The 242,603-nt window shown below is 46.9% G+C and overlaps 4 protein-coding genes across 23 annotated transcripts; 2 read left to right on the top strand and 2 right to left on the bottom strand.

Moving 5' to 3' along the window:
- Positions 1-6,246: 6,246 nt before the first annotated feature.
- AMBRA1 (autophagy and beclin 1 regulator 1) lies at positions 6,247-184,395 on the top strand. Of its 11 annotated transcripts, none has more exons than XM_032356352.1 (19): positions 6,247-6,470; positions 37,613-37,866; positions 38,237-38,295; positions 38,798-38,981; positions 39,620-39,792; positions 40,718-40,784; positions 41,353-41,499; positions 41,770-42,806; positions 74,918-75,004; positions 79,198-79,377; positions 92,887-92,967; positions 93,387-93,487; positions 141,719-141,829; positions 153,100-153,288; positions 154,150-154,304; positions 168,589-168,728; positions 175,984-176,076; positions 177,349-177,542; positions 182,815-184,395. In XM_032356352.1, exons 2-19 carry the CDS (start codon positions 37,732-37,734, stop codon positions 183,309-183,311), a joined length of 3,630 nt encoding a protein of 1,209 aa, XP_032212243.1. In that variant the 5' UTR covers positions 6,247-6,470; positions 37,613-37,731; the 3' UTR covers positions 183,312-184,395. The 11 variants fall into 11 exon arrangements, with proteins under 11 accessions (XP_032212243.1, XP_032212240.1, XP_032212244.1 ...); XM_032356349.1 differs by having other exon boundaries at positions 41,353-41,613; XM_032356353.1 differs by lacking the exon at positions 74,918-75,004.
- A 2,423-nt stretch (positions 184,396-186,818) lies between these two features.
- On the top strand, positions 186,819-196,834 carry CHRM4 (cholinergic receptor muscarinic 4). 2 transcript variants are annotated; one of them, XM_032356469.1, is made up of 2 exons: positions 186,819-188,107; positions 194,099-196,834. In XM_032356469.1, the coding sequence occupies exons 1-2, from the start codon at positions 187,873-187,875 to the stop codon at positions 195,562-195,564; spliced, it is 1,701 nt and encodes a 566-aa protein (XP_032212360.1). In that variant the 5' UTR covers positions 186,819-187,872; the 3' UTR covers positions 195,565-196,834. The 2 variants fall into 2 exon arrangements, with proteins under 2 accessions (XP_032212360.1, XP_032212361.1); XM_032356470.1 differs by lacking the exon at positions 186,819-188,107 and adding an exon at positions 188,780-189,131.
- Positions 196,835-196,878: 44 nt separating this feature from the next.
- On the bottom strand, positions 196,879-200,025 carry MDK (midkine). 3 transcript variants are annotated; one of them, XM_032356472.1, is made up of 5 exons: positions 199,532-200,025; positions 198,480-198,556; positions 198,166-198,333; positions 197,882-198,043; positions 196,879-197,191 (listed from the first exon to the last, which is right to left on the bottom strand). In XM_032356472.1, the coding sequence occupies exons 2-5, from the start codon at positions 198,553-198,555 to the stop codon at positions 197,166-197,168; spliced, it is 432 nt and encodes a 143-aa protein (XP_032212363.1). In that variant the 5' UTR covers position 198,556; positions 199,532-200,025; the 3' UTR covers positions 196,879-197,165. The 3 variants fall into 3 exon arrangements, with proteins under 3 accessions (XP_032212363.1, XP_032212364.1, XP_032212362.1); XM_032356473.1 differs by lacking the exon at positions 199,532-200,025 and adding an exon at positions 199,406-199,492; XM_032356471.1 differs by lacking the exon at positions 199,532-200,025 and adding an exon at positions 198,866-198,985 and having other exon boundaries at positions 196,880-197,191.
- A 171-nt stretch (positions 200,026-200,196) lies between these two features.
- Positions 200,197-242,067, bottom strand: DGKZ (diacylglycerol kinase zeta). Of its 7 annotated transcripts, none has more exons than XM_032356465.1 (31): positions 241,494-242,067; positions 212,035-212,143; positions 211,503-211,598; positions 211,107-211,181; positions 209,950-210,006; positions 209,480-209,548; positions 208,491-208,562; positions 208,260-208,376; positions 208,072-208,143; positions 207,740-207,835; positions 207,377-207,459; positions 207,215-207,275; positions 207,000-207,113; positions 206,763-206,903; positions 206,122-206,200; positions 205,894-205,949; positions 205,640-205,702; positions 205,475-205,548; positions 205,276-205,387; positions 204,752-204,951; positions 204,481-204,581; positions 204,302-204,381; positions 204,144-204,213; positions 203,972-204,012; positions 203,371-203,510; positions 202,594-202,625; positions 202,338-202,381; positions 201,713-201,833; positions 201,585-201,618; positions 201,288-201,387; positions 200,197-200,963 (listed from the first exon to the last, which is right to left on the bottom strand). In XM_032356465.1, the coding sequence occupies exons 1-31, from the start codon at positions 241,703-241,705 to the stop codon at positions 200,847-200,849; spliced, it is 2,838 nt and encodes a 945-aa protein (XP_032212356.1). In that variant the 5' UTR covers positions 241,706-242,067; the 3' UTR covers positions 200,197-200,846. The 7 variants fall into 7 exon arrangements, with proteins under 7 accessions (XP_032212356.1, XP_032212359.1, XP_032212357.1 ...); XM_032356468.1 differs by lacking the exon at positions 241,494-242,067 and adding an exon at positions 232,469-232,659 and having other exon boundaries at positions 211,107-211,184; XM_032356466.1 differs by lacking the exon at positions 241,494-242,067 and adding an exon at positions 230,151-230,499 and having other exon boundaries at positions 211,107-211,184.
- Positions 242,068-242,603: the final 536 nt, after the last annotated feature.

Here is a 242,603-nt window from a genome sequence, read left to right as displayed (position 1 = left end):
CTGTGCAACAGAGGTGCCCTGTTACATATTTTTCCTTTGTAAAATCTGACCTGTGACCAAGCTTGCTTTGTCTCCCTCATGAGGCAATATTTTAACTTTAAGTCTTTCCAGGTTTCCTGAGATGGGTATTTTTCCCTACAGAGTTTTGGTTCTTTTGTGCATCTCGAATGAGGAAAGGGTGACTGCCATCCGCATCATGCAAGGTGGAGTGTGAGCTTTGAAAATGCCTGGCATTTTAGCCTTAAAAAAAAAAAAAAAAAAAAAACTACCTTAAAGGAAAATTGGGGTTTTTCACAACTCAACTCACTAGATGGTAACATGAAGCCTGAGTGGGAGGGACAGTCTTGGAGAGATTTCAAAAGCAATTTCAAGTCTATTATTTGCACACCAAAGATAATTTCTGAGTGCTGAACCCACTGAATATTGGCTGGCAGTGTTTTTCTCTGGGAGTATTTTATTTCCTAATAATTCCACAGAATAACTGTTCAAATCTATTTCTTTAAACTTTCAGCATGAATTTTTACAGGCCAGGATTTTTTCAGTCCTTAGTTACCATTTCCCCAAAACGATCGAGGGGTGGGATTAGGGTCTGTACTTTCAAATTACCAAGGGTTTGCTTCTAAGGGCTTTTTATAAGCGCCTGTGAAGTCTTCTCTTGAGGTCCTTATTGTGGATTTTTAGTATCTCCTTGCTACAGTTTTGGGAAAGAATCAAGGATTATGTCTGTCTTATGTAAGCTTCATCTTCCCAGAGATGATGCCATCTGGTCAGCATAGGAGTTTTCCAGATTTGCCCTTGGATGTTTCAAGACAGCAAAGTCCCAGAATATACTAAGAGAAAAACCACAATATTGGGTCATCACTGGTTTACCAATTTCAAATTATACGAAATAGAAATCTTAAACACATTCTTTATTTTTTTTTAAAGATTTTATTTATTTATTTAAGAGAGAGTGAGAGAGAACATGAGAGGCGAGAAGGTCAGCGGGAGAAGCAGACTCCCCATGGAGCTGGGACCCCGATGCGGGACTTGATCCCAGGACTCCAGGACCGTGACCTGAGCCGAAGGCAGTTGCTCAACCAACTGAGCCACCCAGGTGCCCCACATTCTTTGTTTAAAATGAACTGAACATAGATGGAGCTCCTTTCCTGACCCTTGGACTATAAAGGATATATAGCAAATTAATCTAAGTTTAGACTAATGGGGTCATATAGTGAAGACATACAGGAGGTGGGGAGAGGAGTAAAATAGAAGCTAGACAGATAACAGACATATGGTGATTGTATCCTGACCTGAAATGATAAATTGAAAACAACTCAGCGACTGAGCTTGGCAATCGCTGTCCCTGGCATTAGAGGGGGAATTTAGGAGGAGGACAAGAAAATAAGAAATCAAGGAAACTTAATCGTTGTGCAGGCACATGTCCTCAGGACCTGTATTGCTTTCTAGGTCCAGCCCAAATTTTACAAAGTGGTGAGAATAAGAGATAACAAAAGTAAGAATAAGATGACTCTAAGAATGGCAATGCAGGAAAGAAGGGAAAGTACTAGCTGAATGCTGGGAATACTTCAACTTCAGTTCCCTAATACATCAAATACACAGGCTTTTTTTTTTTTTTTTTAAATGACTATACTCTAAACCCCCTTTGTGATAATCCAATAAGGGTGATGAGATCTCTGGATACTAAAAAGGAGCAAGGAAATTAGACCTTGAAATCATAAGTTAGCACATGAAACAAACAAACAAAGTCCATTTGAAAGGAATCTCCATGTTTGCCCAGAAATCATTAAGGATCTATCATTCTCTTGAGATCTTAATCCTTATATAGAGGGCTGTCTTTATGAAAGGGCTGATTTCTTTGTCGTTCTAGAGTCTTAACATGTTCATCCATTTCAATCCAATTGTACCACTGAGTATTTACCCTGTATAAATAATTCCAAAGAAGGAAGCGTCTTCTGTAATTCTACTGTGAATGATTACCTGCTGTTCTGGAATCTCTCTCCTTCCCTGTGCTGCTTCTGTATCTTTACCTTGCTTCTGTTTTACTATCCAACCCAAAGTGTGCACATTAACCCAAGTACCATGAGATCAGGCTACAAAAGAACAGAACAGAACTGGAACAGCAAAACCTACAACTGGCTCATCATTTTGGCTGCTCAAGGCCCAATTCCTCTTCCTGGAATTCCTAATAAGATGACGCACGGGGCTGCTACAGAGTTCAGGGCCAATTTCTACCATGCAGAGTGTAGTAGATGTTGTTTAGAGCCCAGAGCCAATATAAGGAAAAATTTTCTCCCCTTCTCTCTCCTTTCACTCTTTATCCCAGGCAATTCCCTCATGTCTACATGTCCCAATCCTCTTTTCCTGGCTTAGTCTTTACAAGTTCCTCCCATGTGATTGGCAGTGGCTTAAGTCCATTCTTAGGGGGACCAGCTGTCCTGGTTTGCCCAGAGCTATTGCAGTGTTAGCATTGAAAGTTCTTTGTCCTGGGAAACCCCTAGTCCTCAGCAAACCGGGACAGATGGTCACCCTACTTTAGGGGAAGCATCATCCTACCTTCAAGGGGGTGGCTCCCCCAGGGGAATCCAATCAGAATCCAATAATCAGTAATCAATATAAGAATGAATTGTTGAGGAAAAAAAAAAAAAAGAATGAATCCTTAAGGAGCGCCTGGGTGGGCTCAGTTGGTTAAGCCTTGGGCTCAGGTCGTGATCCCAGGGTCCTGGGATCGAGCCCCACATCAGGTTCGATGTTTAGATGTTTCAAGACAGCAAAGTACCAGGATATATTAAGAGAAAACCACAATACTGGGTCATTGCCAGTGTACCAATTTCAAACCATACAAAATAGAGACCTTGTTTCTTAGCTTCTCCCTCTCCTTGCTCATGCTTTCTCTCTCTATTTCTCTCTCTCTCTCTCAAATCAATCAATCAATAAATATATTTTTAAAAGAATTAATTGTTGAATTGTAACACCAATATGTAATCATCAGTGATATAACCCAGTATGATCTTTACTCTGCCCACCTGGTTTCTTTCTTTTTAAGTCTTTCTCCAGTGTGAGGAGATTCCTGTAGGCTTGAGGATTTCAATTCTGGATCTCTTGTAATCTACTCTTCTGTCCAAATTGACTCCCATAAGAGCAAGCAGTAGTTTACTGTCACACTGAAGCTTAAATCCACACTTGTAAAAAAACAGTTCTCTAGAGAAATCTATCTATAGAGATGCAACTCTGCCTGCAGAATAAGCCATCTTTCCCATGGTTTCACAGAGCAGTTAAGCCTCAGCTTCTCAAATATCTCCATTTTTAGGTGATGATCTTAGATTTTTTAAAAAAGATTTTATCCATTTAATTGACAGAGCACATGAGCACAAGCAGGGGGAATGGCAGAGGAAGAGGAAGAAGCAGGCTTCCCGCTGAGTAGGGAGCCCAGTGCAGGGCTTGATCCCAGGATCACTTAACCCACTGAGCCACCCAGGTGCCCCTGATTTATATTTGCATAAACATCCAGTGTTTTTTCCCAAAATAGAAGTCTCTGATTTTTGAAAGACTGAAAAATTCTTGTAGCCTTGAAATTAGTTTCTTTAGTTTTTCTCACTGAAATCAAGCTTTCAAAATGATGTTGTTATTTGGGTCAAGTTTGAATTAGGGCTGTAGCTTTAGATCCTGTGCCCCACGAGCCTTTCTAAGAAGGAAGCTTCTCTAAAACATGTATTCTGGGAATAGAAACTCAGCCCCGGGTGACAGCAAAGGAAAGTCTATTTGCTGCTTCTCATCTGGCTTCAGGAATGTGGCAGAGACTACTTATTTAGTCGGCACTTAGTATTCTTTGGCCCCTGACTTTGCAAACTGCCCAGGATAAACACTAATTCCCAGTTATGTGTGGCTATGTGACTAAATTCTGGCCAGTGGAATATAAGTGGGAATGTCCTGTGCTATTTTCAAGATACGCCTTTATGGTGGGAGACATGCCTTTCTCCTTTCAGCTTCCTGCTGGTTGGAATGTTGACCTGGTGGATAGAGCTTGTACAGCTGTCTTGGACCTGAGATGAAAGCCACTTGTTGAAGATGTCAGAGCAACAAGATGGAAGCCTGGTCCCCGACAACAAATGGCCACACCTTATCCTAGGCTGTGCATTTCTGGATATATTTTTTTTTTTATGTGACAGAGAAATAAATCTCGACCTCGCTTCCCACCTTATTCTTTTTATGTGCAGTAGGTCTTAATCATCAATAAAAAGGTTACACCTGCCTCTTTCCAAAAGTAGCAATACCTATTACACAGAAAACGTTTGGAAGCAACATGCATTTGCAACAATGGGAGGCAAGGTCAGTATATCCTCTCAGTGGAATATTGTGCAGTTGTTAAAAATAACTGTTAAAGATTTAATAGGGAAATGATATAATGCAAAATAATAACAATGTTGTATCTGCTTAAACTTTAAAACATTACATAGGATATTTTCTTTTTTTTTTCTTAGATTTTATTTATTTATTTGACAGAGAGAGATTACAAGTAGGCAGACAGGCGGGCAGAGAGAGAGGAGGAAGCAGGCTCCCTGCTGAGAAGAGAGCCCGATGCAGGGCTCGATCCCAGAACCCTGAGATCATGACCTGAGCCGAAGGCAGGGGCTTAACCCACTGAGCCACCCAGGTGCCCCATACATAGGATATTTTCAATGGGAACAAGAACAAATTAAAACTTTGTGTTTTGGAAGCAGATTATTAAATTCTTTCTTTTTAAAAACTTTTGTAAATTTTCTATGATGTTTACTCATTTTTTAATTCCCTTCAAACGACAGTAAACGACAAAAGCGCAGTGTTTTGTCCTCATATTATGGCTGCTGGTTTTATCCTGTATTATATGTATGAGTTGTCCCTAGATATTGTTACAGACTTAAAGAAGGTGATTTTTAAGAAATTATAATAAATCGTAAGTAAAGCTAATGTTGTAAAGATGTGATTTTTTACAAAGATTTTACTTATTTGACAGAGAGAGAGAAAGAGAGAGCCAAGCATGGGGAGCGGCAGACGGAGAGGGCGAAGCAGGCTCCCGCTGAGCAGGGAACCTGTTTTGGGGCTCTATCCCTGGGCTCTATCCTAGGACCCTGGGATCATGACCTGAGCCAAAGGCAGGCGCTTAACTGACTGAGTCATCCAGGTGCCCTAAAGATGAGGTCTTTAACTTTGATTAGATTATGTGCTCCTTAAGGGCTGGGACTATCTTACTTCTTTTTCATACCTTTACTGTCCAAGTCTCCTCTTTCCCTCCTTAGGAGGGGGTAGGGTGGACTATATTGTTGCCCACACTTGGTAACCCATAAAAGGAGTGATCTATGTGATTTATTGAATTGACCTAGGTTGCACAGATTAATCCACATTTGTGCTGAGCATATTAGCTTGTCTACTAAGAGACTTCAGAAGGGGGGGTGAGGATGAAAATGTCAACTTTGTCAGGTTCTGACCCAAGAATTTTTTTCCAATATTTTATTTATTTATTTGACAGAGAGAGAGAGATCACAAGTAGGCAGAGAGGCAGGCAGAGAGAGAGAGAAGGAAGCAGGCTCCCTGCTGAGCAGAGAGCCCCATGCGGGGATGGAACCCAGGACCCTGGGATCATGACCTGAGCGGAAGGCAGAGGCTTTAACCCACTGAGCCACCCAAGCGCCCCAAGAATTTTTATCATTATGTAAAAAGCACACCTGTGGTCTCAGGCCTTTGGAATAAAATTAAAAAGCATGTGTGTATTTTTTTTTCCTGCCTTAGGTTCTGCCTACAACCCCCTGAAATTTTCCCAGCTACTCTTTGCTATGCTTTGCCCAAGTGGAGCTTTAACAGCGATTACTCACTTTGTTTCTCAGTTTGGATTCTCTCTCACTATCTCTTTCTGCCTCTGTCATATATATGTATATTTATTTTAATTTATCTCACTGTCCGTGAGGAAACTAAGAGTCACACTTGCGCACTTAGGAGTCCATAACGTAGTCGCTGAACTGCCAAGTATTATTGTGCTATGACTTGATCTTCAACAGCCAAGAAAAACTTCGGTGCTCTAAACAATTTAGCTGGCAACCAACACAGAAAATGGCAGAAGCACCGGCTACTTTACTCCATGGTTTATGATCTGGGTTTGTTTATTCATGCCTTAAACAGGAGTCGGACCTTGAGTCGGAGCTGATCTGTTTTTCGGCGCTCGACTGGACTTCCTTGAACGACTGCTTGGGCACTCTTCCTATGATGTCTGGGGCGTTCGTGTATTCGGTGATCTTTTGCGCCGTCTTCTTGCTTGATGTCTCCTGAGCGGTGGCGGCGCCGGGTCGAAGGCTGACTTAACCGCGAGGCCCCTCGCTCAGGCTGCTTTCTCCCGCTGGTCGGTAGAGCGGACCCCTTGCATCCTGCCTGCCTCTTTTTCCTGTCGGTGGCTGAGTCCCCTCGCTGGGCTGCAGACGGAGCCCCCGCCCGTCTTGCAGGTAGGCCCAGGAGGAGCCTGGGAGGCCCGGCCCGGCATCCTTCCGCCGGCGGGTTGAGAAGACCTTGGCGCCGGCGGGTGGGCGGGCGGGTCGGCCGCAGAGACACGGCCGGAGGAGGAGCTACCCGTTTGCGTTCGGGGGCGCGGTCGGAGAGGCGGCGGGGAACTGAGGGAGAGGCCGGAAGGAGGGAGAGATGCTGGGGCTGCTCTGTGCGGTTCGGTAGGGAGGGGGTGTTGGGTCTTGGGCGGGTGTTGGCACCCCTAGTGTGGGGGGAAAATCACTTTCTAGGAACAGATAGAGCTTTACGCGCTTTGACCCTCCCTGTTTCTCCTCCCGCCTTCCCACCCCCAAGGCTCCGGGTGTCATGACTCAATTGCGCTGGGGACCCTCTCTGGGTCCGGCCTTTGAAGGGACCTTTGAATAGGTGGAGGCAAGTGCAACATGGCCCCCTGGATACTCTGAGCCAAGTGCCATGTTCTTGCTTTTTTGGGGTAGGGAAACTGAGACTGAGCTCTGGTACTTGACTTTTCCCCATGTCCCCAACAGATCTTTAAATGCACCTTAAGTCTACTTTTTGTCATTTACAAGTTCGCTTTTTGTTGTTGTTGTTGTTGTTCTGTTTACCTATCCCTGTATGCACACAGTGACTTGTCGTTTGTGATCCTTCCTACCTAGGTAGTCAGATTCTGTCACTGGTACTTCATAAGTAAAGAGAGCATGCTGGTTTTGCGTGTCAAAGTCTGCATCATTTTCGTGAGAATAGCAATGACAGTTTTGTTTCTTGATAGAAAATTTCGTTTGCTGTCCAGTTTGCTTTCTGGTTGATACTTATTTCTTCTTCCCCTCAGTTTATGCTCAGTGAAAGTCTTCCAACTATGGTGTTAAGTGGTTAATGTCCGACAGGATGGTCAAGATTTTGAAATCAGATATTTGTCTTCAGAGTTTGCTTTCTAGGAAGAATCCAGAAGAAACCCAAGGAGTTGCCTTTGGAACAGTTTTGTTATATTTGATTAGTGGTTTAGTTATGTGTATACTAGAGTTAAAAAGGTTGTGTGTAAGAATCATTCAAATATTGATATATTTAAATAGAAAGTTAAAATTCCAGCAGCTCCATTGTGTTTTCCTTTTCTCCCCTAACTTGGAAACTTTGGGGACTAAGTGTTCTTATTCATTTTATTTTCATTGGATTCAGTGTCTCCATCCTAATTTGTGTAGCTTCTTTGTTGAAAGAAAAAATTCAGACTAGAGGTCATTCTAGGTTGAATAAGTATTTCCATAGTATGTAGAATCAGTAGGACAGTGGTTTTAAGAGAAAATAGACTAAATTTCTAGTTCTTAGGTGGAAACTGTACAAGTCTTATTTTTTTCAAAACAATTTTAGAATTCTGATGAGTTTTGGAAAGATTATTGTTCCTCTTTTTTTTTTTTTTTTTTTTTTTTGAGGTCAGCAGTATTTAAATGTGGGTCCCTTGATTTTGAGTGATTTCCTAGATATCAGGACCTCGGTACTTCCAGAAAGGGTTTAATGAAGAGCCACCAGACTGTGGCGAGTCTACATTGGGAAGTTAGGCTAAGAATGTGTGCTCTCTAGAAAAGTTTTTGTGGTAGGAGAGAAATTTATAACAGAAGAAAGAATTTAGAGAAGGAAGTGACATTGTCTCCTGGGGATTGATTCTGCATAGAATTTATAGTTAGTGTCGTATTGCAGCAGCTCCTAATTAATGCTAAATAATAGATGGAGTTTGCTATGAGTGTCACAAAAAAATGTTAGGAACATTTTGTTATGTTTCTGTAGGAAATAATTAGCAGAGGTTTAAGCTGGATTGAAGAAGACAAGAAATTTGGTTGTGGTGCTGGTGGTAGAGTTACAGGGATAGAGCTGCTGCTGCTGCTTCTTTTTTTTTTTTTTTTAAGATTTTGTTTATTTATTTGACAGACAGAGATCACAACTAGGCAGAGAGGCAGGCAGAGAGAGAGGGGGGAAAGCAGGCTCCCTGCCGAGGAGAGAGCCCGATGCGGGGCTCAATCCCAGAACCCTGGGATCATGACCTGAGCGGAAGGCAGAGGCTTTAACCCACTGAGCCACCCAGGCGCCCCATAATTGGTTATTTTTATTAACTGTAATAACTTCTTCTTATACTGTATAATTCTTTTTTAAAAAAAAGACTTTATTTATTTATTTGACATTCAGAGATCACAAGTAGGCAGAGAGGCAGGCAGAGAGAGAGGGGAAAGCAGGCTCCCTGCTGAGTAGAGAGCCCGATGCCCAGCTCTATCCCAGAACCCTGGGATCATGACCTGAGCCGAAGGCAGAGGCTTTAACCTACTGAGCCATCCAGGCGCTCCTATACTGTATAATTCTCAAAATATTTTCAACACATGTTAGGAAACTTATGAAACTTTTATTCTTTTCTTTTCTTCTTTTTTAAAGATTTTATTTATTTATTTGACAGAGAGAGATCACAAGTAGATGGAGAAGCAGGCAGAGAGAGAGATAGAGGGAAGCAGGCTCCCTGCTGAGCAGAGAGCCCTATGCGGGACTCCATCCCAGGACCCTGAGATCATGACCTGAGCCGAAGGCAGTGGCTTAACCCACTGAGCCACCCAGGCGCCCCTCTTTTATTTTTTTTAAAGTAAGCTCCACATCCAATGTGGGGCTTGACTTCATGATCCTCAGATCAAGAATTGCATGTTCTACTGGCTGAGCTAGCCAGGTACCCCAAAACTTTTATTTTTTGATCATGCCCCTTTCTGCTCTTTATTAATACTGAATCCAAACATTTATGATCTTTAAGGGTCTTCATGAATGTTGATAGTTTTTGTTGCCATCTTATCTCACTAGTCCTGTTTATCCTGCCCTGAGAGGAATTGGGAAAAAAGTTTTGTTGTTAGCACACTGAGGTCTCTATTTTTTAATTTTTTAAACAAAATTTTTTAAAGATTTTATTTATTTATTTATTTATTTATATATCAGAGAGAGCAAGCAGGGGCGCACACAAGCAGGGGGGAGCAGTAGGCAGAGGGAGGGGCAGGCTCCCTCTTGACCAAGGAGCATGATGTGGGGCTCTGTCCCAGGACCCTGGGATCATGATCTGAGCCTAAGGCAGATGCTTAACAGATTAAGCCACCCAGGTATCCATTTTTAAATTTTTAAAAATTTATGTTTAAAGATTTATGTATTTATTTGAGAGAGAGCGCACACTCACAGAGGAGGGGGTCAGAGGGAGAGGAAGAAAATCTCAAGCAGACTCCCCACTGAGTGTGGAGCCCCACCACATGGGTCTTGAACTTACAACCCTGAGACCATGACCTGAGCCAAAACCAAGAGTTGGATGCTCAAACTGACTTAGACATCCAGGCACCGAGCTCTCTTTTTTTAAAGATGTGTCTCGGCCTTGATAGAGTTATCTTGGAATGGGATGGAGATCTTTTTGTCCAGTGGTTTGGTTTACCAAAAAAAAACAAAACAAAACACAAAACCCTTAAGTTCCTCTGATGATAGTCATTCTTGTTTCTTTCTCTGTTTCTCATAACCCCAGAGAGAACTTTCTGTTTCTGTCATAATTTCTGTTTGTACAGAATTACTATGATACAACCTGTCCTGTGGTTTGGGGGTAATTTATATTTTATATTTTCAAACCCCTTCTTCCCCCTAATTAATTAGGTCTATTTTTTCCCTTTTTCCAAAGCTAAAATTAGTTATTGACAGATAAAGATTTTATTAATCAGTTATTGTCAGAATGTATTTATGTGCCCAGTAGTATGGCAATCTGCCAGAGTGATGTGGTAAGAAGAAAACAAATTAAGGAATCAGGAGACCTGGATGTAAGTCCTAGACTCATGAGCTTCCTTAGCTGAGAAATCCTGTTCAAATTATTTAAGGAGGCCATAGGGAAGGTTACTGCCCTTTATTGGGCATTTGCTGTGTCATGTCCTTTACATGTATTATCTCATTCAATACTTGTAGCAGTTCTTTAAGGTGGATATTATTTTCCCAGTGGATACTGAACTCAGAGAATGTAAATAATTTGACCAAGATCACACAGCAAGTATGTAGCAGAGCTGGTATTTAAATCCAAAGCTTTGAGTCTTTTTTGAATCTGTATTTAAAGAATGGGAAAGAATATACTTCTGTCATAATACTTCTGTTGAGAAAAAGTACATGAAGCTGCTTTAAAAAAGATAAAGTGCTGTTCACATGTTAACTGCTGTGCTATCTTACAGCAACAACGAGTAGATGTCATCTAGGTTCTTGGACTATCAGCATTCTGCCTGATAGTCATGGAGGATAGAGGTGACAAACATTAAAGCAGCATGGGAGGAGCTTACTAACATGCAGGTGGAAAGGCATGAGCGCCTGGAAGTGCTAGTGAAAGACGAGTTTTAGGTGCCGCATGTTTATGAGGTGAGGCTGAGAGTATTTACCCCCTCTCTTCCAGTTAGTCTTGCCTGTGCATCTGTAGATTAGTATCTTTTCCATTTTGTTGTCTGTCTCTTCCCGGGGTTGATAATCTCTACTTCTCCGCCCAAACTTGTTCATTTCTTCAATGAGTACTGTTCTTATGTTGTTTCCTAAGATACTATGTTCCTCACAGACCTGTGGGAATTATTTGACTGTGACTTTTTCTTTTCTTTTCTTTTCTTTTTTGTCTTTGTTTGTTTGTTTAAAGATTTTATTTATTTATCTGAGAGAGAGAGAGAACACAAGCAGAGGAAGCAGCAGATGGAGATGCAGACTCCCCACTGAGCAGGGAGCCCAATGTGGGGCTCGATCCCAGGACCCTGGGATCATGACCTGGGCTGAAGACAGATACTTAATCGACTGAGCCACCCAGGCACCCGGATTGTGACTCTTTCAACCCTTACCTTTTCAGACTTTTGTTCATCTAGCAAATATTTATTGAATGCTCATTAGATGCTGGGATACAAAGGTAGACATGACTGTCCTTGCTCTTACCAAGTGTATTCCAGTGGGGAGCAGAGTTGACCAGGTACCTGCTAAATAATTGAAATTTAGGCTGTGCTCTGAAAGAAACAAATGGGGGCTGACAGAGAGATGAGGAGTGAGAGGGGCACTGGGTGTTCACAGGGATTAGAGTCTTTGGTTACGGCATCCTTAATGCCCTCAAAAAGTTGCACTCACAACATGTCATGATTCAGTAAATTAAGGTTCTCTTGGTGCTGTCAAAATGGAAGTCTTCATTTAAGATTGCTACTGGCAATATTTGTTACTTCTCGTCCTGTGACATGGATTTGGTGTAATAAAGGATGGCTGTGGCTTAGAAATGTCCAGCATGCTCGGCTAATGAGTTTTTTTTTTTCTTCTGATGTGATCTGAGTTTAATTGGCTCTCATTTATTAATTTTTTCCAAAATAATTGTTCTTTGGAAGTTGAGTTCAATGAATTTGAACACTGGATACATGCCTTCAGGTTTATTTGTAGCAGGGACTAAGCTGAAGTTCTAAGCTTTATCTGAGGGGAAAAACCTAGAAAGATTGTCTTGAAATTGAGAGAGGGAATGTGTAGGCTACTGCTGAGTATATGTAAACAATAATACAATGTATAATACAATATATACAATACAATAATACAGTCTTGTTTGGTACCTTTCTTCCAAGATATTACAAGTATTTTATAGTGGGTTTTTTTGTTTGTTTGTTTGTTTGTTTTACTGTTGCTTATTGGAATTATATTTCTTTCTTTTTTTTTTAAGTATTTTTTTTTTAAGATTATTTATTTATTTATTTGACAGAGAGAGATCACAAGTAGGCAGAGAGGCAGGCAGAGAGAGAGGAAGGGAAGCAGGCTCCCTGCTGAGCAGAGAGCCCGATGCGGGACTTGATCCCAGGACCCTGAGATCATGACCTAAGCCAAAGGCAGCGGCTTAACCCACTGAGCCACCCAGGCGCCCTGGAATTATATTTCTATCTGTAGAATTAACTGAGGCAAATTTCACATTTCATGATCTCATCATTTATTTATTTCTGCTTCCCAGGATATTTATTCACTCTCCCATGAACTAAAATTACTTTGTTTTAGGTGTGTATGTTTATGACATGAAACATTTGAGATTTTGCTGAGTTGCACAGGATTAATATGCCTGTTGATTTGGGGAGAGAATTGGAGTAGTTCAGTCTAGCTGACCAGTGAAAACAGAGTAGAAAAACATGTCTTTCCAGACTCTTGAATAACAGTCTAGTGGCACTGATGTCTAGAGTCAGGCAGTCTGAGTCCAAATCCCAGGGTCACTATTTACTAGCTCTGCAACTTGGGCAAGTTACTTAACCTCTCTGTGCCTTTCCTCATGTGTAGAATACCATATGGTTGTGAGAACTGAATGAGTTAATATATGTAAAGCATTTAGAACAGCAGATAGCGCTATATATGACAGCTGTTGTCATTTTCAGTATTATTGTAGCATGATAAAGATTATATGTTCCCCCAAACCAGAACAAATAATAGTGATGCTTAGATTGAAGTTTAGTATCTTTTGAAAAAATTTGAATAGAGAATAAGAATTTAAAGCAGCATATTTGTCCTTCCTTTCTCTCAGTGTGCTTCAAATTAGAGGATGCATCTTTACTGGGAAAGAGAAACCTAGAAAGCAACAGTGTCTGAAAGAATTCCAAATAGAAGAGAAATGGCAAGATTTTGAGGATTCTGTAATATGTGTGGTAAAACAGGCCAGACTATTTTAGGAACAGAAGAACATTTCTTTGCAAAACAGGTAGAAAATTTTTAGCATCTAAATTTTACCATCTATTTGAACTGTGATTAGTGCTTGAAGTATTTGGAAGAAGTTGACTTAAGGCACAGAAAAAAGTGATATTTAGGGAAAAATCAAAGCTACCCAATCACCTTAGGTAAACTTCTGGAAGAGGCAATATATGTTACATATAGTGGGAAGACTGGGAATCCAATGGAGTTAGCTTTTTTATTACTTCTGTCCCTTCATGCCATTTTAAGTTGTGGGTGGCTTCAGTCTTTGTCTTAACTATTTTTGTTTTCCTCTCTGATGTCTCTGTAATATTCCTGCTCTGTCATTTTAAAAACCTACTTAATAATTATAGTGGAGTCTTGTTTTATTCATTCATTCATTCAGTAAATGTTTACTGAATGTCTACCACTGTGTTAAGTGTTGTGGATATCATAATCAGAGCTGATCAGAACCAGTGCTTTGTGCCAGGTACCATACCACGTGCTTTATCATTGATTCTTTTTATTCTTCCAACGGTTTTGTGGTGTAGGTACTTTTATTATCCCCATTTCATAGATTTGGAGATGTGGCACAGGTAGGTTAAGCAGTTTGCCCAAGGTCTTCCAGGTAGTTAGTGGCAGCACCAGGATTGGAATCCAAGCAGTCTGGCTCCATAGTCTTTTGCTCTTAATCCCTAAATTATACTGATTCTAAACTACTTTAAGCAATTCTAAACTCTCTAAACTACTACCACTTTAGGAAGACTAGAGTGATAAAAATAGACACTGTTGGGGCGCCTGGGTGGCTCAGTGGGTTAAGCCTCTGCCTTCAGCTCAGGTCATGATCTCAGGGTCCTGGGATCGAGCCCCACATCAGGTTCCCTGCTCAGCGGGGAGCCTGCCCCACCCCCCCCCACCTGCCTCTCTGCCTACATGTGATCTCTGTTAAATAAATAAATAACATCTTAAAAAAAAAAAATAGACACTGTCCATGCCCTTACAGAGATTGTAGTCCAAAGGGGAGAGAGACCATAAACAAAAAATACAAAAATAATTATGTAATTGCGAAGTGTATCAAGTCCTATGATGGAAAAGTAAAAAAGAGATCATAGTAGAGGAGCTTGAATTATATTGGAGCTTTGGGGAGGGTTTCTCTGAAGAAATTATATTTAAGCAGAGACTAGGAGGATGAAAGTGGAAGGTAAAGGGAATACGCATGTATGAAAGCCTTAAGGTGGGAAGGAACTCGGCCCATTTGAGAAGCTGAAAGAAGACTGGTGTGGCTGGAATACAGTGAGCAGTGGGGAAGGAAGGAGATGGGCATTAGGATGAAGATAGAGACATAGGGACGACTGTGTTAAGGGTTTTGGATTTTTTTCCTAAGTAAAACTGGAAGCCTTGGAAGATTTTAAGCATGAGTGTTATGACCCAGTACATGATTTTTAAAATTGCTCTGGGTACATTGTGGAAAATACTAGAAATTTGTGGAAAAAATTTTGGAAATTGTGGAAAATTTGGAAGAGAATTGGGAGAAGTATGATAGTTAAGATGTCTTACTTATTTAAAAAAAAAAAAAGAATGTCTTACTTGTGGTCTGGGCAAAAGATGATCATGACTTGGATTAGGCTCTAGACAGTAGAGATGGAAGGAAGTAGAGTCAAGAGACATTATTATTATCATTATTGTTTTAAAAGATGCAATAGATATTTTAGAATTAGGACAGGCAAGACTTAATGATGGATTGAGTATGTGGGAGGAGGGAAGAGTCTAGTATGATTCCCAAATTTATGGCATGAGCCTCTGGGTAGATGAAGTTGCCATTTCTGAGATGGAAACATTTGAGAAGGAGCAGATTTTGACTAGAGTTGGAAAGTAGAATGAAGACTTCAGCTTTAGTCATGTTGAATGTGAGTTATCTGTTGAGAACATACAAGTGGAGACATCAAGGAGCCTTTGAGTGATGCTGGAAGGGGCCCTGTAAATCCGGATGCTCTTGGTAGACAGGTGGTGTTTACAGTCAGGGAGAATCGCCAAGATTACCTAGAGGGCATGGATGTGTAAACTAACAGGAGAGTGTTCCTAATCAAGCAACAGGACATTTAATAGGAAATCTGAGAAACTGAGAGAGGAACATGTTCAAGAAGAAAGTGATTGCTTGTGTTTTTTGGATTTAGCAACACAAAGATCATTGATGAGCATAACAAGAACAGTGTTGGGGGTGCCTGGATGGCTCAGCTGGTTAGGTTAAGCATTTTCTTTCAGCTTGGATTGTGATCCCAAGGTGCTGGGATCTAGTCCCACATCGGGGCTCCCTGCTTTGTGGGGAGTCTGCTCTTCCCTCTCCCTCTTCCTCTGCCCTGACTTGTGCTCTCTCTGGATCAATCTCTCTAATAAATAAAAATCTTAAAAAACAAAAAACAAAAACAAACAGTGTTGGAAGGAAGTAGGGCCAGAAGCCACACTGAAGTGAATTTAAAAGGTGGGAAAGGTGGTCTTTACATTTTGGTAGTTAACACGTGTGTCTCCCCATAAAAAGTAATACTTTAAAAGGAAGTGATATGACAATAGGAACAATACATTTTTATTTTCTCCTTGACAGCTTAGCCTTGGTATCTTGGCAGGAGGTTGGATTAAAGGAGAAAGAAAGAGGTTAAGGAATGAGGATAACTGCAAAATGGCAAGAATAGAGATTCTCATGGTCTTTGTATGTGGCCTTGGAATTTAAGGGTCTATGTCCTTTTTAACTTTGCTGTCATTAGCTTCTCTGTTTTCACCTCCCTGCCTAATGTGTCTTTGTATTTTGGTATTACTGGCTTTTAAAATTCATTCCTTACCTTTATTTTTTCTTGTTGCTTTCTTTGGCCATTGTTGCTATAGTTAATTAGCTGATGTGGTTGGTTATTTATCTTTTCACTCATCTGCTTATTTGCTGGCTCTTATTGTCATATAGAATACTGTATAACTGTGATTCTAGACTTTATTTTGATTTGTTTTGTTTCTCATTTACATATTCTTTGCTTAGAATCTAATAGACTATACTGAGATAATAGAAAACATTTTTGCTACCAGTCTGCCTGGAATTTTATATGATGACTTTCCTGGGAAGGGCTAAACATTTAATGAATATTGTTCCCATCAGTTTTCTAGCTTTTTTTTTTTTTTTTTTTTTTTTTTTTTTAAATTTATTGAGGTAGGGGTGCCTGGGTGGCTCAGTCGTTAAGTGGCTGCCTTCAGCTCAGGTCATGATCCCAGGGTCCTGGGATTGGGCATGGCATCGGGCTCCCTGCTCAGTGGGGAGCCTGCTTCTCCCTCTCCCACTTTCCTTGCTTATGTTCCCTCTCTTGCTGTGTCTCTGTCAAACAAACAAAATCTTTTAAAAGTAATTAAATTTATTGAGGTCAAAGTCGCATACACAAAATTAACCATTTTATTTTTAAAATTTATTTTCATTGTTTTTTAAAGATTTTTATTTACCTATTTATTTATTTAGAGAGCACACTCACTCTTATAAGTGGGGGAAGGAGGGGCCAAGGAAGGGGAGAGGCAGAGAATCTCAAGCAGATTCCTCAATGGAGCAGGAGGACACGGGGCTCAATCTCACCACCCTGAGATCATGACCTGAGCTGAAACCAAGTGTTAGACACTTAACTGACTGAGCCACACAGGTGCCCTGCCAAAATCAACCATTTTAAAGTGAACAATTCAGTCATGTTTAGTACATTCACAGTGTTGTGAAACCACCACCTCTATCTAGTTCCAAAACATTTTGATGTTTTGGAAGAGTAAAACCTCTTCCGTTATGCGATTTCTTTTTATTTCCCTCCTTCCACCAGCCCTGGAAAGGAGTAATCTGCATTCTGTATCTATGGATCGATCTATTCTGGCTAGTTTATATACATGGAATCACAGGGGCACCTGGGTGGCTCAGTGGTTAGGTGTCTGCCTGCGGCTCAGGTCATGCCTGGGATCGAGCCCCACATTGGGCTCCCTGCTTGGCAAGCCTGCTTTTCCCTCTCCCTCTGCCTGCTGTGCTCTCTCTCTGTGTCAAATAAATAGATAAAATCTATTAAAAAAATGGAATCATAATGGTATGTAACCTTTTGTGTATGTATATATCAATAATCTGTCCATTTATCCATTGATGAACATTTGGACTGTTTCCACCTTTTGGATATCATGAATAAGAGCTACTGTAGGGGCACCTGAGTGGCTCAGTGGGTTAAAGCCTCTGCTTTTGGCTCAGGTCATGATCCCAGCATCCTGGGATCGAGCCCCGAGTCGGGCTCTCTGCTCGTGGGGAGCCTGCTTTCCTTCCTCTCTCTCTGTCTGCTTCTCTGCCTACTTGTGATCTCTCTCTGTGTCAAATAAATAAATAAAATCTTTAAAAAAAAAAAAGAGCTACTAGAAACATGCATGTATGAGTGCCTGTTTTCAGTTGTTTTGGGTATCTACACAGGAGTGTAATTGCAGGGCTATCTGGTAACGTATTATTGTTGTGATTCTTCTCAGGCCATAGAGATCAAGCCAACATCTGCAGCTTCCACAGAGTGTGTGATTTGAGAGTTGCTGTCTAGCCTTAGATTGGGATTGAGACTCTTTCCTTTATGTTTAACTTTTTGAGGAACTGAATTCGCCTAACATACCAGTTTTATTATTTGCATTCTACTGATGGGGTAATTGAGGTACAGCATCTGCATGGTTTTAACTTCCTATCTTCGGAGCAAGTCGGTGATGGAACTGGGAATTTAAGACTCCTAATCATGTTCTTTGTCTAAGATGACCCATTTAAAGCCATGTTGCATTTACATGACGCTTTTAAAATGGGCCTCCTATATTTTATAATCTCTTGAAGGGATATTGTTCAGGTGGTATTAGGCAGATGTTCTTTTTCCATGGAAAACAAGAGGGAATGTGTTTTAATGGCAAAGGAATATAGATTACAAATTAGAAAGAACTTCCTGACAACAAGATACTGGATTACTACCAAGGAAGGTTATGAAATACATTCTTCAAAGACTTAGTAACTATCTTTCTAGGATGATGTAGGTGTGGGCTTGTTAAGGAATGAGGAAGATGAGAAAGATGACTTGCTGAGGTCCCTGGTAACCCCAGTACATAGTTGTTTGATGGTTAATCAGAATGGTATCTCTGGCATTGTAGTAAGTATATTTTCATTTTCTTTATGAAGAAATAATCAGTAGAGAGTAGGTAAATTGCTCAAGGTCTCCTGGTAAAATGGAAGATTAGTATTCTGAATCTTACTGGCTGTTGGGTTGAATGCTTAGGGATGTGTTCTTTATCATAAACAAGTCTTTTCATAGCTGTGTGATGTATTACTGTTGTGATTCTTCCTAAACCATAGGGATCAAAGCCAACATCTGCAGCTTCCATAGAGTGTGTGATTTGAGAATTGTTGGCTGTGTCTAGATTAGGACTCACAGTCTTTTCCTGTAAAAATTGGTTTGGTCTCCTGTTACACATGTAGAGATGGAACATATTATCAGTAACAGACTAAGATAGTAGATTCTTAATGACTATTTAGGAAGGACTGGGTTAAAATTGGTTTGGTGAAGGTGAACACACATAAATGTATTTTGTTTTTTAGTGCTTGAAGAAAAAGAAGTCCAGAAGCTGGGCAAATAAACATTAGATTCTATTGTAGAACATAAACATAAAAATACTCATTAAATGCAGTCTTAAGTTGCCAGTTTAAATGCTCAGCTCAGGAAATGCCAAAGTTAAGGTACTGAGAACGTTAACACATTCACCTGACACTCACAGTTGACATTGAAGTATCTCATAAGGGATCTCTTGTCTATTATCAAAATCATGTTTTGAGCTCCATGGGTCATTGACTGGGAAGCTAACTTGGAAGGGGTATTACCTTGGCAGGTAGGTTTAATGGATTTATTATGTTCATTTTAGTTGAGGTATGGGAGCATTTACTTTTTCACTTCTCTCCTACCAAAAATATCATCAAGTATATTTATTGAGCTTTCTTGAATTGGCAACAACTGTTACCTCTGCAGGGGAGCCAACTTTTGAATATTTACCATGAACTGGGAATTTTGTATTTATTTCTCCTTGTAATATTCATAACAAACCTATAAAGTGGGTGGTGATATCTCTATTGTAAAGGACAGGAAAAATTGAAACTTTTTCTTGCCAAAGGTTATGCACATGGTGAATGGCAAAGCTGTGATGGAGAAGTTAGAGTCTTCTGTTTTAAATTAGTGGTTTTTTTTTTTTTGAGAAGAAGGTTTCAGCTTAGCTTAAGGATTTTATTTATTTGACAGACAGAGATCACAAGCAGGCAGAGAGGCAGGCGGAGAGAGGAGGAAGCAGGCTCCCCGCTGAGCAGAGAGCCCTACGTGGGGCTGGATCCCAGGACCCTGGGATTACAACCCGAGCCAAAGGCAGAGGCTTTAACCCACTGAGCCACTTAGGCACCCCTAGTGTTATTCTTTTTTTATACTGTCACTTCTTTTTAAAATTTAATTAATTAAAAAAAAATTTTTTTTTAAAGCAGGCTTGGGGTGCCTGGGTGGCTTTGTCATTTGAGCATCTGACTTTTGGTTTTGGCTCAGGTCATGACCTAGCAGTCATGATCAGTCTCCACACTCAGCTGGGAGCCCCTCCCCACTGCTTGCGCAGGCATGCCCAACACCCCCCTTCAAATAAATAAATCAAAAAAATAAGTAGACTTCTTTCCCAACATGGAACTTGAACTCACGACCCCAAGATCCCATGTTTTACTGACTGAGCCAGTGAAGTGTGTTCTTTGGAGGTGCCCAAGGAGTGGCTGTGAGAGTCAGGAAGAGCTTTGGTTCTCCCACTCTGCTTAAACCAGAGCAGCTCTTCTTTGATCTCTTATATTTTAGTGTTTTCACATAAGATTCCATTTGGAAAAAATGTATCTGTTTGTTCAAGAAAAGAAAGAAAACCTGGAAGACCACTGAGGAATCGTGAAAGAAGATTATTGAAAATAACCTGAAGATTGAAAAGATGGCTAAATTATATAACTGCCAGTCAGGAAATTATGTCAGAATTCGAAGTGACTTGGTGTCCCAGCCACATGTGCAGTGCAGTTATTCTGTCCTTGAGGAGTGTAGGATAGTGGGAAAAGAGCATACACTCTAGGTGGCATTCTGGCTCAGCCCCTGGGGTAGCCGCGAGGTTTGAGGATACTTCTGTCAGCCTGGTGCCGCAAATACTCAGTGCAGTGATAACACCTGTCTTTTCAGAGTGGTTCTAAGGATCAGAAATAAGATGCAAGTTGCCTGGCTCATAGTGGATACCCCTAAAATGCTAGCTGTTGGTAAGATGGTGATGATGTTGATGGCCTTTTTTTTTTTTAAGAATATATTGACATTTCACTCCCAAATGCTTGAAGATCTTCCATATCAAGGATAGGCAGTCCTTTACCTCTGTATGTACCGCATCATGATGTTTAGCATGTTTGTTTTTGATAGTCTTTAAACTGCGCATGTTTATGTATTCATGAATGCATCTATTATTGATGAAAAGAGAAAAACCAGGGGCGCCTGGGTGACTCAGTTGATTAAGTGTCTGTTTTCCCCTCAGGTTGCGACCCTGGGGTTCTTGGATTGAGCCCTGTGTGGTCGACATTGGGCTCCCTACTCAGTGCGGAGTCTCCTTCTCCTTCTGCCCACACCCCCTGCCCTGTTCTGTCTCTCAAATAAACAAAAAAATCTTAAAAAAAAAAAAAAAAAAGAGAGGGGTGCCTGGGTGGCTCAGCAGGTTAAGCCTCTGCCTTCGGCTCTGGTCATGATCTCAGGGTCAGGGGATCGAGCCCCGAATCGGGCTCTCTCCTCATCAGGAAGCCTGCTCTCCCTGCCCTTGCCACCCCCGACCCCGCCTGCTGCTCTGCCAACTTGTGATCCTCTCTCTGTCAAATAAATGAATAAAATCTTTAAAAAGGAGAGAGAGAAAAACCTTTACTTTGTTAAGTTCATTTTTACTGGACTTAAAAGGAAGAAGCAGTTGTGGAAATAAACTCTGTACAATGAATTGAGAAACCTGGGCTTTTGTCTTAGAGCTGCTCTTAGTAAAGCTTGTAACAAGGGACAGGTGAATTTAACTTTCTAAGATATATGTTCAAAATGACGACTTGACTCACTTTTAACTCTGTACATCCATGATTTGACCAAAAAGGTTAAAGATATTTTCATTGTCAAAATTTAAATAAATATATATATATTTTTTAAGTGGGCTTCATTCCCAGCTTAGAGCCCAATACAGGGCTTGAACTCATGACCCTGAAGTCATGACCTGAGCTGACAGGATCAAGAGTCACTTAACCATCTGAGCTGCCCAGGCTCCCCTCATTGCCAAAATTTTAAAGAATTACAGCATTATTTTTGGAGAAGAAGCTTTATGCTGAGCTGGCAAGCTTTTGTTCCTATTTGTTGAGTATGCTCAAGGCAGTGTTTTGTATGGAAGGACGTTATATCAGGGCAGAATTGAAACTAAGAACACTTGTAAGGAAGCTAGTGTGAAAGATTATCATTTGCTTTTGGATGGATAGCTGGATTTTTCAAACCCATAGCACTTTGTACTTCCTTGTGGGTAGTTCCTACATTTCAGTATGGGAGCTGTATAGTTACAGCATACTGTGGTTGTAGACTACTCCTCATGAGACTGAAAGCTCTTGGAGGTTGGAGGCCTGTTCTGTTTTTTGTTTATTTAGCCTCTCTGTCCCTGTTGCCTATAATAGGGCTGGGCATATTGTATAGTTTCCCTCAAATATGCTAAATGGAAAAAAAAAAATGTTGGCTCACAGTCAGCAGACATATGTGGAAAATAGCATCTGCCTAAATATACGTGTTGAATTTATTGACTCTCTCCTGTTGGCATGTGATAATATAGAAAGACCTGGTAAAGTGGGAAGAGCAGTAGTTTTATAGCTTTGAACACCAACTTTGTCATGTACTCACTGTTTGATCATGGGCAAGCAATTACACATGGAGCCCGGTTTTTGTAAAACGGGAGAAGGGTAGAAGGGGGCTTTAGAGATTGCTTATATGAAACATTAGCACTCAATAATAGTGGTAGTAATTATTACAAAAATGGATGTCTTAAAAAATTATCGACAATACATTTTGCGCTTCTCCTTGAGGGAGGACTATGTTTTCAGGAAGTTGGTTTGCTGTATCTTGACTATGTGGGAGAATTATCCCCTCTAGCAATTTTCTGCTGAAAAGAAATCTTTTAGCCTTTCTTCCTCTCTGGACCTACAGGATAGTTCCAGGGAGGAGACACAGAGGGGGTTGGGATCCTAGAATGGCTGCTGAAGACCTTGCATTTGTGCAGTCTCTTTAGAATGCTACTGTATTGTACTCTGATGTTCACTCTCACTAAATGCTACTGTACATTAGCAGAGTGAACATTTGTCAGAATTTTCCCAGGCAGAAAATATTCCATACCTGTCATTCTGCTTCGTGCTTAAAGATTTTTTTTTAAAGATTTTATTTATTTATTTGACACAGAGATCACAAGTAGGCAGAGAGGCAGGCAGAGAGAGAGGGGGAAGGAGGCTCCCTGCTGAGCAGGGAGCCCCATGCGGGGCTCGATCCCAGGACCCTGAGATCATGACCTGAGCTGAAGGCAGAGGTTTAACCAATGAGCCATCCAGGCGCGCCCCCCCACCTTTTTTAAGATCAAAAAAAAAAAAAAATCATTTATTTATTTATTTATTTGAGAGAGAATGAAAGAGAGAGAGCATGAGAGAGGAGAGGTCAGCGGGAGAAGCAGACTCCCTGCCGAGCAGGAAGCCCAATGCGGGACTCGATCCTAGGACTCCAGGATCATGACCTGAGCTGAAGGCAGTCACTTAACCAACTGAGCCACGCAAGCGCCCTAAAGATTTTTTTTTGAGCTCTCCATGATACCGTGGTAATAGGTGAAGTAGGTGGGTTCCCTTTGATACCGGGGAAAGAAAACTGCCGGATGTTTATATAAGCAGTGAGTTTCCATGGTGGGAATGGGAAGGATTGGGAGGGAGATTGTGACCAGACTATTGTTTTACTTGTGGAGTGTGTTAAGAAGCATGTGTTCCCTTTTTTAAAATTAAAATTAAAATTAAAATTTAATTTTAATTTTAAATTTAATTTTTTAAAAGATTTTATTTATTTGTCAGAGAGATAGAGAGCACAAGCAGGAGAAGTGAAAGAGGGAGAGGCAGAGGGAGAGGGAGAAGCAGACTTCCTGCTGAGCAAGGAGCTTGATGAAGGACTTGATCCCAGAACCCTAGGATCATGACCTGAGCTGAAGGCAGATGCCCCCAGTGCCCCCTCCCTTCAAACTTTTTATTTTGACATAATTGTAGATATACAGGCACTTGTAAGAAATAATAGTAAGAGAGAGAAATATCATGTGTTTCCTTTACCCAGCTTCCCCCAATGGTAACATCTTACAAAACCATAATACACTATCACAACCAGGATATTACCATTGATACAGTCAAGATACTGAACAATTCCATCACTACAAGGATTTCAACTGATTCCCTTTTAAGCCCCAAATCACATATAGCGCACTTAACTCATATCCTTGATTTCTGGTGCTTTGCTCTAGAATCAAAGCAATAATAACACTGTAGTTTTTCTTGTCTCTTTCATCTGATGATCTTCTCTCACTATTATTTCTTACAACTGCCTGTAGGTCTACAATTATCTCAAAATAAAAAGTTTAATTTAAGTTTATAAATACTAATTAACAGACCTCCATGGGGCAAGTAATGGTTAGCTCTGGTGAGGTTAGCCCCTTTTATGGATAGGGAGATTGAGGCACGGATATCCTGGAATTTGCCTAAGGGTATAGCATGAGTCACTGTGTTCTGACTCAGATTCAGTTGAATTTATTCATTCTCGCTCTCTCTTCTGAATCAACTGTTTATAATTATGACCTTCTAGATGTGAGGACACAAAAAGGAATTTTTTCTGTATCTGAGGTTTAGTGTCTATTCTATAGAAGCAGTGTGTACTGTGCGAGAGCATGGACTTTGGCCACTGATTTGATTTTTAATCTTCCACATGGACAAATCATTTAACCTCTCTAAGCCTCAGTTTTGTGATTTGTGAAATGGGGATAATGATAGTACCTATCTTCATAGTGTTATTGTGAGAATTAAACAAGATGATGTATGGAAAAGTGGGTAGCACTGCCGGGTGTATAGCAAGTGTTCAGTGAATGTTACATAAAAGTATTGCTTTAAATATATGTTATATTCTGCCACTTGTATTTATCAGCTGGCAATAATTCAATAAAGGGATTTTTCTGCCACGTAGTTAACAAGGCTTTAAGATCACTGTTTACTTTTGGGATATCTGTCTTCAGCTCAGGTCATGATCCCAGGATCCCGGAATCAAGCCCAGTTTTGGGCTCCCTGCTCAGCCAGGGAGTCTGCTTATCTCCCTCTCTGTCTCTTACCCCCACTTGTGTGCTTGTTCTCTCAAATAAATAAATACAATCTTTTAAAAAATAAAATCTTAAAAAAAAATGGCCACTGTTTACTTTTGAGGTAAGGATGCCTTCAAATTTAGTCATATAGGAAGTAATGTTGGATTATATTACTATAGTATTCATTTATATGAAAATATTTAAAAATTTCTCCTGACTTATTTATATTTTCTCAGGTCCATTCATAGGAAAATGGAAAGTGATTCTCAGCTATTGATTTCCTTCATTTAATCTGCTCCCCCCAAAGATATTACTTTTCATATTCTCTTCCTAGCATGAAAATATCCTCAAATTTTTTTTTTAAGATTTATTAATTTATTTGAAAGAGAGAGAAGGAGAGGAGGGAAGTGGGGAGGGATAGAGGGAGAGGGAGGGAGTATCCTTAAGCAGACTCCTTGCTGAGCATGGGGCTTGATCCCCGGATTCTGAGATCATGACCTGAGCCGAAATCAGGAACCAGATACCCAACCAACCGAGCCACCCAGGTACCCTGAAAGTATCCTCAATTTTTAATTACATAATCACATAAGCTTCCTGAGGGTGGGAATGTTCTTGTTCACTGTAGTATTCTCAGTGCCTAGAATAGTGCTGAGTACACAGATGTTCAATAAATGTTTCTTGGCTATCATTACTTTTGTATCCTTCTCCTCCTATTAAGTGTTTTTTATTTGGAAAGTTGGGGAAATGGAATCCAGGTTCCAGTCAAAACTTAAAATGGCTAGGTTCTTAAATCCAGGTTTTGATTGGCTGAGAGATGTGATGGGCAAGATGGACAAGCAGCCGGACCGTTTAGCTTAAGGGCTCTACATTTAATAATTTGACTTCGTCTTTTCCTGAAGCCTGGAGGGAAATTTTTTCTTTCCCTATTCTAGTCAGCCAAGAACCTGACCTGGGCTGACTCTAACATTGGAGAACACTGAACACGGCATCTGCTGAGCCAAGGACCGGGAGTCAAGCTCAGTTCTGATGCTATCTAAAGAAAAAGCCTGAATTCAAGTCCTGCTTTGTCTACCGACTCATTTTGCAAACCTAAATGCATTTCCTAGCCTCTTCCAGGTTTTATTTTTCTTAAATAATCTCATCTCAATAATCTCAGTAATCTCATCTGTCCTGGGGCCTGGGAGGATTCTTGGGTGAATGTTCTCTCAGCATTTTACATTACTGTTGCTGTGGCTCCAGGGGCTTCCAGGAGTACCTGGGGGCAGTGTGGTACTCCTGGGAAGAGTTACAGTCTTCTTTTTCCCAAAGACTATGCAGAAAACAGAAAGGTGCCATCCTTCATGATTTGCAGTTGGCTCTACTTCAACCTCCTAATGTTGGTGGAGGAAAGGTATGTTTTTGCCAGAGTCATTAGGCATGTTTGCCTGAGGCAGCTGGGGTCAATTCCCAGTTCTGGAGTTAAGCTGTTTCTGCCTCTGTGAAATTTCTTCTATCAAAAGCTACTTCTTTTTTTTTTTTTTTTTAATTTTTTTACTAATGGAAGATCTCTTTGCCATTATTGTGCATTTAAGGGTAGCCTTGCTGGCTTCTTAATTCTGTTGATAGCTTGGGACTCAGAAATTGAGCTTTACTTTCTTCTTGGTTCTGTGGTTTCCTCCTGTTCTTCCTTGTGTTTCCAGGGTTCTTGTGTTCTCAGTGGATGCCTTCCCCAGAATGGTTTGCAGATAAAACTTCGTCTTTTTTTTTTTTTTTTTTTTGTTATCCTTCTGAGGTAAGTGGCTATAAGAATGATTGTCAGACTCAAATTTGGGACCTGTGGCTTTCTGTTTCCAGTTTTGATCACGCTATGTGTTTGAGTACAGACTGCTGTGTTTCAGACATTAAGTTACATCATTATGAATTACTTTAGGAAGCCCTAGTAAGCAATATTTGTAGCAGAAAATCTAGTGTTTCTTCTTCTTCTTTATTGTAATAACAATAAATAGAATTTATTTAGTTTTGTGTCTTCAAAGCATTTTGTAAAGCTGTTAGCTTATTTGTGATACACACTGTAGAGGTATGCCTCATTCTGAGTTATATGAAAAACATTGGGGGTGATGGTGGGTATGAGAACAAAAAAGAGGTCATATTTCTTACTTACCTCTTGATAAACTTGGGCTGACCAGCTTTGTACCAGGTACTTGCTTCATTATTACCTCTTAGCCTGACTTTCTAGATGGAGACAATTGTATTTTGGAGTATTTGTAATTCTAAACATAAATGTTGTGCATATCTGCAGTGGGGAATATAGATTCTGTCTAATAGCATTTTATTTCTTGGCCTTTGGCTTCTTATAAAGGGTCTGTGTATAATCTCGATTGTACTCGTTTTGATTCTCTCAAATTATTGCTTCCAGTTTGTCAAGTGATTGATTATTATTATTATTTTTAAATCTTTTTTTTTTTTAAGATTTTATTTATTTGTCAGAGAAAGAGAGAGGAGAGAAAGATAGGGAGAGAGAGCAAGCACAGGCAGACAGAATGACAGACAGAGGCAGAGGGAGAAGCAGGCTCCCTGCCGAGCAAGGAGCCCGATGTGGGACTCGATCCCAGGACGCTGGGATCATGACCTGAGCCGAAGGCAGCTGCTTAACGAACTGAGCCACCCAGCCGTCCCTATTATTATTATTTTTAAAGATTTTATTTATTTATTTGACAGACAGAGATCACAAGTAGACAGAGAGGCAGGCAGAGAGAGAGGAAGGGAAGCAGGCTCTCGCTGAGCAGAGAGCCTGATGCGGGGCTTGATCCCACGACCCTGAGATCATGACCCGATGGGAAGGCAGAGGCTTAACGCACTGAGCCACCCAGGTGCCCCCAGGTGATTAATTAAAGGTACTCTCTGATTCTGCTTTGTGGCTCCTGTCATTTCCTTTGCACTCTGGGTGCCAGACTTCTTTGTGCAAACTCCCATTTGTTGTGTACTGTCCTTATTTTTGGTTCTCAACTTGGCTTTTACTTCCACAAGTAGTACCTGCCTTGGATTTTTTGTAGCCCTTTTCTTCTAATTATACTCCAAGGACATTATTCCTTTAAGGTACAAAAAGGGTGTTATTACTTTCAGTTTGTACATGGAGAAAGATGAAATTCAGCACCAGTGTGATTTGTAAAAGATTACGTAACAACTCAGTGGTACAAATCAGTCATTGAAGCTTCTTATCTCTTGTCTTATCTTTACCCATTAATTCACATCACTTTTATATCTGGCACTTTGAGGCCTGAAAGATATAATATCTCATATTCCATCCCTGCTCTCAGAATATCCACTGCCTCTGTACTTCATTTTAAACATGCTGTCTTTCAAATATGAAGCTGCCAGGCCTGGAACTGACACATCCCTTTAGCCACATTGTGTGGTCAAAATAAGTCCCTAGGTCAGCCTGTATTCATGGGGTGAGAAATATGTTCTCTCTCAATGGGTGGGGCAGTATGGGAGTAGGGTAGGAAGGAATTGATGGCAACTGTCTTTGGAGAGAATCTAGCATAGGATGGTAAACTAAGTTAGTGACAGGCCTCTTGGAACTAATTCTGGTGACGCAGGGAGGTCACTAGCACTTACCCGTGGATGAGAAAGGATTGGCATGAGACTGTACGTGTAAGAGTCCCTTTCTGTTCTGTGTTTATGTTGTAGTCCGTGTTTGACAAAAGAGTATGCACAGGTTTGACAGAGTACGCACAATTACATCTTCTGTTAGATTAAGTTTTTCAAGATCTGTGGTCTCTCCTAGCAGCCAGACAGAAGTCAGTGTATTGTGGCATCTATCTCTATTTCCTGTTGAGAAGTAATTTTCCTTATTTCGATGGAGTTTGTAATTTTGTAGGGTAAATACATAGTAGCTGAATTTCATGATATAGTCTCATATGGTACTTTATCAAATTCAGAGTTATTTCTGGTCAGAGAGTTTATAGTCCTTTTTTCTCTTAAAAACTATGTATTGCTGTAAAGGAAGGAGTGAAAACATTTTTTTCATTTTTCCTTAATGTCATTCTTTCATTTCTTCTCCTTTGAGGACATGAACATTACAAATATAAAGCAAACAGATTTCCAGTTGATATATTGTAAGACAGTGAAACATTTATTGATGACCGAATACATGTGAGGCTAGTAAATGGCATAGAAGAGAGACTGAATAGGAGGTTTTATCTCAGTCAGGCACTCTGGAGCTTTCTGTAGTAATTAAGTATCCAGATTCTGGAGCCAAACTGCCTGGGTTTGAATCCTGAATGCACTACTGACTGTGTGACTTGTTCCTTGGGGACCTCATGAACCCTGATGGAGGGGCCCTGAGGATTGTAAATTAGTTACTTTATGCAAAGTGCTATGAACAGTGCCTGGGACATGAAAAGCCCCATGAAAGTGTTAGGTATTATTTTTTTAACCATTACCTTGTGGCTTTATTTTTTTAAAGATGTCAATACTCAGATTTTTTTAAAAAGATTATTTATTTATTTATTTGACAGGCAGAGATCGGAAGCAGGCAGAGAGGCAGGCAGAGAGAGAGAGGTGGAAGCAGGCTCCCCGCTGAGCAGAGAGCCTGATGCAGGGCTCTATCCCAGGACTCTGGGATCACGACCTGAGCCGAAGGCAGAGGCTTTAACCCACTGAGCCACCCAGGCGCCCCTCTTACTGCTATTTTAATTTTAATTCTTCATTACAGAATGAAATTATTCTAGTATAAGCATTGGAATTCTAGAATAGTGAGTACTTTTCATTTGGTAAATCTTTTAATCCTCCTGGCATCCCTGTCATATACATACCATCCGTGGTCACATTTTATGGTGAGGAAATTGAAGTGCAGGGAGGTTAGGTAACTCTTCCAAGAAACCAAGAAACCTTCTTTTACCAAGAAAATGACAGAGCTGGGATTCATTCGGCCAGTCTGATTTCAGGGTCTGTATACCACTATACTGTGTTATCTCTTACCTAGAAATTATGGATAAAAAATATTTCTCTACCTAGATTTAACCATAGTTATCACTTTGGCATATTCTAGGATAGCTTTTAGAAGTCCATACACAGCACATACGCAATTCAGGTAGTAGTTGATGTTTTCCTGCTTCCAGGTGTGTTTGCCTTCAGGGTGTGTTCCCTGTGTCTCCCTGGTCTAGATTTGTGTTGCCTTGCCCCAGATTCTTTGCCCACCTCTAAACTCAGTCTCATCTGGGAGGTAGGCAAGAGCTGTACGGAGGCAGGTCTGGTTGCTCACTGTGGTGTTCACATTGTGGACTTGGCTCCTATATAGTGTAATTTGAAGTGTCCTAAAATGTTTTGTAAAAAGTGCTGTTAATGAAAACAAAGCTGCCAATTGTAGAAAACGGTGTGTATTTCCACCCACATGGAGTTTCTGAAGAGTACTGGGCTACTTTTAGGCCTCTAATTAATGGCTTGACATTCTGTTGCTTATTTTCCAGTTGTTGGGAGAGCTTTACTTATGCAAGTAATCCTAGATTTAGTATTTAAAGAACTATTTTTTTTCTTTTAAAGAGTTAACCTTGGGATGAATCCTCTGTGTTATGAAATATATGTTGTATTACATAATTGATCTGACTCTTAGACTTCCTACATGGTTAGTGCAGTGGAGAGGGATGCAGTTACTCAAAGAAATGAGGGGTTTATACTCCATTTTAACAGTTCATTCCAGATCTAATAGTTTTCTGATTCACACCCGTGGTACGCAATTGGAAGGGAGGACTTGGGATCTGAATTATCAGCCAGGTTGCAGATAGAGTTCTAAATTGTTGGTTCTGTTTTTGTTTTTAAAGATTTTATTTACTTATTTATCAGAGAGAGAGAGAGAACAGGCAGGGAGAGCAGCAGACAGAGGGAGAAGCAGGTTCCTCACTGAGCAAGGAGCCCAATGTAGGACTCAATCCTAGGACCCTGGGATCATGACCTAAGCTGAAGGCAGATTCCTAACCAACCGACTGAGCCACCTAGGCGTCCCTATTGGTTCTGCTTTTTAATTCACTTTACTTATGGAGAGGTAGCTCAGATCTCATTTTATATTATTTTTATTATTTAGAGAGTGAGAGAAAGGGAGAGGGAGGGGGAGGGAGGGAGAGAGAGAGAGAGAAAGAGAGAGAGAGTCTTAAGCAAATTCCATAGCCAGCACAGAGCCCAATGCAAGGCTCTATCTCATGACCCATGAGATCATGACCTGAGCCAAAATCCAGATGCTTAACTGACTGAGCCACCCAGGTGCCCCACATTTAATTATTTTTGCCACAGAGATATACTTTATTTTCCTGAGTATTTTTTACTTTGTTGTCTGGTAATAGCCTTTGAAATGTCTCTTAGAAAAGTCTGCCACTCTTGGGAGTTGTTAGCATCTTGTGTCTCTGGGGTTTTTGTTGGCTGTATTGTTTGGTGAAGGAGACCATAGTGAACCCCAAAGAGGATTCAGTACTAATGACAACAGTAACAGCGACGATGTTGACACTCTACCATTCTTTTCCTTTTGGAGCCTCACAGGAACCTGATAAGTATATATTGCCATTCCTGTTTTACAAAGAAGGAAACCAAGTCTCAAAGAGGTTAACTTGCTTGAAGTCCTCTAGGGAGAAGGTGGAGTAAAAAGTTCCTGGTGTTAGATGATCAAATTTGCTAGGGGAACCTGTGAATCTAACTTCTAGTTCCCACTGGGCTGAGGCATACTCTCTAGGTGATTTTTATTAGTAGTTGTTAAATACAATTATGACCTAAAATTAAGAAGAGAAAGTCTTTAAAGGTGGTTTATCTTCCCATTTTTTTAGAGCGGTCAGTCATGTTATGTCAGGGGGAGGGGCATGTGGAAAGGGGCATTTGTTTTGTGTACACACCTCAGTTGTGTCCTTCCGGTTCTCCTTGACTTGCATAAGGCTTTGGTGACCAAGAATTGATTCTGGCGACTGTGTAATGGCATCACAAAGACTATTCTTGGCACCCTTTGTCTCAGTCTGCTTTAAGGGACAGATTGGGAAACTTGTTTCTTCCTCCTTTTTAAAAAGAGGAATGAAAAACACACTTGACTGGCACTTCCTCCTCAGCAACCGGCCTGTCTGACTTCAGTCTGATTTAGCTCCTTTTGTTCCTTGGAGAGAACAAAGTAGAATCTCCTCTCAGGTAGCTGTGAGGAGTGGAAGTCCCTTATCCTTTTAAAGAAACAGAGCAAATATTTTTCTTCGGACAAAAGAAAGCCTGTGAATGTTTTAGACCCTATGACTTCCTGGTATCAGTCCAACTTTCTCATTGGAACGTTTAGTGTGTTTAGGTCCTTGGGAATTGATAGACAAGCTCTTTGGTAAGCCTGAGCTTGAGGTTTTTAGTTTTCTTGATAACTGATACTTGTAGCAGCTCTTTCCTCTTCCAGTTCCTTTAGGAACTTTAGGTTGTATATCACAGTTCTCTGAATCATATGATTTTGTGACCTGTATTTCCTTCCTCTTGAGTTACACAGGTCAGGTCAGATTTTTTTTTTTTTTTTAATGAATTGGACTGCTGCTGTTTTCACCACATTTTATAAGATTATACATAAATAAAATTAAAAAAATTATAAATTATAAATATATTTCTCTGATAGTACTTTTATATCACACTTTTTTTTTTTTTAAGATTTTATTTATTTGACAGACAGAGACCACAAGTAGGCAGAGAGGCAGGCAGAAGAAGAGGAGGAAGCAGGCTCCCCGCTGAGCAGAGAGCCCCATGCGATGCAGGGCTCTATCCCAGGACCCTGGGATCATGACCTGAGCCGAAGGCAGAGGCTTTAACCCACTGAGCCACCCAGGCGCCCCTTATGTCACACTCTTTTTTTTTTTTTTTTTAAAGATTTTATTTATTTATTTGACAGAGAGAGATCACAAGTAGGCAGAGAAGCAGGCAGAGAGAGAGGAGGAAGCAGGCTCCCCGCTGAGCAGAGAGCCCGACGCGGGACTCGATCCCAGGACCCTGAGATCATGACCCGAGCCGAAGGCAGCGGCTTAACCCACTGAGCCACCCAGGCGCCCCTTATGTCACACTCTTAAGCGACCCTCAAAACTCATTTCTTCTGAACTTCTCTGTATTAGGTAAAAGAATTATGGACTCAAAAAACAAATTAGACTCAATAAAGGGTTAAAGTGAACTAATGGGAACTGTATTGCTGGCACCTTCCTGGTTAGTAATTATTCAGCTATGTGGCAGTTTGACTTCCAGACTTTTGTTGCTAAGCCATGAATTGTCAGGGTCACCAAGTAGATTATTTCCTTCTAGTTATTTTGTCCTTAAGTGCTTCAGATGGTTGGCCTACACCATGTTGACATTGTCAGTGTGTACATATTTATTCCATGTGCTAATGAGGGATGAGAGCTGTACCATGAGGATACAGACTTGAGTTGGTTCCTTCATCACTCATTAGGGAACTGTGATGTATGTGTCTAGGAACTTGGAGTTGTGTCTTTCTGTAGACTCTTTCTGACTTTCTACATTTTAATATGCCAGGGAGAAAACTCCTTTCAGCACAGGCTATAAATATTTTTTCTTCTGTCTATATTTGGATACATCTAGTTGTATACTTTTTAGATTGCAGTCATTTGTGAAATGTAAAGAGCCCATTGTTGTTTCACTTTTTACAGTAAGGATTTATTACTTTTTATTTTTTTATAAGATTTTATCTATTTATTTGACAGAGATCACAAGTAGGCAGAGAGGGAGGCAGACAGAGAGGAAGGGAAGCAAGCTCCCTGCTGAGCAGAGAGTCTGATGCAGGGCTCTCTCCCAGGACCCTGGGATCATGACCTGAGTGGAAAGCATAGGCTTTAACCCACTGAGCCACTCAGGCGCCCCCATTTATTACTTTTTAAATTTAAAAAGTGAAAAGAACATTGCCTCTTCTAATTATTAAATCACTTACAGACCCACCAGCTAAAGACAACCATGGTTAGTATTTATATTTCTTTTGTATCATTATTTTCCAAGATATATACACATACACATACATATACATGTACATGTATATGTACACACATATACATATATGTACATGTGCGTGTATGTACATGTACATGTGTATATATATACGCTTGACTTTTATATGTACATATGTATATATACATACATATATATTTTTTACAAAATTGGGATCATACTGTAAATGTAATTTTGGTATTCTGCTTTTTTCACTTACCAGGTATTTTTTCACATCATTAAATTATCTATCTATCTATCTATATATATATATTTTTAAAGATTTTATTTATTTATTTGACAGAAACTACAAGTAGGCAGAGAGGCAGGCAGAGAGGAGGAAGCAGGCTCCCTGCTGAGCAGAGAGACCGATGCGGGGCTCGATCCCAGGACACTGGGATCATGACCTGAGCTGAAGGCAGAGGCTTTAACCCACTGAGCCACCCAGGCGCCCCTCATATCATTAAATATTTTTAAAATAAATTTTGCATAGGTGATATATTTCAAAAATAAAAAAGACACAAAATGAAAATATTTGAGAAGTCTTGCTTCCATCTTTGTCTCCATTCATCTTGTCCCTTCAGTCCCTAATGAGTGACCATTTAATTTCTTTTCTTACTCAAAAGATAGCATTACTATACATAGTGCTCTGTACCTTGCTTTTCCTCTCTCTTCACAATATTTTATCTTGGAGACCTCTTGTTATCAGTACCCAGAGAATCTTGCTTACCATAGATTAGTCATCTTGTCCCCTTTTTACATAGGCACTTGGGTTGTCCCCAGTTTTTGCTGTTACAAACAGTAAGACAGAAGTCAGTAATTAAAGGGGGGGAAAAACCCACTTAATCTGCTTCATTTTTTAAGGCAAAGTTCTTTCAAAAGAACTGCCAGCTAATAAATGTAGAAGTAATGATGGAATTAGAAAAATCAACATTATTTCAGACCCTGATAGTTCAAGAAGGAGTCATCAGTGACTGCTAAACTATCAAGCAAAAAGTTGAGAAGGAGCAGGATATTCACTTGATGCCAAATATTAGCCAAAGATTGCTAATTATAAAGGGAGGAGGGACTATACCTTTATAAAGAGAGCTTTTTCAGTTACAGACTCAACCAAGTAGTCATATTTTTCCAAATGATCACATAATTTTCCAAGTTGCGCTAAGTGGAACAGCCTGAGAATATAGGCCACCTGCTGTGCTGCATCAGGAGGTACATACATAGCATCACCTGTAAGGCATTCTTGCCAGAAACTCTCAGCCTAAATCTAATCAGTGTTTTAGATCTAGCCTTCCGTTTATAGGAAATGTAAGGGATAGAGAGGTAACCCAAATGGCACTGTGAAGAAACAAACAGACAAAACTAAGATGTAAGACATTCCCCAAGTCACCTGTCCTTGACTTCAAAAAAGCTTGTGTTCGGGGTACCTGGGTGACTCATGATATCAGCTCAGGTTATGATCTCAGGGTTGTAGGATTGAGCCTTGTATGTTGGGTTCTGAGATGAGGGTGGAGCCTGCTTAAGATTGTCTGTGTCTTCGGGGCACCTGGGTGGCTCAGTGGGTTAGGCCGCTGCCTTCAGCTCAGGTCATAATCCCAGGGTCCTGGGATCGAGTCCCGCATCGGGCTCTCTTCTCAGCAGGGAGCCTGCTTCCTTCTCTCTCTCTCTCTGCCTGCCTCTCAGTGTACTTGTAATTTCTCTCTGTCAAATAAATAAATAAAATCTTTAAAAAAAAAAAAATTCTCTGTGTCTTGGGGAATGTGCTGTGATAAGTGCTGTGAAATGTGTGAGCCTGATGATTCACAGACCTGTACCCCTGGGGCAAATAATACATTATATATTAATAAAAATAATTAAAAAAAAAAAAGATTCTCTCTGTCTTGGGGCACCTGGGAGGCTCAGTCGTTGGGCATCTGCCTTTGGCTCAGGTAAGGAGCCCTCAGTGCTGGGATGGAGCCCCCGTGTTGGGCTTCCTGGTTAGCAAGGAGCCTGTTTCTCCCTTTGCATGCTGCTCCCCCTACTACTTGTGCCTCTATCAAATAAATAAATAAAATCTTAAAAAAAAAAAAATGCTCTCCTCCTGCCACTCCCCCTCTTAAAAAAAAAAAAAAAAGCTTGTTTGTAAATAAGTAAACATAAAACCAACCAAAGCAAAACTTGGAGGCCATTTTAGAGTAAAAGACTAAAGAGACATGACAACCAAATTCATTGCTTGACTTTTGGTTGGATTCTGTTTTTTTTTACTTTTTTTTTTTTAAGCGAAATATTAAAGGCATTTTTTTAAGATAGTTGGGGACATTTGAATGAGGACTTACTGGTCCCCATTGTACTTACTGGTATTGTGGTTATGAAGTCAAATGTCCTTATCTTTAGCAGATACACAGTGAGGTATATAGGGTTAAAGCATCTTGAAGCCTGATGAAATGGTTCAGAAAAAAATAAAAAAACAACACAAATAATATTGTGTTCATAGAGCTAGATAAAGCAAATGTGGCCAAATATTAACAGCTCTTGAGTCTAAGTAGCAAATAGTGTGTTTATTATACTGTTTTTTCGACTTTTCTACACATTTGAAATTTTTTAAAACCAAACTACAGTGAATAACATTTCACTTGTATTTTTCTGAAGTGCCGTTTTACTGGGTTGCATATTCCATTGTATAGAGGAACCGCAGTTCTTTAATTGTTGCATGTGTGTGTATTTTGCTGCTAGTTGATGTTTTAGTTGAATTTTTGTTTTTTGTTTTTTGTTTTTTTTTTTTAAAGATTTTTTATTTATTTATTTGACAGAGAGAGATCACAAGTAGGCAGAGAGGCAGGCAGAGAGAGAGAGGAGGAAGCAGGCTCCCTGCTGAGCAGAGAGCCCGATGCGGGACTCGATCCCAGGACCCTGAGATCATGACCTGAGCCGAAGGCAGCGGCTTTACCCACTGAGCCACCCAGGCGCCCCTGAATTTTTGTTTTGTGACAAACTATAGAACTATGCTCTTAAGGCTTGTGGTGGATGAGAAAAAGGAATTTAATTTTTTTTTTCTTCTTTTTCATCCTCTCTGCTACTCCGGAACTTCACTGGAGACGAGAAAAAGAGAGTGAGAAAGATACCTCAAAGTAGTCCTTATGCACTTGCTTTTAGGTAGGAGATAGAGTTGAAGCGACTGCATAAGAACCAGACCTCGGGGCCCCTGGGTGGCTCAGTTGGTTAAGCATCTGACTCTTGGTTTCGCTGCAGGTTATGATCTCAGGGTTGTGAGATCGAGCCCCGTGTCAGGCTCTGCGCTGGGCATGGAGTCTGCTTGAGATTCTTCTCTCCCTCTGCCCCTCTCCCACCACCACTTAAAAAAAAAAGAGATAGAGAACTAGAACTCAGGTTACAGCCTTTTAAAATCAGTTATCTGTTCTTTGGCTTGGAGGCTGCCCAAGTGATAAGGAGGGGTTTGGGGGATAGGGAGGCAGTATGGTGAGAAGGGAGGGCAGGTGCTGTGTTGTGTTTTGTTCTTGACAGGTTTTTAGACTTTATTAGTAACAAAAGTTCTTACTGCCTGATAAAATAGTAAGACTAACTGCTTAGAGAATGATATATTCTTCAGATATAAGGCTGGGCTACTGAGGATATGAAAGGAATTTAAGAATGAAGTAATTTTGGGGTGCCTGGGTGGCTCAGTGGATTAAGCCACTGCCTTCGGCTCAGGTCATGATCTCAGTGTTCTGGGATCGAGCCCCGTATGGGGCTCTCTGCTCAGCAGGGAGCCTGCTTCCGCCTCTGTCTCTGCCTGCCTCTCTGCCTACTTGTGATCTCTCTCTCTGTCAAATAAAATAAATAAAATCTTTAAAAAAAAAAAGAATGAAGTAATTTTGTTATATATGATAACTAGAATTAAGAAAAAACTTGGGGAAAAAAAGGATGAAATATTTTTGGAAGAAAAGGTCTGGGAGAAGGGTCCTTCCTGAGAGAGTGTCATTAAATATGAAAAAAAGTACTTAACCTCTTCAAGCTCAATCACATTTGCAATGGGGAGCTTCTCTGATTGCAGAATAGATGTTCTTTGACTTTAACATTCATCCTTTAGATTTCCATGAAGACAACTTACAAGGACCTGAATGGCCTCATTTTAGCTGCTTCAGCTTGTGGAGCAATTGCTCGCTCCTTCTCTTCCTGTGCCTGGTGTGACAGTGGCTACTGAGCACCATGAAGGTTGTTCCAGAGAAGAATGCTGTCCGGATACTCTGGGGGCGAGAACGGGGCACTCGGGCCTTTGGAGCTCAGCGGCTTCTGCAGGAGCTAGTGGAAGATAAAACGCGGTGGATGAAATGGGAGGGCAAGGTAGGAAAAACAGATATTTTTGACATTGGATTTGTAGGGGTAACTGTAGATGGGGTTTTAGAATGGGCTAATGATGTAGAATTGAGGCATAATTTATTTTGTGTGAGAGAATTGACACATCTAACTTAACGGAGTTTTAAAAATAAATTTGGAAGAATTTTTGGGCTAGAAATAATCTTTTCCCTTTAGAGCTAGACATTTTTCTTAAAGGTAATTTGGATTTCTGTCTCTCAACTTGTGGCTTGATCATTGTCTCCAGTTTTTTAGCTTATACTGACTACTAATCTACAGTGGTTGTTGTACTTTTTGAGATAGAGTGAGCCATAGTTTATAAATAATGTATTTTAACTTTTCTTGGTTTGTTTTTCAGAGAGTAGAACTGCCGGATAGTCCACGCTCTACCTTTTTACTGGCCTTCAGCCCAGACAGGTACCTAGTACTTATCTATAACTTAAGACTTGGTACAGCATTGCTTTCTGTATATTTGGTCTAGCTTGGTAACATCCCTAGGGCTCTTTGAAGCTTTGCATGAACAGCACTTTGCCAGTGTTATCAGAAGGGGATAGAAAGTAGATGAGCGTTGCTAACCATAGAAATGACAGGAATAAGCAAAGGAAATGGTGGACCTTGAGCCTCCAAATTCAGAAAATTTCTCAATTACAATCCTTTGGCAGTGTGATGCAGGCCACTGATGGCATGATAATTTTTCTGCTGGAAAAAAACAGTCTCTGAAGGGGACGTGTGTCATTTGGGGACAGTGTGGAGAAGCCAAAGCTTTTAAAGATCAGAATACTTCTGTTGTTTATAATGCCTAGGGTGTAGTGTTTCCACGCTGGGGTGGGGAATACTGGAAAGCCAGTTATCCAGAACTGATAAAGTTTGTTACCCTCCTACATGCTTCACATTCATTTCCTACTCTTTGATTTCCTAGGACTCTGTTGGCCTCCACCCACGTGAACCATAATATCTATATTACGGAGGTGAAGACTGGCAAGTGTGTTCATTCTTTGATTGGACACCGCCGTACTCCATGGTGTGTCACTTTTCATCCTACCATCTCAGGCCTTATTGCTTCTGGCTGCCTAGATGGGGAGGTCAGAATTTGGGATTTGCATGTAAGTATTTCCATTTCTTTGGTATTCTAAATGCAGAGAGTTGTTTACCATTGAGTTCTGAACTGGTGGAGAGACTAGCCAGGTTTTTAGGACTACATCTGAGTAAGAGGTGGTCTTCCCCACTTAAATAATGGGAAATCTAATCCATATTCCTCCATTCTAAGATGAATATCTCATTTAACTATTCTTCAATCTGCCCATTGTGGCATAGTACAGGAGGTTCTAAATTATGTTCAGGATAGATGCCTTTTTTTTTTTTTTTTAGAGCAAGGATTGTGTTGTGTTCTGATCATGATCGCCAAAGCAATGTGTTTCTTGTCCTGATGACTTAGTAGTGGGCTGTTGTGCACCATGGCTATGTGGAGGCTCATTGCTTTGGGTTGCAGATGACTTGGAGAACTGAGCTGACAGTAATCATTTTCTGATAAATTGGCGACTCTGCCAGATCACTGATTTTCTACATTTTACAGTGGACGTATTTAAAGTAGGCCCTATAAGTAGTCATTTTACCTTAAGTGGTCCTTTCTTTTTTTTTTTTTTTTTTTTTGATGTTTTTTAAATGGTCCTTTCTTGAAATTGACATCCCAGTCTGCTGTCAGTTTATAACCTGAGAATATTTGGGATTGGTTCATTTGTAGGGTGGCAGTGAAAGCTGGTTCACAGACAGCAACAATGCCATTGCTTCTTTGGCTTTCCACCCTACGGCTCAGCTCCTGTTGATTGCCACTGCCAACGAGATCCACTTCTGGGACTGGAGTCGGCGAGAGCCCTTTGCTGTCGTGAAGACAGCTAGCGAGATGGAACGGGTCCGGTGAGTGCTCTGGCCACCAGCGATGTCTGGCATAGGACTAACATGGCAGAGAACATTTACACTTGCTGTCCCTTCAGGAAGCAGTTTGTTATATCTGCTCAGAGCAGGTGGTTATGTGTACAGCTCCTACTTTTTAAGCTGCTGGCCAATCAGTAGTTCATTTTAGCTGTTTCTGATTGGTCTCATCTTCTGGTCTTTGTAGACCAGGGTTGTTAGAATGTCTTTTGCGTTCAGAGCTGTCTGGATTTGGGATAGGGCCCTCTTTTGGGAAACCTGAACGGTGTTCAGGTGGAGGTTAATTTGGTGGGAAGTTGCTAAATCAGTTATTTGCGTTTATCAAACTGGAAAATGGAGATGAAATATGTGTCAGATCTGCTGATTGATATTTAGCCCTCAAAATGCAAACACACATTGCTGGAATTAAAGCTGATGCATGGGTTTTCTTTGGTCCTCTTGGTATTGCGGTTGGATATAAGAAAATTTTCTAGTCTCAGCTGTATCACTTGATGCTGAAACTGTTCACTGTCACCAGAACTTCTGCTTCTTGCCAGTGTAGCTGCTTTGTGAGGGCAGAACAGACTAACCCAGTGGCAGGGTATGGGAGTGTGCTGTGCTTTACTGTTCTGTTGGGCTCTTCGGTATAAGCAAGCATGTGCTTAATGTAGCTGCTTCTTGGGACAGAAGCCTAGGTGCTTTTTGAAATTATCTTCGTGATACATAATCCCCTATTCTGGCAAGTGTGAGGAGATAACAAGAAGTATGAGCCCTATTATTTTGATTTCTTCAAGAGTTTTGAAAGTTCCTAGAATGAAGAGGATGCCTGGGTAATCCGCAGTTATCAGTAGTGATTGCCGTACATTTGAACACAGACTTCCTCTTCTTATTTAACATCTATGCATGTCTGTCTTTCTTTTTGTGTTTTCAGTCTGGTGAGATTTGATCCTCTCGGACACTACTTACTCACAGCCATTGTTAACCCCTCTAATCAGCAGGTAAGTTAGTCAGCAGTTCCAACTCCATCTAAACTGGGAGTTTTTTCCTAAACTAGTGCTCCAATTCTGATTTTATTGGACTTGTACTTTGTAATGCCCAAGTGTTTCTTTTCTAGTCGAGATTGAGAACTAGCTTCAGACTGTGTATTCAAAGTGCTAGCCATAGCCTTGACAGGGGAGTTAATTCTGAAACCCCCAAGTGACCACTTTATTAGAAGTAACCAGGCTGTATTGGATAGCTTGTCATTTTTGTGTCTCTGGTTGCTTGACATTTTTGCTTCCCTCAATGCCTCTGTGTCAGAGAGATGCACTTTGTAAAAGTGTCGGTTTGCCCTCTGTACGCATTCAGAAGTGTCACTAATTGGAAGTGAACAGTTTAATTCCATATGATGATCCAGAAGCTGAAGCCAGTTAGTCCTCAGTGCTTCAGGGTAGGGTTGTTGTCTCTTCATGAAGACTGTTTTCCTTGGATGGTAGTCAGAGTCAGTAGTTAGTTTTCCTTGATTTACCTGGAGCTTCTACCTAACTGCCTCACTCTCCCCCTGCCCCACCTCGCTCCACGTTGCAGGGTGATGACGAACCAGAGATCCCCATAGACGGAACAGAGTTATCCCACTACCGTCAGCGTGCCCTGCTGCAATCACAGCCAGTTCGCCGGACGCCTCTCCTCCACAATTTCCTGCACATGCTGTCCTCCCGCTCCTCTGGCATCCAGGTGGGAGAGCAAAGCACAGTGCAAGATTCTGCTACCCCCTCACCCCCACCGCCTCCCCCTCAGCCCTCCACGGAGCGCCCCAGGACTTCCGCTTACATCCGGCTCCGACAGCGGGTCAGTTACCCCACAGCTGAGTGCTGCCAGCACCTTGGGATCCTGTGCCTTTGCAGCCGCTGCTCTGGCACTCGAGTTCCTTCCCTCTTGCCACACCAGGACAGTGTCCCCCCTGCTTCTGCCAGGGCTACTACCCCTTCCTTTTCTTTTGTACAGACCGAGCCCTTCCATCCCCCGGAGCAGGCCTCGTCAGCGCAGCAGGACCAGGGCCTCCTGAACCGGCCGTCTGCCTTCAGTACAGTCCAGAGCAGCACTGCCGGCAACACGCTCCGCAACCTCAGTCTGGGCCCCACCCGTCGCTCTTTGGGAGGCCCTTTGTCCAGCCACCCTTCTAGATATCACCGAGAAATAGCTCCTGGGCTGACAGGGTCCGAGTGGACCCGGACAGTGCTCAGTCTGAACTCCCGCTCTGAGGCAGAATCCATGCCTCCACCCAGGACCAGTGCCTCTTCGGTGAGTTTGCTGTCTGTGCTGAGACAGCAGGAAGGTGGCTCTCAAGCGTCTGTGTACACTTCAGCCACAGAAGGGAGGGGTTTTCCAGCTTCAGGGTTGGCAGCTGAGTCAGATGGAGGAAGTGGCTCCAGCCAAAACAACTCAGGCAGCATTCGCCATGAGCTTCAGTGTGACCTGAGACGCTTCTTTCTGGAGTATGACCGGCTTCAGGAGCTGGACCACAGCCTGAGTGGAGAAGCCCCCCAGACCCAACAGGCCCAGGAAATGCTCAATAACAACATTGAATCCGAGAGACCAGGCCCCTCCCACCAGCCCACCCCACACAGTAGTGAGAACAACTCCAACCTGTCCCGTGGCCACCTGAACCGCTGTCGTGCTTGCCACAATCTCCTGACCTTCAACAACGACACCCTGCGCTGGGAAAGAACCACACCCAACTACTCCTCTAGCGAGGCCAGCTCGTCCTGGCAGGTCCCCACCACCTTCGAGGGCATGCCATCGAGTGGCAGCCAGCTGCCACCCCTTGAGCGGACTGAGGGCCAAACGCCCAGCTCCAGCAGGCTGGAGTTGAGCAGCTCTGCTAGTCCGCAGGAGGAGAGGACTGTGGGAGTGGCCTTCAACCAGGAGACAGGCCACTGGGAAAGAATTTATACCCAGTCTAGCAGATCTGGAACTGTACCACAGGAGGCCTTACATCAGGATATGCCTGAGGAGAGCTCTGAGGAAGATTCACTCAGGAGGTAAGCAGGTGCTTTCTTGTCTTCTCCTACATCCCTTGCTTTTCTCCTTACGTCTGTTCCTTCAGTCCTGTAGATGTTGTGGCTGGATCTGGAGCGTCTGGGACCCGTGCATCTGGTTTTGGTCTCCCTGATATCCATTGCATCTTCTTGGAAGATCTGGCTCTGGTGGCAGAGATAGAATGGGGCCTAACAGTATAAGTCACGTGGTTCTGCTAGCTCCTTTTCTGGCTAAGCCCGTGAGACCTTTCACCTTAAAGGAGAATATAGAAGAAAAAAAAAAGAATATAGTTCAGGTTAAAGGTGCAGGAGGAGGTAGAGCCATTGACTTCCTCTGCCCTGCTTTTTGACCTTCTTGGAGGATTGTATGTGGAGCACTAGTTATTGTGAAAAAAGAAAATGTCCCAGAGTGCTACAGACTAGCATATTAGCTCTTTTTCAGTCGTGTCTCTTTGGATAGTTGTGTTCATCTATTAAACCTTATCTTTTGGAACACTGCAACTTGACAGAAGGGAAAAGAAAATTTGTGTGTGTGTATGTGTGTGTGTGTGTGTGTGTGTGTGTGTGTGTGTGTCAAGGAAAGTCCATTTTTTTAGGGATACATTTTTTTTGGATAGCAGATTAGTTGCTTAGTTAAAATTCTTTGAGGAGATCTTCCAGATGGACATTCACCTCAAGGTGAGGAAGAAGAATAATTTGTAGAAGGAAGGCCTCTCCGTACTCAGATCAGCATCCCAGGCAAGTCTTCCATGGAAGAAACGGAGTGGGTGTAGTTGACCGCCCACCACATGTTCCATGTATGGCTGTGTGCGCATCTATCTTGATTTATTAGGGACTTCTTTCTGTAATTCTGTAAAGGTCACATCTAGCGTAATCACCAACTCCCAGAATATGCCTGTTGGATCCAAACAGCATATTGCTCTGCATTACATCCTCTGTTGAAGCAACTGAAATTTCTGACATAAGCTTCTAACAAGGGTGGGAATATGGATTGTGCACATAATGTACTTGTTATTTTGGGAGGATGCTTTAGAGAGTTACCCAGTTAATAAGTATTTGTTGAATGGTTAGTTTTTCCAGCACTGTGCTAGGCACTGTAGGGAATACGGAAGAAGTATAATACTTGGTCTTTACCCCCTGGGAGTGTTATTATAAAGGCAGGGCTTATTTACACGCAATTATATAAAAAATGTAGATGACCCAAATGCTTCACTGTGCGGTACTGAGATTAAATGCAGTTTCATTTCAGAGAAAGGGAAGTATCATCAAAGAAGGCTGTACGAAATCAAGTCTTGAAAGATGGGTAGGATTAGGGAAAGACCTTTATTTTAGGAGACCAGCACATTCTAAGACAGGAAAGAACATGTTGAATGCAAGATATTGGGTGGTTACTAGAGGCTGTTGCTAAGGGGAAGATAGGACACTTGGTTGGCTATGAAAGATAGACAAAATAATAGAGGTTGTTACTATGCTCTTATAGTTGAGACTAGTTCTGGGTTAACATCTCCTAAATTCCCAGCTTTGTAATATTTTGCCTTGCATAACGGCCCATATTAGGAACTTGAGACTGTTACTCCTCTTTGTCAAGAGAGGTGGGAAGGTAGCGAGCACAGTGTCCGACATAGAGCAGACATGCAAAAGGTTTATGAAAGGTAGTTGTAAAAGAACTGTCTTTAGTTACTGCTCTAAAAGCCTCCCAGGACCTGTTTCCATAGTACCAGTGGGCCTCTGGTCTGTTAGCCTTTGTGCATTCTGTTGTAGTAGTACCTCTTCTGGTGGTGTTCTGAGAAATATCTGAGTGGTTTAAAGTAAACTCTGTTTGATTATGATTAGAGATACCAATTACTGAGGCCCTACTATGTGGTAGATACTATATCTTTTACTCGTTATTTCTAATTTCCACCATAACTCTGCAAGGCAGGTATTAAATGTCTCATCTTATTTTTTTCTAAAGATTTTATTATTTATTTGACAAAGATCACAGGTGGGCAGAGAGTGAGAGAGAGGGGGAAGCAGGCTCCCCACTGAGCAGAGACCCCCTGATTCGGGGCCTGATCCCAGGACTCTGAGATATGACCTGAGCTGAAGGCAGAGGCTTTAACCCACTGAGCCACCCAGGTGCCCCAGATGTCTCATCTTACATTTGAGGAAAGTGAGGCTCAGAAAAGTTGAGTTTCTTGTTAAAGATCCAGAAGTAGGTTGCTGAGTGGGGATTTGAATTCTAGTTTGTAGGACTACAGATTTTTCCAAACTGCCAACCATGGTATATTCCTTAGTGTGATACCTCATTTTTCAGTGAAACATTTTTGTTAATTTTCGTTTCATTTGGTTTTTTATTATGATAATCTTCATATAAAAACAGAAAGTTTAATAAGTGAATTTTCATAAATCTCTCATCTGACTTTAAAAATTATTAACATTTGTCCGGCTTCCATTTGTCTATATCCCCTGTTGACTCCCCAGACCCAGACATAAAATTTCATCTGAAAATAATATGTTTCTCTAGAACAATGCCATCCAATAAACTGTTCTATAGTGATGTAAGTGTTCTGTATCTGTATTGTCCAGTATGGTAGGCATTGGCCACAGGTGACTAATAAGCATTCAAAATGTGGCTAGTGTGAACTGAGGAGCTAGATGTACCTTAAAAAAAATTTTTTTTTAAAGATTTTATTTATTTATTTGACAGAGATCACAAGTAGGCAGAGAGAGAGAGAGGGAAGCAGGCTCCCTGCTGAGCAGAGAGCCCCATGCGGGACTCGATCCCAGGACCCTAAGATCATGACCTGAGCCGAAGGCAGCGGCTTAACCCACTGAGCCACCCAGGCGCCCCATTTTTAAATTTTAATTCAATGTAAATAGCCACATGTGACTAAAATATTAATCACTTCTTAATAAAAGTAGACCGTTTAAACCCAGAAACTGGGGCATCTGGGTGGCTCAGTCAGTTAAGCATCTGCCTTCGGCTCAGGTCATGATCCCAGGGTCCTGGGATCGAGTCCCGCATCGGGCTCCCTGCTTAGTGGCAAGCCTGCTTCTCCCTCTCCCACTGCCCCTGCTTGTGTTCTCTCTCTCTTGCTGTCTCTTTCTTCAAATAAATAAATAAAATCTTTTTTTTTTTAAGATTTTATTTATTTATTTGTCAGAGAGAGTGAACACAGGCAGAGTGGCAGGCAGAGGCAGAGGGAGAAGCAGGCTCCCTGCTGAGCAAGGAGCCCGATTAAGGCAGCCCGGTTAAGGCAGCCGCTTAACCAACTGAGCCACCCAGGCGTCCCAAATAAGTAAAATCTTAAAAAAAAAAAAAAAAAAACCCCAGAAACTGTTTGTGTTTTAAATAAAGAAGTTCAAATGTTTAAAAATGTAGGCTCTAGTAAACAGTTGTGTAAATATATTTTTTCTTTTAAAAATACACAAATAATGCATGGTTTCATTGTAAAATATAGTAGTTACATGATTTGTCGAGTCACTTGAGATGAGCTACAATGAGATGTACTGTGGAGGCTGACAGCCTGCTCAAAAGTGAGTGACGTACAATGTAAAATATTCCAATATTCCAAGTGCGTAGCCTTTATAGAAGGGCCATCACTTCCTCGTAATTTGAGTGGCTGCATTCTAGTGTAAATCCTTAATACATACAAGTGCTTATCAGCATCTTCTGCCACCTTCAAAAGGGACCAGATGTTCTCTAGCTAATGAGCCGGCCCTTGCTTGGCTTTCCCCAGCAGGTGTCACTGTTGAGCTATTGCTGCCGCTAGACTAGTATGGCCGGCAGGGAAGGAAGGTGTCCTTGTTGTGTGCCTAGTCTGCTTGAAGGGAGATTTATTCTTTGGCCTTGTAGTAAGAGATAGACAAAAGAAGCATATTTTGATCCTGAGTGCTGCTGATTTAATTAATAGTGTTTGAAAATAGTGAGAATATTGAGCACAAGTGTGTCATTTCAGTATAGCTCTGTTGCTGAGCTCTTAACCAGTTCACAGTTTGTCTCCTTTTACCTGTGAGCAGTAGAGGGCAAACTGCCTGTGTAGTCTTGACTCCAGATTAAAACTGATAACTTGCGTGGCAGACCTTTTCCTCACCACCAGAAACAACTTCTTCTTCTTCTTCTTCTTCTTTTTTTTTTTTTAATTTTATTTATCCATTTGACAGAGAGAGAGAGCACAAGCAGGGGGAGTAACAGGGAGAGGCAGAGGGAGAAGCCCGCTCCCCACCCAGCAGGTCCTCGATCCCAGGACCATGTGATCAGGACACGAGCCAAAGGCAGATGCTTAACCAACTGAGCCACCCAAGCGCCCCCAGAAACTTCTTTTTGGGTCTGATAGCCCAGGATCTAGCAGAACATCAGGGTCTTGTGGCTCCCTGCAGCTTGCAGCAGGAGTCCCTGTGGCTTCGAAAGGTTGGTATTAGGAAAAAGAGAAAATTACTTAAATGGCATTTTAAAACTGGAGAAAACCTAGAGTGTATTAATCCAGCCCTTTTTCTTTTCTTTCTTTCTTTTTTTAAATGAAAAAACTTAGATCTACAGAAATGACTTCTTAAGAGGTGCTTATAAGAACCGTGGGATTCAGGGCGCCTGGGTGGCTCAGTGGGTTAAAGCCTCTGCCTTCGGCTCAGGTCATGATCCCAGGGTCCTGCTTAGCAGGGAGCCTGCTTCCTCCTCTCTCTCTCTCTATATCTGCCTGCCTCTGCCTGCTTGTGATCTCTGTCAAATAAATAAAATCTTTTTTTTTTTTTTTAAAGATTTTTATTTATTTATTTGACAGACAGAGATCACAAGTAGGCAGAAAGGCAGGCAGAGAGAGAGAGAGAGAGAGAGAGAGAGGAGGAAGCAGGCTCTCCGCGGAGCGGACAGCCTGATGAAATAAATAAAATCTTAAAAAAAAGAACTGTTGGATTCAAACCATTAGGTCCTAAAGAGGGCACTCTTTCCTCCTCTGCATATGAAATTAGTGCTTTCACATATTAAGTTTTCTCTGTCAGAACCTCTGTTGCTCCTGTAGATCATTGTAAGAAACTGGAGGTCTGGGGCGCCTGGGTGGCTCAGTGGGTTGGGGCCTCTGCGTTCGGCTCGGGTTATGGTTCTGGGGTCCTAGGATCAAGCCCCGTGTCGGGCTCTCTGCTCTCTGCTTCCTCCTGTCTCTCTGCCTGCCTTTCTGCCTGCCTCTCTGTCTACTTGTGATTTCTGTCTGTCAAATAAATAAATAAATAAATCTTTAAAAAAAAGAAAGAAAGAAAGAAACTGGAGGTCTGATAATTCATTTACAATTATTGTCTCTCTGTAGAAATGTAACCAACACAATGTTTTTAGGGATATAGGAGAAACATTGTTTTAGTTATTTGCCCATAGAATTGCACTGATGAGGTTTTTGGAAGTGATCCCAATTTGGAAAGTCCACTATAAAAATCCCAACAGCTAGGAGATAAAATCTGAGCCAAATCTTCCTCAACTAAATTATGCCTGCATTCCTTCTCCAGAAAGGTGACAAGGCCTTTTGTCTGAAGTATTTAATAAGATTGTGTTCTGAGAACTGATGTCTTTTGATCTGCACTTTTCCCTTATGATAAAAGAAGATTGGGGAAATTTGGCCCAGAACATTGAAGGTTAGAGTTGGAACCCCGCATTTGATTTCTCAGTTTTTTTAGACTTTTGTGAGGGAATTGCTTTGGAGTTGGAGCAGTCTGAAGCCTCTTGAGGCTTTGTGGGCCAGTGAACTTGTTTGATGCCTCAGCTCTATTCACATGGGGATTTTCCAGGGAGTGCTCAGCAGAAATATTGATGGAGGAGAATAAATGGATATATCTGCAGGGCTAGTCATAGGTCCACAAGAGGGAGAAGGTGACCTAGAAATTAGGAAAGCACCAGTCTTTTCAGCTTGATCATGATAAAGACAGGGTCCATCTTTAGTAGCTTTGCTGTTCCATTGACTTTACCGGATCTAAAGAGTTCATATATATATATATATAAAGTCACTTTCGGTTTCTTTGGATGGGAGTATACTCAATTTATTATTCAAAACCTAAGATAGCTATCCTCTTTTCCTTTGAGAAAACTTTCCTGAATGTCCCAAATAATCACTTTCTCTTTGTTGCTTGTACTAGACGTATAGGTACTTACTTGTAATATTGTACCCATGAGAGAAAAGTATTTGTTTCCCTTTCTGTCAGCCCCCTGAAGGCAGTGATTATGTCTATATTCCTACTGTTCCTAGAATACTACCTGGCACATAGTAGGTGCTCATAAAATGTTAATTGAATTCAACAAATGGAATTGAAATTCCATCCCCAGTGATTCATTATGAAGTATAAATTCTTTTTGACTTGGTAAAAAAAGAAGACAGAGCCATTATTATGCCACATCATTGAGTCTTCTAGGGAGTTATTGCCTTAATAATTTTTTGTTGAATAAACGAAATGGAATTATCTACAGTTATACATGGAAGACACCTTCTGTAATGAGCTCAGGTGACCTAGAAGTTGTTCCTCTGATGTTTCACTATTGTGCTATGTTTCTAACTTGTATGTTGGTTGTCCTGAAGCCTGTAATAAGTCTTGTTGCACCTGATCAGCCGTTCTTCGTACTGGCTCTCACGGATGACTCAGGGCCTGCATAGTCCTTGAGTGCACCCGCATCATACAGCTTTCTCTCCCCCCCCCCTTTTTTTTAAGTTTTTATTTATTTTAAAGTTTTTTTTTTTTAAGATTTAATTTTTTATTTGACAGATTACAAGGAGGTGGAGAGGCAGGCAGAGAGAGGGAGAGGAAGAAGCAGGCTCCCTGCTGAGCAGAGAGCCTGATGTGGGGCTTGATCCCAGGACCCTGGGATTATGACCTGAGCTGAAGGCAAAGGCTTAACCCACTGAGCCACCCAGGCACCCCTTAAGTTTTTATTTTAATCATGCTCATCATGTACTCCTCAATCCCCATCACCTATTTAACCCATGCCCCTGCCCACCTCCCCTCTGGAAACTATCAGTATATTCTCTGTATCAGTCTGTTTCTTTGTTTGTCTCTTTCTCCACCCCCACCCACCGCCTTTACTCATTTGTTTTGTTTTTTAAATACCACTTGAGTGACATCATAGGGTATTTGTCTTTCTGTGTGTTATTTCACTTAGCATTATACTGTCTGGTTCCAGCCATGTCATTGCATTTGGCAAGATTTCATTCTTTTTTATTGCTGACTAATACTCCAATGCATATGTATACACCACACCTTCTTTATCCATTCGTCCAACATAGGGGTGCATGTAGCCCTTTGAATTCGTATTTTTGTGTTTTGGGGGTAAGTACCCAATAGCATGCTTGTTGGATCACAGGATAGTTCTATTTTTAACTTTCTGAGGAATCTCCATACTGTTTTGCAGAGTGGCTGTACGAGTTTGTAGTCCCACCAACAGTGCAAGACGGTTCCTTTTTCTCCACATCCTCCCCAACACCTGTTGTTTTTGTGTTGTTGGTTTTATCCATTTTGACAGGCGTGAGGTGCTGTCTTATTATAGTTTTGATCTGCATTTCCCTGATGATGGGTAATGATGAGCATCTTTTCATATGTCAGCCATCCGGATGTCTTCTTTGGAGACATGTCTGTTCATGTCTTCTACCCATTTTTAAGTTGGATTATTTGATTTTTGGGTGTTGATTTTATATGTTCTTTATTTCTTTATGTATTTTGGATACCAACCCTTTACCAGATATGTGCTTTGCACATATCTTCTCCCATTCCATAGGTTGCCCTTCAGTTTTGTAAAGGCTTCCCTCCCTATGTGGAAGCCTTTTATTTTGATGTAGTCCAATAGTTTTATTTTTGCTTTTGTTTCCCTTGCCTCAGGGGACCTATCTAGGAAAAAGTTGCTCTGGCTGATATCAGATAAATGACTGTCTTGCTTTCTTCTAGGATTTTTATATTTCAGGTATCACATTTAAAAAATTTTTTTAATTTTTAAAGATTTTATTTATTAGAGAGATCACAAGCAGGGTGGAGAGGTAGAAGAAGAAGCAGATTCCCTGCTGAGCAAGGAGCCGGATGTGGGACTCCATTCCAGGACCCTGGGATCATGACCTGAGCTGAAGGCAGATGCTTAACCGACTTGAGCCACCAAAGTGCCCCCCCCCCTTTTTAAGATTTTTATTTATTAGAGAGAGAGAGAGACATGTCTCAAATTTAGATCTTTAATTCATTTGAACTTATTTTTGTGTATGGTGTTAGAAAGTGGTCCAGTTTCATTCATTTGCATGGAGCTTTCCAGTGTTCCTAACACCATTTGTTGAAGAGACTTTCTCCTTTGGATATTTTTTCCTACTTTGTTGAAGATTAATTAACTGCATAATTGTGGGTTTATTTCTGGATTTTCTGTTCTGTTCTCTTGATCTATGTGTCTGTTTCTGTGCCAGTACCATACTGTTTTGAGCTTTATAGCATAACTTGAAGTCCAGAAATGTGATGCCTCCAGCTTTGCTTTTCATTTTCAAGATTGCTTTTACTATGTGGGATCTTTTGTGGTTCCATACAGAATTTAGGATTGTTTGTTCTAGTTCTGTGAAAAATGCTGTTAGTATTTTATAGGGATTGCACTAAATGTGTAGAGTGCTTTGAGTAGTATAGACATTTTAACAGTATTTCTTTTCTAATCCATGAGCATGGGATGTCTTTCCATATCTTTGTGCCATCTTTGTGTTTAATAGTTTTCAGAGGACAAGTCTTTCACTTTTTTAGTTAGGCTTATTCCTGGGTATCTTATTATTTGTGGTGCAGTTATAAACAGGATTACTTTCTTAATTTCTCTTTCTGGTACTTTATTACTGATGTATAGAAATGTAACAGATTTCCATACGTTGACTTCATATCCTGCAACTTAATTCTTTCATTAGTTCTAGCAGTTTTATGGTGGAGTCGTTTGGGTTTTCTGTAAAAAGTATCATGTCATATGCAAATAGTGACAGTTTTACTTTTTCTGTATCCATTCGGATGCCTTTTATTTCTTTTTGTTATCTGATTGCTGTGGCTGGGACTTCTGATACTATGTTGAACAAAAGTCATGAGAATGGACATCCTTGTCTTGTTCCCGACCTTAGGGAAGAAGCTCTCAGTTTTCTCCCATTGAGGATGATGTCCACTCAGGGTTTTTCATATATGGCATTTATTATGTTGAGCTGTGTTCCCTCTAAACCTACTTTGTTGAGGGTTTTTATCATGAATGGATGTTGTACTTTGTCAGATACTTTTCTGTGTCTATTGAAATGATGAGATGATTCTTTTTTTTTTTTTTTTTTAAGATTTTACTTGTTTGACAGAGAGATCACAAGTAGGTAGAGAGGCAGGCAGAGAGAGAGGAAAGCAGGCTCCCCGCCGAGCAGAGAGCCCGATGAGGGCCTGGATCCCTGAAACTATGACTGAGCTGAAGGCAGAGGCTTAACTCACTGAACCACCCAGGCACCCCTGATCACATGATTCTTATCCTTTCTCATATAGATGTAATGTATCACGTTGATTGATTTGTGAATATTGAACCACCCTTGCAACCCAGGAACAAATCCCACTTGCTCGTGATGAATAATTTTTTTAAAATATATTACTGGGGGCACCTGGGTGGCTCAGTGGGTTAAGCCGCTGCCTTTGGCTCAGGGCATGATCTCAGGGTCCTGGTCCTGCTCAGCAGGGAGCCTGCTTCCCTCTCTCTCTCTCTGCCTGCCTCTCTGTCTACTGTGATCTCTCTCTGTCAAATAAATAAATAAAATCTTTAAAAAAAAATAAAATAAAATATATTACTGGATTTAGTTTGCTAGTATTTTGTTGAGGATTTTTGCATCTATGTTCGTCAGAGATATTGGCTATACAGCTGCCTCTTTTTACCATTTTGTTGGTCTTTGTCTTGGCTTCCCACTGATATTAATACTTCTGCAGGTCAGTGTTTTTGTTTCTCTTTGAAGACTCTCTGGAATCTCAGGTGCCTGACTGGCTTGGTTGAAAGATCATGTGAGTTTTGATCTCAGGATCGTGAGTTTGAGCCCCACATTGTGTGTAGAGATTACTAAAAAAAATAGATAAACTTAAAAACAAACAAACAAACATACAAAAATCTCCGCAGTCTCAATGGTGGAATACTTGGTCCTAACAGAATCCAGATTAGATGCAAGTAAGCCGAATTAAATGTGAAGGTTCTGTTCCTGGTGGTTCTTTATGTTGTTTCTGTGGAAGGCTTTCACTGAATCTGCTTAGAGTAGGGTGTTTGAAATTTGAGAAAGTGGGTGCTCTCATTTTATTTCATTTTGGTGTATGAGCATTATTAAAATTATCACAGTTTTTTAGCTTTGAGATGATTAGGGTTTTTTTTTGTTGTTGTTTGTTTGTTTGTTTGTTTGTTTTGGTGAGGGGCAGAATCCTTGTAATTAAGAGAGAGTTTTGCTTTACCTGTAATGATGCCCCTAAAAAAATTGGAGGAATTGTTGTCTTTGGTATTCAAGTTGTAATGAATCCATCTAATTTTTTATTTCTCACCCAGAAGCTTGGCATTTGAGGACAAATAGGGAAGAATTCTCAACCAAGAGAAATTAATTTGTGATGTGACCAAATCATGGCTTGTTCTGGGAATAGAGAGAAGCACAGATTGAGAAATCAAAAATGAGACAAAACTGATGGTGGAGTAAGAGGCTTAGTGTCAAAGAGCTATTGTGGAAGCTGGGGGAAGGTAAACCCAGGCCTTAGAAGAGAGACAGAGAAGTATGGCAAAGACTGTCTCTTGTGAGTGAGGCTCTTATTATAATCTTGGGCATTGGGCTAGTGAAATGATTACTCTGATTGATTGATTGAGTCATTCAGTTAAAAAGTATTTACTAAGCACCTACTGTGTACCAGATACTGTTTCAGCACCAGCAGTAAATCTCATTCGAATGGGAGAAAGACAATAAACAAATAGATAAAATATCTAGCTAGGATGTCAGGTGGTGATAGTTCTATGGAGAATAAAATTTTAAAGTATAGGAGGTGCTGGGGTGAAAGTTGCAGTGTTAAACGGGATCAGAGGAAGTCTGGGAAGGTGACATTGGAGCAGAGACCTCAAGGAGGTTAAGAGAATAAACTGTAAACGTTGGGCACAAGGGCATTCTAGAAGAGAGAAGGTCAAATACAAAATCCCTGAGACACTTGGCTGGAGCGCAGCAAAGGATGGTATGATAGATGAAGGTGGAGAGGTGATAGGGATTGGATTATTGCAGGGTCTTCTAAACCATTTAAGGGATTTTACCTCTTACTCAGAGTGGTTTGGAAAGCCATCAGAAGCAGAGTAGCATGATTTTATATTTTTAAAGGATCACTGTGTCTGCTGATTGAGAAGAGACTGAAGAGGCTCTGCTAAATAGGGTAAATTAAAGTTAGGCAACATCATACGCTTTTAGATTCATTTGTGTCTTGAGACTGGAGAAAACCAGAAGGCAGGAGTCAATGATTATGTCAGAATTAGAAAGGCCTTAAATGTTTGAATGAAGAGTTGCTAAATAAATAAAGAAAGCCTCTTAGCAGGCAGTCTTGTCTGCAACAAAGCTTTGCCCCCTCCCCAACCATAAAGGCATGTTACTGAAACTTCGAGAAAGGGAGAGCCTCAAAAAGCTATAGTGAACGAGAGATAATCAGTGGAAATTTTGAGATGTCTGTTATTTTCTGCTTATAAAACAAATACAAATTCATTTGTAAAAATTTAAACATTTCAGAAATGAGTGATATAGAAAGAATGTTCTCTGCAGTGCTAGTCAGTTAACAATTTGTGTTAACTGCAGAGTTTTCTTTTAATGTAAAAAAATTTTTTTTCTTTATTGGTAAAAATGGGATCATACTGAATCTACTAGTTTTTCCATTTACATATTTCACTTAATATGTCATGGACATTTTCCCATGCTGGTGTATATAGATCTGTTGTGTTCTTTTTGACTGTGGCATAGTATTCCAGCAGTTGAATGCACTCTAATTAATTTAACCAGTGCGTTGTTGATAGAATCTGGATTGTTTCTGGTTTTTACTTTTCACAGACAGTGCTGTGTCATCTTTGTGTACTTGTGCAGGTGTTTCTAGAGGAGGACGAATTTTTAGAAGTACAATTGCTGGGGCCAAAAAGTATGAACATGCTGATGGTAAATGAAAATTAGTTGTATAGTATTCATTATTACTAATTTAAGATATTTTCTATTTCCAATTTTATTTCATTGAATATAATTTCATAGATTGGGACTTATAATCCTGGATTGCTTTTTTTTTTTTTTTTTTTTTTTCCTTCTCCCGTAAGGTGGTAAGTTTCTCAGTAGTAAAGTCTCCTACTCTTGGATTTTTCCGGAACCTTGTTCCTCGGGGTTGAAAAGGACTTTTGTTTTCTCAATTCTAAATATGTGTCACCTGGAGATGTTCATATATTTCTCTAGCTGACGTGTATAAGGGAGACATAACCTTGGTTTCACCTTTGACATTCACTTACTGGCTTTAGGCCACCTGGTCTTCAGGGTCTTGTTAAGTAACTGGGAGAAACCAGGAATGTCTTGCCCTATCATAAAGCAGTAACATTTAGATATTTGACGTATTTGTCTTTGGGGGTAATTAGAAAACCCATTTCTTTCTTTAGCAATATAAGGGTGAGGGTAGCCTGGAAGAGAGGGTACCAGTGTTAATCTTTTTCACCTTCACTGCTCACCTGCGCAACTAGGTCACTATATTTTGAGCCTCTTTGAATTCTGAGCATGGCCCTGCTTATATCCTCTATATCAAAGGTTGGCAAACTTTCTCTGTGAAGGGCAGAATAGTGAATATTTCAGGCTTTGTAGGCCATACGGTCTCTGTTGCAAATATTGAACTCTGCCATTGTAGCATGAAAGCAGCCAGAGACAACATGTAAGTGAATGAGTGTGGCTCTGTTCCAATAAAATTTTTATTTATAGACATAAATGCGATTTTCATATACTTTTCACGTGTTATGAAATAGTCTTTTGATGTTTTTCAGCTATTTAAAAATATAAATACCATTTTTAGCTCATGGGCTGTACAAAAATAGGCAGCAGGCCAGATTTGGCCGACAGACCGTGGTTTGCCAATCCCTGCTCTACGTGTACGTGATTTGGAAGAGAGTCAGGTGCTATAGTAATAGAAGGCATTATGATAACGAAGGCTCTGAAGAGGTAGGTAGGGGACTCTTCTCTGTTTTTCTCCTCTCTCCTCTTTGGACTACATGTCCTAAGAATTGGCTCTTTTAAGATTCTTTGCTGTTTAAAAGCAGGCGTTAAGTGCATAAAGAGTTTCTAGTTTCCTCTATCTGCCCTGAAGCAAGGTTTCCAGCCTTGCTCTGTATCGGTCCTGGGAATTGTTTGCAAGTGAGGAGGCTTGCCCTGGTATGGGGGAGGGTGGGAGCCTCCAAGCCCTGCAGGCAGTGTGCTTGACAGGCAGCCCTTCTCCCACTGCAGGTCAAATTAGCACCTGTTAAGACTGATCTAAATTATCCCCCATCATCCCTCTCTCTGGGGCTGAATGGTGCAGAGCAGGCTGTGTGCTTTGTATACACACTGAGAACTTGAAAAGATGTAATCACTTCTGTCAGCTCCCAGTGTTGGAGTGTTACAGGGACTACAGTGGGATCTATGTGTGTGCTGTGATACACTGGGAGCAATTTCTCATGTGCTCCTTCCCCTTCAAGTCCCCTTCTCTACCGTATCTGCTCACAGTAGTGCTCCAAAGGGTGCGTTGGAGGTTTTGCTAAGACAATAACACCAGGTGTATGGGGTTCTGTTTGCATAATATATTTTGCTTATTGTAATCGGTCCCAGCTCATTAAAGCTATGCAGGTAGCTTCTTCTCCTCCTCTTGTATTTCTTATATATTTGTAGGGAGGGGAGGATTCAGTACATCTTACTTCTTTTGGAAGCCCCCCAGACAGACAACGTATTTGTGTGAGCAAATTTGGCTTTAGTGTGTGGGCCTGTAACATTAATCCAGCTTCAGGTATGTTTATTTGACCTTTACAGTGTTTCTAAAAATTTCAGTTTTTTTCCAGTTAAGTCCAGATTTCTGGATTCTGTTGGAAAAAAAAAAAAAAATTGAAGATCCGGCTTGTAGTCCTACGAAATAACTAACAGTAGGAATTGAGTAGTTATTGCCCCTTTAGTCAGGCATGGAAGTTTCTTTGTGCCTTAATCTGCACTGGGCTGTTATTTATGTTTCTTAACTTAATTTGAGTTTCATGTTTGTAACCTCTGCATTAGCTCAAATAAATCGTGTTGTTGGTTTTGTGTTGGCAAATTTTTTTTTTAAATAAAAAGATTTTATTTATTTATTTGAGAGAGAAAGCAAGTGAACAGGAGTGGGGGTGGGTGTGGTGAGGGCAGAGGCCAAGGGAAAAGCAGACGCCCCACTGAGAGGGAGTCTGACACATGGGTCTCAATCGCAGGACCCCGATATCATGTCCTGAGCTGAAGGCAGAGGTTTAACCGACTGGGCCACCCAGTCACACCTCCCCCCCTTTTTTAAAGTGGGCTCCATGCCCAGCGTGCACAACCCTGATATTAAGGGTCTCATCCTCTGTCAACTGAGCCAGCCAAGTGCCTGGATGGGCAGGTGCTCTACCACTTAGCTTCACCTGGGGGAGGCACGGGGTGGGCATTGCACTATCCTCTTCTCTAATCAACTGCTCCTGCCTAATTCACCCACAAGGGGTCCCCTGCTGGCTGTTGGCTGATGTGCTGACAGCCCCCCTCACCTGAGAAGCTGCCTGACTTTTTTAATAGCAACAATTAATAAACTCCTCCTCTGTTTCCAAAGAGGGAAAGTGGGGGTGCCAGGCTTATTTGCTGGCTGGGTCACACTTTAGTGAGCAGCTTTCTGTTATGTCAGGTTATGCAGTCTGAAAGTAACCTTGCTTTGTTGATGGACTGTGGGAGATCTTGGAGAAGAATGTTACGCCTCTCCATGTGGACAGAGCACTTTAGGTAGAGGGGTGGGTTCCAGCGAAAAGGCTGCTTGGGTGCCACCTGCCAGGAAATTAAAATCAAGTTAGAGCAGGAGTTAGAGAAGAGAATTGTAATAATAAATGAATCAAAGGCTGAAAGCATGACCTTGTGATAAAAAGAGAATAAATCACAGTTTGTTAACATTGTGCTCTTTTCCTTTGCTGCATCAGAGGGTATGAGTGTGAATCTTTTTACCTCCCCTACACATGTTCACATACATTTCTCAGTTTTCCTTTCTCTTCCTGCTGTCTCCTTGGATCACTTCACCTCAGCAAGGTGGCTTTTATCCTTTCTCTGTTCTGCTGGCAAATGTGACCCCCCCCCCTTTTTGGTCTGTCTTATTATAAAAAACACATCAATTTACCCTCTTAGTTTTTAAATGTACAGTATGGTTAAGTGTATATACATAGAGTTGGACAACGGATCTCTACAACTTTTCTTTTTGCATGAGTGGAACACTATACTCTTTGAACAATTTTTAATCCTCCCCACTCCCCATCCCTGAAAACTGCCACTCTGTTTTCTTTTTCTGTTGTTATGCCCCAATAATGGGTCCGTGATTAAAGGAGCGAGACTGATACAAAGCGAAGGTCAAGCAAAGCTTTATTTCGCGCCAAGCATCAAGAATCTAACTGAACGTTCGGGGCTGCACCTCTTACAAGAGAGGGTGACCCTTCTCTGTTTCACAGACTAGCTTTTAAGGGCAAAGGCCATGCGGTCAGGCCTGGCCACGCACAGGTGGCCAATGAGATTGTAACACACACAGGAAACTCCACAGTGATGCTAGGTGACCAATTGAGTTACAGTTTATCCTAGTAGACATTTGACCCAGCCTGTTACACCTTGATTGGGATTGGCGCCCAAAAGGCTCCCAAAGGGCAGGGCCCATACTCCTTGGTAACCAGGGAGACAGTATGCATCCCCCCCACTGATCGGATGTCTCCACCTGGCCTGACCCACCTTTGTATCTGGGCTTTGTTACCTGTAAATCCCTGGGGGAAGGGGAGCAGGGACAGTTTCTAAATAGGTACTTATACTGTAAGTTTGATTACTTTAGAAACCTCCTATAAGAGGAGTCATGCAGTATTTGTCTTCCCGTAATTGGCTTATTTCACTTAGTATAATGTCCTCAGGGTTTATCCATGTTGCAGCATATAAGAGGTTCCCTTCTTTTTAAAGGTTGGGTAATACTCCACTGTATACACATTTTCTTTATCCATTCATCTGTCAATGGACATTTAGGTTGCTTCCACATCTTACCTGTTGTGAGTAATTCTGCAGTGAACATGGGTGGACAAATATTTCAGATTTCATGTATTTCAGATCTTGTTTTCAGTTCTTTTGCAAATACACTCAGGAGGAAGATTGCTGGATCATATGGTAGTTCTATTTTTGATTTTTTTTGAGAAGCCTCTATACTGTTTTTCACAGTGGCTACATCATTTTACAGTCCCACCAGCAATGTGCCAGTGTTCTAATTTCTCTACATCCTCACCAACATTGTGATTTCCTGTTTTTTTGGCAGTGCCCATCCTAATGGGCATGAGGTGGGGATCTCATTGTGCTTTGATTTGCATTTCCTGATGATGAATGATGTTCAGGATCTTTTCATATGCTTGCTGTCCATCTGTAGATTTTTTTTTAAAAGATTTATTTATTTGAGAGTGTGAGAGAGAGAGAATGAGAGAGCACATGGGGGGGGGCAGAGGCAGAGGGAGAAGCAGTCTGATATGGGACTCGATCCCAGGACCCCGAGATCATGACCTGAGCCAAATGCAGATACTTAACCTACTGAGCCCCCCAGATTCCCTGTAGATTTTTTTTTTTTTAAGATTTATTTATTTTAGAGACAGAAAACATGTGTGCATGGGGAGGGGAGGTGGAGGAGAGTGATAGAGGGAAAGGCAAAGAGAATCCCAAGTAAACTTCCTGCTGAGCATAGAGTCCAAGACAGGGCTTGAGATCATGACTTGAGCTGAAATCAAGAGTTGAATGCTTAACTTACTGAGCCACCCAGGTGCCCCCCAATTTGTGTATCTTCTTTGGATAAATGTCTGTTCAAGTCCTTTGCCCATTTTTTAATGTTTTTTTGTGGTTGTTGTTGTTAAATTGTAGGAGTTCTTAATATATTCTGGATAGTAACCCCTTATTTGGTAGTTTGCAAATATTATGTCCTATTCAGTAGATTACCTTTTTACTCTTTTGAATGTTTCCTTTGATGCGTATAAGTTTTTTAAGTTTTACACAGCACCATTTGTCTTTGTTTTTGTTGCCTGTGCTTTTGGTATCCTATCTAAGAAATCATAGTTCTTCTGGTGTTGTAAAGCTTTCGCCTGTGTTTTTGTTTGTTTGTTTGTTTGTTTTTGTTTGTTTTCCCCCCCCGTGTTTTCATATAGGAGTTTTCATAGCTTCAGGTCTTACATTTAGGTCTTTTTTTTTTTTTTTTTTTTTTAAGATTTTATTTGTTTAATTGAGAGAGAAAGCACAAGCAGTGGGGAGGGGTAGAGGGAGAAGCAGACTCTCTGCTGAGCAGGAAGCTGACACACTAATCCTAAGACCCTGCGATCATGACCTGAGCAGAAGGCAGATGCTTAATGAACTGAACCATCTAGGTACCCTTACATTTAGGTCTTTAATCCATTTTGAGTTAATATTTATGTGTGGTGTAAGGTAAGGGCCACCTTCACTCTTTTGCATATGGATAGCCAGTGTTCCCAGTGCTATTTGTTGGAGAAACTGTCAATTCTCCATTTTCTATGTGGTCTTTTTTTTTTAAATAGGCTTCATGCCCTACGTGGGGCTTGAAGAGTCTCATTCTCTTACTGAGCCAGCCATGCACCACACCATTGCCTGTGGTCTTGACAACTTTGTCAAAAAGATCATTCGACCACTTACACAAGGGTTTATATCTGGGCTCTCTCTATTCTATTCTGTGTGCCTGCCTTTATACCAGTACCATTCTGTTTTGATTACTGTAGTTTTGTAATATATATATATATATATTTTTTTTTTAAATAAAGATTTTATTTATTTATCAGAGGGAGAGAGGGGGAGAGAGCGAGCACAGGCAGACAGAATGGCAGGCAGAGGCAGAGGGAGAAGCAGGCTCCCCGCTGAGCAAGGAGCCCGATGTGGGACTCGATCCCAGGACGCTGGGATCATGACCTGAGCCGAAGGCAGCTGCTTAACCAACTGAGCCACCCAGGCGTCCCTGTAATATATTTTGATATAAAGACATGTCAGGCCTCCACCTTTGTTTTGCTTTCTCAGGATTGTTTTGGCTATTTCACTGTAAGTTAACTAACTGGACTTTGAATAAAAACTTAAAAAAAAGAAAAGATTGCTTTGGCTGTTGGTCCTTTGAGATTCCACGTGAATTTGGGTTTGTTTGTTTTTTTCTCTTTCTGTAAAAAATGCCAATGGAATTTTGGTAGAGATTACATTGAATCTGTAGATAGCTTTGGGTAATACGGACATTTTAACAATATTAAGTCTCCAAATCCCTGAACCTGGGATGTCCTGCCATTTTTTTTTTTAAGATTTTATTTATTTATTTGACAGAAATCACAAGAGGCAGGCAGAGAGAGAGGGGGAAGCAGGCTCCCCGCTGAGCAGAGAGCTTGATGCGGGACTCAATCCTAGGACCCTGGGATTATGACCTGGACTGAAGGCAGAGGCTTTAACCCAGTGAGCCACCCAGCTGCCCCTGTCCTGCCATTTATTTGTGCTTGCTTTACTTTCTTTCAGCAGTGTTCTGTAGCTTCAGTGTGCAAGTCTTTCAGCTCTTTGATTAAGTTTATTTCTAAGTATTTTATTCTTTTTGATGCTGTTGTAAACAGGACCATTTTCTTAATTTCCTTTTCAGCAAGTGTAATTCTTTTAAAATTAAAACAAGAAGGAACTTTTTTTTCTTTTAAATTTCTCCAATCTAGTGTCTTCCTAGAAGTCCAGCAGTCTTCTCTGCATGGTTTTCTGATTCTTTTCACGTTTGTCTCTTATAAGTTCTCAGAAAGAATTAAGGCAGAAGCTGGGCTGATCATTTTCTCTTAGCTCCTTGAAGGCCAAGGAGCGTGGTTCTAATATTCATCCTAACAGAGTTAGGATGTTTTTGACTTTTTTAGTCCTTCGTAGAGCCACTGAATTTGGCAGTTGTGTTAGACGGTATTGTTTTGGATATGATGAGGTCATAAAGTTGGGGTAGATGTATCAGAATGTGTTTATTGTGAGCTCTTTGGGTGATGGTTCTTAAAGGGTGGTTCCTAGAGTAGGGGCATCAGCATCTTCTGGGAACTCATTAGAAATACAAGTTCCCAGGCTCACCCCAGATTTACTGAATCAGAGACTTGGAGTGGGAAGCCATACAATCTGCATTTTTAGCAAGCTCTTAGGTGGTTTTGATACACACTTAAGTTAAAGAGCATAATTTTAAACCACCTAGGAACTCTTTCAACACCATTACCACTGCTCCCCCAGATCTTTGTAGTGTACTAAGATCCCTTACGTTATTCATCACCTTTTATTTTTCCTTTTGCTCTTGTCCCATGTGATGCAATGTTGCTTTAACTCTCACAGTCTCCTTCTCTCTTATAACGTGCACTAACAGAATTATATGGAGTTGAACAACACTGGATTCAATTTCTGGCTCTGTTGTGTGACCTTGGATAGTTAAGTAGCCTTTTTGAAGGTCCATTTTCTCAATTGGAAAATTATGTGAGGGTTAAATGAATTAAGCACCAGTTGCTTTTGCAAGTTTAGATGCTCAAGAAATACCTGCTCTTTTTTCCCTTTGTCCTATTACTCTGCTCAAAATACAAAACAAAACAAAAACCTTTGCCGTGGCATATTGCCTGCAGATTTTTAATTTTTATTTATTTGTTTTGGTCTGTTGGTATTATTTTGGGGGCTTCAGGCTTTATGGGGTATCTGAAATCTCATCATATAAAATTGGAATAAACCAAGTTCATAAAAAAGTGAGGTGCCTATAGTATACGTACTGCCAAAGTGAGCATGTGAGGTGCCTATAAAGGGTGAATAAGGAATGGTTATTAAGTTAGAGCTGGTGCTAGTTACTTCTATTAGTCACTTGCAGTGGATATAGTGAAGTTTTATATTAGAAAGTTCAGTAATACCAAAAGTAATTTGGACCATAGCAAGAGAATAGGATATTATCTTCATATCTCTCTCTCTTCTTTTTTTTTGGGGGGGGGTAGACTCTACACCTAGCATTAAGCCCATCACAGGGCTTAAATTCAGTCCTTGAGATTAAGACCTGAGTTGAGGGGCGCCTGGGTGGCTCAGTGGGTTAAAGCCTCTGCCTTTGGCTCGGGTTATGATCCCAGGGTTCTGGGATCAAGCCACGCATCAGGCTGTCTTCTCGGGGGGGAGCCTGCTTCCCTCTCTCTCTGCCTACTTGTGGTGTCTGTCTGTCAGATAAATAAGATAAAATCTTAAAAAAGAAAACAACAAAAAAACAAAACCTGAGTTAAGATCGAGTCAGACTGCTTTACCGACTGAGCCATCCAGGTATCCCTTTCTTTCACTCTTTTATAGTAATTTGTGTAGAAGAAACTGGTCTTACCTCATGTAAGCCTTAAATAGCCTTAATTTCCCAAATTCTAGGGCCACCTTCTACATTAAGGGGGAGCTATCCAGGGTAGAAGTGGGTTTCAGAAAGATAGACTCTGACTGGGATAGGGAGGAGAGTAGTACATCTTTCTAAATTGACATTGACAATACCAGAACTTTGTGCTTTGGACCCTGTGAGCAAGTTTGCACTGAGTTTTATTGTTTAGTATCTGTTTCCAGATGTCTTGTTTGGTGGTATGTTTTGGAGCCAAGGTTCCTTTGAGTACAGATGTGAGTACTTCAGGCTTGTAGTTAACTTAACTTCACAGACTAAGTTCTAATGCCACAGTTGGGATTGTCTTGAAAGTTCTACAAAATCAGGGCCCCTGGGTGGCTTAGTGGTTAAGCATCTGCCTTTGGCTCTGGTCATGATTCCAGGGTCCTGGGATCAAGTCTCAGTTTGGGCTTCCTGCTCCACAGGAGTCCTGCTTCTCCCTCTCCCACTCCCCCTGTTTGTGTTCTCTCTCTCGCTGTGTCTCTCCCTGTCAAATAAATAAATAAATAAATAAATAAAATCTAAAAAAAAAAAATTCTACAAGATCAGAAACTATTTCATTCATTTGTTGATGTATAATAAACCACACAGCAAAACTTAGTGACAAAATAACAATTTTGTTACCTTCCATTGTTCTTTGGGTGGACTGGGCTCAGATGGGAAGTTCTGTTGGTCTTGCCTGGGTTCTGTCTAGAGTCACCTGGAGGCTCAGGTGGAACGGCTAGTCCTCTCCCTCTTCCTATAGTCTCAGGGACTCCTCTCTCCATGTGCCCTTTCCAGCCAACTAGCCAGACTTTTTACTTAGCAGCTTAAGGCTTCCCAAAGCGACAGTTCCAAGAAGGAGGAATGGAAGCTGTCAGTTGTCTTAAAGGCTAGGGCCAGAACTGGCACAGCTTGCCACATTCTCTTGGTTAAAGCAAGAACAGACTGGTCTAGATTCAGTGTGGGAGGAGACTATACAAGGACAAGAATACTAAGAAGTATGGTTCTTTGGGGTCCGTTTTTGGAGACTACTACAGGAACCATATCTATTTTATATATGAATATATAGTGACAATAAGTACTTGGGATTTGAATCAGTGTTTGGATGGACTGACAGATTGATGGATAAATGACTACTCTTACCAATTTGAGTGAGGTTCATGTGATTCTTAGGTTTCAGGTACCCACCCATGTTTATGCCTCTACAGTAGTCATCCTTCTCGACACATGTTTTCTTTGTGGGAAGCCACCTTTTTAGGCATAGTGATGTGGGTGAACCGAGTGCATGATATTCCCTGCAGACACTTTGGGAGTTGTAATACCAGGGAGAAAAGAATAATTGGTATTCACTGAACTGTGTGGTGGCTACTGTACTTTACATATGTTCCTATTTATAGCAACCTTGTGGAATAGGGATTTCCTTTTAAATTTGGACATTGAAGATAATGGACTTGCCCAAGGTCACATAGTGAGTAAGTGACATGAGATGATGAATTTAGGATGTATTCTCGGGTTTCCTGACTGGCTTATTTAAAAGAGTGTGCGACTCCTGATCTCATGGTTGTGGGTTCGAGCCCCACGTTGGGTGTAGAGATTATTTAAATAAATAAACATAAATAAAAAAATAAAAATAAACTTCATTCTCATTCTGAAGCTAAAACACTGACTTGTGTCCTTTATTAATTATTCAGAGTTTCCCTTGATTAGTCTCAGACCATTAAGATATATCAGAGGGGTTTTCAACAGCAGCTAATAGCATTAACATTTGGCTGTGTAATTCTTTATTGTGGGAGTCTGTGCTATGGTATTGTAGGATGTTGAGCACTGTCCCTGACCTTTATGCACTAGATGCCAGTGCACTCTCCCCACCCATTTGCAACAACTGTGTCTCTAGACATTGCCGTATGACCCCTGGGGAGATTCCCTCCCATTGAAAAGTTATTTCATGATTTGTTGTCCTTCAGTTTTTCCTGTTTTTTTTTTTTTTTTTTAAATGATTTCTCACAAGGAACTGGCACTGTCTTCAAACCACCTCATTCTTGTAATAGTATTGCCTGGTTCTCCACCCGTGTTCCTCCCCCGCCCCCAGGTAGGCTCTGTGCTGGGCGTGGAGCCCAAGGCAGGGCTTGAATTCAGAACACTGAGATCAAGAGTTGGATGCTTAGCCAGAGCCACCCAGGCGCTTCTGCCTGTTTCTGATGGTCTTGAGTCCTGCTTTTCTTTCATTGCCTCTCTCTTTTGCCTTGTCTTTTTGCTTTTGTTTGTGATTTCCCTATATCAAATGGAGCTGGACAGAAGTGGTGTTTGTAAGGACTTTTTTTTACACAGGTATCAATTTAGCAGGCATTCAGATCTCTGAGATTATACGCATTCGTGTACTGGAAAAAGGCAGTTTACATTTTCTTTTTTTTTTTTTTTTAAGATTTTATTTATTCATTTGACACAGAGAGATCACAAGTAGGCAGAGAGGCAGGCAGAGAGAGAGAGAGGAGGAAGCAGGCTCCCCACGGAGCAGAGAACCCGATGCGGGACTCGATCCCAGGACCCTGAGATCATGACCCGAGCCGAAGGCAGCGGCTTAACCCACTGAGCCACCCAGGCGCCCAGAAAAAGGCAGTTTACATTTTCTAATTATGGTAGGGGGGAAAGGCATAATATTTAGTAAGCTGAGAATTAAATGGCTTCCAGGCTCCACAGAGTTAATCTTCAGGGTAGTGTTTGATTGACATGCTAGAGGATGGTAATGTGCAATTCTTTTGGGGAACGGGGGAGGAGAGTGGAAATTGCAGTTTCTCTACTAATTGTACCTTAGGTGTCATTTATGACAATTTCATGTTGTCTAGACAGAGGGAAATGGTAGAGAAATTATTCTAGTGGAGTCAAATGCGGGGTCCAAAAAGAATCAAGAAGGTTGTGAAAGTCAGGATCAGAGTGGAAGGACAAGTAATATACCCCAGAGGCAAATCAGTGAAAATCAGATGTCACTAAGAGAAGCTGCTCAGGATGAACCCAGAGTGTAAGAAAGTGATTGTACTCTGAGCTTTGTATTTGCTCAAGGGCTAACAGTGGATTGTTTGGGGGCCCAGCTGGAGTCTCTGCCCCTTGTCTATTTCTGTAGACTCCAGGAACCTCATTACTTGCACAGACATGAGCCGAGAAGGCTTCCTCTTTGCCTCTGGTTAGTAAATGCTCCAGTCTGCCATGTATTCCTTTTTCCTCATTCTCTTGGAAGGCTTCATTTACTAACACTCTTTGCCCTACTGATGTTGGCCCTAAGGTTTTGCTTCATATTACAATATATAGTGTTTACAATATATCAGGGTTAGTGGCCTGTCATTTAAGAACAGTTGGCCTTGGTCAAGGGTTTTTTAAATTTCAGGTTAGGAATAGAAATGTGAAAAATCATCTAGGAGGAAGTGTATGGGTTAGCTGTTATTGAAACAGTAAATGATTTCTACCCAATATATTCTTTCTAGAATTAGTTGGTACAGAGATCCTTTTTTTGGAATTATCTTTATTCTGAATAAAAGTAGTGGAAAAATTAGGATTATTGGATTTTTTAAATCTCTTCTTGATTTTGGAGGAAACCAGTCAATTAGGATGCACTGCCTCTTAATTAAAATCTAAACCTGTATATCACAGCTGTTGCTTGTCTGGGTATGTGTGAGTATCAGAACTAACCATGGAACTTGGCATTGATATGCTCTTACTCATCCTTTGGTGAAAAGTCCCTGATCTAAATTTCTAATTTAAAAAAGTCTGTGGTCTATGAGCAGACCTTCCAAGTCTTTTAGAGAAAATGAATTTGGAGACAGAGTAAACAGGGCCACGTAGATCACCTTGGGCCTTTGTTCAGATGCTGACGAAAGTGAGTTTTTATTATTAAATTGAAATTTTATAATTAGAGTGTAATGTGTTGAGGATATACAAAAGCTAAGCATAGTGCCAACCAGTCATTTTATAATTGTATCAAAAATAACCACCTAGGGGCGCCTGGGTGGCTCAGTTGGTTAAGCGACTGCCTTCGGCTCAGGTCATGATCCCGGAGTCCCAGGATCGAGTCCCACATCGGGCTCCCAGCTCCATGGGGAGTCTGCTTCTCCCTCTGACCTTCTCCCCTCTCATGCTCTCTCTCTCACTCTCTCTCTCAAATAAATAAATAAGAAATCTTTAAAAAAAAAAAAAAAACCACCTAGGGCACCTCTGTGGCTCATTTGGTTAAACATCCAACTCCTGATCTCAGCTGAGGTCTTGATCTCAGGGTAGTTAAGTTCAAGCCCTGTGTTGGGCTCCACACTGGTCGTGAAGCCTGATTAAAACAAACAAACAAAACACCTACCAGACAGTTAGCAGAGGGTCGGATATTCCCAGAGGGGTCTGGCTGACTTCTCAGGTAAGACTTTTGTATAACTGGATACACAGTTGTGTACCAAATGTTTCCAGCTTCTTTCTTTTGGTATCTGTGATTATGTTGAGCTTTGATGTTTTACCATCTGTCTCTTGCTGTACAGGGGCATTGAGGAATATGTTAATGTTTTATAAAGACATTCTGGGGAAACTCATTGTTTTGAGCCCCATGAATTGTTTATGCTTGATGATGGTAAGATAAGGTCCATCCATTGGACAGGCACGGTGAGCTCTTTCTTGGTATGTCTGTTTTTTTTCCTGATGTCAGCCTTTTCGCCATGCCACCTTGCCTTGTTCTAACCCACAGCAGGGGCAGGAATTGCCTGCCAGGCTCCACTGGCAACAGCATCGTGCTGTAAGTGGACCCCTAGAACTAGGGGGCCCTGCAGTGATCAGATGAGTGCCTATCGTTGGATAACTTAAACGATAATTGCCAGTGTGTGAAATGGGGAGGCTTGGATGCCTCCGCTTTAAAGCAGAGATGTCAATTTGGAAATCATAATAGAGGTGTCATTTCAGAACACACAATTATTTTTTTTACGAAGAATAAGGGCTTGTCATCTCCCAGCCCAGGCATGCGCCAAGGCAGAGATTGGAGGCTTGCAGAGCAAGATTCAAAAATGCAGAAGGCAATAGTGCATCCAAGTTCCTTTGGCCCCATGCTGCCCTATCCCCCTGAAAACATTGCCCTCTTTCCCCTGTGAGGTCTCTTTTAGCAATATACCATCCTGGAGCTTCTGTGGTAGTTTCCCAGGCAAGTAGCCAGCCTCTGACTTTATGATTTAATAAGCCTCCCAGGGACCAGGCTGCCTTGCATTTATCGTCCTGATAAAACTATGTCAGCACTTTGACCTGAGTAGCTTAAGTGACCAGAGGGATAAAGGGTGATGTAAGCAGTTTCTGAAGACCTTATTCCTTCAGGAATTTCAGTGTGAGTTTTTGGATATCTAGCAACCTTGTCTGAATGTCATGGGGTCAGTGAGGGCAATCAGATGTGTCTTCTTGCTTGTTCTTCCAAATCTACTTAGGACTGCTCATTTATTCGTAGGCTTTTATTGGTCTCTTATTACATGTTAATTAGGAGTTTTAATGGGGACAGAAAGATGACTTGGACGTGGTACATGCTTTCATGTGGCTTATAGTCCAGTAGCAGAGACAAAACATAGGTAATGATAGTACATGGTGACTTGTCAGAGGCCTTTTTTTTTTTTTTTAAGATTTTATTTATTTATTTGACAGAGACAGCGAGAGAGGAATGTAAGCAGGGGGAGTGGGAAAGGGAGAAGCAGGCTTCCCAAAGAGCAGGGAGCCCAACGCAGGGCTCTATCCCAGGACTCTGGCTTCATGACCTGAACTGAAGGTAGACGCTCAACAACAGAGCCACCCAGGTGCCTCTTGCAGAAGCCTTTTAAGAGAGGTTTCAAAACCAATGGGGTCTTTGGGAAGAGAGTGTGAACTTTTGGATGGAGGAGTCAGATGTTTGAGTTTTGAAGGATTTTTTTTTTTTTAAGATTTCATTCATTTATTTGACAGAGATCACAAGTAGGCAGAGAGGCAGGCAGAGAGAAAGAAGGAGAAGCAGGCTCCCCGCTGAGCAGAGAGCCCGATGCAGGGCTCTATCCCAGGACCCTGAGATCATGACCTGATCCGAAGGCAGAGGCTTAACCCACTGAGCCACCCAGGTGCCCCGAGTTTTGAAGGATTTTCAAAGGCAGAAACGGGAAAAGGAACTTTCCAGTAAGAAGCAATGGCCAACCTAAATACCTAGATGAGATGAGGGTGTGTTTAGTTTCAGCTAGAGCAGTGCTTCTCAAAGTGTCTGTGGAGTTTTCGCTGTGACATGTAACGAGGTTATCCCTCTGGTTGTTGATGGAATGTGTGCTTGTGTTAAGAATGTCTCAATTTTAATTTCAAATGTAAATATTAATAGATAAAACCCATATAAACAAAAGCTCGTTGGGGTCCTCACTAATTTTTAAGAGTGTTAAAGGAGTTCTGAGACCAAAAAGGTTGAAATCCACCAGGCTAGAGTATATTATATATCCATAAGAAATGAGAAATTCCGCTACAGAGCTTTGGAACGAAGCTGAGGAATTTAGATTTTATTTTCTAGGCAGAAGGGAGCTACTGGTTTTGGGTTTGGCTCCCCTGAACTGAAATAGCAGATATCACCCAGACATCAGAGTCAGGATGGGAAATTACCCTTTAGGCATGGGGCATCAGTGGCATTTTGAGGTCTTGGAGCAGGCTTTACATGTCATATAGATCACAGAATCCCAGCAATTGATTTTTCCCAGTAATTAGAGGAGGTTTAAACATATTTATTTGCTTTAGGATATTGATTTTTGTCTGTGATCTAACAACTAGTTAAAAGAATATTTTCAGGATATAATTGTTGAGTAAGAAAGCGTTGCCACCAGCTTATTCATTCTGTCTAGACATGTATAAAGGTACCATACTTTCTGTTTCTCAACTCTGATATCCGTTGGATTTGAAATGAAAGTTCTTTTCCTTCAGATGACCCATCTCATCTGCCCTGATAGCTTTGTTCTTTTCCAGAGCTTTCTTCCACTATTTTTTTTTTTTTATTGTTTTCCTAGTCATCAAAGGATATAGTAGAACTAGGGATCCCACTTGTGTATAATCAGAGTATTAATCAGGAAAGGAAGAAATAGCTGTAGTCATTTAAAATGTTAGGAATTTTACAGCCTGAAGTGTGTCTCTGTTGAGTAATGATTTTATCAGGGTTTAATATTAATTTTTGATGACTTTAGTGTATAATACTTTGATTTCATGTTTTTCTGTTCCGTTTCTTAGTGACTTCACTTTATCTTTCAAGGGATTTTATGTAAGCAAATATTTTAAGAGCAGGGGGTGGGCAGATTTTTTCTGTAAAGGAGCAGGTAGTGAGTATTTTAAGCATGTTCCTTTCAGGATTAACTCTGCCTTGCCAGCTCCAAAACAGCCACAGACAATATATAAAGGAGTGGATTGTGGCCATGTTTGAATAAAACTTTATTTATAAAAACAGGCAGCTAGCTTGGGGCCTCTAGTTTACCAAACCTGCCATAGGGCATTAGGGCAACTTACTATTTTAAGAAATCCTTTTTAAGAAGTGAGTAATTCTGGGCGCCTGGGTGGCTCAGTGGGTTAAGCCGCTGCCTTTGGCCTCAGGTCATGATCTCAGGGTCCTAGGATCGCTCCGCTTAGCAGGGAGCCTGCTTCCCTCTCTCTCTCTCTCTTTCTCCTCTCTGCCTGCCTCTCCATCTACTTGTGATGTCTCTCTGTCAAATAAATAAATAGACTCTTTAAAAAAAAAAAAAAAAAGAAGTGAGTAATTCTTTTGAAAATGAAGAGTTTTCCTTTTAGTTTTCAGCGGTTTACTTTTCAGTTTTATATATTGAATGTTTTTAATTTTTTTGAATGTTTCTAATTTTGAAATAATTTCACACTGGCAGAAAAGTTGCAAAAATAGTGCAAAGAATTCCCTTACACTCTTCACTCACATTCCCTAAATATTAGCATTTTACCACATTTGTGTTATTGTTCTCTCTCTTTTGCTCTATGTATGAGTATGGTTATACTTTTACATATTTATGGTTTTTATATTTATGTACTTATACTTATTCTTTTAAATGTTTGGTTTTTATATTTATATATTTGTGTTTATTATATTCTTTCAGATGTTGGATTTTCTTAAAAGTAGGATATAGTTTGACAGAGCAGTGGTCTTCAGACTTTAAAAAAATACTTCTAGTAGTAGAAGGCTTTTGAGCAATTTGTGTGTGTGTGTGTGTGTGTGTGTGTGTGTTACAGATTATGGTTTATACATAAATAAAAAGTTCTGATATTTTCTTTCTGTTCTCCAGTAGGTCAAAATAGCACCAACACCTGTGTATCTCAGTTGGACACCACTAGTACAGAGAATGAACCAGGCAAACTTGCAAAGAAAGAGGGTTTTTTTGTGTGTGTTTTTTTCCTGTCAGGGGCTTCAGTGACTCTTCAAAATTGTGATTACAGGCAGAATGAAATGGTAGCTTCAAGCCTGAACAAGCTTGTCTGCGTCCCCCTCCTAAGCCCTACCTGATTTCGCATTATTGGGTTGCATGATAGATGGTTAAGTCAAGTCACATTTGTGGTGGCCAGAGAAGAAGGCACACAGTTGGCCTCTCGTCCCATTTTCTTATGTCATTTCTCCAGTGATGGCTGTTTGCAGGAAGCTAACTGTAGGAGAAAAAGATCTTTGTTTGAAGTTCTTAGGAGTGGTGGTGACATTTACTCATCTGGTAGCTCTTGTTCTTTTGGTGTTCAACACCAATTGGAGAAGTCTTTTTTAGTCCTTCAGGGCGTACTTGCGTCCTAACTGAAGAGAACTCCGTGTTTAATCAGTGGTAAGTGTGTGAGGGTGCTATTCATAGTAATTGGCTCTCCTGATTTTGTGTATTAGCAGTTAAAATGCCATATATATATGGCTTGCCAGTCCACTGTATTGCCTGGGGAGCCTAAATGGTGCCAGCAGATTTTGTAGTAAGTAGGCACAAGGGATGCATGTTCCAAAAGAACCTCATCAGGGACTCCCCAGAGACAAAGCTTAACATTTTGGCTTTACCCTAATTTAAAGAAGTCTTTCTAATTAAGATAGGAAGTTAGGGTGGGAAGTAGACTTTGCAGGAGTATAAAATGCAATCATTTAAATTGAGATTATCTAATCCAGACTATTCTAGTTCAAGAATCTCCTTTACAGGTTCCTTAAAAAGTCATCTCATTTCTCTGAATACGGACACTGCCTTAGCATAGTAGTAGGGGGTAATACTGGCTTTGGCTTCCTAACTTAGCAGCATCATTCTCCAGACGGAAGTACTTAAGAAAGATACATGTTTGTTACTCTGCAGGATGCTCCTTGCCAAAGGGCCTCTGCTTACTAAGCAGCCATTTGGAGGAGAACCTGATGGGGCTCAGCTATACTCAGGACTAAAAACTCCATGAGCCCTTTGGGATGGACGGACTTCTGGGTGTTCAGGGAAGTCAGTTGCTCCCAGATCTTGCTTCCATTCAACTCCTTCCCAGTTCCTACAGGACTAATTAATTAGTAGTGGACAAGTATTTATCTAAGATGGCATAAATGTCCTGAATATATACTCTTCTCAAAATTTCACTTTTCTTCTTTTTCTAGTCTAGGTACCTCTCACTACCCCTTCCTCTCACAAACATTTTGTAGTTCAAGACTCAAAGACATGCCATTATTTTATGTGCCCCTAATGAAAGAAAAAAAAAATCCTGCCAGTTTAACTGTGTCAGGGATGCCTGGTTGGCTCAGTCGGTTAAGCATGTGCCTTGGGCTCAGGTCATGATCTCAGGGTCCTGGAATTCAGCCCTGTGTCGGACTCCCTGCTCGGGGGCGAGTCTGCTTCTCCCTCTCCCACTGCCCCCCACCCCACTCCTGCTTTCTCTCTCCCTCAAATAAAATCTTTAAAAAAAAAATAAACTTTTCATACAGTTATTAGATGCATCCCAATGTCAAACATGCTAAAATGGGAGGGTATCTCTTAGAATTGATGAAGCAGCATTTCTGCTGCTGTCAACAGTGGTATCATTGAAGATCCCAGACCAGAGAGATGTATTTTATTGCTTTCTTCTTCCTCTTGGTTACATTGGAATATTCTCTTCCTTCAGTGGTAGGACTGCTTAAAGTGAATTGTGTGGGGAGGTATTAGGCCTTGTTTAGATAGAAAGCATCATTTAACCGTTGGTTGTCCTGGGCAGGAAAGGTAGCTAGCAAGCCAGCTTGACAGGACCTCTGCTGTATCTCTTCCCCAGGCTGTTGGGGGAAATGCTTTGGTGAGCTAGTTGCTGGGATAAAGTGACTGCACATGACTATACCTAAAGCCAGCTGGTTTTAATAACAGTGAATTGAATTAACTCAATTGGAAAAGATTGGTAGCTGCTGTCCTTATCCTGCAGATCTGCTTTAAAGAAGAGTCTGGCAGGGAGCCGGAGACCTGTTCCCGGGAGAGCCAGGCAAGATGCTGCTGGAAAGGAACAATATGCATTTCTTTTTGAGACCATTTCCTTTGAAACGTGTTCTGTGGCAGGATTTTGATTGGCTGCCAAGGCACATTTGAGTTGGGAAGCAGTGTGGCAGACATGGCAAACTTGGGGGTCCCTGGGCCACATTTATCAGATGTGTTTTAATTGGCCCTGTACAAAGAGGGGAAAAAACATTTTAGCTAAAATTTATCAGTCAGGAGATTTCATGGAAAAGTCCAGATTTCTGGCTTCCCTTAAACACAGGAAGAGCCGGCAATACTGAGCATCATAGGTTGGTCTCACAGTGGAAACATGCACTTTTTACCTACATGCATTGTGGTTTGAAGCATTTCGGAGGTGACCTTCTCTGGAGTCCTGGTGCTGTCACTTAAATAGCCCTGTGCACAGTGCCATATACTTAACTTTTAGGCCCAGTGTTCTCATGTTTGTATAATAATGCCTACCTTGCAGTGATAGGTGAGTTTTAAGTAAGAAAATATATATGACATGCTTAGTATTTGCCTGGCACCAAGAAAGTGCTCAATAAAATGTGGGTGTATCAACATGTGATTAGTTGAATTTATGATTGGGCTAGATTATGTAATTAAAGATTTTTGTCAGGTAAGCAAGCCTGAGGAGTACTTCTTCTCACAGAAAGGGTGTGGGCAGAGCAGAATGAGTAGAATATAAGGGGATGTGGATTAGGATAACGTGGAGAAACTGAACACCAAGATAAATGTTGGCACTACATTAATATCTCTGGGTATGCCTAATATTCCCCTCCTGTGTTGATCCCAACCTCCTTTTTGTCCTATTTCTCGGAGATACTGCAAATAGGAATAAGATCATGTCTCTAAAGCAGTTGTTCATTTCTCACAGAAGAGCAGTATTCAGTATAATACAGTGGCCATGTCCGGTGTGGGAGCGCTGTAGCTCATTTATTTGTGTCTCTAAGTACTTAGTTTGTAGGAAGGGTATGATCCCAGATAGCAGGTATTAGCTAGCTCCAAAGGGGGATATTATTTATTTCACCCCCTATTTTTCCCGTATGAATGACCTCTGAGTTGGTAATTGACAGGGATTATTGCCATTTTTTTAATCTCTGCTAGGAGGCTGCTGGAGTCTTCCCTCATTTCATTATCCCGTTATGATGGAGCAGGATCCAGAGAGCACCCAATTTACCCAGACCCAGCGAGGTAAGGCCAAAGTGAGAAATGGCACTAGGTGGGAGGGAGGGGCTGCCCTTGGGGTTGCCAAGCTGTTGGAAGCCCCATTCTGTGCCTCTCTGGTCCTGGTGCTCTTTTACTCTTCAGTTACAGTTTTGAGACAGGTGGTTCAGGTGATGGGGAAGTGTTGCAGGTAAGTGAACAGAACCTCTGGTGGCAGAGGGTTGTGACTGAGCTCTTGTCCTTTGGGGCTCATTTCTGTAAGTGGGGCACTTAGAGGAGGGACCTGAGGAGGCCACTGGCAGAGTCACAGGATATGCCATTTTTGCTGATCAGGGAGGCTGTTGCCATTCAGATGGACAGTCAAAAGGGAAACAAGTAGTTATTAATAGGGAAATTACTTACAAATTAAAACTAACCGGCTAACAAATAATTCTCATTGCTCTCATTTGAGAGAAAATTTAGACTATCGAAAGTTAGAAGTCAGGCTCATTCAGATGTTCAGTTTTTGGATGTGACCTAAAGGAAGAGATGACTGACAAAAGGGTAACTAAATAAAATAAGTTGGCATTTTAATAAAGTGGTTTACCTTACACCAATCAGAAGATATTTGAAGAGTTCTCAAAGAGGTTAAAAAAGCACTTAGACAAATTCAGGGCCCACCCTTACCTGATACTGGGACTGAGGACCCAAGATGAGGTGTTGAGTTGTTGTGTAACATTTATTTATAGTGAGCAGCCCTTTGGTGTTGTCACGGCCAGACTTACTGATTTTGTTAATGACCTAAGTAGGGGATAACCTTCACATTATTTAAGTAATACCGGAGCAAATGGTGAGACTTTGCCAAAAGAAAGAATAATTTTAATTGTGGGGTTGGCAAGTTAACAGGTATAGGTTAGATAAAGCTAAATGAGCTTTGCTTTAGATTAAGAATTTCAAGTCTGGAAAGACCTGTAGACCAGTCTAGTTGATGCTAGGGATATTGAGTGATTTTGTTGTTGCCACAGTTATGTCATGATACTGAGCATTCTTTCTGAGAGACTAATGAATGAAAGGATTCCCCAATCACTTCCTTACTTCTTTTTCCATAACCCCAAAATGGCAAATTCAGGATCAGGGAGAATACGGGGAGGCAGCTGAGATGGTGATGACCGAACCAAGGAAGTTTATGTTAGTCTCTGATCACACTTGAAAGCAGTAAGCCGAGAATAAGAGAGGGAGATTTTATGCATCAATCTGATTACTCTGAAACACTGAAAAGAGAATTTCTTGCTATAAGAGTTTTTTAGGACAGCAATAGGAATCGCATCCCCAGAATTTTTTTTTTTTAAGATTTTATTTATTTATTTGACAGACAGAGATCACAAGTAGGCAGAGAGGCAGGCAGAGGGTGAAGGGGAGCAGGCTCCCCGCCAAGCAGCGAGTCCAACTCGGGGCTCAATTCCAGGACCCTGGGATCATGACCCGAGCCAAAGACAGAGGCTTTAACCCACTGAACCACCCAGGTGCCCCTCATCCCCAGAATTTTTAACCTGACAACATTTAACAGTGATCCTTAAAGACCATTATTTGTCCACCTTTCATGTAACAAATCTCTTTTACTCCCACTCAGATCTCTTTATCACAGAAAGTGTCATACTTTGTGGTGTTGCTATTTTTACATTTTCCCCTCTGAACACACAGTTAAGTTTTCTTTGGAGGAGAGGGTATTCTTCCTTGAAGAAAACTTGTGGATATATTTAAACATTTAAAATTTTTACTTGGGACACCAGAATTTGGTGATTATCCAGCTCTCCAGTAGGAGGATGATTGCTAACTCATTACTGGTTGTTTAATTTTTTTTCCTCTTAGACGTCACCATACATAATACATATAGGTCAAAGCCTTTATGGGACATTTCAGCATTCAGATCTTTAGTTTCCCTCTGGATCCCTAAAAAGATGAGGCTAGGGTGTACTTGTGTTTGATAATTGTACCAGGAATCCTTTTTTCTTTACCATTGATGCATAGTTTTGTAGCTTAGGGAATTCCTATCCTATGGTGAAATTAAACAGTTGGGGTTACCTAGTGCTGAAATTATGCCCTTACATAAAAGGGCAGTCTTTATTATTGTCTGCATCAGCATTCTTTCTACTTCTGTCACCAATAATACAATTTTCCCTTAGTTAGGGTGGGCTAGCGACTGAGGAATGAATGTATATGTAGTCACTTTTCAGCATCGGTTCCAAAAAACAATCTTCATTCTGCTCTTGAAACGTTTTTTACATTCTTTTCTAGTCTGATTGACTTGAGAATTTAACCATCAATGGTTGACTTCTGGAAGATTTCTGTATATTTAGTAGATACAGGAATAACTCAAGAGTGCTGACTTTTGTCTCTTGAAAATTTAGGATTCTTGATTCATCCTTGCAAAATGTATGTCAACAGGGGCCAGTGGATGATGAAAGATCCACATGTTGAGACTTTTAAGAAATGATTCTTGTACTCTGATGATCTTGGCCAAGGCATCTGTGCATCCGCTGCCCACCTGCTGTATAATTTGGATTCAGGGATGCCAAATGCAGTGTATTGTTCTATAACAAGGACTTTCTGAGTTCCAAAGATTGTCCTTTGGCCTGCTTGGGAATTCCATTTGGCAGTTAGCCAGAAGGATACCACCTCTGATGACTGGCATTTCAGAGATAGTCTCAGCTCCCCTACTGACTCTCTGAGTCAGTAGATTTACTGAGATTACCCCAGAAACTTTGTCCAGGGGTAATGAAAAGCCAGGCAGCAGGATTTTGTAAATACTATTTCCATCATTGAATGTAACTGTTACTATTTCTATTCTCAGTCAGTTTTTCCAGATTTCCATTAAAAAAAAAATAGATATTTTTTCCTTTCTATTCAGATATTATAGAGGTTAAGATTCCCAGGAATCCACTAGCATTGCTGTGTTTCTTTAAATTTTTTTGTTCTAATTGAAAATTTTTATATACATATTAGTATATGCATACTATTCTTTCAGTTTTTCTCCCACTAAAATTTTTGTGTTAAAGGGTTTTTCTTCTGTGTATATAGGGATGACTTACTCTTTTTAATAGCTACCTTGTGTTTCTTTGTACAGATACAGTTTATTTAATCTGTTGGTGGGTATTTGGGATGTTTCCCAGTTTTTCCACTAATTCCATATGATAAAATTCCTAGTGGGACTGTTGAGTTAAAAGTGTGTGCCTCAGGCAAGTTTTAAGCCTGGAAATTTCTTAGTAATCCACTTAATATTATATATATATAACGTTTTTCTATTATTGTTGTGCTCTCACTTAGTATGTAGCAGTGTTCTGAAAGATGGAGGAAAAACTTGAGAAAGAAGGGAATGTGGTGAATTGTGTGGGACACTAGACAAACGAATATGGAATATGAAGACACTAAGCCACATTTGGAAGGATAGAGCTCTAGACTAATTATCCACTGAGAATAGCCATGGTTAGGGAGAAGAAAAAGGAGTAACATGCCTTCTGCATTGCTGAGTGCCCGTGTAACCTCTGATGCTCTGTTGTTAGAAGTAGAAAAATCTTTTTTTTCCCTGTTAGGTTTTGTTTTCCTGAGTGTATTTTACTCTCTTTTTTGCTCCTATTTTCTCTGTGTTACAAATATCTGTGAATAATCCATAGATCTGAGAGGTTCAGAGAGCTCATTTTAGGGAGCTAGGACAAATTTGGAGCTGTGTGGATTTGTTGGAGAAGGATGTCCTGGTGAAGATGGTGCCTTCTTTGGTCGTGCCCGGTGTGCCATCTCGTGGCCTCTTTTCTCCTGTATAAAATGGAAGAAGAGCTGGCCTGTAGACGATTGCTGTGGTCTCTTTTCGTCTCTTATATTTTGAGTATGGATGATTGAAGATGGCCGTGAATCTCTGTGAAGGGAACCCTGAGAAAGCTACAAGGGGTGCCTTAAGAAACTGAAAAGGAAGGTCCAGTGTTATCTCCTGAGGAGGGGGCAGCTGTTGAGCAGGTGATGACTGATTCAACAGCCTCTTTGCCTTCTCTCCGAACAGAAACCCTGGTGGTAGTCTGGTAAGCATATTGTGCAGTACAGACCTCCTGGTGAGTTAAATGCCCTTTATTTTTCATGTCTCCGGAGTTCGCCTCAGCAGGGAGATACCATGGGAGAGCTGGATTTACTGTCTTTCACAGTATTCCCCGCATTAGTGCTAGTTTGTGTTTGTCCATCTCTGTCTCTCTCAGATTATCTCCTGCTGCCTACTACGCCCAGAGGATGATCCAGTATCTCTCCCGGAGAGACAGTATTCGCCAGCGCTCCATGCGCTATCAGCAGAACCGCCTCCGTTCTTCCACCTCCTCCTCTTCCTCAGACAACCAGGGCCCATCAGTAGAGGGAACCGACTTGGAGTTTGAGGACTTTGAGTAAGTACCCCCTCAGCTTGCTTTCTTCCCTGTCCTCCTAAGCTGTGTGTGCTTCCAAGTTGACCACTGTCCAAGCAGCAGTGGTTGACACTTTTGCTTCAACCCCCTAAGTTATTATTTATGAGTAATAGGACGGGGTGAGGGAAAGGGGGTTAAAAGGCTCAGGGGCCCCCCCACCTCTGGCAGTTGTGCTGCTGACTCACCAGAGCCTGTGGTGAGAGACAGACCGTTGGCCCCAGCCCACGCTGGAGAAGATGGCTGCCGCTCCGTATGAAAGCAACCCTTTCCTATCCCTTTTGCATGAACGGTGGCTGTGGAAGTGCTTCTTATAGCCTGTCTTCACAGCATCAGGGAGACAGGATGGTTAGTATATTTTCTCTTCAGCAGAGTAGGTATAGAGATTAGAAATAATGAGAACACCCAGATTTCCCCAAGGACAGTTCCTTTTAGTATCCTTGAATCACGCGTGGGTTCTTAGAGATCCTGCTCCGTTGCCTAAACTTGCTCCCTCCCCATCTCGCCTATAGGGATCCTTTGAAAGTTGCCTGTCAGATTAATGTGGTGGCTTGAGAGGTGATTCCTTGCTCTTCTGGGGCTTTTGAGTGGTTGATTGGAGGGCGGGGGTGAGCTAAAGGAGCAGGGTTAGCCCCGCACACAGGATTAAACACCTCCGTCTCACTGCTGTGTTTGAATTCTCTGACCTGCTGCTCCTGACCTTTCTAGCCATTCATTGTATTTCTTTCTATGCTGAAAGCTTTCCTGGCTTATATCATTTGGCTCTTGTTTGGATTCCTATATTTGATATTCTCAAACATGCAAAATGAGTGAGAGAGAGAGGTGGTTAAGACTTATTTTTTTCTCCTTTTGTATTGGAATACGACAGCCTGTCAATCATTTTCCTTTTTTCCCCTCTCCATCTTGACATAGTCTGGGTCAGGTCTGGGATGTTAAGGGTTCTTGCCTCCCTCTCGACCTTCTGTTGCCGTGAGCTGAATGGATAGTTCCCCAAGAGCCACCTTGCAATAGAGCTTTAAGATGCGTTGGAGAACTCTCTCTGCCAAAGACGACTAAGAAGGTGGAAACAACCTTTATACAATTTGCCTTCCTGATATGATTCTTAAACACACGAGCGATTGTGTACTTGGAAGCAGAAGGCAGACTGAATGGGCGGTTCATTTGTCTGGGGAAGATGTAAACGTGAAAGAAATGCAGGGATGCCCTGAAGCAGCTGGAGTGGAATGCGGAGCAGGGGTGCTGGTTCTCTCTCACCGGCTGCCCCCTGGCTCCCCGCCAGTGTCGTTGACCCTCCAGTCTACTCTAGGGTAAGGTGGGTGCATATACTGGTGGTGAGGGGAAAGGGAGTCTGCACTCCCTTAGCCAGGCACCCACCAGGAGTGAAATGTGTTCCCCAGCAGGTTATGATGATTTTTCCAGCCCTGGATCTGTTCAGGGAAGCAGTTTCAAGTACATGCCAAGGCTGCTGGGACTTAGTACCGCTGAAAAGCCTCAGTAATCCCGGGGAACTCTGGGCATCCGTGCAGATCACATAGCCACCCTCCATGCACATTTGGAAGGCTGTGTTATCTCTTTGCACTGGTGAAACGTGGTACTGATGCCTTTGAGCTGTATCTTGCCTCGTGACTTGTCCTTCACAATGGAGTTCTGGGTTAGTTTAAAATGTTCTGTTCTCATCTTACCTTCTCTTTCTTCTGCTACCACCTCCTCCCTCTCCCCTTCCTTCCCCCTTGATTTTCCTGTGTCAGACTGCCTCCTCCTTGTGCTCCCCACAGCCCACTTGTGCTCTCACCTCCCCCCTGGCTTCAGCATGACCTGAATTTACATTGCCTTCTTCACCTTTTCTGCACTGACTTAACCATCGTTTCTCCCTAAGGGTCTTCTGTGGCTCCCTGGTTTGTAACAATGGGCTGATTTCTCTCATGTCCCTCCGAAAGTCCCTCACAGGGTGTTTGCCTTTCTTTTGGGGCTGATGCAGACTGCAGTCTTGTTTTTAGTAGCACCTATGGATTAGTCACTTCAATATTAGTAAGTAGTCCAAGCTCCTAGTAAAGGAAGTTGCTAGCTGGTTGATGCTGAGTTACTGTCTGTTCATTCTTTCTCTGTCTCTTTCTCTGCCCTCCTCCTTCCTGTTGTAAACTGAGTGCTGCTTGTGGTTGCTTCTCTTCTCTTAATGTCTAGGTGCTTTGAGGCACAAATGAGTGAAAGATGAGGGAAAGTACTAGCCCATTTTAATTTCTCTGCCCCAGTCCTTTTCCTTAGCTTTGATAACCAGAAGGAAAATCAGAAGCTTGTACAGTCATAATTCATAGTTCTTTCAGGTACAGAGAGGCAGGTAAATTAGATAGGTCCTGGAATCTTCCTGACGCTTAGGGTGCCATTAAGAGAGACTGGTCTACTGGTTTCCTTGCCTTCATAATGCACCACGCTCCTGCCTTTGCAGTCCCACTTCGACATCTTCAGCTTTCTTCCCATTTGCTAAGCCAGGGATCATTTTGCCATTCACTGCCTTGTCCCATCCAGGTGTATAGTGTCGCCAGATTCCATCTTTTTTGGTTCTTTTCCATCATCTGTTGAATGAAATATATCAGCTATAATAATATTTTTCATGTGTAAACTAATTTATAACATACAAAACATTTGTAGTATATATAAATACATTAATATTTTTTATATATCTTTATATATTAAAAATCTTGTTTAATGCTTATAATATCCTAATGAGATATTTACTTCACTGTAGTATATTTTTAAATGAGGATACAGAGACAAAATCATGCATGTCTGAGATTCGAGAACAGGAGCAAACATATTTAGTGTCTGGCATTTATTTATTTGTTTGTTTGTTTATTTTTAAAAAGATTTTATTTATTTATTTGATAGAGAGCACAAGTAGGCAGAGCAGCAGGCAGAGGGAGAGGGAGAAGCAGGCTCTCTGCTGAGCAGGGAGCCTGATGTGGGACTCGATCCCAGGACCCTGGGATCATGACCTGAGCTGAAGGCAGCTGCTTAACTGACTGAGCCACCCAGGCGCCCAGTGTCTGGCTTTTATTGTCCTACAGATCTATTTATCTATTTATTTATTTGGTTTATTTATTTATTTATTTAAAGATTTTGCTCATTTATTGGACAGAGTGAGAGAGTAGAAGGGGGAGCAATAGAGAGAGAAGCAGGCTTCCGTCTGAGCAGGGATCCCAGTGTGGAGCTTGATCCCAGGACCCAAGCCAAGGGCAGATGCTTAACTGACTGAGTCACCCAGGCACCCCATCCTGCAGATTTAAAAACCTTTAAAAATGGAGTGCCTGGGTGGCTCAGTTGGCTAAGCATCTGCTCTTGATTTCGCCTCAGGTTATAATCTCAGGGTTGTAAGATCAAGCCCTGTGAAAGGCTCTGCACTTAGTGGGGAGTCTGCTTGATACTCTCTCTCTCTGCCCCCCACCACCACATGCACTCTTTCTCTCTCTCAAATAAATAAATAGATCTTTAAAAATGAATAAATAAAATAAAAACCTTATAAATGTTGTAGAACCACATTTGAGCTCTTGTTCCCTGAATTTGCTGTGGAATAAGACTATCTAGATTTCTCTTTAGGGAGGTTAGCTTTGAAGTTTGGTCACCGTCAGGTTAAATTTTTATTCTTTTGTGGTCTGGATTAATGGCCCATCTACTCAGGCAGACATCTTCTCCTGCCATTCATCTCTCTCTATAGCCAGGACTGAGACTGCAGGGTCCCTGTGTTTATCAGAATGCACAAACAGGACATCCAGAAACCCGCTGTCAGAAGGTCTGTCCTGAAGCCTTCAGCATCTGTCTTTGCATAAAGATGTTCACAAGCAGGGTAAAGGTGTGGCTGCCCCTGACACTGCTGTCTGCCTGCTTTTGAGCCTAGACCACCTGCTAGAATGTAGAAAGCAAATAACCGTAAGGCAAAATGCCATTTTAATTTTCACCATCCCTTTGGAAACAGAGGGAGGCTTTTATGAAGCACTGTGGTTAAGTGCCATGTCCTAGTAGTTGCTGGGGCCTGCACAAAAGGTGGCATGTGTCTTTTGTTTCTATTATCCTCACCCCCTTCTTCCTGATATCTCTTCTTCTAAATGTAATTATAATCCCAGAATCATTCCCGCCCTTCTTGTGTCTTTTTGTAACTGTTTTGCCTTTCAAGGCAAAGAATCCCTTGAGCCACCCAGGCAACCCTGTAATGCAGATTTAAGAAGCTTTAAAAATGGAGTCCCTGGGTGGCTCAGTTGGTTAAGCATCTGACTCTTGATTTTGGCTCAGGTCATGATCTCAGGGTCGTGAGATCGAGCCCTGTGTCAGGCTCTGCACTCAGCAGGAACTAAAGCTTCAGATCAGATCAGTCACAGATATGTCCACCAACATACCAGCCAGAGGGAATTATATTCATTTCTTAAAATTGTTGCTAGCACAGAGGAGAGCAAGTACTTCATTTACCATTGTGACACTGGGCTTACTTTGGAAAAACATCTCAGTGAGAATTCTGGTCTTTCAGCCTTAAGATGAAGTCACTTTAGGTCTATTACATTTGTTTTCTTTGTTCTTCTAATTTATCTGATTGTATTTGAATTTTTACCCAGAAATGCATACTGTGACCAAACAGGCAAAAATGTTTCACTGTATGACAGTCATTTCTAGGTGCCACAAGTAGGTTCTGGTTCCTTCATTTGGCATGAAGTATTGTGACAGGACCACATACACATGTACAGCCTCATGCACGAAGAGCTTGCCCTTTTATGGTCTCGGTGCTAGACACCTTCTGGCAAGGAAGTTGTTAAAAGATCTTTTTGGTATGTGATGTAGCTGAGGGTTCTGAAGGCTGTCACTCAGCTCTACCATCTGATTGGGCCGGCATAAGACGCTGCCTTGCGTTCAATATTTAATATTCTTCACCTGCCCTTTTGCTGTAACTGAAATTTAGTTGAGCCATGGCAAAGAATATATGTTAAAACCAAATAATACTACAGTTATCATCTGTGTATAGGTGAAATCCTGGCAGCAGCTTTATGAGACTGTTCTATTTGCTCCAAGTTCTCATGGCCAGGAGTTCTGGTGGAGTGAAGCTACGTGTCCTTGGTAGTACTTTCTCCTGCTCTCTCTTCTGTGCCCAGAATTTCCAGGACTCCTATGGGAGTTAGTGACTACTAATAAGAGATACATAACAGTAGCTAAGAAAGGGAGGGGTAGGTCTATAGAGTGTTCTTGTCTACTTCATTTTGAAGAGGAGTTGCCTTTGTTCCTTCCTTTGACTTACAAACCACAGGCTCTTTGATATTAGGAATACAAGAGAATTCTGAGGAAACACACTTTAAAGTTATTCTCTTTATAGACTGAAACCTGCTAGAACAGTCAGGAATGAGGCATAAAAGAATAGAAGTAGTTCCTAAAGTGGGATGAGATAAGAAACAGTTCTCTTCCTTTTTATCAGAGTTTTAAATAATTTCACTTACTTGATTTTCGTAGTGGTTGATTTTTTTTTTTTTAATAAGGTGGGTTTATAAAAGAAAGTTATAGGTCTTAAAATAGGACTGTCACTTGTAGATTTACTTGGGAGAGAGACAAATAAATGCATAGTCACAGAAACATGAAATAGCATGGAATATTTCAGAAACTCCCTTGTTGATAAGTTTGGCTAGACTGTAAAGTCCAAGCTCTGTGGCAGGATATGAGCCTCAAGTTAGGATGGCACCAGATCGTTGGCGAATCTTGTGTACCTTACAAAGGAGGTGAACTTTATCTTGTAGTGAAGGGAGTCATTGAAGTATGAGCAGATTTTTATATAATAACTTACAAGAGAGACTGTGATAAAGTAGCACAAAATACAGAAAAGCATTCTCTGAAGGGAAGAGAGTATTTGGGGAGATGTGAGGAGGCTCCCTGGGTTTCAGCTGGGTGGACAGACTGCACAGGACTTTGATGAATTGATGTGGAGAATGAGGGTAGGGAGGGAGATTCTAGGAGATTGAAAGGGAATAGCTTGAGCAAAAGCCTGGAGACAGAAGATTTACAGGGTTTGTTTGGGGGGACCCTGAATCAGTCTATGACTAGAGTTACAGAGCGTTTGTAATATGAGAGAGAAGATCCAAAAGGCCTGAACTGAGGGCCTGGAATGCCTGGCTGAGACGTTTAGACTTTATCCTTATCTGGGAGCAGCCATTACTGAAGACGTATCTGAGGCAGCTCCCTCTGACAGCATTTGTTTGGGTGACCTAAAGTGGCAAGTATATGGAGGAATGCAGGAAAACCAGTTAGGAAGCAGTGGGCGAAATACAGGAGAAGACATTCGAGGACTGGACCTTATGTGTTGGGTGTAAGAGGCCTGGTGTCTTCTAAGAGTGGGGCTGGTTGGTGAACCTTCCTGGGAAATGAGCTTCAAGAGCTCGACTCTCTCACTTCCTGCTTCTCCAAATGAATTGTTGCCCGTGTCCTTTTCAACTCCTACTTGAGCTAGTTTTGAACTAAGTTGGTAAAACAGCAAGTGACTCCGAGAGTAGCTGTGGTGGGAACTGGGATCACTTGTCAGTGCCCGCTGCCCCCATCACCTGACAACTCTTGTCTAGAGAATTGCCCTGGGTTCTGGTGTTGGCTGAGCCAAATTTGTCATTTGATTTTGGGCAAGTCCCTTTCCCACCCTAGGCCTCAGTGTCTGATCTGTAAAATCAGAGGGGATAATCTCTGAAGTTTAACCCTGAAGTGCTCAGATCTTTGTGGGAGCTGACTACCTTAGATGAACTTCCCTTGGGTTCAGCAGAGGCAGAATGATGAAAAGTCTCCAAGAAGTGAGGAGACTTCCTGAGGATTAGGAACAGGATTTCTGGCACCTGGAGAGTCCCAACATATTTCTCAAATATATGCCTACCTGAATTCTTGCTCTTTTCCTGAGGATTTTGAGCCTGTTGCTTAGAAATATAGACTATTGCTTGGCAACTTCAGAATTAGCATTCTTTCTGGGCAAGTAAAATACATATGAATATTTATTATGAGGAATGTTAGAAGAGAAAGAAAAGGGAATATGTATGGATTGTACTTGGGTATAGCATGGGAAAACACAGAAGGAAAGAATTAAACAGCCAGGCTGGTGGGGTGGGGGGAGTAGGACATAACCACTTAGAGATACAGTTTTGTATTTTTAACATAAAGTGTACCATAGGAATATGGAATGTATGCATTAAAATGCATGAAATTAAAGGTAGGATAAGGGAGGAGAGGAATTTGTAAACAGTAATTATCTTTTTCTTTAGAGAAGAGTTAAGCCTCTGAAGTTCCAAGAGATATGTGCTCTTAGGTATGCCCTGTGAATCCGTGGGCCCTGTGCCTTCCTCCCAGAAATCTAAGCCCTTACATGTGTGCACAGTCCTTGGCAATAAAGACAGGCCCTCGGTTTCTTACTAAGAGCACCCAGGGAATGAAAGGACTTGTGCCATCCAGGGACAGGAATACCAGCTAGGCCTTCTGTTGTCTGGAGATTGAGTAAAAACAGAAGAGCATAGGAAAACACTCATTTTTTAAATGGTCTAATTTTCAGCAGAGTCAACTGGGTATTGTCAAGACAATGACCTTTTGAGCTTTTTGCTGCAAGAGCTTCGTTTATAAAGGCCCGAGTCAGAGCCGTTTGTCATAGGAGTAATGACAACCTGACTGTCTGGTCAGGACTCAGACAGCAGTCTGTAGGTGTGTTTTTCATTCCTTTAAATTATAGCCTCTCTCTGAGGCAATTAATCCCAGGCGTTTAGCAAGAGTTGCTGCTGTGTGTCTCTCCCTTGTTCCAAAGATGCATTTTCTTGTATTTGGCATTTGTTTTGGATGCCTTATTGTTTGAAGGGTGGTTTTTTTTCCTTTTAAAATCTTTTATAAGAAAATCTTACTATCTTACCCCTCTGAGGGTTAATCAGAGATGCACAGAGTTCGGCAACTGGGAAAGCCATTAATAACTCTGCCAGCTTCTGTCCTGCTGACTTAAAGGCAGCTTCTGGCTGATGAAATTGATGAGGATTTCTCTGGTGTTTCCCTGAAAAGCATTCTGGTGACAAAGAGTCCTCCTGTGAGGGAGGAGCAGTACCAGCATATTTGCATATTCTGCTCCTTACTGGCTTGGTTTGTTTGCTTTTTTCCTCCAAGTCTGCTTGGGAGAGGGCATGCAAAGGGCTGTGTTCCCTTAGGCCCCTGTAAGTAGCACCTTCCATCATTCCTAAGGTGAACAGTCTGTCTGGGTCTGCCTTTACCCGCCGTTCATCTGGCAGACAGCCTCTGGTCCACTCATATTCAACTCACTTGGCCTCCTCCCTGTGAAGCCTTGCCTCACGTTGGTCTTATAGTTGGCACTGAAGTGAGTGGCAGAGTCTGTGTGGCTTTGTAAATGCAACACTATGTTGAGTATTTTTAAGTCTTCAGTCTTTTCTTGGAACTCTTAGCACTCTCCCTCTGCCCTTCTCATATCCCATCCCGCTGCAGATAATGCTGTGCACTGGAGCTGGTTTCCTCGCCCAAACTCCCTTCTTTCGAGACTACAGAGTCTAGGGTCATAAGTTGTTCTTTTCACCTGTAGTTTACTTGGAGCCTTGCCTTTAGTCAGGGGTTTTTGTGGTCAGCACTAATGCCTAGAACCTTTATCCCTCTCCTTGCCTCACTTGTCCTGTGGTCGAACATTCTGGCCATTGCCACCTTTCCCCTTCCTGTTTTCAGGGTTTTTCTGGAATGGTGTTTGAGCTGTTTACTCCTGGATATTCTTTGTTGTTCTCTCCTCTTACTGTGTGTTTACTGCTTTCCACAGTTTTCTAGTCGTTCTGAGACCCGTGCTCTCACTCTTCTTCTATACTCGAATTCTCAATGCTTTTAATTTGAAGTCTTCTCTGTATTTAATTGAGCTGCTGTTTAGCTCCTACTTCTGTATCATCTGTCAGGATGTTAAGCTGAGGACCAGCGGATACATCTCCACTCACTTAACATATGACGTCTTTCATGTTGTTGAATGTGACCATCAATCGGAGACTTTGTGTCTGAGCCAGCTGATCTCATTTGTATTTTCCCAAATATACCCCAGTAATCTCTGAATCCTGTAAAGCCATTATTTGTGGCCATGGTTTGTGTCTCACCCCTGTTTTTTTAATGGAAGGAAAAACTGAATCAGAAAGGAGTTGATTGGGGGTGCTTGGATATCTCAGTCGGTTAAGTGTATGACTCTTTTTTAAAAAATTAATTAATTTTTTTTAAAGATTTTATTTATTTATTTGACAGACAGAGATTGCAAGTAGGCAGAGAGGCAGGCAGAGAGAGAGGAGGAAGCAGGCTCCCAGTTGAGCAGAGAGCCCAATGCGGGGCTCGATCCCAGGACCCAGGATCATGACCTGAGCCGAGGGTAGAGGCTTAACCCACTGAGCCACCCAGGTGCCCCAAGTGTATGACTCTTGATTTATGCTCAGGGCATGATCTCAGGGTCATGAGATTGAGCCTCGAGTTGGGCTCTGTGCTGAGCGTAGAGCCTGCTTAAGATTTCTCTCTCCTCCCCCTCCCCACCATGCTTGTCGGAGTTGATTGTCGGTTTTAATAACAATGAAAAGAGGCTTGTGAATTATGTTGAAGAAGCCCAGATTTCCCCCAGCCCTGACGTATTTTGTTTGTCCATTTTTCTAAATTGTCTCCCCTTGTCCTTTCACCAAGCCCTGTGCCGTCTTCGAGCACTGGCAACTGCTAGTCAGTATGATCTAGTGCACTGGCTTCTCCTTCCCTGCTCATTAGCCCTGCTGACACCAGATAGAATGCTGTTTGTTGTGTGGGGGGAGAGATCTTTGGACTTTGCAGAAGCCAGTTGTCAGCTCCACAGTGTGATTGATTCTGGGAAGGCAGCTCTCTCTCAGAGCTATGGAGGAAGCACTTGCATTTATCCCATGGTACTCCTTTCCCTGGCTTAGTTTCTTTCTTTCCTTTTTTTGTCTTATTAACATATAATCTTTGTTTCAGGGGTATAGGTCTGTGATTCATCAGTCTTACACAATTCACAGCACTCTCCATAGCACATACCCTCCTCAGTGTCCATCACCCAGCCACCCCATCCCCATCTCCACTCCAGCAACATTCTGTTTCTTTGAGATTAAGAGTCTCTTATGCTTTGTCTCCCTCTCTGGTTTCATCTTGTTTCATTTTTCCCCCCTTCCCCCTGTGGTCCTCTGTCTTGTTTCTCAAATTCCTCATATCAGTGAGATCATATGATAATTGTCTTTCTCTGCTTGACTTATTTAATTTAGCATAATAGCCTCTAGTTCCATCCATGTCATTGCAAGTGGCAAGATTTCAGATTTTTTGATAGCTGCATAATATTCCTGTGTGTGTACACACACACACATGACACAAAGACAGCATAGAGAGAGAGTGCACATCTTTTTTATCCATTCCTCTGTTGATGGACATCTAGGCTCTTTTCATAGTTGGGGTATTGTGGACATTGCTGCTATAAACATTGGGGTGCACGTGCCCCTTCAGATCACTACATTTGTACCTTTGGGATAAATACCCAGTAGTGCAGTTGCTGGGTCGTAGGGTAGCTCTACTTTCAACTTTTTGAGGAACCTCCATACTGTTTTCCAGAGTGGCTGCACCAGCTTGCCTTCCCACCAGTAATGTAGGAAGGTTCCCCTTTCTCCGCATCCCCGCATCCTTGCCAACACCTGTCGTTTCCTGACTTAATTTTAGCCATTCTGACTGGTGTTGGGTGGTATCTCACGGTGGTTTTGATTTGTATTGCCCTGATGCCCAGTGATGTTGAGCACTTTTTCATGTGTCTGTTGGCCAATTGGATGTCTTCTTTGCGGAAATGTCTCCCTGGCTTAGTTTCTAACCTTTTTGAGGCTTAGGACCCTTTTTAACTTCAGAATGTTTTCTGACTTTTCTCATGGTAATTAACTATACTTTTAGTGCCTGTTGATAAGTAGAATATGGTATTATGAAAAGCTGTCCTAAATTCATTTGTACTTTTAAAGATTTTTTTTAAAGATTTTATTCATTTATTTGACAGACAGATCACAAGTAGGCAGAGAGGCAGGCAGAGACAGAGAGAGGGGAAGCAGGCTCCCTGCCGAGCAGAGAGCCCGATGTGGGGCTGGATCCCAGGACTCCGGGATCATGACCTAAGCCGAAGGCAGAGGCTTTAACCCACTGAGCCACCCAGGCATCCCTGTACTTTTTTTTTTTTAAATCTGTTTATTTGAGAGAACGAGAACATGAGTGAGCCTAGGGAGAGGCAGGGGTAGAGGGAGAGAGAAAATCCCAGAATCTCAAGTAGACTCCCCACTGAGCTGGGAGCCTGATTCCAGGCTTGATCTCACGACCTTGAGATCACGACCTGAGCCAAAATCAAGAGTTGGATGGTCCACCGACTGAGCCACACAGCACCCCTCATTTGTACATTTAAGTGTGATATCGGGGGGTGGTGCCTGGGTGGCTCAGTCTTTGAGCATCTGCCTTCGCCAGGTCATGGCCCCAGCCTCCTGGGATCGAGCCCCCAGCTCCCTGCTCAAGAGGAAGCCTGCTTTTCCCTCTCCCACTCCCCCTGCTTGTGTTCCCTCTCTCACCGTGTCTCCCTCTCTCTGTCAAATAAGTAAATAAATAATCTGAAAGGAAGAAAAGTGAATTGGTACTTTGGTCAAAATTTGAAGCTACGTATATTTGAAAAATAATAATATGCTTAATTTGAGAACTATCTTATTTGTTTGATATTTATCTTCTCCTGTTTGCATATGGCTACCGAGATCTTGTAACAATTTGTGGGTTCCCCAGAGCTGCAGTGTACTAGTCATGACGTTCTGATTTCATTGTTATTTTTAATAACGTTTTTACTTTCCATATAGTCTGTTTTCTCTCCCTCTCTCCCTCTCTCTCTGTTTCTCTCTTTCTCTCTCCCTTTGCCTCTCCCTACATCTGTAGAGTTTCAAGTCAAGAGGATAGGATATGTTAAGGAAAACAATAGTATACCTTCTCTTTTGGGAAAATAAAGAGCAAGTACCGACTTTTAATGGATCAGCTTCCAATATCTCTGATATTGATTGCTCTGTTAATGCTCAGCATCCAATCCCACTAAGATATAAAAACCTTCCTAGGCATTCATTTCTGGCTTCTAAAGCTCCCAGTAGTCCATTTGAAAGCTAAAGTATTGTCTTAACTTTGGTTCCAGGGCCAGTTCAAAGATGATCTCATTAAGTTGAAGATAATCCAAAGGGAGAATTCAGAAAAAGTACCAAATCAAGCTTTCAGAGGTTCATTTATTTTGTGGAGTTGGTTAAGCAGCTAATTAACTGCACTGTCCAGGCAGTGCCCTTTGGCTTATTGTTCCTTTGATGTCTTAGAAACTAAGCCATGTGAAGTCTTCTTGTAGGAGGCAGTGAGGTATACTGGAAAGAGCAAGGGCTTCAGAATCAGGTAGAGATATGCCTTGAATCCTGCCTCAGCCACTTACTAGTTGTGTGACCCTGGGCATTTGCCTTTCTGGTCCTTAGTTTCCAGATCTATAAAACAAAGCCAGTAATACCTTATGAAATAGTTAGAAGGATTAAATAGGATAACATGTTAATAAACTTTATACTGAAACTTGGTATTTAATGAATGGTGGTTATTACTATTGCTTTATCAGACCATAAAGAAAACACCTAGCCGCTTTTTTTTTTTTCTTTAAACTCAATTGCTTGGGATTGCATTGTCTTACACTCTTCATTAATGCTAATTTTGCAGTCGCTAAAAAAAGGGATAGCCTAGTCTTTTTCTTGTGTGTTGTTTTTCTTTCACTTTTCATGAGTGATTTTTTTTTTTTTTTTTCCGTATCAGAGACCTAAACGGACTCATTTAGAGATTACCATTTGGTGAATGAAGTTGATGGGGGTATTTTTTCTCCCAAGATTCCCCAAAGCCAAAGTTTCTCTGTATCTTTCAATCTAGAAAAAGAAGTTTATATATTTCCATTCCAGGTCCCTTGAAGATCTAAACTTGACTTCAGTTTCAGATGCTACAGGGTTCAGAGCTCACGTTAGCTCATGAAAAATCATCCTCCTTCTTACTGAACTGTCAGCAAATGCTCATAAAGCTTTTAGTTGAGGTATTCCAGAAATGTAGTGTTATTAATGTGTCATCCAAATTAGTAAGCAACCGGATGACTAATTTCTTTGGGATCTTCACCTAAGTGTAGGAATTTCGTTTGGGGGGCACCTGGGTGGCTCTGTGGATTAAGCCTCTGCCTTCGCCTCAGGTCATGATCTCAGGGTCCTGGGATCGAGCCCACATTGGGCTCTCTGCTCAGCAGGGAGCTTGCTTCCCCCACCCCTCTCTGTCTGCCTCTCTGCCTACTTGAGATCTCTGTCTGCCAAATAAATAAATGAATGAATGAATAAATAAATAAATAAATTCCTTTGGGGGATGTTTGTCTCTCAGGCGGATGGGTGGTTCTGCTTAGTGACTCTCATATACATAGTTTTGAAAACTTTTTGTTTTCTCCAGGGACAATGGTGACAGATCCAGGCACCGAGCTCCACGCAATGCCCGGATGTCCGCACCTTCACTTGGACGCTTCGTTCCAAGGTAAGAACTGGGTGATCTTTATGAGGGAGCCTTTATGAGAGTCTGGGATTTTGTTTTTAAACCTACTTTTGGACTTCGGGTTCCGTATCTGAAATTATTTCCTAGTCAGCCTGTAATCTGGCCATGCCACCTAAAGACTTGACAGGAGATGATTGGCCACAGTGAAAAGAGATAGAAAAGTGGCCTGGGGAGTATCCTATTCAAGATTAGAAGCCCCGTGAAACTGCAGAAGAAAGACAGGAAGGAGATACAAGTCTGCAGAAGGACAGATTCCAGAAATTTTTACAATGTGCAGGGCTTCTGTGGATTCTATGTTTAGTGGATCCCTTAGCCTTGACTGTTGTGGGTAATGGATAGTGTATCTCCTTTGTTTTATGGTAATGTTTCATGGGCTTCTCATACGTGGTTCCTTCTTGTAGGCGTTTCTTGCTGCCTGAGTACTTGCCTTATGCAGGGATTTTTCATGAACGTGGACAGCCTGGCTTGGCAACTCACTCTTCTGTTAACAGGGTCCTGGCAGGTAAGGAAATGTTTCTTCGGAATTTGAAAAGTTGAAGGGGCAGGGAGCCAGATAAAACTTTCCCCTCCTTTACCTATGTTGTTGTGATGGCATCTTGGCATCTGGCTGAAAACTCTGTTTTGTACCCAGTTCTTTATTTCAAGGCAGGAAACGAGAATGGAGCAAACCTGGTTTATCTTGCCCATTCCCACTTCCTTCAAACATCTTTTCTAAAAAAACTTGTTTAAACTCTTTGTTTCTTAATCCTGCAGTTAGATTCTAGCTATGCTTTTAATTGAATGATAAAGGTGTCTTGTTCATGTTTTGGTTGGTGAGATACTCATGAACCAGATCCTATGATTTAATTAGGAGTTTAATGCACACCTCTTCAACCCTTCACTCATCTGCCAGCAGATGGAGTTTCCAGGCACTGTGGAATCTTCCAGGGAAGAAGGAGGAGAGGGGACCCATAAGGCTGGTTCAAAAACTTCAGAAATCGAAAACGGGCTGGACAAGCCCAGCTGAGGCAGTTTTATGGTGGCTGACTAGCTTAGCAACGGATGTTTTTGGCCAAGCTACTTGATGTGACCAGGCTCTCAGATGTAGTGTGTGCTGCTGCTTCTGGGCAGTGTCTAGAGAAGGAAACAAAGCAGGATTCTGTTTTTTTCTGACAAAAGTTATTTCCCTTTCACACTCTTTCCTCCACTTCCCTCTCACCTCTACTGCCAACCTCTAAATTTATGTATGTGAAGGCATAATTGGTATAAAAATCAATCCACATTTAGGTATGTCTTTAATTAGCATCTATTAGAAACTTCTTTTCTTTTTTAGATTTATTTATTTATTTATTTGACAGACAGAGATCACAAGTAGGCAGAGAGGCAGGCAGAGAGAGAGGAAGGGAAGCAGGCTCCCCACTGAGCAGAGAGCCCGATGCGGGGCCCGATCCCTGGACTCTGGGATCATGACCTGAGCCAAAGGCAGAGGCCCCAACCCACTGAGCCACCCAGGCGCCCCTATTAGAAATTCCTTAAAGACATTATGTTTCAGAAAATCTGGGCTATGTGGTGGTACAGGTAGGAAGGGATCCGGGTGGGACAGTAACACTGTCAGCCTGGGAGAATGTGATTCCTAGCCAAGCTACTGTGACAGCTGGAAGGCCACAGGATCTCTGGTCGCTCTTAGGCAGGACTATCCTTGACCCAGTGTCAAGGCCTAGAAGTCCTAGAAACCTCAGTGGTTTCTCTGCTAGCCACCAGACTCTGTGTAGGCCCAGCCTTGGTTGGGGAGCAGACTATATTCTGGTCCCCTAATGAGCTTGTCTGAGGACCTCTGGCCCTAGTGGGTGAACAGACGCCATGCCTTGGTGCCTCCCCATGCTTGGTGTTTCTGTGTGGCTTGGCTGATGGCATGTGGAAGCTCCTTACTGACAGATAATCACTTACTGCCAGGCAGTACTACAGAGCTCTTCTCCAGCCTGTGTTCCAGATGTCTGCCTCCATCACCTCACACAGCACCTCCTCTTCCTCTCCTGCTAGAAAATCTCTGTTTCCTTGGCATTTAGCTTTGCTTAGGAACAGCTTTATGTTTATTTCTTCCTTAGATTTAAGAACTCTACCACCATTTCCTGTTTCCTCCTTTATGCCCAGAGGTCTGACCCCCAAAAGGCCCACTTTAACTTATGGATACTTTTGAATACAGGGGTTATGTTCCAGCAGGTAGTTGTTAACGGATATGAAATCTACTGAGAAAAGTTCTCTAGCAAAGAATGCAAAGTATCTCAAGGGGAAGGAAATCTAGATTCTCAAGAACCTCACTCTTGGGTTAGGTTAGCAGATGGTTTCCATTCACAATTAAACCAGTTTCTTCTGTTTTCTGAAGATACATGTTATAGAGAGCCTATTGGTCTTTTCGTAAAGGCCCTCATCATTTGTAGATTCAGGTTTCCTCTGCTGTCCAAAAGTGGAGTGTTCTTACAGAACCTTTTGCAAGCCAAATGGCACAAAGTGAAGAAGCAATTACCATTAATTCATATGAAAAAAAATTTTAGTGTACCCAAACCCAAAAAATAAGGTCTCTTAGGCTTTTCTGATACCTTACGATGCATCTTGCTAATGGAGGCACAAAATAAATTGAGATAAAGCACAGATGTGCTCACAGACGCAGTTCAAAGCTCTGGCAGGTTGATGCTCTTGGAGTGCATGCTACCTCTAACAGCTCGGTGCAAAGCAAATGCTGAATGCTATTTTCACTTCTCGTCTTTTTTCATAAGGGTGAAAATCCTCTTCAGATTTCCTTTACTTAGTGAAAGCAAGGTACTAATGTAGGTCTTTTGTAAAACTGAAATGGTGTAACACAAACTTTCAAGAAGTGACAGGGCCCAGGGGTGGGGGGCTAGGGGGCAGGGTACCTGTGTTTGGGTATGGAGGAAGCTAAAGCCCAGAAGACTAACTTGTCCAGAGTAATACAGCTAGAAGTTGAGGAGCCAAAACTGAACCAGGCAGTGGGACTCCAAAGCTTCCTAGTCTGCCTCTCTCCGTACAGTTATTTTAAAAGACAGAGCATCAAAATAGCATGCTTCTTCCAGGACCTAAATCTAGAAGAGGGAAAGAGCTCCCAGGGAACTTGGCTGATTTCCAGGGTTTTTCTTAATTGCATTAATTCCTCTTTATCTATTTTTTAAATTTTGTTTTATTTTTTAAGATTTTTATTTGTCAGAGAGAGAGTAAGCACACAAGCAGAGGGAATGGCAGGCAGAGAGAGAGGCAGGCTCCCCGCTGAGCAGGGAACCTGATGTAGGTCCTGATCCCAGGACTCTGGGATCATGACCTGAGCCGAAAACAGATACTTAACCAACTGAGCCACTCAGGCATCCCAGTTCCTCTGTTTTAAGTGGTTTCTAGACATAGCCTTTTATGACCCAGTGGAGCTTGCTGAGGAAAATCATTATGTCATAGCCCTTTTTTTTGAGCCTTCTAGTGGATGCAGATTTTTGCTTTGTATTAAACTTACTGCGATCATGTAATAGAGCTCCTGTAATAACGGCTTTTGGAGTGAAAGACAAATTGGCCTGTTAGCAGTAAGCACCCCCAGTTTTCCTAGAAAGGCAGTTTCACTTGTATGATTCGAATGAGGTTGTGATAGTCTCAAAACAATTACATTCAACAGGTATTTTTTGTGTAGCTATGTGCTAGGCACTGTTCTGGGCTACCAGAGTGAATAAGAGGCACGATTCTTGTCCTCCTGTAGCTCAAAGTCTAGATGCTTGACCATACCTCAATTTGGCTGTTTGGTTCTTAGCTCCAAACATCAATCAAACCTTTTTTTTTTTTTTAAGATTTTATTTATTCTCTCTCTCTCTCTCGAATAAATAAATAAAATAAAGATTTTATTTACTCAAGAGAGAGAAAGCACAGGCAGAGAGAGGAACAAAGAGAGAGGGCAGAGGAGAGAAGCAGGCTCCCCACTGAGCAAGGAGCCCAATGCTGGTCTTGATCCCAGAACCCTGGATCATGACCTGAGCTGAAGGCAGGTGTTTAACCAGCTGAGCCACCCAGGTGCCCTAAAGCCAAACTTTTTGAAAGGTGAATAATGCCTTTTTGCCTGGATGAAGCATACACACACCTGCAGTTTTTGGAGGTGTGACCTGGAGGTGTGACCAGATGTAGCAAACAAGTCTCCTGTGGGCCAAAGCCATTCAGAGTCATCAACAAAAAATGGATTTGTAGATAGTTAAGATCCATCTGCCTACTTCCTCGCACATGATCCTGAGAGTGATAATAGAAAACAGAAGCTACTACAAAGAAGTTTTGATTGTTAATTTTCATCTCTTCCTCTTTATCTTGGTGCCTTCCCCACAATTGTATAGGTTCCTGGTGGCCTCTAGTCACCCATCAACCCATGTCATGCCCCTTCTTTAGCAACACAAGTTCTGAACCTATACTAAAAGTAGTATAAGTAAATTTAAAGCTACTGCAACTCTACCAGGTTTATTTCTGGGGAACACAGAGAAGTCTAGGGAGCTCCCCCTGCTGACTTTTTAGTAGACAGCTCTAGCTCTGTGCAGTGACAGCCACTGATAGTAAAGGACATAAAGTTAATGACTGCCTACAATGAGCCACGTGTTGTCCCCAGTGCTTTCCCATATATTACCTCCTATAATCGTTATGGCAGCCCTGTGAAGTAGATCATCCATTTTCGTGCTGCAGGGGTAAAAACTGACATTCAGAGAAGTTAGGTCACTTGCCTGATACAACACAGTAAGAGGCTGACCTAGAACTTTAAACCAGGTCTGTCTGTCTGACTCATAATCTTCTGTGCCATGTTTTGCCTGGGTTCAACCTGCCAAAAGGTTCATAAGCTTACAGTATTTTTCTGCATGTTTGAGGCCTCATAAAAGTGAAATGAGAAGCCCTGGCATTTGACATCTTCCTGGTAATTACTGGAAGAACAAAAAACTTCTGAGGGATAGAGACCTGGGTAATGTAGATTATTAGTTATATGTCCTGCCTAATCTTTTTGACTTTCATCCTAATGAGCATCTGTTCCCAGCAGATGTGGGCCTGATGTACTTAATTTAGTGTTTTGATTAAAATCAATGGGTCATGATTTTCTTGCTCCTTGCCACAGGTCATTGGGGCCTGGTTGAGTGTCCTGGGCTATAGATGGCTTTGTGCCCAGTCATCCTAATTTTTCTAATTGCCCAGTCATCCTAATTTTTCTCTTAAAAAAATCTCTTCTCTCTTTGACACACTAGACATTCAGGAGTGTGTTCTTCAATTTTCATGTATTTGTGAATTTCCCAAATTTCCTTCTGTTGTTGATTTCTTATTTAATATCACCATGGTGTATGATTTCAGTTATCTTAATTTATTGAAACTTGATTTATGGCTTAGCACATGGTCTGTCCTGCAGAATGTTACCTGTGTGCTGTATGTATTCTGTTGTTGCATGGAGTGTGCTGTAGATTTTGGGGGGATCTACTTGGTTGATAGTGTCGTTCAAGTTTTGTATAACCTTGCTGATTTTTGGTCTAGTTGTCCTATCCTTTAAGACTGAGGCATTGAAATTTCTAATTATTATTGCTGAATTGTGTATTTCTCCATTTAGTTTTGTCAGATTTTGCCTTATATATTTTGAGACCTTGTTGTTAGGTACATATATTTTTATAGTTGTTATGCCTTTGTGATGAATTTAACTCTTATCATTATAATAAATGTCTGTCTCTAGCAATATTGTTTTTAAGTCTATTTTTTCTTATATTAGTATAGCTACTCCAGCTCTTTTATGCCTGTTGATTGTGTGATATATATTTTTTCTATCCTTTTAATTTTTAGCCTATTTATTTTTTTCAGTTTAAGTAGGTCTCTTACAGAAAGCATATACAGGGGCCCTCGAGTGGCTCAAAGGGTTAGGCCTCTGCCTTCGGCTCAGGTCATGATTCCATGGTCCTGGAATTGGGCCCCGCATGGGACTCTGTGCTCAGCCCCCGCCCTCGCCTGCCTCTCTGCTTACTTATGATCTATGTCAAATAAGTAAGTAAAATCTTAAAAAAAAAAAAAAGAATAGAAAGCATATACAATTGACCTTTGAACAATTGCAGGAGTTAAGGGCACTGACCCCCCCATGTAGTTGAAAATCTGTGTATAACTTTGATACCCCAAAAACATAGCTACTAATAGCCTACTGTTGACAAAAAGTCTTACCAATAATATGAAAAGTTGATAAGCACATTATTTTGTGTGTATTACATGTTTGTATTCTTATAAGCCAGAGAAAAGAAAATACTATTTAGAAAAATCATAATGAAGAGAAAATACATTTATAAGTTGTGGGTCAGACAGAGTTACCTCTTTTGTAAGACTTTTCTTTTCCTTATGAACTTTATTTTTGGTTGTCTTTTGCCTTTTAGATATTCTGCATTTCCCTGGTACCTTAGAGAATTACTTTTAGGAGGCCTGTCTGGTCTGACTTGGCCATGTGGGTGGGCATCTGGGGCCCTGGGCTTGCTGACTTTTAGGAATTAGTCTGATTTCTCAACCCAGTATCATAGCTCTCTAATACAACAAATTGCCTAATATACTAGATCTTTGCTTGAATTGGCAAATCTGGGAAAGATGAACAGTATGTGTGATATGGTTGAGGGCCATCATAATATACTTAAATGTTATGAACATAAATGAATCATAGTTCTGGTGTTGGACCCTTTATCTCCATGGCTGGACCCTTTATCTCCATGTCCTGTACCTCTCTGGTACCTAGTAGCCAGGCAAATAAAGTGAGTGACACATTCCAATTCAACATCAATTAAGATGGCTGTTTATAAACCCCAGATAAATGGACAATTAGTAGTGGCGGTACTAGCTAGTGCTCCTTTAATAATTAACCCAATTACCTTTCATTCTGCTCCAGTGATGAAAGTGAAGGTGATAAGGGGCTGGCTTGGTTGCCTGGGAAACAGAGAAGTAAGTGTACCCAGCCTTCCGAAACAGACACCTTACAGCACCCAGGACTTTTACTTACTTGGGGTCCATCATTCACGGGAGCATTGGTGTCCTCTCTACCCCAGTCTTGTACTGCATCTCCTTACACTGCTAGTGAGAAGTGTGCTTATTGAGAACCAGGGTCTTAGTTTCTAAGCTGAATTGCCTGTGCTGTTAAGCTTTTCTAGGGGAAAATACTGGGCTTTGTCAATGAACTTTTGTATCCCTTTTATATTATGTGACTTAGTTTTTCTGTGCCTCTGTCTCTCCCCCAGGAAATTTCCTCTTGATCTTTCCCCACTCACTGGTGCTTCCCCCACTCACTGGTGCTTCCCCACCTGTGCCCTTTCTCTACTGTCATTTTGAAGTGTATGTAGCGATTTTCTAAATGCTTAGCATTTTCCAGGGCACTTTGGGTCTTACAAAAGAATTAAATGGTTCAGCCCTTAGGGAGTTGACAGTCTAGCCAGGGAGTGGCCTGATTTTCTATTTTGTTTTGGCCCTGCTACTAAAAATTTAATAATTCCTCTGGGACTTTAACTGCCAATTCTGATTAGCTAAGGAGGATGCAGCTCAAATACGATGTGGCCTAAGGATTTATATCTTTTGGTACAGTTTGAAGACACTTTGACTGTGTCCCCACTTTTCTTTTGAATAGGTCTATGAGGATGAGGAAGTGGGAGTTTGGGGAGGGTGGCTGTCATTTGTAGTATATAGTTTGCTTGGGAGGCATTATAGCAACATGTTTGAGTTTGGGCTCTAGAGCCACGCTGTCTAAGTTCAGATATTTATTCTGCTACTTCTAGCAGTGTGATCTTTGTTAATTTATTTTACCTTTTGGGGTCCTCAATTTCTTCCTATGTAAAATGGGCATAAGAATAGTTCCTGGCTTATAGGATTGTTTCAAGGATTGAATGAGTTAAACGAGTGAAATTAAATGAACGAAACACTTAGAATAGTATTTTTTGGTATATAAGTATTCAGTAGATGTTAGGTATTATCATTATTAGGATTTTTGTTAACAAATTTTGGAGACCAGTCTGAGTTAGAGCTATGCCAGTCTCCTCATTGATTATAACCTTGCTGGTCTCTCACTGTTTTTCTGTGTTCTCCTCAAGTGGGGCTCTTCTGGGTCCCAAGCAGGATTTTTTCACCTTTTGCTGGGGTTAGTGAGTTGAAAATACTATAGACCGTTTGTTCTATGGCACCAACAAATGGTAACCTGAGAGTTAACAGTCTAGTGTGTCCTCTGTTGCCTGTAGTCATGTCCCTCAAGCAGGGAAGAATAGAGGAGTCACAAAGTTCACATGTGCCAGACTATTTTCTGTCCTCCATCAGGACTTGTGTTGGTAAAATGAGTCGCTACTCAGTGCATCGAGTGTTTGCTTTTGTTTACCCATGGCAACATGAGATTCTCAAGGTGTGGCTCCTGGACCAGTACCATCATTACCTGGGGAAGTGTTATAAGTGCAAATCCTTAATTCCTACCCCAGACCCACCGAATCAGAAACTCTGGTTGTAGGCCCCCGGAATTTGTGTTTTAAAGAGTCTTGTGGGTGATCATGATGTACTTTAAAATTTGAGAACTCAGTGAGCTAGGGACAGATGCAGAGACAGAGGCATGGGAAGAGATGAGGTGGTAATACCCAGGAACCCAAGATACATTAGTGCTGGTGAGACCCTGTTGGTTAACTCTTCTTCATCTGGAGCTGTTAATAAGGGGGAAGTATGAATGAATTCCTAATTACATACAGAGTACTCTGTATGTAATTTTTGATTCAGTGAGCATTTATTGAACAAGACATGATCTCTGCCCTCTGAAGTTTACCACCTACTAAGTTGGTATTATGCTAAATGCTAGATAGAATTATAAACAGAAAGCTGGCTGTGGGAGCTCAGTACCTTACAGTATTTCTGCAGCAGAAAGTGAGAGGAACTGACCTATAACCTCTCTCCTAACTTTTTTTTGGGGGGGGGGATATTTTATTTATTTATTTGAGATAGTGAGAGAGAACACTAGCCATGGGACAGAGGGAGAGGAAGAACCAGGCTCCCCACAGAGCAGGGAGCCCCATGTAGAACTTGATCCCAGGACCCAAGCTGAAGGCAGACGCTTAACCGACTAAGGCACCCAGGCACCCCTCTCCTAGCTTCTTAACCAACCTTCATCTGTTAATCTTCCTTCTCCCAAAAAGAGAAGTGTTAATGTCAGCATATCTGAATTGAGACCCCGCTGTTTACTTGTACTTCAGGCTGTCTGTATTCTGGGGCTTCCTTGGACGTAGAGTGATCTCGAAGTTTATTAAGTCCTGTGGTTGTGTACTCCTTAGAAATACTAGTCATTTTGAAGGTGCCAACTAAAGATGGCCTCAAATTTTAAGTACTCGCTGTATTGCCAGAACCTTTGTTTCTCTCTTCTTAGATTATGTTGTTTTATGCTTTGACATGTTTTGCAACCCCTCAAAACAAATGGTACAATATAGAAATCTACAAAGGAGATGTGAGGAAAGAAAAAGCTAAAATGTGAGGTCCGAGCCCTTATTTTCTAGTGGAAGCAATAGCCAGACAATCTCCACTTTATTTAAGATTGGAGATCTTCTATAGCCCCTGGAAAGATTTAAAACAATCCTTTTGCTGTCCCATCTACTCCATCAGTTTTACCCACATGATCATATAAATGCTGGTAGCTAATAAACCATGCTAACCTTCCACCTCCTTCTTTTTAAAACTCTAAGCTCACATAAGCTTTTCTTTCTCTTTCTCTTTATGAGCTCAAGCAGCCTCATTTATTCCAAACTGGCTGGAAATGCCATAGAAGCTGGCAGACAGCACCTCTCACCCTCTTTACCAAAGTAGAGCCAACCTGTGGGTGTTAATTTCCTTTCTTTAACAACTGCTGATCCACAAGGCCAACTCTTCCCCAGGGTCCTTGTGCCACTCAACTGGAAGCTGAGAGCAAGCATGGATATCTCAGTATAAGCCATATGGAATGAGGCACCTGCAGGTAGGTGACTAGGGACCTTCTGGAGTGTTGAGACTCCCTGGAGGTGGTTCTTTTGGCCAGGAGTTAATTTTCACCCCAGAGCCAGATAGTTATCCTGTAACCACAGTTTTTCATTTTTATAGGGCTACTGAGATCAGTCCCTTGGTTTGTCCTAAGCCCAGTTCACTGCAGCTGTATGCACCAGGCAGAAGGGGCCCAGCTTCACTCCTGTTGTTTTGAGCAGTACGACTGTATTCTTTGGAAATGTCTGCCTGGCAATAAACTCATGATTTTTACTCTTGAGGCTTATGGCTGGCAAAGCACATGCCAGAAGTATTTCCTCCTAAGCAGAGAATTTAACTAGTCTAGGCTACAAAGGAGCAGAGAGAAAGGTGAACAGGAGGTATAAGGTCAAACTTCCTAGTGGGAACAAGGGAATTATTCAGGAAGGTGAGGTGTACTTTAAGCATATGAGGAGGGTATATCACTTACTTTCATAAATAAATCTGGCTAGAAAGGTGAATTTTTCTCCAGAATATGACATATTGCCAATGACTGCTTTTGGTAAAACTTAGTAGTTTTTTCAATAGCAGGATTCCCACAGTCTTTTTATTATAGTTTCCCTTGGGCTGGTAACATAAATGAAAGGACTGACATGGAAATATGCACAGTCTTTCCTGCCTGTTGAAGTTTTACCTGGGCAAATATGTCAGAGGCTGTGCTGTTACTATAGCAGATATTCAAATTATCCAACATTACCCTGCATGTTGAACTGGCAAAAGGGCTGTGAAAAGAAAGAATGTAGTAAGTCAAGCTTAGATGTGACCATGAGCTAATACTAGAACACATTTGCAAAATGTAATGGCTGCGGAATATGGTGCTTTGAATGTGTTTTTAAAACAAAACAGCCCAGGGTGCCTGGGTGGCTCAGTGGGTTAAGCCTCTGCCTTCGGCCTGGCTCATGGTCTCAGGGTCCTGGGATCGAGCCCCATGTCAGGCTTTCTGCTCAGCGGTGGGTTAAGCCTCTGCCTTCGGCTCGGCTCATGGTCTCAGGGTCCTGGGATCGAGCCCCATGTCAGGCTCTCTGCTCAGCGGTGGGTTAAGCCTCTGCCTTCGGCTCGGCTCATGGTCTCAGGGTCCTGGGATCGAGCCCCATGTCAGGCTTTCTGCTCAGCGGTGGGTTAAGCCTCTGCCTTCGGCTCGGCTCATGGTCTCCGGGTCCTGGGATTGAGCCCCATGTCAGGCTCTCTGCTCAGCGGAGAACCTGCTTCCCCCTCTCTGCCTACCTCTCTGCCTATTTGTGATCTCTCTCTCTTAATAAAATCTTTAAATAAATAAATAAATAAATAAATAAATAATAAAAACAAAACAAACCAAAAAACCTAAGGGCAGTTACTTTATGCCAAGTACTATTCTAAGCACTTCTCACATATGCACTCAATCTTCTCCACGTTCTAGTAATGTCCTGTTTCTACTCATTTTTGGAGATGAGGACACTGAGGCATAGAAGGATTAAATAATTTGCCCAAGGCCACAGCTAGTACTTGATGGAGTGGTAATTGGGGATACAAGCAGTCTAGCTCTAGATCGGGACTTTTCAGAGAGAACCATCATGGGGTATGGGTGACTCCTTGTTGGTAGAAAAACAGACTGAAATTTAAACCCTGGCCTTACTTTAAAGAGAACAAAAATAATTTGTTTGGTTCCCAAGACTGCTGCTGGGGAGGGGGCTCTGAATTCTGCTATATTCTTGTTGCAGCTCCTTTCCCCTAGAAAGGGGGCCCTGTAGAATTACATTCCCAAACAATGAATCCTGAAGAGGTAATTACACTGTTGCCATCCCATTGGGAAGAAGGCTGGGGCGGTGATTACATTCCAAAACAAAGCTGTTCGGGTATAATTGCACTGTGCTGCTCTTATCAGTCTGGGGAAGGCAGGCCTCTGGTCTCCATCCTCATTTGTTTTTGAGATGAAATCCGAATAGCATTCAATTAATAGGCAAGACCCAGGCACAGGGAAGCCAGCCAAAAGAGCCAAGAGGACATTAACTTGCTATTGCATTTTCCTTCTACTTAAATTCTGCAGACCTTTAAGTATCAGCAGATTTGAGGGAGAGCCCATTTGAGAAAATGTATTTGCTGCTAATGAAGGGTTAGAGACCCCTACTTAGAGGCTGTGCCCCAAAGACCTCATTGGTCTTTATGCAAAGAAGAGATGGTTGGGTAGCAGTGAAATTTCCCTCTTCCATCAGCAGCTTTTGCTCTATCAAAAGATGGCCAGCCCCTCTTTCAAATATTTCTCTAAGACTTCTAGCACATATGTTTTTTCATGTATGGCTTCTAGTCATGGATCAAAAAGCTCCTCTATGGTTCTGCTGAGATAATAAGGCTGACTTTTGTTAAATTTCAGCAATAATCTCTAGATCTGGCCTGGAAGAAGAAACAACACTAATTTAATTGTTCTGTATTATGATTCAGAGAGCGCAAAACGGCCCGTGGCCTCTTAAGCATGCTTGTTGAACTAGAGCAGAGAAGGAGAGGTTAGGATGGATGTTACCAGGCTATGGGTTGCACAGATCCTTCAGAAGTGGTATAGCCTTGGGGTGTCTGGCTGGCTCACGTGGTAGAGCCTGCGACTCTTGATCTCAAGGTTTTGAGTTTGTGCCCCACAATGGCTGTAGAGATAACTTAACAATAAAATCTTTTTTAAAAAATTTAAAAACTGGTGTAGGCTTGGCCATTGCATCAGTTAGCTCTTTCTGTCTCATAAAACACGCCAAAATTTATTGGCTTAAACCAGCGTATATTTGTCTTGAAATTTTGTGGGTTCAGTGTGCAGTGTATGTGGCCTGGGTCGACTTGGCTGCTTTTTGCAGTCAGCTGATGGCTTGGCTGGTTATGTATGGTCTTGATGTGTAGGCAGAATAATGGCTTGCCAAAGACCTCCACATTCCACATCCTCATTCCTAGAACCTGTGAATGTGTTACTACTTTCTGCGGGAGCAGAAACTATGCAGATCTGATTGAACTTACAGATTTTAAGTTGCAGGGAGGAATTATCTGTATGGACCCCCATTCTAATCAGATGAGCCCTTAAAAGGGGAAGAGAAAGGATAGTCAAAAGACATGCAGTGGTAGAAGATGAGAATGGCCCTCAGCTAACAATCATCAAGGAAATGAGCACCTTAATCCTATAATTGCAGGGAACTAAATTCTGCCAGCAACCCAAATGAGCAGGGAAATAGATCATCCCCTAGAGCCTCCAGAAAGGAATACAGACAGCCCTGGCAGCACCTTGATTTTAGCCCCATGAGGACCCAGATTGGATTTCTGACCTGCAGAACTGAAAGCTAGTGAATTTATATTAAGCCATTAAGTTTGTGGTAATTTCTAATGGTAGCCATAGAAAACTCATGTACAGAGATGACTTCCTGGACATATCTGGTGGTTTTAGCCTCAGCTGGGATGATTTATCTCCTTCCTGTTCACCAGTAAGTTAACTCATGCTTCTTCACGTAGTCTCAGGATTCCAAAGAGAAATAAGAGAGGTCAGGTGTCAGTGCACAAGCACATTTCAAGGCTCTGGTTATGTCACTTTTGTTGTTCCATCAGCTAAGCAGCCACGTGGCCAAGCCTAGAGTCAGAGAGGGCAATCTCGAAAGACGTGAATAACTCATTAATGGTGATTACTGTAACATTGTACCACAACTAAGTAGATTTTTGAGATCTGTGGTAGCCTGGTAGCTCACTCTAAACAATTTGCCCTTTTTTTTTTTTTTTAAGTGTCTTTACATATACTTGAAAGTTTCAGCATACCAAGGGGTATAGATGTATAGATTTGGAACTTCAGAGAAACATCTTGGCTTAGATCATTATTTGGATTATTCAGAGAAACATGAATTTAGGAATTACATCCAAATAGGAAACTGGATCCTGGTTTTCTAGACATAATGTTTCAAAGAACCTACCTTTTCTCTTTCTCTGGGTGTTTTCTGGGATGTAGCCCTCTATTTCTGTGTGCTGGAGGGTGAAAAGATGTGCAGAAGAGATCTGTGGGTGGTTGGGCCCCTCGGGACCACGTGTCTTTCTGTGTAGGAGTAAGACCGGCAGAATTAACAGTACGAGCATTTACTAAATCAGCTGTCAGTGAACCCGTACCTGTGGCATCGTTTATAATCCGCAGCTCCTTTAACAGAAGCAGCTTGGAAGAAAAGTTCCTGAACACTAAGGCAAGGGATCTTTGTGTGCCCAGTCACTGTGGCATGTTGTGCTTTTTTTATACCAGCAGTTGGGAGAAGCTAGAATTGAGTTCTTCTCAAGCACAGGACTTAACTTTTGTTTGACTTTATTGATGAGACTGGTAGACAAAACAAAACACTGTGTTACAGGCTGCGAATGTGAATGCATGGTTTGGGCCTCAGGCACACAGAGGCAAGTTTCATATTCACCAGTGATTCTTTTAGGACTTCCTTGATGTTCTTTCAAGGCCATCTCAATGACTGATAGGACTAGACTCTGCTGCAGGTGAGCCCTCAATTTTGTATTGGGCAATTTTGTTCAAAATGGGACAGCCTATGTACAGGAAAGGTGTATACTTACCATTGGGAATTTTAGCTGGCTTCGATGAAGCTCAGCAAGCCACCCAGTATGCTTATTAAAGATCTCTTTGTCCTGCCTCAGAACTTAGTCAATTCAAGAAAGGACCATGAGGCAGAAAGGGAGGTGCTGCCACAACTTGAAATGTACATGTGAGACCATGTTTGCTACGAGAACGTGAAGAGAAGTGACTCGCTCAGCTGAGTCTGGGTTGGCGAAAATGCAGATTCCACTCCCCAAGAGGAGGGGGAGCAGTCGTGTACCTTGGGAAGGAAGAACAGCACTAAGAATGGAAATGTACAGACTGTTTATTTATTTTTTTTTTAAAGATTTTATTTATTTATTTGTCAGAGAGAGAGAGGAGCGAGAGTGAGCACAAGCAGACAGAGTGGTAGGCAGAGGCAGAGGGAGAAGCAGGCTCCCGGCTGAGCAAGGAGCCTGATGTGGGACTCGATCCCAGGACGCTGGGATCATGACCTGAGCCGGAGGCAGCCGCTTAACCAGCTGAGCCACCCAGGTGTCCCGGAAATGTACAGACTGTTTAAAGAGCTTATCTCTTACTGTCTGATAAGAGGCTCGAATCTGTAGTGATGAGATCCAGCCAACATTCTTCTTTTCTTCTGCTTTTGCTCTTTGGGTCCCCTTCTCCTCCTATCTTTACATTTATCTCTCATGGGTCACAGAATTTGAACTTGTATTCCTTTAAGGTAAAATGAAGACAGCAAACATAAGACGTAATTGAGAGCTTATAAAAGCCACAGACTGTTTCTTGGTCTAAATATTTTCATTGATTCTGCTGAACTGAGGTGGCTGGGGAAAAGTGGTAAAATGTTCTGTTGCTTATTAGGTAGACTAATTAAAACTGAAAATATCAATACAAAGCTGAAATAAGTTTTTTCCAAACGCCCAATTCCACCCTTATGTTCTAGGTGAAAAGACTGTAGGAATAGCTTAGGAACACCTGCTCTGAAGAAGTTTCCGGCTATTCTCATCTTTGTCTTACCTTGGAAGAATTTTAAGGTCTTACAGCTAGAAGCAGCCAGCAGCACCGGTTAGCTTGGGAATCTTTGGATACCTCTCTACTGCTATTATCCAACCCAAGCTGCCGCTAAAAATTTGCCGGCTAAATGAGAACAGTGAGCTTGCTCTGCTGGCAGCTTCCAGACCTGTCCCCACCTGGCTGCACCCATTTAACTATTGTCCCTGAAACTCATTTATAGACCTTCTCATGCTGCCACTTGGTCCAAGTAACAGGAATTGGCCATGGAATTCGGAGATTGCAGTGTTGAAATAAGGGCTTACTGGCTGTTCATTCCTCTCAAACTTGATATATACTTTTTGTCTCTTTCTACTCTTATTTCCAGGTACTCTGTGTTTTAAGTTTGATTACACAGACTTACTAGTCTTTGTTTTCAGGCACTGGGTAGAGTTGTCTACCTTTTCCTTTATTTTATTAGTGTCTCTCCTAAGTGGGAGAGGGGCTTTTTTCCCAAAAGGCTAATGCAGCTTCTCTTGAGAGAGAGACTGCGTGTGCTTTTTTCTGACACCCAAAGAAAAGCCATTAGAGTTTAGGAATTCTGAAAAAAATAATCTTAGTTTTAGTATTTGGGGATATTCTTTATTTAAAGATCCCTGCCTTTGGAGCCTCTGGCTAGCATAGTCAGTAGAGCATGTGACTCTTGATCTTGGGGTTGTGAGTTCAAGCTCCACACTGGGCACAGAGCTTACTTTAAAAAAAAAAAAAAAGTGCCTCGTTTCTTTGCCTTCTTAGTTTGAATGCCACAGTACTTTTCCACCTTCTTCCAGATCTGAGACCTTAGAATAAAGGTGAAAAGTATATGATAAGAAATTATGGAATTCTTTATTTTTTTAAAGAAAGAATTTTTCCCCCCAGATTTTATTTATTTGAGAGAGTGCACTAGCAGGGGAGTGGTAGAGGGAGAGGGAACAGCAGACTCCCTGCCAAGCAGGGAGCCCCATGTGGGACTTGATCCCGGGACCCCATGATCATGACCTGAGCTGAAGGCAGACGCTTAACCAGCTGAGCCACCCAGCAGCCCCAGAAGTTATGGGATTCTTAATATCAAGAACTAAGCAATGTTGGTCATAATTTGACTATTTTGCATTTTACAATTTTACATGACTCATAATTTTTGTGTGAGGAGTATAACTGAAACAAACTATCAAACTGGGAATGGCCTAAGGGCCTGGTCTCTGAAGGAAAAAATGTGAGAATTTTGAATCCTTAGGCCTTTTAATTGTGGCACATTGAGGTGCCTCGTTAGTGCAGTAGATAGCGTGTCAGTCTCATAATTGTGGCACATTGAATTATGCTCAGAGCTCCTCTTATAGCTTCTGTCTTCCCTTCTGTGGGCAGTTTGTGATGGGAGGGGCTTTTTCTTTTTCCTTTTTAAATATTTATTTGAGAGAGAGAAAAAGAGAGAGCACGAGCAGTGGGGAGGGGCAGAGGGGCAGAGACAGAGGGAGACTCAGACTTCCCACTGAGCAGGGAGCCCACCCAGGGGCGTGATCCCAGGATCATGAGATCCTGACCTGCACTGGAAGGCAGATGCTTAGCCCCTACTGAGCTGGGAGGAGCTTTTTTGTGTGTGATTAATAAACTCAATCAAAGACTATTGTAAATGAATACAGGTGAGATTAAGGTTCAGCCTACCTCCCAGAGACATGCAGGCCTCTTTTCTCCTTTTTCAGCCTCAGACCTAGGCATTAAACAGTTGAGTCTTTACTTAGTCTCCTTTGGCTTTGGTGTTCTTAAATGTTGAACATTAGCAGGTCTCAACGAGTCACCTGTACTACTGCTTGCTTTAGAGAAACCAAAGGTTTGAATTCTTTTAATCCTGCTTAATCCTTTGTATTCCAGACTATACCTAGCAGTGAGCCTTGGAGTTTGCCTGCCACCTAGGTTGACTAGGATTTAAAGTTAACTGGGTTCCGGGACGCCTGGGTGGCTCAGTTGGTTAAGCGGCTGCCTTCGGCTCAGGTCATGATCCCAGCGTCCTGGGATCTAGTCCCACATCGGGCTCCTTGCTTGGCAGGGAGCCTGCTTCTCCCTCTGCCTCTAGCCTGCCCCTCTGTCTGCCTGTGCTTGTGCTCTGTATCTCTCTCTCTCTCTAACAAATAAATAAAAATCTTTAAAAAAAAAAAAAGAATTAAAAAAAATAAAGTTAATTGGGTTCCTATTCTACTCTCAGAAGGATCTCATGTACTTTATTATTTATATGTTTTATTTATGCTCTTGATAAGACTTTTTTCCCATTTAACAATGTATTCAATCCACCTCAACTCATTTTCTCCTCTCCTCTGCGCACTCAGGTTGATCTATGAGAACATAGTGTGGTCCCCTCCTCATGTTACAGATCTGTGTAACATCCCAAGTTGAGCTTTAAAATTTCCATTTCTTAACTCTATACTGTGTTGCTTCTCTTCTGAGCTTTCTTGACTTTTGCTTTTTTCTTTTCATCTTTCTGCTGTAAAGACCATATCCAGGATCTCCTTAGAAAAAGGTAGATAGGGATTAGATACCCTTCGTGAACCAGGACTGTGTTTCTTCTTGAGCCTAGTCTTCTCTGCCAGCCATGGAGAAAAATCTCATATGAGTACTAGTCCTTTGTAGGCCCTCCCACCCCGCCCAACAGACAGTATAGCTACACTAGAACAAAGAGTAGAATTTGAGGTAGAAATTAGGTTTCTTTTTGAACCTGAGAAGTAAATGAATGGGTCTATTGTGTTCATATTGATCTTATGTCTCAGAACATTTATTTTCTTATTCATTGAAAACTATTTTACCTCAGTGGTTCTAATATTTACTAACTTCATTATGAAATTAATCAATAGGAAAAAATACCAAAACTGATTCTACTACTCCATCCATTGCTATTTGAATGGATAATATAGTCTTGTTCTCACGTTTGTGTGTAATAAATTCAGTGGAATATCGTTTTTGAATGCTACTCTGTGCTAGGTCCTATATTAAGTGCTGGGAAATTTTTAACAGGAAAAAAATTAAGTTAACTTCATTAAGAATCCTTCCAGGTTCAATTATTTTCCTAACTTTTCAGTACTTTGTTACTCTGTATCCAGAAGTACTAGATTTTAGGTGATTCATTACATCACTGTCAAAATTTTCCCACAAGTAATTGGAAAATAATTAGCTTTGTTCTATGACAAAGCTTTAACCCAAAAGATGTCAATAGAATATTTATCCTATCAAATGTGTTACAGAAATGCAAGCTATCACTTCTCTGGTTTTCTCTGTGTCTCTTCACCACACCTGAAGTTCCTGCTACTCAAACCAGTCTTCATTCGTCTCCTTTTCCTCAACCAGCTTTTTTGGAGAAGTGTAGTGTCTTTCCAGCTTTGGCTCCCTTAGATCAAGTCAGTCTTCTCTTCCTGACTATCACAAAAGCAGTCATTCTGTTAGGATATCGGAGGATGTAGCCCTTCATGAGGGCCTTTGGCACTGTTTGTCAGTCGTTTACTTCCCAGTAATGTTGCATTAAAGTTTTAATTAACCACTAAATTTAAGTTGACTTCTTAGTTGAGGCAGCTTTCCTTTCCTGTAGGCAGGCAGACTTTTGTTGCATGGCCTAACACACTGGCATGCCACCAAGTTGAGATCAGTGTACAAAAATCACATTTGCTAATTTTTTTTTTTAATTGTTGATTTAGGGACTGAGGAAGTCACTTGTGTTCTAGAGTAGGATACAGGTTGGTAGGAGTAAGAGGTAAGAGGCTGGTGCCAAAAGAAGAACTTGTGTTTCCCAGAACCTGTGCCAAGTTAGCCTGGTGAGTAGGTGCATGAAGAGTCTAGACTTCGGACAATAGTCTGCTCATTGACATGGTACCAAAGTCCACAAGATAGGCACCATGAGGTATTGTCTTATTACAATAGTGACTGTTTTTATTATTGTTGACTTGAGTGTTGTTTTGAGTCTTTTAACCCCTTCAAATAAACTGCCCTAAAATATAGTACCTGGGTGTATGTTGGGAACACAAAAAGACTTGGAAACTACTGATCTTGTGTGTGGGAAGCTGAATTAGAAGTTGACAGCCTGGGGCTGCCTGGGTGGCTCAGTTGTTACGCACCTGCCTTTGCCTCAGGTCATGAACCCAGGTTCAGAGTCCTAGGATTGAGCCCTGCGTCAGGCTCCCTGCTCAGCAGGAAACTTGCTTCTCCCTTTCCCACCCGTGCTGCTGTGTTCCCTCTCTCAGTATTCTCTCTCTCTCTCTCTCTCTCTCTCTCTCTCTCTGTGAAAGAAATAAACAAAAAAGGAAGCTGACAGCCTGGCTGTTGTCCTTGTCATTGTCCTTCACTATATAATTTAAATGAGTCATTTAGTCTTTTTGTCCACTTGACAGGAGAGGATGTGGTGCTTACCTCCATGTTCCTTGTAGGGATTAAGTAGGAGAAAGTGGCAAAGTACTCTAACTTCCTTTGGAAAAGATATTATCTGAAGTCAAAAGGAATGAAAGTAGATCTATGCCTTAGCACTCAGGTTATTTGCAGTACCTAAACTACTTAAGACACACTGGGACTGCCAACTTTGGATGTTCTGGTGACAGGAACACCTCAATGCTGAGGGACAGGCTCAGGTGGCTGAGAAGGATCCATCTCGGCTTAATAAAAGGAGTCACTAGAGAACATCTGACTTGTGCTAGGAATAGGCACCCTTGGGACATAAAATAAATACTTCCAGAACACAATAGAGGTGGTCACAGATGCAGTAAGGAGGGAGGTAGTGCCTGTCCAGGGTTTGCACATCATCTTCTCAGGCTGAATGTAGTCCGTGACATGTCCTGACTATGCCTGGCTAATTATTATTTCAACCTCTTTTCCAAGAATTTAGCATCAATCAAAGATCTTTGGCCATTTGCCACTCCTTGGTAAAAGTTAATGTGGTTGTGAAGTGAAACCTCAACTATTGAAATAAAAAGTTACTTCTTAACCCCTTTGAGAGATTTAAAATGCCAACATAATCATAAGGAAATAGCTGATAAAGTAAACTTTTGTAACTGAATTTATTACTAGGTTGGGGAGAGGCCGTATAGCTTTGTAATAAGGGCAGCTGAATTCAAATTTCCTCTCACTTCTAACTAACTGGGTGACCATGGGAAAGTTGTTTAACTTATCTGAGCTTCATTTTCCTCATCTATAGAATCGGGGTTCAGTAACGCCTTTCAGTGACTACCCTATTTATTTAAATTGCCAGCCCCCCACCCCTTCCCTTTTCCATTTCTCTTCCCTGTTGTGTAGTTCTCCATGGTACTTGACGTAGTTTCACATGCTATGTGCTGAGCTCATTTCCGTTATGTTTCTCTTTGTCCTCTTCTTCCTCCCAGAATATAATTGCCATGAAGGCAGGAATTTTAGTCTGTTTTGTTTATTGTCTGGCAGGAAGTAGGCACTCAATAAGTCTTTGTCTAATGAATAACCAAACTTCCTTTAAGGTAACTGTGAAGGTTTAATGAGACTCTTCTATTGAATGAGAACTTGTTGTGACCCTCGACACTTAATAAGCATTCAGAAAATGGTAGCAATTATGAAGTTTTCATTAGAAGATAGTATAAGTCTTACTTATATAACTGATTAGTATAAAAGTATTTTGCTACATATTTTTGAAAAACAAATATAAAGGATGCCTTGGTGGCTCAGTAGGCCAGGTCATGATCCTGGGGTTCTAGGATCAAGTCCTGAGTTGAGCCCCCTGCTCACTGGGGAGTCTGCTTCTCCCTCTCCTCCCCACTAACTCTGCTTACTACCTCTCTTTCTCAGATAAATAAAATCTTCAAAAAAAAATATGTATATATGTCTGGGTTATTTTCATTAAAGTGACAACTCGGAAAACTGAAGAAGACAAAAGCAAACAGGAAAGCTGGGGTGGAGCTAGTGGGCAGGAGGAAAGGAAAGCTTTGCAAAGGGAGGTGATCAAAGGAACACTGCTTAAGAGAGGGAGAAGTCATTGAACAAGTTAAACACAGACTTACCATATGAACCAATAGTTCCACTCCTAGCTGTTTAGCCAAGACAACTGAAAACATGTGTCCACACAAAAACTTGTACACCAGTGTTCATAGAAGCATTATTTATAACAAGTCAAAGAGTGGAAACTATTCAGATGTCCATCAGCTGATAAGTGGGTAAATAAACTACGGTATATCTATACAATGGACTATTATTCAGCCACAAGAAGAAATGAAATACTGATCCATGCTACGACATAGATGAACACAGAAAATATGATGCTAAATGAAAGGAGCCACACACAAAAGGCTGCATATTGTATGATTCCATCTATGTGAAATGTCCAGGAGAGGCACATCCAAAGAGACAGAAAGAAGCTGCCAGGGGCTTCGTGTGAAGAGAGGACTAAGAAGCAACTGCTCACGTGTACGGGATTTCTGTTTGGTATGATGAAAATATTCTGGAATTACATAGTGGTGATGGTTGCATAACTCCATGAATATACTAAAAACCACTGAAGTGTGTACCTTGAAAGGGTGTATTTTACATGTGATGTATACTTGCGTTAATAAAAAAGACAAGTCAAAGAGAATGAATGGGAAGTAGGAGAAAGTCACTGATTTAGGAACTAAATCATTGTGACAGAACAAAAAAGGTAAGAGATCATCCATATTCTTATAGATGAAAGTTGAGAGCAGATCAGTAGAACTAAAGTAAAGAGGAAATCTTTAAAAACTGCTTCACTCGGCCTAACTATATATTCTTCAAATACTTGTCCCAAGAATTTGAAGCAGCTCTAAAGTCATCTTAGTACAGAAGAGAGAAAGGGTTTTGTGAGCTTTTAGCTAATTTAATGATATGCATTGAGTGATACCAATGTATAAGAACTTAAAAATGCAAATTCTTATAACCTAAATTGCATCAGTTAGGAAACTGGAATCTGAACATGCGGAGTTAGACATGCGGTTGTCTTAGGAAAAACATGAATGCTCTACTCCCAGGGCACAGGCCTGTGAGAAGTACACAGGATGCCCTCTGACCAGTGCTGTCTCAGGGAGTGGTCTGTGAACTCTAAGAGCAATAGGTGGTGAAGGTGAGAAACCTGCGCAGGAGGCAGTGTGTGCTGGTAGTGACACGAACCAAGAAGGCCCGTGCATCACTCGTAAGGACAATAAAAATGGAATCAGATGGAAACAGATGTTACATTTCGTTGGGTTAGGCTTTGTACTTCTACACAGAGAGGTGTAACATACTTTAATTTATAAAGTGCCCCAGGTAATGGGTTTGGGTGTATGTTAAACTCTCTAGCTCCTAACCCTTCCTCCCCACAATTAAACCATTGTTTTGATAACAGGATTTTTTTTTTTATTACTTTGAATGTCTTAGGAATATAACCCTTGCATTATAGCAAAATAGGCTATGGCAGAAGCGCTGCGGACTCAAAATATGGAAAAAAATACAAAAAACCAACAAGGTTCCTAACTTGAGGGAACTAATAACCTAGCAGGAGAGAGAAAATATATACACAAATATGAGAAGACAGGAAAAATATTCTAAATACACTGTATAGCCTGAGTACAATGTGAAGATAAGTTTTCTTGGCAGTACAATAAATCTAAGAGTAAGACATGGCAACATATAGCAACATTTTTTAAAGTTACAGTCATCTAATATCCATACCTTGCATTCTGATATAACTGATCACTGTGATTTATATTCATTTTTCTTTTTTTTCTTTTAAGATTTTATTTATTTGAGAGAGAGCATGAGTGGAGGGCCAGATCGAGGAGGGGGAGAGGGAGAAGCAGGCGCCTTTACCCAGGTGCCCCAATAACTCAGACATTTTAATAAATTCTTTTTACTTTGAATGGCCCACAGCCATCCTCTGTTTAATGTGTCAAAAACCAAACTTTATTTTTTTATAACGTTTCGCCCCTCCCTGCTTTTGCTGCCTCCAACATTCTTCTTGACCCCAATTCCTAGCCCTGTGAGTTTTTATAGATTTTTTTTCCTAAAGATTTTATTTATTTATTTGAGATAGAGAGAGAAAGAGCACACAAGCTGGGGGTAGGCAGAGGAAGAGGGAGAAGCAGGTTCTCCTCTGAGCAGGGAGCCCAGTGTGGAGCTCAATCCCAGGACCCTGGGATCATGACCTGAGCCGAAGGCTCTCTAACCAACTGAGCCACTGAGACACCCCTATATTCTTACTTCTTACTAGCTCTGCCATACTCTGTTCTTCTGCCATGTTCAGATGGTTCTTCACTGATGGAATCTCTCATTGTTCCTGCCTGTCTCATCTCACTGTTCTAACCCTGTTTCTGTTAACTGGTGGTGCCCTGCTTATTGTCATCCCACTTCTGAAATCCTTGCCAGAGTACTCTTCATGAAATGTGACCAGACTTCTGGTAAACATGAAGGAATGAACACCTGTGTTCTTCTCCACCCTCTCCTAAATCCCCTCTAAAATGACAGTGAAGGAATTAGACAAAAATACTTCTCATTGTGTAAAGAGAAAGGGAAAGGGAGGGAGATGAGTAGTGAGTGACAAGAGCCTTTCTCCTGCAGAAGAAACAAAACTGTATGTGAAAGGAAATACAAGTTTACTATACATTCCTGTATGCTGTGAATACTTGTACAGTCTTAGTACTGTAAATAATTAGCATTATTTAACCTAAAAATGTATTATAGCTATTTTGGAAGAATGGGGGAGGAAAAAGGGTGGGAGAAATCATCTCCCATCATAGGAAGCTGGTAGATAATAGCCTAAATGGAAAATTTAGTGACAGTAGAAATATGACAGTTAATTATCCGAAGAAAAACCGCTGAAAGATTTGAAAAGCAGTTGCTTCTGGAGAGCAGAAATCAGGGGAGAGGATGGGGCAAGAGGCTGCTACTTGACTTTATTAGTCTTGTAATACTCTTAACTGTTAAAATTATGTGTATGTAGTGCTTTGATAAAAATTAAAATTTAAAAGCTATCCACTTTGTAATTCCCTTACTCAAACATTTCAAAGGATTTCTATTTCCTGCTGCACAGATGACAAATTCCTTGTCTTTTTTTCAGCCCGACTTTTCTATTCTTTATATGAGCCTTTGCTCCTACGAAACTGATAATAGCCCTTGAACCCTGAAGTGCCTTGAGCAGTAACCTCTTTCCACCTTGAAGCCACCGTCTCCTCTCCTAATTTCCAAATCCTGTTGCTCCTTCCTTTAAGCCCAACTCCTGTTTCCACCCTAAGTTTTCCAGGTCTCCCCTCCCCAAGCCCAGGGACCCCTCCTAAACAGCTGGGGCTCTGGTTGTCTGTACTACTCATTAAACACTTACATTGTCTTTTCTTGTTTGTGATGTTTTTGATATAGGTCTTATCTCTCCAAATGGATTATAGGCTCCAAGCCAGGAAGAAGAGCATCTTATTACCATTTTATATACATCTTCCACAGTGCTATGTTTGATAGATATCTGTTTAATATTCAGTCCTCACTTGGCCATCAAAAAGCTTTCTGTTTTGAGATCACTGCTCTTTATTCTGGGCATGTCTCAAGACTCTGTACTTTGGTCTAAAAAATCTCTATCTTTGTCAGCCTTAGTGAGGTTGAAGGCCAAGCCTTTATCTCTTTGCCAGTGATACTGTTGTTGATTGGCACAATGTGAACATAACATAGACAGTCTCTAATCTCCTAAACCCTGTGGATGTTTAAGCATTTCACAAGTTTTGCATTATTTGAGAGAAATGCTAATTTATCACCACCATCTCCACTTCAGGGATTTATGAACCTTCTCCCTTTATACTCCCTTGCCTTATGACCCCTGCATTGCAGAGAGCCAAGAAAAACAGGAAATAAACAAAGCTCTCTGCAGTTTCCATTTTCTCTTGGCACTCAAAGAACAACCACCTATCTTTACATGTGCCCCAGAAAGACTTCATCAGTGATACGTCCTCTTCCACTGAACTAGAGCTCGAGTGTGACATGAGACATTTAAGTCCCTAGTTCTTACTCTTTTAAAGGACAGTGAACTCTGTGAGAATGTATGTTTAAAGCTTGGACTCTCCTCTCAGAATAAAAGGTGTACACATAGCTATATTAAAGTGTACCCAGGATTTTGTTTTTTATTCAGGTATCATAAGGTCAACAGTAGCAGAGATAGTTGCCATTTAAAAAAAAAAAGATAGTTTGTTACTTAAAATTCCTAGAGTAAAGGGACACACCAATACTGTGCAGGGCCACATGGGGAAGTGTCACGGTCAGTCAGGAGGCAGAAGGAGGTAAGGAGGAAGTGTGAGCCAGAGCTGTTGGGGTTTTCAGAAGGAATAAATGGGGCAGAGTAGATGTCAGGCTCTGGCCTGTGAGGTGGTCCCTGGTTGTCCATACTCGGGCCTGGGGGTAGTTTAGGGCAGAGGAAATACCGATTTGCTGTGTGAGCATTTCTTAAAGAAATTGATTGTCAGGGGTGCCAGATGGCTCAGTCATTGGGCATCTGCCTTTGACTCAGGTGGTGATCCCAGGGTCTTGGGATTGAGTTCCGTGTCAGTCGCCCTGCTCCATGGGGAGTCTGCTTCTCCCTCTCCCTCTCCTGCTGCTTGTGTTCCCTCTCTCGCTGTCTCTCTCCCTGTCAAATAAATAAAATAAAATCTTTTGAAAGAAAGAATGCTTGTCAGTATGGAAAGGGGTTGTCAGAATGGGTTCCCTTGGTTTGCATGCTTGCAGGCAAGTTGTTTGCTAGCTCTAGGAATTAGCTGGCCCAGGGAGGGGCAGTCCCTCAGTAGGCAAGGCAACCAAGATGTCAGAGCACCATAAAATATAGAAAACAGAATACACAATATAATATTGCACACACACAATTTTATTTGCTATTTCAGTGGTTTTTTAACCTCCTGAAGCCCCATGTGCAGACCCCAGGTTTAAACTCCACCTCGGGCTCTGCAGGCTCTGTGCCTTTGAATACAGTATTTGAGTTTAGTTTTCCTCATCATAAGAAGGTCTGTAGTTAATTATGTGTTAAACCAAGAGAATGTAGCAACTGCTCAATTTTTTATGGTAAAGCTTTTCTTTCTGCTTTCTTTTGACTTTTATACTGGGAGCTTCTTTGTGGGTATTTTGTGCCAAGAGGGCTAAGCCTGCATCCCTAATTGCTGCATCAAGTCTGTGCTCACAGGGCGTCCTGATGACATTTTAAATACATGGAAATTTTTGAATGCATGAAAACATCTAGTGCTGATTCTCTGCTGCATTTTTGCTCTGGCACCTGCTCCTCTCATTGCCTAATTCTGTCCATTGTCTCCAAACCTTTCATTAAGCATTGTTGGAAATTTTGCTTTTTAACCTCAGCATCCCTGCTTATCTTTTGAACAAAAACAGAACCATCTCTGACTACTAGGCATTTCCTCGAGTGAAAAGCTCCCCATCTCTCCTTTTCTGACTTTTCAGAGCATGAAATGGCTTTGCTAATCCTGTTGGCCTTAAGGCAAGAGCCTTGCAGAGTCAGACAAAGGGGACCGCCTGCTCTCAGCCTGGATCTTCCAGAGGCCAGAGGCAGAAACTTCTTAACATTATTCATGTGCCCATCCCTGCTTTGTTTTGGCTGCAGTTATGAAGGAAGTAAATTCTTGGAGTGAGTCCTCTGCATGTAACCATCAATTTCTCAGTGCCTTGAGTACTATACTTTGTATGTTTCCAGAGCTTGGGTGCTCTCCTAGAGTTTTAGCAGTGGTTTGATGGCTAAACAAAGGGTGTTTTGGGAATTCTGGAAGTGTCCTTTTGCAGGTGGAGTGGATATTTCTCAAAGGCAAAGGTACTTTGGCTCTAAGTCAACAAATTGAGTTGCAACTATGTGTTTTCTGCAAGGTGCTCTGTAGGGTTCAGGACTAAAAGGTGTTTAAATCTCTCAGAGGGATTTAAGGTGCCAACAACCTAGTAGTGAGGGCCACACATGTTCAAGTAACCATTTGTGTCTGTATTTAATATGGAGTTGTTGTATACCTTCTGTGGGCAGAGCATCAAGATACTCCATCTAAAGATGAGAAAATTAGATGTATCCTTGCCCTCAAAAGAATCCATTTACAATATACTGTGGGGATTCAGTTTCAGGGAAAGTTTTGAGTGGGTACAGAACAAGTGTGGTTGGTGTGTAGATTTTGAGTTGAACCTCTGATGGACTGAATCCGCAAATGGCAGAGTGTCCAGCCTGGACAGAGGGTAGGAGGTGAGCAGAAGGAGTATGTCAGAATAAGAGAGATTAAGGAAAATGCTTAGGGCTTCCAAAGAGACAATCATATCAGGTTAGTGAAATCAGAAAAGGCATTCCAGAAAAATGGATTAAGAGAGTCCTTAAGTAGGGCTAGGAGATCAGGGGATTTTAGTAAATATTTATTAGAGAAGAGAGGAAAGAATCTGCATAGTAGGAAGAGTGTGAGCAAATGCATAAAAGTAGAGATATATTTAAAACATATTTCCAAAATAACATGAATAACAAGAATTGGGAGAAAGCACAGAAAGTAGGTAGGTGAAGGTTGTTGAGGGCCTTGAATAGCAAACCAGGGGATCCTGCTCTGTTTAGACAATGAGTAGCCATTAAAGCTTTTTGAACAGGTGAGTGACACAATCAAAACTTTGCTTTTAAAAATAATCTGGCGGGGGGCGCCTGGGTGGCTCAGTGGGTTAAGCCGCTGCCTTCGGCTCAGGTCATGATCTCAGGGTCCTGGGATCGAGCCCCGCATCGGGCTCTCTGCTCAGCAGGGAGCCTGCTTCCTCCTCTCTCTCTCTGCCTGCCTCTCTGCCTGCTTGTGATCTCTGTCTGTCAAATAAATAAATAAAATCTTTAAAAAAAATAATAATAATAATCTGGCGGGTGCCTGGGTGGCTCAGTTGGTTAAGCGACTGCCTTTGGCTCAGGTCATGATCCCAGAGTACTAGGATCGAGACCCGCTTCAGGCTTCCAGCTCCATGGGGAGTCTGCTTCTCCCTCTGACCTCTTCCCTTCTCATGCTCTCTCTCTCTCTCTCGCACTTTCTCTCTCTCTCTCGCACTTTCTCTCTCTCTCTCAAATAAATAAAATCTTAAAAAGAAAAATCTGGCATTAAAAGATGGATTGAATCAAGAAAGTAGAAGGGAAGGTAGATGATTTTATAAGTGACAAGAGCCCATGGCTTAGGGTTAACGTCAAAGTTATTTCATGATGTTACTCATAGCCCAAGGGGCATAGAGAGAAGTTAGCATCTTATTATGCTTCCTTATGATGACCAGCAACAGAGTCTTAAAAAGGTGTGTGTGCACCACCATGCCCACTGGCTTGCAATCATCCTGGAAGTGTTGTGGCAGGTCCAGTGTTTTCTGAGAAATGCATTTTAACAGTTCTGGCAGAAAAGACAAGACTAAAACATATCTTAATCTCCTTTTGCTTTCCCTTGTGAAATATCTCTTTTTTTAAAACTAAAATTTTGCCACAGGCCCCTTTCAGAAATTTATGTAACCTGGCATTAAAAGTAAACCTTTCTTGTCTTCAAGGTAAAATGTTAGAAGGCATCAAGATAGTATCTAAGAGAAAAGCTTGGGGCTGGACATCATTTCATTGATGCAGACAGAGTGTTTCTAGTATGTACCCAGGAAGCCCATGGCCTTAGAGTCTCTGCTTTGGTGGGGTAGAAAGTTTGTGTGACCATCTGCCATTCACAACTGCCTGCTGGATTGTTCTACCAGGGCAGTAGCTTAGGTTTTACATAGGAGAAACCTGACTGGTAAGACCCAGGACATGTTTCTGTGGGAAAAATCTGTCAGGAATTCCAAGTAAATGAAATGTGACCATCTCTGCCCGCCTTTGGAATTTTGGGGGGCTCTATATCCCAAATGATTTCATTTCAGCCAGTTACTGCCTTGTCCATACCTTGTTGGACAAGGATTAACATTGTGGAAAAGAATTCAAAGGTCTTTCTTTTGTGTCCCTAGTTGCTTGCTTCTTGCTTACTTACTTCCTGCCTTCCTATCCCCTTTCTCCCGCCTTTTAGACATTTTAACAATACAGAAATGCGTAATACATATATACAGGCACGTATGCATATAACAAGCATTAGTCTGCCAGCAGCTGGGATTTAAGAGTTGTTAACTACTTTGCCCTGTTTGGCTCCATTTTTATAAATAAAATCATTGCAGATAAAGTTGAAGTTCCCTTTGACTCTCTTAATTATATTTCCTGCTCTACATAGAGTCAACTCCTATCAAGAATTTTGTATAAATAATTGCAGTCTGTCTTTTATAACTTTTTAAAAAGATTTATTTTATTTAGGGGTGCCTGGGTGGCTCAGTTGGTTAAGCATCAAACTCTTGATTTCTGCTCAGGTCATGATCTCAGGGTTGTGAAATGGAGTCCCCCATCAGGCTCCCTGCTGGACATGAAGCCGCTTGATTCTCTCTTCCTCTCCCTTCGCCTCTCCCACCACTTACTCATTCTACCTCTCTCTAAATAAATACAATCTTTAAGAAAAAATAAAGATTTGGGTGCCTGTGTGGTTCAGTCGGTTAAGCGTGTACCTTTGGCTCAGGTCATGATCCCAGGGTCCTGGGATTGAGTCCCACATAGGGCTCCCTGCTCAGCAAGGAGCCTGCTTCTCCTTCTGCCTCTCTTTTTTTCTGTCTCTCATGAATAAATAAATAAATAAAATATTAAAAATAATAATAATAATAATAAAAGGGAGCACCTGGGTGGCTCAGTGGGTTGAGGCCTCTGCTTTTGGCTCGGTCGTGGTCTCGGGGTCCCGGAATTGAGCCCCACATCGGGCTCTCTGCTCAGCGGTTAGCCTGCTTCTCCCTCTCTCTCTGCCTGCTTCTCTGCCTACTTGTGATCTCTGTCTGTCAAATAAATAAATAAAATCTTTTTAAAAATAATAATAATAAAAATAAAAGATCTATTTTATTTATCTGAGAGAGAGAGGGCATGCACAGTGGTGGACAGGGACAGTGGAAGAGGGAGAGTCTCAGGCCGACTGCACGGAGTGCGGAGCCCAGCTCTGAGCTTGATCACGGGACCCTGAGATCATGACCTGGACCGAAACTAAGAGTCAGACTGTGACCGTGCCACGCAGTCGCCCCTATAACTTAATATATCCGTAAAATATCATTGTTCTGTGTTGTTGTTTTTTTTTTTAAGATTTTTATTTATTTATTTATTTATAGAGAGAAAGAGAGTGCTGGCAGGGAGAGAGGGAAGAGGCATATGGAGAAGGAGAGAACCCCAAGCAGACTGTGCTGAGCTAGAAGCCTAATGTGAGGCTCTATCCGAGGACCAAGAGATTGTGACTGGAGTCGAAATCAAGAGTTGGATGCTTAACTGACTGAGCCACCCCTGTTTTGTGTTTCAAGAGTTGTATTATATAAATGGTATCATACCACATACATCATTTTATGCCCTTTGAAATTCAGTATTATGTTTTTATTAATCCATATTGACACAATTTGATTGATTTGTTCCTTTTTTTTTAAGATTTTTAAAAAAATTTTATTTATTTGAGAGAGAGACAGTGAGAGAGAGCATGAACAAGGAGAAGGTCAGAGGGAGAAGCAGACTCCCCGTGGAGCTGGGAGCCCGATGCGGGACTCCATCCCAGGACTCTGGGATCATGACCTGAGCCAAAGGCAGTCGTCCAACCAACTGAGCCACCCAGGCGTCCCTGATTTGTTCCTTTTAATTGTTACATAGTATTCTAAAATTCAGTCATACGCATCTTCTTATCTATTCCCTTAGTAGTGAACATTAAGTTTTCTAGATTTTTACTATTGAGCATCCCTTAAACTTTTTTTTTTAAACATATCTCCTTGTGTATGTGTGTGACATTATCTCTAAAATATCTACCCAGAGACGGAATTGTGCTGGCTTCTTTTTAGTCACATAGCACAGATTATTTGGCAAACAAAGACCTATCTTCATAGATATATGAAGAGCATCGGAGGGCACCATTCTGGTAGGCACTCAGTGAAAACTGGAAACTCGTGGTTTGTGAACTTTATTGCAAACCCAGGACCAAGGTGCCCCATCTTTCTAAATTTTTTTCTATGCACTATCAAATACATGTGTGTTTTTACTCACCTATATATAGTTTTCTCCATTTTGTTTTTTATAGAGATGAGATCCTACAGAATGATAGATCAAGGACATCTTTCTGTGCCAGTACTTGTAGACTCTTTTTTTAAAGTGGTGTTCCATAGTGTGATTGACTGTAGTCTACTGTTTTTTTATGATTTTGTTTATTTGAGAGAGAGTGTGAGCACAAGCAGAGGGGAAGGAAGAAGGAGAAGCCTGAGCAGGGAGCCCGACTTGGGGTTTAATCCCAAGACCCTGGGACCATGACCTGAGCCCAAAGCAGATGTTTAACTGACTGAGCCGTCCAGGTGCCCCTAACTATTCTCTTCTTGATGGATGTTTAGGTTTATTTATAATTAAAGACAAGCTCTTTTTGCAAACTATATTTGCTTGGTCCCATTCTTGGACTGCAAATTCCCTTCACATATGAATTGGTTCTTTATAATTCAGCCTGTCCCCATAATAGATAATGACTGTAGTAGTAAAAGACTGCAATAAAGACTGACTAGGACATGTTTTCTCACTTGTAAAAGGAACAGTTTATAACTGTGGCAATGACATGCCTTGCAGTTCCCATCAGTGTTCCTCACTCTTATTTATTTTGTGTTTGTTGTATGAATGACAATATCCTAAGTCCCATGACCGCAGGGTATTTAAAATGTGAGTAAAAAGTTGACCCCTTCTGTCATTTTTAAAAGAAGATGGATGGGGTGCCCAGGTGTCTCAGTTGGCAAAGCATCCGACTCTTGGTTTCGGCTCAGATCATGATCTCAGGGTCATGAGATCCAGCCCTGCATCGGACTCTGCTGGGCATGCAGCCTGCTTAAGATTTTCTCTCTCCCTCTCCTTCTATACCAGCCCTTAAAAAAAAAAAAAAAAAAAAAAAAAAAGGCATGTAGTACAAACTGAAAATTGATGGCTAAGTATACAGGATTATAAACACTTGAACTCAGAGCAAACTTTATGTACTTATAGCCAGATAACATAAAAAGTGACCAATGTTTTGTGTTAACAAAAATGGCCAGTATTGTGTAGGCAGAGATTTCTCTCTAATTCAGAAAAGCTTTCAGGAGGAGATAAGATTTTATTGAGGTTTACAGGCTAGAAAGGCTAATCTGGATTATTGTTTAGCTTCCAGGTACATCTTTTTGGCTTTTACTCAATATGGGGCTCGATAATAATGCTTTTCCGCTTTGTGCCTGGTATTAATGTCTGAACAGTGGATTTTAATTAGAAATATTCCAAATTTGCTATCGTCATGTGACAAGTGTTGATCTCCTAGGATCCCACAGCAGATGCATGACTCTGGGGACTACTCAAGCTTCTGAACTTTGGTTTGAAACAGACCCAGTCACCACACTTTTCCCCGCTTATTTTTGCTCTAGACTTCTCAACTAGCTATTGCCTGTTCTTTAAAACAAGGGTCTGAAATCTTTTTTCAGGATTTTTGGATCTAGAAGAAAATAGCCAGGCTGGGCCAATAGAGCAGAGTGTCTTTTCAAATGTCTTAAATGATCTAGTTGCTAAGATTTTTGCCAGGCCCACTTTTAGCAGAATGAAGATGTAGTTTTTAATAAGATTCCAACCATCTTCTTACAAGCAACTGCCACAAGCATTAGAAATTGCTGACCTATTCATCTTACTTAAAAAACCCAAGTCTCCTTACAAAAACCAGGTTGGCTGGATGCTTTATTTCAGTGTCACAAGTCCAAAAATACACTATACTTTCCTTGGACCTACTCGTGGGAAACCTGTAAGATTGTCCACCTTTTAAAGATTGCTTTCATTCCAGAGTGAATGTGAAGCTGATACTCAGGACTGAGTGTTCTACTCTGTAGTTCACTTTCTCATTGACTTTACCTTTGACCGCCAAGCCCCAGAGGCTTCTTTCTTAGCCCTCCGAGCTTAGCCTTTCTGTCCCTGGCTCAGTAGAAATGTGGCAGTGGTTTCGGAGAAGTGACGTGCTGTCCTTGGCACTCCAGAGTCTTCTCTAAACTGAGTGAGCTAGGCTTTGGATTAGAGAACCTCACCCGGGGTGGGGGGCAAAGGGGTGCCTTCCCCTCAGGGAGCGGCCCTGGCCTCCTCCTTACATGTTGGCCTGGACTGACTCAGCTGGGTAATGGTGTACCCTAAAATGTACAGGTGTGATTTGACAGGAGCTTTTCACCCTTTACAAACTGGGCTCCCTAATGAGAATGTAGGCTCATAGAGCAATAATTCACGTGTAGGTGGCCTGTAAGGAAAGTTTTAACAAAAGAGTTGGTTAAGAAGCTGATTTATTTTCTTGCTTTAACTCTTGTCATGTGCTGAGTGGGGGCGGAAGAGGAGGGGAGGGTGGGGAATGGCGCTGCTGAAAGCATTTATCTTCATTTCTGCCATCTCCCAGTGTTTATTACCCTGTGATCGACAGATGAGGAAAGCTGCCAGTCAAACCCACGTTCAGCACATTTCCATTTCCCTTCATTGCTGATTTTAGGCTTTTGAAATCTGCATCCTCTTTGCAGCATTAAAGGTCGTTTCCCTCCTGCTGCTGACAAGCCCAGGACCCTCTGGTCCAGTTCTGCTCCCTTGTGCTTCCACCAAACAGTAAAAGCTGCAGGAGTCCCAGCAATTTAAGACAAGTGATTGGTGAGAGCCATTCAGTGTTTGAGTCAGTCATACGCTCTGTTCCTCGTTCTCTCTCTTACCTCTTTCTCCCCCAGTCCTTCTCCCACCCGCCCCTCTCTCTCTGCCCATCCTCTTGCTGCTGAGCAACCCCTGGAGCAGCTCCATTGTGCAATAGTGAGAGGATGACAGCCTCCCCGAATTCTTTCCTGCCTAAGCCAGTGTCCTCCTAGCAGCAGAGGTGGCGGGGTCCTGTAGCGAAGGCCAGGTTGTGGGGCATGTGGAAGGAGGCAGAGTAATTCTTACTGCTCCAATCCCCCTGTATGTCTTCCGCCAGAGGTAGAGGCTTTGAGGAAATCCTGCCTGCTGGGAGTGAATGCCGGGTTTTTAACTTTGGTTTTTGTTTGGGGGCTCTTGGGGGTTTTTCCTCCAAAACTCTGTGGGTTTCAGAATGTTGTTCCTGATGATCTTTTAGTAGCATTTGTTCTTGTGAGCTTATTTGTTTTTGTCTTAAATAATGTTTGTGGGTGGAAGAAAGGTAATGATATTCATTTCTTTGAAAATGGATGTTCTGCTTTCATAATTACTTGTCCCAATTACATCATTAGTGTAAGTGTTAGGTAATTGCTTCACTAGGACATATATATTGAAGAAGGGCAGGTCTGCAGAGTGGTGATGAAAATGGGCCTCAGCCTCTTCATCTCCCCACACAGGAGCATTTTAGCTTGACTTCAGAGAGCTAGGAGGTACTAGTTGCCCTGCCAACGGTCAAGATGAATCCAGGGTTTTAATACGTTGGGAGGAAGGGATGAGGACCTGGGGAAGAGCAGCTTACTCTCTTTGCCTTAGGGTGGAATACGCCGCTGAACTCCAGGTGACACTGGTACCATCAAGGCAGTGTGATCGAATCCTTGGTGATCCCTGGATTAGAAAGCAGAGTATCCTTGTTGCTTAAGGATACTTATGGCAAAAGCTAAATTCAGCTTTTCTGAATGACACTGGGTCTTGTGGCATGCGCCCTGTGATCTGTTTGACCCCTCTAAGTGGCTTATGGGAAAATGGCCATGCCCAGCCTAGAGGTCACTACCGTCTCCCATCAGACTAACTGCTTCCTGTAGATTTGAGTAGGATCCTGATTTCACACCTTGTCTGTGAATGACTTTGGATGCATGCTATCTAGTTCTGTATCTCTACTTTTAAGCGCATGCTAAAAGCTAACACTGTTACTGCCTGCTTCCACTCACACAGGTTTCTAAAGTAGATGAATTTATAGGAACAAAGTAGAATTTTGGTTACTGGGGGCCGGGGAGAGGGGAGGTGGTGGAAAGGGGAGTTGTTGAATAGGTATAGAATTTCGTATTTGCAAGATGAAAAAGTTTCGGAGATTTGTTTCACAACAGTGTGAATATATTTAATGCTGCTGAACTAGTTAAGCTACTGAACACTACTGAACCAGTTAAAAATAGTTAAGATGGTGAATTTATGTTACATGCTTTTTGTCACAGTTTTTTAAGAAATTAATATTTTATACTGCTTGCTCTGGAAAGGAAGGCTATATCTATTGCTCTGGCCCGAATGAATATAATAAGATTAATACCTCTTCCTCTCCTGGCATGTTATATGTGCTCACATAATTCTGGTTTGAATTGTTATTTTGAGAAAATTTTTGATGAAGCTGTGACATATGTAGCAATAGTTCATAGCGATTTCTTTTCCCTTCGTTCTGTATTCCAGGCCTTGCTAATTTCCTTGTTGAGTTCTCAGGTTACGATTTGTAGTTTTGTTGGCTTCGTCCAAGGCCTTTGACCTCAACAATAAGGCATCGCCTTATCTTTTCTGGATTTGCCCCTAAAGTTCAGGATTTGTGTGTAGACTATTGCTATCCTTGTTATTAGGAGCAGGAGCTTTTAGAGCCTTCAGGACTTTATTGGACAATAAAATTGTTGATTTAGGGGCCCAGTTCGGCTAAGAGCTTGTATAGTCATTGATATCTGTATCTGTAAAATGTTTACCCTTTTGTTTATGTTGAATACATTTCAAATTTATATTGTATATGATTTGATCGGTTTAAGTGACCAGTTAGAGCAGTTACTAAACGCATAAATCTGATAGACCACATAGCTTACTCAGAACATTTCCTATGTCAGAGTTATAGACATCTACATGATACCTGTTCTTGTTTTTATTTTTGTTTTTACAGAAAATGATGTCCCCTGATACTCCTCTTATCTTTTATTTTATTTAGCCTCAGGAAAAAGTGAAGACTTAGTTTTAGCTATAGGTAATATTCTCAGAATTGAAAACCTCTTTAAAAACCTACTTTCTGGGGCGCATGGGTGGCTCAGTTGGTTAGGTGTCTCCCTTCAGCCCAGGTCATGATCCCCACCCAGGTCCTGGGATCAAGCCCCATGTCCACCCTGCTCATCGGGGAGCCTGTTTCTCCCTCTGCCTCTGCCTCTCCCTTCACTGATTTTCTCTCTCTCTCTCCCCCTCTCCCTTTTTCCCTCCCTCTCTCAAATAAATAAAATTGTTAAGCGGGAAAAAAACCCCACGTCCTTTTTCCTTCGACAGGAAATAGTTGTTTCCCTCAGACAGTTTTACAATTGCTGCGTTCCGTGCAGTGTGTTATCTATAAATAAAAACTGTTACACAGTGGAACATGCCTTGGCCAAAAAAAAGGATGAAGTGCTGATACATGCTACGGCATGGATGAACTTTGTAAACAGGGTGCTAAATGAAAGAAGCCAGACACTGTCACTTGTTGGATGTTTTCTATTTAGGTGAAATGTCCAGGGAAGGCAAAACTATAGGGACAGAAAATAGATTAGTGGTTTCCTCGGCCTCAGAGGGAGAGAGTGGCCAGAGGGGAGGGGAGTGCCCGCTAATGGGTAAGGTACTGGGGGAGGAGGAGGAGGATGAAAATGTCCTGAAGTCACATAGTAGCGATAGTGATAGTCATTGTAAAAATTGGTTTTGGTAATGGTTGCGTATTGGCATGAATATATTAAAATCCCTTGCATGGTATACTTTAAGTAGGTAAATTGTGCAGTCTGTGGATTACATCTCATAAATAGCTTTTATCTTGAAACAAACTATATATAGTTTGGTCATTTTCTTTAGTGTCAAAACTGTAAATGGGAATAAAAGAAACTTCTGCCCTTGAAGGAAGTCTTGTTATCTGCCACCATGGCCTCTTTCCAAGTCCCCAGGCTATAGAATAATTGACTGTGGTCTTGGATGAGATTTTTTTAAATGGTGAAAAAGGCGACAAAGTGAGTATGACAAAGTGCTTAGTTATATTTCCTTCTTAGAGCAGATTTAAAGACTGCATTTGAATGAAGCTTTCTGGAAAGAAGAAAAAGTGTTCTTCCTAGGATGCCATTCAGTATATACTTAGAGAGGAAAAGTGCTTTTTATGTCCAAATAATGCCATGTTGTCCTGCTCTAAGAATTATTTTTCATAGACAAAAACCGATTTATTAATTTACAAAGAACTTAGACGGTCTGCATAACCAAACATATAAATGCATGTAATATGTGGGTATGCGTAGTACATACTAAAAAAATACAGGGAGCTGGTAAACAAAAGATACTCACTAGTACTTGAAATTATTAAAGAAATGCAAAGGGAAATAGATTGCTATATTTTGCTTCTCAGATTTACCAAAACTTTTACAGAATAGTATTTTTTTTTTAAAGATTTTATTTATTTATTTGTCAGAGAGAGAGCGAGCTAGAGCGAGCACAGGCAGACAGAGTGGAAGGCAGAGCCAGAGGGAGAAGCAGGCTCCCTGCGGAGCAAGGAGCCCGATGTGGGACTCGATCCCAGGATGCTGAGATCATGACCTGAGCCGAAGGCAGCTGCTTAACCAACTGAGCCACCCAGGCGTCCCCAGAATAGTATTTTTTAATAATAGCCTTATTGAGGGGGACACCTGGGTGGCTCAGTCGGTTAGGCTTCTGCAGCTCTGGTCCTGATCCCCGGGTCCTGGGATTTAGTTCCCCATTGGGCTCCTTGCTCAGTGGGGAGCCTGCTTTTCCCTCTGCCTGCTGCACTTTCTTTCTCTCTGACAAGTAAAAAGTTTTTAAAATCTTAAAAAAAAAAAAAGCCTTATTGAGATATAACTCACATACCATTCGTTCACCTATTTAAAGTTCAGTGGTTTTTAATATATTCACAGAGTTCTGCAGCCATTGCCACTATCTGAAGATTGCGGAACATTTTTATCACATTCCCATACGCATTAGCAGTCACTTCTCCCTTCTCCTTCCCTTTCCCTGCCTCCTCCAGCCCTAGGCAACCACTAATCTACTTTTTGTCTCTATAGCTTTGCCTATTCTAGACATTTCATGTAAATGGAATCATAAAATATATGGTCTTTTGTGACTGGCTTTCTAAAAAGAATTTTGAAAAGTTGATAAATTGTTCGGTTGGACCTGTCCTGGAGTTTGTGGTTGCTGTTCTGTTGACCAATTAGCAAGCTGGTTCTTGACTTCATATCACAACTAAGCAGAAGGATAGTAATTGTGTTTCCAGGCTGGTGAGTCTTTGGTCCCTAGCCCCATTCTTATTCTGTCTTCCCAGTAGCAGCACAGTCAGAAATTGCCATTCTGGGGGCGCCTGGGTGGCTCAGTGGGTTAAAGCCTCTGCCTTCGGATCAGGTCATGATCCCAGGGTCCTGGGATCGAGCCCCGCATCGGGCTGTCTACTCCGCGGAGAGCCTGCTTCCTCCTCTCTCTCTCTGCCTGCCTCTCTGCCTATTTGTGATCTCTGTCTGTCAAATAAATAAATAAAATCTTTAAAAAAAAAAAAAAAAAAGAAATGGCCATTCTGAATTAGGCAGCCTCAAATGGAACAATTTTATAGGACTGAAATATAATTTAATCGTTTCTTTCTTTGTAACTTGCCCTTTTTTACCCTCCCAAATTAGCTTCTCTGATACATTTGCTAATGATTCCCATTGTTCCATATTTTCACTGTACTGTTGAATCATACTCTTCACTTTCCTGCTCCTAGAACAGATCTTGGAGAGAGGCTAAAAGCTGTTTTTGAAAAAAGGTTTCTAATTCTCCTTTCCAAGCAACAGATCAGGGGAGTCAGAGAAGCAGAGGCAGAGAGAGGCATGTAGGCTATCGGGTTTGGCAGAGCTCACCTACCATGTGACTGTCATGATTATTAAGATTTTATCCCTAGACACATTCTCCAGACTTCCAGCCTACAAGCTGAAGACCTGACTGAGAGAATGAGACTTGGCAGCTTGGTTTTGCTGTTCTCTGATGGTTGGCCAGGATCACTGGATATAAGTTTCTTTTTCCCCATGTTTTATCTCTTGTGAGACTCATCCTTATTTTCTCTTTTGCTCTGAGGCTCCAGGGGAAAAGCTCTGTGGTCATATGATAGAGAGTGAACTGCTGTGACTGCCAGTATCCTCATAGACACCTACTCTTTCCACTGTCTCCTAGAACATGAGTGAAAGTCTAGGGGCTCTTTATGTCTTTCTCTCTGTTTTTGTTTTTTAATTAATAGCCTTTTTTTAAAAAATATTTTAAAAGAGCTATCTTAGGTCTACAAAAAACTGAGCGGAAAGTACAGGAGTTCCCGTATATCTCCTCCTACACACATACCCGTAAGCACTCCCCATCATCATCCTTCTCCAAAATGGTACATTTGTTTTTGTTTTTGTTTTAAAGATTTTATTTATTTATTTGACAGAGAGAGACACAGTGAGAGAAGGAACACAAGTAGGGGGAGTGGGAAAGGGAGAAGCAGGCTTCCCACTGAGCAAGGAACCCAATGGGGGCTTGATCCCAGGACCCTGGGATCATGACCTGAGCGGAAGGCAGCTGCTTAACGACTGAGCCACCCAGACGCCCCTAAGGTGGTACATTTGTTATGTACAGTCCACGAACCAACACTGACACACCGTTATCACTCCAACATTAAGTTTCACACTTAATATTGTTAAGTTCTGTGGGTTTTGGCAAATGTATGATGACATGTATCCACCATCATAGTATCCTACAGAGTAATAGTTTCACCATCTGCAAATATCTCTTTTGGTGCTACAACTGTACCTCCCTCTCTCCCCACCAAACCGCTGGCAACCACTGATCTTTTTCCTTTGTACATAGTTTTTGACTTTCCAGAGTGATATAGTTAGATTCACACCATATATAGATTTTTTTTTTTTAAAGATTTTATTTATTTGACAGAGAGAGATCACAAGTAGGCAGAGAGGCAGGCAGAGAGAGAGGAAGGGAAGCAGGCCCCCTGCCGAGCAGAGAGCCCAATGTGGGACTCGATCCCAGGACCCCGAGATCATGACCCGAGCTGAAGGCAGCGGCTTAACCCATTGAGCCACCCAGGCGCCCAGATTTTTGCTTTTTTTACTTAAATTTCCTCCATGTCTTTTTGTGGCTTGATAGCTTGTTTCTTTTTAGAGCTGAATAATACTCCACTGTATGGTTGTACCACAGTTTATTTATCTATTCTCCTATCAGAGGACATCTTGGTGGCTTCTAAGTTTTGGCAGTTATGAATAAAGCTGCTATAAACATCTGTGTGTAGGTTTTTTATGTGACATATGCTTTCAGCTGACTTGAGTAAATACCAAGAACATGATTGCTGGATCATACCACTAAGGGTATGTTTAGTTTTACAAAGAAATTGCCAAACTGTCTTCCGAAGTCCCTGTACCTTTGTATTCCCACCGGCGAGAAATGAACGTTCCTGTTGTTTTGCATCCTGTTCACCGTTCAGTGTGATCAATATCTTGCATTTTAGCTGTTCAGTAAGTGTGTAGTAGTTTCTCATTGTTACTTTATTTTGCAGTTCCCTAATGAGAAATGATGTTGAACATTTTTTCATATGCTTATTTACTATCTGTGTATCTTCTTTGGTAAGGAGTCTGTTCTTATTTTTTGCCAGTGTTCAAATCACATTTTGTTATTGTTGAGTTTTAAGTGTTCTTTGTATATTTTAGATACCAGTCCTTTATTAGATATATATTTTTTAAAGATTTTATTTATTTATTTGACAGAGAGAGACACACACACAGCAAGAGAGGGAACACAGCAGGGGGAATGGGAGAGCGAGAAGCAGGCTTCCCGCGGAGCAGGGAGCCTGATGTGGGGCTGGATCCAGGACCCTCATGATCTGAGCTGAAAGCAGATGCTTAATGACTGAGCCACCCAGGTGCCCCTAGATAAATGTTTTGTAAAGGTTTTTCTACTGGTCTGTGGCTCAGCTTTTCATTCTCTTTTCATAGTGTCTTTCACCAAGTGAAAGCTTTTAATTTTAATGAAGTTAACTTTGTCCATTTTTTCTTTCATAGATTGTGCTTTTGCTAGAAAAGTCTTTTTTTCTGTTTCTGGTTTTTTGTTTTTTTTTTTTTAAGATTTTATTGATTTATTTGACAGAGTCATAGAGGGAGAAGCAGGCTGTCCGCTGAGCAGGGAGCCCGACAAGGTGCTTGATCCCAGAACTCGGGGATCAATGACCTGAGCCAAAGGCAGCCGCTTAAACGACTGAGCCACCCAGGTGACCAAGAAAAGTCTTTACCAAACCCAAGATCACCTAGATTTTCTCTTATATTATCTCCTAAGAATGTTACAGTTTTGTGTTTTACATCCAGGTCTGTGATCCAATTTGAGCTCATTGTTGTGAAAAGTACAAGGTTTGTATCTAGATTCATATTTTTGCATGTGGACGTGCATTTGTTTCAGCACCATTTGTTGAAAAGACTGTATTTCTCTATAGAATTGCTGTTGCGCCTTTGTCAAAGATCAGTTGACTGTGTTTGTTTGGGTTTGTTTCTGGGCTTTTTGTTCACTCCATTGATCTGTTTGTCTGTTCTTTTACCAGTGCCACACCATCTTCATTACCGAAGCTTTGTAGTAAGTCTTGAAGTCGGGTAGTGTCAGTCCTCCAACTTTGTTCTTTCCTTGCATACTGTGTTGGCTGTTCTGGATCTTTTCCGTTTCTAGATAAATTTTAGAATTTGTCAGTATTCATAAAGTAATGTTCAGGGATTTTGATTTGGATTGCATTTAATCTAAAGATCCAGTTGGGAAGAATTGACATCTTAACAGTAAATATTGGAGATCTTTTGTGATTGCTTTCATTGGAGTTTTATAGTTTTCATTGTATAGCTCATATATGTATTTTATTAGATTTATACCTAAATATTTTTCTTTCTCTCTCTCTCTGTCTCTCTCTCTCTCTGGTATAATGTAAATGGCATTTTATTTTTAACTTTTAATTCCAGTTCCGGTTATTCATTTGTTCATTGCTGGTATATAGGAAAGCTATTAACTTCTTGTATCCTGCAGTCTTGATATAATTGCTTAATACTTCCAGGAGTAACTTTTACTGTTCTTTGGGATTTTCTGCATAGACAATCATGTCATCTGCGAACAAAGACGGTTTTATTTCTTCTCTCCAAGTTTTGTTTCTTTCTCTTACTTTTCTTTTCTTACTGCATTAGGTAGGATTTACAGTAAATAAGGAGTAGTGAAAGGAAACATCTTTGCTTGTTATCAGTCTTAGGGGAAAAACATATAGTTTCTAATCACTAAGTATGACGTTAACTGTAGGGTTTTTATAGATATTTTCTGTCCAGTTGAGATAGTTCTCCTCTCTTCCTAGTTTCCTGATAGTGTTTATCATCAGTAGATACTGGATTTTGTCACATGCTTTTTTTGCATCTATTGGTATGATTACATGATTTTTCTTCTTTGTCTCACTGAGGTACTGGATTATATTTATTGATTTTCAAATGTTGAGTCAGCCCTGCATACCTGGGCTAAATCTCACTTGGTCGTAGGATATCATTTTTAAAAGATATTACTGGGTTAGACTTGGTAATATTTTGTTGAGGATTTTTGCTTCTGAGACAATTAGTCTATAATTTTCCTTTCCTCACTGCCTTGGTCTTGGTCTTGCTATTGGGACAATACTGGCCTTAAGTTAGAAAGTAGTCCCACTTTTGTTTTCTGTAAGAAATTGTAGACATTTGATGTAATTTCTTCCTTAGATGTTTGATAGAATTTACTAGCAAACCCACTTGGGCCTAGTGCTTTATATTTGGGGAAGTTTGCTTTTGTTTTTGTTTTTTAAGTATTTATTTATTTTTGTGGGGAGGAGTCAGAGGGAGAGAGGGAGAGGAAAAGAGAGAATCTCAAGCAGACTGCCTACTGAGTACAGAGCCTGATGCAGGACTCCCATGTCAGGACCCTGAGATCATGACGTGGGCCGAAATCAAGAGTCAGATACTTCACCAACTGAGCCACCTAGGCATCCCTGTTCTGGGAGGTTGTTAATGGTCAATTCAACTTAATAGATATAGGCTTATTCAGGTTATCTGTTACTTCTTGTGTAAGTTTGGGAGACTATGTCTTTCAAGGAATTGGTCCATTTCTTCTAGGTTATCAGATTGTTTGTAGTAGTCTTTTATTATCCTTTTAGTGTCCACACATCAGTAGTGATGGCCCCTCTTTTGTTTCTTAGATTGATAACTTGTGTCTTTTCTCTTTTTTCTTCAGTTAGCTTAGCTAGAGGTTTATCAATTATATTGATCCTTCTAAAGAACTGGCTTTGGTTTTATTAATTTTTTTCTATTGATTTCCTGTTTTCAGTTTCATTGATTTCTTCTCTAATTTTTTATTTTTACTTCTTACATTGAATTTGATTTGCTTTTCTTTTTCTTATTTCCTAAAGTGGAAGCTTAAATTATTGATTTTAGATCTTTCTTCTTTTCTAATAGATATATTCAGTGCAGTATATTTCCTTCTAAACACTGCTTTTATTGCATCCAACAAATTTTATTAAGTTGTATTTTCCATCCTCATTTAGTTCAAAATATTTTAAATTTTTTCTTGAGATGTCTTCTTTGAGCCATGTGTTACTTAAAGTGTGTTCTCCAAGTATTTGGGGATTTTCCAGTTATTTTTTCTTGCTACTAATTTCTAGGCTAATTCCCTGTTGTCTGACAGTATACTTTGTATGATTTCTATTCTTTTAAATGTGTTATAGTGGTTTTTGTGGCCCAGAATGTGATGGGTCTTGCCTTTGGCAGTTTTTCAAGGAGAAAGTTACTAAAGAGTCCAGGGCCTTGACATTTGACCTCAATTCTAAAATTAAGTGCATCTGTCTCTTGGCTCTGGCACATAATTTGCACCAGTCGCTTATAAAAGGAACTTTCTCTATGACTTGTTGATTACAGAGCTATACCTGTAGAAGAAAAGTACATAGAGATTGAAATAAGTGATTAGAGGCACCTGGGTGGCTCAGTGGGTTGAGCCTCTGCCTTTGGCTCAGGTCATGATCTCGGGGACTGGGATTGAGCCCCGCATTGGGCTCTCTGCTCGGCAGGGAACCTACTTCCCCCTCTGTCTGCCTCTCTGCCTACTTGTGATCTTTCTCTGTTAAATTAAAAAAAAAAAAATCTTTGAAATAAATGATTAATTTTAACAGTAGTCATTTATTAGACACTTATTATTTGCCATCACTTTACGTTTACTGTTTTGGTAAGTTCTCCCAATCACCCTATGAATTGTAGGTATTACTGTTTTTTTAAAGGTTTTATTTGAGAGAGAGAGAGAGAGAGCAAGCAGAGGGAGAGGCAGAGGGAGAGAGAGACTCTCAAGCAGATTCCATACTGAGTACAGAGCCCAACATTTGGGTCAGTTTCACCACCCTGAGATCATGACCTGATCTGAAATAAAGAGTTGGACGCTCAACTGTCTGAGCCACCCAGATGCCCCTGTAGTTGTTATTATTATACCCTTTTTACAGATGAGAAAACTGAGGTTCAGAGATATAAACAAAGTCATACTATAGTAGGTACTAGGAGGAAGTATCAAAATCAGGTCCATCTGATCCTGAAGACTATTCTCAGACACCATACCAAAAACAAACTACAAGCCATAATACCCCAGTTCAAGCTAGCCTCTAATCCATGACAGAAATGGGAAACTAAATTTGCTAAGGGAATATTTGTATAATGGTATGCCTTTGATTAGTTTCTTTCCAAAATCAGCATCACTAAGAGTTTGCATGCTATTAGCAGTGGCTGTTAGCATTCTAGTAGTGGTACTTCCTAAGAGTGCCTATCTTAGAGTTACAATGTAGGCTATATTTATTTAGCTTGGAGTTTTCTAACTAGGGATGATTTTGGTCCCCAGGAACATTTGGCAGTGTTCGGAGATAATTTTGGTAGTCACAGTTGGGTGGGGGGGTGGGGTGCTGTTGGCATCTAGTGTGGCCAGAGGCCAGAGGCCAGGAATTTTGCTAAACGTCCTCCAAAAGCCCAAGACCAGCCCCACACTCTAAACAAAGAATTATCTGGCCCCAAATATCGGTAGTGGAGGTTGAGAAACCCTGAGTCTAGCTTGTTCCATCCCCTTATTACTGAGAAAACCTTGAGGTCTCAGAAATCTCTCAGCGGTCCCTTAGGATTTGGCTTTGAGGCTAAGTGCCTCCTATGTAAATACTAAGTAGCTTAGTCCATTAACTCATTCTGGCACATTTCCTATACCTTCAGCTTAGTGGCCAGAGGCCTACTAAATGGTTGGGGCTTTTTAATAGGGTGGTACTTTTTCTTCCTGATGTTTCTGAGAGACAGGCTCACCTGGCTTACAGCCCTTGCAGAAGAGAACCTGGTGACAGTACACTAATCTGTTGCTGGCATTTTTTGCTTCCTAATCTGTGTTTACACGACACTGAAAATTGACTCCCTGGTGCCAGGCACCATTTCTCCTCAGCGCTCTGGCACCATTGGCGGAGAACACCTCCCCAGTCCCTTTCACACAGTGCTACCCATCCATGTTTATGACATTGCACAGCTGTTCTCCAGAAGACATTTCTGGAGGCATGGATGGTACAGGAGCTTCTGGAGCTGGGCTTGGAGTTGTAATCATGTTCCCCGTTGCAGATCCACAGCACTCTTAAAGCAGCTGTTATTTTCCTTAACTGGTTTCCTGATGGTAGGTCCCACCCTCCCCTCCAGATTTTAAAATCTTAGAATACGGAGTTTGTTTCTTCAGTTTATTTCCTACTCTTTTAGCAGCTAACGTTTCATTCATCATCTACTGAGAAATCAACTTATCTTCTATTACTTTGTGTTTTATGCTTTTCTGTTAAAAGTTGGAGGACGTGATAAGGAACTATAGTGGTGTGAGAAGGACTGGTGGTCAGAGGGAGATGTCAACTCTCTAGATAAGCAAGCCAGGGGGACAATTCATAAGCTCAATGACATTGAGCCAGGACCAGAGTGAAACTGAGTAATTCTTTCCAGGGAAGTGGTCGACCTTAGAACTAAAAAATGATTTTCATTATCAAGAGGGCCTAAAAAATCAAAAGTACCCCCCGCCAAAAAATATTTAAAAAGTCCCCTGTTAAGAAAGTCCTAAATGGGGGCGCCTGGGTGGCTCAGTGGGTTAAGCTGCTGCCTTTGGCTCAGGTCATGATCTCAGGGTCTTGGGATTGAGCCCCGCGTCGGGCTCTCTGCTCAGCAGGGAGCCTGCTTCCTCCTCTCTCTCTCTGCCTGTCTCTCTGCCTACTTGTGATCTCTGTCAAATAAATAAAATAAAATCTTTAAAAAAAAAGAAAAAAGAAAAAAAAAAGAAAGTCCTAAATGTAGCTTACCCTCCTCATGACCCAGAAGAAATTCAGCAAAGTTCCCAAGTCAGGATTCAATTATTATAGAATATTCTATAAAAATTAAACTTATTAAGGACATATATTTATTTACCGCATTTGAGTGATATGCACAGGTCCTCAGTAGGAGTTTGAGGTCACTGGGCTGTCATACTCGGGCCTTCCCAAATGCTGTCATTCTCAGACCTTCAGGGAGATCATGACCATTTGGGTCTATGTCTTTGAATCTGTAAGATTTTAAAGAATAAATTGTGGTGGGCGTATTGGTTTATCTAAAACAGTATTCTTCAGCCTTCACTTAAGTATTACCCTCCTAAGGAGATTTAATAGACAGTGTTTACCTAATCACCCCCCCATGAAATTTTAATATTACAGATAGGCTGTGTATCTGTCATGTACTACAGTATATTTGAGGCGAGCTAGTGATTGCACTAAGATTTCCCCATGAACAGTTTTTGCCCTCATGGGGGCAATATTACCCATATTGAGAGTATATATGTAGCAGTATTATTACCATCTTGGAAATAAACTGTTTTTTCCTTTCTTTACAAACGGAAACTGGGACGAGGACACTACAATAATAAACTGATGGTGAAGAGAGTCTTCTCATGTAGTAGCTTGCCGCAACTAGAGAAAAGAGAGAAGAGTACTTTTCTGGCTTATATGGAGAACATTTTCTTCCTGAACAACCTCTTGACCATTTGAGGAGAGAATAGGGAAAGATCTGGAATGGCAGAGCAATAAAGGAAGCTCACTAAAAGGGGGATGGGGGACAGATGACGGGACCCTTTTGCGGTGATATGCCAAGGAGGAAGGTAGTGATACTGAAGAATCTAGGTATAAAATTGTCCATTGTTCCAAGGCCACTAAGTTCTAACAAGTTCAGTTTCTTAAAGTAGGAGGTGATTTGCAGCAGAGAATACCATTTAGGTTGTCTAGCATGCAACAGTGTTCTATTCTCCTAAGAGGGTTTGGCTCTGTCTGATCAAAAGGGTGGTTGTGTATGAAATGCACCTCGGAAGGAGGAGGAGGAAATGACATGTTCATGTAAATGAAATACAACTGCAAATTAAAGTGTCACCCTGTTAAAAAAAATCCATTTTTTATTTAATTGGTTACCAAGGAAAAAAATGTCATACAGAAGTGTATATCTCAGGGAAAGTTAAACTGTGAGATGTTTCAAGTGAATCCAGATTCAAGGAAGTTCTCATGGGGCGGGGAGGGGAGGGGTTTGTAAAATACTGCCTTAATAAAAATATTCAGATACTGAAAAGCCAGACTCATGAATTTCTGCTGTGTTACATACCAGGGGTCCAGAAGAAATTAACAAATATGAATTCGTTTGTTCTTCACCATCTCTAACGATCCAATCAGCTATATATTGGCTGCCTCTTCCCTGGAGGAAGCCTCCTTTTGAGATGTTTTATTAGGAAGAAGGTCATGTACAAAGGAGGAGATGCTTTCTCCCAAAGACCACTGCCTATTACAAAGACATCTGGGAATGAAATGCTTCTCTGTGTGGCTTTCCTGTGTTAATGTTGTGCTCCCATTTTTCACGCCCCCCCCCCAAAACACCGTGCATTTTTATGAAAACTCCTCTGTCTCTAGATTGAGAGTCTACCAGACAGGACATAATACGGTACCTGCCACATTTTTGGCACTGAGGAAATGTTAAATAATCATGGGAGGGGCTGATGAATGAAATTATGTTTCCAGTAGAATTGTTCTTGAGATATGTCTGGTTTCTCTTTGAGATGGGGACTTGGCAGATGGTTCTTCCTCTTCCCCCTCTCCTGCTGATCCCAGTACATACTGTTTTATGTTTGCAGGGGAAACGTGGATAAAGACTATACTGTGCTCTCTTCTTCTCCTCTACCAGGGGCAGTGATTGGTGATGGACAGTCTGCTGTGGCCAGTAACATTGCCAATACTACCTACCGGCTCCAGTGGTGGGACTTCACTAAGTTTGACCTTCCTGAAATCAGTAATGGTAAGCCAATGTAGAGCTGGTACTGGCAGAAGGGGTATTTCTTACTGGTGAGCCCAGACTCAGAAACCCATGGAGCTCTGGAGTTTCTGTCATCTTGCTGGGCAGCTGATTCCCCAGTTCCATTCCTGCAGCTCTCCATCAGTAATTCAGCAGACATGTTTTGAGCACCCACCCTGAGCAGCAGCCCGTGCTAGGAGCAATGCCAAGATGGACACAAAGACGAAGGTGTCTGTTTTCTGGGGAGTTCACCAACAGTAGCTCATCATACTAAGCCTCAGTGTTTAAGTGGAACGGAGAAGCAGAGAAAGAGAAGAGTATAGGAACTGAGAGCAAGCCCCTGTGTCCCTTGAGGAAAGACTGTGGTGATGTAGACTCATTTATTAATCCAGAGCTGAATGGAACAAAGTGAATGACATGGTTGGTATGTGATTTACAAATGTGTCTAATGTGTCTGTCTGATCGTCCGTTTCCCAGCTTCCAAGGACCTCTGCAATCCCATATCCCAGTTTTGCTCACTACAGCATTTCATTTCATTTCATTTCATTTTGTTTTGTTTTAGGTATTCTTTTTTTAAAGATTTTATTTATTTATTTGACAGACAAGAGATCACAAGCAGGCAGAGAGGCAGGCAGAGAGGAGGAAGGAGGCTCCCTGCTGAGCAGACAGCCCAATGCGGGGCTCGATCCCAGAACCCTGGGATCATGACCTGAGCAGAAGGCAGAGGCTTTAACCCACTGAGCCACCCAGGCGCCCCTTGCTTTAGGTTTTAAAGATTTTGTTTATTTATCTTAGAGAAAGAGAGAGAGACAGCACAAGCAAGAGGGGCAGAGGGAGAGAGATTCTCAGACTCCTCTCGCTAAGCATGGAGCCTGATGCAGGGCCCGATCCCAGGACCCTGAGATCACGACCTGAACTGAAACCAAGAGTTGGACACTTAACCACTTGTGCCACCCATCACAGCATTTTAGACAACTTATTTCACTTGGACTCGCACATTCCTAAGAAGTGGCAGCTCAGCCTCTGCTTGATTAAAATGATAGTCACACTATCTGATAAGATGGCCTGATCCATCACTGATAAGCTCCTGTTCTTGTTCCCAGGCTGTTATTTCTTCCCGGTGGTCCTGGTTTTACCTCTAAATCTCGACAGAATGTATCTAATGACACCTCTTCTGGTGGTCCTCCAGCTGTTTGAAGATAAATTGCCATGTCTCTTTGAATCTTTCCTCTCAGGCCAGACTTTTTTCCTGAGATTCCTTTTACTGAAATACAAGAAACCTTGGACTGGTTTCCAAGTCCTTGATGGTTCTGTTCACTTTCCCTTATGACTTTGGGGAGCCAGAACAGAGTAGAAAACTCCGGCTGCGAGCTGTCCAGTGCATACATAGCACAGTAGCAGTTTGGACAGTGTTAATTCAGCCTGAGATTTCAGCAGCTTTTCCTGAAGCCACTTTTCAGTGTGCAGTCACTTCAAATTCTTGGATAATTATTAAGAAATTGAGACTCTACCATTCTGTTTATGCAGTTTGAATCGTTTAAGAAACCAAAACAGGTTTATATTTGCTTCTATTAAATTTTATCTTCATAGTATCAGTTGCATTTCCTAGCTCCTCCCTCTCAATGTTTTTTTGAACTTTGGATTCAGTCCTTTTCTCTTAGTCTTTACATCACCTACTAATCTGACAGATACACTTTCTCTGTCTTCCTTTGGATTACTAGCAAAAATGGCCGGTCAGTGAGGACATTGTACTGGGCCTTGTGTGATACTGCCGTGGACTTCCTCTATGTTGACTTTGGTTCCTGAATTAGTACCCTGGGCATGGTGTTCAGAACTGTAGCCCACAGCTTTTTTTTAATCTTGTCTGCAAGGGACTGTAAGAATTTGTCAGATGCCTTAAATTAATCCAGATAGTCTCTGTCTGTGGCATTTCCCGATATGCCTGTCTTGGTATCCTTATCAGACCATGAAAATGAGGTTAATTTTTCATGTCCTGATCTTAGTGAAACCACAGTAGCAATCATTTCTTTCTTTCTAAGTGCTTATAAGCCACATGTTCAATATCTTTTCTTTAACTCTGCTGGGAATCAACTGCAGTCTACTTTTTCCTTTATTGAATACCAAGTTTGCTTGTTCATCTCCAGATTTCTGGCCCGGATCTTCTTTGCCACAATTTATTTCTAGTTATTCTGTTTGTATTGTTTACCTTTTTAAAATTATAATCTGAAATATATTCACTATTCAAAAAATTTAGACTGTAAAATAATAGACAGTGAGAAGTTTCCCAACTCTTCTCCCAGCTACAGCCCATTTCTCCCCAGAGGCAACTACAATTGGCAGTTTTGTGTGTATCTTTTCAAGGATATTATATATGTGTATATATAGGCAAATGCAAATGTCTTTTTTTTTTCATTTTCCATGTGATATACTCTTTCTGTACTTTGCTTTCTGTACTTTATAATATATCTTAGTGATCTTTACATACCAGTATATAGAGTTTACTCTTTCTTTTTAAATGACTGCTTAGTATTCCATTGTCCAAGTAGAATCTCTAGGTTCCATTTTTTAATCAGTCATTTTTCAACCATTCTTCCTCTGAGGAACTTTTTAAAAATAGTTTTCCGTCTTTCCTATACAAAACATGTTGCAGCTTGCCATTTCACACCTGGGCCAGGTTATCTACAGGGTAAATCCCTATAGGATAAAGCCCTAGAAATGGAATTGTGGTTACAAGGAGCACATACGTCTGTGATTTGGGTAGATGCTCCTAAGTCACCCTCGGAAGGGGTTATGCCAATTTATACTCTTGCCTGCAGTTTATGAGGATGCCTGTTCCCCCTAAACTCTGGCTTCCAGAATGTGTTACCGTATGTTTTGGATATTTGCAAATCTGATAGGTTAAAAAATAGTATGCAGGTATTTAAAGTTTGTATTTCTCATATTACAAAGCAGATCGTGTGCCTCTTCACACACTTAGCTCGTGTATTATGTTGCCCTTTCTTGGCCTATCCATGTGCTTTACCTATTTTTTATTGTGTTGCTGATCTTTTCCTTATCAGTTCAACAGGAACTCCTTCTAAATCAGAAAATCAACTTACAATGGGAGTTTCCTGGTTGTCATTTGTCTTTTGACTTTACTGAAGGTTATTTTTGTCATAGAACTTATTTTAAGTAGTCAGAATTAATCCAGCTTCCCATTTATGGTTCCCAGATTTTGTGTCATCATTAGGAAGATCAGTTAGTACTTCTATATTTTAGCTTTTTTCTTGCCCTTAAGTCTTCAATTCACTAGAAGTTTAACCTTGTCCCAAACAAGCAGAGTATGATCCAGCCTTTATCCCGTATGGCCGCTCATTTGTCCCAATCAGTTTACAGAGTAATTCGCTTGTTCCCAGTGATTTAGGATGTTTTCTTTTTTAAAAAATTAATTTATTTATTTGACACACAGAGATCACAAGGAGGCAGAGAGAGGCAGGCAGAGAGCTGGGGGAAGCAGGCTCCCCGCCAAGCAGAGAGCCCAACACGGGACTTGATCCCAGGACCCCAGGACCACGATCCGAGCCAAAGGCAGAAGCCTCAACCCACTGAGCCACCCAGGCACCCCATGGGTTGTCCCTTTGATCCTGTTTTTACTTTCCTATGTATATTTAGGTGTATTTCTAGATTATCCATTCTGTCCTAGTGATCTGTTTAATTATTCATGTGAGAGTACCACAGGGGTTTAAGTTTTCAGGCATTGTGTTTTAGAATCTGGTAGGAAACTATCTCTTATTATTATTTTTTTAATCCAGATTGTCCTGTTTGCTCAAGCAGTTTTATTTTCCTGTATGGACTTTAAAACTACTTTACTTCTTCCCTTCACCCCCACCCCCCAAAATTCCCTTTAATGTAATTATTGCAGTCACATTAAATTTATAAGTTAACTTAAGGAGATTCAGTATTTTTATGGTTAGATTTAAGAACATGGTATGGTTTTCCATTTCCACAAGTTTCTCTTGTGTTCTTAGTAATGTTTTAAAGTTTTCTTAAGGGATGCCTGGGTGGCTCATTTAGTTGGTTAAGTGTCTGCCTGTGGCTTAGGTCGTGATCTCTGGGTCCTGGGATCCAACCCCACGAGGGGCTTCTTGCTCAGCAGGGAGCCGGCTTCTCCCTCTGCCTGCCACTCCCCCTGCTTGAGCTCCCACTCACCTCTCTGATAAATAAATAAATAAAATCTTTTAAAGGGGGAGCGGCACCTGGGTGGTTCAGTGGGTTAAAGCCTCTGCCTTCGGCTCAGGTCATGATCCCAGGGTCCTAAGATCGAGCCCTGCATTGGGCTCTCTGCTCAGTGGGGAGCCTGCTTCCCCCTCTCTCTGTCTGCCTGCTTCTCTGCCTACTTGTGATCTCTCTGTCTGTCAACTAAATAAATAAAATCTTTAAATAAAAAGTTTTCTTCATATAGATCCTTTATAGTTCTTTTTTCAAAGATTTATTAATTTATTTGAGAGAGAGTTGTGTGCATGCACGCAAGCAGGAGGAAGGGCAGAAGGGGAGGGAGAGAATCCCAAGCAGATTCCTTGCTGAACGTGGAGCCTGACTCATTGCTTGATCCCACCACCCCGAAATCAAGATGTGGATGCTTAACCTACTGAGCCACCCAGTGCTCCTGGATCCTATACAGTTCTTAAGTTTACTGTTACAAGCTTGCTTTTAAAATCCTACTGCTATCTTACTGAATTGTTTACTAATTGTAGTTGTTACTCAGGTAAATCTCCTGCATGTTCTAGGTTTGTCATCCATAAATAATGGTAATTTTACCTTTTCCATTCAAAGTTTTACATTTGTGTATTTGTTTTTCTTGTATGTTTGCTTTGGCTACCACCAAAACAACGTTAAATAATAGCAGTCATCCTCATATTGCTCTGGATTTTAGTAGGAAACTTCTTTTTCCCAGTACTTTTTTTTTTTTTTTTAATTTTATTTATTTAAGTAATCTCTGTACCCAGTGTGGAGCTTGAACTCATAACGCTGAGATCAGGAGTCACATGCTTCTCTGACTAAGCTAGCCAGATGCCCCTGGCTTTTCCCCAGTAAGCATATTGCCGGCTTTTAGGTTGAACTAGAACTAGTTTATCATTTTAAGGAAGTCATCTCTTCCTATTTTATTAAGAGTTTTTATCAAGAATGGATATTGAATTTAGTCATAACTTTTCAGTATCTATGATCGTATTTTTCCCCCTCTCCTTTGACCTAATAGTATAATCATTATGTTAATAGATGCTGTAATATTGAACCCATCTTTATATTTCTTGAATAACCCCACCTGGTTCTTGGAGTAGTCTTTAATGTAAATTGCCTTCCCTGTAGCTTAGTAAATAGACTTTTTTTACTGATACTTGTCAGTGAGTTGGCTCTATCCAGACTTTTCTTTTTTATGAACTCTATGGATTTGGGTATCAATGTTACTATGCTTGTGTTATAAATATAATTTGGAAGGTTTTCTTTTTTTCTTTGGAACAGTTTAAATAGAATTGGAATTACTTATACTTTTTATACTTTAAAGGTCTGGGCCTGATGCATGCATGCTTACTTTTACATGCGTAGGGGGAAATACTTCTTTGATAACTCTCTCTGTCAACTGTCCTATGATGGTTAAACATGTATTTTTTTTTTTCAGATTTTATTTACTTATTTGACAGACAGAGATCACAAGTAGGCGGAGAGGCAGTCAGAGAGAGAGAGAGGAGGAAGCAGGCTCCCCTCTGAGCAGAGGGCCTGATGTGGGGCTTGATCTCAGGACTCTGGGATCATGACCTGAGGCGAAGGCAGAGGCTTTAACCCACTGAGCCAACCAGGTGCCCCAACACATGAGCTCTTAAGCTTATACTATCTGGGTTCACATCCCTGGTCAACCGCCTTCTAGCAGTATGACCTTGGTTAGTTACTTAATCTCTTTACACTTTGTTTTCCTTTTCTATAAAATGAGAATTGTAATAGTGCAAACCTCAGAGGATTGTTATGAGAATTTAGTAAATAATACTGGGCATTCTGAACAGGGTCTGACATAAAGTAAATGATTGGTGAGTGCTAGCTATTTTCATCATGTGTCCTTCTAGAAAATTGCATGATCCTTTGAGAGTATGGCCATAGCACTATAAATTCCCCCCAGCCCTTGTCTTTACTACTCTGAGGTATGTAGTCTTCCTCTCTGGAGAGTGATGTTCATGTGAACAAGGTGTCGTTCTCACCCTGTTGCCTTATTTGTAATGGGCTTCCCGTCCTTCTCTGTCATTTCTACCCAGTCGCAGATCATTTGCCTTGATAGAAAAGCAAAATATTCAGAATACAAGCATTGAATATGCTGCTAGCATAGCTTTGATGGTCTTTCTGGTTGTCCTTAACATGTTTTGTATAGGCCTTAACTTGTTCCAGCTACAGCTTCCTATAATCCTCCTTCTGTGTTTCTTCTTACATCTTTTGATCCTGACTCTTGTAAAACCGGAGTTGATCAGAGAGCATCATGTGCAACCAGATGGACTAGTTTGGATCATGCATGGTTCAAATTCCATATATGCCCAGTTTAGGGTACATATGTCCAATGATAGTCAATGTTCCTTTCCATGGTATTACCCTCTAGAATGCCAGTCACTTTTATCTGTGTTTCCTGTCATTAGCTCTTAACTTGTTGGCTGGTTGGTCTGAATAAAGTCTAGTTATAGTTGGCAGCATAACTCTTGACAGATGCAGCTGTGAGAAAAGTAAGTAGGGGATCTCTTCTGCTGTAGGATTCGTTTCTGAACACCATGCATCTCTCAGTGAAGGGTAGCCTTTGGCTTTGGCACACTTCGTGCCTGAGAGCCACTGGTCTTGAGTTTTATTCATGTGTCCAACAGCCATTATGTTGCTGGTCATCTGACTTACCTGAATGGTATTTAACTTTTCTCTGGAGTTAGGTTAAAGATTTTTGCCACATGTTTCTCTTAGTTGGGATGCAGCATTAATGAATTACTCTCTGTATAGTTTAGAAGTTTATGAAAAGACCTCATAGAGTAGGTAATCTCAAGACCACTTCATGAAAAAGTAGTTCATTGAGTTCACTCTGGTTTTTAAGAGTGAACTCTTCTTGGTAAAGAGCTTTGGTCAATTGGGTGCCCTGCCAGTACCAGCCTTCAGAAATCGGCAGCTGAGTGGTGGAAGACAGATACCATACCACGGATGTAGACATCCGTCCTTTGGGAAGGGCTGCTTTTGTCATCTGGAGTGCTGTGTAGGAGGTCTTATTCTGCACCTTGAGGGCCTCAGAGGTAGCCGAAAGGAAGTTTTCCTGCTGATTCAAATCCCTTCGTGTTTTCCAAATCAGTATCTAATGCATTTGCAAAAGTGCTGTAGCTGCTGATCATTTGCTCGGCCTCATCTGGCCGGCCGACAACAGGCTACAGATCAGCCTTCGTGCAAGGTGTTTGTTTATAATTCATGGAGCTGATACGAAGGCAGAGCCATCTGCTCCTCCAGGCATCACTATTTCTGACCCCTCCCATTCCCTGCTAGGGCATTTTTCACTTGGAAATCATTTATAATTAGGAGGAGATTACATTGCAGAGTCTGGAACATGGCTTCCTGCTGTCTTCTACATCACTTTTTCTCCCCCTGGAGCTGCCCCCTGAAGCTCTTAAGCAGCTTTGATTTGAAAAATCCTTTCTTTCCTAACCTTTTTTTCCATTCTGAGCTGCCCCATCACCCTTCGCCACATGTATTTTTGCGTTTAAGTGCAGGGCAGGTTGCTACATCTATAGCTCAGGGATTGAGGACTGTTTGATAAGGCAGCACTTGTCAAGTGTGGTGGTCCCAGACCAGCAGCACGAGAGACACCTGGGAACTCGTTAGAAATGCAAGTTCTCAGACCTCACCCCAACATTCTGTTTTGTTTGTTTTTTATTTCTTTTTTAAATTTCTTTTCATTGTTCCAGAATCCATTGTTTATGCACCACACCCAGTGCTCCATGCAATTGGTGCCCTCCACAATACCCACCACCAGGCTCACCCAACCTCCCACCCAACATTTTGTAGTTTAGTAAGCCCTCCAGGTGATTCTGATACATGCTAACACTTGAGAAGCAGTGTGGTAAGGCCAGGCAGGGGGCAGAACAAAGATTTCTAGTAGTGTGTGGGCTGCCAGTGTCTTGGGCTTTATTTCACTTCACCTTTTTCTCTACCTGCTTAACGTTGAGTCCAAAAGACTCAGTTGTTGAGTCCAAAAAGAGTGAGTTGTCCTTGTCATCAGTGCATTACTTTCCTAGTAACAGGTAACAGGTCTAAGAAATCTTGTCCTGTGTAAATTAACTCATCAAAATTCAGCCTTATGAGGAGAAGTGGCACAGTGGATTGGAGCAGTGACCACTCACCATTGTTACTGAACATTTCAATTTCCACGTGGGAAATTAACAGACAACGAGCAGCAAATGTAAGCTGCTAATTGGAACTTTGACATAAAAATGAAGTTGTAAACACACCACCCAGTGCTCCAGAAAGGAAGCTACCAGATCACTATGTGCCTGCCACATCCCCTTCATTAGGGCAGGAGTGAAACCCTAGATCACTAGCTGCATGGTTTCTGCAATTAAACCTGCTGCCGGAGAAGCTCTGCCTGAATTTTCAGCATTCTCTCTGCATTTACCATCTGCATGTCTGTCTGTCTGCTCACTGCAGTGACCGGGAGCGCTTTTGAAACTGGGTGGGGTTGGTGGGAAGGGGATGAACTTTGGGAGGTGACCACTGATTTGGAATCATCATAATGTAGTAAACACAAACACAGTGGCTTGGATTAGAGGCTGACAAAATGCTTTTTATCTATATGCCCAGTGTTTCAGGGGCTTAGAGCCAAGCTTTCCAGAAAAAGGAAAACCTTACTTGTACTCTCCTTCCCACCCTGGCCCCACTTAGGAATTAATCTGACAGTAAGCAGTTAAATGCCTTTTTTATATTGGTGGTGAGTTTTGAGGGTTACCATAGGCTTCTGTACGTTTGACAGAGTTGCGTGTTAACGCACGTGAGTAAGAGCTATGTAACAGGGAGACAGAAAAGCATACTTTCATAAAATACCCACCATGCATTTTCTGAGACATTAAATGTGGAATAAATGGTAATTATGCAAAACTGTCTTAAAGTTTGGTGGTTATAGTCTCAATTGTCAGTTTCTTTTTATCTTTCTGAAGGTTGTGCCAGCCTCAAGGTTAGAAAATCAAGATGGACTCATTCCTGATGCTTCCCTGTTCCTTCCCCCACCCCTTTTTTTATATATCCCCAACTGGAATCATGTGTCAATCCAGGAAAGGAGGAAGAGACTGTCATCTTTTTGGCACAGGCTTGGGACCCTGAGTAAGGAGCAGACGGTCTCAGTGCTAACTAGATAAATCTAGCCACACAGGGTAGAGCAGATGGTGGGTTGGAAGTTGAGCAGTACAGAGCCCTAATGGTGATAGCAGTGAATATTTGGATGTCATTATTTTATTAGTTAGCAAACAGAGACATCCTTGTGGTCCCTTCTCGGGTTTTGTGTGTAATGGTTCTGTAGGTGTCAGCCCCCAAGAGTTGGCACAATAGCCTAATCAATGTGTTCTGATGTCTTTTTTGATCTATTTTGTCATCTCTGTGGCTTCATTAGCAACACAGGGAAAGGAGGATGAATATGGAGTGTTAGAAATCTCTCTGAGTCCCTGAGCACCTAAGCCTCAAGGCCTCTGAAAAGCAATTCTTTGTTTTGTTTTCCTTCAAGTAATTTCCTGGGGAAACTTGCCCTTGATCTTCCAGGGCAAGCCTTTGGGCTTCCTGGAATAGATCACCTGGAATCTGGTAAGAGCAGCTGAGCTTGGTTTCTCCTTTCTTTTCTTTCCTTCTTTCCTCCCTCCCTCTCCCGTCCCTCCCTGCTCCTTCCTTTTTTTTTTTTTTAACCATAATGTGTTTGACAGTGGATATCCAGGTAATCTCCAAATAAGAGAAGGACCAAAAAGTTTCTTTGCATGTGCATTTGAAGTAGATCTAAGTGAGACAAAGCCCAGAGGAGCTTGGTCCCTTTGGATGTGTTATGCTGTTCTGCTTGTGCCAATGGTTTGGGCGCTCTGTTCCCAGGCTCATATCAAGGGTAAGCCACATCCTCCTGGCAGGGAATTACACAGTGGGTTTTGGAGATTCGAATGAAAACCAAAACAAAGCATGCAGGCACAGAGCCAGTGCTGGCCAACATCTCATTAGTTCTGTCCTGTGGAGCAGGATCTCCCCATCCCCACCAACACATTCTTCCACCACCCTCTCCCCCACCCCGATCCTGCTCCGTTGAGCCAAGAGCCTGCTGCCTGGCAGATCCTGGGCTTAATTCTTTTTTTTTTTTTTTTTAAGATTTTAATTTATTTGACAGTGAGAGAGGGAACACAAGCAGGGAGAGTGGGAGAGAGAAGCAGGCTTCCCGCCGAGCAGTGAGCCCGATGTGGGGCTCGATCCCAGGACCCTGGGGTCATGACCTGAGCCGAAGGCAGACCCTTAACAACTGAGCCACCCAGGCACCCCAGGATCCTGGGCTTAGTTCTTGGTAGCTGCCAAGTACAGACTGGGGCTGCCCCTGAGTGCTTGCATATGGTACGGGTAAGGCCTAGAGCATAGTGAGAAATGAAGAGTTCCAGCCATCCAGCCGCTGCTGGGCTGTGTTTCTGTCTGGCCTCTCTTGTGGCATTAGGGATTCGTATTGGCAAGGGGCTGTCCAGAAGACTGAAGTCTCTAACTGTTCCATTTCTCTGAAATGAGAAAATCAGACACAAACTCATGAAATGACTTCCTTCTCCAAGGTTGCATAGCAGCTGTGTGGCAGGACTCTCACTCCAAGGAAGCTTTACCTGAATCACGTTTCTCTTGGAATCAGTGGTTTTGCGTTTTCAATCATCTTAAGTTTTGGTCTTTTGGACAATAGCAGCTGTTGAGTGGCTCTCCAGGAACAATTTTTAATAACTTTTTCCTTATCTAATCTCTCTCAAATGAGGTTTCCTGAGTGTGAGCTGAGACTCAGCAGGTGGTTGTGATTGTGTTGAGTATCTGTTGTTTCCTATTAAGGTGGTAAAAGACATGTCTCTTTCCTGTCTCTTGTGTTCCTTGTTCTATGACGTTTTAGTTTGATTGACAAGGCGGCCTTTAGCATTTTTAGAGAGGGTTCCGGCCCTTAGAGAAGCCCCAGAATTTCTTGGCCCAGAATTTTTCACACCATCAACTCCAAACTTTCTTACCCTCTTTTCTTTCTTTGTCTGATGCAGCTTCCGTGAATGTGCTGGTGCAGAACTGCAAGATCTACAATGATGCCAGCTGTGACATTTCTGCAGATGGCCAGCTCCTGGCGGCTTTCATCCCTAGCAGCCAAAGGGGCTTTCCTGATGAAGGCATCCTGGCAGTGTACTCCTTGGCCCCCCATAACCTGGGTGAAATGCTCTACACCAAGCGATTTGGTAAGGGATAGGAAGCCCAACTTAGTGACAGAGGGACGCTGGTGCCTTGGCATGGGCATTCCTAGGTGAGGCACAGCTTAGGTAGGAGTAATGGTCATATCCTACCCCTGCTTTCCTGGGGCACAGGCCAGAGGAAGATTGCTTTGCAGGAGTCCTGGCTGGTAGTATTACAGACGACTTTCAGAATAAGAGTCCTTCCTGCCATGATAGTGTCACCAGCGTGCTCCTGTTGGGCCAGCCACGGATAAAGGAGGAGGCTTGGTCACGGCTTGGGGAAGCAGGCACGCTCATACACTGCGAGGCAGTTTGGTATTGTGTATTGAAAGTCCCTAAAATTTATGTTCTCTTTGATCCAGCAATCCCACTTCTAAGGAAATAATCAGAAAAACGATACCAAGATTTATATACAGGGATGTTCACAGCAGTGTTACATATCACAGAGAAAAATGTCAAAGAGTGAAGAATGGCCTAAATAAATGGTGGTGCACTGACAGGGCAGAATACCGTTTGGCCTTTAAAATGCTTTTATAGAAGAATATTTAATGGTGGAAAAATGGTCATTGTGTATGAAGTGGAAATAGTAGATTTCAAAGTGGTATTTATAGTATGGTGCCAGCTTTTTAAGATATGGTGCTATGATGGCAATGGTTAGCATTTGTCAAGTATCTTCTGTATGTCATACATTATACTCAATACTTGACATGCCTTGTCATTGTCTTCTGCACTCCTATGAGAGAGCCCCTGGGTAACCAAAGATGCAAATTGGAAGTAAAGAAAAGAAAGAAAAAGACTGAGAGGAACATTATTTCCTTGTGATGGCAAGAACTCTGGGAAATGTCTCTCTGTTCTGTTGGCTCTCAGGTCCCAATGCCATTTCGGTGAGCCTGTCCCCAATGGGCCGATACGTAATGGTGGGCTTGGCCTCGAGGAGGATCCTGCTGCATCCCTCCACAGAGCACATGGTGGCCCAGGTCTTCAGGCTGCAACAAGCCCATGGCGGCGAGACCTCCATGAGGGTGAGTGCCGTGGCTCAGGCCTCCACTGTAGGGCAGCTCTCCAGACTCGTAGTAAAGGGTAGTAAAGGACAGTGGTGTGACTTTCCAGTCAGGGCTACAGGTAGCATGTTTGTAAGGAGTACGAAAGAGTGCAGTCCAGTCCATCTGTGACCAGCAGGCTTCACTTTTAGAAGCTTTAGGCTGTTAAAAGGCAGGAGATTCCTCACACCCAAATCTGAGCTGAGCTACCCAGAGGCCTGAGAGTATCTTTGGTTGTAGCCCAAACTGAATACTTCCTTACCGCAGTGTGAGACCTTTAGTTTGGAGATACAAGAAGGACCCAAAGAAATACTTATGCTTATTTAAAAAAAAAAAAAATTTTTTTTCAGGAAGCAAGCTATAAAAAGTGATATATGTATACCATGAAATGTTCTTTTTCTGTGAGTTATAATCGTGTTGGAAGATGAGGCCTTTGGGTAGCTGCTAAGCTCTTAACCGTTTCATCCATTTCATTAGCAGAGGAAAGTCCTATTGGGACGCTCTCTTGTCTCAGGTGGAGACACTTTTGTATTGCCATAATAGCCTTCTGGGTATGGTGGGGTTGGTGGCCTTCTGGACTCAACCATACTGGTTTCTGGGTTCCCATGGGGGCTCATTTGCTTTTGCCAAGGGGAATTGAGCATTTGAATGGTTCTCTAATTAGATGGTCTTTAAGCTCTGTCTCAAGCTAAGAACCTGTGAATTCCCTTAGCACATTGTGTTGTGCCATTTATAGTTTTATGCACTTGTTTATGTGTTGTTTTGTGTTTTCTTTAGCTGAGTGGTGTGTATGTTTAATCTGCCCAATTAGGTGCAGTATAAGCTCCTTAGGGGTGTATCCCTGAGGGCCCTTCATTTAGTGCGATGCATATAGATGCTTGATGCCTGCAATGGAAGCATTCTTTTAACGAAAAAGAAATAGGATCTGTTACATAAAAAGTGACAGAAAGTGGGCAGCCTAGTGTGGTGGTCGCCAGCCTTTTCCTCCCATCTCCTACAGGGACCCTCTCCCTGACTCTGCTGAGTCATTTTCCAAGCACCCTGAATTTCAGAAGGCCTTTCTCACCAGTGCCTGGCCTGCCCTCCTCTCTGTCTCAAACCTGACTTCAGCAGCTCTTTTCCTTCTGCGGGACCTTTCTAGATCACTCCCTCCTTGTGCCACGATGCTGCCTGGTTCCCTGAGCTCATGTTAACACACGTCATACCAGACTGCACGGACTTGTTTCCGTATCCTTGTCCTCTCTTGGACTGTGAGCTCCTCGAGAGTGAAGACCATGTCTGTGTCATGTTTATGAAGTCCAAGTACCTAGGAAGTAAGCTGGCGTTTAGGAAAAGCTGAGCGAATGGAAGAGAATCTCAAGAAAATGTCCTCCTTAGCATTTCTAGGTGGTAACAAGCAGAACCAGTGGTAGGTGACAGCATGTTCCACCAAGCCCCTGAAAGGGTAGAAACAGGCAGTCTGTGCTCTTGACATCATACTGACAGGAGAGTCCCACTTCTTGAATCCCAGATGACTTTGGAAGGATCTGATGTTAGGTGCTTGGGAGAGGACGTCATGGGGAGTTCACGGGCCTGTTTTCTTACCTAGATATTTGAGGATGGGCATTGAGGTTTAGTTTACATATTCTTATTTTGCTTCTCTTCCGGAGATTTGGATGGTGAAGTTACCTGGTGTCTGCCTTTCACTACCTAGAATCCTGGTCCTAACAGCTGTTCTTCTAAACCCTTCCTGCCTCATTGTGGAGTAATTGTTTATAATCATTAAGAGACAGGATCTGATCTCGGCAACACTAATGGACATCTTGAGCCTCTTCCGGAAGCCAGGGCTCCTGCCCAACTCCTGGGTGCAGCCTGCCAGTCCTCCATCCTAGCAAGGTTCCTCCTTCCCATAAGTAGCTAGAAACATCTGGCCGAGGACAAACAGCTGCAGGGCGGAAGCCAAGATTTTGGTACATATGGGGCTGGCAGCTCAGGGGGTGCCATTGGAGGAGTCTGCTAAGGAGATGTGGTAATCCATTGCTGTCCTGCTAAGGGGCTCAGGGCGGCTAGCCAGCTGCTGCATGCCTCGTGACAAGAGCTGTTTCTCAGGCCTCCTAGAGAGGCTTTTTTGATTCTCAGTAGGCACCATCTGCCACTTAGGGAGCTGAAGTAACTAGAAAGCTCCCATTTGGGAAGTGTTCCTCTCACCCAGGAGACAGGATCCAGGCTTCTGAGCAAGGTTTTGCTTACCCTGTGTCCACCGAGTCTGACTTTAAACCCCTGCGCTACAGAAAGGTTTCTGGTTTTCCAGGTCTTGGTTGCCCCTTAACATCCAGAGGCACCAAAGCATTCAGCAAATGTCCCTGAATTCAGTCACTGGTGGAAGGGAAGAGACACCAGCTTTTTTTGGATAGCTGTGCTGTACCACCGTTTAAGGCAAGAAGTGCCTTTTTGTCTGAGAGCAGGGAGCGAGGGTTTAATGGGACAGTAGAGCATCTCCCTCTTTGCACAGGTAAGTATAGGTGGATGTCTCCATCTGTCGCGTCAAGCTCTGTCTTCCGAAGGAATGCTTTAGTGGGTGATGGGCCTGTCCTCAAGCTTCTCTGCCCAGAATTCCCCTTCATTTTAGTCTTATGTCTTGGAATTCACTATGGTAATATTCAGAGAGGTGAGCTTGTTGGGTCAACAGTCAGTCCCAGGAGAATGTCCTCCAGAGCATTGACTTACCTGATTTTAATTCCCACTAAGTGACTCTCTCCCCGAGAGATGATCTCTTACCCAGTCCCATACAAAGACTCTTCTGTGGGAGATGAGTCCCACATCTCCACTGCTGGTTCGCCTCCGTGCATTTGTTCAAAGCGGCTCTTCAGACCTCTAGATGAGTGCTTCTCAAACTGTGCTCTTGGGACAACCTGCGTTAGAATACATGGGGTCCTTGTCAGAAACAGCACTTGAGGCCTGAAGAGCCACCTAAGAATGGGGCGGGAGGGGCACAGGTATTTGTATTTGTAAAACGGGCTTTACAGGTGATTCTGATACGCACTGGAGTTTGAGAACTGCTGTTCTTGATGACTGCTTTCTCCATTTGAGGTCTCTGCCCTCAGCCTTCTCGGCAAGGAAGAGGCGCAATCTCAGGTTTGCTTGGGGTTTTACGCGTGGTGCTCTGATCCTTGGCTAATCTTGCTGCCGGGAACGGTGGCCTTTGAGCTCCATTTCCCACCAGACTCTCACTTGGCTTGTTGGTTGGCCGTGCTTTACCTCCCATTCTCCTCAGCTGTTGCTGGCCTCTGGGGCTCTCCCTTCTGTAACCATATGCTGGATTCTGTTCTTCCTCCTTAGTGAACCATTTTAATTTTATCCTTGTTTCTAGGATCCAGCGTCCTTTTGATACTTCCCTTCTCTGCTTCTGAGGCTAGGCACTGTCTTCCTGATTTTAGAATGATTGGCAAGTCTGGAAAAATAAGACTGAGAACGTATTTTCTCTCTCCCTCCCCTCTGTCCCTTCCAGCCTCTTCCAGGCTGGGGATGCCACTCTGCCTCGGGGTCTTATTTTCTGTCTGACTCCCTTGCTCTGGAGCCAGGGAGGGCTTTTGGTTCATTTCTGGGTTTGGTTTTTTTTTTTTTTTTCCTGTTTGGTTTTTTAAGTTAGACATTTGGAGATTGCTGAGCTGAAGTTTTGCTGAATTCTCAAAACACTAAGCTGCCTGTATGCCCTCTCTGCTTTCGTTTTCTAATTGGAAGAAAGCATAATATTGTAACAGAAACTGCAATTAATTTTCCAAAATAGTGGCAACTTGCACATTATAATAACTTTGGTTGTAACCAAGTGGAAGGATAATAACAAAAATATAAAATTACTAATGACACCAGAAATAGTTCTCTAGCAGACTGTTCTTCCACTTGTGTGTAAGTAAATTTTACCTAGAGCAAAAGTCAGCAGCTGGGGGAGTGGTTCTGGGGCATTTTGAGCTGGAAAGAAAGAATAAGGGTTAGTGCTTTCAACACAGGAATTAAAGTGCTGTCTACTCTATTTCCCAGATGCGTAGACCATCCCTGCCCCCAACAGGTAGGGGATGTGGGCACATACGTGGTTAAGTAAGAACTGAGGCGGACCCTCACTGCATAGTCCCTGCAGGCCTGGAGGCAGTGGTTGCTTGACTCTCACTAGTGCTGGTTTGCTTTTCTCTCTGGTTATTTTATTGGCAGAAGTGATGGATGAGGACACCGTCATTTGACTTGGATGGGAGAAGCCCTAGGACAGAAAGCAATTTAGCTCTGGTTTCTCTGTGGAACAGCATAGCACTCTTTAAGGCAAAGCCTCAAATACTTAAGGGTCAATTTTATTGAAAGCTTTTTCTTTGTGGCTGTGTGGTAAAACTGTCTTCAAGTGTGGAGCTCCTGTTACCTAGACAGATTACTGGTTTGGAGCGGGTGTTGGAGAGAGAGCCAGTCGCTCGCTCCCTCCCTCCCTTCTCTCCCGGTTCTCTTCCCCTTCTCTCCCTCGTTGTCTTCTCTGCTCGCTCTCTCCCTTTCTCTTCACTCCCCTCTTCCCCTACTTCTTCACCTTGAGAGTCCTACTCTTCAGTGGCGGCCTGCCCCCGTTGTACACCTTCTTCTGGAACCCTGGACCTAGAGACACGCATCCCCCTCATTCTCAAGCGATCCTGGGCAGCAGGGAAGGAAAGGAGATTTGATACCATTTTCTCTACAGACCGGCTGTAGTTCTCAGTGTATACTCCCCTGGGACCACATCAGCATCATCAGAGGTGATTTGGATCCTCATCCTCATGTGAGACCTGCTGAATCAGAGGATCCTAGAGCGGGTCCCGGCCGTCCTTGTTTTACCAGGCCCTCCTGATGGCTGCACACTCAGTCAAGATGGAGAGCCAGTCATTGACTGCACAGGGATTCTAGTGAGACCTCCCCTGTCAGTGTAACCTTTGTCCTTTTCCTTTTTGCTCTCACCCTGTCTCTGGAACCTTATCTAATTTACTTCTATGGCTCCTATTTATTAACCAGATCTTTCAGGCACTTCCAGGAAATTGAGAAATTGAGGATACCTCCAGCCCAAAGCATTCTGGATCATGCTGGCATCCTAGTAATAGTACTTTTAAGAACTAATGCCCTGAGGCCTTTTTCTGTTTCTGATTAAAATTCTTAACCTGTCCACGGTTGACTTGAGCTCTTAACTGCGAGCCCCTGCCTGCTTGCCTGCATGCTATAGAATGTAGAGATGCCTCGGCTTAAAAAGTGAGAAGCAGTATGTTTATCTTTCGCTCTAGGCCCTTCCCTGTCTGAAGGAGTACTTCTGGAGTTCCCCTTTCTAACATTCCACCTGCTGTTATCTTTTGATGGGATACATCACTGAGATGCCCATTAATGGATAACTTAGAGTCATCCTGATTATAAAGAAACATCGGTTGTATTTCTGTCTTTTTATAACCATTTTCTGTCATGTATACAGCCATCTTCACAGAGCCCAGTGATGACTGATTATTATTATAAGTTCATTAAAATGAACCACAGAGGGGCACCTGGGTGGCTCAGTGGGTTAAAGCCTCTGCCTTCAGCTCAGGTCATGATCCCAGGGTCCTGGGATCGAGCCCCACGTCGGGCTCTCTGCTCCGCAGGGAACCTGCTTTCTCCCCTCTCTCTGCCTGCCTCTCTGCCTACTTGTGATTTCTCTCTGTGTGTCAAATAAATAAAATTTAAAAAAAAAAAAATGAACCACAGAAAAGACTTGGAATCCAGAATGTTCATATTAGTCACCACTAAATTGTAGCTTAGATCCTGGGGCAGGATGGGTGTCCAGCGCTGTCAGCACTGACCAGCACTTATGTAACTAACATGTACAGGCTCTTTGGGCCTGTCCTAGCTCCATTCTGCAGTATATAATCTTCACTGTAGCCTCCTTGCCCTGAACTTAGCCTGTGACATAATCCGCTCATCTATACTTCCCTAGATTCTGAAAGTTTGATTTTCAAAAGTGACCTAGAACTCTAGTTCAATCTGGAGTATTCTCCAGATATCTAAGAGAATGAGATTTTCTTAATCTTGTCTGGCCTTTTGAGTGGCAAAAACCAAAAATAAAGATATTTTATTTTTGTATCCTGGAAGGGTACTATTTCTTCAAGGGGAGATTGGGATAAAAGAGAGACAGCTTTGTTGTCAGAAATGATTTACTCCTTCCCAAGATTTTGTCCTCATTAATTTTCTTAAAGCTGCCTGTCAGTTGATTAAAAGCTGCTTCCGCTGCAATTATCTTAAAGTTGACTTCTGAGATGTGGTACAAAGCATCTATCCTCAGAAAGTTCCTTTCTTCAGCACATTGTGGGAAAGAGGGGAGGGAGTAGGGGAGAATTCAGGGGTGTCTCGGATGCAGTTTGTCAGAGAAGGGATGGAGCAAGATAAAACATTAAAAATAACAGGAGAGCTACAATTAGTTTAGGTGAATTTTTCCATGACAGATCCTCTCAGGTAACTCTAATGATTTCTTTTCCTCGTGGCCTCTTAGGAGAGTGCAGTCTATTCTGTGCGTCATTCTTTACGCTCAACAAAATTTTATTGAGTTCCTACAATGGGCCGGGTATTTTGTGAGGATGGGGAGCATCATGCATAAGATGGACCTGGACCCTGCTCTCTTGCCACACAACTGGCTTCTCTTTTTTTCTTTCTTTTTTTAAAGATTTTATTTAGACAGAGAGAAAGAGAATGCACAAGCAGGGGGAGGGGCAGAGGGAGAAGGAGAAGCAGACTTCCCATGAAGCAGGGAGCCCCGACAGGGGCCTCGATCCCAGGATCCTGAGATCATGACCTGAGTGGAAGGCAGACGCTTAACAGACTGAGCCACCCCGGGGCTCCCACAACTGGCTTCTCGACAAGTCTTTGCACTGCTGCCTTCCCAACTTTCACTGCACGGGGCACACAGGAGACACTCAGCATTTGTTCCAGGAATATGTGTCCTATTGGGATCTTGTGTACTGTGTATTCCCCACACATGCATGAACACTCACGCCTGCTCACCAGCACCATCAGTGTGTTTAGCACATGTTGTGGTGATGGTGATTGAATGAAAGTATCAGGGAGATAATCCTTATGAAAATACGGAGTGCCCTTCTCATTTCACCATGCGCCCAGTATCGGTTTCTTAGGGTGCTAGTCCTAGCACTAAGACACAGTGAGAGATTCATGGGAGGTGGTTTCAAAAGCAAAAGGCAAAGCATTTTGTTTTTTCAAAATTGGTAGAGGAGAACCAATTCTTGCATTTGTAGAAGGTGAAAGCATTTTAATGTATTTTTAAGTATAAGTTACAAAGCATTTTAATGTTTAACCATCCTTAACACTCCTCTTCCAAAAATATGTATCAACTAAAACGTATTGAATGTGTTGGTATATATTGAAAACTCCTTGTCCAAGGTAGATATCTAGAACAACTACTCATTCGGCCTTTTCCTTTGACATTTGTGAAGGCAAGTGTAGTTCAAGAACTTGTGCTATGTATGGACATGTGGGAACAGGAGTAAGTAATTATTTTAATGTAGAGGGGTTCTAGGAACATTAAGTGCCTCGGTATTTCATTAAGCACCAAAGTAATTCCCTGAGCTGAAGGAACCTCTCTCCTTTGATCCTAATAGCCTGAGATGGCTTTTGGAAAGCATCAAGCCAATTAAAATAGAAAATTCTTGTCCTCTGTCTCTGTGGGATCTCTTTGAGAGGAGTAGGTGAATAAGAGTTTACAGGTCTCAGTAAATCACAGGAGGTTGGCTAGAAATGACTTTAAGGCAGCAGATTACATGGCAGCCAAGGACAACATTTCCAAGAGTTAAGGAAAAAGGGGCATCTGGCTGGCTTGGTCAGTGGAGCACATGACTCGTGATCTCAGGGTCGTGAGTTCAAGCCCCATGTTGGGCCTAGAGCTTACTTTAAAAAAAAAGTTTCAAAAAGAGCTATTGCTCCTCTTTTCCATTGGGAGAGTTTTGGTTTGGACAAGGGGAGTTCAGGCAGATTTGTTCCCACTCCAGCCGAGTAAAGGAGAAAGGTAGGTGAGCTGGTGTTCTGATTCTTAGTTTTAAATGGTCACTTTAAAGTCAACGTCCTACAAGTTCTAAACTCCAAAGTAGAATATAAGGAAGGCTTAGAGACAGTAAAAGAGCTTAAAATGTCTGAAAAACAATCAGATTTTCCGAGGGATGAAGAAACTTCAGTAATTCGTGAAACTAAGCAAATCAGCAGCTCGAAAGGAGGAAAAGATTGACTGACCAGAGTGCCTCCCGCCGCCTGCTCTGGGAAGCGTGCATTTCTCAGCCTCTGACAAGATGTGCAGCCGTCCATTTCCAATGGAAAGGTCAGCTGTCTCTTAGCATCTGCTTTCCATTGATTTCTCCCTCTTTCCAGAGAGTTAATTTTCCTGTAGTAACCCTCTCTAAAAGCTTAAGGCCTCCCTGATTTCCATCATTACCGAGAAGGCATTTTTCCTCTTTGCATTTCCTTTCTTCCTCACAGCCCTCTTGGCTTGCGCCTTCCCTCATGGCCCTTCCAGCCTCAGTTTCCAGTTGTCCCCTTCCTACCTCCAGCTTCCGTGGTCTTAGTTAAAACAGGGAAGCTCTGATGCGTGCGCTTGACCTCTTGCGGCTGCGGAGCCTTTCCAGTTTTATAGATGACGAGATTCCCAAACCCAGACAAGATAGCCGCTACGTTTTTTTCTTTCAGCTTCTTATCTGAGCTGATCTGAACAGTGCAGTTTGCTGCTTGGACTAATGGTCTGAGCTTTAGTGATATGCAGCCGAAAAGAAAACACCTTGTTGAGGGCAGCAGTACATTTTTCCTCTAAATTTTAAAAGGGTGGAGAAGAAGGTTTCCCACTGAGCCCTCTGGTTGCCTCTCATTCTTTTCCTGTCCACCACTGAACAAGAAGCAAGACTCCTTTAGTTTTGATCTGGAAACTGTTTTCTTTTGGAGTATAGTAGATGGTCTTGGACCCCAGAAGTGGAAGAATGATTATCTTCTCTCGCTCCCTTGGAACCGTGAAGATCTTGGCGACGTGACTCAGTCCCTGGTGATGTGCTGAGGCCCCTCTGAGCCTTCTTCTAGCATACTGATTCCAATTCCCTTCCTAGATGTTAGACAAAAATGAGAACAGTCTGCTTGGGGATGGGGGGTTGCTGTCAGCATTTGTTATCCACCAGGGAGCAGCTGTAGCCAAGACAGGTAAAACCGGGACTCTGCCAACATGCGTCAGGAGCTGGGTTTTACATCCAGCCCCACAAAGGGTCCTCAGGTCCTGATAATCCTCATCCAGTGTCATGGAATTTGGTGGTACAGCTTCATGGTGAAGAACAGAGAGCGGGATTTTTGGCAGGCCATCCAGCTTTGTCCTTGACAAGTGTTAAGGAAACCTTTACTTGAGATAAATATGGGGTGCCTTTAAGAGAAGGCCAGAGCTGTCCCTTAACACTATCTCAGATCTTCTTTCTTGTCAGTGCCGATGAACCTGGAGTTTACAGAGCCAGCTCTGGTCCCCACTGGTGTCTGTCAGGAGACTGCTCCCCAAGTCACTGGGTTGGAAAGACTGCTGGCCGAAACCCTCAATGGTATGGGAGTAGCCAGAGCTACCGAACCTCCTGTCTGCGTTGGGAAACTTGTTGAAACTTCTTGTCACTAGGGCTAATTGTGAGGGATATACCCACCTCAGTGAGGCGCTTTGAGAGCTCCGGCCGTTCTGAAAACGGGCCAGGCTCTCATTCCTCCAGGCTCCGTTAGTTTCAGGCATGTGTGAAATCAGGAGTATTAGACTGGATGGCCTCTCAGGCATGTAAAGCTGAGTCCTACCCATCCTGCATGCCCTGTGCTCTCATTACCCACCCCTGTATGTTCTGCTCTCTTCTCCCTCCTTCCCACCCCCACATTAGAGTGTGATAAGCAAGCAGGTGCTTATCAGGAGTCCTGGAGGCCGCTGATCCTCATGTGGCATTTTCTGGCTTCCTGCCACAAAGCGGGATTTAGTTTAATATGCACTTGGGAGTTTCCCTTTCAGTGGTGTTTAAGGACTTGACGGGTCTGGGACTGGGGGACTGCCATAGTCCAAGGACAAATCAATGCCTTATGACTACTATTGCCATGAAGGTTGTGAGTATCTATGCAGCAAGGTCTGGGGGTCTCAGCCTTGAATGACCTCCCCAATTTATCTGACCTTGTCTCACCTGAGCTGGGTTGTCCGTCCTGCTGGTCGCTTGAGGGTTTTGTCTCCAAAGTCAGTTCTTATACTTAGAAGCAAATTGATAGTATTTACTTGTTAATTGCTCTTCAGCAACTCTAAAAGGTAAATATGTGACATGTGAGAGGCTCGTTCGCTTCTTTACTGGTGTAGAACTTTTCTAGAAGAGTTTTGTTAGCTTTTCTTTGAGACTTCCATCAAAAAACTCGGCACAGGGCGCCTGGGTGGCTCAGTGGGTTAAGCTGCTGCCTTCGGCTCAGGTCATGATCTTAGGGTCCTGGGATCGAGTCCCGCGTCAGGCTCTCTGCTCAGAGAGGAGCCTGCTTCCTCCTCTCTCTCTCTCTCTGCCTGCCTCTCTGCCTACTTGTGATCTCTCTCTGTCAAATAAATAAATAAATAAATAAATAAATAAATAAATAAATAACTCAGCACAGCTTTAAAGCCAAAACCTTAAAGAAAACTCTACTAACCTTATTATCCCCCTTCTTGCAAGGCTGCTTTCTCTGCCCAGCTCCCTGCAGGTATAAATCATCGTGACTTTAGGGGAGACTCCCTTGTGAAGCTTTGTAGGCTGCCACAGGCCAAGACCAGAGCTCCCCTCGTCCAGCCCCCTGAGCTTAACACACATTGTTCCCTAACCCTGGGTGTCTCCTCTCATGCCACCTACCCTTGGGGCAAAGGAAAATTAAACCGTCTGTGATCCTGGCCACAGTGGTTAGATCCCAGCTGCATACACCAGCTCTCATTTAACTGTATGACCTATGGGGGGACAGAAACCATTGATTTCTCTTCTGGGAAGAAAAACCTCTGTGAGAAAGGGTAAAGGCACCACACCCCATTCCCTGATTTGAAGGAAAAAAGGTTAATTAGGTGCACAGGGCAAAGGCTGGTATTGCCGTCTTCAGGGAGAGTTGGCCATTGAGGCTGGTAGAGGGGAGTAGTTGTAGGTTTGTTGAAGGCGCCTCCCAGATACATATTTGCAAAGAAGAGACAATCCAGAGGTCAAGCAACCATGTTCTACATGACTAGTTTAGAAATACATAAACTCCATTGGGCTCTTTTTTTTTATTTTTAATTAAAATATTTTATGGGGCGCCTGGGTGGCTCAGAGGGTTAAGCCGCTGCCTTCGGCTCGGGTCATGATCTCAGGGTCCTGGGATCGAGTCCCGCATCGGGCTCTCTGCTCGGCGGGGAGCCTGCTTCCCTCTCTCTCTCTCTCTCTGCCTGCCTCTCCATCTGCTTGTGATTTCTCTCTGTCAAATAAATAAATAAAATCTTTAAAAAAAAATTAAAATATTTTATTTATTTATTTGACAGACAGAGATCACAAGTAGGCAGAGAGGCAAGCAGAGAGAGGAGGAAGCAGGCTCCCTGCTGAGCAGAGAGCCTGATGCGGGGCTCAATCCCAGGACCCTGAGACCATGACCTGAGCCGAAGGCAGAGGCTTTAACCCACTGAGCCACCCAGGCGCCCCCATTGGGCTCTTTTTTAGTAGTCTCCTTGGTTAAACCAAAGATTCTTGCGTATTCTTACATTTGGAGTTGAGTCAGAAAGGGAGGGCATAGGAGGTTCTTAAAACAGCAGCCATGGGTCAATCTCATGCCTCAAAATAGGGCCAGTTCCTTATCTGTTAAGAGACCTCCAGCCTCAGGACCATAGAAGGCCGCTCTGGTGGTGTGCCACAGGCTGCCCAGGCACAGTTCTCAGCACCACAGAGCCTGGGAAATTCTTCACAACAGGATTCTCTGTGTATGTGTCAGTATGTTGAGAACTGGTGCTGCCTGCTCTCCGCTCCATTCTAGAGCCTGTCCTGGTGAGGCCCTTTCAGGTAGATGCCCAGGGCACATGAACAAGCGTTCCCACATCCCAGGCTTATCACTTCACTTGTGAATGGGCAGCGGACCCTTTGTTCAATTTTTGCTTCCTGTCTTTCCTTTTTTTCTTTTAATTTTAAATCTCTCATCAGGATAATCTGAAAAGTAATAAGTACTATATCACCCTAAATTCATTTTTGAACATTACTCTCTAAACCACCATCGCATTTGGTCTTCCTTTCACCCACCCCCCACCCCTCCATCAGGGGGCAGGGAAAGGCAGATGTAGTTCATCCCTATTTTATAGATTAAAACCTGAAGAGGCGGGGCACCTGAGTGGCTCAGTTGTTAAGCATCTGCCTTCAGCTCAGGTCATGATCCCAGGGTCCTGGGATCGAGCCCTGCACTGGGCTCCCTGCTCGGCGGGAAGTCTGCTTCTCCCTCTCCCATTCCCCTTGTTTGTGTTCCCTCTCTCACTGTCTCTCTCTCTCTCTGTCAAATAAATAAAATCTTTCAAAAATAAATAAAATCTGAAGAGGCCAAAAGGAGAAACGTTGACTAATACTCCAGTTTAGGGGCGCCTGGGCAGCTCAGTTGGTTAAGCATCTGCCTTCAGCTCAGGTCACGATCCCAGGGTCCTGGGATCAAGTCCCAAGTCAGGCTCCCTGCTCAGTAGGGAGTCTGCTTCTCAGTCTCCCATCTGTGATCTCTCTCACTTTTGTGTGCTCTCAAATAAATAAACAAATAAAATCTTTTTTTAAATAAATAAATAAAACTCCAGTTTATAGATTCTTGGCTTCATCCTTTTCATAGACCCTAACAACCTTTTTTGAAGCCCCAAGATGCAGGTTCCTGGTAATGTTAGCAACAGTTACCATCTGTGAGCTTGTGCTGTGCCAGACATTTCTACACATCATGTCTTTTCATCTCTCCAGTTACTTGGTTGGTGGTGCATTCTCTCTCTCTCGCCCCCCCCCCTTTTTTTTAAAGTAGGCTCCATGTCTAGCATGGAGCCCAATGTGGGGCTTGAACTCATAACCTTGAGCTGAGATCAAGAGTCAAAAGCTTAGGGCGCCTGGGTGTTTCTGTGGGTTAATTAAGCCTCTACCTTCGGCTCAGGTCATGGTCTCAGGGTTCTAGGATCCAGCCCCGAATCAAGCTCTCTGCTCAGGAGGGAGTCCGCTTCACCCCTCTCCCTCTGCCTGCCTCTCTGCCTACTTGTGCTCTCTCTCTCTCTGTGTCAAATAAATAAATAAAATCTTTAAAAAAAAAAAAAAGGTCAAATGCTTAACTGAGCCATGGAGGTGCCCCCAGTACTGTCTTTTTAAACTGAGATCTGGAGAAGTCACTGTTTTAGAAAAGAGGTGTCAGGACTCCAAACCAGGGCTTTCTAATTCGAAAGAAAGTCTGCATCCTTCATTCTCCCACGGCCCTGCCCCTGTCTCTGACTGAAGTTGCTGTGGAATGCTGGAATGCTGTGCAGCTCGGTGGCTGGAGAGATCGGAGGCTGTCTTTCACCTCCGGTCCTAACCCCTTTTGCAGCTAAGCTGCCTCCTCAGAAAATAGTAGCTTTGGAAATAAGCTGACCATTGAAGGGGACTCTCTCCCTTGGAGAAATGGAAACAAGCTATTTAATGGTGATTTATATAAGCTAAAACGAAATCACGTACCTGTGTGTTCAAGATCCCCCTCTCCCCTGCTTCCTACATCTTAGTGCACCTTTTAGGTTTCCTTAACAATAGCAGTTTTAACATTGCTTTTAATTAGATGAATTAAGAATGTTCTCTGGTGTTATCACCCCCTCCCGCCCCCCTATCACCTTCAATTCCCCATTGCTGTGAGAGCTGTGATTGCCATGGTAACGGGACTCCCAGTTGAGCTTGGCTCTCACTGGTTTGTCTGGTCAGGGGAAAGTTAGGGGCAGGTCTTCCTGGTGAGCGGAGTTCTGACTGGCTTTCCAGGGGGTTGACTTAAAGCCATGAAACGAAAAGAGCTAAAAGACTAAAGAGAGCATGATGAGCAAGCTTCCTGCAGAAACGCCCAAGTGTGCCCCTAGTCTTGCTCGGGTGTGTTCTAGCCTTCCTCCTAAAGTAAGAGGACCCCAGCCTCCCCCTGCTACCCCAAGTTCGCCAGTATGTGTGAGAGACCTTCTTTCTTATCTGTGGTTAACTTGCTTCTGGCCATAGAAGGGACTTTGTTATTCTTGGTAACAAATTGTTTCTCCTCGAATTCTCTTTTCTTCCCTTTCTCCCCTACCCAGAGAGTTTTCAACGTCCTTTACCCCATGCCTGCCGACCAGCGGAGACATGTCAGCATCAACTCTGCCCGCTGGCTGCCCGAGCCAGGGCTTGGCCTGGCCTATGGTACCAACAAAGGAGACCTGGTGATCTGCCGACCAGAGTGAGTGGCCCAGGGTGGGCGGCAGTGAGGGTGGGAGGGGGTCATCCAGGCTGAGGATGGGAGTAATTGGCATCATCCGTGGGTCTGGCCGTGAGATGGGGTCTCGTAGGTGGGAAATCGAAGCTCTGCTAGAGCCTGCCTCATTCTCTGCGTCACTCTGTAAAGAGTCCTTTTTACTTAGGGCTGCTAGGGTTAGCTCTCCGTCCCAGAAATCTTCAAAAAACTGGTTTAGTTATTATGTCTTCATAAATCTAAAGCAGTGTTTTTTTTCCTTTGTTTTCTCTTGTTCTCCGGTTCCCTAGTGATAGTGAAGTTTCCCTGCAGGCAAAGCATAGATATCAAAGGTTCTTTTCTAAACGCTTTTAGAAAAATTCAACAGGTGGTCTTGGGTTTGTGTAAATGCCACAGACGTAACTTAAGAAATAAAATTGGAAATAGAGTATTGTTAAAGCCCTAATTTGTCAGGCCACTGATCTCTAGCAGCCTGGCTCTGGGTCCTGCCTGTTTTCCTTTCTGCTTGCGCTTCATACCAGTGAAGGCAAATTGAAAAGCTCCATTTAAATCAGAACACCTATTATCCGATCCTGAAGTAAGGGGTAGGAGGGAACACTTCTGTCATAGGTCCTGATGACACCCCTTCCCCTTGTGGAGGACAGAGGTCTGTTCTTTCACTCGAGACCCTGGGAGTCAGCCAGGTCTGTCATCAATTCCCAGACCCAGCCAGGTGGGGCGCGTGAAGCTCTGTGCGTCAGTGCAGATCAGGCTGATTGCTGCCTGGGCCGCCGCAGGGTTCCAGCCGACTAAATGCCACTTCTGCCTCCAGGCCGTCCTAATGCTGTCCTCCACTTGGTGCGGAGTCTTCTCCAGGGGTGTTCTGCAGATCACAGAGCATGGCGTGACTGGTCTGGTAGGGTCTGTGGCTATTGGAAGTGTCTGTGTTGCCTTTTGATAGGGCCTCTGGTGATTTTTTCCTAGGGTGTGTATTTGGGTCAGTTCTCATGCCTGGTAGGGGACTGAGCCTTGTCCGCTGAGCTAGGTCAGTGGCTCAGGAGAAAGGAAACCCTGTTCTAAGGGCAGCTCTTTCACTCTATCCTGCATTTTTGGAGCCCCTCCCAAGAGAGGCTGCCGTCTGAGACTGTGGTTCTGCCTACCACACTCTGCTCAGGCTCTGTGTCCAGAGGGCCCCTCTCACTAGCTCCTCGTGCCTTCCCAGAACCGAGCCTGGCTCTTTGACGACTGTGCCACCATTAGTCTCGGCACTGGCTCTGTCCATTTCTGCCCTCCCCCTGGCCTGATCATAGTCCTGGGATCAGTCTGCTCTGAGCTCTTTCTTTTTTCCCAAAGCACATGAGACCGATTATCTTATCTCACCCTCTTAGGAGTTCGTAAGAGGACTCTGATAGGCATCTTTTCCAAAACTGGCACAGAATTCTGGGCTATAATTTTATTCTTAACCAACACTGTAGTTACAGGCCTTCCTTTTCCTGTTTCTCCAAGACATCCTTCCTCAACATTATTGTCTCGTCTGTAGCTCCAGCCACTAAACCTTTGTCCCAGCCAAACTCCCAGCCCCCTCCCTTGTAAAAATGACCTGCTCCAACAGAGGCAGACTCTCTACCTCCAGTTCATCGTGGTGCCACAAAGGCTTATATGTCTGAAACCCCGGCCTCCGCACTTGCTGTGAGTCACGGACACCTCAGCCAAACATGAAGCTGGCTTTGGCCTCTCTTCTCTCTTTTCTGCCCATATGTTGTCTTCAACATCCAGCACCAGCAGGCTGGAGCCACCCTGGGCTGCCTGGGGAACGTAGCCGCAGGAACTCCGGCCTCTTCCAGGAGCAAGCGGGCACCGGCATTTGACACCGCGAACAGGGGCCCATTGCAGACCTAGTTGTGTTGGCCGTGTTGGCCCGAGAGAAGGCTAGCTTGCCCTGCCTGTGTGGGGTTGCTGTTTTTCCTGAATTGTTGGGTCATTCTGGCAAATGCCCTAAATCTTAGGGCTGCATATTTATTTGAGGGAACCATGTAAATTAAGGCAGACATGACTTTGTCCTAACTTGTTCAGAGCTGCTCTGCTCCTCAGTCCCCTTCGTATCTGTGGGGTTTGGCTTCAGGCAGGGAAGACTGAGCAGTATTGAGGTAAAGACGGGAAGACTTATCCAAGGCCACCCAGCAGATCAGTGACAGAATTAGGTTCCCTGACTTTCTAATTCTGAGCTCTTCCCTACAGCTGGTTTGTTTTTTTTTTTTTTACCTTTTTTCTATCATGAATAACTTTAAAATTCTGATAGAAACCATGTATGCTCTTCTACAGAAAAATACACCACAAGAACATCCACGTAATTTCATAGCTCTCTTAAGACCTCAGGTAAAGCATGCAGCCCTAGATCACGTTGAGACATTTAAGCAGGTCAAATGATTGACATGGAGGGAAATGAGAGAGGAGAAGGGAGAATGTTCACATCTTTTGAACAGTCTTTGGTGGTCTCTGGCCTAGAATAAGGAGAACAAGTGAATAGGGCAGGAGGAGCTCAGGGTTGTTGTCTCTCCAGTAGGCGGCTGCCTGAAGCTCCCCGCCCTTACCCTGGTGACAGGGCTCTCGCACACCTGTTCCCGAGGGCATAGCAGCTGGCCAGCCGGGGTTACAGCCCTCCCCCCAAGAACAGGTGCTTGTCTGCCTTCGTCTGCGGACACGGGCAGCTGCACCCCGCTTTGTGCTTTCTGTCTCCCTCTTGATTTCTCCTCCATTGTCCTAGCCTCCACACACTCTCCAAGCACAAAGACAGAGGTCACAAGCCCCTTGGGCATCTCTTGGTGGCACTAAAACCCCACTGACAGTAGAACAAGGCCTCAGGAAATACTCCCATCATTCTAGGGAACGAAATTCTGACGATAGGCGAGGAGACGAGCAGCTGGCCCCGTAGCGCGTGTGCGAAGCCATTAGGGTGGCTGATAGCCGGGGCCCCCCACCCTTCCTAGCAGCAAGGCCCTCCTTTCTCCTTTGCTTTGCTCCCCCACCGGCCGCTCCTCCCAAGCTGCTGCTGTGCTGGCTGACTGCCAGCCCAGCCAACACCCCCACCGATAACCACAGTGGGTGTGAAGTACCAGATTGATGTGAGGGGGTGCTTGCTCACTTCCGGCTTCATAGATCAGCCCTACAAATGGGGGGGAGGTGTTGCTGGGAAGACCACTGCTTCTCAGAGTCAGCTCTGAAGACAGAATTGAGGGACTCCTGCCAGAAGAAACTAGGTCGGGACTGTGGGGCATCTGGCCCCCTGGCTGAGTGTGGGACCCCTGACAGGGCCCCAGCTCTGCCCCTTAAGAGGACGCTACCGCTGTAAACAGTGATTGCAGTCAAGCATCACTGACCAAGGAAGAGAAAGGCACACCCTGAATCAGAAGGGGAGCCACAGAGACTTCATCTTTCCGGCTGTCCCATAGGAGCCAGGTGCCAGCTCTTTCCCACGTTGCAGAGAGAGTGGGGATAAATGCGTGTCCTTCTTTCAAAGAGACAGCCATGTAAGGGATAGATGAAAGAAGATGTTCTCAAAGAGAATATTCCCTACAAGTGGAGGAGTTCAGGCTGAGTCGGTGGAACGTGCAGCTCTTGATCTTGGGTATGTGAGTTCGAGCCCCACTTTAGGTGTAGAGATTACTTAAAAATAAAATCTTAAAAAAAAAAAAAAAAGTTGAGATGTTCAGAGCCATAATCTGCATGGGAGCATGGTCACCACTGAGGAAGCCAGGCCGGCTCCTAGCTAGGTTGAGGGAACTCAGAAGGTCCCAGCTGTGAGGGAGTCACTGAGCCCAGCCTGGCAGCACAGCCGCGGATGCTGCTCAAGGAAGCCTGGGATGCAGTGGAAGCAAGTCCCTTTGAAAAGGCTGGCCCTGCTCGGCCTTCCCGCGCTTCCTCATCCCTTCGTGTGTTTACGTGGCTTCCGGGAAGAACCCAGAGGCAACAGTGACTCATTGATCCTTACTAAGACTCAAGGAGAAAAGAGATGGTTGGGAGCATTCTTCAGCTTTTAGGCGGAAATCAGTGATACTGGGTATTGGAGGCTAAGAGTCTCAGTAGCCAGAGAGGGTGTCTTCACCTCTGATCCTTGTACAGTACCTGGAATTTTAACCAAACTTCCAAAAACATGAGCTTGTTGTCATCCAGCTGCTCTGACCACAGAAAGTAGAACAGGTCAGGGCTCCAGTAGACCTGTTGATGGCGGGGAGCAGCGTGGTACGCAGTAAGGAGAGGGGCCGGCTGGAGCAGCACATCTGCCGGTCTCTGTCATCCCCTTCTTGGCCGTTGACCTCATCACTGAATGTCCTGAACCCGCAGCTCTGAGCTGACCTTGCATGCTGCCCAATGGAACGTGTTTGAGGGGACCCTTTGACCATCAGCATGATGCTACCACTCCCAGCACAGGGACTGGGGCCTTCAGGTGGCCTGTCTTCTAAGACCGGAAGGAAGGTTCCTGTCCACGCAGCACATGGCTCGGCGTAGGTCTAGTGTGGACAGTTTGTTGTCGCTCACCAGCCCTGGCTCGCGGGAGTTACAGAGGAGGGACTTGGCGGGGCCCCAGATGGTATTGCCACCTGTCAATAAATCTTGACAAGTTTGTAAATCAGAGGCTCCCTGGCAGCTGGCCTCACGTGGGGCCTCATGCAGCCAGGATTTGCTTAGCAAAAGCTGCAGTGATGGCTTTGTTTCGGGGGCCGCTGCTGTTGACCTCTGGCCCTGTGCCTCTTCCCTCATGGAAGGTCCTCTCCCGTCTCCTGGGCTCTGCAGTGCCCCTGCTGTTCTCAGACAGCAGCCCCCCCCCCCCCCACACACACACACACAAGAGAGCTGAATGCTCTGAGGAGGAAGGAGCTGCTTCTTTTTAAACAGACGGTCTGGAGAAGATCACACCAAAAACGCAGCCCTGTGGGTCCCCGGGGCTACCCGAGGGCGGTTAGACCGGAGCAGAGAAGGAAGAGCACCTGTGCTTGGCTGTGGCTCTTTTCCTCAAACACACTCTTGTGCCCCTTAGGTGAAGCCCAGTCCCCAGAATCTTCATGACCTTTGAGAGACAGATGCAGGGCTCTGGCCCAGGCCTGTTCCCTTTCACCTGCAGTAGCACACTGTCCTGACATGGGGTCCCTCGCCATCCAAGCCCTGTCAGGTGCCCATCCTGGCTAATCCTGACATCACTTGCCCCCGCAGAGGGCCTTTTCCTCATGACCCACTGACTTTAATTTTTCTGCTCTTCATTGAAGAAGTTCTGTCATTAAAGGAAGATGGCCGGGGGCTCTAGGTGAGAAAGTTGGCTTTTGTTGGAGCTTGTCTTGGCTCGGGCAGCCATTACAGAACACCACAGACTGAAGGTCTTAATCAACAGAAATTTATTTCCTCACAGTTCTGGAGGATGGAAGTCCGAGGGGAGGAGCTAGCAGGGCTGGGTTCTGGTGAGGGCTGTCTTCTCACTGTGTCCTCTCATGGTGGAGAAAGAGATCTCTTTCTTACTCTTCTTCTTTCTCTTTTTCTTCTTCTGTTTTTCTGAGATTTATTTTTAAATAGTCTCTACACCCAACGCGGGTCTCAAACCTCACAGCCCCACGATGGAGAGTTTCATGTTCCGCTGACTGAGCCAACCAGGCGCCCCACTTTCTTACTCTTCTTAGAAAGCCACAGTCCTTCTAGATTAGAGTCCCACCCTTCTGGCTTCATTTAATCTTAATTACCTCCTGAAGACCCTCTCTTCAGCTGCAGTCTCACCGGGGGATAGGCCTCCCATCTGTGGATTTGGGGGGATACAGTTCAGTTCATGGCCCCGCTCCTCCAGCATGTGTGCACGCCCTGTCCCATTTAGGAGCAGAGCCGGCTGTTTAGAGTATCTCTTACAGTCTCCAGAGGGACACCAGGGTTTGGTTTGGGTTTTGTTTCTTGGGTTTTTTGTTTTGTTTTGTTTTTCAAAATTTATTTATTTGACAGACAGAGATCACAAGTAGGCAGAGAGGCTGAGAGAGAGAGAGAGAGGAGGAAGCAGGCTCCCCGCTGAGCAGAGCGCCCAATGCAGGGCTCCATCCCAGGACCCTGGCATCATGACCTTAGCCGAAGGCAGTGGCTTTAACCCACTGAGCCACCCAGGTGCCCCTGGTTTTTGTTTTTAAGTGAGGTCTGCACCGAGCATGGGCCTCAGACTCACCAGAGTCTGAGATCAAGAGTTGTGTGCTCTACTGACTGAGCCCACCAGGTGCCCCAGGGACACCAGTTTGGACGGGATCAGACATCGCTTCCCCATCTCCTGTCCCCACCTTCACCACCAGCACCCCACGCTCAGCCACAGTGACTGCTAGGTAACCCCTTTTCCAGGAAGGAATTCTTAAAAACAAAGCAGTCTATGGATTGCTGCCTGGGGTGGCAGGCCATTGTAGAGACACGAGAAGCCAGTGCTTCCCTTCTGCTAGCAGGGCCCGTGTGAGTTTAGAAGAAATGGCTTGGGGTGCCTGGGTGGCTCAGTGCGTTAAGGCCTCTGCCTTTGGCTCGGGTCATGATCCCAGGGTCCTGGGATCAAGCCCTGCATCGGGCCCTCTGCTCCACAGGGAGCCTGCTTCCCTCTCTCTCTGCCTGCCTCTCTGCCTACTTGTGCTCTCTGTCTGTCAGATAAACAAATAAAATCTTAAAAAAAAAAAAAAAAAGGAACAGCTTGATGGCCCATTCCAGGGAAAGGAGGAAGCAGGGCAAGGTTGGCAGCGGGAGAACTCCGAAGGGTAAGATGCCTCAGTTTCCTTCCTTCCTGCCCCATGGCAGCAGGGAAGACCCAGTGGCAGGAGCCTGTGCTTTGTCCGCTTTGGAGGACGAAGCCTGGACTTTAGGCAGGGTTGGCTATGGCGCCCGGTCTCTCTAGGGCCTCCCTGGCCTCTCATTTGCCATCTTGGGTCCTTTCTTCATGCCTGAAGAACACTCAGCCCACTGCCTCCATATAGGGTGGCTCTTCCTTAGCGCTCTCTTAGGCCCTCAGAGGAGCTGCGGAGGCATTCAGAGGCAGGAAGAGTCCCACCGCTACAGGCACTTGGGCTGTTGGAGAGTCAGCAGCATCACTCCAGTACGGAGCGTCCTGGTGGGAATCTCTAGTCCTGGTCTCAGCTCAGCCCCTTGAGAGACTAGAGAGGGCTTCCAGGCCACAGTTCACGAAGCCCGAGAGGTGTACGGAGTTCTGGCCGTTCTCGCTAATGCTCTCTCTACCTTTTCTCCTCCACCTTCCCCACCTGATTTTCAGGGCCCTAAACTCTGGTGTTGAGTACTACTGGGACCAGCTAAACGAGACTGTCTTCACGGTCCACTCCAGCAGCAGGAGCAGTGAAAGGCCTGGGTGAGTTTGGGAAGGAGGAGGGCACAGCCGCTGGAGGGAGGCCCGTCCCTTCCTCCTGTTTCTGACGGGCTCTCAGGCAGTGCCTCGGACCGCTCCGGCCTCCCTCGCTGCCTCCTCAGCCACAGCGGCTCCTCTTTGATCTGCTTTATGCACTGAGCTTTTGCAGTTTCATTTAAGAAAAGCATTCTGTGGCTAAGGAAGAGAACAAAAACCTCTGCGCTTAGAGTCTTGACTGAGAACAAACTAGGACATCCTGTGGCCCTTTCCCATCCTGGCCATGGTATCTGGGCACACTGTGAGGGGGAAGACAGAGCACTAGGGAGGGATGCTGACCCCAAGAAGTGTGCCTGTGGCCCACGGAGAATCTGTGGACAGTGCTGCAGGTGATCAGGGCCTCGGGGAACAAGCTGCTCAGAGCTGTAGCCCAGGGACAGACCTTCCACAGGGGCCAGTTAGAGAGTAGAAGCCTGGTACTGATCCTCTTATCACTTCGTTTATTAATGAGGACTGGAACATTCTGACAAAAAGTGCTGGGTCAGTAATACACCTTAGGCATTCACTGCTTCCTAGAGGAATAACAAGGCACAGCTCGAGGAACAGTCTCCAGAAGCAGCTAGAAGGGAGTGGCTGGTGCCTGTCACAGAAGTCATGGGCTCCCTCTGCTTCCAGCTCCAGCTCTCCCAAGGGGTCAGTGCCTGGGAGATGCCCAAGGGAAGAGGGATGCTAGCTTTTTGCCTGGGCCTTACTCATGGGTCAGCTTGAGCTGCCTGCCTTCAATGGTCTGCTGTGGGAAGGCCCTGAAGGAGACCAGAAGGCTTTTCCTCTAACATGGAGATCCAGGGAAAGTTCCAAGATTCTAAACTGGAATCTTGTCGGCACATAGTTAGAAGGAAGGGAAAGCTGAGAGAGGAAAGGTCCCGCTGCTCACCCTTTGTCCCACGGACGTCAGCTGGTGGCTTCCTGCTTGTAAATAAGAGTCTTAAGATCAGCTACCTCTACCTCCCCTGAAAGACGCTCCCTGTTTGAGGAAGTGATGGAACTAGCTGGTTTGCAAAACGGGGTGGTTCTGCAGCCTCCTCGCATCATCCCAGGCTTGGCCTGACCTGGAGGAGTGACCTGCCGTTGGGAGGGAGCCACAGGAGCACAGTTTGTCCTCGGAGCCTGCAGGCTGTGCTCCAGGGGGCTGTGCAGGGTTGGTGGGGAGCAAGTAGAACTCGGCGAGGCGTGCTGTCCCAAGCGCTGCCTGACTTCCGTCTGCCTTTCTCTCCCTAGAACCAGCAGAGCTACGTGGAGGACAGACAGAGATATGGGTCTGATGAATGCCATTGGACTGCAGCCCCGGAACCCCACCACCTCCGTGACCTCTCAGGGCACCCAGACTCTGGCCCTTCAGCTGCAGAATGCTGAAACACAGACGGAGAGGGAGCTACAGGAGCCAGGGACAGCGGCTTCGGGCCCTGGTGAAGGTAAGCGTCACATAATTCTAGAGCACAGACACGACTGAGGGTCCTCTCAGCCCTCCTGGTCCCTCTGCAGAGCCGGGGATGCCAAGAAAGGGCCCTCCCCTCTCCGGAGGAGTGCCCTTTCACCTGCCTGGGGCGCATTCCCCTGGGGGTGTGAGGAGACTCCTCGGTGGGAACAGCGTTTCCCTGATCTGGGTCACTGTTTGCAGCAGGCCGAGCTGCTCCTGCAGCTCTGCTCGGCTCCCACCGAGTACCCTGACGCCCTCTTCTGTAGGACTCGGAGGACCCAGGCTGATGTTCCAGAGAGAGCACACAGGAGGTGGCCTCGATGGAAAAGCCTGCGAGACAGACTCAGTGCCGCGGGCTCTTGTACCCGGGACAGGCATGCCGGGCCCTGGGCTTCTGGGGCCAGCTGTGATCACACCCACGGCTGCTTGCCATTCTGGCTGTGGTCAGCGCGCCAGCAGCCCCTTCCTTCACCTACCTCAGGTGTAGCTCGGCTGGCCTTGGCCCTGGCTCTGTGCTGGCCTCACGCTTCTGAGAGCCGATTAGCACTTCCCAGCGGTACAGCTTGGAGCTGCTTTGGAGTCCGTCGGCAGCTGTGCTGAGCAGGCTGTTCTCCCCCAGTCACTCCCCTTACCCCCGCCCCCGCCCCCTTGCCTGTCGGACCTTCAAACAAGGCAGCCGGACACAGCCGGACACAACATGCTTCAGGTCTGTGTGAGCCATTTACCACAAAAGGGCCGCAGAAGGAAGAGCCGTCCGTGGTTCGAAGGAGGCAGAGTGACAGATCTGCCTGTGTCTCCCCAGGGAGCAGCTTTCTGTACAGTAGCCCTCCACAGGGCACTGTCCCTCTCCCCACTGTGAATGGAGATTTTTAAAAGTTGAGTCCTTTTTTTGGTTTGTGGCCCAGGCCGCATCCCTGTCTGAGGCCCAGGCCTCTTCCTTGGTTCTGGCAAGTTTCCCAGGGCAGTTCCCTTCCCGTCCCCTCGCCACAGAGGACGGCAGCTGGCAGAGGCTCTCTTCGGCAGGTGTAGCCATGTGGTGCCCGAGGGCAGCAGAGGGGCTCCTGCAGCTCGCCGCGGCGGTCTGGGGCCTGTGACCTTTGCCTGGAGCTCTGGACGCCACCCTTCCCAGCACCCCAGTCCCTTTCAGAAAGCCCCTCACATAGGCAGAAGTGAGGGGGAAAGGATGGGTTGTGGGGACAGAGATGTCACTGGCCAGCTTCATCTCTCCTGGCACCAGGAGCCTTGTTCTGAGGTGCTTACCCCATCGAACTACTGGCTACTCCTGCCATGCTGGTAGCAAGGCAGGGGACCAGGAAGTAAGTGTCTCCTCAGGCGCACACGTCCCCTCTGGCCCACCTTCCCCATCCGGCAGGTGGGCCTCGAGGCTCCGCATACTGGAATCCGAACTCTCAGCCCTGCTCCTCTCTCTCTGTGTTGGCAAACCGGTGGCCACAGCTGCAGGAACATGTAGTGGAAATACATGTGAAGTTAGTGAAGTTCGCTGACCCTTCTCCTGGGCTTAGCTAGAAGGTGGGGCCCAGGTGGGTATCCCCTGCGCACCCCGACACGTCAGCGGCCCGGGTGGGTTCAGTGGGGGAAACGGCTCTGCGTGACTGATTCCCGTTCTGGGGCCGCCCCTCCCTTAGCCCTTTCCCCGTCAGTCAGCACAGAGGGTTTCCAGGCCACTCTTAATTTTCTGACTCAATAAAAATTGGATTAGTCTCCTCAGCTCCTTCTAGGACTTCCAGGAAGAGCCCTCCACGGAGCTTGTCCACCTTCAAAGTTTCCCATCACTCAGAAATGGAGGGGAGCATTCCCTGGGCTCACTCTTTGCTCCCCACACGATACCATGCCTGCCGGGCATACAGTAGGCATTCAGGAACTTTGTGGAATGAATGGATTGAGTGAGGCAAAGGCCTGCTCCTGAACTTGGCTGCACTGCACTCCTCTCCTCTGACCGCTGGAGAAAGGTTGCCTAGGCCTCTTCTTGGCTGGTGGAGATGAGAGCCCCACCACAACAGCCTGGGCCCGGGGCCAGGGAAAAGCAAAGGTGGGAAGCGAGGGGCTAGAAGGCCAGCGTGTTCCCTGAAGGCGGGAAGGGCAGCTCTTCCTCCTACTCGGCCTCACTTCCCTCTTCTGGGCAATGAAAGCCCCAGAATTAAATGTAGTTTCAGGGCATTATGGGAACTTGCTGATCCCATCGTGGCCTCTGCATCTAGAATGTACCTTAGAACTTGCCAAGGAAAAGATGTCCTGTCAACAGTAACCCAATTTCCCATTTTTCAAAGACAAAAAGAAATGCTTTTGCTGGGGGTGGAGACAGCAGAATTAACCTCTATGGCCACCACTGCTCCTAGATCTAATAGCTTGGATCCCCGGCCATGGTTGCCTTTTCCCTCAGGCTCCAGTATGTTTTCTTCTTGAAGAATGTGCCAGCTGAAGAGTTAGCCTGGCTTGGAGTCCTGGAGGGAGAAGCACAGCTCACAGCTGTGTGCACCAGCCGAGAGGAAGCCATCCACGGGCACAGCTGAACTTCTCCATCTAGTCTGTTTGAGCCCTGACTTTATGATTGATACTGTGTTAGGCACCATGAATCCAAAGGCACTGCAGAGAGAAGCAGATTCCGAGATGAAACCATTGCCTTTTCCTTCTAAAGCAAGTTTAGAAAGGAAACAAGCACTTAAGTACTTCTCATACAGCAGAGGGGTGACGTGTGGCCAGATTTCACAGAGTACCTTAAGTCTGGAGCACCTGTGATCAGCCTGGGAGCCCTTTCATTCAGCCACACATTCACGAGACAGATGGATGCCAAGTGCAAGACCATGCATTAGACACCGGACCCAAAGATAAATAAAACTCAATCTGAGATCTTCGGGGACTTACAGCCCAGGAGGGAGATACGACAGCCACAAATAACACCTGTGGAAGGATGGGGCACTGGGAGGGCTCAGGGAGGGAGCAGCCACTTCCTGCTGGGGTTCACAGAAGGCCAGGTGGGAGGGGTGGTATTTACATTGACCTTGACATTCCCAGGGTGTCCCCAGTGTGAGTGAGCAGGGGCAGGCAGGCACACAGTGCCCCACACAGCAGCTTTGGTAAGAGCATTGGTGCAGGAAGGGAGGATGTTCTGGGAAGTGGCTAGGATGTGACCAGAGGGCCCTTAAATGCCCTGCTATGGTGTCTTGACAACTTTGAGAGCCCTTGGAGCTTTTAAACAGATTAGGGACTTAACTAGAACTCAGTGAGCCTGAGCTTAATTAGAATGGTAATAGCAGCAGCGTGGAGGCTGGGTGGAAAGGGAAGAGGTAGGAAGCAAGAAGACCAGTCAGGACATAACAGCCACAGTCGTGGTGAGAGGTGGCCCAGGCCAGAGCCATGGGAACAGCAGGAAAGCACAGGAGGGCCTCTCCGAGGAGCTGGCTGCAGCACTGCCCTTGGGGCACCCAGGCAGCCCTGTCCTGCCCCCGGAAGTGAGCTTCGTGAAAAGAGCTGATAGTTCACTAGGCACAGAGCCCAGCACAATGAGTTCCAATGCCAGCAGGCCTCGGGCCAGCCCCCTGCACATCCCAGACCCAGCTGGGGAGGCCCTCAGTGCACAGAGTTCTTGGAAAGCAGTGGGGGTGACAGCAAGCACAGAGAGGCCCCCAGGGGGCCTCGCCAGCAGCCCTTTTGGCTTACAGGGTAGGAGCTGTGCCAGCACCGCGGCCCTAGGTTGACCTTTCCTCTTACCCTCTGCCCTACCGTTGGAAGGCTTTGTCCCCTGAGAGAAGTGTCTTCCCTTCTGCCCTGGGAGTTGGTGCTGAGCTGTTTGAGGGGGAAGCAGGAAAGAGCGGCCACCTTAGGGGTCGGGGGTGGATGGGTAGCGTTGATGGGGAGAAAAGCAAACTGCAGGCACGGAAGGGAAAGCTCAGGCACAGTCTGCACTGCCTGGTGCTGGAGAGATGCACCTGGCGAAGGCCCATGGCATGCGGCTGCCAAGCACTAACCAGGAGGGAGAGATCTAATGGGGCCTCAGACACCATGAAGCTGTGAAACTGGCTGGCTGGAAATCCAGCTCTCACAAGGCAGGCAGAGAAAAGGGACTGGACAGGGAGGGAGCAAAAAAAGTCTTACAAAAATAGCTGTTGACAATAAGTACCCAAAAAAAGAAAAACCCTCACCATCAGTGCCCCCAAATCTGCAAAATCTCAAACTGGCCAGCAAGTAGCCGAAGCAGATAAGTTGATAGGTAGTGCCAGTCCTGGCAGCCCACAGGTTTGGGTTGGCTGTGGGGCTAGCACAGGCGGAAGGAGCTCAGGACAGAGCCCCACTCCTCCCAGACCCCAGGTTCATCAGCACAGCCGCCGCGGAGCGCCCACCGCGCCTGTTGTCTCATTTTCTCAGCCCGGCACTGTGCAAGGTGGACATTAAGGGACTTGTCCAAGGTCACACTGCTAGTACAGATTTGAGCAAGAGCCTCCCCTACTCCCACACAAGAGGGGTGGGGATGCCCAGGCCTTTGGGGAAGGAACAGAACCTTCTCTCCCTCCCTGGAGATGTGCACTGAAGCCTCAGGCCTGGGCAGTTGGCTGTCTCCAGGGAAGGATGAGGGTATCCGGCATCCTGCCCAAGCCAAGGAGAACAGTAAATGGGAAACAGCTTGGGAAATCTGGTGGTTTGGGGAAGAGAGGAGACAGAATGCCTTCTAGGGAACAGTTAAAAATCCAGTCTTCCTTGTGAGCTTTTAGGAAGTAAACAGAACAACACCGAGGGAAGACAGCACAGCTTTGAAATGAGGCTGAGCAGACTGTTTGCCTTCAGGCCGCACTCTGCAGGGCGCCCTCTCTTTCCACAGACCAGGCAGCACGCCCTCTCTCCAGGCTGGGTCCCCCAGTTACCCGGACAGGGAGAAGGCAAACAAAGCAAGCCATCTGTGGCCACCCGGCCACCTTCATTCACGTAGTGACTAGCCTGCCACTTGTGCCGGAAGGGCTGAAGCCAAATGCCCGTTTTCTGGTCCGGCTCTGCCTCTTAACGGGCTGAGTAGCATTGGCCACCTCACGCCATCCTCCACCTCAGTTTTCCGACCAGTAGAACAGAAATGGGAATTAGGATCATTTGGGGAGTCTTGTCTAGCTTTCAAGTCTGTGACTGATTCTCCAAAGGAGTTGGACTCTCCTTTCTGCTTTTGGCGGAGAATCCCCCAGCTGCTCCTCACAGAGGCCTCCTTGCCTGTGTGGTCCTGGCCAGCTGCAAACTCCCTCTGTCCTGTGCTCCCTACCTTCCAGGCGAAGGCTCCGAGTCCGGTGCGAGCGGGGAAGACGCGCTCAGCAGGATCCAGCGGCTGATGGCGGAAGGGGGCATGACGGCCGTGGTGCAGCGTGAGCAGAGCACCACCATGGCCTCCATGGGCGGCTTCGGCAACAGCATCATCGTCAGCCACCGCATCCACCGCGGCTCCCAGACCGGCGCTGAGCCCGCCGCCACCCGCGCGTCCTCCCCCCGGCCCTCTGCCTCTCGGGGACTGCTTGCGGAGCCCGGGCAGCTGGCAGAGCGGGGCCTGAGCCCCCGGACAGCCTCCTGGGACCAGCCTAGTGCCCCAGGGCGGGAGCTGCCCCAGCCGCCCCTGCCGCCTTCCTCCCCGGTCCCCGCCCCTCTCCCCATTCCCAGCACCGAAGGACCAACCCTGCACTGCGACCTGACCAATAACAACCACCTTGCTGAAGGCGGTAGCAGCAGCAGGGGGGAGGCCGCGGGCCCCAGCAGGGAGCCACGGAACAGGTAGAGACCCATGTGTGCACTGGTGCTTCCCCTTGGAACCGCTGAGCAGAAACTGGACCTCACAGCTGACTGGGAACTGTCCACGCGGAAGAGCTGCGGGCTGCATCAGGGAACAGGAGCAAGAGGGGGGCCCCGAGTAAGGTCAGAGGCAGTGGGCTTGAGGCAGTTGAATGGGCGAGGTTTGCCTCGGGACTAGAACCTTCTGGAGGATCTGGAGCCCAGGGGAGCCATATTGCTGTGCTCCGTGTAAAGGGAGGAGAAAGTGGGTACCCTGCCATGAACCCCCTTTTCTCCCAGAAACATGGCTAAAGAGACTCACCCCTGGGCAGAGAGCCCAGAAGGGTGAACTGTCTTCCAGATCTGGGCCAAACCATCCGGGACAGTGGCCAGTGGGGCAGCTTTGCCCTGTTCCCCTGTTGCATGGGCAGAGCCACTAGGAGCCCAAGAGCAGGAGGAGCAGCCTGCCCGCCCCCCCCCCCCAGGAGCCACCTCCATCTCTGAGCCTTCCAGAGCTTCAGCCTCTCTTGATCTTACCCCACAGAGACCACAGTCGGGGCTCAGGCCAGGCTCCCCGATTCCTGAAGACAGGGACTTCTGCACTTACTGATGGGGGACAACCATGGAGTGAAGGGGGCAGCCTGCTTGCCCGATGCAGGATGGGGTCAAGGGGTGGTGGGCAGGTCCTCACTCAGGAGCTGGGGGGTGTAGGCTGGCCAGCCCCCGGGGCTTGTCCACCAGGCTCCTCTCCGCCTGCCCCCCAGCCCTCAGAGCAGCACCTGTGGGTAGCAGGATTACATGAGCCCAGGCCAAAGCCAGCCCCAGGCTGGGGGAGGGGATGAGACTCCAGGTCAGAGTGTGAGGTCTCGGTCTGTGACTTAAGGTGTTGCATGTGGAATCTTGAACTGTACGTGTAGTTTCTAGTGGAGAAATCAAGGCTCTGATTATTTTGTTTTTAGTATGAAAATGTGATTTCTTTTCTGTTTGTAACTCATCATAGAAGCATTGTGGTGGGAGGAGAGGGGATAGTCTGACTGCTAATGAGGGAAACACCAAAGATCTACATCATTAAAATGATGACACGCCCCTCACCAGGCTCCTCTCTGTTTGTTTCCATGGAGGACGGAGGAGGGGGTGGTGATTGGGGGGTTGGGGGGGAGGGGGCCACTGAACTCAGCGGGCCCGGGTTCTGTCATGCAGTTTCTGGTGCTGCTGTCCTATGTGGAGAGCCCTGTCTGTGGCCTCAGCAGAAGAAGCCAGTCAGGTATGGGCTGCCACGTGTGCGTGGTACCAGGGCTCTGCCCCGCCACCTCCTGCTTCCCCCAGGCTTGCTAAGGATTGGGGCAGCCTTAACAGTGATGGGGGTGGAGGGTAGGTAGGAATGACGGAAAGGCCCTCATCCTGATTGCTTCCTGTCCAGGACTGTGGGTCTGGAATGAAGGTGTGACTGTGACTGACCAAAAAGCTGGATCCTCGCTGGTGCCTGGAAACCACCCATCATGGGTGTCTGGCCTGGCCAGGTGGGGGCCTGGGCTGGTCTACAGGCATCCCTCTAAGATGCCACTTGCTGGCTGCTCAAGTTCCCCTTTTATTTATTTATTTGACAGATAGAGATCACAAGTAGGCAGAGAGGAGGAAGCAGGCTCCCCGCTGAGCAGAGAGCCCGATGTGGGGCTCGATCCCAGGATCCTGAGCTGAAGGCAGAGGCTTTAACCCACTGAGCCGCCCAGGTGCCCCTTAAGTTCCCTTTTATTTTATGTCCTTGGTACAGTGGCTGAACGGCCTGCTATAGCTGTGGGCCTTGGCCACTTTTGAGTTTCAAGTCACTTAGAAAGTGGGAGGAGGATACTTGCCCCAACTCTTACAGAAGTATACAAGAAAACAGCCAGCCCAGGGGGTTTGCCAGCAACAGCGATTTCTTTTCTTTTTTTTTTTTTAAGATTTGTATTTATTTATTTGATAGAGAGATCACAAGTAGGCAGAGAGGCAGGCAGAGAGAGAGGGGGAAGCAGGCTCCCCGCTGAGCAGAGAGCCCGATGCGGGGCTTGATCCCAGGACCCTGAGATCATGACCTGAGCCGAAGGCAGAGGCTTAAACCACTGAGCCACCCAGGCACCCCGCTATTTCTTTTTTTAAAGATTTTATTTATTAGAGCACGAGCATGAGTTGGGGAGGGGGCCGGAGGGGAAGGGGAGAAGCAGGTTCCCTGCCGAGCAGGGATCCCTGAGGTGGGGTTCGATCCCAGGACCCTGGGATCGTGACCTGAACCAAAGACAGATGCTCAACCGATGAACCACACAGGTGCCCAAGCAACGGCTATTTCTTGACTATCTCTTGTGTGTCCGACTCTGTCCCAGGTGCTCTGGAGCTTGTAGAATTACTCTCCCAACAGAGACAAAACCAAAAGAGTAAACAGGCAAGCAAGTAATACAGAACAATGTGTAGAACTATTACATAGTTACGAATGCTAGAATTTTCTGGAACATTATAACAATGGGTTCTGGACTAAGACACATCAGCCAGCTGTGTGACCTTGGGCAAGCCACTTGCCTTTTATCTGCTTCACTTTCCTGCCTTGTAGTAAGATGCAGAGCTTGTATTATGTAACCTCTTACAGTTACCTTGGAACTCTGTAATTTCATTCTAGGTCAGAGAGCACTGGAGTGGTTAGGGCCAGCCTTCTTTGAAGACGTGGTATTTGAATTACTCATTGAAGGGCAGAAGGATTGCCCCATTGCAGTCCCTGCCCTCTACCCACAAATCCCAACCCCCAGGGAGAGGAAGAATTCCTTGGTCTGACAGTAGGGACTATGAATTTGTTTAGTGTAAACCATGTGCCAAGGACTCAATGTGTATTATCTCTGTCCTCATCACAGAAACCCTCCAAGATGGGAACTGGTACCACCCCTCAAACCAAACAACTAACTGACCCAGGATTTGAACCCAGATGAACCCAGATGAGGACCTGACTTGCTGTTTTTTTGGAAAACGGGGTTATGAAGAGGCCTGTGGATGAGAGCATCCAACTTTGGTCCTGCCAGCCTTGCCTCTATCCTGTCTGGCCAATGAAGAGCCCAGCAGCTACCTGTCAAAACTTTATCTCCACATCAACCCCTTTCCTTCTTTAGAAAGCCCTTGCCTGGTGGATAGAAGCTCCCTACCAGGGACGCCTGGGTGGCTCAGTTGGTTAAGCCGATGCCTTCAGCTTGGGGTCATGATCCCAGCGTCCTGGGATCAAGTTCCACATCTGGCTCTTTGCTCCGCAGGGAGCCTGCTTCTCCCTCTACCTCTGCCTGCTACTCTGTCTGCCCATGCTCGCTTGCTCGCTCTCTCTGACAAATGAATCTTAAAAAAAAAAAAAAAAAAAAAGTTGGGGCGCCTGAGTGGCTCAGTGGGTTAAGCCTCTTGCCTTCGGCTCAGGTCATGATCCCAGGTGCTGGAATCGAGTCCCGCATCGGGCTCCCTGCTCAGCCAGGAGCCTGCTTCCTCCTCTCTGCCTGACTCTCTGCCTACTTGTGATCTCTGTCTGTCAAATAAATAAAATCTTAAAATAAATAAATAAATAAAAGAAGCTCCTTACCAGTAGTAGAGCCTCTGGGCCCCTTGCTTGTTATAACAAGGTTGTGGGGTCAGCAGGACAGAGCTTGGCGGAGATGAGGAGTTCGGTTCAGAGGAGTTCTATACACCCAAGTAGTCAGTGAACCCAGCTGAGTCAAAGGCAGAGGGCAAAGACAAAACCAGATCCCCTGGTTCCCAACTCTGCTCTCCATAGTTCACTGTTGGGTTTGGGATTGGAGGGGTCAACCCTACCTACCCCATGGTAAGGATTTCAGGGAAACGAGCAACTTTGCCTGACTGATTCTGGAAGAACTCAAGGCAGTGGTTGGAGACATTTCTAATTTCTGTGGCCCCCATTCCTTGGCCTGGCTTGTTTACCCTGTTTGACTTTATAAGTATCTGGCCTCCCCTGTATCCTCATTACACACACACACACACACATAGACACACACACAGACACACACACACACACACACACACCCCATAGTTTCACCTTCCTAGGAGCACCCTCGTCTCCTAGACCCTAAGGAGAGAGATGGCAAAGTGGAACAAGGGCAGGACTATCATCTGATTGTCATATGAACCATCTGAGCCCGTTTCCTCATCTGTGAAGTGGGGGCAAGAACAACAGCTTCTTTCGTCCTTGGTTATGAGGCTCATGGAAGACCAGATCATTCGCATTCAGCGTGGAGAATACACCAAAAGCCCTGCAGCTCCGGCTCTTCCCCCAGTTCCCACCCCTTCTCTGACAGCTCCTGCCGCCTCCCCTCTACTGCCTTACCCTCCTCCACTGCCCCCCTCACAGCCCCCCGCCTCCCCCCGTCCTTGGGGGAGGGTGGAGAGGCGGGACCTGAGTTGTTTTTCCAAGAGAAGGAATCCGCGGTCTTAAGGTTAATCGGGTGTTTGTGCTCAAAGAGTTCGGGGTAACAGGCATCAGGGCCTGGGCGTGGGGTGGGGGTGGGGAGGAACTAGTCGGACCCCGGCTGGCCCCAGGAAAGGTCGTGTCAGAAATGTGGGTGCCCTGTATTGCGGTGCGGAGCCTACAAGGTCAGGGTAGAGGTGGAGCTCTCCGAGGTGCTGAAGTCACCGGACTCGTTCGCGGGCGCCCCAGTCGCGGACTCCCGGGCCCTCCCCTTCCGCTCCGCACAAGCAAGGTCCCAAGTCTCCAGGCCTCGACCCATGCGATTCCCGGAAACCTCAAGACACCACTCGCCCTCTGGGGTCTCGCTCCGGGCTCCGCCCCAGGTGACCTTGGGCACTCAGCTCTCCCTCACAGGCATCGGTGAACTTGCCCTCCAGGCCGCGGTTGCCTGGGCGGCGCGTCCCATCCTGGGGCCGAAGAGGGGATGCGCACCCCTTCCCCGGCCTGAAGTTCGGGAGCCGGGAGCCGGGCGGCGGTGGTCGGGGGCCGGGCAAGTGTTGTGTGCGATGGGCGGGCTCCTCCCTCCCTGGCGGACTGTTGCCTGTCTTCTCTCTCCAGCTCCTTCCCAGGCCCCGACGGCGCCCCTCCTCTCTGGCAGCCCGGCGGCCGACAAGCGGCCCTGAGGCTGGAAGCTGCCGGCCCTCAGCTCTCTGCCCCGACGGAACCGTGACGGCTGAGCCGACCCCACCCACCCGTAACCTCTTGTTGGGGTCAAACACTCGCTCCTCCGAGGTCCCACTGTGAGTGGGGCCCCGTAGGGAGGGAGGTCCAGGCGGGGCGCGAGACCACCTCCAGGTCCCGGGTGCTTGGTCAGAGCGGAGGCGGAGAGCGGAGCCAGACGGGGCTGCCAGCTCCCTCCCCAGCCCGCGAGGGGGCGCCGCGTCCCCATGACAACGCGGACACCCCACCCCCCCCCCCGCCCCAGCCTCCCCGGAGGGCAGCGCCCCCCTGCTAAGCAGTACTGCCAGCCGGGGGTGGTCCCCCCACAGTGGCCGAGCGGGGAGCTTGCCGGCCGGCTCTAGTGAGGGGCGCTCGTAGCTGGGGTCCCCGACGCCCCGGGTGGTGCCCCCCGCGCGTCTCAGTTGGGTGGCCGGCCCGGGGCGGGCGGCGCGGCCCCACTAGGATTGGCTGCTTCCCCGTGACATCACGCGGCTCGGGGAAAAGTGCGAGCGTGAGCGCGAGTCGAAGCCACAGCGCCGGGAGCTGCGGGCGGAGCAGGGGCCGCCCCTCGGCACCCCGTCCCCGCCCCCGGCCCGCGGCCCGGCCGCGCGCCCCGCCCGCTGGCCCGCGGGCCGCCGCTGGTCCCGCCGTCTGTCAGGTGCGAGGGGACCGGGGCGGAGGTGTCTGGTAAGTGACTACGCGGCGGCGCGGGGGCAGGGGGACTCGATTGGGGGAGAAGGACGTGGGGGCTCCCGGACCCTCTGAGGCTCCCTGGAGACTGGTCCCACTGGGACGGGGCCCCAGGCCCTTTTGGGGACGACCGCGGTGCTTGGAGCTGCACAGAGCCGGGGTGAGGGGCCCCGCGGGAAGAAAGACCCGGAGTCTCGGAAGCTTCTCCAGGTGCGCCTCTGGGAAGGAATGGACATTCAGGAGGTCGGGGGAGGGGTACCCGCCCACAGCCCTCAAGGCGCCAGGGGCAGCCGTCGGGGGCGGGACCCTGCACTCCAGTCCTCCCACGGGCAGCTCTGGAGGGCGCCAGGATCCGGAGCCCTAAGGAGCCTTTTTCCCGCCCGTCTCCCCACCCCCAACCCCCGGCGCTGCCAGCCCACTCCGGTCCATGAAGTCCTCCATCCGCGACCTTGAACCCCGACGGAGATACCCCTACCCTCCCCTGGCGCCCCTCCCCCACTCTAGGACTACCCCCTGCTGTTGCCCAGGCTCTGAGCCCGGGATAGCCGGAGCCAAGCCCCGGGCCCAGTGGCGGAAGTGTCAGGCGCAGTGTCCCCGGCGAATTCCCTGAGCCCCTTTTCCCTCCTGTGAACTCTTGAGTCTTTCTCCCGCCCCAGGGACGGATCCAGGGGCACAGCCTTTCTGGAACCTTAAAGTGAATGCCTAAGAACCAAGGACCCACACCCCAACCCCCTCCCCACGGCGTCCAGAGCACGCGCTCCCTTCTCGTCCGGAAAAGGGGGGGCTCCAGAACCCGGGAAAGCACGGTGCCCACGCCCAGAGGCTGCAGGAACTGCGTGCTAGGGGGTTGGGGGGAGGGCGGGGCACCGGAGAGCCAGGGCCCCATTGACCAGGAAGGGGACCTGGAGGAGCCTCCAGAAGAGCCCAATAATAACTCCCAGCCCGGTCCTCGAGGTCCGCCCAGGCCCAGAGCTCGAGAAACCGGGAGCCCACTCTAGCCGCTGGGGCCAGATGGTGCCTCTCCGGCGGGGTGCAGGGTTAGAAGTGTGGGAAGGAATGAATCTTACACTCAACTGACCTAAGCCCCGGCTGGGCCTCCCCGTTTTGGGGGTGCTGCCGGTATATTCCCACAGGCAGACTGGGCACCCTTTGACCATAATCCTCCTGAGCACGCTTTGCTGAGCCTGGTGTCCTGGAAGGCCAGTGGGGCGACTCCAGCAGAGGCCCCTCGACAGAAGTCAGTCCCAGGCTGGGACACCACGCCACAGCGTTGGGGACCCATACACCACTGGGCGCTGGCTGAGACGATGCCCAAGGTCAGGAGGCCCGTCGCAGCCCAGATTGTAGTCTAGCCGCGACCCCTTCCCACCCACGAGCGGGGCACAGGCACGATTCAGACTCTGGCTCTAGACTGGATCTTCTCTGTGCTCAGACAGCGGAAGTCTGAACTGAGGTCTCCTGGCAGGGCCGTTTGAACCCGGGCAGGTCACCTACTGTGGGCTCTGCGTTTGCTCTTGTGCACAAACTCCCAGGTATAGGCATACCCAAATCGTGTGCATTCCCCAGACCACAGCACCCCGGGCCCGCGCACGCATGCACAAGCACGTGTCCACATGGCACGGGCCTGCTCACGCGCACAGGGCCCACTGGTATCCAGGCGTGGCCGAGCGCGCACACACGCACATGCAGACAGCTACTCGCTTCTACTCGCGCTCCCCAGTAATCACACACAAACAGAACTCGCACTCGCCTTCCCGCCCACACATTGCTCGGCGGGGCCGGGTGGAAGCCCGGCGCCCTTAACTTTCCCACCACTGAACCCGCGCGGAGACGAGGGCAGCTCGCGGGCAGGGCCTGGCAAAGGGGTGGAGTTGGGGGATGCGGGCACGTCCTACCCTTGGGAGGCCCTGCCCTGGAGCCTCCTCTGTGTTCTCGGTCGCACTGGAGTTGGGGGCGGCGGCGAAGAGCCGCCGCCCGCCGGGAGTCAGGAGCCGGCACCCAGGGCTCGACATTGCCATCTAGCGGTGTGCACAGCCCTGGGCAGCGGTTGCTCGACTCCCGGATCTCCGGCGGGCCTGGATGGCAGAGAGAGGCCCCAGAGAGGGTTGCTGTCAGAATGTGTGCTGGGCAGGTGGGGTGCGGGGGGGGGGGGGCGAGGGGTTCAGAAAGATGCTGGGGCGGGAGTCGGCAAGGCACCATGCTTCACCCTTTCTGCCGCTGGCAGCTTCCCCTAGCGGACCCAGAGGGGAACTAAACCACCTGTCATCTTCTCAGAGACAAGATGTCTGTCCCCCATGGAGATAAGAGGTCTCTTCTCTTCTGGGAAAGCTAAGTGGAGGAACCGGCAGGGAGTGGGAAGGGACCCTTAGTTCTTTGGTTTTGAGCAGTGGACAGCAGAGGCAGGAAATCCACCTGAGACAGGTTGGGGTTGAGAAGGTGGCTCCTGGGTTCTAATTGAGCCCTTCCCCCTTACACACGGGAGGACTTTGGGCAAGTTAATTAACATTATCCTCATCTGTAGGAAGATAGTTACCTCAGTGAGATGGGGATACTAATAGTACCGGCCTTATCAGGAATCTGTAGGGATTAAACCAGGTAATCTGCTGAAAAAGCTCAGAAGGATTCCTGACTCCTAGTTAACACTCAATAAACCAGGGCTCCTATGTTTTTCCTATTGGGGACTTCTGGCCCCATTCCCATCTCGCTGGCCCGTGTCCTGGCCCCGGGAGGCTGAGATGGGGCTTTCCTTGGAGCTGGCGGGCAGATCCATCCTGCCCACCCTGCACCGGCTTGCACCTGCCTGGCGAGGGCCAGCCCTCCCTGCTAGGTGCTTCTGCCCTACCAACTCAGAGGGAGACACCCGAAACTCTCCAAGATGAAATGCGGCTGTCAGAGACCCCAGAGAGGCTGGTTTTTAGCCTTTGTCCTTGACTCATGTGTGACCTTGGAAATGGCAACACCCCTCTTTGAGCCTCTCCTCCTGAGAACCAAGGATTTGGACAGGCGAATGTGAACTGCCAGGCCAGGAGGAAGGGTCTGGGTCTGCAGGGGCGAATGAGAGGGGTTGAGGCCAGGCGTGGGGCAGGGGTGGGTCACCCTGGTCCTTGCCTCTAGCCTCTGGCGCATTTTCTTGCGGCAGATGGAAAGTTCAGTTGCTGGTCCCCATAGCTGCTTGGGAGGGGTCTGGGACCGGGTCCTTTCTATTTTGCAAACGAGAAAAAGAGGGGTGGGAAGGGGAGGTGGCTGGTCTAGAGCCAGGACCCTGCTGGCCTTGGAGCCTGGGCTGCTGGGTGAGTGCTCCTTCCTCCACACTGGCTGCCTCGCCCTCTCTCTTCCTCTCTGTCACACACAGACGTTGTGTATACGACAGCGCGCGGGGCTGGCGGGGCTGCGACGGGGCCCGTGTGCGTGTGTAATGGTGCGTGTGTTGGCGGGTGTGAAGGAGGCTGGGCTGAACGGCTGCCCTGGCATAGCGCACTGGGCGTGGGCCTCCCTCACGTGTATGGGAGAGGAAGGCAGGGAGAGATGAGGAGGGACCTGGGTGGGAGGGGGGTACAGGCTCAGGGGAGGGGCCATGTGCTTGGGGGGCCCTACCGGGATGTTCTCCATGTGTACTGGCGGGCCAGGGGGTGCCCTCGGGGTGGCCACAGGCTCCCCTGCAGCATCGCCCCTTCCCTCTGGGACACTTTGAGGCCCCTTTGTGTCCCCGGTTGGGCCGAGAGCTGGTGCCGGCCCCTTGGAAGCCCTGTGTGACTTTCCTTGGCTGACAGGCCCTCACGGCTTCTGACTCCTCCTGGTCCTCCCTCAGCCCCTTGCTGTGGATGGTCCCTACCACCCCTGCACTGAGTGCCCCCCCCACACCCTGGGGCTGGGAGGGGGAGCTCGGGGAGGGGAGGCTGTGTTGGCATGTACCTTTCTGGGCCCTCTACATGGCACTCTCCTCGTCCTCGGTGGTTCCCCACTCCAGGCCACCCCGGTCATCCCCGGAGCCTTCCCTGAGGTGGCCTCACCGGCTCTTGTGGCTCTTCAGGTCTCCCTCTGCCAGAATCCTTAGGGTTCTGGGGCAGCAGCAGGATGTCAAGGACTTGTGGAACTTTGGGCGGGTTATTTAGTATCTCTGTGCCTCAGTTTCCTCACCTGGAAGTAGTGAAAAATAAAGGTTTCTACTTCACAGATGTGTCGTGAGGAAGACGTTAGTTAATGTTGGTAGAAAGTAAAGTGCCCAACAATTAGTAGATGAGAAGTCTTAACTGCTAATATATATTCTTGCCTGTGTCCCCAGTGCCATCTAGGAGGATGGAGGACAGGTCCCCCAGGATGTTTGATCACAAAATGACTGAGGAGGTGAATGAACGCTCCTGACCAGAGCTACATGCTGACGTCTGGGACCACTGAAGACCCTCCCCATTGCTTCTCTGGGGCCTGCACACACTGGCCTTCTCTCTGTGCCCCATATGTGCCCCAGGGCCTTTGCTCTGGCTATTGCCCCGACTAAGCCACCTCCGTGACTCTTCACATGACTGCCTCCTTGCCATTATCCAGATCCCCTCCTTGGAGAGGCCTTCACTGATCACCCAACAAGGAAGCATCCCTGTCTGTCCTCTGACTCACCCACTATATACCATTTGCCCTCTTGTTTTCCTTCCAGGTTTTTTTCTTTTTCTTTCTTTTTTTCTTTTTTTTTTCTTTTTTTTTTTTGTGGTTTGCACGTTCGTCTGCCCCAATCAGACTGGAAGCTCAGTGAGGGTGGGGATCTTGTGTGTCTCGATCACTTCTGTAACTCCTGCACCCAGGACGGCAACTGCACACAGTAGGCGCTTAATATGTGATGAATGGGTGAAGAAACGAGCCAGTGATGGGCGGAGTTCTCCAAGGCCCCACAGGACGATGTTCCTCTGTCACCTCGCGTTACCTCTCTAAACCCCTTCAGCAGCTCACCCTTTCCTCTCTCCCTCCTCCTCCAGACACTGCCTGGCTGCCCCGGCTAACCAAAATGGCGAACATCACACCAGTCAATGGCAGCTCGGGCAACCAGTCTGTGCGCTTGGTCACGTCCACGCATAACCGCTACGAGACCGTGGAAATGGTATTCATCGCCACGGTGACGGGCTCGTTGAGCCTGGTGACTGTCGTGGGCAACATCCTGGTGATGCTCTCTATCAAGGTCAACAGGCAGCTGCAGACAGTCAACAACTACTTCCTCTTCAGCCTGGCGTGTGCCGACCTCATCATCGGCGCTTTCTCCATGAACCTCTACACCGTGTACATCATCAAGGGCTACTGGCCTCTGGGCGCCGTGGTCTGTGACCTGTGGCTGGCCCTGGACTATGTGGTGAGCAACGCTTCGGTCATGAACCTCCTCATCATCAGCTTTGACCGCTACTTCTGCGTCACCAAACCCCTCACCTATCCAGCCCGGCGCACCACCAAGATGGCAGGCCTCATGATCGCCGCCGCCTGGGTCTTGTCCTTCGTGCTCTGGGCACCCGCTATCTTGTTCTGGCAGTTCGTGGTGGGCAAGAGGACGGTGCCAGACAACCAATGCTTCATCCAGTTCCTGTCCAACCCAGCGGTGACTTTCGGCACTGCCATTGCTGCCTTCTACCTGCCAGTGGTCATCATGACGGTGCTCTACATCCACATCTCCCTGGCCAGTCGCAGCCGAGTCCACAAGCACCGGCCCGAAGGCCCCAAGGAGAAGAAGGCCAAGACCCTGGCCTTCCTCAAGAGCCCTCTGATGAAGCAGAGCCTCCAGAAGGCCCCGCCGGGGGACGCGGGCCCCGAGGAGCTGCGCAACGGGAAGCTGGAGGAGGCCCCTCCCCCGGCCCTGCCGCCCCCACCGCGCCCCATGGCCGACAAGGACACTTCCAATGAGTCCAGCTCAGGCAGCGCCACACACAACACCAAGGAACGGCCCCCCACAGAGCTGTCCACTGCAGAGGCTACCACGCCGGCCGTGCCCGCCCCTCCCCTCCAACCGCGGGCCCTCAACCCCGCCTCCAAATGGTCCAAGATCCAGATTGTGACGAAGCAGACTGGCAATGAGTGTGTGACAGCCATCGAGATCGTCCCGGCCACGCCCGCGGGCATGCGTCCGGCGGCCAACGTGGCCCGCAAGTTCGCCAGCATTGCCCGCAACCAGGTGCGCAAGAAGCGCCAGATGGCGGCCCGGGAGCGCAAGGTGACTCGGACCATCTTCGCCATCCTGCTGGCCTTCATCCTCACCTGGACGCCATACAATGTTATGGTCCTGGTGAACACCTTCTGCCACAGCTGCATCCCCGAAACGGTGTGGTCCATCGGCTACTGGCTTTGCTACGTCAACAGCACCATCAACCCCGCCTGCTATGCCCTCTGCAACGCCACCTTTAAAAAGACCTTCCGGCACCTGCTGCTGTGCCAGTATAGGAACATCGGCACAGCCAGGTAGGCGGGCAGAGGCGCCACAGGAGGTGCTGGTGGTTGCGTGTGTGCGCTGAGCCGCGGGGGTGGTCATGGGGGGGGTGGTCCCTCCCGTGGTGGTCGCGGAGAGGTCTGGAAATCTGGAAGCGTCTCTCCGCCTTCCTGTTCACTGAAGAGAACTGAGGTCCCCGAGAGCCCTATGAGGCTCAGGAAGCAGCTGTGGCGGGATGCGGACAGACCAGATCTCCACTCAGCACAGGCAGGAGGCTCAGCCCCAGAAGCATCTGGAGCAAGACTGCCCCGCCCCCCCCCTCTGTTGGCCCGCCTCAGGTTGCTGGGAGTCACTGGGCTTCTGGGACACCTGGCCCACTGTGACCAACCCGGCGGCTGGGAGAATGGACATCTGGGGGGAGCAGAAGCCGGGGATCCCTGTGGGAGGAGCAGGGGAGCTGATGCTGGGGAAAGGAGGCTTGGGAAGGGAGTGGAGGGGTAGGGTCCCTCCATTCTGCTGTAGTTGGTGCTTTCTCCCTGCCGCACCCTGCATGTAGGCCCAGCCCCTCCTCCCAGGTCCCATTCCAGGGGCAGAGCGCTCCTCGCTGCAGCTACTCGGCCAGGTGCTGGTTGGGTGGGCGGGTGGGCGGGCTAGCTGGAGGCCAGGCCCTTCTGGGCTCTCAAGCACCCCCCTCTCCCCTCTCAATCCCTCCCCCATCCCAGCTGTCCTGGTCATGGTCAGGATGGGGCAGCTAGGTCAGCATCTCACGCTCAGGAGTGGAGGTCTGGCTTTCTGCGGTCCCGTGCTGAGCAGAGGCCCCCCGTTTCTGAAGAGCACCCCCCCAGCAGGCTTCTGCAGCATGTGAGGGAGGCCTGGGTTGCCGGGGAGAATGGGGGCCAACTTGACCCACACAGGGTTCAGGCAAGCAGCTCCCAGCTCCTCTCTCCCAATGGATAGAACCTTCTATTGGTAGTGGGCTGTACCAAAAGACCTTTGGTTGAGAGTGGCTGAGATGAGGAGTGTCCGTTCTAGGGAGACTTCTGGCTTCCCAGCTCCAGTGTGCCCCCCCACCCCGAAAGACCAGACTGAAAGGCTCAGGGGACTGGATGGGGCACCCTCTCAGGAGTCAGTCAGGGCCCTGAAAGCAATTTTTCATAACCTTTCTGCTTTTTCCATGAGCTCTGGGGAGCACTCACCGCCAAGCCCCCCAGCCCCCTGAGAGCCACATCCCTACCGCCTTCCCGTTCCTTCCCAAGTTTCTGCCCCAACAAATTACCACAGCAAACTCCCTGGGTTGGGGCTTTTATATATTAAATGAAAAGCTTTTATTGGGAAAAAAACAAAACGAAACAAAAACACGACTGTTTATTTATTTCTCAGTAATGGCATCTTTGTGGGGAAGAACAAAAGGGGGTACCGGGAATCACATCCCTCTGGGGCAGGAGGCTCAAGCTGTCCACAATCCCCTGTCCCTCCCCATCTGGGACACTTGGGGGTGGGGGCAGAGGACTGAAAGGGAAGAAGCAGGGTATGATTGATAAAGCTAATGAGTAGACAAAAGGCACTGGTAGGTTAGATCTTGGGCCTGTGGGAGGGAGGGCACCGGCCCTGGGCTCCGCGGCATCCAGACCTGGCTGCTAGTCCTTTCCCTTCCCTTTCTTGGCTGTAAAACAAGAAATAGCGTGTTATCAGAGTCACCTGAAGTTCAGGTGACCTGGTAGAGACCCCCAGGATATATATTAGGGAGAAAATTCTGCCCCCTAGTGGCTGCAGATCAGCGGACCGGGTCGCTGGAGGGAGAGCGCAGCCATATTGATGCCACACGGACTTGGGACACTTTCATCTGGGCTCGGGAAATCTTCAAGTTCTTGGTCCCAGGGGCCCTCAGCCTCCACCTCCTCACCTAACAAGGTGGGCTAATTCACCTCTGCCGTGATGGCCTCTCTAGACTGCTGTGAATTGGCAATGAGCTAGGGGGTGGTGGGAGTTGGGACTGGGAAGTTCTGATACTAGAAAGGACCCAAGCTGACCAAATGTTTCTTCTGGCTGGAGAGGTGACAAAGCCAAGCCCTTCTGGGACAACTCCCTGACTCCCAAGCAAAATGCTCCAACAAAACCGAACGAGTTTGTACTTCCACTCCGGCCAGAAGGATTTGATAATCCTTGAGCACCTTCTGTGGCTCACCCTCAGTACCTGCCCATCTAAGGCATCTCTACGGACAGGAAGAGCATAGGGCAGAGGTGTCAAGAAGTCACCCGCCACAGTCCAGAACTTTAGGTTTAACCATTCCCTCTCACTGGTTGTGGAGGGCTCGGGCAATGACCACCCCCAACCTCCAACCAGTTCCCTGACCTTTGGCCTTGGCTTTGGTCTTGGGGGTGCAGGGCTTGGTCACGCGGATGGTCTCCTGGCACTGGGCATTATACCGCGCCTTCTTCAGGGTGCCTTGGCGGGCTTTGGTGCCCGTGCCCCCATCACACGCCCCCCAGCTCTCAAACTTGTACTTGCAGTCCGCTGGAGGGAGAGCGCCCTGGGTCAGATCTGGGGGCCCAGTGGTGGCCACAAACCTGCCCAGGTTTCAGTGAGGCTGCCCCCACCCCACCCCCAGCCCTCCCTCCGCCTGCGCCCCACCTCACCTCCAAACTCCTTCTTCCAGTTGCAAGGCACCCTGCACCGGGTACGCTGAGTCTGGGCCCCACAGGTGCCCTCGCGGAAGCCCACGCCGCAATCTTTGCTGCTGGGGGTGCAGGGCCCCCAGGCCCACTCCGCGCACTCGGTCCCCGGGCCGCCCTTCTTCACTTTGTCTAAGACGCACGGGGAACGGGGCTCAGACTCACTCGGGGACCGCTTCCTGGGGTCCCGGCCTCGGAATGCCGGCGGCCAGGCCCGAGGCTGCCGGCCTCACCCGCCGGTCTCCAGCCCTCCTCCAGTCCCCCACACCCCGTATCACCTTTCTTTTTGGCCACCGCGGAGGCGAGCGCCAACAGGGTGAGGAGGGCGAGGAGGAGGAAGCCTCGGTGATGCATCCTGCGGGGAGATGTCGGGTCAGCGTCCCCCGGCCGCCCCCTTCCCCACGGGGGCGCCGCACGCGCGCACCTCCCACCCCCGGCCCCACTCTCCAGGCCCACGGGCCGCGGCGGCGGCGGGAGGGCTCTGGGGTCGGCCCCTGGCCGCTAGCCGGGGCGCACAGCCCAAAGTGTCTCGCTGGGGGCGGCCTGGAGTTCAGGACGCAGCTCGGACCGCCACCCCGCCCCCGGGGCCCGAGGCTGGCCGGGGCCTAGCTGGCGAAGGGCCCAGGCCGCCGCTGCAAGTCCGCCGGGGCCCCCGCGCGCTCACTCGCTCGCTGCCCGCGGTGCTACGCTCCCTCCCGCGCCGGGCCAGTCCCGCTCCGGCCGCCGCGGCCCCTTTTGTCTCCAGAACCGGTCTGAGCCGGTCACATGGGCCCCCGCCCCCTTCCCGCCCCCCACCCCCACCGAGGAAGGACCCGCCCCGCCCCCTCCCCTCAAACCCGCACCGCCCCCCGACCCCGGCGTCCCCGCCTCCGCTCCCGCCCCGCGCCCCCCGGCGCTTCTACCCCGGCTTCCCGCCGCGGGTCTCCGCAACTCCGGTTCGCTCCGCCCGGGCCGTCCACGTTCAGACGGCGGGCTCTGCCTGCCCCCGATTTTCCGAGCCCGGGATCTCCCGGCCCCAGGCCCCTGTCCTGCCCAGGCTCCCCGGGGCCCTGCCCCAGCCCCAGCTTTCCGCCGCCGACTCTGCCCCCTTCCTCTGGGGCCGTTCTCTTTCCCCGATGGACGCCCGCCCTTCTTCCCGTGGAGGGAAGCCCGAGCGGATGGGGACTCGGGAGGGAGCTCGGAGCTCCGGGGGTGTCACGGGTACCGGCGCTCCCGGGGTCTGTCTGCGTTCCAGCCTGTGCGAGGCTCCGTCCCCGGATGACTGTTTAACCCCGTCGAGGACCGGCTCTCTGCTCCCCCTTAGGTGCCGCGGACAGAGCGCCAGCCCCACCTCGGGTCGCTTCACCAAGTGTGCAGGGAGCCGCTCCGCTGAGTGTTCGGGGAGCCTGGGACGGGGAGCCCCAGAGAAAGCGCTCGGGTTCGGGGACGCGGACCGCGCCGCGCCCTTCAGGAGCGCAGGTTTTCGGGGGCGGGAGCTGGGGGAAGTTGGGGGAGGAGGAGCCCTCAGGCCCGGAATTGGTGAGGCTTGGGAGCTGACATGACAAGAGCCGTCTGAGAAGTTCCAGACCCAGCCAAGGCGGCGGCTGCAGATGCCCACTCCTTCCAATCCTGGGACCTGGGGTATCACCTCACCCGATCCCCTAAACAGCAAAAGCAACCGAGGCCTGGGGGAGGGGGCTTGCCCAGGGCCACAGGGCAAGTGGGCCGAAGAATCCAGGCCTCGCCCCCCGCCCCACCTCTCTTTCACTTTCATTGTTGTCGTCCCTGCGGGAAGCGGGAAGCGAGAGGAAATCAGCTCCTCCCCCGGCCCCGCCGAGCCGCGCAGCCAGGCAGAGGTCAGGTCCGGGGCAGGCCCTGAGACCCCACCCCCAAACGCGAACCAGGAACGCCCCCCTCCACCCACACAAGAAAGAGTCTGGGTCCGGGGTGTCCAGCCTCCCCACCACCAGACCCCGCTGCTTCTGGAAGACCTCCTCCGCAAGTAAAGAAGAGCAGAAAGGAAAAAAATCCTCTTTACTGAGTCACACCCAGCTGTAAACATGTCACCACGAGAGCCCCCACTCCAACCCCCAGGCCACACAGTCGGCGGTGATTAAATGACTGGGTACACGGGGAGGGTCTCTGGGGGTGGGCACCAAGCGGGGCAGCGGGCGCAAACGCGGCAGGTTCTGCGCTTCCAGGAGGAAGCTCCCGGGGAGGGTGGGATGGGGCAGGAGAGGGGCCCAGGCTGCCAGGCTCAGTCAGAGCCCTCACCAACCGGGTGGCTTAGGAACCCTCTTCCCGAAGGCTCCCTGATAGGGTCCCCGGCCCCGCTGCCCTCCCCCTGTAGCCCAAGGCCCAGGGAGGGCACCCGTGGTGGGGAGGGTGAGGGCCGCCCTGAAGTGGTCCAGCCCCAGCCCCCTCAAAGGCCTGCTCCGTCCAGTGCAGTCTCCTGTTCCCCTGTCAGCCCGGGGTCAGGTTGAGGCCTCAGGCCACAGGTGAGATCCCCCAACTCCTCAGAGTCCAGCCCTAGGCCTGGGCAGCTCCTCAGGGGGCAGCACGGGGCTCCTTCCCTGGGGCACGGGTCCCCCCGTGGTCATCCGACTGGAATGTGGCAGTGAGGGGGCGATGGGGGGCTCCCCCTCTGGTGGCCGCGGGTCTCGCGGCTACACAGCCGTCTCCTGGTCCTCCCGCTGGACCATCTGGTAGTGCTGCCGGTTCTCCAGGTAGGCGGCCAGCTCCGTGTCCTGGGCCTTCTCCGCCCGCTGCCGGGGAGTGTCACCCTGGGGCAGGGGGCGGGGGGGGGGCAGCAGGCATCACTTCTGGGGCCTCGGGAGATGGCCGGGACCTCCCATCCAGGTGGCCAGTGAGGAGAGGAAATGCTTCAAAGGACAGGCAGTCATGGGCCCTCCATCCCCCCCGCCCCCCCACCTCCACCCCCTCCCCCTGCACCGTGGGCTCAGGTTTCTCAGAATCCAGACGGTGTTGGTTAAAGAACAGCTTCCAGTCCTAAAAGGCAGCCCTTCTCCATGGCTCCTGCTCACAAGGGCAGGAGCTGGGGACAGGGCTGCCCTGTGCCCAGGTGGATGCCCTGCGTGGCTGCTCACCTGCTGGTCCGTCTTCATGAGGGAGGCCCCCGCCTCCACGATGTAGTGGCAGATGGTGCGCTGGCCCAGGGCTGCCGCCTGGTGCAGACAGGTCTCCCCGCTGTGGAAACAGTCTGGCTGTGGACCCCCGTCCTGTCCTCGGGGTCCTCTTGTCTGCCTCCACTGGGCGATCAGAGAAGGGCGCTTGGGGCTGAGGGGCAAGGGATGGTGCCTGGCAGGGTTTCTAGGCTCTGACCAGCTGAGTGGGAGGGGCTGGAAGACGGGGCAGTTTCCGGTCTGGCATACCCAGATACTCACTTCTCCTCCACAGCGTCAAGGATCTCTGGGGGTGCTGGAGGAGAGGGGACAGGGCAGTCAGAGAAGACTGGCAGCCTCCCCTCCTCCCGCCTTGGCCCTAGCCCAGGCCCCCTGGTGGCCCAGCTCACCGTGGTCCAGCAGGTAGCGGACCACATCCTTGCTGCCCGTGCTGACGGCATGATGCAGGAGCGTTCGACTCTGCTCATCCCGGTGCATAAGGTCGCCCCCAGCTCGGTGCAGCTCCTGGAGCTGAGGGCAGGGGACAGAGCAGGGCTGGGGCTCCTCAGGGCCACTTTCCTGCCAGCCACAGAAATGTCCCCCAGTGCACAAAGGTCGTAGGCCTGACACTAGGGCGCTCACACACATCAACCCTCGGGGTGGGGGGGGGTCTTTCTGGAGGGCAGGGGAGAGACCCTGGGCTTCTGGACTCCTCAGGAGGACGGACCCTCAAGCTCCGGGGCCGGTGGATCCCCTAAGACTCGCTCCTTCCTGAATACTGGGGAAAGGCAGACTGTGCTAAGCCTCTATGAAGGGACACTGTGAGGGAGACGGGGGCAAGGCGGAATGCGGCAATCACCACGGAGACCCTGTGGAGGGGCATCCAATCACAGATGACAGCTCCTTGACAGACTAACTTGGCCCCACCCAGAGGCCCTGACCTCCCTGGGTGCGACCTCCCAGCTGCGGCTGCAGAGCCATGGGGCCATGGAGCCACGGGGCCACGGGGCAGAGAAGCCCAGCCCTGGCTAGTACCTTACAGAAGTTGTTCCTCTTGGCAGCCTCAATCAGCTCCTCACCTGCACAGAACACCTGCCGTCACACTCGGGGGCTGCAGACCCGACCCTGCGTGGGTGCACAGATGTGCCCGCCCCACGTGTGGGTCTGCCTGGGGCGCCCACGCTAGGCTGGGGGTGGGGTGACCCCAGGGCCCTGGCGGGCTGTGGCTGCAGCAGGCTGTGTGTGTGGGCTCCACCCCCACCCCGGACCAGGGAGAAGGGCTAGGCCTCACCTTTAGGGGGCGCCGTATCCCCTGGCAGTGACCTGCAAGCAGAGCAGGATGAGATGGGACCCAGAGACCGTTGTCACCCCCCCACCAGGGGGTGCCCTGTGTTCTGTCAAGTTTATTGAGTGCCCCCTACAGAGCAGGCCCTGTGCCAGGAGCCAGCCACACAGCAGAGAACACGACACACGGAGAGCTTGCTCTCACGGAGCTTACATTCTAGTGAGGGAGACACACAAGTCAACACATAAATCCGGCCTTCTCAGAGCAGGAAGGGCTATGAAGAGCACAAGACACTGGGGTGGTATGATCTCACAAGCAACGTCAGCTGGGGTTCCTGGGGAGACTTCTCTGGGGAGGGAACCCCCAAGCTGAGGCCTGAGTGGAGCAGGGAGCTTGGCGAGAAATGGGGGACCTTTCCGAGGTGGCAAGAAAAGGGCAGGGGCCAGCACCCTGGAGGCCACAAAGGGCCAGGAAGAGCACGGCACCGGGCAGTGGGGAAGGACGTGAGGTTGGAGGCTCCAGCCCAGGCTGCCGTGCTCGGATGCTGGGGGACAGCACACAGGACTCGCAGAAGAGAGATCAGAGGGGGAGCCCAGGTCTCCAGCCAGCGCAGCTTTGGGAAGGTTTGGTTCTCTGCCAGTGACTCCATCAGGGAAGGTCTGTAGGGACCCAGCAGCTAGCAGGACACCGGACACATGTCTGGTGCCGAAGGCAGGATGTCAGGAGGTACCGGCTTGTAGGTGGGGTTTCGAGCCAGGGGGCTGGAGGAGACGCAGGACTCACCGGAGTGTGGGTGAGCAGGGGGAGGTGGGGAGGGGGGAAGTGGGGGTTGGGAGGTCAGGCCGGGCCGATGCCCCCAGCAGCTCAGGGTCCAAGATATAAATCTCGTCCTGTGCGATCTCCGTCACATAGTTGAGGTGTTCCTGTGGGTGGGGAGGTCAGGGGCCGAGAGTCAGGACCTCCCAGGGTAGCCGATGCGGGCAGTGCAGACGCAGCCAGGCCGGAAAGGCCTCCGCCAGGAGCAGAGATAGCCGCAGGTGGAAGCTGGGTGAGGGGACCCTGCCAGTCTCTTTTCCCCTTGCCTTCCCAGCTCCTTCCCATGCTAAGCCTCTGCCTGGGTCACCTAGCACCTGGCCAGAAGTGCCTCCACCTCTGGAGCTCACTGGGTGGCCCCTGTGCTCCAAAGCCCATGCCCCCACCCAGCCAGACTTTTCTGGGCATGCCAGCTCCCTGTGCCTGTGGGCAGCGTGACTATATCCTATGTGCGGGTGGGAGCAGGTGTGCGGGCTCCATCCAGCAGGACAACAAGTGGACCCGTCTGTGAGGCTGCGGGCCAGAGGTAGAGATGCCCCTGGGCTGGCCTGAACGACCGCAAGCTGCTCACCTGGGCCCGGTCGATCCTGTAGAAGCGGCTGGCAGTGGTGGCTGTGAGGAAGCAGAGAGCTGTCTGAGGTGGGAGGAGGCCCTTATCCAGGCCTCGAGAGTCTGCTACCCCACCAGGAGCCCTTTGGGAGAGGGCAGGACACAACCCAGGACTGCCAGGAGCTGGCACTCACCGTCTAGGAAGCACCACTTGGGGGACAGTTTCTGGCAGGTAGGGGACTTGGCTCCAGCACCTTCGGGCTCCTGCCGAGAGAAGCCAAGGCCAGGAGTTGGCAGAGAATAGAAACTAGGGCGGGTGGGCCCACGCCGGGCCAGCTCCCGACCCCCTCACCTGCTGGAGCCTCTCGATGTGGGCACGGCAGAGCTCCAGGTCGCTGTCTCCAGGGACCACCACAGTGCCCAACGGCACGGCTGGGGGACAGAGCAGGCCGTCAGCAGCTGGCTGTTCCCCCTCAGCCCCCTGCCCCGCCCTCAGGGCCCTCAGTGGCTCCTTGCCCGCCTGCCACTCACAGGCCTCCTTGAGCTGTTCCTTGTCGTAATGCAGGGCCTCGTAGTCGTGCATGCTGACTCTGCTCACCTGGACCCGCAGCTGCTCGGGCACGGGCTGCTGGCTGGGGCGTGGGCGGCAAGAGGGCACTCGGGAAGGGTCCTCAGCTGGGCGCCGCACCCAGGGGCCCCGCCCCACCTCCCCGAGGCACAGCGACGCGGAGGCCCCTGTCCAGCTGGGGAAACCGCAGCTCGAGAGAGGGGCAGAGTGGCGGTGGCCAGGAGGGGAACGTACTCGCTGTGCAGGGGGGCGGCGCTCCGTCGCTTGGCCTTCTGCACCATGGTGGCCTGGTTACGCAGGGCGATGCGAATGCGTGAGGCTGCGAGCTTGCAGGGCTCACCGTCCACCTGCACCGGGATGGCCTTGGACGTGGTGAGCACCACCTCACGGCACTGTGTCAGCCGCTCGCCGTGCCCGCCCACCTGCAGCGCCGCCTGTGGGTGCAGAAGGCTCAGGTCAGGAACCGGGGCAGGGTTAGTGGGGCCCCGGGCTCCATTCCCTGCAAGGATGCTCCAGCCAGGGAACACAGTGACAGTAGCCCCCCAGAAAGTCTCCCCCCAGAGACGGGAGGGGAGAGAGAGACCCTGGTCAGAGAAAGAGGGGGAGACGTCAGCTTGAGAGATGAGAATGAATTCTCCCATCTTGGCTGGTGAAGGGAAGTTTCGTGGTCCCCCCACCTTTCCATCTTGGGCCAGTGTTCCTGGTCACTGTGGGGACAGAGCCAGGGCTCCAGGCAAGTCCCATGTTGGCCCACTCACCAGGGATGTCATGGTAAAGCCAATGACCTCGAGGTAGCCATCGTCGTGCCGCTGGGGCTCAAATTCGTGGTGCTCCCCAGGGTGGCCCCAGGGCATGGTGCCTGCACAGTACCTGGAGGGGACGGCAACACAAGGACCCTCAGAGGACAGTTGTGCAGGTTGGACACATCGGGGTGCACACAGAGCCTCCCCTCCTTACCTGGGGATGTTCAGGAAAACGATGCACTGGGGTTTTAGGTCGTGAATCTTGGGGGTCAGGTCAGTCCCGTCACACTGCAGGCAGGAACAGGGAGCGGGTGTGGGATGTGTACCGGTACCGAGGCGGCCTCCCTCCCCGCCAGGCCCGCCAGCCTGGCCCACTTACCACCACTCGGATATGCTTGGCCAAGTCCTTAGAGCTGCCCATCAGGAAGTCAGAGAAGGCTGTCTGTGGGAGACAGAGGGCGTCACCATCTGGTGACAGGGACTTTCTCTCACCATTGCCGACAGGGGCCCGTGGGCCGGCAGACACCCGTATGCAGGGTGTACAGGCGGCAGAACAGTGGGCATGGGGAGGGAGTGGGAGTGGCCGGGGGGGGGGAGGGGAGGGTGCCTGTTGCCAGCTGACCCCAGACTCACCCCGGCATAGAACATCTTATTCCGAAAGCGGCTGTTGAATTTCTCTGGGTTGGCCTCTGGGTGGCGACAAGAAATAGGGGACAGTCAGACTGACCTGCTGGGGCTTCCCAGGCTGGGGTAGGATAGAGGGCTGGGAACTGCCCGGGGGCAAGTTCTGACCCTCTCGGGAACCTCCTGTATGCCCCCCTCTCCAGCCTCCTGATGCCATCCCAGCAAGTGGTTGCCCACCTCGAGACTCATGAAACTCCAGGGTGACGTGGGCATCAAAGCCCAGGCTGAAGTAATTGTTGAAGACATCCAGGGGCAGCTGGAAAAAGGTCAAGGGCCCAGCATGAGGGCTGGACCTCACAGCTACCTCCTTGCTCTGGCTTGCTCAGGGCCAGGGGCCACCAGGCTGGCTCGGTCCATGCAGTTCTGGAAGCTTTTCCCAGTTAACAGCTCTTCCCTCTAGCCTGCAGCCTGCCTCAGGGTCTGCCCTCTCAGCTCCCAGCATCCATGGGGCTCCTTCAAGTGCCCAGTATACAAAACACCTGGGGCCCTGCGGGCACTCTCTTCCCTGGCTTTCCAACCACCCCCCAACACTTCTTCCCAAAGTGCCATATTCTGGAGGAGCTCCATGAGGACGAGGACTTTGTTTTCTCGGTGCTTAACATGGTGCCTGGCATGTGGTGGATATTCAGGAACTATTTGCCCAGTAGCTGAATAATGGCTAGCTTGCGGAGGTACCGCTGTTACCATTGCCCAGGAGAGGATGAAAGTCTAGGGGAATGAAGAGATTTGTCCAAAGCCCCAGAACCGGCAAGTAGGGGAGAACGCTTACCCTGCTGCCCCCACAGCGGCCGCCCCCACACTGGCCCTGGCCAGCCTACCCGGTCAGTGGCGCCCTCGTCACGCTCCTCCGGCCCCGCGTCGGGGTTGGGCTCAGCGCGGAGGTCCCAGCGGTCTAGCTGCACCACGTTGCCCTCCTCCACGTGGGAGAGGATCTTGGACACGGGCTCATCCGTGTAGCCCTGGTGGGACAAGGCAGGAAATGAACCTCTCCAGGGGAGAGGGCCCCCCAGCCACTCAGCCCACCCCCGCCCCGCTCCCCGCCTGTGGGCTCTTACCCCACCCCAGTTGAGGGTACGGGCCAAGTCATTGCCAGTGCCCAGGGGCAGAATGGCAACAGGTGGCGGGGGCTTTAAGCGCAGCTGGTCCAGAGTGGAGAGGATCCAGCCGACCTGGAGGGAGAGGGGCAGAGCAGAAGAGGCCCGGTCAGACCCGTGTGGTCCAGGCTTCGGCCCCTCGCCTGAGCAGCCTGAGGAGCGGCCACAGGACTCACCGTGCCGTCACCTCCACACGCCAGGATCCGTAGGTTGTGCACTTTGCGGTACATCTCCAGCCTGGAGCCAGAGGACGGAACAGGGTCAAGGTGTGTGGGCCTGAGCCCCTGTGCCAGGCAAGCCCTCCCCACCGTCTCCACAGGGCCGCAGCAAGCACTTACGCCTCCTTGGGGCCTCCCTGGCTCAGGTCAAACACTTGTCGGGGGTTGAGATACCACAGGAAGGACTGGATGATCTTAGCGCCCTGCAGGGGACCAGGGGTCAGTCAGGGCCTGCAGGCCGCAGTGGAGAGCAGCACCCGAGAAGGATGCTATAGGAACCAGGCCCAGCAGGGCCAAGGGGTGGAGACAGGCTCCTGTCTCTGGGTCACAGGGATGGGGCAGAAGCTGCAATGGGACCTGGGAGCAGCTGCTGGGGATGGGGGCAGGGGTGAGGAGGGGGTGGTGAGGAGGAGGGGTGCGGAGCCTGAGCCCACTCCTCCCCTGCAGGCTCTCCATGGAGCGGAGCAGGGCAGCCATGCGTACCTGGTTGCCCCCACTCTTGGGGTTCACAAACACCAGCAGGGGCTTCATGAGGGGAGAGGGGGTGGGCCTGATGATGAAGGGTCTCCAGCGGCCCTCCTTGGAGACAGAGAGACTGTAAGACTCTACCCCAGTTTGGCAGACCTCACCCCCGTTCTCGGCAGTGCCCCCTCCCGTTCTGCCGCCCGGGCAGACCTTAAGGTGGGCCTGGCCACAGAGAGGCACCTTGGATCTGGCCTCCCACCCTCCTCTGAGGCCCAGAGCCCACCAGTGGCTGCACTGGCCCAGGGAGCTCAGTACTTCAAGAAACAGGCCCAGTCAGCCCCAGGACCAACCTCTGGCCCTTTCTTGCTAGATTTCCTCTTGAAGGATGCTCTCTTTTTCTTCTTGCTTGCCTTGAGGGTATTCTGGAAGGGAAGCAGGGGCATTGGGGACAGGCAGATGGGTGGGGGCGGCTGGCAGTGCCCACGTGTGGAGGTGGTGTCCCGGGTGCGGGCGTATCCCGGGTGCAGGCAGGACTCACCTGTGGCCTGCGGGCGCGGAGGATCCAGGTGGGCGGGATGACCACAGCAGCGTGCACACCCAGGGAGCACGGCTCCTCGATCTGTTGCAGCATGAAGCAGGACACCTTGCTGTGGTACTGGGGGGGGCGGGGAGGGTGCAACTGAGCTGGGCCTGAGCTGACAGCCGGAGGGGGCCCCCACCCAGTGCCGCCCAGGGAACAGCCTCCGGGGGCTGGGCGAGCACCACTCACGGCCTGCTTGCACCAGGAGCAACTGATGGCCACAATCTCCTTGCTATGGAAGGTGAACTTCTGCTGGAAGCCCTAGGGTAGAGAGGGTAGTTGGGGCACCAGTGGCCAGGCCCAGAGCAGCAGGCCCAGCCCCTCTTCCGTGGCCAACACTCTCCACCCAGGGAAGTTGAGCCCATTCTTTAAAATTAAAACAATTGTCGAATAAGCCTCCAGAGCAGGGAGGCCTGCAATTCTCTGAAGTTAACTCCAAGGAGCTGGGTGCCCACACCCAATCTGCTAGAAGGGGTCACAGCTAACTCCTGCCAGTGGGAATCCCCCCCTGCTGACCCCGAGGCCCCCCAGTATATGCTTAGAGGGCTTCACACTTCTTAACAGCACCTGCCACATTCATTCCCTTGTTCATTCCATGGACGTTTACTGAGGGCCTGCTGTGTGCCGGGCCCTGTGCGCGGCACTGAAGTGAGCAGAGGAAACAGGAGTGAGGCCTCGAGACCTTCTAGAGCCTACGCTTACTGAGGGAAACAGCAGAAGCAGATGATGAGTAAGTGACCGCCACACTGTGGACTGGGCTCAGGAAGACTGCCCACAGAGTCTGTCTTCAGCCACATCCTCCTCCAGGAAGGCAGGGACCTCACAACCCGACTTGGGGTTCAGCACCCAACAGGGGCTCAACACATACTGTGCTCAGTCACCAAACGAGGCTGTCTACACAATTCTCAGAGTGTGCTCGCACGGCTTCCGGGCAGTCCAGATACACTGCACCAGAAACTCGCTTTCTTCCCTGCTCTCCTGCTCCGTCCAGAGACCTGGGTGTTCTGGGACTGACTGGGGCCCTCGGCCAGGCTGGGAGTGAGCCCCAGGACTCTGCACGCACGAGATACCGTCAGCAACGGGCAGGTCACACTGGACACACGGCCTGAGGCTCAGGGGCTGCAGGGGTCAGGTCCGGGGGGCTGCGGGCCGGCCCACCTCCCCGGGCAGAGCCTCACCTTCCCACAGTGCCGACACTTGCCATCCTGGCGTCGCCGGTGTACCCAGTGGTGCCGCACAAAGGTTGGCTGGTGGAGGAAATGAGAGCATCACTGGAGTGAGGGGTGGAGAGGCGCGAGGCCTGAGTGTGGCCCGCACCCCCAACACGCTAACGTGACGTATGGGGCTGCAGCAGGAAGCTCTCCGAAGCGTGCGTGAGGGGAGAGTGGCTGGAGACTTCTCTCCATGGCCTCAAGGTGGGGGCAGAAGAGCAAGGAGGCGCATGAGACAGGCGGTGCCTCCCCCTCTCTGCAGGCGGGGCCAGCCACACCTTCCCCATCAAGACCCTCTCTGAGCCTCAGCCCTGCACCTCCCTGGGCCCCAGAGTAGCCTCAAAGGGGCTGAGTCCCCCAGTGGCACTCTGGAGACGCTGGCAAGTCCACTCAGGAAACTTGGGGCCTCCTTACCAGTGACTACCCTGGGCACTTACCTCACGGATATTCCTGGAGCCTGATTCACGGAAAGACGGCTTACAGCGGAAATTTATCTGTGAAACATTGCAACGACCCCCCAAATGTCAGAACCTCTTTTCAGGGGGTCAGGCATCTAGTCACCTCCTCCAGGAAAGTGTCACCCAGAGTCATCCTCGCAAGGCAGGGATAGCTCCAAATCAACCTGGGAGCCCTCAGAATATGAGACATCTCTTCTCAGAAGCCCTCCTGCACCCCCTGCCTCCTCTCCACTAGTTAGAAGGACCTTTCCTTTCTCCTTTATTACCTAGGGATGGGGGACACCGGGAGTTTTATGCCCACCTCTCCCACTAAAAGGCAGCACGGTTTACTCCTCCCAGATTTTTCCTTGTCCTCCAGCGCTCGCGGCCGAGGCTCGCGCAGGCACCCTGCTCCTTGCCTGCAGACTTGTGCGGGCTGCTTCCTGGAGACCATTAGCTCATTCCTGGAAACTGCTTTGGTTTCCACCTTGGGCTCTGGACCGCTCAGGGCTATGTTTGTTTCTCTTTTCCCAACTGTCCCTGCTTCAGCCTTAGCACAGTTAACGGGGAAACCTCACTCTAGGAGTCAGGGGCAGGGGCAAGTGGCCCACATTAGCCGTGTTCATGTTGTTCTTATCCTACAGGCTTTCCCATGTGCTGCTGGGGTTTCTGCTGCCTGGGGAGCTCTCGCACCCTCTGTCCGGACCTGCCTCCCCAGTGCTGCCTCTACTTCCCTTTGGAAGCACAGGGCCCACACTTGCCACCAGCTGTCGATACACTGTGGACAACAGTCCTTAGGGCAGACAGAGCCAAGGTGCAGCAAGACAACAGCCCTTTCTACATGTGAACTTAGGCACAGGTAAAATGGTGTCCTGGCTGTCACTCATTCGTTCATCCCACTGAGTAAAAGTGAGCCCCACTCTGTGCTAGGTTTGTTTAGGGCAGAGGGGACAGGGTGGATACAAAGCAGGGAGACAGAATTCAAGAGCGGGCATTCCAGCTCCGGGGTCTTTGGCTCTTCCCACCACGCGGGCTGGGACATTCCTGGCAGGCAAGGCTTGTCACGTGAACATGCGTGTGGAGACGCACACGTGTGCACTCTGAGAGGCCTTGGGCACCCAAGGGAGGGGCGGGAGGGGCTGAGGCCCAGTCCTCACCTTCTCCAGCTGTTCGATGCAGGGGGTGTGCACCACGATCTTGCAGGCTGCACACTTTCTCCGGGACACTGATTTCTGCTGCAGAAAATGAAGAGAGGGCCCTGAGGCACCAAGTAACTCCGTCCAGAACTCTGCCCCAGGGCGGGAAGAGAGAGCCTTACATGTGCCCCAGCACGGCTGCCCTCTGCTCACTGGCACATCCCAGTTCTGGCCTCAGAGCAGAGCCCCCATTCGTCCTGCCGTCCTTGGGCAGCCCTCAGCAGGGGCGCGCAGGTGACTGTCTTGTTGCCACCTTCCCTTCCAAGGTCTACCACTGCCAGGCCCACAGAGGTCCACCCAGGGCTTCTAGACGCGCCCCACCAGCAGGGGGCAGCCTGCCACCCAGAGCTCACTCACCAGCATCTTAGCTACACAGTACTGCTCCCCAACATAGCAGAAGTCCCCCGACACGTTGGTCTCGAACCAGATGTGTTCCCCATACGTCGCGGACTCCTAGACCACGAGATGAGCGTGCTCAGCGCAAACCTGCTACCCGGCCCATCAGTCAGTCCCCGCCCTGCCCTACCGACTCACCATCCTCCCAAGACAAACCTCCTCCGGCCACCACAATCTACTTTGCTCCATCCTGTTTCCCCACTGTCCTTACTTTTCTTTTTTTGAAGGTTAAAAAAAAAAGTCTTAAGTAATCTCTACACCCAACGTGGGGCTCAAACTCACAACCCCTGAGATCAAGAGCCACAAGATCCACCAGCGGAGCCAGCCGGGCGCTCTTCCCACTATCCCTGCTCTTGAGGGCTTGGCTCAAATGTGGCCACCCCAGCAGGTCGGCCCTGGCCCCAAAGGCCCACAGGCTCCTCCTGCAGCTTCCCCCAAGCCCAGCAGGGGCTGGCACCCTCCTGTCCCTCTCTCCCAGCACCCTGCCACTCACGCTCCAGTCCACAGTGCTCCGAATCTGCCGCTCCGGCTCACCGCATGGGGCTCCAGGAGTGGGAGGAGGGGGTGCCAGGTGCTGGAGGCCTGACTTGGTGATGGCTTTCCTACAGAGGAGGAGATCGCTGAGGCCAGCTGAGCGCCTAGAAACTCTGCTTCTTCCCGCCCCCCCCCCACCTGGGGTGTCTGTCCTTGCTGCGACTTCAACCCCTGGCCCAGCCAGGGATGGCAACGAGGAAGATAGGGGACGCCCCACGGCAGCCCAGGACTCTGATAGGTTCCCTCCAGGAAAACCAGCCCTCCTCACAGCCCCTGTGGGGTGCGCTGGCTTCCAGGCACTGTCTGGAGCTATTCCCCAGAGAGGGGGCGCCCTCGCACCACGCCAAGCCTGGAGGTCCTTCCTGCAGGCCAGCCCCCTCGGGGGTCAGCACACTCGCCCTGCCGGCCGCAGCTATACCTACGCAAGCAGGGCACTCCAGGCCTGGGGTCCTGCCGACTTGCGCCGCAGGGCCACCTGACGCCTGCGGGACAGCGGGCGCACACAGGCGGGCATCGGCGCACCAGCGGGGGTGCCCGAGGCTCTTCGGCCCCCCGTGCTGAGATGCTGGCCTGGAGACCGCTGCTGGCTGAGGCGCCGATAGTAGCCGTGCAGGCCCCACAGGGCACGGTCATACACCGCGTCAGCCGGGAGCAGGTGGGAGGAGGCCCGGCGCCGGCGCAGGCAGCGAAGCATGGGCGCGAGGGTGCCCTGGTGTGAGGAGGGCCCCAGTCTCCTGGTGCCTGGCTGGGTGGCACTCGGTGCCGCAATGGCCACATCTTCCTCCTCGCTCATGCCTACGAGCCCTGCCAACAGCAGGCGTGTGCCCAGAAGCTGGGGCCCGGCCGCGGCAGGCTGCAGGGTGGGCCCCTCATCCACGATGAAGCGGGGGTTGCAGGCAGGGGGCACGGTGCTGGAGCGCCGGCGGCTGGGAACCCGGGCGCCCCCCCCACAGCTCAGGAGGCAGCCCTGGAGCTGCGCACTGGAGCGGCGCCGCTGTGCCAGTGAGGAGGACGCCTGCCCGGCGGGGGAGCGGCGTCGGGCCTTGCCTGTGGGCAGCCCCACGCCGCTGAGCCGCCGCTGGCCCTCCCCAGGGCCAGGCACCTTCCGCTGGAAGCGTGTCCTAAAGAAGGTCTCCATGGCAGGGGCAGACAGACAGCTGTGGGGCAGAAACCGGGAGCATCAGGGGCTGTGCCAGGCTGGGGCCTGCCCTGCGCCCAGGAGCCCAGCCACAGCCTCTGCCCTTTGAGTGGACAAGGGACACAGGGAGGAAGGGGGAGGGTCCACGGCCTCTGACCTCCATCAACATGGTGTCTGATGGTACCACGGAATCCTCAGGGGGCCCATCTTTACCATGGGGGGAAGCACTAACACGCTCCCCAGTTATACCCTATGCCGCCCCAGGAGTTATGGGGGAAGGGCTTCCGGCTCCCCATGAGGCTCCCCGTCTAGGCACCATACACCACAAAGCCCTGGCCTTTGGCTCCCTAGCCTGAAGCTGATGGAAAAGAAAAAAGGAAGCTGGAAGCCCGCAGTCCTGGGTCCCAGGTTGCAGTTGGCCTCCTCAGACTGAGGGGCCAAGGACAAGTCTTTTCTTTCCCTCTCTTTGGGCCTTTGTTTGGCTACCGACTCAGGGCAGCCCGGGTTTAGGCATCCCCTCCCAGGATATGGCACAAACTAAGCTATGATAATAAAATGAGGCTCTCTGAAAAGAAATTCAGTCCAGTTATGCCCCTAGACTCTCTCAGGCGCAAGTCGTGGGGTCAGGCTGAGAGGGCACTCGACGCGGAGAGGATGTGACTTAGGGATCAAAGGGCCCTGGGGACCAAGGCCCTCAGGACCAGGGGAGAGCCACCCCAGGCCTCACGCAGGGGCACCCTTTATGGGGAGCAATGAGAAGCCCGAGCCAAGAGGAAAGGGCTCTGGCTGTGCATCTCTATCCAGCTCTGAGGGGCTCCGAGAAAGAACTTTCCTGTTCTAGACTGCTCTGTCTTACTGTGCCGCAGAGGCCTAGTACGCATCTCCCTCATCTTCCTCGTGTGGAAGGCCGGGTGAGGTCTGCAAACCCTTCCGGCCCAATGCTAGAAGCTCCAATGCTCCGCCCAGAGCTCCCTCCTGAGGGAGGCAGGACCCACAGGATGATCCTTCCTCAAACCATCCTCCCTTGACCTGTGCTGAACACGGGCCCAGCTTCCTTTGCGAGCTCATCTACTCCTGGCTGCCCCTTCTTCACAGGCTGCTGGATTCCTGCACCCTCACTTCTGAACGGTGGGGGAAGGGCAGGAAGCCCAGTAGGCTTGGGTAGGGGAAGAGGACAGGAATGCCTTCAGGATGCCCAGGGATGCCTGTGCCCCGCCATCGGGTGGTCTCCTGGGCCCTTGCAGCCACAGAGAGGTCTGAGCCACAGTCATGGGATACCTGCCTAGGCCCGACAAGAGAAACACGTCTGCCTGCTGAGGGCCTGGCAAAAGTCAGGCATGGCTGGTGCAAGCCTTGGACAAACAGGGGTCGACGCTAGGCTAGGCTCGAGGACTCAGGCCCGGGCTGTGCATCTACTGGCTGTTTCTCCCACCGCCCACTCACAACCCTGTGAGTCTGGGGGAACAACGCCAGGCTAAAGCCCTGGATGGGTGCGGGGGTATTCAGGGAGGGGCACACAGAGCCAAGGTGTGGGGAGGCAGGGTGCCTGGGGAAGCAGGGTTGGAGACTGCCTGTTACAGGCCCCCGCCTCTGCAGGGGACAGGGAGAAGGGCAGGAGTTAAGCTGGGCGGGCAAGAGGACGGGGCGTGGGCAGAGAGCTCCCGGCTTCCTAATGCAATCAGTATCATCACAGCGAACGTTTATTGAGCTCACCAGGTGCCAGGCACTCTGCTAAGCCCTTCACAAACACACGTGTCATTTTATAAGCCAGAGCGAAGTGGAAGAATAGGTCTGAATCCTGCCATGTTCCTGATGGGAAACTGAGGCACAAGGTGGTAACATGCCTGAAGTCCACAGCGAGTCAATGGGGAGCCAGTGATGGAACCCAAGTCTGCGTGAAGGCAAAGCCTGTACCCCAGAGCGGCGGTGGAGAATAGGCTCCTTCCTTTTGGGCTACAGGGCTGGGGCTGAGTGGGGAAGCCCTAATAAGAGCAATAACAGCCCCACTGACAGAAGACCTACAGTGGAACGGCCCTGAGCTAAGTACTTTCATTTACCGTCACACTTGATCCCCAGCACAACCCTGTGAGGCCTGGACAGGTACAGCATGTGGCCCAGGTCACAAGGCCGGTAAGCGGCAGGACCAGGACCCAAACCCAGGGCTGCCTGACTCCAGTCTGTTCAGCACCCAGGGAGAGAAGCCTGGAGGCCTGGCTGCTCACTGCTGCCTGGGCGCTGACTTGCCAGCGCTCCCCCAGGGTGTCAGCTTTCCCCAGCCGTCTGGTCAGGCCGCCCTGTGACAGCTGCCCAGCCTGGAGGAGATTAGTCACCCGGACACACCGCCTGATGCTAGTGTCACCCAGAGAACAAAAGGCCACAGTCAGTAGGGGGGAGGTGCTGTGGGCACTCTGAACAGCGATGAGGTCTGGGCCCTGCCTGCTGTCCCAGACCCAAACTGACAAGAGGGGCCGGGGGCGGAGGCCGCCTCATGATAGGGCGGCAGCCGACAGGCGCTCCCATGGCGCTCTGGCCCACACGCTGCTGGGCAGCCCCAAGTGCAACCGTCCTGGGGCCTCATTGGCTGCCTGGCGGCACGGTCCCTATGAGTGGGGAGCAAGGCAGGCTAGGCCAGGCCACTGTTGGGTGACCGTCCCCACACGGGCCTCAGTTTCCTTGTTTGTCCAAGGAGGCTGTGAGACTGGCTGAATTGATCTTTTATGAGAAGCTGTCCAGCAAGGCACCCATGCCTCTGTGCTCCCAGTGCCCCCTCCCTCCCAGGCCCCATGCTTCCTGCTCCTCTGGTCTCCATAGAAACCTCTGTCCTCTGGTCAGCAACAGCCTGATACCAGACTTCCGATCTCTGCTGAGGCTTCGTGTAGGTCCAATGAGAAGCCCTGGCTGGCCTCAGGCCTGTTCCAGCCCTTCCCCAGAGCACGGCCCTGAGCGGTGGTATTTTCACACGGCGTGCTCTCCCATCTCCATCGTCCCCTGCGTTACGTGGGGAGGTCACTGCAGGAGGCCCCACAGCGTTCTGACACCAAGAGCCGAGCACAACGTCTACCCCCCAGCCTTCTCGTGGGGGACCTGAGAGAAGCCTGTCACACCCAAAGGGGACAGGATGGGAAAGGACTCAAAGGCTCCATGAACCTCCAGCTGGCTGCTGAGAGCCTAGGGAGGGAGGACAAAGGATGCTACAGGAGAGACGCCCATGGTGGCATCGGCCATGTGACCTGGATGAACAGCCCCCATTGTGTCTACAGGCACCTGCCAGGGGGTGAGCAGGCATGTGTGCCCTAGCTTCGCTGGCTACTGGCTAGAAAGAACCAGACTCCCTACCTCCCAGCCCAGACTCTCGCATACCCTATGTTGGTCTCAAGTGGAAAAGCCCAAGGGCTTTGGAGTCCTAATCTGCCATTGCTTTTCCGGCCATGGATCAACTAGCCTTTCTGACCCTCAACTTTCTCCTCTGCAAAATGGGGGTACCAACCTAGTTCCGAAGGCTGGTGTAAGGGAGGTTCCGATAAAGTACCTGGTGATACCTGGCAGAGGGCAGGGCCTACACCGGCAGCAGACACAAGGGCCTGGGGATCATGCCATCTCCTGGGGTTTGTCTCTGCCCGTGGCCAAAGTGGAAACCCAGAAAGGGAAGCAGGGGAACCCAGGGTGGTCACCACCCACCACATGAAGAATAGAGCCTGACAGCCAGAGTCACCTGGGGATCTGCTCAGCTGTGACATGTCCTCTGCCCCTTGCACCAGACCCGGCCCCCAGAGGTGCTCACACAGGATACCCCGTGGGATGCGGCCGGGGTTCTCACTCCCTCAGGCTCCTCCCCTCAGGGAAGGCTGGGAATGGCGCACAATGGCCCCATTTCCAGCAGCCCCAGAGCAAGGGCCTGGAGTGGCCTCCCCAGGGGGATACTGGTCAGAAGCCACCTCTGGCTGCTCTGCTCCCACAGCCCGAAGGTCAGAGGGAAGGAGGTGGGGACAGTGGGAAGGGAGCGCAGCCTGGAGCCTGCTGAGACAGGGTCTCCCTCTCTGAAGGTCTTTACTTGCTGAGAGGAGCCTGCTCGCAACAAAACAAAACAAAACAAAAATACACAGCGGGGAGCAGGTGGGCCAGCGCTGCACAAGAAGAGCAGCAAGCAGGCCGTAATGTTTACCTCCACAGGGTCCGGTGGGCGCAGGAGCCCAGCCCCCCCTTTCCTTTCCCTTCCCTCCCCTTTTCCGTCAGCTTCAGAGCCTCATCCAGGAGTGGTGGTGTGTGGACCCACCCAGATCCCTTCCTCCCCGGACCCACCCTGACAGATACAGGAAGGAGGAAGCAGAAGGCAAGGAAGGGTTGGGGAGGAGGGATGGGGAGGAGTCCCCTTTGACCTGATCTAGAAGGCAGGGTGGCAGGCACGAGGTGGCCGAGCGGGTGGGGCCCTGGGGTCCCTTGGGCAGGCGAGCCCCAGCTCTGGCTCCAGCTCCACGCTGCTGGCCTCTGGCTGAGCAAGTCCTAGTTTGGAGAGCCAGCGCTGTGGCTGCTGCTCTGCCCCCTCCCCCTCGCCACCCTCCTCCCCCTTGCCTGAGCAGCCGTTATGAAAATAACCCCATTGGTAACCAACTGCACTTCCTCTCCCAGCGGTGGCTCCAGGCCCTGCAGCAAGCAGGCGGCCGGTGGGCGGGCGGGCACACACATATCAGTCCTGCCTCCTGGCTTCTCTTCCCAAAGTTCCCAGAGCCAGGCTGAGCAATAGCCCATCGGCCTCCCCTCCACCTGGCACCCGGCAGAGCACACACAGCCCCTGCCTTGGCTCCTGGAGGTTTGGGGAAGCAGAAGTGGGGGGTGGGTCGTGCCCCCTCTGGCCACCGTATGTCCTCTCGTACCCACTGGATAGGTGTTCTGGGGTCTGGAGCAAGCATATGAGACAGCTAATCACTGGCGCCCATCAGAATAACCACAAAAACATATGTGTCGAGGCTTTCACAACTTACAAAGCATGTTTTCATAAGCATTATAAGACAGGACGCTTATGATTCTCCCGCGCGGGTGGCATTATGGTCCCAGCTAAATCAACAGGGCCACCTGAGGCTCCCGGAGGCCCGGGGCTGTCCGAGCTCAGAAGTGGCTAACCTGGGGCTGATCAACCCGGGTCTCCCGGCCCTGCCAAGGGGGCCTGCCAGAGCTGCCCTGCTCGTGTCCCGGAGAGGCCAGCCCATGTCACACTCACGCTGTCCAGAATGCCACCCCTCTCCAGCTTACACTCCTGGCTCTCTAGGGTCGAGAGTGGCAGCCCTCAAACGTCCACCACCCCTTGACACTCTTTAAAATTACTAACGATCCCCAAAAGATTTTGTTTACGGGGGTTAGAGCTACTGCTCTTTACCGTATTAGTAATTAAAACTGAGGGGGCGCCTGGGTGGCTCAGTTGTTAAGAAGCTGCCTTCTGCCTTGGCTCAGGTCAGGATGGAGCCCCCATCAGGCTCCCTGCTCAGTGGGAAGCCTACTTCTCCCTCTCCCACTCCCTCTGTTTGTGCTCCTGTTCTCGCTGTCTCTCTGTCAAATAAATAAATAAAATAAAAAGAAATTAAAACAGAGAGATTTAAAATATATGGACTCATCTAAAAACAATAAACTCCTGGGTACCTCAGTCTGTTAAGTGCCTGCCTTTGGGTCAGGTCATGATCGCAAGGTCCTGGGATCGTGCCTCCTGTCGGGTTCCCTGCTCAGCGGGGAGCCTGCTTCTCCCTGTCCCCCTGCTTGTGTTCTCTCTGTGTGCTTCTCTCTCAAATAACTAAATAAAATCTTAAAACAAAAATAAAAACAAAACCAAAACCCCCCAATAAGCTCATTATGTGTTAACATAAATAACACATACTTTTCTTTTAAAACACAAACTGTATTTTCTTAAAAAAAAAAAAAAAAAAGCTAGAGGAGTGTCATTGTTTTAATTTTTGCAAATCTCTTTAATTTCTGGTTTAAAAGAAAACAGCTGGATTCCCCAACTGCCTCTGCAGCCAGTCTGTTGTGATACGTTTCAGTAGAGCATGTGAAGAAAATTCTGCCTCCCTCTGACATGTCATTAGAAGAGAAGTATTTTAATGGGCTTTTTAGGCAGTGATGGATGTTCTTCTTTGCCACTATATCACAATATGACAAGTGGTCGTTTCTTAAAGGTTAGTGGCTATGTGGAGTCTGAAACTGTATCAATGAACTTTTTTTTTTTTTTAAAGATTTTATCTATTCATTTGACAGACAGAGATCACAAGTAGGCAGAGAGGCAGGCAGAGAGAGAGGAAGGGAAGCAGGCTCCCTACTGAGCAGAGAGCCTGATACGGGGCTCCATCCCAGGACCCTGAGATCATGACCTGGGCTGAAGGCAGAGGCTTTAACCCACTGAACCACCCAGGCGCCCCATCAATGAAATTTTCACTCTTGTATTCTGAATTCTGTAACATCGAGCATTGGAAAATATATTTTAGTGAGTTATGCAGATCTGCCAAATGTTGACACATTTCCTTATACAAAATCAAGAACTCACACTTGCTAACATCACCACTGGTCTCCTCAGAAAAGTCCTTAAAGTCCTGGGAAGCTGTCAGGCCCTAGACAGTGGATACAAGGTTTCTAAAATTCTAGTTTTTGCTTTTCTAAGGCTCAAAGTTTACCATTAGCAACAAATACTGATACTGGTTTTGAAGTGGCAAGCTCACTTCATTCATTTCTGAGAAAATGTCTGCCAGATACCCAAGTCTGAAGACTTCTGTCTGTCAGGTGTTCTTTCATGTTAAAATGGTATTCCTTAAAACACGTTAACTCACACAGCTTGCAGCTCAGCTACAAAGCTGCTTTTCAAGGGGCGCCTGGGTGGCTCAGTGGGTTAAAGCCTCTGCCTTTGGCTCAGGTCATGATCACCCAGGTCACGATCACCTGGGATTGAGGCCCGCACTGGCTCTCTGCTCAGCAGGGAGCCTGCTTCCCCCTCTCTCTGCCTGCCTCTCTGCCTACTTGTGATCTCTGTCTGTCAAATAAATTAAAAAAAAAAAAAATCTTAAAAAAACCCCCAAACCTGCTTTTCAAGACAACCGTCACAGTCCGGATTGCAGCAAAACTGCCTCCTCCGCACAGAATATGTGGAAAGAGGTAGACTCGAGGATTTGGACTTTGTAAAGTTAATACTTTTTGTTGCATCTTGCTGTCGTGAGCGGGAGGCATACAACGGCTTCCAGTCTACGTTGGGGCCACTGCCTCGGTTTGTGCCCAAGTTCCAAGCCGTTTCACTCCACCCTTGCCTCTGCGGCGTGGGTACGACTGTTAACGTGGTGAAAAGGGCATGAGCCAGGGCAGCTCTGAAAGTACAATTATGCAAATAGTGTTGATAGCGCCAACCCTCTGCAAGGGTCGAGGGCACCCCCAGGACTTTGGGAACCACTAGTTCAGAAGGAACTCCAAATCCTCCGGCCTGGCAAATGTGGTTTCCGTGCAGCAGTAACTCAGCCTCCTATGCTGACAAAAACCGGGTTCTAACCCAGCCATCCTCTCCTCTGTCCTGCACTCCGGCCGCGCACAGCCCACCTTATGCCTGGAATACCGGCCCCTTCCCCCCTGCTCACAGCTGCCCAGCCAAGAAGGTACCACTCCCACCGGTCACCTCACACTAATTATTCGGCTTCTTCTCTGTCTCTGGACCCCTGGAGCCCTCATTCTTTCAAATCCATATGCCTTGTTTCTCTCCCAACCCCACTGGCCACCAGGCCACAAGCTGCTGGGGGCCAGGGCCCAGGGGCTGTACGTTGTCGGGGCCTGGCAGCACAGCGCCTGGCAGGGAGTCCAGTGTTTACCACCGATGGGCTCAGGAGGAAGGAAAAGGGAATTCCGTGGGGGAGGGGCGAGAGCCATGAGGGAAGAAAAGGGCTTCCTCTGCCTCGGGTACCGCACCCAAGGGCTGACCACAAGGCCCAGGCCGGCCCAGGCCACTTCTCTTTGTTGGGCACAAGGGGATGGCAACAGCCTTTGTTCCAGCAGCTACCTTCCTCTCTTCTCCAGAGGACCCGAAGAGTGACCAGCAGAGACCCCTGTCCGGGCTGGGTGCCACTGCCCACTCCCGCTCTCCATGGCTTTCCTTGTGAAGCCTGGACAGCGGGACGTGGCACCATGAGGGTTGTGGGCAAGGAGGGGAGAGGAAGGGTGACTCAGATGCTTGGGGGCTGGGGCTGGGGCCAAGCCCCTGCTCTGAGCTCCCTGGTGTCCCGAGTCCCTGTCTCATGGTCTGGCTCCTGCAAAGCCTGGGAGAAATGTCTGTGGAATGACAGGCTCATTCCTTTAGGGTCTCCCCTTCAAGCCATCCTGCCACCGGCACCACAGGTCGTTCCAGAGCGCCCGCCGACCCAACTGGCCTTCCAGTGTCAGGTGAGCACAACGCAAAGCCCTTGGCCTGGACACATCTGGCCTCTCCTCTTCCATACTTTCTTACATTTTATTTGACAGACACATAACATGCTTTGTGCCAGGCACTGTTCTAAGCATTTTACAAATTTAAACTCATTGAACCTCATTAAAATTAGTAGTAGCATTATCCCCATTTTATAGGTGAGGAAACTGAGGAACAAAGAGATTAAATAACTTGCCTGTGGCCATACAACTAGGAAGTGGCAGAGCTGGGGTTCCAGCCCAGGAGTCTGCTCTAGGTCCATGCTCCAAACCCCTCACTCCCCACCTCTGGAAGGGGTTCTCTGTGCTTGGCCTCTGGCACCCAGTAGTCTATCTGGAACGCCATTCCCATCTTGTGCTTAGTGACCTCTCTCATCTTCTTCTTCTTGTCTTTTCAGAGTTGGCTCAGACACTGGCTCTGCTGGAAAGTTCCTCCCAGCCCCCTCTCCCGGGGGGGGGGGGGGGCGGGGTGGTGAGCTGCTCCCACGCTTGGGCCCTCTCTCTGTTATTCTCAGCCATTAGCACTAGTTTGCAAGCCTGTATCCCACACCAGACTGTGGGCCCCTGGAGACCAGGAACTGCCTGTAATTGCATCCCCAGAGTCTAGAAGTGCCGGACGAGGACCTAAGAGTGAATGGAGGAAAAAGTGAATGGTCCAGGCTCTGCTGCCTGGATGAAACTGAGATCACAGAGCTTCGGGGCACACCGACCCAGAGGCTGGCCAGCTCCCGAGGCCTTCCTGCTGGCACTGGAGGGACAAGTTGCTGGTTTGGGCTGTGCTCTTATGTCTCAGAGGCACACACTGAAACTGATCCCTGACGGGGTTGCCCACATCTCTCCGTGTCTCCCAACACCCTGCTGGCCCCCAGGTCCTTCTTCCCTCATGGCTGTGGCTGAGACCTCTTGTTGCCTTCTCCTGTAACTGCAGCAGGCTCCCATTCCCCATCTGCTTGGAGCAGCATGCACCATCATCCCTCATGCAAAATTTAACTCCCGGGGCACCTGGGTAGCTCAGTGGTTTAAGGCCTCTGCCTTCAGCTCAGGTCATGATCCAAGGTCCTGGGATGAGCCCTGCATGGGGCTCTCTTCTCAGTGGGGAGCCTGCTTCTCCTCCTCTCTCTCTGTCTGCCTCTCTGCCTACTTGTGATCTCTGTCTGTCAAATAAATAAAATAAAAATCTTAAAAAAAAAAAATTTAACTCCCTTTCTGAGCTTTCTGTCCATGTTGCGCCCTCCTCCATCCCCTAGATCTTCTCAGAATCAGCTGTCAATCCCTCCCCCACGACTCCCCAGCCCTGCCTCCATGCACCACTCACGGGACCTTTTCCTGCCTTCGAGGCAGACACTGTGCCTAAAATCTCTTGGAGAAGTTGCAGGAGACAAAGAGCTTTTGCAAGGATGTGGACCCAAAGGTCCAGAGGGGTTCCATCTCTGACCAGCTACAGGACCTCAAGTCAGGTCTCTCACCCTGAGCCTCGATTTCCTCACCTGATACCTGGGGTTAACACCTCCCTGTCTTGCTCACGGGAGCTGGAGAGTTTGTTCATGGCAACCCATTCCTCAGTTGACCAAAATTTTCAAGACAGGAAATTAACTCCAGAGGCCTAAACATTAGGATAGCCACTCTGGAGCGCAGCCTGACAATGGCTGTCTAGAGGGAAGATACACCACCGTGTCACCAAGCACCAGCGGCCCGAACACACGAGGAGCTGTGGACTGGAACAGTCCCTGAAGGACTGCTTCCATGGCAAAGACTCCGCCTGCGCCCGGACTGTCCATCAGCAGGGTACTGGGCAAACAGGCTGTCTAACAGTTTCGGAAAGGATTAGTGCACTGCAGCCCAAATGGGCACACCAGAGCTCAGGTCTCAAGACGCCTAAATCTCCACAATGGTATGGAGGAAAAAACCCTGAATTCCGAATAGGTACAGCATGCCATTTAAATCCAGTGCAGAACCACAGAGAACAGTACTACCTGTTGCTACAGACAGACACCTATGTAGGAAACATTTTTTAAAAGGCCTAAGAATACAAACACCAAAACACAGGATTGCGGTTTCCTCTGGGGAGGGACACATGGGGCCTCTACCTCCATCTAAAGCAGATACGGCACAACAGTAAGATTTGACCGAAGCGGTGGGTGGGTGTTTCATGATTCTGTACGCTTTTCTAATTGTAAAATATTTTGTGGTTTTTAAAAGATTTTTAAAATAACTCTTTAAAAACGCCCTCCCCAGCCCCCGAGAGAGAACGGTTCCCTGGGGTTGCCCTGCATCTTCCGAGGATGGGTTTCAGCAGCGGCATGGAACCCCAACTGTGTTCCTTACACTGTCTCGTAGTAAGAACTCCATGTCTGTGAGGCCGGAAGGTCTCCCCCCAAAGGATGCCTTCCAGAGTGGGGGTGAGCGGGTGGCAGGTTGTGTCAGTGGGGTGTCTGTGTGGGCTGGGGAGCAGGAACCAGCTTGCTCCCTTTCACAACCGCCCCCGCCTTAGTAAAATGTCAGCAAGCTGGGGAAGGGGGGGGCGGAGAGCCAGGCAAGCTGTTAACCCGCGAGATGCTGATGCTGAGGCGTGGGCGGCGCAGGCCCGGGCTCCCAGACAGCTATTTTGGCATGTGCTGAGATCGGGCTCAGCCCTGGCAGGGGAGAGGCCTCTACGTGGGAGCTCTGGACTGGCGCTCTGCCAGGAGCAAGGGGGAGGAGGTCTTTGAAAGGGAGGGAGAGGGTTCTGGGGCCCTTCCTCTCTCTTCAGACCTCTCACTGTGAGGCGCTGAGTACAAGTGAGGCCCAGTGCACTGTGCTCTCCTCCCCAGCACCTCTCCCCAGGCCACAGGCCACAGGCCACCTGTGACCTCAGGGTGATATCAAGGGTTCCTTTGCACATGTCTCGAGTCTTCTGCAACCTGTGCTTTGAAAGCAAGACAAAAGATCACAGACTTGCCCCTCTACTCCATACCCAGCCGGGGAGCCCAGGACAACCCGCTCCCAACCCATTCCCCCTCATTCTCTCATAGTCCCATTCCCAAGGGTCCCCCTAGCCCACCCTTGCTCCCCCTGCAGATGGGATCCTGGTGGCAGTTCTCTCTTGGGGTCCAGGAGCAGGACGTCTCATGGGTCTTCACTCCCACACAAGACACAAATCTCACAGAGCACTCAAGCCCCTTTTTGGGCTCTACCAGTTTGGGCCTGGGAAACTAAAACAGAAGAAAAGGGTGCTAGTAAGTAGGATGGCCTGTGTTCTGAAAAGATCCAGTGGGAGCTGCGTGATTCCCAGGCCAGGCCTCTGACCTCTTTGAGCCTTTGTTCCTCATCTGTAAAATGGGAATAAAACCAACTACGAGATTGTTCTAAGGAGTACATGAAAACAACTGTTAACTGGCAGACAAAGATGAGCTCGCACATGACATGCCTGGATGCAGGGGAGTGTGGGGGAGGGCGGGAGTGGTCGTGTCCTCAGTGCCCCCCTCCTCTCCCGGGGCCACAGAGTCCCTGGTCTCACTCAAACCTGCTCACCACCACCTGACTGGGTCCCTTGTGTCTCAGCTGAGGAAGGGGGCAAAAAGGAAAGAGGGCAGATGGGTAGCTAGTTCCTCGAGGTCGCCTGGTCACTGCTCTGGCCTACTCTTCCCCACACGAAACTACCTTCCAAGGCTGCCAGCCCTGACTAGAGGGCCAGGCAGGTCCCATGCCGAGAACTCTGGGGGGTGCCCTAAGGGTATCAAGGCCTCCACAAAGGAAACAGAGAAAGCAGTCCAGGGGAGCAAGAAATGAGTGCTTGGCACCACCCACTCATCTCACCCAGGAACAAGGGCCGCTGCTAAGCCTAGACACAGGTGCGACAGCTTCCCCTTCTTACCCACGCTGTCTCCCGTGATGACTTTGAGAACTACTCAGGTGGCGGCAGCAGCCATCAGAAGGAGAGGCAGAGGGGGCAGGGAGGAGGACAGGTGGAGGTGGGGTGGAATGTGCTGGGTGGGGAGGATTCCTCGAAACACAAGGAAGGCTGTGGGGTCCTAAGATGTGGTACAAACTGACCTAATACTGGAGTCAGGGGACTGGTGCTGGGGTCCCAGATAACCCCTAGCTGGCTGTGAGACCTTGGCCCAGTCAGGGCCACATCACTGGGCCTCAATGTTTAGGGCGGGGAAGGGGCTGGGCCAGGTGCTGTGGAGGGCTCCCAAAGGGCTTGCCTTCTGCCTCCTTCTGACCGGCTCTGTCCTGGCAGGTGGGGTATCAGGTAACCGGCCGGTGGGCGGTGGCTGTGGGTCCACCCACAGCAGGTGTTTGGTACAAGTGGACTGGCTCCAGGAAGAATCTCCCCTTCCACCTCCCTCTCCACAATGGTAGCTGTCGCCCCCCTGTGTCACTCTAGCAATACTGCAAGGACAAGTTGCCCATCAGCTTCTGGACCTTGAAACTCTCTCTAGCCTTTGCAGGGATATAGGGACCCGACCTCTGCTTCTCCTGGAGCCCAGCACAGGCCAAGTCTCAGAGCCAGTGTGCCCACTCCCTTCTTCTCTGCTTGGGGGGAATGACTGGTAAATTCTGGAGAGGGCTCCAGGAAGCCGAGGAAGGTGGGTCTGATTCTCTTTCCCCTACCTCCCGCTGCCCAGGGCCAAGGCTTTCTGACTAGGGTCACTCAGTCCTTCTTCCATCCTTGCCTGGGAGGACACCATTCTCCTGCTCTCTTTGGGAGCTGGGGCGGCTCCACATCCTGAGATCTGACCTTTTTGGAGTATGACACAGAAAGAAATTGATAAGAGTTGCCCATCCCCTCCCCTGACTTGTGAGCCAGAGCCTGAGGCGGGTGTGTGGCAGCAAAGGAAGATAGAGAGAGAGTGAGAAAGAGAGACCCATTCCAGTTCCTGACCTCCGCCAGCTCCATGCTCCCACATGACATTACCGGTGGGGGTGGGGGTGGGGGCATGCACAGCAGAATGGGGTAAACTGACACACAGCTCAGCAACCGGGGTCACTTTTTCTTCTCCAGCTGGCAGGAACTCAGGGACTCTGACTTGCACCTGGGCCACTCCCAGTATTAGCCTGAGTAGGACAAACCACTCAAAGAGGCCCCTTTGCTCCCAGACATCCTGGCACCACGGACAGGGGTTTTTGCTCTGCAAGAGGCATCCCTCAATACGTGCTGCCCAACCACTGCAGAAACCAACCCAAACTTCAGCTCAGGCAGCCCAGCGGGCACCCTCTACTGGTCTGGACTTCAAGCCCCGGCTCACTTGGGGCCATGCGGCATCACCTCTCAATGGGACCTATTGTCTCAAACTTGTTCCACAGGTGCATTTCATGCCCTCTGGGAACTAAGGACTTTGAGCACTAAGGAAGGGCAGGGGTGGCAGAGCCAATGCTCAGGCTCCCAGGGGCTCTGGAGGCCCAGGCTCCTTATGTCTGGGTGTGAAGCGCCAAGTAATTTCTGATGCCCCTGAGGTGCAAAACCAGTTAATCCACAGGCTGTGTGACCTGCCCAGGGTCAGGCTGCTGGGACCCGGCCAGGGGCTAAGCGAGTCCTCTCTCTAGGTGTGCCCTGGAAGAGCAGGAGGGGACAGGAGTCAATTTGCCTCCCACTTGTGACTGACTACCCCCTAGGCAAATAGGATCTGAAGGATAAGGACAGAGGAAAACCCATTTGTCCTGGGATTAGGGCAGGGCCTATACGGACTCTTCCAGGAGGGGCTGATGGTTCCCAGCAAGGATCCATGAGGTGGAACAGGGCTGGATCATAGCCAAGCTTTTTGTCTTGCTATGCTAAAAGAGAAGAGATTCTTACCGCTCCCCAGATTCCAAGAGGGTGAAACCAGTTGTGGGGGTCTGAGATGCGCTTTAAGGAAAAACCTGACAAAGAGGCTGCCATTCAGAGACTGTTCTACCTGCCCAGCTCGGGGATGGCAAACGCGCGGCCTGGGTACCACCCTGCCCCTCCCAAGCCCACAGCAGAGTGCTGATTATAGAACTCAACCACCAAGCCAAGACCGGAATGCAGCAGCCACCACCAATCTATTTGTTATCTTTGGTCCTCCCTTCTAGCCACTGTCAATTCACTTATCAGGTCCCTCAGCCCCAAGGTGTGAGGAAGGCCTAAATGCAGAGGGTAAAAGCCCAAGGAGAAGCAAGAGCCTGGTTAAGGATGAACATGGAGCCTGAGGAAAAGATGGAGGTGAGGGGCTGGCTTCAGCTAGGGCACTGGGGACTTTCACCTGAAAATGGAAACCAGCAAAGGTGGCTGGATGAGATAAAAAACATTCAAGCCGCCAGGCCCAAAACAAGTGTACTATTCCAAATGTCTGCCCCTCCCTACAACCCAAGCAAGGCGGAGGAGGTCAACCCCAGTGGGCATCTGATTCTCTGAGCTCCCAGGCCTGTCAGTAGAGTCTTTTCTCTCACTGCCCTCTCCCTGGCTATGGGGTCTCCAAATATATTCATTTCTGAATGCCCCACTGCCCAGCACAGCTACTACACAGAGACACTTCTTACTTCCAGATCACTGTTTGATTTTCTTCTCATTAAGCACCTATCAGATCACTTACCATCCCCAGAGTGATGTCATACTTTGGTCCTCAAACCCAGGAGCATATTAGAAACACTTGTGAAGCTTAAAAACAACAAAAACAACAAAAAACCCCGTCCAGGCCCCATCTCCAGCGCTGATGAGTTAGGCATGCTAAGGATACGATCTAGAAATCTGAATTTCCTAAAGCTCCCTAGGTCATTGTGATGTTCTGTTCAGGAACCTGGTCTAGAGAAAGGGTTTTGGACTGCAGTTCAAACTATCTCTCCTTTTTCCTTGCTGTGTGATTCTGGGCAAACCACTTATGTCTTTGAGCCTGTGTTTTTCCTTATCTATAAAAATGGAAAAGTCCCACCTCTCCTGCTTAGAGAATTACGTAAAGGTATTTGTTGGTTCTCTTGCTTCTTGTTCTTTCCCCCCTGAACGTGCCTGAGGTTCACCCCACCTGCACTAACCTGTGCCCTTCAGGAGGGGCACAGCTATAGGTCACAAAAGCCCGATACTTGGTACCCTGTGGGCAGGGACAGGAAGCCTCTGGTGGAGCCCCTCCCTCCCCCTCCGGAGCCTGTGAACACTGGAGGCTACATCCTGCAGGGCTGGGTGTAAACTGCTCCATCTTGTAGGGCTGTGGGTGACAGAATGAGGTACTGGAAGCCTTGCACCCTGCCCCGTTTTATATGGCACCGAAGCCTGTGTGGCTTCACAAGAGCCCACAGAGCTCCATCTGGCAGTGTGAGAATCCTGATCTCTGGGTGTGCTTGGTGACACAGACACAAAGAACAGGGCCCTGGCCACAGTAAGGCTGGCAGAGGGCACAGGTCAGCATTACAGGTTTGCCAAGCCGCACAGCAGGAGAAAACTGCCCATGTTATTGGTGGGTAAAGTCTACCCTGGGAAGGGTCAGGGCAAAGCTCGGGGAGGGGGGTGTGCCGAATGCCACAAAGCCAGGGCAACTGAAGAAAAGTGAGAGGGAGGCTTTGGGCAGGCTCCAAATGGTCAGAGTCCAGCCTGAGTTGGCTCTGGGGTCCTTAGCTGATTGGCTGCAAGCTCCCTGGCCAATGAGAAGGGCAGGGGTCAGTCAGGAAAAAGCCCAAGGAGCCAGGTGGGGTCCTCCTGGGGCTCCACCTACCCTCACCTTACACCAGGGCTGCATGGCAGGAAGGACTCCCAGCCAACGCGGGCACACATGCCATAAGCTGCCTGCCTTCCACCTTTCCACACCCTCCCCCAGTTCCTCACCAGAGTCCTGGTCAACCCCGTCCCAGGCATAAGACAGTGGCATTTGGTGTGCCGGAGGAGGAGGAGGCAGCACGGAGCCTGAAGAGCCACAGCGCAGATTTCAGACTGCTGCCCACCCCATCCTTCACCCAGCAAGAGCGGGATGGGGGTAGGGAGAGCAATGCCTACCGCCTGGCAAAGGTAGAGGGTAGGGTCTCCCCACTAATTAAGAGCAATATAGAACAGGTGGCCAAGCACCCCCAACCTCAAGGAGAGGCTTACAGTGATGAGCAATTAGCTCAGTTGCCAGTGTTCTGGGACAGCCGGTATCAACAGAGGCCATGTTCTGCAGATGCCGAGCAGTGGCGGTAGGCAAACGGCCCCACCGAGGCGCAGGGGTTGGGGGCGGCCGTGACACCTTCCCCACCTCACTGCTGCCAGGGGGCTCAGAGGAGGCCCTGTTCTCTCAATGCCCAGAACGGGCGAGCGGCCAGTCAGGGGGGACCCTACCTGCTGGTCCTACCCCGCAGGCAAGTTGGAAGCGGACCCTGCCTTGGTACCACAGAGGAGGCGCGCTAAGCCGCGGGTGTCAGCGAATGACTCCCACCCGGTGCCAGTGCCGGGACTCTAGGAGCTGACCCCGACGCGGAGCCAAGCCAACTCAGCCCATCCGGCCGGCGCCGGGCGGAGACCTCCCCTCGCTGTCAGTCCGGAGACGGCTCCTCCTGGAGCCCCGCGCGGTGTCCGACCGGTGCCGCGGTGCCCACCCCGCTGCCGCCGCGCTCACCTGTGCCCGAAGAGACGCAGCCCGGGGAAGCGCCGCTTGTTGAGGCGGCGCGGCGCCTTGTCCGGCTCGGGACCCGCGTCGTGCTCGGAGCCACTGGACGAGGCGGAGGCCGACTCCGAGTCGCTGCTCCGGGCCTCGGGGCTGCCGTCCCGCGGCTCCATCCGGCCCTAGCCCCGGCCGGCGGCGGGCCCGCGGGAGACGCCCATGCCGGGCCGGCGGCCGGGGCTTAGCACGCCGGCTCCGCGCCGCCTGCCGCGACCATGGCGCGCCCTCGCTCCACCCGCCCCGCGCCGCGCGCCCCCGCGCCCCACGCCCAGGTGCCCGGGAAGCGGCCGCCGCCGCTCCAGGAAGTGCCGCCAGCCGCGGCCGCAGGACCCCGCATAGCTGGCCGGGCCGCTGCCTGCCCGCCGCCGAGCACGCCCCCTCGGCTGCGCGGCGGCACCGGCTCGCGGCGCCCTCTGCCGGCCGCCGGCCGCGCCGCCACCCGCCTCGGCGGCCAGGAGAGGGCGGAGCCCGGGAGGGGCGGGGCTCTGGAGGTCCCGCCTCCCCACCCCTAGGCTGGTGCCCCTGGATCCCACAGTATTTCCTGGGGTCTCACACGCGGGCAATGAGCACACCCAGGCACACACGATCTTTTCCTCCTCTCAGCCCCGCCCTGAACAACCTACACGCTCACGAGTGAACCCCTGACAGAGCAGCTGTCACCACCACTCTGCCCCAGTCACACCGGTGCTGATAACTCTCTTGCACACCCCGTGCCTGCTCACAACCACTCAAACAGTCTCCGCCCTTACCCCCTTGGCTCTCCCAAATCACACCCCCAGGAACATAAGTCATACAGTGTTCCCCGTACACGCAGAACACACACGCCTCTCACACACACTTCTGCTCACTCATTACTTAAACTAAGAACACGTCTCACCCCGGCATCACACTCAGACATATACATACCAGGACCAAAGTCACTTAGTGACCCTAGCACACGCCAACAGAGAACATACACGGTTCTCATACAAATTCATCTCCTCAGCTGTTCACAGTTGTTTCCAACCCTTTTGGACACGCCTAACACAATCGTTGTTTTCCCACAACAATATACAATAAATCCTCTCCATCTCTTACACTATGGGAGTCACCGGCATGCCTCTTACACACTCATACAGATGCACACAGAAGGACCACACTCTCATTCACCAAGATAGACACCCACAGGGAACATACACATCTTTCTCCTGCTCACAGGATCCCCCCCCCCCCGCCACCCCAGGAGAACAGTTATGGTGGCCACGTCCCTCTTGTACACGTACCATCCACCCAGAAACATGCCTCAAGGATGCGCGCACACACACACACACACACACACATACAGCCCCACAGGCAGCAGAGGTCATCACCCTCTAGAGATGAGGAACGCAGTTGGAACCAGAGGAGTCCCCTGGGGGTGGCACAGCCAGGACACGTGCTGGGAACCAGCAGCTGGGCAGCTTCTGACAGCCCCTGCAGGGCTGACCAACAGAGGCCAGGAACCTGGAGAACATGGTCCTCTTCCTCCCAAACTCTGCCACCCTGATGCCCACATCAGTTGCCCGCTGTTCCTGTTAGCTCTCCTCTCTGCAAAGCCACATCCTGTGTCACCTTCACTTTCACCCTCTCCAATGGGCTTCGTGGCAGCCCATTTTCCAGCCTTACCCAGCCACATATAACCAATGCTCAGGGCTGTGACCTATGGGCATGCCTGTGGTTTTGAGAAATAGCCGGTACCCAGAAGCTCAGAACTTTCTCCCAGCGTCCTTCAAGATTCCTGTGGGCCTGGAGAAGGTCTGACCTGGGAGGTCGGCACAGCCTTCCAGCTAGCAGACGTGCCCGGGGGGGACCAGGAGGAGGGCACTGAAATCCCCAAGTGGGCCTGACGCTGTCCTTCTGGGGTGCACGGGTCCCTCTGAGGAAGTTTCCCAATGGTTCTGACACCAAGCTCCGAGGGAGGAGACCAGAGAGGCAGCTGGAGACCCCACTGAGTTTGCTTACACAGCTTTACAATGCCCAAAACCACACTCCCCGCGGGAGGCTCTTCTTCCCAGCCCCTCTGCTGTTAGCTCCCTCAACAACCCAGCCTCCAGCACACGGTCCCCCAACAACTCAAACATCAGAAATCCCCTCACCCTGTCAAGAGCCCCTTTGCCCTTTTCTGAGCCTCTGCAGAGCTGCTGGACTACAGGTGGGCAAGCTCACGTTCTCCACCACCCCCAACCCAGAGAAAAGAGGATTCAGAGAGGGCCAGAGGTCCCGGTGCCCATTCCTGGGCCACCTCGAGTACCTACTGTGTCCGGGGGGCCTCGACTGGGATCTGTGGCACGTCCCAGGAGCGGTAGCGCCACATCTGCCTCAGTGCCCCTGGCTTTTCCCCTTCTTCTGTCCCCAGCGCCTCCGCGGGGCCCAGAGCTGTGGCCTCATCGCAGCCTCCCCCGGTACTGTGACCAGCCCCCAGTACGCTCATCCTGCCCGGCGACTCTCTTCCTCTTTCGGCACTTCCTGACCGGGGGGCCCTGCAAGAGGCCGGCCGGCCTGCCGGCCGCCCCAGAAGAGGACCAAGGCCTCGCAGGCGCCTTCCGCTGGCTGGGGCAGGAGGCTGGCTGGGAAGAGGAGCTGCATGGGAGGGCTGGAGGCAGGTGAGGACAAGCCCAGCCCAGCAGCCAGGAGACAGCCCGAGTCAGAGGCTGCCCGTCAGCCACCAGGCTTGCCTGGGCTGGAATCTGAACCTCAAGCTTCAGTCCAGCCTTCCTCTCCATTCAGACTATCTGTGCTCTTCCCCTCTTGGTCCTGCTATGATCTTCCGCTTCATCACAACTATGAGGGTAAACGGGCGGGCAGTGGACAGCCCCCACACTCCTCTCTCTCCTTCACACCTCTGTGAGCATCACACCATATAACGCAGGGCCAGGCTCGTGGGACAGCGGCGGAGTGGAAGGAGTAACCAGAACAGAGCCAGAAGATGTGGGCTCCTGTCCTGTTTCTGCCACTTACTGGATCAGGTCAGAGAGGGTTACTTCTCTGAGTCATCTTCAACCCAATAAGGTAGGATGTAAACAGACAGACTGATGAACCTATGTCAGGGAGCTTTTCTGAGCCTCAGTTTTCTTATCTGTAAAATGGAAGGGAGCGTGATAGTAATAATGGGGCTCATGGAGTTTAGTGAGGATTAAATAAGAGGTAAAAGGGTTTACAAATGAAACCGTTCAGTTAATATTTATTCAGTGCCTTCTGTGCATCAAGCACTGTATCAGACCATGTAATAATGAGCGAGGAACAAGAGCTCCAACCTCACACAGCTCAGATTCTAATGGGGAAGACACCTAGGAGACAAATAATATATGAAATAATGTCGCAAGTGCTATAGAGAAAAATGAAGCCAAAATGAAGGGGAAAGAGTTTGATGAGGAGGAAAGAGTTTGGTCTCCTACTTGGGTAGGAGATCAGGGAAGGCTCCTCTGAGGAGGTGACATTTGAGAACAGACCTAAATGAATCAAGAGAGCAAATGACATGACTATTTGGGAGAACAGCATTCTAGGTAGAAGGAACAGATGCGGCAGAGGCCCTGAGTAAGGAAAATACTCGATGTGTCTGAAAAATAGCAAAAAGGCCTGCTGGACTTTGAGGCCTTTGTGGAGATTTGGTAAATAAATAGTAAGGCATACACTTACTCTTTATTGTCAGGGTTGGTTCTGGGAGGGAAACCGTCCCTTCCTCAAGCATTCTTTAAACCACATTGCTCTGTAATTAGTTCTTGAGCTTTGTATGTGTTTGTTACCCCAGAAAAGCTGTAAATTTCTCGAGGACAGAAATGGTGTCAGTTCAGTTCAATAAACATTTACACTACAGAACTTGCAGACACAGGAATGCACACGATGCCATCCAAGCCCTTGGAAACCTCCATCTGGTGCTATAGTCACCTTTGTGTCCTTCATGACATAATATTTCTCAATAAATATTTGTTTAATAAATCATGCTATGTCATGAATAATTAACACCCAGTAGTGATAAAACAATGGCTAATATTTCTTGGAAGAGTTCTGTGCCAGAAGCTTTGGAATCCTTACAATGACCCTATCCTATTATTTTCCTCCTTTTACAGATGGGGAAACTGAGGCCCAAAACTACTAAGCTCCTTTTCCAAGGTCACCCAGGTGGTAAGCCGTAGAATTAAGAACCTCACCCCAGAGTCTGTATCCTTCAATAAGACATCCCTGGCCTCTCTGGGGTTGAGACATAGCATGGTGATGACTCCGAGGCTCGGCACTCCCCTTTCTGCGGCTCTCCCTCCGTCTCTGAATTTCTCTGGGCAGGTCCTGTGTGCTGCAGCCCATCAGAGACTCTGCCAGCCAGGCCAAGGCCTCTTTTAGAAGGCGACTGTTGCAGGGCCGTTTATGCCTCTCCCAGGGATTCTGCAAGGAGCTTGAGCAGTTAAACAGAGGAAATGGGGCTGGGCTTGTTTTTAGTCTGAGACTTCTGGCAGCCCTGGAGCAACAGAGAGCAGGAAATGTGACTCGTGAAGGGGAAACCAGACAGGCTGGAGGCTCTGAGAGGCAGAGCAGTCCTGACTGTGGGACCAGGATCCCCCTGGGCTTGTGCTCCTCTAAGCAGCCAGTAATTTCCAGGTGGAGTTGGGAGAACAAGGTTGGAAGGGACAGGTGCACGGTGCTGGGGAGGACGCCCTTTACCGTTCCTAGGACGACATGTGCCAGCACTGGGGAGCTGGGGACCCCTCAGAATGCACCCAGATACACACAGGAAGAGGAATCTGGGTAAGAAAATTATTCTGGGCTTTGTTGAGGCCCCAGAGGGTAAGGTGTTCTACTTTCAGTGGCCTGGATGAGCAAGAGGGAGCTGGGGAAAAGAAATGTACCAGGGCACGAAATGCTCAACCCACGATCTGGACAGCCTCTGCTCTCAAAACCAGCCCAGCCAGCCTCCTTGGCCTGACCTTCAAGGCTCCTTATGCTCTGGTTCCCAGTGTCTTTCTTTCTTTCTTTTTTTTTTTTTTTTTTTGCCTCTTTGTCCAGGCTTTCCCTGTGGAGATTTTCTCTCAGCTCACACCATGCCCGTGTCTGCCTCACAGTAGGTGCTCAATAAACATCGCTTCTCTTTTTTTTCCACACTTGCCTTAACATGCCACCCTCACCCGTGCCAATCCCTTCCGTCTGTGATGTTCTCCTTGGCCTGTCTGCCCGTGAGGCTTGACCAGTCAAGTTCTCCATCCTTCCAAACCCAGGCCCAAGAAACAAAAGCGGGAAAGTGAAAAGAGGCCCAGATGCAGAATCTATGGGTTCGAACTCCAGCCCTTCGCTGTGAGACTCTGGGCACGTCCCTTAACATCTCTGGGTTGGACCAGATGATTTCTGAAATCTCTCTGTCCTGATTCATTTGGCTCTCCTTCCCAGCCTCCAGGATTTTCCTTATTCATTTGTACGAAAATATTTTATAAATACCGAAGTCTCGAAGGTTGTCCTAGAGCCAGCATTCTCACTCCACTGATTTATCTCTGACATTTACTTCTGTCCCCCAAAATATTCCTAGATCAGGAGACCTTTGATACACATCAGTTTTTTGTCTCCTTACAAAATTCTTGACCCCTGCGCTGCTCTTAACTCCGCACTGAGCGCATAGTATGAGCTCAGTAACTTCCCATGGAAGTGGAGAAATGCTGAATAAAGGTACCCAACAGACTGAGAGCAGAAGGAGGGAGACTGGCTTCTGGCTTGCACGAGGGTCTGTGGTGTGACCTGGGGAACTTTTTGACTCTAAGTCCCTCCTCAGCCACTAGGCACCTGCTGAAGCCCTTGGGAGCCATCCAAACCCCAACAGCACTTGCCGATCGCTGGCCTCTGCCCAGGTGCGACGCCTCTGCCCCCACAGAGGAGACAGATGTACCTGAGTAGGGCTGCAGGTGCCCCTGGCTAGTGACAGATGGAAATTTGATTAGGCTCCTTCTGGGCAGCCTCATGAAAGCCATGTGCAGGAAGAAATCGGGAGTGGGGAGCTGGGATCCTCCCCCACTGTGAGGATAGCACTGGAAGTTCAAGGGCAGTCCCTCAAACCACGATCTTTCTTGGAAACTGTCCCTGGGCACCTCCCAGGTCCCCAGGCCCTCAGGCAGGAGGTGAGAGGAGCCTGGGTGGTTCTTTCATTACTCTGGGCCCGCTGGATCTGCCCAAAGGCGTTCCCTCCCACCCGGGCTGTAGGCAAGCCCCTGCCATCCGAGCCTCCTACCCTCATCTACCAGGTCATACACTGTAGTTGCAGAAGCCACCTTTCAGTCCTCATGCCTCCTGTCTTATTACCCCTCCTAGAGAAAGGTATATTTAGAGCCAAAAGAAAAGATCCTTAAAGATAAAGTCCAGGCCCTTGGAAACCTGACAGAGTAAAAAGGGCTTTGAAGTGAACCGCCCAGGAGACCTTGAATCCCCACGTACTCTATGAACACTGCCTAGCCTTCCCTCGGCATCCATCTGTAGGTCAAGAGCACTGGTCAAGCACAGTCAAACTTAGCAGAAGCCAAATCTCATCCTAATGCTTTCCCTAGCCACTTCGTATATCCTTGAAGAGAAGTCTTCCCCAGCCTGTTCCAACCCTTGCCCTTGGGATCTAGACCCTTCAGGCGCCTCTGAATGCTCTGCTCTGAAATTGTACCAATTGAAGCAAAAATGAGACTCCAAGCCAGGCTTCTCGATGCTTGGCCCGGGATTTTCGGCAGCACGCCGGACAATCACCCTTTCAAACTGGTCCTCCCAGCTTCCTTCCGAAATGCCCAAATGGCTTGTGTCCCTCTGGTGCCGGGGTGGGGACATGAGCTACTGGGGCAGGAGGGAGGGCATGTCCCAAGCACTGTGTGCCACAATAGGGTTGGAGAAGCCCCGCTTTGGGATCCCAATCCCTGCACTGCTCTTGGCCCCACCTTTGGGCACTGCCCTCCATGGCCTTTGACTCCCTAGTCAGCAAGAACCTCGGGTCCCTGAGGGGAGGAAGGATCTCCAGGCTGGGCCTGGTCCCTGCCCTTCCCAAAGGAAGGAAAATAGATAGACACCCCCCAGCTTCCAGCTTCCTTTGGCAGCAGACCCCTCCTCCAGCTCCAGCTCAGCTCTCTGCCCCCGGTTTTTGCATTTTTAATTCAGGACAGAATGTGATCTCTTGCAGCTCCTTGCTTTATCCTGTTGCTATTTAAATTACAAATCGGCCCCATCTCCCTGTCACTCTTGGGTTATTTTTAGCTTCTGGTAAATAGCAGCAGGGAGAGTTGGATCAGGTGCCCCTCCCTTGAGGAGCTGTGTCCCTGCAGCCCCGTGCCCACAGGAGGGGCACCCTTCCCTGCCCGTTGGCGCCCCCAGTCGCTCCCCTCCTCCCAGCCCCTCTCTGGGGGTGGAGGGGGTCGGGGGAGAGCTGCGGCCTGGGACGTGAATCGTGAATCGTGCTCAGCTCTTGCTTAGTCTCCATTCAACGCTGCCACTCCCAGGTCTTCTAATCCATCCCTCAGGGCTGACTTCCCTCAGGGGTCTTCCTGGACACCCTCTCCCACCCCCCTACCCCGCCCCCTCCCCGGAGGTCCAGCTCTAGAGGGCCAAAGATCTCCTAACTTGTGTCTCCTCCTTGCTACCAGTCAGGAATTTTACATATCTTATCTTCTTCAATCTTCCCAGCCCTTCTCCTGCGCGGGTATTACTGTTCCTGTTTCCCACATGAGGAAACAGGGTCAGAGGGGAAAGTGACTCAATCAGCTAGGAATTAGCACCCAGGTCTCTCTGACCCCAAAGACAGCATGTGTGTGTGCAAGCCCTCTCTTGGTGGGAATGTGAGTGCCACTTCACTGAACGCCCAGGTTGATTCTCAATGCCAACCATCATCGTCTTTCCTGTGTTTGTCCCATCGCATCCCATTGGATTGGGGATGGGTAAACCGTGGCTGATGGGCCATATCCGGCCTGCTGCCTGTTTGTGGATGGCTGTGAGCTAAGAATGGTTCTTATAATTTTAAATGGTTGGAAAAAAAGCAAAAGAATAATATTTGTGACAGTGGAAATGATATAAAATTTAAAGTTCAGGGTCTATAAATAAAGTTTTACTGGAATGCAGCCACACTCATTCATTTACATATTGTCTGTGGCCACTTCTGCGCCACAATGGCAGACTGTGGGACTTGCAAAGTCCAAGATATTTACTATTTGGCCCTGTACCAATCTTACTTTTGGCAGGGGAAGGGACCATGTCCCACTCTTCCGTCTCATGCAGCACCTGGCCCAGGGCCGGAACTATAGATGGAGGTGCTGGTCCTCCTTCAGGGTCCTTTTGAGGCCACAGGAGTGCCCAGCTTGGGGGAGCCCCCTGCCAGCCACACAGGAGTGATTCAGCTCACATGTTATCTTTTCTCTCTCCTTCAGCTTCTTCACAGGTTTCAAAGCGTGCTTCTCTACCCAGATCACCTTTTGAGATGCTCAGGTCCAATCCCAGACTTCCTATAGCTGGGTCTCCAGGGATAGGACTTCAGAAAGGGTTTTGGGGGGAAAAAAAAATAATCCCCAGGTGATGCGGTGTGGTAACCACTGGGCTTAGCTCCAGAAGCCCCAGCTCCCCATCTTCTGACCCTTTCAGACCAAACCCAATGTCCTTGGTACCCCTCTGGCTTTTCCCAGGCTGGATGCTGCCCTCCAACGATCTCCTGAGCCCAACCCTGGGCATTCAGGACTTTCTCAAGTATAGGGGAGATAGCTGTCCTCAAGCCCAGATGTGGATACGAGAAGTTCTCCCCACTTCCCTTGCCCACCCAGAGTCACTACTGGCCCATACCTGCCATCTTTCCATCCTGCCAGGGCTGCATCCAGCCCACAGTGGGGCTGTGGGAACCTATTTCCCAGAAGCCATTATGTCCCTAAAAGCTTTTAGTGTCCTGCTGAAAGCCCCCGTCCTCACTTACGTCAGAGACAGCCCGGCCTCAATCCTGCTTCCGCTTCCACCCCTCGGCCCTCGGATTTTTGTGCCTCCGCATTTCTGTCTAAAAGCCTTTTCTCTCTGTGAAGGGCTTTCAATTGCTTTTCTTAGCAACTCCTCACAGCGGGGTGGGAGGTTTATCTGCGAGCCAGAGCAGCATGGAACTGTGGCAGGGGGAGGATGTGAAAAGGCCACCATGGGTCTTAGGCTTACCAGCCCCCTCCCACCACCGCCCCCCCCAACCCCCCCTCCACCAGACCTGTACCAGGAAAGGTGGCATCAGTCACCAGGCCATGCAGGACTGCAGCCGCACGGTAGGGCTTAGCTTGAAACCCAGCTCATTCCACTGGGTTGCCCTGAGAAGCCCAGGGCTGTGCTTTTCCTGGGCTGCTTCTGCCCTTTCCCCAGGGAGCTCTTGCCTTAATGCCTTGTGCTGCCCTGGTCCTAAGATGGGGCTCCTGGCCTGACTACAGGGTTTGAGGAGCTACCTTGCATGATCTCTCCAGGTGAGACAGCTGGACCCCACCCCGCCCCCACGCTGTCTCCTGTAGCCCTCACACAGGGGATGTGGAGGTCTCCTGATCCCTTCACAGCTAGAAAGGAGGCACAGCTGGGCCACCCTGCGTCTTTTGTGACTAAGGCCTCGAGTTTGGGCTGAGGAGGGGTGTCCACTTAGGAACCAGCCTGGGGGAGATCCCAGCCCTTGCCACTGCTTCGGGGTTGGGGGGGGGGGCACACGCATGCGTGCTCACACGCACGCGTCCCATCTCAGCCCTTTCATTGTTCTCTGGTTCCAATCCTCTAAGCCTTAAACCCCATTCTGGCCTCCTTTCCAGCTTCAGATGCTGTGTGTCCCTGTTCCACAGTCAAGGAAAATCTTGGGGTCATCCCCTTATGTGATAGATGAAGAAATGAGGCTCAGAGACAGACAGATTGTCCAACTCACACACATATAGTCAGGCCCTGGCAGAAGTGAGGTACAGGCCAGGCCTCTGGACTCCCAGACTCATACTTCTTCCGGGATTCTACATTCTCTGTTCCATTGCCCGTCAGTCTCTGGTCCTCTCTCCTCCCCCAGAGGACTTTCAGGGGCTCTGTTATCTGCAGCCAGAAGGCAGGGGACAGATGACAACCTCCTCCCAAACTTGTGTCCTGGAAGAACTGGAAATGGAGCCCCCTGATTCCTTACATACCCCAGAAAGTGAAGGTAGAGCCCACGTGAACCCAACCTACTTTGTATTTATTCTGAGTATCTCACTTCAAGATGGTGAAGTTTTCTGCCCTTCTCTTCCATCCTCCCTCAAGTGATGGAGGCCTGATACTATCATAATCCATTTAAGTCCTTCAGGCTCCCAGGGCTGGGCCAGTTTCATGAAACCCCCTCCCAGAAGCCCCAAAGAGAAGCCGGGCAGCGTGAGACGCACCTCAAGTCCCCAGGTTGTAAACAGACAGGAAACCTGTCCTCTCTAACGGGGCCGATGGCTTCAAGGACTGCAGATGCCTCAGTGTCTCTGTGGACCCTCCAGAGGAGGTCACTCTGGTCTACGGGATTTAGAGGGGCAGCCAAGTCCAAGTTGAGGCTGTGGTCTGGGAGAGGAAGAGGAAGGGGAGAGCTGCCCCTGCCCCGCCCCCACCCAGTCCTCATACCTATCCTCTGAGTAACTCACCCACTCTTGTTGGAGGGGCAGCCCTTCCTCACTCCATTCTAAGTCGTAAGTGTGGTCTCTGGGACCCAGTCCAGCCAATTCCTCCAGGAAACTTCCTGGCCAGAGATGGCAGGACCCCAGAGGCTGGGAACCTTGCACAGGCAGAAGATTCAAAGGAAGTGAGAAGTTCACCGAACCACTGGGGATGCCAGTGAGGGCCCCACAGGGCAGAGAGGTCCAGGTGGAGATTCCTGCTTCATCTCTAGGCAGCAGAGTCTCAGCCATGGTGTCGGGAAGCACCTTAGTCACTTCTATAAGCCAGTGCCTAGCACATGGTCAACCCATGAGAAAGTTCACGCAGGGCCTATTGCCTGAACCCGGGTCCCTCTTCTCCCAGAAGAAGGGCCCAGGGGCCATCTCCCTGCTCTCCTCAGCAGAGAGGCTTGATGTCTTGGTCATTTCTCTCCTCGGCGCCTAGTACGGTATCTGGTACTCAGTTAGCATCAGTAATCCCCATGTCGGATGAATAGGGCAGTTCATAGAGAGAGGGGCTCCCAGAAGCGCCCCTTCCCCTTGCACACGGATAGCAGAGACCCCTTGGTAGTCATCTCTGAATCCCCAGGGCCTAGAGCAACGCCAGGCAAGCGGCGGGTCCTCAAAGAATGTTGACTGAAGGGGGGGTGGTCCCCAGCTTTGAGCTTCCCTCTGCCCCCATTCTCCTTACCTGTAGGACACCTGCTTGCGTAGGTGCAGCTGGCGGAACCGCTCCTCCACGGGGGGCATAGCGGCCATGCCCCGGGGTCCCTCGGGCCACAGCTGCGAGACCTCGGCCTCCTCCCCCCGCCGGCAGCGGCGCCGCACCACCTCCTCCTCGGCTGCCCGGCCGCCGCCAGCCCCGTCCCCGCGGGGCCCTGCGCCGCCCGGCCCCTCGGCCATCCCGCGGCCGTCCTCTTCCCGCGGCTGCTGCGGCCTTTCGGGCTTGCCCGCTAAAGTTCAGTCTCCCTTCCTCCTGGGCCCGGGGACGCGAGGCGGGGAGCGAGGGAGGGGAGCCCTGGGGCCCGCACGTCCCTCCCGACGCCGAGGCTCAGACGACGGGAGCGGCGATTTGCCCGGCGACGCGCCTGGGGAAGGCTGGCTGGGATCGTCCCGCGCCCCCGGGGGTCCTTGGTAGGTGTCGGGGTGCTGCGTCGTGCGCGCTGGGGCGCTCCCCTGACGGCTGGAGCCCGAGCCCGAACCGAGCCGGAGCCCGGGCGGCGAGCGCGCTCCTGCAGCCGCCGCCACTGCCGCGCATCAGAGTGTCACCTTAGAGACACCCGCCAGCCCGCGGGGTCCGGAGGAGGAGGGCGCCTCCCCGCGCAGCCAGCCGGCTCGGGGCACGGAAGGAGCGATCCCGGCCCAGCCGGCGGCGGGCACGAACCCTGCCCCGGGCTGAGGCTGGGGGTGTGGGGAGCCCGGCAGAGCCCACCCCTGCAGCACCTTCCCCGCACCCCGTTTCCCGGCAGCTGCCAATCACCGCCCCGCCCGTCAATCAGCTGCTGCGGTGCACCCCCCCTCCACCCCCCGCAGCCCTTGTCCCGCGCTTTCCGGCTCCGGCATTCGCCGTGGCGGCGGGCAGGTGGGGAGGGGGGGGTCGGGGGCGGTGACAGGAGCTGGCTTTAACCCTGTCGGCGCCACGAGAATTTAGAGATCCAATTAGACCTGGGAAAGAGCACAGTAAAGGGAAAATGCTCTGGGGTGCATTAAATTCGGGGATGGGCCTGATTGCCGGTAACCCCTTCTGTAGGCCTAGAGCTCTTCCGGACTATTCCAGGAGAGGGACCCGCAGCTGGGGGTG

Source organism: Mustela erminea, chromosome 9 (assembly GCF_009829155.1).
Source record: "Mustela erminea isolate mMusErm1 chromosome 9, mMusErm1.Pri, whole genome shotgun sequence".
NCBI lineage: Eukaryota > Metazoa > Chordata > Mammalia > Carnivora > Mustelidae > Mustela > Mustela erminea.
Note: the sequence above shows the minus strand (reverse complement) of the source record. Positions and strands in the feature narration are given on the sequence as shown.

Excerpts from the sequence above, each read along its gene's own strand:
- AMBRA1 (XM_032356344.1), top strand. The coding sequence starts at position 37,732 with ATGAAGGTTGTTCCAGAGAAGAATGCTGTCCGGATACTCTGGGGGCGA. Across the intron at positions 38,296-38,797 it reads CTGGCCTTCAGCCCAGACAG|GACTCTGTTGGCCTCCACCC; the intron begins GTACCTAGTACT and ends TTGATTTCCTAG. Across the intron at positions 176,077-177,348 it reads AGGAGCAGTGAAAGGCCTGG|AACCAGCAGAGCTACGTGGA; the intron begins GTGAGTTTGGGA and ends TTCTCTCCCTAG.
- MDK (XM_032356472.1), bottom strand. The coding sequence starts at position 198,555 with ATGCATCACCGAGGCTTCCTCCTCCTCGCCCTCCTCACCCTGTTGGCG. Across the intron at positions 198,044-198,165 it reads CTGGAAGAAGGAGTTTGGAG|CGGACTGCAAGTACAAGTTT; the intron begins GTGAGGTGGGGC and ends CTCTCCCTCCAG. Across the intron at positions 197,192-197,881 it reads GACCAAAGCCAAGGCCAAAG|CCAAGAAAGGGAAGGGAAAG; the intron begins GTCAGGGAACTG and ends CTTGTTTTACAG.
- DGKZ (XM_032356462.1), bottom strand. The coding sequence starts at position 213,213 with ATGGAGACCTTCTTTAGGACACGCTTCCAGCGGAAGGTGCCTGGCCCT. Across the intron at positions 207,836-208,071 it reads CTAGCAAGAAAGGGCCAGAG|GAGGGCCGCTGGAGACCCTT; the intron begins GTTGGTCCTGGG and ends TCTGTCTCCAAG. Across the intron at positions 205,388-205,474 it reads GTTTTCCTGAACATCCCCAG|GTACTGTGCAGGCACCATGC; the intron begins GTAAGGAGGGGA and ends CGTCCCCTCCAG.
- CHRM4 (XM_032356469.1), top strand. The coding sequence starts at position 187,873 with ATGTGGGTGCCCTGTATTGCGGTGCGGAGCCTACAAGGTCAGGGTAGA. Across the intron at positions 188,108-194,098 it reads CGCTCCGGGCTCCGCCCCAG|ACACTGCCTGGCTGCCCCGG; the intron begins GTGACCTTGGGC and ends CTCCTCCTCCAG.